This window comes from Lygodium microphyllum, chromosome 9 (assembly GCF_053477565.2).
Source record: "Lygodium microphyllum isolate KBCC chromosome 9, Lygodium_microphyllum_v1.1.10, whole genome shotgun sequence".
NCBI lineage: Eukaryota > Viridiplantae > Streptophyta > Polypodiopsida > Schizaeales > Lygodiaceae > Lygodium > Lygodium microphyllum.
Genome location: NC_141143.1, coordinates 133,939,805 through 134,228,162, shown reverse-complemented (window position 1 = coordinate 134,228,162; position 288,358 = coordinate 133,939,805). Strand labels below are relative to the sequence as shown.

At 42.0% G+C, this 288,358-nt stretch overlaps 1 pseudogene across 1 annotated transcript; it reads left to right on the top strand.

Annotated features, from left to right (window-relative positions):
- Positions 1-118,181: 118,181 nt before the first annotated feature.
- On the top strand, positions 118,182-232,856 carry LOC148031608 (serine carboxypeptidase-like 42; annotated as a pseudogene). Its single transcript, XR_015691958.1, has 10 exons — positions 118,182-118,411; positions 119,056-119,163; positions 126,434-126,526; positions 167,130-167,222; positions 167,329-167,414; positions 167,513-167,791; positions 167,960-168,093; positions 231,556-231,654; positions 231,751-231,868; positions 232,263-232,856. The product of XR_015691958.1 is annotated as a serine carboxypeptidase-like 42 (transcript).
- Positions 232,857-288,358: the final 55,502 nt, after the last annotated feature.

Sequence of the window (288,358 nt, the reverse complement as noted above, 5' to 3'; positions counted from 1 at the left end):
TACTTTGCTTGCCTTGCTTCTTCCTCCCCATATATTGGGTTTTGGATGTTAAGTTCCTTCCTCCTTTTTTGTGTTGCCACACGAAGCTACTATGAAAATAAACATCACATCATGTGCAACATTTACTTTCCTTGCTTCTTCCTCCCCCATATGTTGGAGTTTGGGATGCTATGATTCTCTTTCTTTTTTCTATCCTCTCTTCCCCTCCCCCCCTCTCTCTCTCCCTACCCTTCCCCCACACACTCTCTCCCATTTCTCTCTCCTCTCATGTTTCTCCTCTCTCTCTCTCTCTCTCTCTCAACTCTCTCCCCCCTTTTTACTCTAATCCATACCATCTTTGTGCCAATTTCTCTTTTTCAAGAGGAGAGATAAAGATTTCAGCTACCATAAGTATCTTGAATGCATCCCAACTCTCTATTAGTATGTTCTCTTTCTTGATATATCTCCACCAAGTATCCGCACGCCCTTCCAAATGTAATGAGGCAAAATGGATCTTCATATCATCAAATCTAGGTAATATATCAAAATAGGATTCTAAGTTTGAAATTCATTTCTCTAGATCGGATGGTGAAGATGCTTGTCCATTGTACATTGCTAAAATGATTTTGTCTCTTTCAACTTCCTTTCATGAAAAGGTTGCTATTCCAAAATAGATTTCTAATGTGATTAGTAGGTATTGAACCTCCAAAATGAGATGGTACTCTTCTCTTCCAAAAGGTGGCTAAGAATTAGTGTGGAACCTTCGTGATGGTAAAGAACCTCTAGAGAGTTGAGAATTCAGTCCATAAGCTTAGAGATTAGCACCATTTATATTGCATAAATAGTCATCATGTGTTTGTGAAGTCTCATCTACTTTGTATCGACTATTGGAAATGCTCCTTCATCTAATGGTTACTTGACTTTGACTATTTTGATTAGGTGGCTGAAGTGGGACTAACGAATCATTATTTGATTGTGATTTCTCCCTAGCATCCTTGGTTTCCATTTGCATTTGCATCCATTGGGAGAATTAAGCAACTATTTGGGTATTGATTCTACTAATTTATCAATTGAAGCCTTTTTTTAGGTAGTGGAATCCACCAGCTTCTCATTAGGAGACTTCGTTTGATTACTAGATAATACCATCTGTTCAACTCTAGATAGTAGTTCCATATGCCTTTGAGCATGCCTATTTTCATATGTTTACACATTGTATTATTAAATGCACTAATGTCTTCTTGCATTTGAGGCTCTTCATGACTCTCTTGAAGTGTATTTTCTAGCATGGTATCTCTAATTTTCTAAGCACATTCATCCTAGGCCTTACTCTTTCCTTTATGACCTGCCATACTAGTGCAGTCATACAATATCCATTATCATAAAATTGGCTATAACTTGAGCTAGAAAACTCTGATTCCTTAAATTTTTTATTCAAAAAGGAGATAATGGTGCCCTCTTTAGGATGAGCCATAACAAGTCATAACAGGGATTTAGGATAGAAAATTAGGCAACTCAATCTTTGAGACTGAACTGTTCAAGCCTACACCTTGTTTTAACTTGTAAGTACCCTATTTCCACCTGTTAGAGCAAAATGGTAGTACTAAGGGCTTCCAAAACTTATGGGGAGCTGGATAGGACTTATAACCAACCTATAGTATCTACACCTATATTCCAATGATGAAAATGGTATCTATAGTGACTTGTATATACCTTGCAGTGTCCTATAAAAACCCTGTTTCACCCTATTTTGATCTTCAAGGTACTTGAGTCTTTGAGAGTGCTTCAATATTCAATTATCCAATTGTGGTACCTATGTGAGAGATAAAATGGTAGGACAATAGACTCCCTACATGGGCTCCAAATTACCAAGAGGTGGGCAAAGTTTACCCCAGGCCGGTTGGTTGCACCCCTTTGGGCTCTTTAATAGTAGGGGAGGGTCACCTCTCTATTGTCCCACTCTCCCCTGGCATCCACATTTTTTCTCGGTGGGAATATCAATATGGAAGTGATATGCTATTGTAATCAACTAGCATGATATACATTACTGAAATTTCCATTTAGTTCATTCCATGAAATGCAATAAGATTGAAATTGGCAAAATGGATGGGGAGAGAGTCTTACCATATAGTAGTGACTCACTACTAACTTACCCTTTATAATAGATTATGATATATTTTACCATGAATCAAAAAATCATAAGAAAATCAATGGATTAGAGTAAGCAATCTAATCATTTAGTTGGGCTTTAACCAATGGGATTGAATGTAATATTGAAAACTCAAGCAAGAGATTCTAATTCACTGTTTGAATCAAGTAAGCAATGCACTCCATGAATGGGTTGATTTAACCAAGGAATGAAGTTTGATGGAAACTTTTTTAATTATTTAATCTCTCAATCAAATGGATGAAGCTTCAATTGGATGAATAGAGAGATTAAGAATTGAATGAATAGCAATTTTTTAATTATTTAATCTCTCAATCAAATGGATGAAGCTTAGCAATTGGATGAATAGAGAGATTAAGAATTGAAGAGAAATACCTCTTGTTAGCTTAATGAAGGCTTAAATGAACCCTAAATGCTTGATGAAGCCTTCAATTTCTCAATATTACTAAAATAACCTTCAATTCTTGTTCATTTGATGCTTAGAAGCAATCTTGAAACTTTAGAAGCTTAAGATTGAAGCATTTGAAAACCTATTTCTCCCAAATCATCTTGACTCCATTGAAGCTCTTGAGGTTGTCAATCTTGCTTAATCCTTGCAATTTCTTTAAAAATCTTTACTAAAATAAATCCCAGGGCTGAAATGATGATGAGTCTTCAAGAAATTGAAGCTTGAGCTAAAGCTTTCATGGATGTCCATGGATTGCATAGTTAGGGTTTCAAGAGAGCTTGAAGATGAAAAATGGAGTACAAATCTTGATGATTTTTGAGGGATTTCACTTGCCAATGACCAACTTAAACACCAAGACCTAAAGATTGAGTAAGGAGGGTAGGGAGTAGTCTGAAATTAGCTCAAAAAATGCACTGCATTTGTTGAGGCTATCCTGTGCACCATTAGAAAGCTTGGTTGGAGTGATGGGTAATGAACACATAGATTTTGAAGCAAGGAAACTTGTTCTAGGGTTACTTTGTCAGGAAGAGCAAGGAGGTAGAAGAAGATCTTGGTTGCGAACTCCATGAAACCTATAAGGAAGATTTAAGAAAGGGAAAAGAGAACCCCCTCTTTGGAAAGTAACCATAGTTTGGTCCTCTCTTAAGTTTGGTTAACTCCTATTTGACCAAGTTACCTTCAAAATAGCCTATAGTAATGGATGCATGACCTACCATTTTAGCCATGGTTTGGCCAAATCTCTCTAAGATCTTTGTCAGAGATCCAAGATTAGTCTCTATTTCAAGTAGAACTCCTACATGTACCTGCCATATGTGGCTGTTGTACATTTAGAGGTGGAAAATTAGGGAAAAATATGTTTGAAATGAGAAATAAAATGGATCAAAAGCCCTTGCTTTGATACCACTTGTCAAGGAGAGAACTAAGAGGTGAGAGAAAGAAGAGTAGAGGAGAGAGAAAGAAGTGACAAGGAGAGAGAAATACTAGAAAGTCAAGAAAAAAGAGAGAGAAGCCATAGAAAGTTGTGAACAAGAAGGTGAGGTAAGAGATAGTAAATGTATTAATGTTCAAAAGATGTGAAATTTTACATGTCTCTCCCTTTTATACCTATGTTAGTGTGACAAGATATTATTAATAATTATGCACTAAACATATCTTCTTCTTAGCTTCTTACATGCTATGCTAGTGGGGTAAATGTAGGGGTTGATATGTGATTGGTTATAGAAAAGCTATTTACAGATTTGATGCTCGTAGGTAGAGCTTGTTTGACCAATCAAAGACTTCATCTCAAATCTTTGTGTGACATTGTGCACTATAAAGCCAATAGTGTGATTGTTGTTTTTGTGGTGGGAGGGTTAGCATTAGCTTACTCTTATAAGTGCTATAAGTGCTAGGCACAACAACTGGGCTCTTACCCAAACATGTGGCTGTGGCCTTGTAGGTTGGCTTGTCATCACATATGTGAATTGCAATGTGGTATCATGCAACTCACTATCTACCATAGTTGACTTTGATTATGTAGGCCTAGTGGCCTACTAGCAGATTGAGACTCCTGCCACACTCTTAGTCATTATTTGCATTTGGAAGTAAAGGTGACTATAATTTTAGTAAGTAGGAGAGAAGAAGAGCATGTCACATGATGGAACTTGACTTATTCGACATCTCAAATGTTTGGTAAGTCTCCACGTGGTTGCACTTTGAGATGGCCAACAACATATCCAACCCTAAGCTCGTCCTTGTTAGGAAGGTGTATTGTTGTAGCCACACACATGGTGGTCATTAATATTGCTACTTGCCCTCATGCACTTCTAATACCGACATGGAGAGAGAGAGAGAGAGAGAGAGAGAGAGAGAGAGAGAGAGAGAGAGAGAGAGAGAGAGAGAGAGAGAGAGGAGAAGGGTCTATAATCGGGTATAGACAGAACTAGAAATCACCCTATACTATAGCATCATACTTGACATTGAATAAACAAGGTTAGAACATAGTGAACATAATATCATATCACACATTTGACTTAATGGATAGAAAGCATTGGAATGTGAAAATAGAATAACAAAAATCATTGCCATTGAGAACATTAAATATGTTCCAAATAATGGATCATCCATATATTAGAGAGTACATCTTAGCAATCAAAGCCACATTGCCAATCAAGAGATCTAGAAAGACATGACCACAAGACATGAATGCTCATCATTGTGACCATTTGTATGGACAACCAACCCATCCATTAGGCATCCAATGCCTAACATATGGCATGGCATGCATGTGGACTTAAACCCCATGAGTTTAGTTGTCATCCAAGTCTCCAGAATCATTTGGAGAAATCACTGCTAGGAGAGGCACCCGAGGAGCTAGTGGAGGACATAGTGGAGTAGGATCCAAAGCAAGAACCATAGGAACTAGATTCAGAGTAGTAGCAACATGAGGAGGCTAATTCTAATTCGATCTAATTCCATAAAGGCAAATTAGCAATATTGTAGAAGACGAGTTTTGATGCCAAAGCCTCAATAAAACAAACCGCTTTCCCACACAACTATCTACAAGCCAATCTCTATCAGTGTGAATGAGGATTGTCAAGCAATCGACATGATCTAATCACTGAAGAAGTTTATCATGTTGCTCCTTTCGAGTTGTTTGATATGAAAGAGACATTGAGTGCAAAGGTCTCTTCTTTGGTAAGGCAATACTCCTATTGCCCTTGCAGCAATTGTTTAGTTGATCATCATTGGTGGACTTTTCTTGAGCATTATGATTCTAATATTTCTACTCCTTGGCATTCTTTATCCTTTGTCAAAATCCTTAACATATGATTTTTCCTTCCTGGATGAACGAGCTTTGGATTCCTTGGAGATTGGGGTCAAGTTAGAAGAAGTAGAGGATAGAAGAGCTTAGGTGTCAAGCATATTCTGCATTGGCTTTGTGATATGCTTTAGTAGATACTTCACATCCACATTAAAGTCAACATGGTAATAGAGGGCATCTTGCTCTAATACATGCATCTGCTCATGTAGGTCTTCATTGTGCTTCTCCAAGGCTTAGCAATGTTCAAGAAGTAGCTCCTTTTGTTTAGCTAAACTACCATCATAGGCCACAACCAAAGCATCATGGATGACTAGTAGAGTGGGTGATCCTCCTCATCATTCAATTGTGCAATCTCCTCCAGCATCAGCTCATTACCCTTTGAATTAGTATCCACACAAAAATCTTTAATATTGAGAAAGAAGAATGGCTATCTAGTTGGGGCAAGGGATATCCTTCATGAAAAACAACGAGGCCACTTTGGTCGAAATTTTGAAGGATTTAGACTAAATGTACATCAGCTCCATCAAGAACTATAGAATATCATGCTTGACCTTATGGGGTTCTAGCATAGTGCTAAGGTAAAACTCACCACTTGAGGTATGCCCAAAAAATTGGAACATCTTAAAAGATGACAACATCATCACCACCTTTGGTACTCCATGCACATGTAGAAGGAGGCACTTTTGCACCAATGTGTCAGTCAACTCATACTAAGTATGCCCCAAAGTAACCACTGACCTTAGCTCACATATAGAATGGGCCTTTGGCTGAGTACATATAATTTCCCAAGAAATTAGTATGAAAGGGAAAAAACTGAACAACATAACATGCTCTATCTTGAAAATGTGAGTTTGTGTAATAATTTCCCATGCAACTATTAAAGACCAACAATTTTTGGCCCCTCTTGAACAAACACTTCTTTGAAAACTTGTTAGCTTGATACCTTTGTTGAAGTTAGAGCTTTGAAAGCAAATAGAAACTTACACTCAATCTTCATCCAATTGATTTAAGCTTCAAGGTGGATAGGAAAGGAATTCTCTAAAAGGAGCCAGTCAACTACATCAATATGCATACCACCAGTGGTGTAATAGCTTCCAATTTGAAGGCCAAATTGAATGCCAAAATACAACCACCTTGAAGGAAGTTTGATGAGACCAGAGTAGTGTAGAAGGTAGCTTAGTGTCCCAATCCATCGGATGAAGCTCCACTAGCTTCACCAAAATTTTGCATGGGGACTTATTGGTAAATTTGGCTAACTCATTGGCCTAAGGTAGGAACAAAGAAGGCTTCTCGTGAATAATCACAAAGATTGTAATTAAATGCTAGATGACTTTGTTTAAGAAAAGACCACCATGATCACTAATTTGTTACATTGACATCCATATCGGGTAAAGATATCCTTGAAGTATAGGTCCATTGATTTAGCTATGTTATCTTGTAGAGACTATGCATTGACCCATTTGGTACAATAATCTATCCTATCAAGATATACTTATTTTGGATATGGGTTGTAGAGTAGGTTAAATCTAATTTAAAAAAATCCAAGCCCCATTTATGAAAGGGATCTAAGGGGAGAATAGGATGTAGAGGTAAGCAATCTTGGGAGTGGGGATGACCCAACCATTGACAGAAATCACATTGGCCGACCCATTTCCATACACACCATGCATAGTTGGCCACACCACAAGCCTATCTATTGGGTTTTACAAATAGTAACTCCACCAAAAAATGTCATGCTAATAGTCCTTGAGGAGTAACAATCCTTGATGAGCTTCAACCATCATAACTTCTAGCTCCATGGGCAACACCACTCATCACTGTAGAACTCCTAATACAATTTGATGATAAAGTTGTCCCAAAGTAACTTCAAAATATCACCTTCTAAGGGCCAACTGCTTTTAACATGGGGAGATGATTGGTACCTCTCCAATAGTCAAGAAGGTAACCATTTCTTCATACGAGGTCCAAGGCAATGTTGTATGCAAAGAAGGATCATTGGAGGATAAAACAAAAGACACAAAAAGTTACAGATTTAGAAAGTCACCATCCACATCATCTAGAACTTCCCCACTATATAGTCTAGAGAGAAAATATGTGACCACATGCTAGACTCTTGGCATATGTATCACCCAAAATTCAACCTCTTGTAGCAATAGATTCCAATGTGTAAAGTGTCCTACCACATTCTATTGCTTAACAAGGTACAAAAAGGAAAAATGATCAACATTAAACACAAATGGATGACTAGAAAGGTAATGACAAAACTTCTCGACATCATAAATTATACCTAAGTGTTCTTGTTCAGTGATGGAGTAGTTTTTCTCAGCCACCAGTGACCATTGGGAGTGGCATAATAAATTTCCCTATACCATTCTTAGAATCCTCTCACATGAGTGCACTTCCAATTTCACTATTCAAAGCATTAACAAAGACATAGAATTCTTTGTTTTAGTAAAGGGAAATCTAAATTTGAACTTTAGATAAGATCAACAAAGTCAATAGAATGCCAAACATGATTCCTCATTCCACTAAAAAGACAACTTCTAAACATGGACCAATTTGTTTAGTGGAATTGCAACATGGGCCAAAAGGTGTAGATGATGACCATGCTAGTAGACTTGCCCCAATTATCTTAGAACAATAGAGGGAGAAGTTGGGATTTCTATCTACATTACAATCACTGCCTTGTGTGGATCCGTTGCAATCCCATCACAAGAATCAACATGTTTGAGCAACATTTCTCCTTTCATAGCAAATACAAATTTCATCAAGTTCAAAATCAACTTGACTTCTTGGAATTTGGTGAGACATAATTGAAGACAATGAAGATGAATCACCATGGATCTAAATTCATTAAAGTCATCTAGGAAGACTCACATGAAGTATATTAAAAATAGGGCCTAAAGATCTCTTAGAAGAGGCAAGTTCATTTTTCAACCCAAACCACATCATAGTACAAACGAAGACTCCCTAAGTTATTGATAAAGACCATCTTTGGCTACTTATTTGGAGCTAATCACACCTAGTTATAGTTTTTGAATCCATCTACAAAGGAATACATTTAATGTCTTACCACCTCATTGAGAATGCTATCCAAGTATGGCAAAGGAAAAGGGTAAAAAATGGTGGATTCATTCAATTTCCTATAATCCACACAAATTTGAAGCTTTTTATAAGAAATAATCACAATTAGGGATGCACTATTCACTGGAGCATAAAAGCCAACATGCAATATTCTATCCAATTCATCCTCACAAGCTTTACCATGTGGGGATTCATTTGGTATTGTTGCATCTAAACCAAAACTACATTGAGCTTTAATGGGATGTGGTGTTGATAAAATCTAGGATTCAAGAATTTTAATCTCTATAATCCCAAATGAAATCATCCTTGAACTCCACCAATAAGGAAATGAGTTTCTCCTAGAATTCAATGGGGACTAGTATTGACAGGCTTTAGTTTCCTCAGGGCCCAAATACAAAGTACCCAATTGATCTTTTATGATCTTGGTGACTTTTTACAATTGGGCCCATCCTCCATAATTTTTCACATCTTTAGCTATTGGATTCATCAATGTTGGAGGAAGTCTAGAATCTAGATCCTTGCCCGAGTACTATTGAAAGACATCAATTAAGTAGAGGGATATTGGATTGGAATTAATGACCAAAAATTTAGCTCTTGATCATCATCTAGACCCTCAATCATGTTCAATATCTCTACAACCATCCATTGACATGCAAAAGGTAGTGGAGGTATCTTATTAAGAGAAAACCACACTTTGTGATGATGACCATGCATCAAAGTCAAATAGTCCTCATCCCAAATGTGGTTGACCTGCACTTGTCAAAGCCAAGGATGTCCCAAAGGAGGCAACAATATTCTCCCACTTGCTCCATATTCTACACTACCAAGGATGCCAGAAATGGAATACTTGCCACTTCAATCAGCACTAATCAAAGTACTCTTAGTGGTCAAACCCATTACTGATTTTCCATTCCAATAAGAAATGTGTTTGATTCCCATTCCATCAATCCAAATTATTTACAAGTAGCCACAATACAATGTTTACTTTGGATCCCTCTCCAATAGCACATCATGAATCTCTAGTGTACTACCCTAGTGTGTATACATAGTGCACTAGCCCCATCCTTGAATGTTGACTCCAATGCACTACACCCTAGTGCACTACACCTCAATGCACTGTGCAGCCCTTAGTCCACCCTAGTGCACTAGCACCTTACTAGTGTACATGCACTATGCACTAGTGTGGTGCACATGCACACACCTACTATACTAGCACATCACACATGTACTAGAACCAAACCTTGCACCTTGGCTAGTGCACATAGCCCTTAGGACACATTGTATGTGCACTTCACCCTAGGGCACTACTATAGTACACTACCCTAGTGCACTAGTGTGATATACTAGCACATCATCATGCTCTCATCATGTCACACACTTGCACTACATTGAAGCACTATACCCTAGTGCACATGTATACTAGTACACCCATCATGAACCAACTTAAGTACACTCATCCTTGCACACCCCACATACAAGTCACCACACATAGGCAAACCATTACATCCTAATGCACACTACCCAACCTAGTGAGAGTATGCACATGTGCATTAGTCCACCTACACCATCATACAATGTGCACCTATGCACCTTGCATGTCCCCCCTTGCACATCATTGTACACAAGTGCACTCCTGCATATGTGACTAGTATATTGCCATACACTAAGTCCATTATGCATACACTTGGTTCCACACCATTGCAATCTAAACCATACCCTTGCACTCGACAGTCCCCTTGTGCACTTGACCACTCCACAATGCTCATTTCACTCACACACTAGTGTACTAGTGCACTTGTCCACCCCTAGTGCACTATCACATTGCCATCCATTGTACGCAAGCCTAGTACATATGCATAGTGCACTAGGCTCCCCCACATAGATACACACACTTCCTGCAATGGGTCATCAATTCCATATGCCATCCTTCATATCCCTCTTGCATAGATAATTTAGCACACCCTTGGTGTGCACTTGTGTAGTTAGCCACCACACCTCACCCACATCAGCACACCCTAGTGCACGTGCACTACAACCCCCACATACTTACCCCAATGCATGCTCTTTTGCATGCACCCTTGCACAATAATGCCTACACATTACCTCTTCATAGACATTCTCACACATCCATTGACACACACCTAGTGTAGCACATGTAGATTAGTGCACATGTGCATATATGCACATGTACTATTGCATCCTTGCGCTCCAACTTGAAAATAGTAACTTAGATATAAAAAAATCTTGTGCACAAACAACCTACATGCACATCATACATGGTCTACGGTATCTACACACACACATCTAGTGTACTATACCTGCACCCACACATCTAGTGCACTATAATTCCAATACCTATACATAGCCTAGTGCACATGCACATGTGGACACATGCACGTGCACTAGCATACCTTCTTAGTACACCTACTAAGCATGAAATCCCACACACACAAGAATTTTCACACCTTTTTGGACCCTTTTTTAGCTATAGCACTAGGCCATATAGGTCTAGAAATCATCAGCATGTGCATAAGCACATTCCGGACATAGCCACTGGATGTGAACCACAAACATAAACTATATGGGAAGGGACACACTTACATGAAGAGGGTGAAACTTAAGGGTTGAACAAAAATCAAAAGGCCGAATCACAATAATCAAGGGATGCCAAAAGAGAATCCACCATGAAGATCAACCAAACTCATTGAAACTACAACTTAACTGACCTCAACTTGTGTGTTGATTGTCCGAAAGGTCTTATATTAAGTTGCTATACTATAAAATCACATATTATTTGAAAAAAGAGAAAGCCTATTTTTCACTTAAATTCACTTAAACATAAATTGGAACTCAAAATGTGTAACCCTTACTTGATAAAGACGATTGTAAACCATTGGTTAAAACCCTTGAAATTGGATAGGTTGATAAACAAAAAAATTTAGTGGAATGAAAACAATAGATCAAGAAAATTGACTTCCTAGACCAACTAAAGAAAATCTAAAACTTGAAATCTGAGCATAAGTACATGTGCTTGAGAAGTGGAGGTGAGCTCCCAACGCCCACAATAAGTCCTAGTCCTTGTAGGCTAATCAACATCAAGAATACCCCTATCCATGATATCATAAACCAAGTCATTCAACTAGTCATCATGGTTATCGTACCTAGCATGATGGAAGAAACCAAAAACTTGGAAGGAGGAATAAATCTCATAAAACTACAAGTCCAAGGAACAAAATACATGTAATCAATTGTTGGACATCATCAACAACAATACTAGACAATAGCTTGTTACCATATAAGCGAAAATGGATAGCACCTAAAGGATGTTATTGAATATGGGAGTTGTAGGATCCTCATGAGATCTGTTATCGAATCTTGTGTAGAGATGCCTATTTGATTGCATGGATATGCTACAAGTAGGAACTCATATTTCTCAAATTCTCTTAATTGGGATGAGGAACACAATGTGAACTAAGGATCAAGCTAAGATCCCTCTTGTGGCCAAGCAATTGGATAAGTATTGAGTTGGTGACAACCCTTGTAGATTTATAGAATAATTTGAGCAAATTTTTGAAGCAAACAACCTTATGGGTATTGTTAAGTAGGTGTGCACACATGGATTGTGTCTTGGAGAAATCTAGCTCATTGGGTTGTGAAGTTAAAACCTTATAGGTGGTGCTAAGTAGGCATACACATTTGGATTTGCCTTGGAGAAAAGGAAAAAATCAAGCTCATTGGGCTTGATGCCACCAAAAAAGCCTCATTCATGTTGCTCAAGGATCTCTTTATCAAATGCTTTGTAGAAGCTAGTTACGTTGATAAAGCTAAATATGACTAATAGATATCAATCAACAAGAAGATAAGAGCATGCAAGTCTATGTCTCAAAAGTGAGGATCCTTTTTTATCAAATTCTAATGTAAAAAAAACCATTTCCAAGAACGTGACAAAAGCATTCATCAAGGGCATTTGTCTTGAAATGATTTACAAGATCATGGTAGGAAACTTGGGTGTTAATTGCTCCAACATCAACAATGTACTAGATGAAGCTATCAGTGTTGATGATCTATATAAGGGAGGAAATAGGGACAAGAAAACCATAGATAGCTAGATAGGATCCTCAATTGTGCCAAGGCAAGGCCAAGGAAAATGACATCCAAAACCTTATGGTTAATGTTAAGAAGCAAGATGGTTGAAACATTGAAGCTATCTTAACCTTATTGTGCAAACATGTAGTGCATCCATTGTGATGGAGACCATTTCCCTTCAGAAGTGCTCAAGATTAGCATGCACTTCCACTAATTATAGATGCTTGGAGCATGAAGCCACTATTTGTAGAGCTCCTCAAATATTTCTAGGCCCTAACCTAAATTTTGGCTACTAGCAATTTAATTGGGGCCTCGACTATCCAAGACAATCATTGTAAGTACCACCATTAGCCTTACCATCTCTCCAAGAGTAGAGATACATACTGTAGAGACTTGAGATCAACCCTTGAATCCCTAGGCCATTAGGTTCAATCATCATTAGTTAGCCTCCCAGTGATGCTTTTATTCATTATGTTGAAGAACCAATGGTGAAGGATGAGATGTGCATGGATCCCTTTGTTTGGTATAGTGAAGAGGGTCATTCCATTGTGATAGATTATAGTCTGGTTCCAATCATGATGTTTGGATGAGGATAAGGGTGTGGATTGATCTAGATTTGGAGACAATAGCTTGTTGGAACTATGAACAACTAGGGCACATATTTCCCTCAGAGGAGGCAAGAGTAGCCTTAAAAAAATGAAGTAGACCAATGGTGCATATGGAATCACTCATATGTGTCAATATTACCCTAAATAAAAAGCTAGTAGTAACAAAGTAATCATACCCTTGGTGTCATTAAGTCTCTTTGTTGTTGAGAAAAATAAAATAGGTCATTGTGATTGTAGTCAATGCCATCACCAGAGTGCAAAGCAAGAAAGGTGGATTAGCATTGAGAGACCAATTACAATAAATGGATTGATTGTAGGAAAAAGGAGTGCTAAGAAAAGGTGGAAGCACATTGACATTAAGTTAAAAAGAAAATGCCTTACCACCCTACAAGGCATTGCATCTATTTCAAGTGCAGAGAGTGCAATCACAAGACCCTAGATCGAGAAATCACCCTAGAATGAGAATATAATATTTACCTCTCTAGTTAAACTTGATGCAATCTCTAGCATATTGCATGAAGATACCAAATATCCTCTTGCCCCAACAACCTCTCACCATATACATTTTGTGAGCCAAGGAAAAGCAAGATTAGATGCATATATTTTTAACTCTTGAATTGCCATTCATAGAGAAATTGGAATATTTAAGGACACATGCGTTAGAAGGGAGCATGAGATTCAATCAACTCTCAAGTAGATTGTGTCTCAATGTCTCTCTTCATGAAGGCCTATGACTCATGACACCCAACCATACGGTTGGGCTAAACACACAACAATTGGGATATTGGGTTATTTTTCAAAATCTACAATCTATTTGGGGACAATCTCTCACCTTGTCTTCTCGACACTCTGCTCTAACTAACCACGCATCCTTCTCTCCAACCCAAGAAAGTAAGAATACAAGACTAGATTTGAGGTGTAATGAACTCACCAACTTATATTCCTGTGTTATAATCTAAAAGCTTGAAGGCTTCAAGATGGTTCCATGACCCAAGAAACACAATGTGATGTCGTCACTCTTTTACATCCACCACTAGGTATGCTGATGATGAGAGAAAATGATAGAGAAGATGAAGGAGAGAAAGATGGAAAAGAGCTTCATTACGTTGGATCCCCCACTCTCTCCTAGTCTCACAACTTGACACACAACTTCAAACTCAAACATCTTACCATGGATGGAAAGAAGAAGATATAGAGCTTCACCTTCACTCATTCCCTTGCTCAATACACCTCTCACACACACTCACTCTCCCTCACTCTAAACAATGCAGACAAGATGATAGAATAGAAGAAGAGAATGTAAAGCTTTAATAGTGACAATGACAATGCTTATGCAGCATGGATGCATCAAAAGTGTAAATACAATTGAGATCTCCCACCCTTATATAGACCAAGATTAGGGTTAAGGTTAGGTTAGTTCCCTGGGGTGGTGCCCCGTTTGGACTCGCTTTTCTTTTAGGGCATATGCCCTTTTGCATTTTAGGGTTTCTACAATTGTGAGTTAGGGTTTGCGGACCTTTGAAATTTAGGGTTTCCACAACTGTACTCTTTTTTGGACATCTTGCCCACTTTGTGGGATCTAGGACGATCATTCCTTAAAGCATGATTGTACATTAACCTAATTAGTCCTAGCCTATGCTATTATAATTATGAATCCATGAGTGCATTGCATACAATAGTTGTAGTTGCAACAAATACTACAATGTACATAGGTGTAGTGGGCTAGGGGCTCTCACAAATGCAATATTCATGATGGCCCACAAATAATACAATTGCCCAAAATAATATATTAAATCTTCGAAAAATGATATCCTTCAAAAAATAATCATGTCACTTATGCTTTCATTATTTTTGACTTCCCTTGGCATTGCCTTTGACTATACCCTTGCACATTTACTATTAACATTATCCAACTCTGAGATAAGTGCTCATCCTATGGAATGCCAGCCAATGGTTGTATCTTGCACCAAAGAGGTAGAATACTAGGATGATCAATGAAGAAGTCTTGATGGAGGAGTAATTTGTCTTACTAATGATGAAGAACCATTATTAAGAGGATGATGATGTTCCTGCTGATGGTATGAATGATGTTGCTAGTATTGTGATGAATGGGGAGTGATGTTGTTGTTGGTTAGTGACAAACTATGTAGGACTTGTTGTGGCTAAAGATACATGTGACTAATGGTCCTTCCAATGGATAAACTTGAATGGTCATCAAGAAATGAATGGGAGGTTGTATAAAATAAGAGACTCAACATTGAAGTAGAAGTGATGGCTTGAGATTCTCCATGAACTTTTAAAGTTAAACCTCACATGCATTCGTCTCCTAGAAAAAAGTCCTATAGGTTATGGTGTAAATACTATGTGAGTACACATGCACACATAGGCTAATACATAGCTAGAAGACTACTTCATGATTTCTTTTGTTGACGACGATGCTTGATACAATAAGATAAATTGATGAGGATGAAAATAATTGTTGTTGTTGAGGGAAAAGAGAGTTGTTGAAGACGATTCTACTAAGAAATTTTGAAAGGTAGGATGGAAAGAAGATAGAGTCTAATCAAAGTAGCTCTTGAAGTGCATGGTTTGCCTTTGGATCCAACCACATGTGATAATTGATGAAATATTGTATTTATGTTAAAGAACCTTTTTCACCTTGCTAAAGATTGATGACATTAGATTAATCAAATGAAGGAATGAAGAGTGCAAGTGGTTTAGGAAGAGAAATCTAACCTAGGTGAGCTCAGACTCCCTAGTTATGTCCTAACCTTGATGTACCCTGAGAAAATGTGGGGGATGGGGAAAAGAAGGGCTAGGGCGTTAGAGATGGACTTGGGCCAGTAATCAGACACACTCAACTTGAGGACCCCTAGGTGTGGTTAGTGATATGTAAATGGATGTTTTTTTAAAATTGTCTTTTATTTTTTATTTTTATTTTATCTCATTTTTTCTTTTACAATTTCTCTTTTTTTTCCTCTGATTGTGAGTAATCACATTGCCATACAATGAGGCAAGCAATCTTACAAATATTAATGGGTTTATGAAATATTTGAAGGCTACATATAAATAGTAAATTTGGCCCAAAGAGTGATATTTTGCACTAAAGTGTACATGTTGAAGATGGAATATTGAGCCTAGATATTAAAAGCATGATGGCCTATTGTTGCTAAGCCATAGTTGTCTCAAGCCTTGTCAATATTATGTAAGAATATGGTTTAGTCATATGGGTTGATTGTGGTACAAGAGTTTTCCATGGTATAGTAGAGAGAAACTAGGAAGCCTGCCCACCCCTTTGAGGACCTATTGATCAATAGCAACAATTGGAATTAATGGTTGATGTTGTACATTAATGTCATGCTCGTCGGGCTGGCATCACCTATTTGTGATGCTACAAATTCTTTTGACTCAAAAGCAGATTAGGTCTACTTGAATCACTTTGATTCTCTTTTCTCTCATGGAGTAGCCCACCAATAATTGCCTTGCTACCAATACCAGTGCTATCTCTCCAATTGATATTAGACATTATCTCCCCCCTTCCTCCTCTACATCTCTGCTCTCTCTTGGCCCTTCACCCTATGAGTTTCTATCCACCATTTACTGAATTATTATGTGGCCTATTGTCTCCTTGCTTATTCTCAACTTTGGGGCTGGCTACTACCTTAAAGTTACCTTGCTATCTTGTTGGATTAAAGGATGGGTATGTAGGGACTTTAGGACTACCAAATGAGGGCTAAATAGTGACATTCTTTCAGTACTTTTGAGTATACTACTTGGCCAATTCTATGGCTTGAAAGAGTGTGGCTGGTTTCTGGGCATCATAATATCTATTGAGAGGCTAGGTTCCAAACCATCGATGTGCAACTTGGCATGGTCACTTGCACTCTCTACTTACATGGTAAGATTCAAAAATTGATTGGCATACTCTCTAACAGTCATGCTCCTTTGATCCAATAGGTACCACCTTTTGACCAACTTTGCCTTTTCAATTGGAGATACAAATGCCTAGCCATTTGTGCCTTGAAGTCTTCCCAACCATTAATCTGCTAGTTTTCTCTTCACATACCTCCACCATGTATGAGTAAAACTATCTAGGTGAAGAGTAGCAAAGTGAATCTTCTGATCATCTGACCTAGGATAAATGTCAAAGTAGGACTCAAGTTTGAATGTCCATTCCTCTAAATTCGAAGGAAAATATTAATTTCCACTATACTTGGTCAATATAATCTTATGGAGAAGCTCAGGCAATCCTTTGATAAGCTATTCGAAATCTTCATAGAGTTAGTTATACCCTTATTTCTTGGGGATTTGATGCATGCATACTTATGATAGGCTCCTAGTTTCTATGAGATGATTCTCCTATTTTATAATAGTTATTTGATATCCCTTTATGTCTAATCATTCCTGCCTAGGTGTTTAAATTGGGGGGCTAAAATGACTATTTTGGTTCAGCTTTGTCCTTACTTTCTCTATTAGAGTCAATAATTTGCATTCCCACCTTGGGGAAGTTACTATATGTATATCCTCTACATCACGTGCATTCAAGGCCTATTTATAAATATCCTTATCTATGATTTTTTCTTGAATAAAACATGACACTTTTCTATTCAATCTGTAAATAAACTCTTTATATACACCCTTCTATATGTAAAAAATGTATAAAAATGGTATTTTAAAAATACCTTATTTTGAACCCTCATGACACACACATATATTCATGAGTAACTTACCCAAGATTCCCACAAGCTATGAAATTTGGGCCATTAATGGTCTAAACATTCCTTGGTGGATTAAGCCACGTGCTCAGTTTCCTCCTTGGTTTGGGTACTTGACTCAACCATTTGCTCCACCATGTGATCAAGTTTGGACACTAGCTCAAGGTGCCTGATTGAATGTCTTATCTTGCGATTGCATAGAGTGCATATTATTGAGACTCATTATCCTCATGTGGTTGCTTACCCAGTGTATCTCTAGAATCTTTGATTTTTTTTGTTGTTGCATTATCATTAGCTGTATTTTCCCTCTATTTCAAGCCATTTCTGAGTGCTATCCAATAGATCCACTATTTAAAAAAATAACAATAACTTTTGATCCCAATATGCAAATGACTTGATTTTTGATTCAAATCAAAGCTAAGGATGAATTCTTTAAGGTGAGCTATCACATGTGTTGTTAGAATCATGACAAAATATTTTGAAAATATTTTTAATTTCTATACAAAGCAGTCCAACAGCGTGCAATAGCCTTGTTTCAAATGTGTTATCATCTATAGCCCCTCTATAGAATATCCATACCCTTTTAATAAACATTGTAGGGGGCTTGTATGTACTGAAACTAACCTAGTATGATCTATATCTAACTTGAGCAACCTCAAAAATACCATGAAACACCTTGTAATGTTTGAAAAGATGCCCTATTTCACTTGTATCCTCCTGTGATGTAACATGCCTAGTTGAGAAGCTCTTAGTAGCATGGTTTAGTGGTCCATTAAGATGTTTTCGTAAGTGACACTACTCCATACTGTTTTAGAATAATAGGAAATTTGTTGCTTAGGCTCTCTCAAGTCCACGTCATAATGGAAGTTTTAGACGTACCCATAAGGATTGACCTAAATTCCACCTCCTAAAGTAAGCTAAGGTAATCTATCAGTTTGATCTTTAACATGTGATTGTGCTAGATCACTTGAGCTGAAGCCGACTCATGTTACACCTAGTTGAAGGAGAGTGAGAAATGAGGGGGAGTATAGGCATGTTGACACCTCTAACCATAGGGAATATGCTCACCCCAATCCCCCTAAAATGACATGGAGTCAGGGTTCTAGCTAATCTCTACTTTGTCAATGTTTTTCCTTCTAACTTAACATGTTGAATTATCAAGAAGCTCTCTACTCACCTAGACCACCCTGCCTTAGGGCAGATTCATCCTCCAGAAGCTTTTCCTCTCGCTTCCCTCAATTGGTAAACTTTAGTTAACTAATTACATAACATGCTTATGTGTGAACACAAAAAACCAGTTTCATTAATTAACCTTTTAGATCACAAGCAGGGTAAAAATTAGGGGCGAATCTTAGCCCAAAGACTATTTTTCAAAGGCTTTCTTGATCATCGAGCTAAATTTTTAGGCTTGAAAACTAAAAGAGAACTCCATATATACAAAAAATTACATATGTTGGCCCAAAAATAGCTTTAAAATAGGGTTTTCTCGTAACATTTCCCCAATTTTCTAAACTCTTCACCATTGATTAGCCAACCTATATACAAACTAAAAATCATTGGGGTCCCTTAATTTTTACCTTGATCACAAGGTTTGTTTACGTAATTTAGGTCATGACACACAAACAAAAGAAATACATATTTTGAAAAAATATATTTTATTTATCTTGAAGAGTCTTATACAATTTTCCACCTTCTGCCCATATGGAAGAATAAACCAAAGGTCTTATTTCCACCAAGATTATGCCGCTAACTAGTAACAAGACTCTCAAAAAGTCCATCCTAAGTAACATAGGGGATTGGGTGGTTCCTAGGAGCCTAAGGAGTTAACTAGCTAGATTTCCCCTACCACCTTGACCTCCTCTTGCCCAAGGGTCTCCTACAGAGTGACCTCTCGCCACCATCAGGGCCGATCGGCAAAGCTCTCCAAGGTAGTAAAAAATGAACCCCTTGGTGAAGGGTTTCAAGCTAGCCTTGGAAAGTTCTAGTGTGACTTTTCTATCTTGTTGTAAATTAGGTTTGATTGGGATCCTAAACTATACAATCATATTTTTCCAAGTGCATTAATCGATCTTTTACAAGCACTATTGCAATCACAAACAGGATGACAATCGAAAGTAGGATTTAACCTAGTAGGCAATCTTTCAACCTTCCAACTTGGTTTCTCTTTTTTGGGCTATTTTCCTGAAAATTTCTAGGGTTTTTGAACCTTGAGCTAATATTTTTTTCCCATTGAATCTTTCCTTGGCTATGATTAGCTTGCTTAATTTGTTTAGATCTTTGATTACAATCCCTTTTGGCCTAAGTCCCTTATGGAAGACTAGATGATTAATCTAATTGCAAGTCTTAGTTGAGAAGTTGGGTTTCTATATGTCAAAGTAGTGGCTAAGTCTTATCCTAGCTTATGAAAGAGAATAGCAAACAAGTGCTATGCATCCAAGAGTTCTTCTTTGATACTATGCTTCATGCATATGTAGGGTGTCACGCCCTAGCGCACTCAAATAGTCTTAACGAAAAACTAGTCATGTGATGTGCAAAAACATTCTTTCTATGCATTTCCCTAATGTAGTGTGGCGTCAAGAACACAAAATCAAGCTAACCCGTGCTTTCGCTCCTTTAGATATTCAACAAAACTTAAATGTTGCACTTTAATGCACAATCATTTATCCATGAAAGAAAACTTGGCATTTCAACCTTCATTGCACATTGATTCATTATGTAGACCATTCTTTATATTCTACAACATTTTCTCATAAGAAACATCTCCTAATCAGGCACTTTAATACATAAATAGATGTAGACTGAGGCTAAACCTCATGCCCTACATGCCACCATACATCCAAATATGTTCTACTATTTTTTCCTTTTGTGAATTTAAAATCCACTTTTTCTAATTTTAAATATTTTTTTCTTAATTTCTCTTAATTATTTCTTTTACAAATACTCCTTATTTTACAATTTTTGATCATACAATATCAAAGACCAACCATGATAACCAGCCGACACTATTTCATCCACATACAATATTACTTCCACTAATTTTATCAATTATACAATATATATCACTTCCATATCAAATGTCAACCCATATGCATCTCAATTTCATGAAAAAAACAATAATAGAACTTATCATAAGAAAACCACTTAAATTTTCATTATTTTAGAGACGTGTAGACTGGTCGCTAACACTCTACATAGCCACTATTGACCATTTTTTCAATTCCTCATTCCATTTCTTGTATCTTGTCGTGATATTCGACATACCTTCCCCCTTATCCTCTCAGCCCACCTGAGTAACAATTATGGTGAGAGAGAAAGATTGATTTTCAAACTTTTAGCATAATACATCATTTCTCATGCTTGTTGTGACAATCTGAGGTGCAAAGTTGCTATATCTCATGCCCAAGTTTACTCCTTATTCGATTGGTTGCAAACTCTAAATTTTAAGGCCATTAGGGGGTGTGTTGAAGAATGCACCCCCTCCTCCCTCTCATGAAGTTTTTGTGGGTTTTTAATTCCCTTAAGCTTAATTACACAAAAAACTAGTCCAACCCTTTGTGTTCACACTATTGACAAGTGGTTTGCTTAAAATTAGAGGGCTTGACACTAGCTCTACGAGCTCCTACACACACCAAACATCCCTCATGGCCTCATGGCCAAGCACATGTGGATGATACAAATTGGTTTATCTAATTAATGCATTTGTAGACATAAGTTTCAAACTATAGTCGAATGGTTTTCCCATCCTGACTCTCTAAGCACAGGAGCTTCCCATACATAGGTGAGTACTTCATCTCGAATTACACATATAGACGGCACCTTCCAGCTGAATGTTGTAGCCCCTACAGCCTATTGCCTGGAAGGAAAAATGAATTTCAGGGGTTATTGTAGTATCTCTATTTGAGCCTAGTCTCCTTCTTGGAACAATCAAGACATTGTATGTACCACCTAGCTTGATCTTGATTGTCTTTTGTAGGGAAGGCTCTCATGCATAACAAGGATAACGAGGGTAACATCACAAAACCACATGGCTTGATAATGGTCATCTTATACAAGGAAGCTATCATGTATGACTAGGATTATATCCTTGCATGACCAAGATTATGGGCATCATTTTTGTTCAATTTTTTTTATGTTGTAAAGAATTTTCAATGAAAAGCAATGAACCTAAAGATGAAAATCAAGGGAAGTCACGTGTAGCTGCACTAGTTGCCTTTGATAAGCGGTAGTTTGGCAAGCACCTCTGTAGTAAGCAGCACTATTGCAAGATAAGAGCCCAAATCAATTTCAAGCTACGTACTCTTCCCCAAAAATAGCTGCTCTAACATATGGCAAAGGAACCTCTTTTCCTCAATGTAGATCAATAATCCGATAAACAAATGTTATGTATCCAGAAGTTCTTTGATATCGTGCTTTGTGCATATGCAGGTATCATACCCTAGCATGCTCAAATAGTCTTAACTAAAAACGAGCCATGTGATGTTCAGAGACATTCTTTCCATGATTTTTCCTAACGTAATGTGGTGTTGAGAAAACAAAATTGGGCTAACTCGTGCGTTTGCTCCTTTAGATATTCAACAAAACTTAAATGCTACACTTTAATGCACAATCATTTATTTTTCAATTAAAAAAACTTGGTATTTCAGCCTTCATTGCACATTGATTCATTGTATAGACCATTCTTTATATTATACGATATTTCTCCATAGAAACACCCCCTAATCGAGCACTTTAACACATAAATGGGTGTAGACTGAGGCTAAATCTCATGCCTTACGACCCGCCATACATCTGAATATGTTCTATTGCCTTTTTCAAATTTTTTGGATTCAAAACTTATTTTTTCTAATTTTTTACTATTTTTTATTTTTTCTTAATTATTTTTTTCCAAAATTTTATTTTTACCTTTTTTAAATTAATTATTTATATTATAAACACTCATTATTTTGTAATTTTTAATCATACAACAACAAAGACTAACCATGGCAACCAACATACACTATTTCATCCACATACAATATTACTTTCACTAATTTTATCAATTATTATCATATTTCTCAGTTTTAAGTGTGTGTACTTGATAATTAATTTTTGCATTATGATAGCCACACATTCTAAAATTTCAAGGTTGTAGCCCTTAAACACAATACATATCACTTTCCTATTGAATTTCAGTCCATATGCATCTCAATTTCATGACAAAAATAGCAATAGAGTTGAATTTTTTCTAAAACCATGACTTATCACAAGAAAACCACTTAATTTTCATGATTTCAAAGACAATAGACTGCTCGCCACCACTGACACTCCATATAACTGCACTACTAACCACCTTTGCACTCTCTCACTCCATTTCTTGCATCTTTCACGATTTAACATCCCTTTCCCCTCATCCGCTTAGCCCCACATGAATAGCAATTATGACAAGAGGGAAAGAGGAGAGAGAAAGATTTTCTAGCTTTGAGCATAGTACTAAATTCTCGTGCTTGTTGCAGTGATCTAAGGTGAAAAAGTGTTGCATCTTATGCCCAAGGATGCTCTTTCTGATTCAATCGATTGCAAAATCCATTTTTTCAAGCCATCAAGGGGTGCACTGAAAATGTGCCTCCTTCTCCCCCCCTCTTATGAAGATTTTGAGGGGTTTTAACCCCCTTAAGCTTTATTACTCAAAAATCTAGTTCAGCTCTTTGTGTTCACACTGCTAGTAAATGGTTTTCTTTAAATCGAAGGTCCAAATGAACTTGGATTCAAGATATGAAAACATAGACGATTTCCCTGCATCATTTTCTACTAACTTGGCCTCTAGATACTATTCTCGGCTTCTGGATCAAGTAGCTACTTTTTAACATGAAAATTGCACCTCTTTAAATGGGCAAATTTCAATGTATTTAAATTGCACCTCTTTAAAGGAACTCTGATTGACACAAATGGATGCTTTCAATGTATTCCGGGCCACCTACTTTTGCTTAGAAAACTCCAATGCCTCTTCATTTTTACTGCGAATACTTCATTTTAAACTCCAGTTTTGACATCTAAATACACCTCTCATGTTGTGATGGCTGCGATAATTCCAAGAGATACGGGACCAACCTCTAGGTAGGGAGGGGGATTAGAGATGTATCAAGACTTCTTCAAGATGATGGACCCTTGCTAGGTCATCAATCTCCTCATGGTGTGAAAATGGTTGTTGAAGTCATTGCGCACACTCTCTATTTTCCCTTCACTTTCTTCACCTCCCTTTCTTTCCCCTCTCTTGTTCTTATCTTATCTTCTCTCTTCTCCTCCTATCTTATTATTTCTCTTCTCTCTCTTACTTCTCTTTGCCTACCTCTCTCTACCACTTTTTCTAAGCCTCTCCTCCTCTATCTTACCATGTTTCTCTTCCTTCCTTCTTCTCTTTTCCTACCTCTTTTACTCACTCTCCCTCTTTTTTTTATCTCCTTTCCCTTCTCCTCCTCTAATTCTTTTCTATTTCCTCTTCCCTTCTATGCATTTCTCTCTCTCCTCTTACTCTTCCTCTTTTTTTTCCTCCCCTCTCCATTGTCTTCCTCTCCTTCTACTATTCTCTGTTCGATATGATCAATGCCCCACCCTCATTAGGTGCTACCAATGATCCATGGTGCTCAAAGTTGTAAGGCCCCCATTTTGAGGAGAAGCCAAATGTGAGCCCGGACATTGGTTGAGTCCTGACTTGTATATCAGATGAGGTCTATGTGACCGAATGGCAAAAAGGTGACTGTTGTGGGTCTAATCTTTGGGTTAGACGGAGTGGTTAAGCTGGTAGCAACTCGAGGCACATTGCATTGAGTTGCGTGGTAAGGGAGTTAAAAGGGGCCCCTATTGTGGGGTCCGGGGGCCGCGGAAACGGCCCCTGGCTGGGGGGTCCCAGGGGGCCCCCCTGGCGGGGGTCCGAGGGCAGCGCCCCCGGCCCGATGGTAAAGGGAATATTCCCTGGAATATTCCCTGGCCGACTAGTGGAGGCTCATATGGTAGGTCGGTCAGCAGGCCGACCTAACGACCTTCGCGGGCTATAAAAGCTAAACCCCTTCGCAGCCATCAGTCACTGATCTTTCACCCAGTCAGAGTTGCTGTTCCAGCTAGCCTTAAGCTCTTCACCTATCTTCTGTCTAGATCGCCATCTAAGCTTCACACAGTGGAAGCGCACGGGTGGACAGAGCCATCTTTGTATCAGTTGTTTGGAGTTAAAGAATTTACTGATTCTCCTCTTATCTGTTGTGTACTCTCTATCTCTTTCTCAGATTCTTTCGCTGCGCCGTGTAATATTTTACATGGTATCAGAGCCCAGGGGGCTCTAGAGATCGGAGAGCGTACAAGAGGCAAAGGCTTCAACAACAAAGAGAAACGATGTCGACTCCGGGAAGCAGTTCTGGCGCATCAGGAAGCGGTGCAGGAGGTGGTGCTGCTGTACCGGCTATTCAAACACTGAGGATTCGTCCACCAACCTTCAGCGAAGGCAAGTTAGATGGTACAAACTACACCTTGTGGAAGTTCAAAATTACAACTATCCTTGATTCTTATGAGCTTCTGGAGACTGTGCTGGGGACTGACGCAGAACCACAGCCTACCCCCGACCCATCAAATCCTAGTGTGATGATTCCTCCGAATGCAGATCTTCTACGAGCTTGGAAACGAAGGAATGCAGATGCATTGTGTGCCTTAGTTACAAGCTGTTCTGACAGTGTTTTGACTCTGATTCAGCATACAACCAAAGCGTCAGAGGCTTGGAATGTACTAAGGAGTCAGTATGAAACACGAAACCAAACAAGGATTCAAAACTTGGAGAATCAACTAGCAGCGGAGAAGTTTGCTGAAGGAGAGACGGTTGAAGCATTCATCACTCGGATTAAGAATCTGCGCGACCAGATGACTGGCGCTGGGATACAAAAGACTAGCGAAGAGCTAGCTCGGAGGTGTCTTCGGATTTGTCCACAAAAGTTTGATGGACTAGTGACTGCCCTTAATACTCAGGTGAGACCTCAAGCTTTGACTTTTGAGGAGTTTTGTGCATTATTAATGGAGGAGGAGTTGAGGCTGAAAGCCCGAGAAGGAAGCAATAATGGAGATGCTGCATTCTCTGCCAATGCAAAAGGCAAAGGTGTTTCCTCCACCAAAAATGATGGTGACAAAAAGAAGAAGGGCGGCAAGAAGAAGTTTCAAGGAGAGTGTTTCTACTGTAAGAAGAAAGGACATGCAATTGCAGATTGTCGTGTCAAGAAGGCAGATGAAAAGAATGGTACCCTTAAAAGTAAAGGGAAAGAGACAGCCAATACGGCTGAAGCAGAGTTGGAATTATTCATGGCGACCATTGAGGAAGTGTGCTCCTCGGCGCAAGAAGAATCTACCACTGACTCTTGGGTGTTGGATAGTGGGGCCTCCCATCACATGACCAACAAGAAAGGTCTATACAGTTCTATGTAGCCTCTACAAGAATCCATCACTGTGACGATTGGAAATGATGCTAAATGCCCTGCTGCGGGCACAGGTACTATTTCTTTTGTTGCTGCAAATGGTGAAGTCAAAAAGCTTTCAAATGTGTTGTATGTTCCCGAAATCAGGAGAAATCTCTTATCAGTTGCTGCCATAACTGATCTTGGTCATGAAGTGAGGTTCAAGAAGACAGGTGCAGAAATTATTGATAGTGCTGGCACAATTGTTGGCAAAGGAGAAAGAAGGAACAACCTGTATGAGCTAAGTGCTCTTACAGCCACCGCTGGAGTGGGCACAAGTAAGCTTTGGCATGAAAGGTTTGGACACATCGGATTTGCAGTATTGAAGGAGATGCAAAAGCAAGGTATGGTTGCCCACCTACCTACAATAACTGAATTGAAGGAACCATGTGAAGCTTGTATGATGGGCAAGCAACAAAGAAAGGCATTTCCACAAGAAAGCAAGAATAGAGCACAGGCTCCTCTAGAGTTGGTGCATGCTGACTTGTGTGGTAAGATGCCTACACAGGCCTTGGGGGGATCTTCTTATTTTATGTTGATTGTCGACGACTACAGTAGGAAGATGTGGGTGTACTTCCTTCGTGATAAGGCTCAAGCTTTTGGTAAGTTTAAAGAATGGCTAATACTTGTTGAGAATGAAACAGGGAAAAGTGTGAAGAAATTTAGAACAGATGGTGGTGGTGAGTTCAACTCAAAGGAATTTGAAGGCTTTTGCAAGAGCAAAGGGATCAAGCGTCAATTGACGACGCCTCACACACCTCAGCAGAACGGTGTTGTGAAACGCAGGAATCGCACCATTGTGGAGATGGCACGATGCATGCTAAAGGGCAAGGGATTGCCTAACCATTTTTGGGCTGAAGCTGTTAATACTGCAGTCTACATTCTAAATCGGAGCTATACAAAGGCTCTCAAGGGAAAAACACCTCATGAGGCTTACACTGGTAAGAAACCATCTGTCTCAAATTTCAGAATTTTTGGATGTGAATGTTATGCACATGTTCCAGATGAGAAGAGAAACAAGTTACAACCAAAAAGCAGAAAATGTATCTTCTTGGGTTATAGTGATGAGCAGAAGGCTTACAAATTATATGACCAAGAGGCAAAGAAGATCATCGCGAGCCGTGATGTGGTGTTCAAGGAGGAGCCGCATACAGTGGAGGAGGAGAAGGCAAGTTCTTCCACTTTATCATCAAGCGAAGAAGTAGTCCACTATGAACCTGTCCCAAGAGCTATCCCTATCCTTAAGGAGGAGGAAGCATCATCTTCAAATGATGAGGAAAAAGTTCACCAACCTGACATCACCCCACCGGAAAAGCCATTGCCGCACTGGGTGAAGCAGCTCTATGACCACAATAATCCTATGCCTGCATCTGTTGAGGAGAAGGCAGACGGACCAAGGAGGTCTCAGAGAATAGAGGAGCAAAGGAGGGCTTCTGCTCACATAGTCAATATGGCCTTGATGGTTGAGATTATGAGAGAAGTAAAGGAGCCAACTGACTTAGAAGAAGCACTTGCAGATCCATCATGGAAGGCTGCTATGCAGGCGGAGTATGACAGCATAATGAAGAATGACACTTGGGAGCTAGTGGATCGACCAGCAAAGCGGAAGGTTATTGGCACCAAGTGGATCTGGAAGGTAAAGTACAAGGCTGATGGTACCTTAGAAAAGTACAAAGCTAGATTGGTTGCCCAAGGATTTTCACAAGTTGAAGGGTTTGATTTTCAAGAGTCATTTGCCCCAACTGCCAGAATGACCACTATTCGCACGGTACTTGCAGTGGCTGCCCATGAGAAGTGGCCAGTGTACCAAATGGATGTTAAGTCAGCGTTCTTAAATGGTGACCTCAAGGAGGAGGTGTACGTGGCTCAGCCACCAGGGTTTGAGGCCCCCCATTCTGAGAACAAAGTGTGTAAACTGAAGAAGGCATTGTATGGGCTGAAACAAGCCCCCAGAGCATGGTACCAGCGGATAGATAGGTTCTTTTTAAACCTAAACTTCAAAAGATGTGCCTCAGATGCTAACTTGTATGTTTACAGGGATGATAAAAAGTATTCAACCTGATCGACAGCACAGCGGGGCGTAAGAATTCGAGCATGACGGAAGAAAGCTCAGACCATCGGTCTAATGAGGAGCTCGATTTGAATGTATTCCCAGATGCTATACAGTAGATGCTGAGCAGTTACGACACGTGCCCGGTACGAGCACCGCGGCAGGACAGCAGACGCAGTCATTGCAGACCTAGAGGAGGAGAGAAGGCTAGCCCGCAAGGCATTGCAGGGCATAGCTGATTATAATAGGGATCAATAGGCTAGGAGCCAAAGGCAAAGCATGGAGCTACATGAGATGCAGCAAGTGCTGAACTTGGCTGGCCGAAACCGAACAGACCATGAGAGAGCGCTAGAAGGAGACCTGACATTGAGCGAGCTCCTCATGAAACGGCTGCTCGATAACACCGCAGTAGAGCAGAGTGCCACCGCACTAGCGACGTCTCTGCTTGCAGGATTAGGGGCAAACCAGGGCTCAAAGAGCCAGGCCAAAATACCGATTGTTGCCAAGCAACTCGATAAGTACCAACCGCATGACGATCTATACAGCTTTGTTGAGCAGTTTGAGCAAGTCTGCGAAGCCAACGGCCTCAACGACCAAACTCAACATTCGCAAGCATTCGGGCTTTGCTTAGGCGACAAGGGTAGGACGTGGTATACAAGCCTGGATGCCGTGGAACGAGCCAACTTCAATAATCTCAAGGATCTCTTCGTCAAGAGGTTCACTGAGCCCGGATACTCCAATAACCTGCTAGTACGCTTGATGAATATCAAGCAGAAAGAGAAGGAGGACATCCGCGACTATGTGACCCATGTGAGAAGTCTCTTTAAGAGAATCCCTCTAGGCGAGCGACCGACTGACAGAGAAGTTTCAACTGTATTCATCAGCGGAATTTGAGATAAGGAGTTATATAAGGCATTGGCAGGCAACTCAAGCTTGCAGCAGGACATGGTGGCTAGAGTTTTTGAGGAAGCCATCAGAGTTGATGACCAGCTGAAAGAGCGGAGCTCTAGGAGCTCAAATCTTGAAGAGACCAACCCGTGAAGCTCAGAGAGAACGTCAGCCTCTAGTGAGTGGTCAATCCTATCATCCCAAGATAAGGGGAAGGCCACCGATACAGACCAAGGCCTGGCTGAGGTCAAGATGGAATTGGCCAAGATACAAGACATGTTGAGACGACCAACGCGCCCACACATCCAATGCGTGTATTGTGGCGGAAACCACTTGCCGGCCAAGTGTCAAGACCCTAGGTCAAGACCTTGCGCTAACTGCAGTAGGTTCGGCCACGATATCACACACTGCAGACTACCAAGAAGGCTTCCATACTCGCAACCCTCGGCCAACCTTATCTAGCTAACAAGCCGCAGCCATTCTTCGGAAGGGGAGCCCCATTGGCTCTACCCGCGCCTAACGATATGAAACCAACCATCCCGAGAATGGACATAAATCCTACCGGCATTCCTAGACTGCCTGGTCCTTATGTGACGCACCCACCGAGCGACGCTCCAGTACACTACGTGGAGGAGCCGAATGATGAAGAGACCTGCATATACCCTTACGTCTCGCATGACGATGAGGGCAACGCGGTCCTCATGGATTATCGACCCGTGCTGGTGATGGCGTTAGGACGAGGACGGGGTAGAGGCCTAGGAGGGCAGCCACATGATCCAGTCACTTGTTGGACTTGCGGACACCCCAGTCATGTCTCATCACGCTGCCCTGAAAGAGAGCAGCAAAACAGGGACAAGGCTGACCAAAGGTGCGCAGAGTGCGGAATCACCCATCCTTTCATAGACTGCTCGAAGTGGAAGTCGTCCTCTAGCTTAATCAACTTGCCATGCGTCCCATTGGGGCTATTTGGTATCGAAAACCCCGATGGGGAGTCCACACCTATTCCCTTACGGGCCGGCATCTCTCTACTGGGACCTAGCAATCTTGACGCAACCTCAATAGGGAAGAAAAGCCGCAGGCGGAAAAAGAAGAGATCGAAATGTCAAGAATCGCGTGGTGGAGGGGGTTGCTCCAATGCTGCGCCGAACACACACAGAATGCAGAAGGAGAAGCTCACTCAAGAGACAAGAAGAGAGATGGAGGCCAAAACGTTTTCTTGCTGATTTCTTCTTCTTCTTCCACACTCTTTACAATGTACACAAAGTATAGATAAGATACAACATAAAAGGAAAGTGGCCTACTAAGTCAAACAATGCATAACCGACTACACTAGTCGACTGGCGCTATAACTATGCCAGCTGTAAATAGGTGTAACAACCTGAATATAATAAGTAATGAGTCAGTGGCCATGTGAGAGTCATAATGACCACCGACGTGCTAAGTGTAGACGTGTGGACCCATCTAACCAGGTGGTCCATCATCCATGTCCACATGTGTTGAGCTTGCCATCTCAACACTCCCCCTCAAGCTCAACTGCATCTCTGCAACTCCAAGTAAGCTTCAAAACTTTTGAAGCTTCTCTGTACCCAATGCCTTTGTGAAGATGTCAGCTATCTGATCCTGTGTGCTGACATACACCAAGTCAATCTCACCTGCTAGTACCTTCTCTCTCACAAAGTGGTAGTGTACCTCAATATGTTTTGTCCTGGCATGGAACACAGGGTTCCTAGCCAACTGTATACTGCTCATGTTGTCACAATAAATGACAACTGAACCTTCCACCTGCACATCTAAATCAGCCAGTAACTTTTGTAGCCATACTACCTCACATGCTGTAACAGCAGCACCTCTATACTCAGCCTCTGTACTCGACAAAGCAACTGTAGATTGCTTTTTGCTGCTCCAAGCAACTGCTGCACTACCAAGAGAGAACATGTATCCGCTGGTAGATCGGTGTCAGACATACTACCAGCCCAATCTGCATCTGTGTATCCAAACACCTATACGTCTGTACCTGCCTCATAGAAAAGCCCATAATGTAATGTGGACTTCACATATCTCAATATGCGTCTGACTGCATCCAAATGTGGCTTTCTAGGTACTTGCATAAACTGACTCACAAGACCAACAGCGTAGCTCAAGTCTGGCCTTGTAATGGTAATGTAGATCAAACTCCCCACTATCCTCCTGAACATAGTAGGGTCTTCTATCTCATCCCCAACATCAGCACTCAGCTTTACATTCTGCTCCAACGGGACTGAAAGTGGTTTGCATGCAGTCATACCATACTTGGACAACATATCCAAGCCATACTGTCTTTGGAACAGCCATATACCATCATCACATCTGATCACCTCAATGCCAAGGAAGTACCTTAGTTCACCTAAATCCTTCATCTCAAACTTGATCTTCAAACAGCCCTTGACTTCAGCAATCCCACTATCACTATCACCTGTAATAATCAAGTCATCCACATAGATGACTATGATGACCAAACCTGCATCTCCCTTTCTCACATAAAGTGAGTGATCAGCATCAGAAATATAAAAGCCAATATTGACAAGATACTCTCTAATCTTGTCAGACCATGCTCTAGGTGCTTGCTTGAGCCCATAGAGTGCCTTCTTCAACCTGCACACATATGTGGGATGCTCTAAATCTCCATAACCTGCTGGCTGATCCATATACACTTCTTCTTGCAAATCACCATGCAAGAAGGCATTCTTTACATCCATTTGCTGCAACCTCCAACCTTTGGCTGCTGCCAAAGCAATCACACATCTGACAGTTGTCATCCTAGCAACTGGACTGAAGGTTTCATCATAATCTATGCCATATGTCTGAGCATAGCCTTTTGCAACCAGCCTAGCTTTGTACCTGCTAATAGAACCATCTGCATTGTGCTTAATCTTATAAACCCACTTACATCCAATAGCTTTCTTTCCCTTCGGCAATGATACTAGATCCCAAGTCTTATTGGCCTCTAATGCAGCCATCTCCTCATCCATTGCTGCATCCCAATGAGCATGACCAACAGCCTCCTCAAAACATGTGGGCTCAACATCCTCAACTAGTTTCACCATATAAGCATAATGGTGAGCTGCATAACCCTCAAAACCAAATCTTTTAACAGGGTATCTCACCCTGCTAGACCTGCGTACCACTGGATCACTCAATGGAGTCTTTGCATTAACACGTGCTCTCTGCACACTTGGAGTCCTCACTGAAGGAATGCCAAGCTCATCATCCAAGCTCTCTGAGCCACTAGAGTCTCCATCAAGAACTGCATCAATGCCTTCTGACACTTTATTCTTTCCTTTGTCTTTACCTGTAGTGCTACTAGATGCACTCGAAGATGTAGAGGTACTCCTTAGTCTCCCAGACCAAGGACTACTAGATGATGTCTCTGGTCCACTAAGAGTTCGTGATTCTTGCTTTTCAGCCTGCACATGAGTGTCATGATCATCATCATCATCCAATGCATCACCATTAGATGCATACCAACTGCTCATTTCATCAAAGATGACATCCCTGCTCACTCTGAACTTGCATGTGACAGGGTTGTAACAACGATACCCTTTCTACTCTAAAGAGTATCCAATAAAGACACACTTTTCAGCCTTTGGATCCAGTTTCTTTCGCAACTCATCTGGCACATGAACATACGCAATGCAGCCAAATACTTTCAAGTGTGAAACATCAGGCTTCTTACCCGTAAAACATTCTTCGGGGGTCATACCATGAACTGCAGCTGTGGGAGTTCTATTCATAATATAAACAGCAGTATGAACAGCCTCAGACCAAAAATGCTTAGGCATATTCTTTTCAGCCATCAAGGCGCGTGCAACTTCTGCAATATGCCTGTTTTTCCTTTCTGCAACCCCATTTTGCTGTGGGGTATACCTGCATGTGAACTGTCTCTTTATCCCATGAGACCTCAGAAAATCACTGAACTCATTGGAGAGGTACTCTCCCCCTCCATCTGACCTTAAGCACTTTACTTTCAAGCTTGTTTCTCTTTCAACTGCAGCCTTGAAAGTTCTAAAGTGCTCAAAAGCTTCACTCTTTTCCTTCATAAAATATACCCACAGCTTTCTAGAACAATCATCAATGAATGTGACAAAGTATGAACTACCTCCAAGAGATACATTTTGTGTAGGCCCCCAAATGTCTGTATGCACAACATCAAGGATATTCCTGCTTACATCTCTATCATGTGAAAAGGGTTGTCTTGCCTGCTTACCAAACTGACATGCTTCACATACCTTCTGAAATTCTGCAACTTTAAATGTAGGCAAACCTGTGACCAACCCTTTGGACTGCATTAATTTCAGCCTTTGTACATTTGCATGTCTAATGCGTTTGTGCCAAATTTCAATGTCTGCAACAATACCTTTTCCTTTGGCATACATAGTAGCATTCATAGTAGGAATTCCAGCATCTAGAGTGAACATACGTCCAACTCTACTTCCCTTTGCTACCAACCTACACTTGTCATTGAAGTCTTCTACAAAGCAGCCCTTTGCATTAAATCTGACTTGTAGCCCTTGCTCTACCATTTGACCGACTGACACCAAGTTCTTTGTAATAGATGGCACATGCAATACATCCGAAAGACTCTTTGTCTTACCATCATGCAAGGACAAGGGAACTTTTCCAATGTGTGAAATTGGGTGGCATGAGTCATCACCCGTCTGCACATAACCTGCATTCTGCAAATCCTGCATCTCTCCAAACCATTCTGCATGGCTAGTCATATGATTGGATGCACCTGAATCAACATACCAAACATCTTCATGTGTTCCCTTTCCTGTAACAGCATTCAGCATATGCTGCATAACGAACAAACGTTCATTTTTGTCTTCATTCTGTTGTGAAGACGATGCATAGTTTCCTTGCTGCAACTTACCACTGCGGATATCATCTCTCTTAGCATAACATTGGGCTGCAATATGACCTGTTTTGCCACAGTAGTGGCACACAATACCAGAGTTGTTAGAACCTCTGTTCTGCCATCCACCTCTTCCTCTAAAGCTCCCCTTGCCTCTAAAGTTACCACGACCTCCTGAAACCTGCATATCGCCAAATTGCTGATTCAATCTGTTTTGCTGGTTGTCACTACCACGTCCTGTACCACGGCCTCTTGAAGAGAACCTGCCACGTCCCCTTCCTGAACTGGAGTAGAAAGCTTGGACCTGTTCACCACTTCTTTCAGATGTCTCACTCTGCATGTTGATCTCTTCAGTGATCATAAGGGAGACCAATTCATCGAAATCTGGAAATGGCTTTCTGACATATACGGAAGTTACAAAAGACTTCCAAGCCTTTTCATTGTTAAGTCCACCTAAGGTAGACGACACCAAATCATCATCATCGGGCATTGCATCAATCGCTGCCAATGCATCTGCAATGCTTCTTACCTTCAATGCATACTCATTGATAGACATCTTCCCTTTCTTTAATGTATTCAACTCTTGCTTGAGTTGAATCTTTCGTGCCTTTGTATTTACAGAAAACATACTTTCAAGTATGGTCCAAGCTGCATATGAATTCTCTGCATTTCTAATGTGTCCCAGCATATTATTGTCAATTACTACAGACAACCAATACATGACCTTTTTATCATTTGCATTCCATTCCTTCCGTGCCTTTGTCTCTTCTGCAGTTGGAGGATCACTCATCTCCGGTTCCTTTTCTTCACCTGAAACAAACTCGTAGAGGCCTTTTCCAATAAGAAAGTTCGTGACACGAAACTTCCATGAAGGATAGTTGTTCTTGTCGAGCTTCTCAATGATAGGGCTTCCACTGTTCTCTGCCATTATCACAAAATTAATACCAACAGCAAGTAAATCTTCTGCAACCCTGGACCTGTAGTGCACAGCAATACACAAAACAGCCTTTTTAACTGTCTGCTCAACAATACATGCAATCTGCAACCTGTTTGCAGATAAACCTTGTGTTTACTCACTGGTAAACACCTTTGAACTTACAGATCTGAAATCTGTAACCTGCGCACCCACTTTCGGTCAATACAGTCGAAGTCACAGCGTACCCTGAAACTGCTGTCTGCAACCTTGCGACTCTAAAACAGGCCCTGAAACGGCCTCAGATGCCCAAAATAACTGCGGGTAAGCCCTAAAGGGCTTATCTGCAGAATATACAGCGCTCTTCGCGCACACCAAATCTCACTGCAATCTGAGATTTTTGCTCAACCCTGCTTCCGGTGCCTCCACAGGCACTATCCAAGAGAAAGAGTGGAAGGATGGGAGAGCTTCTTACCTGTGGCTTGCTTGCTCGAACCTTGCTTCTTCTCCTTTGCTTCAACCTTCGAAATCAGCCTCTCTCAGTGGTGCGGCTCTGATACCATGTCAAGAATCGCGTGGTGGAGGGGGTTGCTCCAATGCTGCGCCGAACACACACAGAATGGAGAAGGAGAAGCTCACTCAAGAGACAAGAAGAGAGATGGAGGCCAAAACGTTTTCTTGCTGATTTCTTCTTCTTCTTCTACACTCTTTACAATGTACACAAAGTATAGATAAGATACAACATAAAAGGAAAGTGGCCTACTAAGTCAAACAATGCATAACCGACTACACTAGTCGACTGGCGCTATAACTATGCTAGCTGTAAATAGGTGTAACAACCTGAATATAATAAGTAATGAGTCAGTGGCCATGTGAGAGTCATAATGACCACCGACGTGCTAAGTGTAGACGTGTGGACCCATCTAACCAGGTGGTCCATCATCCATGTCCACATGTGTTGAGCTTGCCATCTCAACACGAAAGCTAAGGTCGCACTAAAGACCGAGAGTGCTACGACTCTACCTACGGGGAAGAAGGTCTCAGACGCGGAGGCAGAGACTTCAGGCCCTAAGATAGCCGAAAAGGGAAGCGCAAAGGTAGGGGAATACCCACCCCCAAAGCGACAATTGGAGGCCATAGAAAAGGTGAAGGAATGGGTGAGGGAGGCTCAACAGCATTTCAAAGACGCTGAGCCCATCGTAGAGGACGAGATCGATGACCTCTCCAGTGTGAGCATGCCAATATCACCGCCTCAACCTAAGTCGGCCGAAGAAACTGTGCCACAAGCACTGCCCACTGAGACCAAGCCTAGACGCAACAGAGCCACTGATCAGCCACGGCGAGGGAAAGACGAGTATCTAACAATCTCCTGATCACGCTAATGACTACCCCTGTAACACTTAGCCTGGGAGACCTACTTAAGCAGCACCCTACCCTATGGCAGGACCTTAAGCAGTGGGTCGAAGGGTCACAAGAGCAAGTTGCGCGGCAGACCCTCGAGATTAGGATGCAGAAACGCAATTGCCCAGTTTGATGCTGCACTCCGTGCCTAAATCCTTGCAGGTCAACGCCTTTTGGGAAGGCTCTGAGATGCACGCGGTCCTGCCAGTCCTAGCCCTGGGTGACACAACAAGGAAGGGAATCATGGACACGGGAGCCGGGGTTAGTGTGCTTAGCCACGCAATGCTTCAGACTTGGGAAAACCCGCCTATTAAAGCTGCTAGGTTTAATGTCACGCTAGCAAACGGTATGAGAGTGAAGCCATTCGGGGTACTAAAGAATTGGCCAGTGAAGATCGCAAGTGTCCAGTTCTTTGTCGACTTTATAGTCATGAAGGGAGTGGACTACGATGTCCTATTAGGCCGACCCTGGATGCGCAACGCTAGAGTCATCGAAGATTGGGGTAATGGCTTGATCTTCCTTGGCAATAGAACGGACGCCGTAAGAATAGAGATGGACACTTGGAAGACCTCACCAGTCGACCTAGACGCCATCTTTGCTATGCTCAAGGGAAACACTCGGGTCAAGAAGCCCTATGGGTCCTTGACCAAGTATGTCCCATGCCCAGAGGATGAGCGGGACTGGATGCACGTCCTCACTGCAATTGACCTGCCATTCTCAGACCATGTGGCGTATGAGCAGGCCATCAAAACAATCGGCAAGACCAATGAAGCACTCTCTACACCAGTCTACATGATGGTAGCAAGTCTCCATGGAAAGCCTAAGCCTGTCACCTTCCAAGTGCCATCCAACAAAAGGGAACTCCAGGGGGTACTGGAATACCTAATGGACCAGCTAGCTGGCAACCCAGCTGCCAACTTCAAACCACTTCAGGATCTCTTGGAGGATTCCAAGTGGCAATGGACCAGGGTGCACGAGTTGAACCTCATGTATAACTGGGCCCTGGTTTCCTGACCAACGACACGAGGCATACCAAGCCCTAGGAGACGACAAGCAGTCGAATGACAAGGATTCCTGTGATGAATACGAAGACTGCCAATCCTTCAGTGATGAGAGCGAGGGTGAAGTGGATACCATAGAATACGACACTGAAGGACGAGAAATTGAGCAGATACGAGCAGACGCCAAGCCGCAGAAAAGGCAGGTCCTTAGACTAGAGCAAGGAGTCATGCACATGAAAAGTGATCGTGCGTGGTTGGAATGCATACGAGCCATAGACCTTGAGCAAGCAGGCCTAGCCCAATCAGGAACGACATCAATATTTAGAACCAAATCACCATCCGAACTGCGGCCACCAGGGGAGACCACCTCTTCTAGCGAAGATGGAGGGTTTAACTTTGAATCAAAAGTTACTTCGGATAGCGACCCAGAGATCCCTAGGCCACCCATGACCAGACGCACCAAGGGGGACTTACCCATCCACCTGAGTCGCAGACGGTTAAGGCACGATAAGGCAAAGCACCCCAGGGATACACGATCAGAAGAACAGCGAAAGCCGCAGGACCTCCGTAAACGCTTCACTAAATTCAAAAAAGGGGATAGGGTAGTGGTTCTGTTAGGTGCCAAGCGTCAAGGGCAGATGAGTGAACCAATCGAAGGACCAGCCAAGGTCAAGGAGGTAGACCTAGCCCTGGAAGGGGAGACACCCCGACCAGTGTTCATTGCCGATGACTTGACTGGTAAAGAAGAGTTGAGTCTTGTCGCTCTCTTGCGAGAGTACATAGACGTATTTGCCTGGTCCTTAGAAGAGCTAGGGGGGTAGATCCGAGTGTTGTGACTCACAACATACCCATGATGTCAGATGCAATGCCGGTCAAGCAGCGACCGTACCCCATGAATCCAAAACAAGCTCATGCTGTCAAAGAAGAAATTGACAAGCTGATGAGAGCTGGATTCATTTACAAAATTAAGCACACTGACTGGGTATCACCCATAGTTATTGTGATGAAGAAGAACGGAAAAATTCGAGTGTGCGTCAATTACAAGAAGGTAAACGCTGCTACGAAGAGAGACAACTATCCCTTGCCCTACACCGAGCACATGCTTGAGAGGGTGGCGGACAAGGAAGCCTACAGTTTTCTGGATGGCTTCTCAGAGTACAACCAGGTGCAAGTGCATCCTGCAGACAGGCATAAGACCGCCTTTGCCACGGAGTGGGGCGTCTTTGCATACATAGTCATGCCCTTCGGGTTGACCAATGCCCTCGCCACCTTTCAACGTCTCATGTGCACCATCTTTAAGGACATGCTTCGCAAGGAATTAGAGGTCTTTGTCGATGATCTGTGTGTCCATTCGACCTGGATCGAACACTTAGACAAACTCCGTGCAGTCTTTGAACGGTGTCGCTTATATCGTCTCTCCTTGAACCCCTTGAAGTGTCAGTTTTGGGTGAAGCACGGATGCATCTTAGGACACGTGGTGTCGAAGAACGGCATTGCCACTGACTTCTCGAAGGTCAGGGTTATTGTTGACCTTCCACCCCCAATTAATTACAAGGGAGTTCAATGCTTCTTAGGTCACACAAGATACTATCGGCGGGTTGTGCTGAACTACGCGCTGATCACCAAGCCATTATACAAGCTGTTGATTGTCTTCGAGTGGACAAAGGCATGCCAACGGGCATACGAAGAATTGAAAAAGGCTCTAACAATAGCACCAATTCTACGAGCCCCAGATTGGACCATTACCTTCCACGTGCACATCGATGCTTCTAAGTTTGCTGTGGGGGCAGTGTTGTGCCAACCTAGTGAGCATAACTTAGATTACCCAGTGAGCTTTGCTAGCAGACAACTCATTGAGACGGAGATGAAGCCATGGTGTTTGCCGTGAAGAAATTCCGGCATTATCTATTGGCCACACCTTTCATCTTCTTCGTGGACCACCAAGCCCTGCTCTATTTAGTGAACAAACCTTGTGCTACAGGACACATAGCTCGATGGCTCCTCCTGCTCCTAGAGTTCGATTTCTCTGTGGTGGTACGAAAGGGAAAACAGCATTACATGGCTGATCACATGTCTCGTATACCCACATGTGAAGCCGCTGGACAAGGCATCATTGAGGAGTTACCTGACACCCACTTATTCCACCTGTCCAGCGAGAGAGATCTATTTAAGGCTGATCTAATGCCATACTGGGCAGACAACATAGTCCAAGTGCTCGAGCACGGACTACTTGAGTGACCAATAGAAAAGGCACGACTTAGACGCTTGATCCTGAAGATCCAGCCCTACCAGCTGATTGCAGGCCAACTCTATAGGCTGGGGCAAGAAGGATTGCTGCGTAGGTGTGTGTGTGAGCATGAGATGCATGATGTGCTCTCAGAGGCGCACAGCGGCATTGCAGGAGGACACTTTAGCGGAGACACGACAGCACGGAAGGTGCTGCAGTCCCAACTATGGTGGCCCACACTTTTCCGCGATGTTAAGCGATTCATCAAGCATTGTGACGAGTGCCAACGGACAAAAGTCCCGATTCATAAGGATCAAATGGAGTTAACCCCAATTATTGCTCGCCAACCCTTCAAAAAATGGGGAATTGACTTCATAGGACCCATCAGCCCTGCGGCGTAGTACTCACAAGCCATGTACATCGTGGTGGCCACGGATTACCTCACAAAATGGGTAGAGGCAAGAGCCACACGAAAAAACGATGCTCAGACGACTGCCAAGTTCTTATGGGAGCAAGTGATCTCGCGCTTCGGTTGCCCCATCGAACTGGTTAGCAACCAAGGCACACACTTCATCAACGAAGTGATAGCACATCTCCTATCCACCTTTCTTATCATCCATCGCAAATCCTCACCATACTACCCTCACGTTAATGGCCAGGCAGAATCAACTAACAAAATTCTTATCAATGTCCTGACTAAAGTAGTCTCAGCCTCACGAAGTGACTGGGACAACAAGTTGATGGCAGCCTTGTGGGCCTACTGCACAGCTTATAAAACGGCCGTGGGCCAAACCCCCTTTAGGCTAACCTATTGAACTGATGCAATTCTACCATTAGAATTCTTTGTCCCTAGCCTGAGAATAGCACTCCAAGAATGATAGGAAGGGAAGGAAGCATGGACGCAATGCCTAGTTGAGTTGGAACGCCTATCAAAGACTCGTCTTCTAGCCACCCACGCGCTTATCTGTGAGAAAGCCCGACGAAAGAGCTGGTTTGACAAGCATGTCAAGCAGTGCGAGTTTGAACAGGGTGACTTAGTGCTCCTCTACTCAGTTAAAGGACATAAGCAAAAGATGAAATTCAGAGGTCTCGGACCCTTCAAGGTTTGGGCAATCAGCCAAACCGGCAATGTCGAGCTCGAGACCCTAGATGGTGAAGGAATAGGCTTCTTCAATGGCAATCGTGTCAATAAGTACTTCCCTCCCACTCATCCTTTGCATGAGCCACCAATGCTGGAACCGTCGGTCAAAATATGAGCAGCCACAATCACTAAAATCAATGATGGTGATGAGGAAGCTGTAGAACCCGCTTACCTCCGTATCACGATCACTGCCAAGCAAACATGCGCTTTCAACGCCTTGATCGATGAGAGAGCAGACTTCAATGTCTTAACGCACAAGCATTGGATCCAACTTGGCAAACCACTACTTCAACCTACAACGGCCAAATTAAGCCCATATGGGGCTCAATCTTACGCACTTCTCGGCAAGTGCAGGGTCGCCATTTCTATCGAGTCTGAGACTGTTCCAATGCTGTTTTACGTGTTGCCGAGTGCTACGGACGCAGGCATGGAGTCACTGCTTGGGCAAACCTTCAAAAAGAAGACTCACTGCAATGTTCATTATGAGTCGTAGCGCATCTACCTAGCAATCGGCAACGTGCACATTGTCACAGCCTTCGGCAAGGGCTACGTAACACCATCACCATCCGCAGGGCCACCGATAGAAACATCCGTAGGCAAGATTAAGGATGGGGGTAGTGCACGTCTGCCGCTCCCCGATTTCCATAAACCGCAGACCGCAGCAACCAAAGTAAGGGCCTAACAGCCTTGCTTTCAATGGGTGCCTAAATAGCCTCGAGAACCGCCTAGGACTAGGCGCGCCTGTCCGCATAAGACCCACAACTCTAAACCTAGAAGGCCAAGATGAAATCATCAGAAGCACCGCGTGATTAAGCAAATATGGGTCCCTAAAACCCTCTTGCGTGCGCAAGGCTACTATGAGGGAAATGCCTCCCTGTGGATCCCTAAGGCCCTCGCGGCCAAAGGCACTAGTCATACGCCACCCTCAAGCTTGATCAGCCCACGCCCCCCAACACCCCAAGACCATAGGCTGCAGTGCTCTCCAGAGCCCCAGCCATTCGACTCATCTACGCTTCGGACCAAGAGAGGTTTGTGTGACCAAGTCAACCCGACCATCTACACTTCGGCCCAAGAGAATCGGGTTGACTTGGTTGGATGATGCCACCTCCAGAGCCCAGAGTCGGGTTGACTTGGTCAGAGAGGTTTGTGCGACTCTCTTGGGCCAACCAAGTCAACTCGACTGTGGGCTCTAGAGGTGGCATCATCCGACCAAGTCAACCCGACTCTCTTGGGCCGAAGGTGGCATCATCCGACCAAGTCAACCCGACTCTCCGCAGCGAAGCTGACTGCAACAGCCCAGCTGCTGCGAGACTGACCCTAACCCACCCACCTTACAAACAGCCCGGTTGCAGGCTCAAGGAGACTCCCAACCTCAACTATGTACTGTCAAAGCCTCTAGTTCTAGCAAACCTCAACCACCCGTCGGCCTTACGCCCTCCTATGAACGGAAGTCATTTCTAGCACTAGCCGCTGACCTTGTGGAGGACACCGGAGATGATGTGGTGGACTGCATCAAACGGCTCGATGCCACCTTTGTGTCGCTAGCCCTCAGCTATGACCGCTTGGACTTGGGTCTATTAGCGGAACCCTTTGCAATAGAATGCTCGGTAGTGAGGTCTCCAAAGAGCAAGCCATTAAGCAACGCCTCATCACATCATATGATCCACGAACCACTTCTGCTATCACTGACCAAGAGATCGCAAGGTTATCCCACCTTGCTGATACTGGATCACCCTTCTTGAGATAGTGGTACGCTCTTAGGTTGCAATGGGAGGTTGACGGATGTCGCATAATGACCAATGCCGAACAACGTCGAGCTATCAAAACGGCAGAGTATGATCCCACCTACGTCGCGCCTACCTCGTATAGAGTGTTAACCACTCTTCGGGGCCGACCCATGGACGAGCATATCACAGGGCATCCCTATCTTGACCGTCTCTTAACAGAGGAAGAGTTCCACATCGCAAGTCGAGCCGACTCTTGTGACTTCCTCACAGATGTCCTCACATACATCACACACGTAGGAATTCGACCCTTTGATCTGGATCGCGCCGCTCAACTGGAATATAACCCCAACTTCTATGCCTGGCTCCTGCACAAATAGAGCGACGCCCTTTATGCTGAAAGCCCTTAACCTCTCAACCTCCAATCCTAGGACCGATTCTTCTTGTTTAAAGGGGGAAGGGGTAATAAGGTGGAATGCAAAAAATAAACAAAATAGAATCTAAAAAGTAAACCAAGTATGAAACGTCAGTTAAATTTGAAAAGCAAGGGTAAGATGTAATGGTAAAAGTCTGGGAGACTATGTTCAATAAAATCTGCTATGCTTTTATTCTTCCAGCAAATTAGTTGCCAAAAGCACTAAAAGTGGAAATGGCTGAACTTGCAGGTGGCGATCATGGCAAGCCAGGACAAAGCGGGCAAGTTCCCCTTCTCGGAGGAGGAACAAGTAAAGTACGGCCTCACGGTGGAAACGAGAGCCTTCAAACAGTTAAAGTTTTGCCACGTCTTCAACCTTGAAGACGTGGCCATCGAAGAGCCGGCGGTACGCCAAATCATAGAGCAGTGCCACCTGCAGAAGTACCTGGACGCAATGAGCCGAAGGGTGGATTACACCCAGTGCGCGACAATGAAGCCACCAGACAGGTGCAGATCGAGCTGACCCCCGAGTTGGTGGAAAGGACACTAGGGCTACCGAATAGGGTGGAAAGGAAGCCGAAAAGAGACATCTACGCCATGTTGGGGATGGACAAGGTGAAGGTCCATACCAATGATAGAATTAGCTTGGCGGACATCCCCAACCCAGAAATTCAGCTACAGGCAAAGATGGTGCACGCCTTATTCTCAAGCCAGAGGTATAACAGCATAATGACCCGAATCAATGTACCTCTACTCAACAGCATTGCGGCGCAATCGCTGGACAAGGTGAACCTTAATGGGTTCGTGAGGAAGACAATAGAGGCTTCGGCTAAGGCCCTGGCAACAGGAGGAAGAGCCGTTGGAGGGGAGTCCCCATCGTCCCGATCAACCCACAAGGCATCATCCTCCAAAGCCTCCACCATAGGGTTTGGAGGTGTCCTTACGGCAATCATCCAAGAAGCACTAGGAGAAGGACGAGAAGGAGGAGACAAGAAGGGAGGCGATGAAGGAAGTGACGAATCCCCGTCACAATCCCCACCTCACACAGAAGAGCAGCAAAGGTCGTCAGATGAAATGGAGACGGACGCAGACGAAGAGGGAGAATCCCAGAGCACCCCACAGAGGCACACGGAACAACGAACCAAGGCCCTGCATGGAAAAAGGGAAGAGGAGCGAAAGAAGAAAGAAAAGGAAGATCTGGAGAGGGCTCGAAGGGAGTCAGTCAAGGATGAGGAGTCGAGAAAAAAGAAGACCGAAGAGGAGCTGAGAAGGAAGGAAGAGGAAGAAATAGAGCTGGCCACCCGTCGCTCTATCGAGGAGCAGCACAAAAGAGATGAGGAAGGCACAGAGAGCCCACACCGAACGGAGGCACCTGGTTCCAGTACCAGTGTGCCTGAAATCGCACCCCTACCCCCAGCAGAAGGAAAAGGAAAAGATCCGATGATGCCAAATCTCCCCCTCTTCATACCTTCCATGCCAGCCACTCCTATCATGATGACAACCCTTGCCACCGCTACCCAAGGTTCCACCCCAAAAGTCGATGAGAGCAACGTGGTCGCTTGGCTACAATTCTTGGTGGAACGGGAGCTGGCGAGAGAAGCGGCCGTGGCCACCCCAGCATCAGGAGCCAAAAGGGCAGCCACGGCTGAACTGGAGCCAAGGCCTGAGCTGAAAAGGCAGAAAATAGAAGACGTTGTCACCACCACCACCATGCCCCAACCCCCACCTCCAGCAGGCCAATATGACGAATATGTTAAGGAGCTGCTCTCGCAGTTAGAAAGGGCCAGGGAAGAAAGGAGGACAACCGTGGATGAGCTGGCAGCAGAACGAGAATCACAAGCCGCTCTCCAGCTGGAGAGAACAAAGAAAATAACAGAATACCAAAGAGAGATCGCTGCGCTCAGGGAGGAAGCCAGCACTAAGGAGGTAGAGGAATTAAAGGCCCTGAAGGAACGTGACGTTGCTTGGGAAGGAAGGAGAAAAATCTTGATGGAGCGTCTCAACGGGGAGAGGGAAACCAATGCTCACCTTCGGCGCAAGAATGATCAGCTATCTGCAGTCAACCTAGAAGCACAAAGCGAGCTTGACAAGATCAGACAGGAGGCTGTAGAGCTAGACCAGTTAAGGGAAGAGTAGGTGCGAAGGATACAGGTGAAGCTAGACCAGCTCAATACACAGATCGCCGATGAATGCCAGGAGCAGTCCCACCTGCATCATGAGCTTGAGGCCCAGCAACAACAACTCATGGCTATGACCCTCCATCAGGATGAGAGCCTGGAAGATATGGAAAAAAGAGCAAAAGAATGGGCTGATCATAATGAGGGGAGAATATGGGACTTGGCACGCCGGCTAGCCAAAGCCCAAGGAGACAAGGTGTTGACTGAGAATCAGGCAGAGGCGGCCCAACTCTCCATGATAGCCCAACAAAACACCTTCCTCAATACACTACTCCACTCCACAAGACCGGAAGGAAACGAAGCCAATGATCTGCAGAAGAAGCTAACCATTGTATGCAGAGCTCTAACAACAGGGCTGCATGTGTCACTGCAGCTGGGAGGCCCGCCGCAGAGCCTAGAGGAGCAAAGAAGATATCTTGCACAGGTAGGCCTGATGGCGCGGAAAATAGATGAACTCGGTTTCACAAAGGCAAAGGCACAAGAAGACATGCAAGCAGAAGGGGGTGAACCGGAGTTTGATCTGGGACCTCAGGAGGAGGAATACGTCCCACCACCCCCTCAGCCACAACAAGCGGGAGTGTAGCCCCCTGATACGTCTGCTGAGAGAAGAGCAGCCCAGGCCAACCACAGGAAAGAGATGGTAGAGAAGGCAAGGAAAAAGATGAATGTTAGACCTATTCCAAGACAGCCTGCCCCTCTCCTACCATGCCCTCAAGATCCCCTTGCTGAATTCCATGCCGAATTGATTATCTGGGAACAGTAGGAATATAACCGCAACCCCTTCGACTTGAGCTTTGAGTTTTTAGCTACCTTGAAGAGAGTGTTGCCCATTCAACTTGTAAATGGCATCATCGCTATAGGTGCAAGGCTCAAGGCCAAGTGGTTAGCAGAGCGCGAGGCCCACCCAACTACTTGGGGAGACGAGGATTTGAATTTTGGTAGGATAAAGTCCTCCAGGTGCCTAGATCGGTGGAATGCTATAATTGCCAACCCACCTGGAGAAGATGCATTTTTGACATCAACCTTGACGCGTGGATGGCATTTTCCAACACCCTCCCTTCTGAGAGAAACGACCCTACTTTCATGCCGTATCCTCGAAGGGTAGGGGTCGACTTTAATCCATCCATCCACGGCAGGTTCGACTTTCCCATTATCTATAACACCAATAGCACCTCCCATAGGGACGCCCTTCTCTTCACCCTCCCCGATTTGTACAGCTCTATAGATAGATTTCTTAGTGAGTTCACCTCCTGTCCTGACCCCGCCTTCATAACCACTTGTAATTATCTTAGAATAATTAGGATCCTAGTCCACCACGAGCCCGCACCTCAAGAATGCCACCTCCCACCCCTCTATTTCGACCCCAACGCCATAGATAGCAGCACCATGACTTGCCTCATGATGCGCGCTTCTCTTTTGCCATCTTTTTGTGTTGCACTGCTCGAAGATATGAGCGACAGCAAATTCACCCAGTGCAACCACCCCTTCCTTTCTACCACCACTCTCAAAACCCGCCTCAACCTCAAGGGCTACTTGTTGAGTCGAAGATTCCTTAACAAGGTCCCCCGCCCTCCGCCATCCCCTATCCGCCATTCAGATGACGAGGAGTAAACTCCCATCATGCCCTTGTATCGCTTGTCTCCATGTATATGCCTCTTTATGAAATAAAGAAGAAGAAGAAGAAGAAGAAGAAAGAAGCACCACAATCACTACACCTAGGGTTCTCCCTAGCCCCCTCCCCATTTCACACTTAGGACACATCAAGGGCAGGACTTTCAGACCTGTCACCCTAAGACTTGCACCGCACCTCCAACGAAGCACGAACTGGGTCCTCAAGTGTGGGATGCTACCAAGGGCTTGCCCAAGGTTAGAACCATCTCCCAGTTCCACTGCCACGCGCACAACACACTACACGACGAGACAGACACACCCCTTAGGGAGTGCACAACTTTTCTTGTAGGTTATGTTCGAGTTTCAAGAAATGGCTACCCGCAGAAGAGGATCACCCACGTCATCCTTTAATGATCAAAACTTCTTTTCATGTGCCGGCATCCAGCCATCTGCCTGCTGATGGCTACCATGATTGAACCAAGTCAAGGTAGAACTGCCATTGGCATAGATCTTGGAACCTCATCATCCAATGATCCATGCCCAACGCCTCAAGATCTACGGATCGCCTGTACAGGCAGAGGACCATGCAATCATCTCCTTCACCAAAGTCGTGGATATACAGTAAGATCTTCCATATCTACCTTTTTCAAAAGCTTAGTAAGATAGCTTAAAAGCTTAAGGGAAGCCTCATAAGCTTCAATATCTGACATCGAAGTATAAGAGGGGGCCCGAAATTTCCGCGACGGCAGCAAACGACTGCCCACATCCTTACATATTGCACCGTTTTTCCACGATTAGCCCCTCCTTCATAAGCTTAAGCTATTAAGCTTAAGACATTAAGCTTTCATCAAGTCATACAAGGCAAGCAAGTCAACAAACTCCGGGTCCTGCACTTCCGAAGTCAAGTCCTGCAAGTCGACTGTGATGAAGTTCTGCAAGTCTGCAACTCTGCAAGTCGGCTAAGTCTGCAACTCTGCAAGTCAGACTAGTCAACTGGAGTCAGAACTGACTTGTGCTCAAAACTCCTAGAAGGGTTGTTCCTACGCAGAAACTCTGAACTGCAAAGTTGTTCGTGGCAAGGTATTCTACCCATACGCAGGTTCGCTGAAGTATTTTCAGCATACGAAGAAGGAAATATTGCAGATTTTTTGAAGAAATACCCAAAAACACATAGCCTTGTAACCCCGAATTTGAGCTACGCTCATCCCACTAACCTGATTTTGAGTGAGAAAGGTCTTTTGAGTTTTACAGGATGACGGAACCACATATGGATGATCCTATGGCTGAAGACGACCTACTTGAGCCTACCATGGAACAAAAGCTGGACCTAATCATGCTGCAATTGGAAGAAGAACGAAGGGCTAGGCAAGCATTGCAAGCGCAATTGGAAAAATTACAAAGAGCGTCTACCGATAAAGAAGAACCTCAAGCTGAAGATTTGATTCGACGTACCATCGACGCCACTCTTGAAGCTCAAACCATTTGCAAGGAATCAAAGATAAGTAAACGAAGTTTCAAATTTCGCATTTTCAATGGCATACGAGAAGGAAAGACAGTTTTATCATTCATTAGCCAGTTTGATGACTATTTCCATGAGGAAACCTATCCAGAAAAAGATAAAATCAAGTGTGTTACTAATCATTTGGTAGACAGAGCATCACTTTGGTGGACTGTAGTACGCAAGAGCATAGAATGTCCTGCTACTTGGGAAGATTTCAAGAAGAAGTTCATGCAGAATTTCCTTCCACCGCAATTTCATGAGAAGGCTATCAAGCAATGGGATCTACTTCAACAACGGGATCGTGAGCCTATTCCTCAGTATACAGAGCGTTTTTGGAATGCACTCCTATAGCTACGCATGCTTGAAGATGTACCAGAGACGACACATAAGCGGAAGTATATGTCTGGACTTCTTGGACATTACTACGCTGAAGTGAACATGTTCAAGCCTGCTACCCTTGAAGACGCCATCTCACTAGCTCACGACACTGAAGATAAGTTACGCGGTAGAGACAAATGACCACAGCAATTCCAAACCAATGGTAATTATGGATCTAAACAATTCAATTCTAATTTTAGAAGATTTAATCCAGGACGTTTCTCTTCACCATCTTTCCACAAGAATTGGGCTAAACCACCTGCATTACCATCCAATGTCAATCCAAATCCTAAGCCTATTCCACAAGTAAATCCAAATGTACCCAAACTTCCAGCCATTGCAAATAATGTAACCAAAGCCAAGCCAATAGTATGCTATAAATGTCACCATCTTGGACATCTCGCAGCAAATTGTCATTCAAAGAAGCCACCCGCACATATCAACTATCTAATGCACCTGCCACTTTCAGTAGAATGATGAACCGTATCTTTTTAAAATATCAGTACTGTGTGATTGTTTTCTTTGATGATATTTTGGTGTTTAGTCAAAATGAGAAAGAGCATTATGAGCATTTGTCATTAGTTTTTCAATTATTGAAAGAAAATCAACTGTTTGCAAATCCTGAAAAGAGTGAATTCTTTAAGACAGAAATTGAGTATTTAGGTCATATTGTATCATCTGAAGGAATTAAAGTTGATCCTAAGAAAATTGATGCAATATTGAATTGGCCTGTTCCTAAAAACATGCATGAGTTACGCTCATTCCTTGGTCTTGCTAGTTTCTATAGGAAGTTTGTACGTAATTTTTCATTACTTGCTTTACCATTAACCAAACTTCTCAAGAAAGGAATTGTTTATCAATGGACTGAAAATCAGCAGAAATCCTTTAACTTACTGAAACATGCATTAACCAATGCCCTTGTTTTACAGTTGCCTGATTTTAATAGACCATTCTTTTTAGTTGTAACTGATGCTAGCGAATCAGGAATATGAGCCGTACTAATGCAAGACAACCATCCTATAGCATATTCTAGTTGTAAGCTGAAACCCTTTGAGTTGAAATATTCCACATATGACAAAGAACTATTAGCAGTTGTACAAGCATTAAGACAGTGGAAACACTACTTAATGGATTCAGAATTTATGATAAAGACCGACCAGCAAAGTATTAGACATTTACTTAGCCAACCCCAAATCTAACCGTCATATCAAATCGGCTTCCTTCATTCAAAGTTTTCATCCTATCATTCAATACCAACCTGGAAAAGAAAATCTAGTTGCTGATGCATTGAGTAGAAGACCTGCAATTCATAATATTTCTGTCATATCTTTTGATTCTTTGATTGATATGAAAGATACATATCACCAGGATATTACTTTTCATTCTGATTGGAATAAATTAGTACAAAATAATTTCATTCCTGTTGATTCATTGTCATATAATGATGGATTTATGTTTTATGAAAAGAGACTGTGTGTTACTATTCCATTCCGATCTTTTGTTTTGAATGAAATTCATTGTCCCCCATATCAAGGTCATAGAGGTATCATATCTACATTACGTATGTTAACTGAAGATTTTTATTGGCCGCATATGGATGCAGATATATCTAATTTCGTTTCTGAATGTTTGATTTGTCAAAGAGTTAAGAGACATCATGGTAAACAGTATGGATTACTAATGCCTTTGTCTATTCCATCTAAACCTTGGGAACATATTTCTATGGATTTCATTACTGGTTTACCAAATACTAAATCTAACCATGATATGATTTGGACAGTTGTAGATAGATTTAGTAAGCAAGTATATTTCATTCCATGTAAGAAAACTTTAACAGCATTACAAGCAGCACAGTTATTTTTGAAAACTGTTTTTACTAACCATGGATTGCCCAAAGTTATCATTTCAAATCGTGATTCTAGATTTTGTAACAATTTTTGGATTACACTGTTTACTAATCTAGGCACAAAGATTGATTTCTCATCTGCATTTCATCCAGAAACTAATGGACAAACAGAAGCCACAAACAATACCATTTTAGATCTTTTACGTGCATATACTATCTCTAAACCTCAGACATGGGACACTCATTTGCATTTATTACAGTTTGCATATAACAATACACCGCACACATCCACAAAGAAAGCACCTTTTGAAGTCATTTATGGATATAGACTGTCTACACCTGTTGCATCTTTGTCTAATAGAATTCAGAGTGCTGATGATATTGCTAGTATGCATAATAGTATTTTTGATGAGGTTAAGGATATGATTGCTAAAGCCCAACAATCATATACCAAACAAGCCAACAAGAAAAGACAAGCTATGAATTTCAAAGTTGATGATTATGTTTGGCTGAGAATAGAAAAACGTAGACTGCAAAGTGTAGATAGACATCCAGTTGTCAAATTAGCTCCTAGATTCTATGGACCATTTAGAATCATTCATAAAATTAATGATAATGCATTCAAGTTAGAATTACCATCTCATTGGAAAATTCATAATACATTTCACATTAGTTTATTGAGACCATTTAGAGGCCAATTACCTATCCACCCTGTTTATGAAAACCCACCTTTATTAGAGGAAGAGACTGAAATACTTGAACCAGAAGCTATCATAGACACTGACTTTATGACCACTCGAACTGGCCGAAGGTACTCTAGATATCTAGTAAAATTTAAGAACCATCCTGTAGAGGAAGCACAATGGATGCACGCTAGAGACTTAAATGCTTTCCCCACTCTGTTAGCTCCACATTGAGCTAATAGCAATTGAGGTCAATTGCTATCCCACCCCAGGGGCATGATGCCAGGAGGCATATTTCACGGTGGATTCCGTGCCACGATGGATTCCGTGAGGTTTTACGGTGGATTCCGTAAACTTAGATGACCGGGGCTCATACACAAAGTGGATTCTTTGTGCGAGAAGTTGATGGGGACGCCTGTCCTTTTCGGGCGTTTCATTAATTTAGTGTGTACATGGGTGATTCCATAGCGGGTGATTCCGCAAAATGCATATTAAATTAATAAACGTTTATGAGTTTAGAGTGCGCACTCGTAATAAATTAAGGTTAGGATTTATTTCTAACCAGTTGATTTATTTATGTAGCTGAAGACTGCTAGGTATTCACTTTTATCGGTTTAATTGTATTATTTTACTAACGATTGTGAATGCTTCAGTTGATGTGTAGAGATAGCAGCAGTGGCGGAGGAAAGCATTGGAGTCTAGCGAGTATTCGACCTATGGATTATATTTTGATAGGCGCTACGCCTATATTTTGTCATGTCTATTGAGGCATCGATTATTATTTATTATTTTGTATGCACCTATGCGCACGGATATGTTATTTCTATTTGGACATTGTGTTGGGCGTGACAGACTCCATGGGCACCGTCCATTAGCTTTATTTCCTATTTTTGTAGAAAGCAAACTCAAAAGCTAAAAGCTTGTCATATTTTTGTAAATTGGGCTATTATTGAGCATGAAGATGGAAATATACATAAAATACATGCTTTGTGAAGCGCTCACACAAGGCATGGGGGAGAGATTGAACCCAATTGGTCTCTTGCTTCTTGTCGTTCATGCTTTTTACATTGTTTTTTGTGCAAAAAGGTAGAGTTGGGGACCTTCCGGGATTCACTAGGTGAGCATACAGCGACCAATCTGCGCACCAGGTCGTTCCCATATTTTGGCCGTTCATGTATCGCATATCCCTTAGACTGAAGAAGAGAAGTAGGATGATCCGGACCTCCTTGATGCTTCCATATTTTTGGTTGAAATAGTAATGCTATGGTATCCAAACATTTCCAATCTCTTAGCCACACAACAGTACCCCTTGGAATCTCTAGTAGAGAGAAGAAGAAGCTTCTATTGGAATTAGCCCCTTATACTCTACTAGGTGGCACTTTGTACAAGAGGCAAAGATGAAGTGCTGTGGAGATGTGTTGCAGGAGATGAGATCGGGATAGTACTGAAAGCATGCCATGATAAGCCATGTGGTGGATACTTTGTGGGAGAAGCAACAGCCAGAATGGCCTTACTTGCAGGTTATTGGTGGCCTACATTACATAAAGATGCCTATGACTACTACAAATGCTTTAAAAATACCATACTAGAGAATTTGGAAATTTTCCAAGTCCCAATTTCAAATAAGTGATAAATATTTGACCACATGACTAAATCTTGATCCATATTTGATGGGACCTAAAATGGGCCCACATTGGTGAACCTCATGCACACAACAAATACCCCCACTACATAGCGTCGTGGCCAGGAGCATCTAAGACTCACTTTACACTAAATGCTAATGTCAATTCTACGTTTATATTAGGTCATAGTCCAACATTTACCATCCCTTCGCCTCAGAGGGAGATCCCATAACATATAGGCATAATATCTCGTAGCACAAACATAGGGTAGCACCTCTCAACTGACTCCTGCGACTCCACTGCGACTCTCTTACACATCGGGGATTGGCCCCAAGATGCGTCGCTCCAACATAAAGTACAAACGATACAAGCTCCACTCTTTCATTTTGAACATATTCCAGGAGATACCATGTGTCCTTACCAAACAATTCCCTAAGAAAACAATTGACTAATCTACGGCTTAGGTCATCTCCCACACTCAAGCGTAGGTCATCATAATAGAAAATAGGTGCTATTCATCCAGTTCTTTATATTCTGATACCATGGTTGATGTGCACATGCAAAAGTGGATGATCCTAATGTGCTCAAACATAATTTTCAATCATAAACATGTTGTGCACAATCAAGCTTTCCAATGCTCATTTACTAACTCATTGCGGCGATGTAAGGATAGCACCGAGACAACGCTCATGCTAGTATCCTCTTAATTAAAATACAAAGAACCCTATATCATGATATGCATCAGAAAAATCAGTAATAAATAGCACCCAAATTGCATCATTCAAACACCCCACCCCCTACTTTTAGGTAGTTCTTCTGTTGCATAGGTGTAGAGATTCATTTTGTCATGTTTTGATGTATGAAAAGTGATAAATCATAAAATTTGACAAAAATATAGGAAAATTAAGGCTAAAACTCATGCTCTGCCACTACCATACATTCACAAACACTCACTATATTTTTTCTTATTTTTATGAAGCATATTTCTATTTTTCCCCTTATTTTTAATATTTATTTGTCAATAATCACTATTATTTTTTGATTTTCCTTATACGAATCATTTCAACATACTGAAATTGAATTTTGTTTTCCATTTTCTCCCATAGAAACACATTTCACCCACCCGAAACAACAAAACCATCATTTTACCCTTAAAAACCGCATTTTGGGTTTTGCGGGATTTAAATGGCGCATGTAAATCATGACGAAATCAGAACTTTTTGATAAACAACAATTAAACATGATGCAACCAACACTCAAACAATTTTTCATTGCAAAAGAACATCATTTCCATCATAAAATATCAAAAAAACCTTCATTTCCTTCATAAAAAATAGTCATATTGTGTTTCTACGAAAACCCAAGACGCATTGAATGACTGCGTGACCAGCGGAAGGAGCCTTCATCGCTCTCAATTTCATGCTGCACATCAATCTTTAGCATCTCCATTCATCTCAATCATCATTTTCTTCAATCTCCTTCTTGATTCTTCCTTCAAGGTTGTGCACATGAATAGCCCATAGAGAGGAGATAGAGAGAGGAGAGAGAAAGGTTGATTTTCTAATCTTCCCATCCAAGTAGCCATTTCGCGGGCTGAAGGCGGCAATGGAGAGTGAAGGAAGCAAGTAGATCAGGGATATAATTGGTTTAGGGGGTTATATGGAAGTGATCATTGCCCCCTCTCCCTCAAAAAATCGGCGCCCTATTTGAAGACGTCGCCATTTTCCTCCACGCCATAGAAAAAATGGGTCCCCCCCCCCATTCGTCAATTTTCGGGGGATTGGAGACCCTAGGGGTCACCCTCCTTCTCCCTAAAGTTCATTTACATGTGACATCTTTTGTCCCTCCACTTCGAGCACTCCCATTCTCACGCCCGACGTCCATTTCGAGGTCCAAAAAATCCTGCGCGTCCGTCTCGAGGTCCCACACTGCCTGGCACTTTCGGGAGTCTCATCGAACATCTTGGGAAATTATGTAAATTACCCAAGTGTTGCTCGGTGGGTCTTTAAAGCACGTTTGGCACTCATCTCTTGACTTGCTGCTTAAAATCGAACTGACTGCAGCCGCCGCCTTCGATGGGGTTCATTTTTCCCTTAAAATGCAGATTTTTGGACTAATTTTAAGCACTTCTCGGGCGCAAAAATCAGCTCTCATTGGTGACCGTGGGAGAGGGCGACTCAGCCTATTGAACCCCACGAACAAATTTGCACATAAACACAACCACAAAGAGCATCAAGCTGGTATAGAAAATACACAACAAAACACATCACAGCTCTCACCCTACCCCCTATCAAAACCAAGGCATGAAATCCATGAGGAGTAAGCCTAGCATAATTTGACAGAAAGCCCAAAGCTAGTCACTAACCAATTGTTCCAGCACAGCAAAACTAACAAAAACTATCAAAGAGGTCATCCTAAGTGGTGGTTTGAACTACCTATCTAACTAAGGACAACTCAACCAGGAGCTTCTACGAGGTGAGGACTCCTATAGCTTGATCAAGAAATGCTTTCTTTTAGCATATGCGTTTCCTCTTAGGCCTTTATTTTCCATACTCGGGCGTGTAAAAAGAAGGGAGCTGAGCATAGTGACCCAAGGAGAACAAGGCATCAGCCTCAAGTCTTATCTCGATACCCAAGAACCTACCAAGCCCTCGCGAGGTGACACTTAATCCTTTTCTGATGCTCACTTTTATTTTCGCTCCAACAATCGTCCTCCTTAGTTTCCTTTGATTTTCAGCTAGATCTCACCCCCAGAAAGACAAGGCATTGGCCCCGAGTCTTGTCTCGTCCTCCCCAGGAACCTACCAGGCCTTTGCAAGGTGATGAACAACTACTCAAGGATTTTTCTTTCTTTCCTTTTCTATTTTTATAGAGGTTAGAATCCCTTTTTACACACCTCCATATATTTATATATGTCATTTCACATATTTAGGGATTTTTTCTTTGTATCATCATTTTGTCTGGCAGACTTTTCTAACTACCTCACACTAACAGAAATTCCTAGAACAGCCTCCTAGCAAGTCAACAAAACAAAGTCACTAGAACTCCCATCTAAAACAGGTCTTTGAGCGCCTGACAATGCCGTGGCAGGAGGCAATGACTACTCAAACCTCCCATAGATATACCTAACCTATACATGGGACTTCATGCCTTGATTTCTGATCCCCAACAAACAAAAAGAAAGTACCCCTTACATACACATATATCATTATTTGCTTAAGGAAAAAGGGAAAAAACTCGGGAAGGGGACAAAACCACTTGGAATGGCCACAAGAAGCTCCTCCGCAACAAAGGTGCCCTCTAGTGACTTTGTCAACTTGTATGATGCAATCACTAAAATAGAAAACTATTAAATGTACCTGCACCAAACAGACATATGGCCCTCTTGGCCTAAAGAAATAGCACATTTTATTGCAAAATAACTAGCCCTCTTGGCCTAATGAAATCAAACATTAAAACCTTAAAGCAATTGACCCTCTTGGCCTAATGAGATCAAACAGAACAAGACCTATGCATCCCTCCTTGGAATAAGGTAGATATACAAAAATACGCTCCATTCCAAGGAGAAAAATAGGGCTCATAGCCCTAAACTAAATGCATCAAGTTGCGACCCATCCGTCTTGCATGTATAGCAAGAGGTGTACGCATAACATGTTGTCTGATCAACGTATGGGTCCAAGATAATAGTGATATTATCAATAGCAACATCCGGACTAGGACCACAGTTGAAGAAGAGGTTCTCTTCATAAGCAAAATTTGCTAGGGAATCTGTACATTGATTCCAAGAATGTGGGATCAGCTAAAGAGAGACGCTCTCAAATTCATCAAGTAGGGTTATAGCAATTCAATGATACATGCAGAGGATAGGATTCTGAGCTGTGTATGTCTCATTTAGTTTATTTAAGATCAGCTAGGAATCCCCTTTTACTAACAACAGCCTAATACCACCTTTCTTGGAAATATTCAGTCCCATAATCAAGGCTTTATACTCCGTCATGTTGTTAGTGAATCCTACCCCGAGATAAACATCTAATTTCATTGTAACTCTACGTCGGGGATCTCGAATAACTACTCCAATGATCCCTTTTTATTAGGGCCCCTAGACACTCCATCAAAGTATAATGTGTACATCCACAATGGGTTTACACAGCCAACCATCAAGAACTCCCCTATTCGTAATTATGATAGTCAAAATTCAACATATTTAGAGGATGAACTGACGGCTCCATCCCACCTTCTTCATTAAACTCAATAGGGATGCTTGTCAAAATTTGTAAACAGTGATGGCAGAAAACTTTGATTCCCCACACAAAGATACAGTCTTCTTGCTCAATCACTTTGTATCCTTTGCTCCACCAGATAAGCTTCCCCTGATGATATCTTTACTCTAGATATGGGTGCTCCAAATAAGGGATTAACTGCCCCATCAACTAGTTTAAGCTCTCCTGCTGGTTTCAGATCAACCCCAGCATGGACATGCAATGCATTTATTGCATTAGCATACTCAGAAATAATAAGGTTTAATCTTATTAAGATTAACCTTATTTTTAAATTCCACTCCCCATAGATCAACCACCAGTAAAGCTATGGACTTATTTTTACCTATCCTAACTACCTTGTAAGGGCCATCCCATCTAGGTTCTAGCTTCTTGAAAAATAGCTCCCTACGTGCATTGTAGTATAGAACTAACTGTCATTTTTTAAAGGTATATTTCTTTGCTTTTAGATCATGCAACTGTTTCATCTGAAGTTTAGCTACCTCCCGGTGTAACAAACTTTGCAATTTGAGCTCATCCAAGTGGGCTAGAGTCGTAAACTACTTGAATAGGACATTTTCGTCACCCAAAGAATGATTGATTGTGAATCTTATGGTCGACAACTCAATTTATAAGGGCAAGACACAGTCCTCCCCATAAACTAATTTAAATGGGGTGTGGCCAGTGGCTCATCTAAACATCGTGTTATATGCCCATACCGCCACATACGATTTTGTATCCCAATCCCGTTTCTTTTCAGAGACTATCTTTGACAGGATACCCACAAGCTGCTTATTGGTACCTTCAATCTGTCCATTTTCCTGCAGGTTATAAGGAGTCGTCTTATTATGCTTAATTTTCCAGACTTCAGTCAGACTTTTAATCACCTTATTTAAAAAGTGAGTTCCACGGTCCGATATTATTTCCTTTGGCAGACCAAAATAACAAATGATCTACTCAAGTAGGAAACTGGCAGTCTCTTTTGCATTGTCGTGCCTCATCGCTAGTTCTTTTGACCACTTTGTGAGGTAATTAATGGCTAATGTATCTCTTCTGAGTAGTAGACGACGGGGATAGGATCCAGAAAGTCAATGTCCCACTTCTCAAATGGAAGGGTAGCCATAATCGATGTAAGTGGGCGCTTCCTATTCTCTCTAATGTCATGTCTTTGACATGTATCACATCTCTTAACATACTCAAAAAAATCCTGGAAGATGGATGGCCATAAATATCCAACCCTTAAAGCCTTCTGTGCCGTCAACCGCCCAACAAAGTGCCCTCCACAAGCAGAGTCATGCCACTCCTCCAAGATAAATGGAACCTCATTAGGCATCATACATTGGTGATAGATATCATCAACACCCTATCGATATAGTGTTCCTGCGATCAAGGAAAAATTTAAAGGCTGATGTTTAATCTTCCTCTTCTCGGATTTGGATAGAGTAGCTCTAGCCTCTCTCGTAGATAAATAGTGTGTTATAGCAGCATACCATGAGGGAATAGATGCTGTCTCAATCTTAAATAATGTTTCTATGTCACTTCCTTCAGCCAAGACCTCTTTTGGCTCTCTGAAATCCACAAGACATTCTACAATGCCATGTAGCTTTGGTGGCTTGTTCTTAATCTTGTATAATCAAACTCCTGCAAAGTGATTAGTCACTTTGCTAAATGATCGAGTGGCTATAACTTGTTCAGTAACAATCTAAGTCCTTTCACCTTAGTATAAAAAACCTCTTTCTCATAAAGAATGTAGTGCCTGAACTTTTTGGTCGCAAATACCATCGCAAAAGGCACAACTTCTCCATATAGGTGTAGTTAATTTCCGATAAGCCCAACTTCCAACTAGCAAAGGCTATCGGATGGTACCATTTTTCCTCCCATATTTGGGCAAAATAGTAGCTGATACTATACATTATTGCTGCTGAAAATATATAGAACATTTCACCCCTTTTAGGTGCTTTTAAAATAGGTGCTTTGGCAAGCTTCAACTTCACATCATCAAAAGATATTTTGCAAGCATCACTCCATACAAACCGACAGTTTAAGGACAATAGGTTCGTCAGTGGCAACGTTCTTTTTGCCAGGGCATTTATAAATCTCTAACAATACCCTACCAATGACAAAAAGCTATGCACTTCCTTTGGAGTACACGGCGGACTCATGGCGACTATGACCTTGATCTTTTTAGGGTCAGTTGTGATTCCTACTGAACTGACCACATGAGCTAACAATAGCCCATAAGGCACTCCAAAGACGCACTTCTGTGGGTTTAAGAGAGCACGTCCACAAAATGATCAACTTTATGTCTCTTATGGTGGTTGCTCCCAGATCGTCAATGAATACTTTCAACTCCTCTAGGAAGGTCTTGTTGGCTTTTCTTTGCCATAAACTAGGTGCATTACATAAACCAAATGCCATCACATGGTATGCAAAGGTACCAAAGATAGTAATAAATGTCGTTTTCAGCTTGTCTTGCTCAGCAATTGCCATTTGGTTATACGCCGCATAGCAAACCATGAACGAATATATTTCTCTACTCGCTAATTGATCCAAAATTTGGTCAATAAATGGAAATGGGTAGTAATCTTTAATAGTCTGCTTATTCAGCTCTCTAAAGTCTACACAAAGCCAGATTTGATCATTCTTCTTCTTTCTGATCACAACTGGTGAACACCATTCAGTATGCTGAACATGGAAGATCAAATCCGCTTTCCGCAAATTCTGAAGCTCCTTAAACAGCCCGTCCCTTAGTTCAAAAGCATGCGCCTTACTTTCTGGACTTCCTTCCTTTAGAGGAATGGTATACACAGCCAAACTAGGAGGAATGCCTCTAAGTTCATCATAGCTCCAAGCAAAGATGTCACGGAACTCTTGAATTAAGGACACACAATCCTCTCTTTCTTTCAAACTGAGCATGGATCCTAATTTTATTGGCCGCAAATCATTTGACGTACCAAGGTCCAACTCAATTACATCTGCATCTCTTATCCTATTTTGAGGCTCTATCGACTCATTCGAAGTTATCTTATAAATGTCTTGTGTAGTGGACCCTTCTTTAGATCCATCACTCAATGATGTCTCACTACCAGATGGATCATCTACTATTTCTAGTTTAGTAGAGGATAAAGGAGCTATCTCAATCTGAGGAGATTTAGCGTAAGCATCCACTATAACACGATTGGCACCTCTACCTAGAATCACTCAATCAGCGGGTATATCGACTCGCCAGTCTGTTCGTAAAATACATGGCCTGCCTAGCAAAACTCAATAGCTAGGACATCCTAGAAACTTTATCACCCTAAAGTCCAGATAGCATTCCACGCTTGCAACGGTAACGTGGACTTTAGTGATGCAACCTTCTGGTTGCCTTAGACTATTATTAGCCATTTTAAGAAGTGTGGAGCTGTCTTTTTGAATTTCTAGACCTAGCCTCTCCATCAAGTCTAAACTCATGATATTGACAAAGGATCGAGTGTCCACGATAGCATGCTCTACTAATATTCCATCCACGTATGCTGGAACCCAAGGACAGTGCTTTTTAGCATGATCAAACCAATCTTCTCCCACTCGTGCTATGCCCAAAGGTTCTACAATATACCCAATACGCAAGATTTTCTTAAATTCCTTGCGTACTCATATACACAGTTTAATCAAATGTAGGAGATTCACATCTGGTTTCACTTCGCAAAGAGAACTTGCTAAATCAAAGTCATGGTAGTTAGCCAAAGTTCTCTTCTCTTGCCAAACCATTCTCTCCTTTGGTCTTTGCACTGGCTTTGGTGCCTCTTTTTTAACTTTTGTCTTCTTTCTTGGCAATCCTTTATCCTTCTCGAGATCAACTTTACTATCAACAGGCCTTAGAGGTCCACCTTCCATATCAGGATTCAGAACTTGCTTTCCCCTGGCATCTTGCTTAGGGTTTCCCTCGACAGGTTTTATAGTTCCTTTGTCACCCTCTCTAGTATTTTGACCTCTTGTTACGGCTCATAGATTAGAAGTTTCAACATCATTGACACGTACGGCCTCAATAGGACCGACTCCATTGCCATGAGGCAACTCCTCTGCATTAGCATTTCCTCTTTGCAGTATTTGTCTTGGTCCATCATCTTGTTGGAGATTATTCCCTTGTGTGTGATAGTTAACTGGACCTGGCAGTTTACTCCCTTGTTGGAGAAAACTGATCTTACTCCAACAGGTAGCAGCTAAGTGGCCAGACTTTTTGCAAATATTGCATTTGACATTCGAACAATTCCTAGGGAAATGTTGGCCACCACACCACTTACAATTGAATCTTGAGGGGGACACCCTCTTCAGGGCATCGACTCCCTATCAAATTCTATTGCTTCTTAAGGAGATTGACATCCATAGCTATTTGTCTATACTGTTTGCTAATCATATTAGTGTAGTGCTTCATCATATCCTTGACTTCACCAAGGACATTTGAGGCACTTGACTCATAGCCAAGATCATCTTTCTATCATCCCATCAGCCTAACCACTTGATTAGAAATTGGCCGCTGACCTACTAGGACAACATTTGAGTTTATTGTTTGGCCTCCACCATTTAGTGGGCCCATCTGACTAGCCATAGGCATATTCAGACTAGGAGGAGGCGGTAACATAGGAAAATTTGGTATGATACTCCCTCTTGCATTCACATTTGACATGGGGTCCCTTGACTCCCGTTGGTTAGTGTCAAATTATTACCATTCCAATTTATCATTGTTGCATAAGTCGCTTGCAAGCGCGACTTTACTCCTTCTGCTTGGGTAATAGCAGTGTCAATGTCAGCCAAAGTGACACTACTTAGCTGCACCTGGATATTGAAATCTAATCCATGTAGGAAATATTGTAACTGTGTAGTCAGTGGAATGGGGATATAAGTATTAAGTTTGTGAAGAAATTGCTTTAGTTTCTTGGCATAGACCTGGACATTCTCATTTGGCTCTTGGCATGTTACATTCAAGACACGCAACCAATATTATCCACCCCTCTCAGGGGCAAACTCTCTACGGAAGGCCGTGAAGAATTGGTAAATGCTAGTTATGGTTCCGGCCTCTAGACCATGATACTATACTGTTGCCCTTCCTTTTAATGTCATGTTGAAGAAAATCATCAAGTGTCATTCATCTTGGATTCGATAGTTGAACATGAGTGTTTGAAACTCCTTAATATGGAGTTATCCATCTTCTTCTGCTAACCCATAGAAGATGGGAAAAGGTGCTCCTAATGCTGATAAATCTGGTGTCCCTACTGGAATTGCGATGGGTTGTGACATGGCTACAACTGGATTGACAACAGGAGTTTGTGTAGGTAAAACTACACCCCCACTTGAACTAGGTTGATTGACTGGAAGAGGGGAAGTATTAAGACTACCTCTTGCACTCAAAGGTCTACTTGTGACACTTAAGTTATTAGAACCACTGCCACTTATGCGTAGCGGGCTGCTCCTTTGAGGAGAATAATGCCTTAGAATCTCCAACCGCCGTCTAGCCCTCTCAGCACGTTCCTCTTTTTGTACATTGGCTTGATGGTTCTTGTCAGAGGACATAAATCAACTATTTAGTCCCTAGAAACCCTATATTCAAAACCACCACTTATTGGTGGCTCCCGAAAGACGCACCACTGATGGGACCTAAAATGGGCTGGCACTAGTTATGGCACTAGCCGGACCTCATGCACACAACAAATACCCCCACCACACGGCCTTGCGACCATGAGTGTCTAAGACTCACTCTACACTAAATGCTAATGTCGAGTCTGCATTTGTATTAGGTCATAGTTCAACGTTTACTATCCCTTCTCCTCAGAGGGAGATCCCATAACATATAGGCATAATAACTCGTAGCACAAACATAAGGTAGCACCTCTCGGTTGACTGCCATGACTCCACTGCAACTCTCCTACACCTCGGGGATTGGCCCCAAGATGCATCGCTCCAACATAAAGTATACACAATACAAGCTCCACTATTTCATTTTGAACATATTCTAGGAGATACCATGTGTCCTTACCAAACAATTCCCCAAGAAAATGATCAACTAACCTACAACTTAGGTCGTCTCCCACACTCAAGCGTAGGTCATCATAACAGAAAACAAGTGCTATGCATCCAGTTCTTTATATTCTGATACCATGGTTGATGTGCACATGCAAAAGTGGATGATCCTAATATGCTCAATATAATTTTCAATCATAAACGTGTCATGCACAATCAGGCTTTCCAATGCTCATTTACTAACTCGTTGTGACGATGTAAGGATAGCATCGAGACAATGCGCATGCTACTATCCTCTTAACTAAAATAAAATGAACCTTATATCATGATATGCATAAGTAAAATCAGTAATATATAGCACCCAAATTGCATCATTCAAACACCCCACCCCCTAATTTTAGATAGTTCTTCCATTGCATAGGTGTAGGGGTTCATTTTGTCATGTTTTGATGTATGAAAAGTGATAAATCACAAAATTTGACAAAAAGATAGGAAAAACTGAGGCTAAACCTCATGCTCTGCCACTACCATACATTCACAAACACTCACTATATTTTTTCTTATCTTTATGAAGCGTATTTGTATTTTTTCCTTATTTTTCCTTATTTTTAACATTTATTTGTCAATAATTACTATTATTTTCTGATTTTCCTTATACCAATCATTTTAGCATACTGAAGTTCATTTTTATTTTCCATTTTCTCCCATAGAAACACATTTCACCTACTCGAAACAACAAAACCATCATTTTACCCTTAAAAACCACATTTCGGATTTTGCAGGATTTAAATGCACATGTAAATCATTATGAAATTAGAATTTTCTTATAAAAAACAATTAAAAATGATGCAACCAACACTCAAACAATGTTTCATTGCATAAGAACATCATTTCCATAATAAAATGTCGAAAAAACCTTCATTTCCTTCATAAAAAATAGTTATACGTTGTTTCTACAAAACCCAAGATGCATTGAATGACTGTGTGGCCAACGGATGGAGCCTCCATTGCTCTCCATTTCATGTTGCACATCAATCTTCAACATCTCCATTCATCTCAATCATCATTTTCTTCAATCTCCTTCCTGATTCTTCCTTGAAGGTAGTGCACATGAACAACCCATAAAGGGGAGAGAGAGGGAGGAGAGAGAAAGACTGATTTTTTATCTTCCCATCTAGCAGCCATTTCTCAGGCCAAAGGTGGCGATGGAGAGCGAAGCAAGCAAGCAGATGAGGGATGTAATCGGTTTAGGGGGTTATATGAAAGTGATCATTGCCCCCTCTCCCTCAAAAAATCGGCGTCTTGTTTGAAGATGTCGCCATTTTCCTCCACTCCATCACAAAAAATGGTCCCCCCCCCCATTCGTCAAATTTTGGGGGATTGGGAGACCCCAAGGGTCACCCCCCTTCTCCCTAAAGTTCATTTACATTTGACATCTTTTGTCCCTCCACCTCGGGCACTCCCATTCTCACGTCCGGCGTCCATTTGGAGGTCCGAAAAATCCTACGAGTCCGTCTCGAGGTCCTGCACTACTTGGCACTTTTGGGAGTCTCATCGGACATCTTGGGGAATTATGGAAATTACCCAACCATGGCTCGGTGGGTCTTTAAAGCACGTTTGACACCCGTCTTTGACTTGTCGCTTAAGATCGAACTGATTGCAGCCGCCGCCTTTGACGGGGTTTATTTTTCCCTTGAAATGTGGATTTTTAAGCTAATTTTAAGCATTTCTCGGGTGTAGAAATTAGTTCTCAATATTTGAAAGTAGGATTTAGGAATGTAGTTTATATAGCATTTAGAGTAGACTCCATCTTTAAGTAAGATAACAAAATTTGACTATGTGGTCAAATAATAAAGGTATTGGGGATTCCCAAAGTGCATAAAAATTCCCAAAATCCCTAATATAGTGTTATAAGCTTGTCAGTGTAGATAGAAAAGCCTACCAAATCTAGTGCTATGCCACTACAACCTATCCTTTTCCTGAAGCCATTCGAGAAGTGGGGCATTCATTTCTTGGGTCCCATTGATCCTCCAACAAGAAGGAAGCAATATCGATACATCTTGGTCTGTACAGACTATGTGACAAAGTGGTATGAAGCCAAAGCTCTCAAATGAGAGGATGGTAATAGCATAGCCTTGTTTCTGTATGAGAATATCATCACTCACTTTGGCAGTCCCTTAGAGTTAGTTAGTATGAAGCCAAAGTGGTATGAAGCCAAAGCTCTCAAATGAGATGATGGTAATAGCATAGCCTTGTTTCTGTATGAGAATATCATCACTCACTTTGGCAGTCCCTTAGAGTTAGTTAGTGATAGAGACACTCATTTCCTCAATAAGATTATGGAAGAGTTGACAGGACTTTATAGGATCTGCCACGTCCACACCCTATTATCCCAAAGCCAATGGCCAAGTCGAAGTTGCCAATCACATTCTTTGCTCAATCCTGACAAGGACGATTGTTGCACATCGCTGTGATTGGGACGATCGACTTACAAAGGCCCCCCGGGTATACAGAACCTCTCATAAGACTGCTACAGGACAGACACCTTTCCAACTAGTATACGACACAAAAGCTATCTTTTATGTCAAGTTAGAGCTACTCTCTTTGTGAGTGGCTATCATTGAGCACTTGTTGGGAGATACTGAGTCCTTGCAGTGCCGACTTCTATACTTGAAATATTTGGATGAAATATGATGGATGGCTTTATAGTGTATGGAAGCCACACAAGCTTGACGAAAGGCTCATCATGACAACTTTATCAATCACAAAGAATTTAAGAAGGGTGACCTAGTCCTCACCTATGATTCGTGCTTTGGCAAGTTTCCAGGAAAGCTTCAACAACGTTGGATGGGGCCCTGCAAGGTACTCACTATCAACCCTAATGGCTTTATCTAAGTGTAAGACGTTGATGCCTCTAATGATCCCTTCTTGATTAATGGTTACTGCTTGAAGAAGTATTACCCTCCTTGGGGATCCTGACAATCACAGCTGGAAGTCCCTCTCTCTCTGAGGTATTGCTCCTTTCTACTTCTCATGTTGTTATTGATATCCATCATTCTCATCTTGAAGAGGTGGCACCATTTTGCTAGCCTCTCACCTCCACCTCTTACCTCTATTCAGTTGCCATCCTATTCAATCCAACTGATGTAGCGAGGTTGGTTTTGATTTATGGTGTTCTGCCATTTACCTGAAAATAATAATAATAATAAGAGAAATACAAAAATAAAATAAAAAATAAGTCATAAGAGAAAAGGACTTTGGTTTCTATCATGGCAACTTACTCTTCGAGAAAAGGGGAAAACGCCCTTGGGAGTGGGGGTTTTTTTTTAAAGAAGAAAAAACAAAAAAAAAACAAAAGAATAATAAAAATTATTATGAGAGCAAAGAAAGATATTTCTTGTCATGATAGGCCTTATTCCAAGAAAATGTGGCAAATGCCCTTAGACGGGAAGCTAGATGTGGAAAAGGTGGCAACACCCCGTAGTCCAGAATAGCTGACTCCTTAGTGATCATCCCCAAAGATGCAGTTCTAAAGCCACCTCCCTTGGTGCATTCTGTCTTGTGCTTAGACAATTGCATCTAGCCTCCACTATCGACGATGACTGCTCCTACATGCAATTCAAGTTCTTAATATGTTGGCTACCTCCTTGGGTACACCTCTTCATTAGCAAACATTATTGGACATCATCGACAAGATGAAGCCGCTCTTCATCTTGTGATAAACCCTAAGTGATGTGAGTTTCCATCTTAACCAGGTGGGGATGTGAGTATGGATTGCCCTCCTATATTCATCAATAGACTGTGAGATAGAGGGGGGATTGAGCATGATTGATTTTCCCTTGTTCTACCCTGTTTTCAAGGTCTCTCCTTGCTTGTTAGTCTTTTTCCTTATTTTGCTAATCTTCCATGGGAACATACCCTACCTTTACCAAAATTACAATCTGACCTTACAACCTTCATCATCTCTTTGAACTTGACACTTTTTCTTTTTAGTATCGTCTGTTCTGCGTAATAGTTCCTCATTAATTTTTGTAGAGTTTATGTGAATTAAACATGTTTCCATGCAAATGCACCTTTCTTGCTCCAGAACTGTAATCTGACATGAGAGCATTGATATTTTCCTTCTTTTTAACAATTTTCCTACTTATAGCCTATTTGTCCGATGCACAGATTGGTCATTATTCATTTTTTCATATTTGTGGATATTTTCTCATGCGATTTTTGCTATTTTTCCATGTGAACATGATGTCTTCTCATTAGAATGGTGTCTTTCTTGAATAGCCTTGAGCCACTTATCAAACTGGATATTTTTTCTTTTTTCTCCCCTTCGTTGTTCCAGCATTCCGTGTTATTAATTTTTGATTGTGTTTTCACATGCATTTTTTATCTTTTTTTCATGCAAATGTGCCTTTTTTCACCAGAACTATGTTTTGACCTGGTAACACTATCAAACACCTCTCCCCTTTTTGTTGCACTTTGTTTCGACTAATGGATTGTCTCAAATTAATTTTTGTTCCCCCTCTTCATGTGTGTTTTTGTTGTTTTTTCCATGTGAATGCCCCTACTTCTCATTGGATCTGTGTTTCAATTTGATGGCCATGTCTATTTTATCTACCTAGATATTTTTCCTTTTTCTTGTACTTTGTTTTGGCAAATGAATTTCTGTTATTACTTTTTGATTTCTTTTTTTGTGTCCTTTTTTTATCTTTTCTATGTGAACTGTTGTTTTTCCTGCCAGACATCTCGTTCATATTGTCCATCGTGTTCCTCCTATTGCCCTGCCACTTTTCCTTTTTGCCATATGTCAATTCGAGGCCCAAAAGTTTTTCAAAATAATTTTTCAGTGCATTTTTTGTATTGTTGTGTCTACGTGTCCATGCAAACGCTTGGTATTCACCTTGAATTGCATGCCATGGGTCCACCGCCATCTGGGGACCAACCCACCTCCTCCCGTCACTGTTCATTCCCATCATAGCCAATTTTTTTGCCCCACCTCGTGCTTGTGTACAGGACAGGGGGCAACCACTATGTTTTCTTTTCTTTTTCTTTAAAAAACAAAAAAAAAACCAAAGAGATACACAAAAAAAAGAAAAAAAACCAGCCCACCTTCTAGCCGTTTGTGTGCTCTCCCCTCTCCTTTCTTTCTTCTTCTTCTTCTTCTTCTTCTTCTTCTTCTTCTTCTTCTTCTTCTTCTCTCTCTCTCTCTCTCTCTCTCTCTCTCTCTCTCTCTCTCTCTCTCTCTCTCTCTCTCTCTCTCTCCATTGTCCCTCCCTCTTTACCAACCCCCCACTCCCACCCTCCCTTCTCTCCTCCCTACCTCCCTAGGGCGGCCATGCCACTGTCACGACCATCGCCACTGCCTCTCCTGCAATTGCTGCGCCTCGCCCCCCTCTTACAGACCAGCCAGTGTGCCCTGCCACCACCTCCCTTGTTTACCCGCACCTCCAGCCACCCATCGCATCCCTCCTATCCCATGCCACCTTCCTACCCCTCGCCACCTTCTTCACCTCCCTACCCTCCACCTCCAACCACCTGCCCACTATAGCCATGTTGCCCCTTGCCTACTACCCACCTAGCACCCCCCGTCCACCCATCAACCGCCTATCCCCATATCCTACCCAATTTACCCTTACCCCACCCGCCCACCATCCCATCCCCTAAGGTGCCCTCCCCCCCCCCCCCCCCCCCCTTAAAACCCAATTTTCCCCACCCCCTTGCCCATCCCACCCTACTCTCACACTTCCCTCTACCCCCCCAATGGCCCCCCTTCCCCCTCCAATGGCCCCCTTTCGCCCCCCCATTCCCACACCTTGTAGACCCCCTTGTCAACCCCTCGTAAACCCCTTGTACACCTCTTGGCATGCCCTCACCACCCTCGCCTTAGTTTTTGTGCCCCCATCCACCAGGCCCCTACTTGACTCAGCCCCCTATGAGGCCCCCTGGTCACACACGGTTCTATGTGCCATGGTTTTTTACCATGTCGTTTGGAGCTATTCGTGTGTGGGACTTTTCATTACATGCGGGTGTGTTGCTTCAGCTATCGTTCATATGTGAGGACACACATGGCTTATTAGCCATACCAAGGCAATGCTACTATTCACAAGTAGTGTTGTGCATCCCGATACAGGCATTTTTTGCAATTTTAAATTGCTTAAAAAATTTTAAAATACTAAACAAATCGAAATAAAAACTTAAAAATTCAAATAAATTTCTAAAATTCTAAAAAATTAGCCAAAAACTCATTGAAATTTTTGCTCACAAAGTTAAGTAGAAAATTACAAATAAAAATAAAAAATAGAAAACCTAAAGAAAATCTAAAAAAGTAATTAAAAATCTCTTAAAATTTTAAAAATAGTTTGAAATGTTCCTAAAAAGTTAAATTTTTTTGAAAAAATACAATGACCAAATTTCAACCTCTTGATTACTATTTGGACAAACATAAAATGCAACCACACATTAAATCAAATAAAAAATAATGAAAAATAAAAAATTATCTTTTAAAATCCAAAATAAATTTAAAAAATATAAAAAAGTTCATGTGATATTTTGGTATTTTTTCCTCATGTTGTAATTTTCCAACTTGGTGGGATTATCTTTTGGATTGCTTCAAGGTTGGTTTTCTCTTCACCCACGTTGATTTTCATGTGCCAATTTAGAATAGGGTGCATTCACACACCCTACATGTATATGATATTTGATATTCTTTTGGAACACCACAAACCACATTAATTTGTTAAAAGAAATTAGAAAATCACTTTTTGACGTGCATCCACACTCAACACACACCAATTTAAATAAAATAAAATAGAATCATCGTTCATATTGCATGCACTTCATGTGCTAAACATGCATGCAACTTTTAACTTGTAATAAAATAAACCAACTGTCACTCTTGCACGCACTGGCAAAAAGATGCTATATACACAATAATTGGTAAAAAAAAGGTATATACATTTAGAGACCTATGGAGTCGAGATCGAAGTTTGGGTTTGTTTAATGCACCACAAAACATAATAATTTTTCTTAAAGGATAAAATGAATTGCAGATTTCTTTTTAATGTTAATCACCTAATAATGTTGATATTCTAAAGCTCTTATAGAGACATACCAAATAATTATTAGATGCTAAACATGTTATCACTACATTTGGAGTTTGTGTCTCCATGATCTTTGATCTGTTTTAAAAATAGTTGTGTTAGTTTCTTCAGGACAAGTTTATGCCTACCAAGACTCTATCTAATTACATGTCCAAGGAATTATTCGTTGCTTCAAAATGGTGCTCAGGGGCATGATCATTGACTGGAGTTCCTATCTCCTAGCTAAAATGTATCAACACTTTATTGGGGTGAGTAGGGGTAATGTGACTAATGTCACATATGGTTCTTATTTGTATGTTACCATGATATTCTCTGCGCTTGCAAATAAAATTTCACCACCTCCTAAAAGCCTCCACTATTTGAGCAGTAATTAAATATTTAAGCTCTTGGGTCTCCTGAAAAAGATGATCCTTATCCACATTAGCAGTAGCTACTTGAGCCTTTGCTTTAGTCAATTGAGCCTGCAAAGAGGAGATTTCCAATTTCTAGGCCTTTAGCATTCTAGTCTATGACTCCATTTTCTTGAAAAGATAAAAAAATATATTATTTAGCTTAGGTAAGCTCAATATTAGCCTTATGTAACTCCTCCTTGGAGTGTTGCATCTCCTCATGGAAAAAGAGCACAATTTGTTGAACACAAGCCATACTAATATCCCTATAAAACTCTAAATATCCTTACCGAGGAAAGAAATAGTGTCTCCTAAAACTAGGAAATGCAGAGAAGAAATTGGTATGTCCAAACTACCATCTCTACGTGCCTTGAATAAATTTGGATATGTGAGGCATGTAAGGGTACTACTTGATGTAGCAGGGATCGACCCTAGAGGAATGGAAACATGAACTATTTCTGCCACTTGCTTTAAGAACTTCCTCTGAATGGCCAAAGGAGGAGAAGAGTCATGATATTCAGGGATCATTTCAAAAATCCTCAAGAAGAGGAGATTCATGATCTTCATGGATTGGTTCAGAATCCTCAAGAGAAGGAGGGGAAACCTATCCAGTATGGATTTGCATCCTCTAGAGAATGGATGGGGTGGTGTTTGGTCCTCATATCTTTTAGCAAAAGTTGCTCGAATGTTTTTTGCCGATATAGTTATATGAGACACCATGCAAATGTCTTATATGTATCCTAGAGGTGATCTTCTGACTCCCAATGATGAGGACATGTCTTGGTATGTAAGGGATATCATCTTGCAAGATGTTCTTTATGTTAGACACTTGGAGTTGAACCTTGGTTGAAATTTTTCAAGCCTATCCTTCCAAAGTGGATGCATGTCTTGAGGTGTCTTGCATTCTGTGATTGAGTCTATAGTATTGAATAAGAGACATTTGAAAGATCTTGCATGATTATAGACTACTAACCAACTGAGGAAGGATCTTTTAGCCTATCTTTCTAATTAATTCCCTTTTGATACCTCCTTCTTTGAAGCTTATAATCACCACTTTATTCTAGGTCCATCAACAAATGGCCCAAAGATTGGATTTTTATATGTCCATACTTAAAATGACCCCCATATTATTTCTCCTTTTCTTTTCCAACCACAAGGTACTCCTCAAATTCCTATATTTATTCATTTTTCATTTAGTGTTAATGGTGTTTTGTCTTTTGCTCCTCCTTGTCCAACACCGTTTATCACACTCCTTTTCACTTTTTTAGCATATTTCCTAGACCCTTTCTTATCCGATACCCAAATCGTCATCTTTAACCCTTTCTTCTTTTTATGATTTTGCCTATCCATCAATTCATCCCTTGATACTTGTTCCACTTTCTCCATCTACCTCTTTTATTCCTAGCCCCCCTTAGTTGGTTAGTAGCCACTCTGGTTTTGATTTGCAAATACAAAGACAAAGAGCATAGAGCTAGATTGATTCATTGACATGACCTCAGATTAATTGGCTTGTAAATTTAGGGGATTGGCAGACTCCTATCCAAGCTTATCAAAATTATTTGTAGTTTACCTAGATCCATCATCAATCTATTGATTCTTCAGTTAGATTAATTACTCATTTTTCTTGGTACCTAGCGTACATGCATCGACACTCTCATAATGATTAGAAGCAAGTACCAAAGTTGTGCTTGAATGCCAATGTGGATATTGATCCCTATCAATTAGATATCTTGTACTTCCATGCTCTTTATCTTCTGAGCAAATATCTTGTCCTTGTGGAGAGGATGTGCTATTTGCAATTCTTTCAAAATCCTCCTAAGATATTTGTAGATGAATCCCTTTCTATGGATAGGTTGTTCTAAAATCATCATGCCTTTAAAAAAGAACATCTTCATTGATGATTTCTTTCTAGATGTAATTAATAGATTGAGCTTTAATGGAATCTCTTTTTTCATTCTCTCTTATTAGGGTGTCATTCATATTTTCTTGTAATATGTGTTAGTGTGTGGGTGTGTTCGATTTGTGTTTATTTGGAGATATAGTTCAAGAAAGCAGAAAAGAATTGAAGATGTTGATTTATGGATTTTGCTAAAGTTTTGAAGACTTGTGAAGGAACAGAAGAATCTCTTATATCATTTACTAATTTGTTAGGCTATATTTTGAAAAATAAGGATTGGTTTATGCTTTATGGTGTTTTTCTTTCATCTATCCATTTGATAGATCCATGTTATTTTGGAGATTGATGGGATTGATGTTTGTTTGTGGATGCTAATTGTTCGAATTTTCAAAAAGTAGTGTTGATCTAGTTTTTGGGCTTAGTATTCTTTCCTATTTCAAGGTTGTGAGAATGCTCCTTGATTAAGTATGGGGTTCTATTGAGGGCTGAATTAACTTATTTTTTGGACTGATTTTTGTTGTTTTTGTGAGTTGAATGGTTGATTTTAAGGGTTTATTGATTAATTTTTGTTGAGTTGGAAGTGTTTTGGGGTGTATTGAGATAGGTTGAGTATGTTTGAGAAGCTCATGATGGTTTTGGTTGAGAGATGATGTTCTGATAGATTCTATAATGAGTCTGTTCACTTCTGATAGGGTTTGTTTTACCTTTGTTTTGATATGATTTCTTTCTATTTGAGAGGTTGAGATTGTGAATGAGTATTTTGAGAAATGATTGAGAGTGTGTTGGATGGTTTGAAGTGGCTTTGGTTTGAGTTATATGATTTTTATGCCTTCTGTTGACCTTCTGAAGTGTTATGTAGAGCTTTTGTCTTTGTTTTGTAAGCCTATGTTTGCTTCTATATCTATTCTGATGGATGGATTTTTAGCTTGGGGAATATTTTGCAATCTCAGAAGAGGAAGAATACAAGCTAAAAATAGCTTGAAGGAGTAGAAGAAGTATCTAAAGAAGACTTGAAGTGAAGATTGCAATGACAATGACAGTAATGAGCTCTCAAGGGACACTCTGGTGGCTTTGGTGACTCTTCATATTAGACATACCTCTTGGGAGGGTTATTTATGACTAAGAGAGCATTATTGAGAGTGATTCATTATTATTCCAATGTACTATTGAGAGAGAGCATGTATAAGAGAGATAGAGTATGAGAGATAGCCAATTTTCTATGAGAAATATTGTACCTACATGAGAAAGACTACAAAGACTATGAAGATGATGTTTCTCGAGTCTGCCTTGCAACAAAACGTTCGCAGAACCCATTAGGATCAACCTAAAATAGCGAGTTCCTTAACTTATCTTCAAGTTAATATTTATCTCTTGCCCATGCGTGAGAAATTATATATTCTCTTTTGCCCAACAGAAGTACCCAGTCCAAATCACATGGCACTATAATTTACATCCTTTATCTAGAATAGGATCTTCCAATAGCAAAGACGTTTGGCTCACGATAGTATTCAACTCCATTTCAGACAGGCAAGGGGTGTCCAGAGCTCCACCTGACCCCAAGTGACCTAGGAGTGAAACACAATTTCCATGGTTGGCCTTTTCACCACTCGACCTTTGGCCCATGAATCGAGCCGTGTCCTCTCGGGTTAATCTACGGTGCAATCTTGGAGATGATCCACCCAAAACGTGTGTGGACACTCCAGAAATACGCGGGGCAATTTACAGGTTGTCAACTTTAGTGCAATGGATCTCATAGAAGGAGATTAAGACGTCCTCTATTGAATCTACAAGGCGGGGAGCAGTGGAGACAGCCTATCTCTTTGAGAAATACCTACCTACCAACATGCTCACGATACAAATCCACCTTCTTGTGCATCTTGTAGATGAAGTGGAGATTGTTGGACCTGTCCATACACAATGGATGTTCTTCTTGGAGCGCTTCATGAAAACCCTTGTTTCAAGCATGGTCTCGCTCACTGGTTCTCTCTGTTTAACATGCACTTCTATCAACTCTTTCAACAAGTCCTTGCTCTCATTACTAGACTTGCTTGGCATGTCAGAATGTTCTTTGTCCTTCCCTCGAGGTTTGATGAGGTCACTCTTACTAAAGATTGTGATTATCCTCACACCCGGTAGTGTCAAGTGTATCCTCTATGCTACATAATTAACCTCACACTTTGTCGCCCTTTTGAGGGTCTTCCTAGGAGGGTTTATTTTCCACAATTGGTACTATTTGGAGGAACATGGAAGAGGATAGGCAAGCTTTCTGTTTCAATAGTTACAAGGATTTTGCACTTCCCTATAAGTGCTTATGAGTGTCCCCCGTAAAGACTAAGAGTTGCATTAGTCAGTGTGAGCTCTGGTTGGCCTAGTAGAGTCGAAGCTGCATAGATCAAGATATTAAAATCTGCTCCTTCATCAATGAGAGCATCAACACTATGCTCTCTGTTTACGGTGAGTTTGACCCTAAGATAAGCAGGCCATTTTATGTCTTCATCTTTCGGGTCTTGGCTTGTAAATTTAAGCCTTCTAATGCATGCCTTTGAGTCCCCAACTGCACAACCAGATGTGGATTCTCTACTGATGTCTTGGGTTGTTTGTGTAGTGCCATCCAAGGTACATCTATCATCAAGACTGTCATGTTTAGTCATCCTTGCAGCTGTAGCTTGATGTTGTTCCATTCCACTTTGACTAGATGCAATCCGAATGCAGCATATGCATGTTTTTGTGGTATGGCCTTTTTGCCCTTGTTGGCTAGATTGGCCCATTGAGGTTCTAGGGTTTCTGTTTGTCTTTGTTCGGGTATGGGCTTTTAGTTGTTGTTTTGCAAAAAGTGAGAATTTATGCTTGTGCAGAGCCCTTAATACACTAGGATCTAATTTAGAGGACCTATCATGGCGCGCGTTTTCTCTCCAACCTACTTGGGGGAGGTGTGGAGGGGGCAGAGCCCTCTCTGCGGGGGTTCAGGGGGGGCAGTCCCCCCCAACCCGTAGGGCCGTTATGCTAAACACCATGCGTGATTTGAAAGATTGTTCATAGCCAAGTTTTGAACTAATTGCTCTAGATTTCAATCTACTGATAAATCTATGATGTTTCTTTTGGCTATGTATGGTCTCTGGGTCAATTTTAGGGTCTGTAGGTTAAAATTTGACAAAATCCAAATTCAGTCCAATAAGTGCGAATTGTAGGGGCCGAATGTTCGATTTGGCTCGTCTGAATGGCTGAGGGATGAATGAGAAAGGGCCAAATGCAATTGGTCCGAGTGTCGAACTCTGACAATCCGAATGTAGCTGTTCGAGGGCCGAATCAGGTGGGATGAGTCATCAGGGCCGAGAGCCAAGTGGTTCGTCCCAATGGATCTGGGCCGAACGACTAAGGGCCGAGTCGAGTGGGCTGAGTGCAACAGTGGTCCGAATGGTGAACTCGGCCGCAAGCCGAATGTCAGCTTGTCCAAGTAGGTAAGGGCCGAGTTGGCAAGGCCAAGGGATGAATATTAAGTTGGTTCGAATAGTTGACTCGGATGGGCCAAGTGATGAGTGTCGGAATCAAGTGGGCCGAGTAGTGGGCATCTAAGTCAAGTGGTCCGAGTCAGATGTGGGCTGAAGGCTGATTTTGGGACTTGACCCAGAATCACCGTCACTCGGATGCCGACCGTGATGCGTTTTTCACCGAACTTCCACAAAATTTGTTGCACCGAGTGATCGAGGCCTTCCTACTGGTTGAGCACCTCCAAATCCTAGCTACTCATGCAAGAGAAAGTGTGGGAGTACCTGTAGTGGGCAAAAAAACTCATCGATGGCAAGATCGAAGTAAGTCCATGTAATGAAGCTCTCACTCTCTCTCCAACTCCTTGAATCCTTGAAATGCAAACTGAGGTCTCTCCTGCCACTCCTGGCCTCTTATTACTCTGTCCAGGCCTGCATTCACCTTAGTCTTACTTCCCTTAGCAATATTTAACCCAAAATTTTATTTTTTGCCTTTCTTTTCCCTATTTCAGCCTGTTATACAGCAACAGAAAACCCTACTGTGTGCTCCAATGTTTTGCTCCTATCCTACCTAAATGCAAGCAAAAATCATAAAGGAAATACCTACATTACTCCAAACTACTTTTCCAAATCCAAAAAACCAAAAACCTACTCGCTAAGGAGATTGAATACCTCTTCAAACTCCCTTGCTTCCTATCTATCTACCTCAAGCACCGGTTCGGGAAAAACCCTACTTCAATGGTCGATTTGAAGCATGCAAGTGCTCAAGGCTTGAATCCGTTGGTCCCAGCAAACAGAACCAAAATGTAGAGCCGATCAACCGCCAAGACCCACGGACTGCTTATTGCTTCAAGCATTCCAAGCCAAGCACTAATGGCTACCTCTCACATAGTCGATGGGCTATCCATCTCTACGGGTGTAGTGAGCTTACCTCCATGCCCGATCGAGTTACCTCCTCTCCCGAGCACTTCGGTAGCTTCACGATCCAAGTGCAAGCTTCAAGCAAGCTCCATGGTCCAAGCTCCATTGCCCTGAGCAAGAGAAGAGAAGAGAAGAGAAGAAGAGAGGAGAAGATATAGAGCTTCTCCTCCACGGTCCCTCACCCTCACACTCTCACTCCCTCACACTCTCACACTCCCTCTCTCAAGCACAAGCTCAAGCAAGAAGAAGAAGAATAAGAATAAGAATAAGAAGAAGAAGAAGAAGATGAAGAAGAAGAGAGCTACTTTTGGCCACACACAAGAATGAGCTTCTCATTCACTTTTCAACTTTATATACAAAACCCTAAATCCCTTTTGGGCGGTCATCCCCTTATCCCCTTTTTTTACATGGCCGGCCGTGGCCTAGGCCCTTTTTCCATTGTCCTCCTATCTTCCTAGCTTGCTTCCTACTGCCCATCTACCTTTACAAATTGCACAGGTGAGAGCCCGACGCTCTTAAATTAAATCATGATGCGCCTTGCACTCTTTTACAAAAGTATCGACTTGCAGTTTTTCTTGTGCGCCTTTCTCTTTGATTTAGGACTTTTCTGCACTTCTTGTGTTTCCATATTTTTCTTAGAGTGCCTTTGTCTTTCTTTTCACTTTTGCCTTGGCCTTGTCTTCTGCTTTAGATTTTCCAAATTTTCCACCTTGTTCATCTGAGGGTTAACAATATTGTCTCAAAATTCTTGAAGGTAAGGACATCATTCCTAAAGTAATGCTAGTCCATGCAAAGAGTTAAGTCTAGCCTTTAGCCTCTTGGGTCAAAAGAAAAAGAAACATCCCATCCATGCATCATGACCACCAAATCAGAGATATCATTACTTACGAAATAATATGCATGTACGAATGAATCCACAAAAGCATAAGCAATTGAATCAAATAGAAGCCCATGGTCATGGTTTTCTTAATGAAAACCTTAATAGACTGTAATTGTAAACTCTTTATCTTCCTCTTGATCATCCATCGAAATTGTCTTCAGCATAACTGTCTTTATCCTCTTTATCTGAATATTCAAGTACCACAAAAATCCTTGCATTCTTTGCTCTGCACATATCTTTGTGATTAAATACATCGATTCAGCACATCTATAACATAACCCTTGAGTATGCAATTCTCTGATCTAATCATTGATTAATTATCGAGCTTTATGAGTTTTAGACACAATGTTGCCCACATCATCACTATATAGATCAGCAATAGAATAATTATATTGTTGTCCATAGTACTCATGAGAAGCATATGGCTGAGAGGTACATGAATGCTGCTCATAGTCATATTGCTGTCCATATAGGTATTGGTGTCCATGAGAGAGTGATTGGCTATACTCATCGCTATACATATTTAACAATGATTGCAATAAGTCTTGCTGAGCTACTGCATTAGCCGCCATAGCAATTGATACAACCAACATATGCTTGTCATATGTATACGCTAAACCTTCTTGCAAAACAACATTACCATAAAGATTGATGAGAGCTTTCAAAATGCATGGCTATACCAATTGATCCATGTGAAATGTCAAATGTTTGACAAGTGCTCGTTCTATCCAGATGACATCTATCACTTTAGCTGCCATCATGGTTGCATCAAAATGCATAAGTGCATATACCAATACATCAATCATATTAAGCATGTGAGCAACTGACTTGCTAAGTTCCATTTCTCGAATGATACTCATAATATTGCTACTGGATGCCACTTGCCCCCTATAAGACACTTCAGAGTCAATATTGCCTTGTGGTACATGATAGGGATCAAAACCATGTGAGCAATACCCTTGGTGAAGCATCTCTTGCATCATAATCCACTAATGTTGATAAAGTTTTGTTGCCATTTTTGCTATACAAACAGGTTGAAATTACAACTGCTCTGAAAAGCAAGTATGCAACCAATCTAGTAGTGGTGAACTTATCATAAGAACAACATATCATCTACCAATAGTTGCACTCAATCCTTGCTCAAGCCCTTAAGCTTGCTGGAAAGGTTAGACCTATTCAAGCCTGTAATAGATAACCCTTGAGGCATGCTACTATCCAGGATGCAAAGATTAGCATCAATCTAGACAAGGTAGTTGCTTATGGTGCCACTATCTAACTTGGAAACTATTGTTGCCTTGCTTCCCATTAGCAAGAACTATAGCAAGAGTTGTGAACTCTAATAGAAGATTTTCCTTGTTGTCATGAATAGGTGGTGAAATTTGAAGTCACGGAGTCATATATCAAACCTATTACTACATCTTTTTCCAAGTTCAGAATAGTGTCCATTTACCAGAAAGTATGCTTGGTCAACTATGGATGCCTAAGCAAAAGTACTTGCTTTTTGCAATATCTATGCTTGGATATCAGTTGTTGTATCATCCACAACTCAAAGAACTGCACCATGCAACCTCCAAACTAAAGACATGTCCTTCTTTTCTTGCAAAACCATCTATCAAAAGTCAATCCACATATGCAAGCACCAGCCAAACTGATCAAGTTGAATCAGTAACCTTAAAAGGACCAAGCCTAAAAATGGAAGCAATCACGAAAACTCCAAGGGTGTGAAGAAAGCCTCCTTAAAGGCCACTGCTAAGAGCATGGATGGTGCAAGTTTCTTAGGAGCCATGCATCCATGGATGCATTAAAGCCAGACAATAAGCTAGAGATTGACAAGCCAATCCCTCAGGTTGACTCAGAGTGGACATTTCAAGACTCTTTGAAGCAACCTACCATTATTGATGCTGTAAACTCTGAGGATAAACCATCATCTTTGGTTGAGAAGAGAGGCAAATAAAGATCAAGCAATGAAGCCCATTGTGCCAAGTGAAAATGTATCTCAACTTTCAACCTACGAAATGGACAATCTGGAATTTGCTACCTTTGAACAATCAAGGAAGGCGTGTACTCTTCAAATAGACTAATGCGTATCAGTGCTCCAACTCCACGCAAAGCATTGGCTATTTAATAGCAAACAACTACAAAAGCTTCATATCCATCACAGGCATACAACACTCCTCCATTTGCTTCACAGACATTTGCAAACAACTCTGATAAGTGAATAGACATCTGACATCTGTCAGTCCTGGCTTGCAATGCCTGCAAAGCAGACTTCCCTGATGAGGCTGTACAGAAGTGAACACACATCTGACATCTGTCAGTCCCAGTTTGTAACGCCTGCAAAGCAGACTTCCCCGATGAGGCTGCACAACAGTTTTTTATTCCAGCCATTGAAAGGGATGCCAAGCAATTAGGTGTTAGCATTCCTGTCAAGAATCTCCACAAATTTTAGAATGACAAGGAGAGTGGCCATCGGGAGTCTTATGATGCGGTGCTGTACCTTGGAGTTATCGATAATTTGGAGGATTATGATATGGGAAAGAAAATAGAGCATGCTTACAAGTCTTTTCAGTTTGATTCTCTCTCCATATCTGCAGTGGATCCTACACTTTATTTGAAGCGGTTTCAGCACTTCATGCATCAAGTATTCCTAAGTAACACTTGACAGCCTGCTTACTGGAGTCACAGATATTGGTTCATCTCTGGGCTGGTTTTAGAGCAACTGAATGCAGACCCCTTTTAGCCCTGCAAGGAATCTGGCATGCTGAATTGGGCATAAGCTTGTTTGACTGGCACTGTCAGAGATGTTCACGACATGCTGCACACCATTGTGCAAGCAGGCATCCCTTGATAGGGGAGTTCAGATTGGCATCCAAGGACCATATGCACAGGATGTTCGCATGGAAGACAGGTTGCTTTTAGACAGCAGAACAACACCAATACCTCTGTCTCAGCGACCTGTGGATGCTTCCTCAATTCTGTCCTCAAGTGCCTAACCTATACAGTTCCATTTGCCAACTCTGTGAAGCGCAGCCGGCATAAGTCTACATCTCAAGTCGAAGGGTTCTGTGCAAATGTGTGCCTTGGAAGATCATATCAAAGATGTTTTTTCATCTTCTGGTAGCACTGTTTCGCCTTCCTATGTGGCCAGTAATTTGAGCTACATTTCAAAATCCTTTGTTTTAGGGGAGAAACAGGATGCACATGAGTATTTCTTCTTTCTCATGGAAGTCTTGCAGAAATATTGTGTGCCTGCTATTTCTATGGCCAACACAAGCCCAAAGAGCTTTGTGTCAGACATATTTATTGTTCAACTCAGGAGCCAGGTGCAATGGAAAGCCTGCTCTCAGAGCTTTGATTCATTCAAAGATTTTTTTGGGCCTTAAGCTTAGAGGTCGAGTCTCGCAACACTGTTCTTGAGACACTACATAATTTTACAACAGTGGATCCTTTGGAAGAAGAAAACAAGGTCTCATGTTTGCACTGTAAAAATCCATCCAGCAGAATAGCATCAATGCCTCTATCTCAGCGATCTATGGAGGCATGATGTCAGAAATGCTTGCCACTCCATCTCAAAGGCCACTATTGGACAGACCTGGCACAGCAGATAGATATATATCTGGATCCTTTGCCAGAAGCCCATGGAGCCGGAAGCAAACTTTAAGTGACAGGTCTATTTCAACATTCACAGCATCTGTAGCTCAAAGTAATAGGCCTTCAACTGCCCCTACATTTGCAAATCTCAATGAGGAACATTTGAAGAAGGCTGGGGTGGCAAAACAAAATAGTATCTTATCAGAAACTCCTTCACCCCAGAAGGCAAGTTCAGAATCATATTCTGGTTGCATTGACTCGGAGGGAAAAAAATGAATACCTTATGCCAATGTCTCAAGTTTTGTCGCAGGGTAACACAGCAGCAGGCGTAATGACAGGGGTTTTTCATGAGATTGAAGATGTGATAAATGCATTAGAAAAAGCACAAATTGCCTTCATTGAGCAACTGCATGCATCCTCTTAATCAATGTTCTTTCTGAAAGGTCTTCCTACTGTTGTTGCTCACAGTATGATGCAGAATGTTAGTTCAGAAAATTCTGTTCTAGCTCTAGTAGCCAAGAGTGTGATGCAGCAGAAGTTCAGCAAAATGCCTGATGTGAAGGATTCAGGATTCTGTCCTATGACATATTAGTCATCTACTTTCTTCATCAGAGATAGAACTTCCACAATTGGTTTTTATGGTGAAAAATTAGATTGAAATAGAATAAAAATGGATCAAAGACCAATGCTCTGATACCACTTATCAAGAAGTGAACTAGAGAGAGAGAAAGAGGAGAGAGAAGACTACAGAAGAGAGAGAAAGAGAGTGATGATGAGAGAGAAATACTAGAAATGGAGAGAGAAAGACTAAAGAGAAAAAGGACAGGAGGAGCTAGAGAGAAAAGGACAAAGTTGTATTATTGTGTAAAAATTGATTACTTGTACATGTGTCCTTTGCCCTTTTATATGCCCCTAATTTAGCTCTTTACATTACTGTAGTTTATCCTTCAATGAAAATTTCAACTTTCTTGCTTTGTGCTCTAGGGTTTCATTGGAATAGGAATAACATCCCCATCCTTAATCATTTCCAATGTGAAGAGACTCAAGGGCATCAAAGGTACAATTACCTTACTACTGCTAGCTTTGAGTGTTGGGAAATCTTGGTATGTATGAGTGATTCCACACTCATAGCACCGTTGGTCTGCTTTGTTTTCTTGGGATTGTTGTTGGTCAATGGGGCCGAGTGTCATCACTCGGATGGGCCGAGTAGACTTTGGGCCGAGGGCCGATTAGGGTTTTCAGGCCGAGTGGGCCGAATAGCAAGGGCCGAGGGCCGATTCTGGGGCTCGGCCCAGGAACGGCCACTCGAATAGGCCGAACGCAGCGCGACGAATGTAGTGCGACGATGATTTTGATCAAGTCTCACAATTTAGACAATCACTCCCAGCACAAACTTTCAAATCCCAACTAGGGTGCCAAGGGAAGTAATTGGTATACCTGAGGTGAGGGGTAGGCTCTCCGATGATGAGATCGAATCGATTCTTTGCGGGCTCTCTCTCTCTCTCTCTCTCTCTCTCTCTCTTTGCAGTGGTTGCAAATGAGCTCTCCCTTGGCCTCTTGGCTCTTAAACCCTTTCCCGGGTAAGGTTTTGACGCTCCCAATCACTCATTTGCCGACATTAAGCATCCCAAGCAAGCTTTTTGCCATTTTTTTGCATGATTTATGCCATGTTTTGCAACGGTAAACCCTACCCTTTCCCGATTCAATTTCCTAATACTATCCTACGCTAAATGCAACAAGAATCGAAAGTAACAAACTGAAATGATTTCTCCATGTTTTCCAATCATCAAACTAACTAACTATCCCAAAATACTTACTTGTTTTGAAGATCAAAACACCCAAACTTCCTACCTATCTCAAGCTCTGTTTCGGGGATGAATCTCTTACTTCAATGCTCTGTATGAGGCATGCAAGCGCTCAAGCTTGAATCTGTTGGTCCCGACAATGGAACCCAAATGTGGGAGCTTTCACTCAATCGTCAAGACCCACGGACCACTTATTGTTTCAAGCATTCCAAGCGAGCTCTAATGGCTATCTCTCACCTAGCTGATGCGCCATTGATCCTACGAGTGTAGTGAGCTTACCTTGATGCCGATATGAGTTGCCTCCTCTCTCGCACACACTGGTAGCTCCACGATACTAAATGCTAGCTCAAGCATCCTCAAGCCTCCTCCATCTCCAAGCTCCATCCACCATAGCTGCGCACGTGAGAAACGAGAAGAGAAGAAGAGAAGAGGAGATGGTGAAGAGCTTCACCCTCTTGATCCCTCACTCCCACATACTCACTCTCTCACACTCTCACACTCCCTCTCTCAAGAGCACACACAAGCAAGGAGAAGAGAAGAAGAGAAGAAGAAGAGAACTCTTGTTAGCCACACACCAAAGAATGAGCTTCCATTCACTTTTTGAATTTTATATATAAGCCCTAAAATCCCATGGGCACCCATCCCTTTTTTACATGACTGGTCATTATGGCAAGGTCCTTTTTTTATTTCCTCTTCTAGCCTTATGCCTCTAGTCTACACCCGTCTAATATTTTACAAGAGCTTGGCGCTCTTTTACACGAGTTTTTGGAGTTTTTTGAGGCGCCTTTTATTTAAAATTACGCTTTTGGCCCCTGCTTAGCTTTAGAGGCTGCCTGCGTGTCTTTGCTCTTTTTCCATTCTTTTTTTGCTTTTTCATTCATTTTTCCGCCTTCTTGACTTGGGGTTAACATGTATCTTGTGTAGAAGTGTTTTTGGAAGACAAATATGCAGGAGAGTGGCTAAGAATTGGTCAATACCTCAGTACATTAACAAAGAGAGATGAATGGTCAGATAAGGAGTTTATGAAGATCAAAAGGAAAGCCTATGGATTTTTTTAAAAAGATGGATACTTATGGAAACATGCTAAAAAGAAACAGGGTATGCCATTGCGAGTTTTGGGTGACAGAGCTTCACAAGTAAAAGTAATGCAAGAATTTCATGAAAGCTTGTCGGCTAGTCATAGAGGTGTTTAGGGTACTTTTACAAAGATCAAAGAAAGATATTGGTGGCAGGGTATGTATAAGGATGTTGCTCACTTTGTGGAAACAAGTACAACATGTCAAATGTATTCAACTGTGAGACATCGGGATGGGTTGCAACCCACATATCCATTGTCTCTTCATTTTAACTCGGTGGTGGATTTGGTCACAATGTCTACATGTCTTTGGCAAATGAGATATCTTGTGCTTGCTCGTGACGACTTGACTAATCAAGTGGAAGGGAAAGCTTTACGTACTAAGACAACAAATGTTGTGTGTACTTTTCTCTTAGAAGAGATCCTTTGTCAGTATGGCTGTGTGGGAAAAATTACAGCAGATAGGGGTGAGTTGGATGTAGATGAAGCTCATGATTTCTTTGCACGGTTGGGAATAAAGCTTGCTTTAACTTCAACCTATAACCTTGAAGAAAATGGAAAAAGTGAAAGAGATCACCCACGTATTGTGAAGGCATTGGCAAAAGCATGTGGAGAGAAGGTAAAATAGTGGCCACGATTGCTCCCTTATGCTTTGTGGGCTAACAAAACAACTCATAGTGCTGTTATAGGATATATGCCTACAGAATTGATGTATGGTCAAAAACCTATCATGCCGATAGAAGAGATGACAGTGACATGGAGTGTGTTACCTTGGGAGGAGGAGTTGAATCGAGAGGAGTTATTGGCCTTAGGCATTAGACAGTTGGAAAGAAAATCAGAAGACATAGAGGCAGCAACTGCAAAGTCAAGGGCAGCAAGGATACAGAACAAGAAACGGTTTGACAAAAGACATAGATTGAGACCAAGAACCATACAAGATGGGGATTCGGTATTGGTTTATGATAGCAGTTTAGATAACCAGCATAGTGCCATGTGTAAAGTTTTCAAAAGATAGTTTGGACCCTATGTGGTAAGACAGGTGTTTGATAGTGCTAGTAATGCATTAAATGAGCTGGATGGGATAGCCATCAAACTTCCGGTACTATGAAAAAGAATCAAATTATTCAAAAGGCGGGAATCTACTACTTATGAGTTGCCAGAATTGGAAGAAAATAGTGGTCTTGATACAGGGGCTAGCCAGGAAGATATGGAAGATGAATAAGTAAAGGATATGGTTGCAGAGGATGAGGACTCGAAATCCGGTGACAACTAGGATTTTGGCACATACCAAAGGATGTGCAGGTTCAGAGGGGGTGGATGTCGTGATGTTATGAGGACACAGTGTGAAAAAGTATGGAATGCATCATCATCCGACTTCTTTTAGATGCAACCACATATGGGCTGAGAATTGAAAGGGCTGATGAAGCTCGTAAAGGAGGCATGTTGAGAGTGGAAAAAGACTGATATTTTAACTGATTTTTGTTGTTTTTGAGGTCTGAATTATTGATTTTTGATGGATTTAGAGTGATGTATGATTGATAATGGAAGTGTTTGAGAGTGTTTTGGATGATATTGATTATGTTTTGGAAGATCATGATGATTCTTAGTGAAGATATGAAGCTCTGTGATGTTCTGATAGGTTCTATTGAGGTTTTGATTGGTTCTGTATACCTTCTGTATAGCTTCTGCTGATCAACCAATTGAATGGGGCCTATAGTGTGTGGGATCCCATCCTATGGATGTACCGTCGTGTAGCCTTGGATATGTTGCATATTTTTGAGACAGTGATCTGCCAGCTAGCTCCTTGACAGTGGAATTGCTTTGCAGACTCCCTAGCTAATTATGTTTTAGTTGAAGATGTCTTTTTCAATTGTGGTCCGGGGGAGCTCTTACAATTACCTTCTAACCTTAGCCTAGGACTACTTTGGGGTCTTCTTGCTAACACGTCCTATTTTGGCCTGATGGCTAGTTTGGGTTATGAGTTAGGTAGCAATTGAGCACCTTCCTATTCTATCACATGGACACATAGGATCGTTTATCGTCATTTCCATTGGACACCCCTTGCTATTTCTCCAAGGGGGTTAGCCAATAACCTGATGTGTTTAGTGTAGGGGCCTGAGGCACCCTTATCCTTAGTCATCGATCTTATGGTTCAATGGAGTTATGTCTTTACTGAGGACTTGTTTAAGAAGTACACTACTAAAAGGTCATTTTTTGAAATATCTTGTTAGGCCAAGAGAGCGAGTCAGTCTATAGTGAATTGTCACATTTCATTAGGCCAAGAGGACCATGTGTCTGTTTAGTGCAGGTGTTGTTAATGGGCTTTGTTTTAGTGATGCACTATATAGATTTAGCAGAACCTGGAGGGACCTCTTGCTATGTGGAACCTTCTTATGGCCAAGTCTAGGTGATGTTCTTCCTTTATGAGTGCTTTTATTTTATACTATATGTGTTTATGTGCTTGGGGAGAATTGTTTTTTTGTTGGGGATTGCCAATCAAGGCATGAAGTCCTAGGGTTCAGTTAGATATATCGAGGGGGGGAGGTTCGAGTAGTTATTTACCTCTTGTAAAGACATTGTCAGGCATTGACGGACCTCTTTTTAGAAGGCCACCCTAATGCCCTATTCTGCTAGCCTACTAGGCAACTATTCTAGGAGTCTGTGCTTGTGTGAGGCAGTTAGAGAAGCCTCCAAATTTATTTATTTTTAAATTGAATCTATTTGAGATATAACAATATAGAGGTGTGTTAAAAGGGATTCTAATCCCTCAAATAGAAAAGACAAGAAAGAAAAATCGTAAGAGCGGTAGATTATCGCCTTGTGAAGGCTTGGTAGGTTCCTAAGGATGGTTGGTATTACGGACGACCCCAACCCCCTATGCGGTGATGACAGTCCACCTTCACCATCTGAATGGGCCAAGTGTTTCTAACCCTACCTCTTACATATGTATATATCTACCACATCTTAACTGTGAGGACGTAAGGGTTCAATTCATGGTCAAATGCTAGGCCCTTGGCGATTAGACAAACCAGTACGTTAAGGTTTTAAGTGTGGGGATGCATTCTTGTACGTATTGTCTCAGCATATATTTATGAATATGTCATTGTAAAATCTTTCAATGATGTCATGTTTTATCTATGCCTTGTTGGGGCCCCTTCCCCAACCAACTATCCTATTCTATCCCATCCCAAGGTCTTTCCTTACCCTTTCGCATTTCTTCTCGTTTGACTATTCTTCCATGTGAACACACCTTACCTTCACCAAAATTGAAATAAATATTACCTTACTGCCCTACTTGTCCCTTCAATCTCGATACTTTTCCTTTTTATTACCCTCTACTCTAAGCAATAATTTCTCAATTATTAACTTTTGAAGAATTTTATATACATTGGATGTGTTTCCATACGAATGTATCTTTCTCATCATCCCAAAACTACAATTTGACCTAATAGCCTTGATCTTTCACTTCTCTCATACTTCTTTTTTATAACATGTATTTTCGACACATGGATTGATTGTTATTTATTTTTACGTGTTTGCAAGTATTTTCTTATGTGATTTTTACTATTTTTCCATGTGAACATGCTTTTTTCTTGTCAAAATGGTGTGCTACTTGGATATTGTAAGGAGCTGGGAATAACAAATAAGTGTTAATAATATTGATATTATGCCATGTCACACTGACATTGGTATAAAAGGAGAGAAGATGTATTTTTTCACATCTTTTTGACACATTAATACAATTACAATCTTTCTCTCCCTTCTTGCTCACAGCTTCTATTGGCTTCCCCTTCTTTCCTGTCTTTCTCTCTCTAAATCTAGTATTTCTCTCTCCTCGTCACTCTTCTTCTCTCTCTTCTGCAGTCTTCTCTCTCCTCTTTCTCTCTCCATAGTTCTCTCTCTGACAAGTGGTATCAGAGCTTGAGTCTTTGATCCATTCTTTTCTTCCATTTTCAGTCCCATTTTCCTATTTCAAAATCAATTTCAGACAAAAATGGTACAAGACAGTAACTAGTGGAGTGCTGCAGGACATCTACAGTTAGTAAGAGACTACATCTGGAGATATCCAAGGTCAGATATGGCGGATAAAGGCTTAAATGGCTGGATGTCATCAAATTTCATGCAAAAATGGAGATAACTAGGGTAAAGGATGGTTAACTGGGCTTAGTTAGAGGCTAAACTACAGTTACTTTTCAAAAGAGAGCTTCTCTTCTCTCTCCTTCAAGCTTTTGACTGAAGCTTTCATGGTGGCTGTCAAGAAAGTCCCAGATATCTCTCTCTGCTGAAACATTTCTCTCTGTCAAAGCATGCGGCAAATGATCTTTGTTGCATGAGTTTTAGGAGGAATACCATAGTGAAGCAATGCTGCTGATTATCAGCCACCAAAAACAGCCCGAAAAATGCGCCGAAATTTGCGTTGAATTCCCTGCTCCTCCTCCCTGCTCAGCTTGCTCCAGATCTTCAGCTCATTGATCACAGGCTTCATCAAGCACTTGTTGACAACAATCTTCAGCCTCAGAAGCATCCTGATCAGCCATTCTCTTGCTCAAACCCTAATACACAGCAGGGCAGCCATAGCCACAGACCTGGAAGCTCATGTTAACCCCAACACGAAGAAAGCAAAAAGAAGTGGAAAAGACGCAGGGCAAAGGCGGAAAAAAGGTAGCCCGACTGAAGAAAGAAAAGGAGAAAAGGCCAAAAGCGCAAGGGCAACCTTAAAAGTCCAAGGCAAAGGCAAAAGGGGAAAGGCGCATTTTAAAATAAAAAGGCGCACCCTAAAATCTTGTAAAAGAGCGCCGGGCTCTCACCCGTGCAATTTGTAAATGTAGACGGGCGGTGGAAAGGAAGCTAGGAAGATAGAAGGACAATGGGAAAAAGGGCCTAGGCTATGGCCGGCCATGTAAAAAGGGGAAAAAGGGGATGACAGCCCAAAAGGGATTTAGGGTTTTGTATATAAAGTTGAAAAGTGAATGAGAAGCTCATTCTTGTGTGTGGCCAAAAGTAGCTCTCCTCTTCTTCTTCTTCTTCTTCTTCTTCTTGCTTGCTTGAGCTTGTGCTTGAGAGAGGGAGTGTGAGAGTGTGAGGGAGTGAGTGTGTGAGGGTGAGGGACCGAGGAGGAGAAGCTCTCCATCTTCTCCTCTCTTCCTCTCTTCTCTTCTCTTCCCTTGTCTTGCTCGCGGTAATGGAGCTTGAAGCTTGGAGTGGGAGGATTGAGCTTGCACTTGGATCGTGGAGCTACCGGAGTGCGCGGGAGAGGAGGTAACTCGAACGGCACAGAGGTAAGCTCACTACACCCGTAGATATGGATGGCGCGTCGGTTATGTGAGAGGTAGCCATTAGTGCTCGGCTTGGAACGCTTGAAACAATAAGCGGTCCGTGGGTCTCGGCGGTTGAGTGAAAGCTCCCACAGCTCAAATTTCTCAAAATTTTGGACTTCCCCGACCTCCAAAGCTTCTCTAAAGCTAACTACAAGCTGGATAGACTCCAAGATTGAAGACATTGAAGAGATTTCAGCCCGTGCATGACATTGGAGCTTAAATGGAAGGATTATTTTGGGGCTTTTCATCAAGGAGCTTGAATCTTTGATGTTCAAGTGTTCAAGCAAGGCTGGAGCATTGATTCTTCAAGGATTTCATCATATTGAAGCTTGTATGGAATGATTCTATGGAGATTTCAAGCTTTATGATGGATTTATGATGGATTATGAAGAACTTTTGCATCAACGGGGTTGAAGCTGACATCCATCATATTCTTCAAGCTTAATGGAGGTATTTTCCTTTTACTAATATCTGAAATCTCTCAATAATCCAATTGCTAATGGCTTTTCCACTTGTTGATGGGAGATTATTGATCAATTAATTCACTGGATTGATCAATAGATCAGAGATTAGTGTTAATTCTCCTTGATTTCAGCCTATTTCATTGAATTTCATTTTGATTCAAACCATTACTTCATCATAGGTATCATTTGATCAGCTTGATGCATAACCTTGATTTGTTTTGTTGAATTTCTCTCACCCAAGATGAAATATTGTAAAAGAGTAAGTACTAGCAATCAGTGAGTCACTGAATTGCATCGGTAAGACCCTTCTTCTATCCCAAATTTTCCAAATCTCATTCAATTGCATTTCATGAAAGGCTGAATGAATATTTCAGAAATGCATATCATGCTGATTGCTTAGAACACTAGCCTCTGCCATGTTGATATTCCCACCGAGGAAAAATGTGGATGCCAGGGAGATAGCGGGACAAAAGAGAGGGGACCCTCCCTCACTATCGAAGATCCCGAAGGGGTGCAACCAACCGACCCGGGGGGAACTTTGCCCACCTCCTGGTGCTTCGGAGCCCGTGTAGGGAGCCTGTCATGCCGTTTTATCCCTCACATAGGTACAATGAGTGGAGAATTGAAGATTGAAGACTTTCCAAGGACTCAAGTACCTACACGACCAAAATAGGGTAAAACAGGGAATTTACAGGTCACTTACAGGGTATTTACAGGTGGTTACAGATACACCATTTATTACTGAAGCATATGTGCAGGTACTACAGGGTACCCACAGGTCCTATATACCCTTTTGCAGGGTTTAGTAGCCATTTGGGGTTACTATCTTGCATTACAGGGTCAAAACATGGCACTTACAGGTTTAGACAGGGTGTAGGACTAGACAGTTCAGACTCTGAAATCCAGCTATAGAATTTTCAATCCTAAACCTGTTATAGCGTGCTATAGCTCATCTTGAAGAGGGCATTCTTAGCTTCGATTCGCACAAAAAATTTCCGAAATCGGAGTTTCCTAGCCAAAGTAATAGCCGTTTTTCTGACAGGGGGTACTGCAGGACTGCACTAATATGGCAGGACATAAAGGCAAAAATAAGGTCCAAGAGGATTATGCTCAGCAAATCAGGGATTCCATGATGGATAGCACACTTCAAGAGAACCCTGAAGAGCTACAACAACAAGGAGAAGTCAGTATACTCAATAATACTTTTTGTGCCCATGAACAAAGACATAGGGAATGACATGAGGCCATCTTGTCAAGAATGGAGCAGATGGTTCTATCTACTGATCAGACCAAGGCTTCTATTGATAAGTTGGTAGAATCCAACTAACTACTCATGGCACAAATCTCTAAATTCATGCAATTGCAAATGGCATCAAAAGAAGTTAATGAGAAGGCTTGTTCAAACAGTGGCCCTTCAGTCCCACTTCAGCCATCTAACCAAAATGGTCATGGAAATGGGATTATTGGAAGAAGAGGCATTCCAAATAGTTAATACTAACAGGAATATTACATAGTAATTCTCAGCTACCTGTTGGAAGATTTCAGTCTCAATTTGGAGGTTCTGTACTTGGTAATCCTGACCAGCCAATTTTGGGACAGCAACCCTTTCATGAAAGGGAGTTTAAGGACAAAATTGTTTTAGCCAAATTCAATGGCCAATCATCTTCACCATCAGACTTAGAGGAATGGACCTCTAAGATGGAGTCCTACTTTGATATATACCCTAAAACTGATGATATGAAGATTCACTTTGCTTCCTTGCATCTAGAAGGATTTGCCCATACTTGCTGGAGGTATATCAAGAAAGTGAATATACTTGTAGAGAATTGGGAAGCTTTCAAGGCACTTATGGCTGAAGTCTTTGTTTCGTCTCTTGAGAAAGAGAAGTTAGCACGGAGATGGTATGGTTTGGAACAAAGGGGCCTAAGTGTAAGAGAGTATACAAACCAATTCCTCAACTTGACCATGTATGTGGAAAGCATCAGTGATGAGGCTAAGCTTCACAAGTTTATGTATGGTTTGGAGCCATCTTTGTCAGCTGATGTTATGGCGCAAAATCCTACTTCACTTTTCAAGGCTATTGAGCTTGCGGAGCGCTATGGAAGAAAGTATAGGAAAGAATCTTCATTTCAGCCTAGTTATGGACAACCAAGGACTGTTTTAAAGCAGGGACAAGTTGGTAACATTTATGGCAGCAATCATGTGCCTAATGGGAGCTTATGGATACCAACTTATCCTCCATTTAATGCTTCTAGGCCTCAAAGTAATTTCAGGACAGCAAACAGTCCAAAGGTTGAATTCAAACAGGGGGACAACAAGCCTAAGTCCATTTCAGTTAATACAAATCCCAAATCTATTCCTATGGATCTTTACAAGGAAAGGAAGGACAAGGGCTTATGTTTCAAGTGTGGAGAAAAGTATACACCTGATCATGCTTCAAAGTGTGTATACAAAAATGTCAAGCCAAAGCTTCAGAGTATGCTAGTTTTTGAGGACTTTGAAGATGACATAGATGAAGCTAATGCAGTGGCAATTAATGCTGAAAATGAAGATCTTGAGGAGGAAGTTGGACAAGAGTACTTTTATGATCCAGTCGACTCTTTTCCTTTTGATCCAGGTGGAAATGTTTCATTTGACCCTGGTGGATCTTGTGATGAGTCGCTTGCTGCCACAAATTGTTCTATTTTTATGGATGCTTGGACGGGATCTAAGAGCCCTAATACACTTCGTATGAAGGGAAGCATATGTGGAAAGCCAGTGTTCATCCTGATAGACAGTGGTAGTACTCACAGTTTTGTCAATAACTCCATCATGGACAAGTTAAATTGTATTCCCACAGACTTACAGCAGCCCATTAGAGTACAAGTGGCTAATGGTGAAGAAGAAATCAGCACACAGATTTGCCCACAGGTTTCTTTGCAGTTGGCTGAAATTTTTGAAGCCAAAGTAAACATGATCACTCTGGAAATGGGGCCCATAGATATTGTACTTGGTTGTGATTGGTTGATGACATTAGGTAGGATCACTATGGATTTCTCACAGTTATATATGGAGTTTATCTCCAATGGACAGCTCATCCATTTACAGGGAATTCCTAGTAGATCTGATTTTCAGCTTATCACCATTCAACAACTCAAAAGAGAGTACAAGAAGCGCTCACAAATATTTGTTTTGCATTTGAACAAAGAAACACAGGATCAGCCCAATAATTCAGCAAACCATCCAGCCTTGACAGCTCTTCTTGAGGAGTATAGAGATTTGTTTGAAGTACCTACTTCATTACCTCCTAAGAGAGAGATGGATCACCCCATTGATTTGGAGCCTAACTCAAAGACAAATAAGCCACCTTACAGATTATCAAAATGTGAACGAGAGGAAGTAGCCAAGCAAATCAAAGAGCTTCTTGAAATGGGATTCATTGAACCAAGTTCTTCACCTTATGCATCTCCAGTCCTGTTAGTCAAAAAGAAAGATGGATCTTTCAGAATGTGCATTGACTACAGGGATCTCAATAAGATAACAGTGAAGAACATGTATCCTATACCCAGGATTGATGATTTGCTTGATGAGCTTAAGGGGGCTCGATTCTTCACGAAGATTGATTTGAGATCAGGGTATCATCAAATTCGCATGCGAGAGGGTGATGAAATCAAGACTGCTTTTAGGACTGATCGTGGGCTCTATCATTTCTTGGTGATGCCATTTGGGCTTACAAACGCTCCAGCTACCTTTCAAAGCCTGATGAATAAGATCTTGCAACCTTTCCTCTTTCAGTTTGTCTTGGTATTCTTTGATGACATTTTGATCTATAGCAAGACTTTACAGGATCACTTGGCACATATGAGGAGGGTTTTTGATGTGTTGAGACATCATAGGCTTTTTGCTAAGGAGAAGAAGTGCTCTTTCATGCAGGCTGAAGTGGAATACTTGGGACATATAGTCAGTGAAAAAGGAATACAGGCTGATCCCAAGAAGGTGCAATGCATAAGACATTGGCCAATGCCTACTACTACTACCTCTCTTAGAGGATTCCTTGGTCTATCTTCATTCTATCGCTGATTTATAAAGCATTATGCGGCAATTGTAGCTCCTTTAATTGACAGGTTGAAGAAGGAGTCTTTCTTTTGGGATGCTCTTGCAGATAGTAGCTTCAACCAGTTAAAGGAACTCCTTACTTCTGCTCCTATCTTAGTATGCCCGGATTTCTCCAAAGAGTTTACTATACAGTGTGATGCTAGTGGCCGTGGCATTGGGGTTTTTTTGCTTCAGGAGCATGGAGTAATTGCATTTGAGAGATGTAAGCTTACAGATAAGGAGATGGCTATGAATGTTTATGACCAGGAGATGTTGGCTATCCTGCATGCAATCAAGAAGTGGCACCATTACTTATATGGCAGCCGATTCAGAGTATATAGTGATCACCGGGTACTCAAGTATTTCCTTACTCAGTCAAATCTCACTCCAAAGCAACGTCGCTGGGTAGCTACATTACAGAATTGTGACTTTGACATCACTCATACAAGGGGCAAGGATAACATAGTGGCTGATTCTCTTTCTCGCATGTGGGCCTGCAAAGTGTCAGCCATGACAAAATTACATAATGATTGGATTGAAGAACTACAGGAGGCCTATCTTTTAGATGAGGAATTCAACCAAATCTTTCAGAAATTACAGCAAGGTCTTATGGAAGGAAACTTGCATTACCAGCTTAAAAATGGTCTTATTTGGTGGAAAGGCAAGATTGTTATTCCCTCTACTTCTTCTTTTAAGCGGAAAATTATGGAGGAGTTACATTCTTCGCCTTAGCTGGACACTTGGGAGTTTTCAAGACTTATGACAAGATCAGCAAAAGCTTTTATTGGAAAGGACTGTGGAAAGATGTCAAGGACTTCGTTGTGAAGTGTATGCCTTGTCAGCAAAATAAGGATAGCACCCATAAGCCAGGAGGTTTGTTATAGCCATTGCCTATTCCTACGGGTAAATGGACTCATATTACTATGGACTTTATTACTGGCTTACCTACTACTAAGAAGGGGTAGAATAGTATTTATGTGGTGGTTGATAGACTCACCAAAGCAGCTCATTTTATCCCAATAAAAATTCAGTTTACTGCTTCTCAAGTGGCCAACCAGTTTATGGAGCATATTTTTAGACTACATGGATTACTGCAGGTGATTGTCCATGATAGGGACTCAAAGTTTATGACTACGGCTTATCATCCCCAAACTGATGGACAGACAGAGAGAGTTAATAAATGGTTGGAGACTTATCTTTGCCATTTTTGCTATGATGTCCAAACCTCATGGGATTCTTGGTTACACCTGGCTGAGTTTGCTTACAACAATTCCACTCATGCGAGCATAGGAGTTTCACCCTTTGAGGCTTTGTATGGTTACAAGGTGCCCTTACCCACAGTCATCTTTAATGAAAAGATCAATTCTCATGGGAAGGAGGAGTTGGAAAGAATGCAGACCCTTCTTTAGCAATGCAAGGTGAATCTAAGGAAGGCTCAAGATCAAATGAAGATGTATGTTGATGAGAAGAGGAGGCCTTTAGAGTTCCAAGAAGGAGAGCTGGTTTTGTTGAAGGTGCCCAAATCCAAGTACTCTACGTTAAAAGATGGATCCAGTAATAAGCTTGCCCACAGGTTTTATGGCCCTTACAGGATCCTTAAGCGAATTGGAGATTTGGCATACAAACTAGAGCTTCCCTCTTCTACAAAGATTCATAACGTCTTCCATGTTAGTCAGCTCAAGCCCTATTATGGTGATCCAGTGGATATAGTTGATGAGTTGCCACCTATTGATGAAGATGGTCTTGTTCAGTACATCCCAGAGGTTGTTATAGGTCAGCACGAAAAGAAGCTTCAATCACATTCTATTGTGGAATATTTGATCAAATGGAGAGGTTTACCATCTGAAGAGGCTTCTTGGAGACCTGATTCTATATTGGATGAGTATCCATACTTGAGGGAGACAGGCTGAAGCCTATTGCTTATGGAGCTAGTAATGATGCAGACTAGTTCAGGACAGCACACTGTTTTAGAATAGTTTTTATCGTACCTAATTTTCAGAATTAAGCCATCTATATGAGCTTAAAGTACTCTTCAAGAGCTTCGTTTTGATATATGGTACATCTCATTTAGACACTTCTATCAAAAGTTATGGCAGATTTGGTCCAGCAGGGACTGTTTATTCAGCAACTTTGTTCTGGGACTATTTGTTGAAGACTTTATGGCTCCATTTGCTTCTGAAGTATTTCAAATCATGTATATAGGTGGGGCTTACTTCCGTTCTTCAAATTCAGCTCTTGTAGTGGTCATTTTTTATTCATTTCCCATTTGTAAAGCTATAAAACAGAGTAGTACTCTGTTCTATCCATCTTCTTTCTAGTTGTTTCTAGGTTTGTTTTTTAGGACAAAAACTTTTGGGAAGGGATGGATTGTAAGAAGCTGGGAATAACAAATAAGTGTTAATAATATTGATATTATGCCATGTCACACTGACATTGGTATAAAAGGAGAAAAGATGTAAATTTTCACATCTTTTTGACACATTAATACAATTACAATCTTTCTCTCCCTTCTTGCTCACAGCTTCTATGGCTTCCCCTTCTTTCCTATCTTTCTCTCTCTAAATCTAGTCTTTCTCTCTCCTCGTCACTCTTCTTCTCTCTCTTCCTGCAGTCTTTCTCTCTCTTCTGCAGTCTTCTCTCTCCTCTTTCTCTCTTCCTAGTTCTCTCTCTGACAGATATCCTTGAGCCGCATATTTAATCAGATATTTTTTTCTTTTTTCTTCCCTTCGTTCTACCCATGGATTTTGTGTTATCAAAATTTTATTGTGTTTTCATCCATATTTTTTACATGTTTTCATGCAAACGTGTCTTTCTCACACCAAAATTGTGTTTTAACCTGACATCCCTGTTGAACACCTCTCCCTTGAAATTTTTTCTTTTCATTGTACTCTATTCAACTGATGAATCTTCTCAAAATAATTTTCGTTTTGCTTTTTGTATGCGTTTTTACCATTTTTTCCATGTAAATATCCCTATTTCTCACTAGATCCTTGTTTTAATTTGATGGCCATGTCCATCTTGTCAAATCAAACATTTTTCCTTTTTACTACACTCTGTTCCAACAAATGAATTTTCTGTTATCAATTTTTAATTCCATTTTTGGGTGTATTCTTAATAATTTTTCCATGTGAATGCCTATTTTCAAACTCCACATATCATTTATGTTGTCCATCATGTTCTCCCTATTGTCATACCTACTTTTCCTTTTTATCACACCTTAATCCGAGGCCCGAATCTTTTTGAATTAATTCTTTTGTATATTTTTTGTTCATGGTCCTACGTGTCTACCTGGCCACTTAATGTTCGCCTCGAAATACATACAGTCGGCTTCGACAAGTTGTGGCCAATCCATGTATGCTCCTCCCTTTTTGTTCATTCTTAGCACCGCAAATTTTTTAACCCAGCCCCACATTTGCGCATGGGACGAGAGGACATGGAGTTTCACCTTTTTCTTTTCTTTTTTTAAATAAAAAACTTTAAAAGCCACACCATTTAAAAAGGAATTTAAAAAAATTAAACATGCACACCCCACCCATTCGATTCCTTTTTCCCTCTCTCCTTCTTCCTTTCTTCTCTCTCCTCATCTCCCTCTCCCTAACCTACCTCCCCTTTCTCCTCTCATGTCTCCCTCCTCCACCCCCACCTGCCTCCCTTCCCTCCTTCGCCTCCTGCCCCCACCTTCCCCTCCTCCTTCTATCGCCACTAGCCCTCCTCTGCCATGCCTTGCGCTACCCACCATCCCTCCTCGTCGCCCCACTAGTATTGCACCACACCACCCGCCTCATGCATCATGCCCCCAATATGCCTCCATCACCTCCCTTTCCTCTTCCCCCCTGCAGCGCCCTCCTCCGTTCCCACCTCCAACCTCCTCCACTCCTTTCTCCTAATCCTCCTCCCCTCCCCCACCCTCTCCCTGCCCCACCACCCTCCTCCACCCCTGATTCCTCTCCCTCCCACACCCCCCCACAACACCCCCCCCCCCCCCCCCTATAAGCACACTCACCCACCCCCCATAGTCCCGCTCCCTACCCACCCCTTATAACCACCCCCTCCCTTTAGCTAATGTTCACACGCATCGTAGTGGATCCTGGTATACGCCCTTCCTACAATTTCAAATTGCTAATAAATCAAAAATACTTTTTAAATCTAAATAAACTATAAAAAGCCAAATAAAGGCTAACAAACTCTCAAAAAATAGCAAAAATCCAAAAATTCACTGAAATTTTTGCTCACAAATACTAGCTAAAAATTATAAAATAAAAAATATAAACGTAAAAATTTCATTAGAAATCTCGATAATAAAAATATTTTTAAATCTAAATAAACTATAATAACTCAATTAAAATCTAACAAAATTTCAAAAAAAAACAAAAACCTAAAAAATCATCGAACTTTTTGCTCATAAATACTAGTTAAAATTTATAAAATAAAAATAAAAAACCTAATAAAAACTTAAAATTTTCATTAAAAATCTCGATAAATTTAAAAAATAGCCAATATTTTTCTAAAATTTTGAAAAAAAAATCCAAAAATTTTCAATGTCCCATTTTCAGCCCTTCAATTGATATTTGCACAATAACAAAACCTAACAATCTATAAAAATGAATAAAATACATAAATTTAAAATATATTAAAAAATTTACATGTTATGTTTTTTTTTCTCATGCTATAAATTTTCAACTTGGTGGGAGTTTTTTTTGGATTGCTTCATGGCTACGGTTTTCTCTCAACCAACTGATTTGTGTGTGCTCATTTAAATTAGGGTGGATTCACACACCCTATATGTATCAAAATATCATTTGCTTATTGGTGTACCACACAAACCACATTTAATTTTATTAAGAGAAACCATTTGATCACCTTTTTATGCATATCCGCACTTAACACACATCATTTAAATGAAATGAAATAAATCTATCATTCACATTGCACGCACTTCATGTGCTAAACATGAACATTTTTAATTTGTAATAAAATGAACCAACTATTACTCTTGCAAATGCTAGCAAAAAAGCACTATACACAATATTTGACAAAAAATAAATATGCATTTAGAGACCTATGGAGTCAAGATTGAAATCTGAGTTCGTTTAATTTATCATAAACATGTAATAAATTTTCTTAGTGGATAAAATAAACTGCAATTTTCTTTTTAAGATTTATCACCTAATTAAAAATTCACCCATTACTAACAATTAGTAAAATTTACCTACCATTAAATCTAAATCCATCTCCATCGCATATCTCTCATCTAATCAATGAATGCAATACATGGGAATGAGGATGACGCAATCTCTTAATCTAACCATGTTGTCTCACTTTATCAGGGTGTCAAGGGGTAATGTGACTAATGTCGCATATGGTTCTTACTTATATGTTTTCATGATATACTCTACCCTTGCAAAGGAAATTCCACCACCTCCTGTAAAATCTTACAGTGATTCCCCCTCCTTCTATAAAAGATTCTGAATCTATCCCTGAAGATCATGGCTCCCCTTCTCCTCTAATCATTTAGAGGAAGAAGCGCTTAAAATGTGTGGCTAAAACAGTTCTTGCTTCAGTTCCTCCCGTGTCGATCCCTGCTACATCATGCAGTACCCTTAATGCATACCTAACATCTCCAAATTTATTCAAGGCACATAGAGATGGTAGTTTGGACATACCAATTCCTTCTCTGCATCGCCTAGTGAGGAGATGTTATTCCTTTCTTATGTAAGGACATTTAGAGTTCCATAGAAGTATTAGTTATAGCTTGTGTTCAAAAATTATTCTCTTCTTTCCATGAGGAGATGCAGTAATCCAAGGAGGAGTTACATAAGGCTAATAATGGGCTTGCCTTTGCTAAGGAAACTCTTTTCGATCTTTTCAAACAAATGGAGTCATAGACTAAGTTGCTAGAAGCCTAGAAGGTCGAATTATCCTATTTGCAAGCCCAACAACTTTGGCTGAAGTAAAGGCTCAAGTAGCTATCAATGAGGATAAGGATCATCTTTTTAAGGAAACCCAAGAGCTTAAAGCTTTAATTGCTACCCAAAAAGTGGAGTTACAATCAACAAATTATACCGTTGAGCATCAAAATACCAAGATTGAGGAGTTAAAAGAACAATTGGCTTAGCCACGTTCCATTCCTCCAAGTCCTAATGTACTATCAATACCATCTTTATCAACTACTATGCGGACTTGGTTGTTCAACAACATAATGTAACCTTGTGTCCTTTGTTCCAAGCTAAGGTGGAAAGGCTTCAATCTAGAATGGAATTTTTATGGTTTTATTTTGAACCATTTATGAAATATATCCCACCAGATTATTCTTTCTTTGTGCACTATCAATAACAAAAGTTCCTCTTTACATGAAGCTATTCACTATGGATTTACATCCTCCAGAGGATGGATGGAGTGGTACTTGGTCCTCAAATCTCCCAGCAAAGGTTGCCTAAATGTTTTTGTGGATTCGGTTATACATGACACCATGCTGATGTCTTACATATATCTTAGAGGTGATACTCTGATTCTAGATGATGAGGATATGTCTTGGTGGGGGATGTTATCTTGCAAGCTATTATTTATGTCAGACACTTGGAGTTGCAAATGGATGAGATTTTCCAAGCCTATTCTTCCAAAGTGGATGCATGTGTCCTGAGGTTTCTTGGCATTCCATAATAGAATCTATGGTATTGAATCTAAGACAATTGAAAACCTCTGCACATTTACAAAATAGTAACCAAATGAGGGAGGATCTTTTAGCACATGTTTCTAAACAATCCCCTTTACCTCTTTCTTTGAAGCTTATAATCGTTGCTTTGTCCTAGGTCTATCAGTGCCTTCCCTTGCTTATTATCAATAGTAGATGGCCCACATATTTGATTCTTATCTCTCCATGCTTCAATTGACTCCCCATGTTATTTCTCATCTTCTTTTTCAACTACAAGGTGCTCCCCTAATTCCTATATTTATTTATTGTCTATTTATTATGAATCGTGTTTTCTCTCCTACTCCTTGTCTTCCACCATTTACCACACCCCTTTTCACTTTTCTAATATATTTCCTAATCCCTTTCTTATTAGATTTAGTTAAATTACTTGAATCTCCATCTTTAACCCTTTCTTCATTTTACGATTTTGCCTATCCATCACTTCATTCCTTGATACTTGTTTCTTTTCATCCATCCACAACTTTTATTTCTAGTCCCCCCTCGGTTCGAAGTCACTCTGGTTTTGATTTATAGATACAGAGACAAAGAGGATGGACCCAAACTGATTCATTAGGACCTCGATTAATTGGCTTGTGTTTGCAAGGGATTGGCAAACTCCTATACAAGCTTATCAAAATTATTTGAAGATTGCCTAGATCTATCAACAATATATTGATCCTTTAGTTAGATTAATTGCTCATTTTGATTAGCACCTAGCGCACATGCATCCTCATTCTCATAATGATCAGAAGCAAGTACCAAAGTTGTGAATGAATGTCAATGTGGATATTGATCCCCATCAATTAGATATCTTGTATTTTCATGCTCTTTGTCTTCCAAGCAAATATATTGTCCTTGTGGATAGGATATGCTGCTTGCAATTCTTTCAAAATTCTCCTAAGATATTTGTGGATGAATCCCTTTCCATGGATAGGTTCCAAACTCATTAGACTTTTAAAAGAAAATGTCTTCATTGATGATCTCTTTATGGATTTAATTGGTGGATTGAGTTTTAATGGAATCTCTTTTCATTCTCCCTTATTGAGATGTCATTCAAACTTTTCTGTGCTATGTATTAATTTGTGGGTGTGTTTGATTTGTGTTCTTCTATGGAGATATGATATTCAAGAAAGCTAAAAAGACTTGAAGATGTTAATTTATAGATTTGGCTAAAATTTTGAAGACTTGTGACGGGATGAAGAACCTCTTATATCCATTACTAATTTGTTTGGTTATATTTTCTAAATATAAGAATTGGTTTATGCTTTAAGGTGTTTTCCTTTTATCAATCTTTTTGATAAATCCAGGTCACTTTGGAGATTGATGAGGTCGAGGTTGGTATGTGGATACTGCTTGATCGATATTCAAGATAGAAGTGTTGAGCTAGTTTTTGGGCCTAGTATTCTTCTTTATTTCAAGGTCGCAAGGGCGCTTTCCAATTAGGTGTGGGGATATGTTGAGAGCTAAATTAACTTGTTTCTAGGGCTAATTTTTATTTTTTTGTAAGTTAAATAGTTGATTTTGTGATGAATTGATTGATTTTGGATGTGTTGGAAGTGCTTTGAAGAGTGTTGGGATGGTTTGAGAAGGTTTGAGAAACTCATGATGGTTTTTGGTTGAGATATGATGTTTTGATAGGTTGTGTAATGTGTGTGTTTGATTCTAATAATAGGGTCTATTTTAACTCTATTTTGATCTGTTTTCTTTCTATTTGTGAGGTTGGGATTGTGAACGAGTATTTTGAGGAATGATTGAGAGTGTGTTAGAAGGTTTTGAATGGTTTGAAGTAGTTTTGGTTTGAGCTCTATGATTTTTATGCCTTTTGTTCACCTTATATAGTGTTCTAAAGAGCTTCTATATCTCTGTAAGTATTCTGATGGATCAATATTTAGCTTGAAAAATGTTTTGCAATCTTGAAAGAGGAAGAATACAAGCTTGAAATAGCAAAAGAAGTAGCTTTTGTGACTTTTCATATCAGGCATGCCTCTTGGGAGGGATATCCATGACCAATAGAGGATTATTGAAAGTAATTCTTAGATATTGTAATGTACTATTGAGAGAGAGCATATGTGAAAGAAATAGAGTATGAGACATAGCCAATTTTTTATGAGAAACATTATATCTACATGAGACGAATGAGATAAAGACTATGAAGATTATGAAATATGAATACTATGTGAAAAATTCTATTCAAAGATGATCTTTCTTTTGTGTCATTGTAGCTCTTTGATGGTTTCTATGAAGAATGTGTTGAAGATTTTTTGTGATAAATCCATCGGAGATTTGCTATATGATGCCTGCATGAGGATTTGTGAAGATTAGTGTTTTTTTTCTTCTTGTGGTTGATTAAAGTATGAAGAACATGCTCATTGATTTCTTGGTGTTCCTCTTGGGGCTCCACTTTCTCTATCTCCACAATGGATGGCAATTCACCAAAGTCCCTTGCCTACTCCTCCAATATAGTGATAAATATGAAGTAAACTTAGATTTTGAATGAAATCTCATATTATTCAATTTCAAGAGCCTCAATGCATAAAATCCTTAGGCTATCTCTCACCTAGCTACTCGTGCATCAATCAAAATAGGTTTGTAGTGAGCATGGCATAGCATATCACCAACCATGATGGACACGCACACAAGCTCCATGACTCAAGTGAGTGCTCCTTCATCACTCAAACCTCTATGACCTCCACATACGAAAGAAGGAGGATCGATATGGAAAAAGAGAGTGCTTGGAGAGAAGAATAATAGAGCTTCACCCTCTTGGTCCCTCACTTTTTCTCCCTCACTCTTTTGCTCTCAATATCTCACTCACATCCTCACTCTCTCTCACAAAGAAAGCAAGTGCACAAAGTTTGCACACATATGAATATCTTGTTCTATTCATTCTCATTCTTTTTACATACTTTTTTAGGGTTAGGGTTTTTCCATCCCGCTTGGGTATCCAATCCTCTTTTGGGCCTCAATACTAGTCATCTCTTATTGCATTCTTTTCCTAAAGCGAGAATGAGTTAAGTTTTCCTTGGGAGCCTACTCTAATATTACAAATTGCACGGGATCATACCCAAATTATGGATTAACATGATAAATTAATATAATTGTTATAACCTTTTAGAAATTCAAAGATGAAAATGATCCATGCACATTATGTTGTGGCTATTAATCTAAAAATTATGCTCCTTTGTGCTTGCTTGTATGTTGCATGTTGCCTACTTCTTGCGGTTACCATTATTACCCTCCTAGACAAGAACCAATCCCATGGCACTCTCCATCATAGGTGGCATGCTTTAGCTTGCACCAAAGATGTGGATGCTAGGAACCACCATGTGTCGTCCTTAGAGGAGTCCTTCACTTCTTGTTGTAAGGTAAGTTGTGGTTGGAGTGGTAGTGGGTGACTTGGTTGTTGAAGTTGGTGGTATTCTTGGGATTCTCTTGGTGGTGGGTTCCAATGGTAATTATTCTCTTGGTAAGTTTTCATGGTGAATAAAAGGGAAAAAGTATTGGGTTGCGGATGGAAGAAATTGAAGAGAAGCTAATCCTTGGAATCTTCAATAGTAGCTGACGTTGGAAAACTTATTGTGTAGTCTCTTCCTAGGGGACATTGCTAGTCTTCTTATCATGCATAGAATATATTTTATTGGTTTGGGAGATGACTCAAAGTAAACCCGAATTGTTGTCCCGCACTTGAGGACCCAAACTATGTATAAGTTGTGGCATGGATATTATGTGAGTACACATGAATACTTAGGTATTACTTTGTTAGAAGATAGTTGTAAGGTTCCTCATAGTTATGTCATTGATGAAGCGAGGGTAATATAGATTGGAAAAAGTGTTACTATTGAGAGAAGATGCACTTGAAGGAGGTCCTACAGACATCACAAATATGCTAGATAAGATGTGTCATAGTAGAATAACCTAAGAGATAATGTCTTCAGTAGTTGTAGTGCTTCTAGTGTTGAGCAAAATGGTTTGCTCTTCTAGTGCTTTTCGATCTTGCTTCCATTTTGCATATTGTGATGGCAATGACATGGAGTAGAAAGAGAAAGGTGCAAGTGACTCAAGGTGACATGTCTAACAAAGGTAAACTCCCTAGGTATGTCTTGACCTTCATGTGCCCTGACCAATTGTGGGGGGGAGTGAACAAAGGGTGAGGGATTTAGGAACAAAGTTGACTTACCAAGGCTATTGGACGTGCTTAATTTGAGAACCCAAAGGAGCAATGCAATGATCATGTATACATTTTTTTTTCATTGTGATTTTTTTCTCATTTTTTTGGATAGGATAATGCCATACAATGAGGCTTTCATCTTTACAAGAGAGATCAAAGGGATAGTGAAGATTTGGAAAGTTGAAAATGATTATATGTAATAATTACATATTGACTAAGAGGTATTTGATCCTTAAGTCTTGATTTGATGTCATAAAGAACTTGTTGTTCATGAAGAGTTTGAAGTTTGAGGGATGATTGAACATCTTGGTAGCCATTGCACTTCATGTTGGAATGGTAGAGAGCTTGAGGTAGCAAGTGAAGTTTGCTCGATGGAATCAGCTCCTTGATATTGGATTTCTTATGGTGTTCCCTTAGAGTTTGTTGAGAATCCTACCTATCCATGTCTTCAATCTTTATTGTATCCATGAGCTCTTCCATAACTTGTTGACTTGCTACTCCTTTGTTACTATCTTAAGCATATCATTCACCACCTATTTTTCTGCATTCACTTGATACAAAATGAGAGCATATGCAATCGAGTTCATCAAATATTTAAAAAATTTTAGAACTATTATTTACATCATTTACAAGTTCATGTTGTTAATAGTCAGTTGCTTCAGATTGCTCTCTCCCCACGTGAGAAAATGATGCAATACTTTTGAGCATTGTAGGGATACTAATAGTGTGGTGTACATGTATTTTTTTATGTTTTTCTTTTTTTTAAATGTTTGTGCCTTTATAAATTATATTGTGTAGAAAATTATAAAGCACAAGTGTTGGAGATGATGGTACAAGGTTACTCTGCCAAGATGTAAGCCATTGATAGAAATTAGGATTGTATTGGAGTGCAACATATGTGTCTAGAAGTTGTGGTAATTTTGCCATTAGGGTTAGATATGTTGCAACATCAAGTATCACACCTCCTTAATTTAATCTACTCGCAACATAGAGTTCTTCTATGAGGATTTTGTCGAGAAAGTGAAGGTCTAAGAGTGATCCAACTAGCATGACTCCTCGCACAATGGCAAGACTTACTTGGAGGGAAGTTAGAGCTATGTATGTCGGGTCAATTTGGTCTTTCCAAATGGCACATCTTTGCTCTAAAATTGTGAGGAGCTACCCTCCAAGTTTAGTTGTTGAGGCTCTCATAATGTACCATACTTGTTCAAATGAGCTTCCATCCTCCACTTTTTGTTCTAGTGTTGATATTGCCTCAACAGTTTGGGGGCATAAGGCATGACGAAATGTGGGGACCAAACGGCATTCACCCAAACCAAGGAGGAAACTAAGCACATGGCTCAATCCACCAAGGAATTTTTGGGCAAGTTAATGGCCCAAATTTCACAACTTGTGGTAATGCAAATTATTTTGACTAATAGAGAAAGTAAGGGCAAAACTAAACCAAAATAGTCATTTTAGCCCCCCAATTTAAAATCGCATGCAGGAATAATTAGACATAAAGGGATATCAAATAACTATTATAAAATAGGAGAATCATCTCATAGAAATTAGGAGCCTATCATAAGTATGCATGCATCAAATCCCCAAGAAATAAGGGTATAACTAGCTCTGTGAAGATTTTAGATAGCTTATCAAAGAAGTGTCTCAAATAATTCAGTTTCCACTGGAAGTGACTTGGACATACATTCCCAAACTTCTAATAGGTAACAAGATTTTGTTGAAAAGAGAGCTTCTCGATAAGATTATATTGACTAAGTATAGTGGGCATTAATCTTTCCCTTCTGACCTAGAGGAATGGACATTCAAACTTGAGTCCTACTTCAAATTTTTTCCTAGGTTAGATGATTAGAAGATTCACTTTGCTACTCTTCACCTAGATGGTTTTGCTCATACATGGTGGAGGTATGTGAAGAGAAAACTAGTAGATTAATGGTTGGGAAGACTTCAAGGCACAAATGGCTAGGTATTTGTATCTCTAGTTGAAAAGGAGAAGTTGGCCAAAAGGTGGTACCTATTGGGTCAAAGGAGCAAGACTATTAGAGAGTATGCCAATCAATTCTTGAATCTTACCATGTAAGTAGAGAATGTAAGTGACCATGTCAAGTTTCACATCTATGTTTTGGAGCCTAGTAGAGACTGTTAGAGAGTATGCCAATCAATTCTTGAATCTTACCATGTAAGTAGAGAGTGTAAGTGACCATGCCAAGTTTCACATCTATGTTTTGGAGCCTAGCCTCTCAGTTTTGATGTTATGTCCCCCAGAAACTAGCCAACTCTTTCAAGACATAGAATTGGCTAAGTAGTATACTCAAAAGTACTGAAAGAATGTCACTATTTAGCCCTCATTTGGGAAACATAAGACTATAAATATATAGTGTAACTTTGGGCTAAATTTTAGTGGATCTACCATGTCATTTGGTAGTCCTAAAGTCCCTACATACCCATCCTTTAATGCAATAAGATAGTAAGGTAACTTGAAGGTAGTAGCCGGCCCCAAAGTTGAGAAAAAGCAAGGAGACAATAGGCCACATAATAATTCACTAAATGGTGGATAGAAACTCATAGGGTGAAGGGCTAGGTGTAGAAAGAGTAGAGATATAGAGGAGGAAGTGGGGAGATCATGTCTCATAGCAGCTAGAGAGATATCACTAGTATTGGCAGCAAGGCAATGCTTAGTGGGCTACTCCATGAGAGAAAAGAGAATCAAAGTGATTCAAGTAGGACCTAATCTAATTTTGAGTCAAAAGAATTTGTAGTATCACAAATAGGTGATGCCAACCCAATGAGCATGACATTAGTGTACAACATCAACCATTAATTCCAATTGTTGCTATTGATCAATAGGTCCCCAAGTAGTAGTTCCCTAGGGTGAAGTGCACATAGAATGTGTCCTAAGGGTTATGTGCACTAGCCAAGGTGCAAGGTTTGGTTCTAGTACATGTGTGATGTGCTAGTACACTAGGTGTGCGCACGTGTACCAAGGACTAGTGCACTATGCATGTGCACTACACTGGTGCATAGTGCGCGTACATTAGTAAGGTGCTGGTGCACTAGTGTGCACTAAACTGGTGCATAGTGCGCATACACTAGTAAGGTGCTAGTGCACTAGTGTGCACTAGGGTGGGCTAAGGGGTGCACAGTGCATTGAGGTGTAGTACACTAGGGTGTAGGGCATTGGAGTCAACATGCAAGGATGGGGCTAGTGCACTATGTATACATACTAGGGTAGTACACTAGAGATTCATGATGTGCTATTGGAGAGGGCTCCAAAGTAAACATTGTAGTGTGGCTATTTGGGCTAACTGCATTAGCCCAAAAGCTCTGTGGTAGGCCTGCATGGCTAAGCATACTGCGTACACGCTCTTGGATGGTTCTATTCATCCGGTCAGCCAACCCATTCTGGGGGGGGTGTAGGGGGTGGTCAACTGACGCTTAATACCCCTCTCATCACATAACTGCTCAAAAGCATGTGAGACATACTCACCCCCATTATCTGTCCTTAGGAATTTTAGCCTATACCCAGACTTGTTCTCAACCAATGCAAGCCATCTTTGAAACACAGCCAAGACATTGGATTTCAGCTTAATGGGATAAGCCCAAACTTTCAATGAAAAATCATCTATGAACGTAACAAAATACTTTGCACCACCCATAGACTGACAAGGCATGGGCCCACAGACATCCGAATGTACCAATGCCAAGGGCTCACTCATGCGTAGCCTACCAAACTTCTTATGCGTAGACCTAGTCTGCCTGCCATAAAGACAATGCTCACATGAATCAAAACATGCATAATCAAAGGGCGGTAATTACTCCAAACCAGAAAGCATTTTCATTCCCTTCAAAGACATATGGCCCAAACGGGCACAAAGAGATACATGTGGGATAGAACCCACAGACAAAACATGATTAAGGGAAGAAGTTGATACAATCAAGGGGTAGAGACTACCAGCCTTGGCACCTCTCGCAAGCACAAGTCTGGCCACGAGTGATCTTCCATGCAAAGTCTCCAAAACATACATGATATCCTGCATCATCAAGCTGTCCAGCTGACATGAGACTGCGTGTCAAAGCAGGTACATGACGTACATCATGCATAACAAAACTGCTGCCAGAAGAAAACTGCAGTCTAACATCACCAATGCCTACAATATCAACAGAGCTGTCATTGCCCAAGCGCACAGAACTCGAAACAGTACGGTATGAATGAAACCACTCTCGGCAAGGTGTCACATGAAAGGACGCACCTGAGTCCAAGAGCCAACATTGTGCATACATAGAGTGTATCTCTGTCATCTGCGAAGCACTAGAAGAGGCTGTTAGGATATAATCATCATCATCAACATTCTCAGGCTGCATAACATTGATCTCTTCAATTTTAACACTGGACTTTGCAGGTACTATGCTGCGATCAGAAGACTTCTCCTGCACTTTGCCTTTCCCCTTATCTTTGCGCCTTTCATTGCGCAATTCATGGCATTGTGACCTAATATGGCCCTTTTTCCCACAATGGTGACAAGTAACATCTGCATTCCTACCACGGGATTTGCTACGTGACTTCCCACGAGACTTGGACCGAGATTTCTGAGAATCTCCTCCACTACCACTGCCATGCTTTCCATGTCCATCATTCCTGCCTCTAACTGTCATAGCATGAGACACATGAGAGGCATCCAAATTCTTATGGTTAACCTCTTCCTGCAGAAGAGCACTCTCAACATCAGATAATTTCAAGGTAGCAGTAGAGGCACATAATGCAGTGTAGAATACATCCCATGACTCATTAAGAGTACCAAGCAAGAAAAGAGGAGTGACATCCTCGCAAAAGTGATGTCCTGCGAAGTCAAGTTCTTGAGTATAGCATGGAACTGGCTCAAGTGAGCAGACATAGTCACATTCTCCTTCATGCGCAGATCCATAAGCTGCTTTAGCCTACATCTGACTCGCTGGACTTTTCTTGTCATAGAGATTTTTGATATTTTTCCACAACTGCCATGCACTCTGTTCTTCCTCAAAGACATTATACTGAACCTGTTTTGTGAGAGACAATACAATGGTGGACTTGCATAACTCATCAAGCTCAAGCCAATCCTCATCTAGCATAGTTGCAGGCAGATGCCCGCTTAACCTCAAAGGTTTGATCTGCGATTTCTACACCAACACCTGCCAAATCTAGCTCTTCCAATAAGAGTAATTCGTACCATCAAGCTCAGTGATGCTGAAAATAGCATGATCAGTGGACGAACTCGCCATAATGCAGGCTGGAAGATTGTAGACAGTTCAAAACTGCTTGCTATTTACTGCAAAGAATGACAAAAAAATCACCAAAATTGAGGGAAAATGGCGAGGAAAGTGAAACCAAAGCTGTTCCTCACCAAGCACTAGTGAAAGTACATCATTTCAGAGTGTTTTAGCATGAAAAATCCATGTCAGTCCATACATATATGCTTGCTGTAATAAATTTCAGATTTTAGTAAAAGAGAGCTAACAGTGCCAAAATCAGATCCCAAGGCAATCAGATATTGCCAAGACCAAAGCCGGCATCATGCAGGCATAGCATAAGCATATGACGGTCATTGTGACTGTTGGAGTTTCCATTTCTAGTCTCTCCCCCCTTTCTTGCTCTTGCTCTCCCGCCATAGCTCTCGAGTCCAACCTTCGATCTGTCGCTCCCTTTCAACTGGTAATAGAGCTTTGCTTTCCAACTCTTGAGCTTGGTTCGTGGCATTCTCAGCATCCCATTGACTCCCTACTTGCATAGGGTCTCCTTTCCGGCAGCCATATCCGACTCCTTCGAGCTCCCGTCACTCCCCGGCTTCTCGAGCACCTTCCCGACATTGTTGGACACCTTCAAGGTATTACATCAGAGGTATTTGATAATTTTCTTCAAGGTTTACTTCAGTTCTCAGGTCTCACAGGCTGTAAACAAGTTGTGGGTAGCCATAGCTCACACTTCTTGGAGCTTCTTTCACCTGGATCTTGCTTCCAGCCTATCAAGGCTTACTGAGGCTTGGTGTAGGCCTTCTTTGGCCCTCATTTGTACCCCATTGTTGACACGTGGGACAACAAACCCCCCAACTAGCTCACGTTTTTTTTGCGCCTGTTTCAAAATTTGGCCCAAAAAATCACTTTTTTTGTCATATCTCGGGCATTCGGAACCCGATTCAGGCAAGGTAAGAGTCTAAGTTGGGGTTTTGACACATTTTGGACACGATGGTGATGTCGAATTTGCCGAATTTTGGTGACAGAATCTTCTGCAACAGATTTCAGGTCTGAGACAGCATGTATTTATATGTCTATGCTTGTTTGGGCATGACTACATAACCGGTTTGATGCCTATTGCATCCCGATTGATTGGGGAATTGAAGCTACATGTAATGCTATGATTTTGGCCTAATTTTGGGGGCTGGAAATACACCATTTATAATAGTAAATGCATGCTGAATACTCTTGGGCTGAAGCTATCTTTCATGCTTTGACATATGCCTATTGGTTCCGGATGTATGTCTTGGGTTATGCTATGATGTATTGATCATCAAGGGACGACTTTGAGCTTGTCATTGAATCCGGATGCTTTTGGAAGCTTGAGCTTATTTGAGCCCACACTTATTGACATTGGTATATGCTTTGACAGTGATGCTTCTTGGGTTTTTGCATACCCGTTGCCTACGGCTTGATGCTCATGTCACGGTTGATTACCCTATGCATACGTTGAGCTTGAGTGCTCATTGAAGCTCCACCTTGGATGCATTTTGGGTTATCTGGAGTAGTCTTGGATGTTACTTGGCTTGTCAGAGTTTGGATTGGGATGTATTTGATGTCTTATATGCTTATGGATGCTACATACAGATGCTCTACCACCTACATGTTCGGGATGTACTATTGATGTATTGTCTTGGACTTATGCCATTGGCACTGTGTCTTGCCTTGGCTTGAGCTCTTGAACTCGTATATACGACTTTTGTGCTAGTGGGAGTATTCTTGAATGCTTATTAGACATTGAATAGGCAGTACTTTTATGCATTGAGCCGTTACATGCTATTGAGCAATTACAGACACTTGAGACTTTGGGATTTCTTACCCTTTGGGATGATACATCATATATCTTGGTTCAATGTATGCTTATGAGCTAAGTCTCAGTTTTGGATCCGTATCTTTGTAAACTGACACCTACTTGTGTCAAGTTTTGGTAGTGGCAGGAACACTTTGCCCCGTTGACTGGGGGGTGTGCCTACTCACTGGCAAATGGGTCTTCCTTTATTCAAACTGACACTAAAATAATAAAGAATAAAGTGACGGTGACGGGCGCCCGCCACCTGCAGTGTGCAATGGCAGTGACTATCAATGTAGTAATACATGGGCAGCTAGGCAGAGGCGCCTTTACCCCCAACACTCCCAAGATTTCACTCAATTAGCATATATTGGCTAAAGTTTATGTAGGTAAAAAAATCCGTCAAACTAATGATCCGACCCTTTTTTAGTCAACTTCTCGAGAAATGCAAATATATTTATTTACAAGTCTACCAACTTCTAAATCCAAGCATGTAGCACTAGCCTTGGCAACCAAATATACTTTAACCATCTAGCAAGTAGCTATAAAACTTGTTGATCAAACTCTCTTTTAATAAATTTTTTCATGCCATGGAGGACTACATTTTTGAATCCCCAATTCAACTCAATATCACATCTCTAAGAATATATCTAAACTTAACACGATTTCTCATTACTACATTCTTCATATACAAATAGCATGTATTCTCAACTTGTCTTGGCATGTAACTCGGATTTATACCTACTCTACTAGGGATAAAGAGGTAACATTTGGTAGGCACTTGTGTCCCTCTCCATGAGCAACACCATCCAAATCTCATGGGATGCATGGAGTTAGCTGCTTGGATGATTTCAGAGTCTACCATGCAAAAGAAGTGCTTGGCTACAACCCACTAAGATTGTTTGTCCTGAGATTCCTATGACTTCTAAGCCTCCTAATAGCAATCTAGCACCTAATCAAGAAGGGTCACTTTGCAATCAATAAATATTGAGAGTGGACTAACATTACAATTTGTTCAAAGGTAAGATGAAGGGGATCTGGGCTGAATTCCTCTGTCATACAATCACACTCTAGTCCCCTACAATGGTGTTAGTTAGGCTCTAAGGCACAACCCTAGGTAGTCAAGTCATATAGCTCTAGCCTAAGTGCTTCATTTAGGAAGCCACATGATTAATTGGGTCCACCCAACCATAGAGTACTCCTATAGAGGGAGACACCTATCCAACCATAGAGTGCTTTTATTGAAGGAGATGCTTACCCATTTCTCACGTACACACCTAAATGTATTTACTTATCTAATTAAATCCTATGACACTATTTGGACATATACAAACAACTTTCTTAGTTTACTAATTATGCTGGTTTATTCACGTAACTTAGGCATTGATACAAAATTAGTTGAAATCTTTCCTTTAGAGAACACTTTCTCTTATTTCAAGCATCCACACCTTCTCCAAGGTGCACAACACCTCATCATCCAAGCTACACCTTCTCCATGGCACATCATCTTTTCAACATCACCTTGCCCCTTATCTAGAATTCAAGGCCTTCCAATGTGTCTATTGGACTTGCAAAGATCTTCTTCTCTATCCTTAGCCAATGATGGGGATTACTAGCCCACCAACTAGAGCCCCATTGATTCCCATCCCACCAAAAGAGCAAATGTTCCCCTATGAATGACCTCTTGCACCAGGTGCATTGGGTGGAGTTAGGCTACTAATGACGAGGACTTGGGAGAAGATCACTTGCTTATCGCATCTAATGGCATGGAAATCAAATCAATATCTTCCATAATTTTCAATCAAGGAAAATAGACTGCTCATCTAGAAAAACATTCATTTCATAAAGTACGAATATGAAAATTGCATACATAGAAATAGCTTCACAATCTATTCCACATCCCTTGAGGGAGATGTCAAATCACAATCGCTATCACAATCACCTTTTGTAAGACACAATAACACAAAGGAACTCAACAATTGGAATCCATGCACAAATATTGTTCTTTAATTCTCATCATTGTTGCAACACAACAACAGCTACATTAAGGAGTCTCCAATTCTGCTTTATTTAACTTCAATCATTGTATGACAACACTATTTTGAATACTTTGGAAACTCAAATTCTAACTCTTAATGCCAAGCTCGGCCTATAATCCCCAAGTTTCCTATTATGCTTGTGTTTTGGTTTAGGGATTCACTTGGGGAGGTTAGTCATAAATATATGTATGTATCACGTGGGTTCAACATAAGGGCTTTTTAAAATACCATTTTTACACATTTTTTTACATACAGAAGGGTCATATATAAAGGGGTAACTTACAAATTGAATAGAAAAGGGTTATGTTTTATTAAGGAAAAATTCACATATAAGGATATTTATAAATAGGCCTTGAACACACGTAATATAGAAGGTATACATATAATGAAATTTCTGAGGGGATTCATGACCCTTCTTCCCTCCCTTGGAAGCTCTCATGTCCTTTTGGGGTCTCACAACCCATCTCTAGAGTGGCTAGCAACCTGATACTCAATAGAGATCTCTAACTAGTCATCTTAATGCCTAAGTTTTACGCATAGAAAATAACAACATGGTCTAGTTACATCAAACAATTTGCAAGCTTTAGACACAATACAAATTTATTTGGAAAGAAGAGTAATCCTTAGTCATTGGCAGTCTTTAATCCTTAAGAGAGTCTTAAGGACATATTCATACTTTAAGAAGTACTTGTTTGGGTAAAGTATCTTCCTTAAGAGAGGGACACCATCAAGGTCCAATCAATATACTTATGCAAAATATGCATATTATTCTTAGCCTAAGAGAACAAGGTTTAAGTATGATGCTTAATGGAGTTAACGCTACCTAACTTCGAGTTTACTCCACTATCCTTATATTTATGAAGATTTTCTTCTATCATTATCCCCTTTTAGCCTTGCAATGAGCATCTCTATATTTTCCATCCCACCATTTCTGTCCATATTTACCTTTACCATTAATGTTCATAGTAATATTACGACTACTCTTGTTTAAAGCCAACCTTATGACATTATCAACTCTATTAGAGCATGTAGCCCATCCCCTACGTGTTGTTGTACTTATATTTAATAGGCACAATGTAATTTTAGCATAGGTTTGCTTAAGCCTTGATAGAAAGAAAAATTGCATGAAGAGATTTGTAGATATTCTCATATCCCCTATGATCATTGCTTATTTTCTCTTGTTGTAGATGCATAGATCCTCTTATATCTAGGATCTTTAACATATCACATGCTCATTGCATGGCATTCTCATGTTTTAACTACTCCATGAGTAGAGCTAATGGAAAAAGCTCAAAGCTCCTCTATTGAGAGGTGCTTTTAGTCGGAGACTCTCTACATGCATTGCCATACATCAACACAAATATTTTTGAATCTGATGCCACTTCTATTCCCACCAATCCTCTCCCCCTTTACGAACCACTCAACTAGTTGGCCAAGTTCACAAGCATGTTCATTTCAACCTCTCACAATTGGCAACTTTTGACTATTTTTTGTCTTGCCATTAAGGCATGGCATACATCCCCCTTGGCCATCCATCAAGGCTAATGGATGTTAGTCTTTAAAAGTCACATCCATAATTTCAATTACATGTAAAGGTCTCATCTCATCATGCAATGCTCTTTGATATAGAGATCTTATTTTGTTCTTTTATTAGACTTCTTTTCATTCAATGCTTTTTACCTATCCTTACATGTTACTTTTGACTTCCACATTTAGAAAGGATCATAGTTATTGTTACACAATATCATCATGATATTTATTTCCCTCTCTTTATATGTGGTAGGACCATAGCCAATATTTGGATCTTGCTGGGCTCACCATTAAATGCACACCATATCCCTTATTAAGCCAAAGCCATTTAGGTTAATAGAGATAAAGTATTTGAAAGCTCACCTAGTAGCATTTGGTGGGTTGACAAGTATTTAAGATTTTTACTTATTTTTTTAGTCTTTCAAGTTTTTTACTTAATTTCTATTAATAGCTAACTAACTATTTAATGTGATGGATTTGATCCTTCCTCTTCATCTATGACAATTAAAAGTAGAGACCTTATCTGTTAAAACTCAGACAAGATATGATATTGTAATTCACTTTCTTTGTGATTAAATCCTTTGGTCCATTTTCTTTTTTTCATTTTTACTTCCACACATTTCTTCTTACTTGCACATTCTAGTGAGGATCATAAATCCTGTTCACATTAAATTTCTTTACCCTATATTTCTCTCCATCTTGTAGGGCTATAGCTAATCTTTGGCTCTCATTTCTTACTTTGCCAACTATTTAGTATGATGACTACATCAACCACATCTTTTCATTTACTTCTCATGCATGTAAAGGCATTACTTGTCTTCCTCTTCACTCTATTTTAATGGATAATTTTCATTGGTCTTGGTTACATGTTGCCTTTTCACTTTAAAGTTTTACAAGGGAAGAGGCTCTTCTTTGCATGGACTCATACACTTTTTTGTTGTTTCTATCAAAGGACAGTTTATGGGCATTACATGCACCTTAATGAGCCAAAACTAATCAAGTTTAGTAAAGATTCGTCTTTAATATGTAGCTTTTAATTGGCAATGAGGCATGCTAGCATTTTTAAGACTTTTAGGTCGTGCTTTTGTGGGTTTTTCTTCAACTTTGTAATTGATAAGCATGCACTTATAGAATGGTTTCAATCACTCTACCATTGAATACTCTTCAAGATACTTAAAGATCTTTGGCCTTCATTGACCTCCTTTTTCTTTCCATGCTAGTCTTTTATAACTTTTTCCTAAGCTCTCCCTTTTAATTTATGGGATCATTGTCTTTGGTACTCCTCCCCTATCACATTGTCAATCACATGATAAACATGACTCCTTGATGTTCCTACGGATTTCAATTATTCTCCTTGACTGGATGTCCCTAGGTATTTCAATATGAACAATATATATCATGTTTCTAACTTGTTATTGTTAATTGAGTAATCCCTTATTGAAGTTCCAAGTAAGACTCAATATTCAAGGGCTCCATGAACTTGGTGGTATTAATTTTTTTTGTTTTTTTCCTCTGCATGAAAACATCTACCATATCCCATCATGATGTTAGAAATTTGTTGCTTACTTTTTGTTTACTATCAAGAAAAGTGTATTTTTCAAAAGATTAAAGGATTTCTTTTACAATCCATATTAAAGAATTTTTCATAAATGTAAGCGTTATATATTTACAACTCTTAATACAATTTTTATTGCATTTTACGATAATATCTGTTCACATGGTATTCTCTATGTTTTGAATCTCTTTCTTTGTCTTTAGATACAACGAGAATTAAAAAATAACAACCAATATTCGGCTCTTTTATATTTTCTTCGTGTCTGTACAGGAAAAAGGGACCATAGCTAATTCTCAATTCAGTGTTCTTCTCTTGAAGTAATGCCAAGTTGCCAACCCATTGGGTTTTAGCTAAGGCATTTAGGAGCTTTAGCACATAGTCTTCCCTTGGGGGGAGGGAGGGCTTAAGTGATTTCACATTCTTCTTTTTTTTTTCTTGTTGAGTTGGAGGAAATTTAGATTAAGTTGTAAAATAATTGGAATACCAAATTCAAAAACAGCAACGACAAAATATTCGTTTACATGGATGTTGTGTATACATACACGTGTGTGTCTGCACATATAGCTAGTAGATGTATATATATATAAGTAACTCCGAGGAGAGGGGGTAGAAGAGACGAGGCCTGGTGCAGGTTCTTCCTATTTCCATGGCCGATTCTGAATTTTGCCTGAGGCAGGAAGGGGCAGGAAGTTATGGCGGTGGAGGTGGGCAGGGGTTGCGGTAACATGGCTGGTCAAGTCTTTTGGTCTTTGTAGAATTATCTAATCTCACTGGGGTTGCATTAGAGGAAAGGGAGCCTAATGAGTATATTTAGCCGCTTGTAGCCTTCGTCTCATTGTCAAAGAAATTCAAGTTTACAGCCATGGAGGTAGCTGCTGCGCACACACAGAGAGGAAGCTGAGAAGGGAGAGGGAGCGTCATTAATGACATGGGTGGGGGCTCTTAATGTGATATAGTGATGGTGCAGGCCGCATGGGGGAATCAAAGATGGGCTAACATCAGAGCTAGCAATATAAATTGGACATAGATATTGCAGGAGGCTGTGGTACTGAGAGGAAGAGAATGATGAATTGCATGAGGGTTTTCATCAATATACTGGTGGTGGTGGTGGTGGTGGTGGTGGTGGTGCACACTGTGGAAGGGACCCCGGCTGAGGACCTCATCAGGCAGCTCCCCGGTGCCGTTCCGCCAGTACGCCGGCTACGTCACGGTTGACGCTGCATCCGGGCGTGCTCTCTTCTACTACTTTGTGGAGGCTCAATCCAGCCCTCATACAAAGCCCCTCACCCTGTGGCTCAATGGAGGTAATGCAACATGGCTAATCCACCCACGTAGTATGAAAACTAATTTCAGTTCCATCAAACTGATCAGGGTGCCATAAGTCCAGCTAATCTGACTTTGATCCCATCAGAATGAGGTTATACCTCAATTCCAGCTATAATCTGAATCTGCCAATTCATCAGTGATTGCCATAATCGCAGCTGACCTGATCTCAATTCAATCAATAGCGCTGTCAGAATCCCAGATCATCTGATGCCAATTCAATCACTCAGGCTGCCATACATTCCTTCCTGCATTTTGATATCTCAGCTAACTAACCATCTTCTGTCTCACGATTAATTAACCATGCTGCAAATGTGGTTAATTAGCTCAGCAGCCTGGAGCTGGACCATCTGCATGCACCTAACCAAGTGATGGCTGTAATTAAAACACTGCTTACCATCTGCATGCCATGAAATAAGCGGTGGCTGTGATTGGAGTGTTTCAGGGACCATCCGAGATAATTAAATCGGAGAGAGAGTGATAATGTAATTATACTGGATTGTGCCAGAGAAATTGGCTTTGATTAGCGCTAGGCATGTGAGATTAATAGGGAGGGATTATGGACTGAACTTGCACTAATCGGGTGAGATTAAGGATGGGTGATGGATTGAATGGATTGTTGCAGGGCCGGGGTGCTCGTCGGTGGGGAATGGAGCGTTTGAGGAGCTGGGGCCGTTCTTCCCGAACGGCTATGGCAGGGGGCTCACTCGCAACAAGCATTCGTGGAACAGAGGCAAGTCTAGTCTCTATCTGATGATTGATGAATGAATGGATGAGAGAGAGAGAGAGAGAGAGAGAGAGAGAGAGAGAGAGAGCATCTTGGATACCCATTGGGGGTGGATGTACGGCCAAAAGACCTGCTGGAGTGGATTTCACAAAAATTGGCGGCGAAGTTTATGTATTGGAAGTCGCAAGCGTGGCCATTCCATGTCCGCCTCAAAGTGGCCCAGACAATCATGCTTCCAATGCTAACGTATTTCCTGCCTTTGTTGCCATGGACGCCTACTACTTTGAAGGCCCTCACTCATCCTATCCGTTTCATGCTGTGGAAGAAGGATTCACTGCAGGCCGGCATTTCCTGGATTTCTTGGTCACACGCATGTACCCCTAAGCGCATGGGTGGAGGAGCTATTTTGGATGCACACACTCATTTGTTAGCTCTCCGTTGGTCCCTTTTTCGTGCCATGTGTGTGGACCATCACCCATGGACCATCATAGCCCATTATTTTCTTGAGGACAGCGGGCTCCCCCATGGCAACACACGGCTTCGGGCCTCCTGGTGGCATGTCCTTAATGCTGACTCTCGTATTTCCAGTCCCTCCTCCTCTTTGTTACTGCACTTGGTCGGCTCTTGGAAAGTGGTGCTCCAAAAGGCCCGTTGGCACCCAGTAGGGGACCGCTTGCAGACTAACTCCTTTCAGCTGGAATTGTTGGCAGTATCGAGACTCCTTTCATGGGAAGATAAACATCAACTCAGACCAAGATTTAATCGCATGGCCCGTTTAGGTGTGACGTCGGTTGCGGATGCTACCCTTGCCACTCGCAATGTCCTCGTATCATTTCGGACTGCTCGGCGACTCTTCAAGATCCCGCGTGGATACCGTGATTTATGGGAGCAGCTTTCGTCGGAACTTCAGGGTCGGCAACCCTTTCCTGCCTTGACTGTGGATCGTCCTTGGCAGGACTGGGACCTTGCAGGCCGCCTCAGTCTGGAAAAGGCCTCTACTAATCAGGTGTATCATCTTCTTGTTCAAGATCACCAATGGCTAGGAGAGAAAGCTAATACTGTTTGGGGACTGCGGAAATCGCTGTCATGGTGGCAGAAAACGCTGATGGAGGGCTGGCTAAATAAGACACCTTTCAAATGCAAGGTTTTTCTTTGGCGGGTGATGATTGGTGGTCTTCCTCTGGCCTCGGCCCTTGCCAAGCGTCGCATCTCGAATGGCAATTGTTTCTTCTGTACCACACCGGCGGAATCGGCCCGACATCGTTTTCTCTCTTGCCCGCTCGCCAAGAATATCTGGTCGCTCTTGTCGCACATTTGGCGCGCGGTGGTGGGGTCCTCGCTAACTCCTTTCGACTGGGTTTTTGTGCGCCCGAAGTATCCCGCACCTCCACAGTTGCATGAGAAGATCTTATTTCACTTTTTCAGATATTGGGGATGCTGGCACATTTGGACCACGCGCAATGCTTTTCTCTTTGATTCGGCCTCTAATGTTCCCCGACATATTGCCAGGCTTAAAGGGCTCTTGCATTGGCAGCTAGATATCATCCGACACTCCGACTTGCTCCCTCGGGAGGACTTGCATCCGTGGCATATGGCAATTGCCTCTGGGTCGTTGCCATGATTGGTGTAACCTTTTCAGTGCATCACTACGGGGCTTCCCCACACGTTGGCCTAGGGCCCTCGTGTATCTTGTAATCAGATAAAAAAGAGAGAGAGAGAGAGAAAGAGAAAACCTCTTCACATGATGGCTTTGTGTCATCATGTATCTTGTAATCCAGTAATCTTGTATTTTTTTCATAATTAATACAATTACCTTTTACGAAAAAAAAAAAGAGAGAGAGAGAAAGAGGAGCTTCCTCTCATTGTTGAATGTGCCCATGACAGCGGCGTCTTTCTCTGACTTTCCTCTCTGTTTATCTATCGGAGAGATGAGAGAGAGAGAGAAAGTTTGTGTGTGTGTGTCTCTGTTTGTGTTTTTCTAGCTTGAGAGAGAGAGAGAGAGAGAGAGAGAGAGAGAGAGAGAGAGAGAGAGAGAGGGAGTTATTCTAGCTTTAGGATGAAAAATGTAGAAAAAGGAGAATACAATATAAAGAGTATTAAGGGGAGGATTATACTCTAGATTCTAATAAAAAGAAGAGAGTTTTTACATTGTAGGACAGAATTTGAATGCCTTAAGAGATATCTCCCATTGGGTAGATTACATTTCTATTCCACCCTTACTTCACACTTGCTCTCATAGGGAAGATTCTAAAGATGCATTAAGAGATATCTCCCATAGGCTAGATTTCTCTATTCCTCTTTGTGAGCTCACACTTGCTCTAAAACCTTTCAGGTGGTAGCTTATCAAAAATCCGCAACGGGAAATTTCCCATTGGGTAGATTGTACTAGTAAAACTTTTTTTTATTTCTTGCATTTTAGAAAAAGGAGATATCTGTAGTTATCCAACCAAGCATGCGCATGGACGCATGTACTCCCCCAACAAAAAGGAGGAAGAAGATTCCAAGCAAAGTTTTGTACTCTTTTGTTATTGGTGCTCAATTCAAGTGACACAATTGACTCTTATGGATGCCAATAGGTATTTGGGTCTTGTCATATACTAGTGAACATGGTATATTTCACATGCCTTGGGTTTTTATGTGAACATTGGTTTGAAATCAAGGTGAAGGGGCCAATGGGAGACATCTAACAATCCCCCACAATATCTTTTATTTATTTACATTCCATAGCAAAAAAACCAGGGAATCTTAAATATCTTAATTAAGTAGGCCTAGTTACTAAATAATGAAGGGTTTATAGAAGAGCAACCATGCGGAGCCAATCGAGTGACACTATATCATGTATTGTGTTAAGGTTTTACAAAATCTAAAATATAGAAAAGGTATCTCACATTAAACTTATGTATAATACATAAGTATTAGTTTAAGGTTGCTAAACAACATGCATCTTGTTGTCCAAAATTGTCACTAAATTGGGATGGGGTACATTTCGCTTTTTGGGGGGGGGGGGGGGGGGGTCACTTTATTGGCCCCTTTACTTTATATTTAAGAGCTAAAAGTACACACTCATAACAGATATATCAAAGTCGACTTTGCTTTAAGGAATGAGACAATTTTGTTTTAACTCTCCTAAATGACCCTTAGAGCACCAAAACAACTTTCAAAGACCTATCTCCATCTGTGTCATTTCCATATCTTGATACATTATGATCCCTAGCATTTCTGATGACCCCAATCCTTTTTAATCACCATAGGACAGTTGAGTACTTTGATTAGCATACATGATGACCAAATTCTTCCTAATCCCAAGAGCTTTGATTATTTCCCAAAGCCTCCACAACTCCTTACTCATGTCACCTTTGCTGCCTAGGAGAACTCGCTTACATCGATGGTGCAATGGAAACTTGATCTAAACATAGATTTCTCAAATCTTTGTCATATCGGACATGTTGCCCCTCATTCCCAAAAGTTGTGGTAGATATTCTCTCTTTTCCTACTACACAAAACCTAGAAAGGAGAGAACCAAGAGAGACCTTACTAAACTTTCCAATCTAATCCTTTGTAGGCAAGCTTTCATATCGTGTTACTGCCAATCACACAAGGAAATGGCACCCCATGTCTTAATGATGTCAATCAAGTCTATGAGAATACTGAACAAGAAGGCAACAATTAACAATTTAAGATTCAATGTAATTTTTTAAATGTGCTATCAAATTTGTGGAAGCACTTGATGTGTATAAAGCCACAAAATTTAAGATTCTAAAGATGCATTAAGAGATATCTCCCATAGGCTAGATTTCTCTATTCCTCTTTGTGAGCTCACACTTGCTCTAAAACCTTTCAGGTGGTAGCTTATCAAAAATCCGCAACGGGAAATTTCCCATTGGGTAGATTGTACTAGTAAAACTTTTTTTTATTTCTTGCATTTTAGAAAAAGGAGATATCTGTAGTTATCCAACCAAGCATGCGCATGGACGCATGTACTCCCCCAACAAAAAGGAGGAAGAAGATTCCAAGCAAAGTTTTGTACTCTTTTGTTATTGGTGCTCAATTCAAGTGACACAATTGACTCTTATGGATGCCAATAGGTATTTGGGTCTTGTCATATACTAGTGAACATGGTATATGCAACAATTAACAATTTAAGATTCAATGTAATTTTTTAAATGTGCTATCAAATTTGTGGAAGCACTTGACGTGTATAAAGCCACAAAACATGCATGGTAGCTAGCAAGTCAAGCATGCCAAATATGATTTCACTTCCTTTTCCCCCATTCGTACCATGTCTAATGTGTTTTTGATGATCCCATGTGTCACTTAAACTACAAGCTTGAGATGAATGTGCCATTATGCCATCAGAGTTGTTCTCATGAGCCCAAAATCAATTGCTAGTTTCCTAATCTAATCTTAGGTCACATGGAAGTGGAGTATAGGAGCCAAATTACAACTAGTTGTCGTGTCACAACACGAGAGGGGGGGTCTACTCAACTTGCAGCCACTCGAGAAAAAATAAGTGGACCACAATCTCATTTTCCATTCACAAATGTTTAAGTGGCTCATGTTTTTATGCATGGTTGTATCTTATTGCTACTTCTCCCTTTATTCCGTTTGAGAGCTTTTGTGTATGTGTACCTACAATAAATGTACTCTAAAGATTTAGTGATGCCTTTTGAGGACCCAATGCTCTTCAAAGAAAAATATAAGGTATTTACTCTCTTTGGTTCATTAAGAGGTTATCAATTGACATGTTCTAGAAGGTACATCTAGCACAAATTTAAAGTGTCAAACAACATTGTTAGGTGGGTTTTTATTTTTAGCACTCAAATTGGGCTACTAATGGTAATGGTGCATTTACAAACAAAAGAGCAAGCGATTGAGTGCGGAAGCCTTAGAAAATAATAGAGCACCAAGTGTCTTAACAAAGTTTATCTACTAGATGTATGGTGTCATTTAGGAGTAGATTGTGGATTTAGAGCTTAAGAGATTGGTTAGGAAAGCTTAGAGCTCATATGTACCACATGTATCAATTTGTCATGGTTAGCACAAATCTACTATTCATTTTAAATGCTGAGATTGTGGATTTAGAGCTTAAGAGATTGGTTAGGAAAGCTTAGAGCTCATATGTACCACATATATCAATTTGTCATGGTTAGCACAAATGTACTACTATTCATTTTAAATTTTAAAAAGTATATTATATACGTTGTTAGTGGAAATTCTGAGTTGAGTAAATTGTTTCAAATTTAGGTCATGATTCATACATTTACAATATGTAATTTTTCTAACTCATATTCAAGTTTTTGTAAAAACTAATGATGTAAAGTGAAACCTTATGTGTAGTTATCACTTATTAAAGTTTTTAAAGAAGGCTTTTGCTTTTCTTACCAACAATATACCAAGTCATTATCTTTCTAGTGGCATCGAACAAGAAAATCATTGGATGCCTTGAACCTTCCACAAGGTCGTTCACTTAAAAAGCTCGTAGAATAAAGAAAAGATTCCCGAATCTGCCGAGAGGTTCCGCACGTGGCAAAAATCATCTGTTAGCACGTGGGCAGTCTTGCAATTTGTACGCTCCATTTGTGGATATGCAAAGTACGGGCACAGCACCATTCATGAGCACCCGCCTTGTCAATTTAGTGCTTAATTATAGTCAATTACGATTGAGCTTAGTTACACTCAAAAATTGAGCTTTTCAATGATTGAGCTTAATTATAGTCAAGCTGAGGTGACAAGAACTAGCCCAGCGCAGGCAGAAATCTGATTTTGACTGGAAGATCTTCCAACACCAAATGATGCTTTCAAAGACAAGAATTTGGAATTACTGAACCTTGTCTGTAACCAGCAATATTATGGGTGGTTGTGGACCCAAATACAGTTAGTGCATCTTTCGTGCAGGCTCCTTTCTTGTATGATACGAAAGAGTCGTTCGTGCAGCTTGTGCAACACTTTGTGCTCTATCCTGTTTATGTGTCTAAGCAAAAGACGAGCATAAGAATATGCATCGGGACACCCATCTTGCTGGAGCCATTAGATCACTTTGCCCCTTTTCTCCCCTAATGGCATCTTTAGCATGAGATGTGGTGCAGTATCCAAGGCTTTTCCCATATCTATCCAGTCCATAAATTATGCGAACTCAATGGCAATGCACACATGAGAGATAGTGGGACTGGAAAGGGGGAGGAGGAGATTGGAGACGGAGAGCTGGATAATGAGTATCAGGAGGAGGGCCGTTGGGTACTAGCTCAATTTGGCAGTCGAGAGTCCAGCTGCCTCATTACATCCTGGCTAACCATTGTGATCACCTTGCAACGCCTCATAATGACCATGTTACATACAGCCTACTACCTCTTCGGCCATCCTTATAGGAGCTGTCATTTCTGTTCGATGTCCTCCCATGGATGCTGTGTGTTGGATGGGCATCTCGTTGACAAGTCCAGTGGTGCATGCTCACCTCATAACTTGTGAAGCTACCCTTTTGTTATCTGCATATTCATAGCACTAATGCATGAATGTGGCTCTTAAGTCATTATCTATAGCAATGCATTTGTTGATATGCATCTCAAACATGTGCTTTAGTGTCTTTTGATGACAAGGTTTTGAAACCAACATACATGAATGCCATCACATCCACCTCAAAACAATTTCAAGAAGGTTTCCATATTTTACATGCTTTCCATCAGTATAATTAGTTACCTTTGCTACCATGTTGTCAGGCACAATAGAGAAGCTATAAAATGGCCAAAATTTGCGTGCCTTTTTAGTTTTTTTTATTCTCTCATGTGCTTGACTTGTACATGGATTAGCCACGAGAATCCATTTAAAAAGAGAGACAGAAGCTCATGTAGTAGCCTTTTCATTGATGGGGGCACATGTAGTCGCCTTTTTATTGATGACCGGGCATTGATCTGCCCATGTGCATAATTTGTAACACATGTAAAGATTTTCTCCATTGCTTAGCCACAATTGCGGGGGACAACTCCAAATTGCCACAAAATACACGATCAAATCGATGACACATCTTTTATACTCAAAAGAAAGGAAACATCATAGACTTATCACTATCTAGACATGGCTAAACTATAAGTGTCTGGTTACAGTGTTTTGTGGTGCTTTATCAAATTTTGCTTGCAGTATCAAAACCCTTAATTCCTTAAATCCCCTGTATAAAAGAAATACCATACTGCTGTTTCACTAGCTAGAACTATACATAACCCACAAGCGTCCAGCTAGAGATTTTTTTGGGTACTGTGTAGACACATTCAATTTTTTCTTGCAGCATCAAATGTCTTATTCCTTGAGTCTCCTGCTGGAGTGGGCTTCTCCTATAGTAACACCACAGCTGATCTTACAACTAATGACCAGAAGACAGGTATTTAAGGTAGAGTGCTTTAATTCACTTCGGTATGTAGACTTGGCTGCATATTACTTAAATTTCATGGGGCATGTATTCTCAGAATATCTTTTGTTTTGTGTGTTGCTACACACTGGTATGTATATGAAGTGAACCAGAAGGACAGGCAATCACTGGTATGTATGTGAAGTGAACCAGAAGGACAGGCAATCACTGGTCTGGGCAGCAAGCTGTGAAGAAAATTTGATGGCAAGTAGCTGAAGCCAAAGGTTCCTAACTTTTCTTACAGGTGTGACACTTCGATTAAGGATGATCACTCTGCAGAACATGCAATTAAGCGATGGAGGTGGAAGATTGTGAGGAAAGGGATGCTCAAGCATATCGTAACTAGGGCACACTATGGCATGGGTATGGCATTTGACTCAGCCAAATAGCAAAGACATCAGCTAAGGCTCGGCAAAACCAGTTTGAGAAGAAGTGCCTTGTCAGTGTCATCAACCTTGGGAGTCGATTATATGGGTTGTCCCTCACTGAAGGGGGAGTCCCAGGCATTTCTTTCATCACCTAGGTGAAGGAGATCAACCTCGGGAGTCAATTATATGGGTTGTCCCTCACTGAAGGGGGGGTCCCAGGCATTTCTTTCATCGCCTAGGTGAAGGAGATCAAGGATAAGTTGGCAGCAGTCAAATCACCAACCGACGACATGCAGTCTGTACATACCTGCTTTAGTAACTTGCCACCATGATTCAAGCCTTTTAGCACTTCTTTTATAGTTGACCCGTGTGCTATGCCTCTCCAGTTTGAGCAGCTCTGCTTGAGAAGGAGCTGTGAAACCAGATCTTTCTTCCTAGTATAGGGAATAGGCACAAGCATTTGGAGCCAGCAAGAGGACAGCCAAGAAAAGTAAGTGTTCATATTGTGAAAGGGAGGCACATATTATGAAGATGTGTTGGAAATGGAAACAAGACAAGGCTCCAAGCAGAGCCAAGCACAAGTTGGCAGGCATGATTTTGATTCTTGTTCTACGAATGATGACACTTAGAAACCTTTGGAGACAGCAAAACCAGTGCCAGTAGGTGTAGTGGAACCCATGACCACGATTAGCCCTTTTAGTACTGGCATTGGCTCCCATGTTCCTTCCAAAGGGGAATGTGTTCTGATGAGGAGGTTTGACTCCTCATATCTTTTGCAGAGGTCTTCATCAGCAATTACCACTCTACAGCAACTGAGGCTAAGGATTTCTAGGGTATGAGACACTGGATGGGCTGCTTCCACATAGCTAGTTATAACAGTAGCAAGAGAGGCGACCTGCCCTAACCATTGTTCTTTGTCTTGGCCATTGTAAGTGATCTTGGCAGATATAGTACAGAAGTAAAAACTGCCAAAAGTAGACAGGCTTGTATTTGGCTTCATGATTCATGGTTGTGAAAAGTCATAGTTGGAACTAGGGACTTCTAAGCATCTCTGCTTGTGCCCGGAGTCTGGCCAGACATCTGAGTGCCTTTTTGGGCTTAGTGCCTGTATAATTAGTGGCCCTTATATTTGGGCGTCCAGCTACTTTTGGGAGCTCAGTTTCTCTTAATGCTTTGGTCTAGGGCCTTGGCCAATGTGCATAGAGGCAGGCAGCCTCTTGTGCTTATGGAGAGGGCCAAAAAATAAGTAGTTTATCACCAACTTTGATGGGTCTATCTGATAGCGTGAGATGGAGGATGGTAGTGAGAGAGACCATAGTAACATCAAAGCAAACTACAGCATTCTGATCCCCCACTTTGCCCCACACATGACATAGTTCTAAAGCATCTGTATTTGGTTGCTCACCAACAAGATTATGTACCATGCTAGCTGTAGTTTTTTGCTTATTGCCTTTTTGTAGAGTTTTTAGACTTACATTCTAGGCACTCATGTGATATATGCCCCTCTGGTTCACAAAGATAGCATTTGTTTCCGTAAGCCTTCCTTTCAATGACTTACTTGGCACTAGAAAATGACCTTTTGCCTTGCATGCCTTTTGAAAGAATGACTTAGACTAAGTCTTTGTTTTTGTTTTTTCCAAGAGAAGAAAAATCTATTAATAATGCCTCGAGAACGTCCCCTCAGGGAAAATTTAAGTACAAAGTAACTATTAATAATGTCATTTCATGTTCCTCAAGTAGGGGGCGTGCTTTAGGTTGGGGGCCTATTTCAAACACAAGGGCTCAGATTGATTTTTAGTTTGTTGACCTTTTTTAAGAATTTAAACTTGCTAGTAAATAGTTTAGTCTTGCTATCTTTATTTTTGACATTTATCTTTTGAAGAATCTCCCTACCCTTGTAAAGACATGCTCGATTATAGAATACAAACACAACTATATGACAAACATTCAAACTAATAAAGAAACATAGTTAGGGTTAGGGTGACATAGAGACGATGAACAGAGAAGATGAAGAAATTTGAATAGTGAATAAATACAATGCTCAATGCATCAAACACACTATGCAAGGTGAATACTGAACACTATGCAAGGTGAATGCAACAAATACACTATGTAAGGTGAATATTGAACCTCAAACTCAGATGTCTCAAGAATTGGGGTAGAGAGTACAAGTTGAAGAGTGTGTTGTACTTTGATGCATCTTTAATCGTAGCAGACAACCTTTGAGAATGTTTGACAGTAGCAAAGATAGCTCTATGATGGCTGGATTAGTGATAGATGGGCATGCAATGTAGTAGACAACAAAACATAGTAGTTGCTAATGATGTGGCAGGCAATCGATGCCATGGGGACATGAAATTTTGAGATGCTCTAATATTACCAATAACATTTAATTAACATGCCAAGAACCCTGAGGATGTAGTGTGGGTGTCAAAGGCAAAAGTGGTAATAAGATATGCCTCAGAGGTACTAGGTGGTATTCGGTGTTAGATTTGGATCTAGACAAATTTATTGGCCACTAATGTCAATGGTGACATTAGAGACTAGATATTAATTAATTGATTGATTAATGCCTATCTAAGGGTCAATAATTTTTTAAGGATATTTAGAAGATAAATTGGCCTTGCCAATTTAATTATTGGCTGGTAAAATTAATTTTAATAGGCCGGATAATGTTGAAAAATAGGATTAGAAGGTTGCCACTTGGCAAAACTTGCTCATACAAGTGGAAAAAACGTTCTTAGGGGTTGGCGGAAGTCTATTCCAACCATTATGAGAGAGAAGGAGGTTGTTAGAGAGCAAGGAGATGCTGCTAATGTGATTTGTAGCTACTATGGGCCATCTTTTTGATGGTCCTAAGTTGTAGGTGACAGCTTCAATGGCTGTTTGAGCAGGGCAGCAGTAGCTTTTCAGTGTTTCTCACGATGAAACTCTGAAATTTCTCTCTCTATAGCATTCTCTCGCCCCCTAACCATCTTTCAAGTTATCTTAGCATTTTCTAGCAGTTTGAGCCATCGGGGGAAGAGATTTTAGTCAATCTCGGCTGTAAACTCTAATTTACAGCAAAAATTAGGGTCTTGACAGCTGTCTGGGATGCGCGCTTAGAATGAGGAGATAGGATTTGAATTCCATCACTTAAAATTGAGAAATTGTAGGGAGATTGAAGAGGCTAGTAAGCCAATATCAAATTTGGGGCTGAATTTATATTTTAAGGAGCAAGATGAAGGCCAATCCTCCAAGCAAACCAAGGGAAAATTTGGTTTGGAGGCTTGTTGGCTAGTTTTGATAGCAAGAGGCACTCGAATTAGCAGAGGAGATCACAGAATCTGAGTTATACTCCTTCCATTTGCAATATAAGATAAAGCAATACCATAAGGAATGCCAATTTTGGGGCCAACAGGGTATCCAATGTCCAAGATCAAAGTGGAAAAGAGTGTATATACAGCTAACGTGAATTTTGTGCTTGCTGTAATTAGTGCTTAATCAAATTATTTACCACCCTATCCGAGGAGGAAGGTTGGTTTCATGGTTCCATCGCCACAATACCATCAATTCCCTCGAATTGGTGGGTTTGAGGTACTTGATTGAAGATCAGAAGCTTTGCTTTAGTGGTGAAATTGTATTTAGCTGAGCATTACAACAAGAATGTCTTTAGAAAGTGAGATGGGATCAAGTAGGGATGATGCCTCTCAATCTGAAATTTCACAAAGTGCCAGGGAAAATGCAATACTGATCTTGGACAAGGTGCAAAGCATGGACAACAAGTTGATAATGTTGGTTTGGACCAAAATGTGGGTCCTTCTAGGCCTTTAAAAGTTGATGATCAACAAGAGAAAGAGAAATTTGATGACCAGTTTAAGGATCAATTGAGGACAGTAGTTGAAATGTTTATGCAATTGGCAAATGATTCTCAGTTCATGCATTTTTTGAACCTATTAAAGGAGGGTAGCCAAGGTAAGAAGAGGAATTTGTCTTTAGGAGCTTCAGGATAGCAAGATGCATTGAAGGAAGAGCCAATATAACAACATGATGTTCTAAATGTGGGTAGTGAGCATAAGTAAATGATTCCAGTGGGGCAATTAATACATATGCAAGGCTAACTGGGAAGTGCCAATCCAAAGCTTTTTGGATAGCAAGGCATGCATGTAATTATGGGGCAACTAGGTTATGTTGATGGCACTAGTTTCTATGCTATAGTGGATCAAGGACCACATACGGAGATGTATGATACAACTTATGGTACATAACAACCAATGCATGGTGTACAAGGCTCAATGTATCCAGATATGGCTAGTAATATGCATAACCCCATGTATAACAATATTTGCATGATGCTAGGGCTCAATCTAGCAAGTTTGGCAATGCATATATGCATCCCATTGTGTTTGGGACTCATGGTATTAATGCCGATCATGCAAATGCTTTGCATAGTATTAGTCATGAGGAAAAATGTTACTAGTAATTCATGCAATGTATGGAAATATGTATCTTGGTATGGATGGTAGTATGCAAATTCCCATACACAATCACATTGCAATGGTCCAAAGTATGCAAACAAGAATGTTTCCTAATCCATCTAGTGCTCTTAGTGTGTCAAATACACATGAGGGGCTAGTCAACTAGATGCATATTGCATATTAATTAAGTTGGAATTGCAACAATGTGAAAGTATAAAGCATTGCAATGCTGAAGAGGAAAAAAGGCCTACAACCTAGTGGAGGTTTGAGGCAAGTTAGAGGTAAAATTTCCATATGCTTCTTGGAAGTTTCAACATTGTTTCACCAATAGATACAAAATGGATAGAAGAGGATAACCTGGCAAACCATCCTTAGTTGTTGCAGCTTTACCTAGATGCCTTTCAATTAGAGCCGAGCGCTCAATTAGATTTAGGAGAGCAGGGATCCGAAGTATTGCCTAATGCTAAAGTGGGAGATAGCACTTCCACTCCTCTAGTTGTGGAGAGCTTTTGTATGTAGTGGATCTCAGATGTATTAAGCATGCATCCAAGGTACTATGCTGACAATATATCTACCATGAGGTCACTACTCAGTGTACAAATGTATGCAAATGAGTATGAGTTTTAGTCGGGAACTGAAACATTCTCTTTCATCCCTTAGCCATCTTTCAAGTTATTTCAGCATTTTCCAGGTGTTTGAGCTATTAGAGGGAGAGATTTCAGTCAATCTCTATTGTAAACTCTAATTTATAGAAAAAATTAGGGCTTTGACAATTGCCTCAAGATGCATGCTTAAAATTGAGGGACTAGGACTTGAATTCCAGCAATTGAAATTGAGGAATTTCAAGGAGATTCAAGAGGTTAGTCAGCCAATATTAGATTTGGGGTTGATTTTTTCTCTCAAGGAGTAGGGTGAAGGCTAATTCCCCAGCAAAGCAACGGGTAAATTGGTTGGAGGCTTGCTGGCCAATTTTGATAGCAAAGGGGAACTTTGGATTAGCGGAGGAGATTAGAGGATCTCACTTGTACTCCTTCCATTTACAATATAAGATAAAGAAATACCACAAGAGGGACGCCAAATTTAGGCCCAAAAAGGTATTCAATATCCAAGATTAAAGTGGTAAAGTGTGCATTTTCAGTTTCCATGAATTTTATGCTTGCTATAATCAGTTCTTAATTAGGTTATTTACCACCCTATTTGAGGAGGAAGGATGGTTTCAATGATACAGGTGATTAGCAAAACACAACAGATAGGATGATGTCACAACAACAGAGACAATAATGGAAATGGAAAAATGTAGCCCCTCGTTGGTTGTTCAACTCAAAACACAACAAATAAGCCATGTGGCAGTAGGCAATAGGGTCTGATGGGTGTGGGCAGCAGGTGCCAACTGGATAAGAGCATGAATAGGCTTAAAACCAGTACCAACAACAGAGCAGGGGACTGGACATCAAGTGCTTGATGATGGATAATAGTGAGAAATAGCTTGATTGAGATATCCTTCACGATAGAGATAAGGCACTTGCAAGCTGCAAAAATGGGATTGAGATTGAGTGGTGGGAAGCTTGTTTATTTATAGATGGCTAGGTTCTCTCGAATTAGGGTTTGGCTTATGGGACATAGACACTCTCTAAGAACACATTTATTTTTAATGAAAGTTTGGTAATTTGGTTCATTAAGCTTGTTTTGGGGCTGAATGTCCAATGAGCATAGAATGCATTTTTAGCTCAACATCTCCTCTCAGGTCTAAAACTAGAATAAAAAAGGGAGTATATTAGGCCAAGCCCATATGTTTCTTTTTTTTTAGCCTAAGGTGACCCTGTCAAAGTGCAACGAGGTAGAAGTGTATGACTAGATTGAAAAGAGAATAAACACGCACACACATATATATATATATATATATATCTGCATCAACAAGTACGGAAATAAATTGCTAAACACAAGATAGAAGAGAAAGAAAATAAAAGAATATTGTGGCACTGGAGAGTCGTGAGGGATAACTATATCACTTGGACTAGAAAGCAGTAGACGAAGGGGCAATCAAGCCCTTCCCTCATTCTAAAGAAGTGGATCCCTACTATGCCTTGGACTTTCCCTTGGCCAGAGGAGTGGAGTCGGAGTATGAGAAAGAGGATGACTCATTGGAGGAGCTTGCATTCCACTTCTTCTTCTTCTCTTTCTTCTTCCATGAGGCTGCTAACTCCTTGCAATCCTTCCACAAGTGTTCCTTCTTACCACAGTGATAACACTAGGCCTTCCACTTCTTCTTCCTATCTCTCTGGTCTGAAGCTATAAAGGCCTCACTAGAACCTCCATTATGAGATGAGAGCCTCCCCTGTAATTGAAAAGATGCCTTATGCTCAAGCAACATCGAGGACATATGTGTAAAGGTCATAGGTGTAGAGGATGTCTACGCTCGCAAAGCATTGACCACTCCATAAAACTCTGGGGGGAGCTTGTAGAGTATTGTTCCCACTAGATGTGCCTCTAGAAGGGCAAATTGCATGTGTTGAAGCTGGTCTTGTATCTGTGTAACACGAAGCAAAAATGATTGAATGATGTCCTTCAGCTCAAACTTCATTTGTTGAACTTATCCATAAAGGGTCATAGCAAGTGTGGGAGAAGGTGCCTCATACAACATCTAAAGCTTTGACCATACTTCGGGAGATGTTCTACAAGAGGTAACCATCAGTAGGACTTCTTTAGAAATACACCGAAGCAGTGGAAAATACACATGTGTATCATCCAAATCCCATGTAAGCACAACTTCCTCATAATTGTCCTCATCAAAATCTTTGGGAAGAGGAAAAGGATGATGAGGCCAAGGAATAGCTCCACATACAATGCACCAAATCCCATTCTGCACAAACCAAGCTTTCATCACAATACTCTAGGTAAGATAGTTAGGTCCATGTAACTTATCATCTGTAGAAGTGCACAGAGGAGCCATTGGGATAGGATAAGAAGAGAAGATAGAGAATAGAAGGTATATGGAGAGGGAATACAGCCAAACCAATAGCAAAGACTTCACAAAATGAGAGCTCACATGCAGTGTAACGAAAAATCTAATCAGAAATGAAGGCCAACTACTACAAAATGAAGAAAAACCAGTCAAAAACTGCCAGAAACAACAAAAACGGCCTGTACAAATAGTCGCTCAGCCATGGTTAGGGGTAGAAAATGAAAAATGCAGGCTGATGGAGCATTGAAGATAGTAAACCGATGATTGCAAGTTGGAATCCAGACGCATGCTAAAAATGCAAGTTGCTGGTCTGAAAAACACAAGCCCGATCAGTAGGGGGAAGAAAGACCTATAATCAATAGAGAAAAATTCCAGCAAGAATCTAGATCCTACATCTAATACCATGTCAGAAGTGGTGCATCAATGGAAACATAGACAAGTACTGAAATAAACTGCTGAACACAAGACTAAAGTTACAAAAAACAGAAGAATATTGCAAAAGAAGAGAACTCAGAGATGTGCTTGACAAGTAGAATCCATATACCAAACACAAGAATGACGCGTACAACTGTGAGTCTCTGGCACTGGCTCCCTCTCTCCTCAGAACTTATAGGTGATGATCTAATTGAATTAGGAGGGAGCCATGTATATAAATAAGAAAATAATGCCAAATTAGGGGCAGGTCGGCCATCATAAATTGTCCCAAATAAGCATCATAATAACCATAATAAAATGCCTAAATAACCTAGCCATGCCTGTCGGTATAGGTCAAACTCACACATGAGCTGTTTGGAATGCTAACAATATTAATGTCTACATAAGGCCAATGTGCCCCATGAGATAAAATCCAAAGTAAATAAGTGGGTGACTTATGAAACAATGCTAAGAATAACTCCACAATGGGACTATGCTAGAGTAGAATCATGTCTAATGTTATCCCATCAGTAGAAAGAAAAAGAAAACCAAATCTGACAAAACTATGTACAAAAAAATGTGGTGGAGACTGTAGGCTATAGCTGATCTCAAGTTCTACACATGATGTCAGCTATGATGTGATCCCTAACTGCTTCACTGATATGCTTGGTGGTGAGTCTTCGGTGGCAATGCATGTGAGTATGATGTCATTGTGAGTTACGCAACCTCTCTTGTGATAATGGCTCCAATCTAATTGTAGTGCAGCCTCCTTGGATGTGGTCTTGGTAGATGGGGGGTCATCATTCTTGATGAAGTGAAATGACTCTATCTAATGTGACTCCATGGCGTGGAATGGGTGTTTGGCGGGGCGGCTCTATCTTTGCAGGACTAGTAGTGTCAATAGGGTTAGATCTGAAAAAAGTTTGTCACTACTCTTTGTGTGGGTCCCTTTGGTTGATTGGCATCTTATCTCCCTATATTGATGCGTGGTGCCTGTGGAGCTCCAAGAGGAAAAGACCTTGGCATCTGTGGTCCTCGTACTCCATGACATGATGGTATATGTAATACTCCTCTGTCTCAAGTTCTCAGTCACAAAGCTGGCCAATCCTATCCTCTTCTGGAGTATCTATCCATCTGCTTGTCTCCATCTATAGCATATGAAAGGAGGTATGAATTTGTTTGATAGCAGCCTATATGTTGTGGGAGAGATACGTGTCCATGTATACTGGCCGAATGATGAATCCATCATTAGAGACACAAAAAAAGAGACTCTAGTAGAACTTCATCCTCGATTCTAGAGGGACTGGTGGGTAGATCCATATCCTCGCTGTCTTAGTCCTCAAGATATCAGCTTTGATCACCTGATTTAGCTCTGATTGGTTGAGAGAAAGTGTAGGGTAGTCAAGGCTATAGTCAAAAGGTGGAAGGCGGTCAATCACTATGTATGCTCATCTAGATAGTCATATGTGAAAACCAACAATCCTTCTCACCCTTTGCTATTAGTTGTCTAGATGAAGTTAGTGTGTAAAGAAGCTAATTCCCACAGGTAGCCATTAAACTGAAAATACAAGAAATAGACATAAAATGGCAAGAAACCATAGCCAAGGTAGATAGGCATGAAATGATATTACTAATGTTGGTTGAGAATCAAATGATGAGTGGTTGCAGCATGGTATGCACCCCAAGCTATGGTGGCCAAGAGTATTCACCCTCTTAGATGGTGGGAGGTTGAGACCTCAAACATGTAATCTTTGTAAAATGGCAAAAAGATGATTCACATGTTACATCTCCCCCTTTTATACTTAACCCTAGCCTACCCTAGATGAAGGCATTTATGCTTTATTATAAGCCATCCCGGCCTAAAAGAACTTTGTCCTCAAAGATGGAATTGGGACGATTTACAATGAAAGATTACAAGGATAGCTTTATAAGTGATGAATCCATGCTGTTATGAAACTCCAAGCTGAAGAAGATCTCATATGTCAATGAAGTACAAGTATGAAATTTGAATATACTGCTGGAAACTGTCCAAAACAGGCTGCTGCACAAGAATGGCCATAACTTGAAGAAGAAATGTCCAATCACCATATATGAGTTATAGAAATGTAGAGGACAATCCCTAGTATCTAGCCATGCCATAAAAATCCAATTTTGATGATCGTAGAGCAATTATTTTTATGACAGAAATGTAATACAACAAGCTATTATGTTCATATATTACTCTATTTCCTGCAAAAGCCATGGAAAAGAATCAAGGTATGATTATGGTTTCCAAGTAGACTCCTCTATGGGCAAACCTTGCCATTTAATAAGGTACTCCAGCAGTGAACGGTTCCTTAAAACCTTTTCTCTTTCGCCAAGAATCTTTTCAGGATCATAAATGATGATACCATCTTCATCTATGGGAGGTAGCTCCTCTAAAACCTTTATGGCTAGACCCACATACTTCTTAAGTTGGGAAACATGAAAGGTAGAATGAATCCTCGTTGAAGAAGGCAAATTAAGCTTGTATGCAAGCTCACCGACTCGTTGAGGATTTGATAAGGCCTTTAGTAATGATGAGCCAACTTATTATGACCACCTTTAAGAGAAGCATATCTAGATTTAGGCACTTTGAGAAATACCCAATCTCCTTCTTCAAACTCCAAAGGTCTCCTCTCTTCATCAGCATAAGCCTTCATAACATCTTGTGCCTTCCTAATGTTTTCCTCGCATTGATGCAAAAGAGCTTCCATTTTCTTAACTTCAACCTTGGCTTGTGGATTTACTTCTTCATGAAAAAGGGCTGAAGATATTTGCACTTTGTATCCATAAAGCGCTTCAAATGGAGACATGCCAATGCTCATATGATGAGTGTTATTATAACAGAATTCAGCAAGATGTAACCAATGATCCCACAAAGCTTGAGTGTCATGGCAAAAATGACGAAGATAGACTTCCAATCGTTTATTGACAAGCTCCATTTGGCCATCGGTTTGGGGATGATATGCTGTGCTAGAAGTCAAAATTATTCCCATAGAAGTGAACAAACTCCTCCAAAAACTTCCCATTAATTTAGTATCACGGTCGGATACTATTTTCAATAGCATACCATGAAGCTTAAAAATACATTCCATGAACTATTCAACCACTTGCTTTGCTATAAATTGAGCCTTGGTAGGGATGAAATGAGCTGATTTTGTCAACTGGTCCACCACCACATAAATGCTATTCCACCCATGCTTTGTTGTAGGTAATCCTACAATAAAATCCATTATAATATCAATCCACTTGCCTTGAGGAATAGGAAGTGGCTGAAGTAAACCATCGGGTAGAAGAGAGGATTCTCTATTTTGTTGACATGGAAGATATTGTATAACATAATCCTTAACATCCCTTCAAATGCCCTTCCAATAGAAACTCTTATGGATATTATCAAATGTTTTGAACAATCCATGGTGTCCCGCTAAAGGCGAAGAGTGCATCTCATGCAAAATTCAGTCTTTAAAAGAAGATTGTGGTGTCAAGTAGACTCTACCATGATACCATAAAAGACCGTTGTGCCATTTGAAATTGGGGTACTCTTCTCCTTTACCTTGCTGAAATTCATTCATCATCTTTGATGCTTGCTCATCAAGCAAATACTCTTCTTGGATGTCATGGATATAATCCTTATGCATGGTTGAAATAGTAGAGATAGAACATGCCCACATTCTTAATAAGGCATCTGCCACCACATTGTCTTTTCCAACCATATAAGATATCTCAAAGTCATATCCTTGAAGAGTAGCTAACCATCTTTGTTGCTTGGGAGATAAATTTGGTTGTGAAAGGAAGTATTTCAGCACTCGGTGATCTCTTTTGACCTTGAAATGGCTGCCATAGATGTAATGATGCCACTTTTTGATAGCATGCAATATTGCTATCATCTCTTGATCATAAACATGTAATTGACGCTCCTTGTCATCAAGCTTTCGGCTCTCATAAGCTATGACTCCATGATCTTGACATAAAACAACCCCAATTCCTCTTCCACTAGCATCCGCACATATGATAAACTCCTTAGTGTTAGGTATTTCACTCATGCCTCACTTACGCCTATGCTCACATAAGAGTGTCGGTGATCAGTAGGACACTGGGATACTTTTTACTCTCGGTAGGAGAGTTTTTTTCCTCAAATTTATGGTATTATTTTGTATGCCAACTCGCTTGCGATGTCCTGCCTGAAAGTTCTCATGTCATCAGTTGCACGCCCTGCTAGTGCTCGCTACACGTCTCTTGTGCTGCTAGTCAATGGTCCACAGCTGGTCCGCCTGCCTAACGACTGTACCCGCCTGACACTTGCCTATTGAATCTGCACCAATCAACCCGTGATTTTTTAGTTCGAGCATAAATTTTTGGAAGCAAGGGTTCCTACGCATCAGGCACAGATTCAGAAACATGTCTGGGACATATTGAATGAAATTTTTTTTGGCACATTCATAAAATTTTTTGGGGCTTTTATGTTTTCTGAGGACATTGACATACGCACTGGAATTACAGTCACAGAAAGACTGTTTTGAATAAATTTGAGGCAAGAAATTTTGGGGATTTTGTTGGTATAGTGTTGATGAATACTAATTGCAAGTTGGACTACGTGCATTACAAACAATTTTGACAGAGTGCACCTCTATACACTAATTGCAGAAAGTTATTTCCTGCAATTTCTAGAAATTTTTAGATTTCCAGTGTGGTCCTGCTTTGACATTGCTCTTTTGTTTTTTCTTGGTAATTGATCATCATGGAAAATCAGGGAGGAGATGTCTTCATCTATGTATCCAAGGAGGACATATTGGATGGAAATAACTATTTATTTTGGTCCTTCATGATGAAGAATGTACTTTGGCCAAAAATCTTTGGGATTATATCAGTGGAGAAGAAGCTAGACCTGGAGTTGTGGCTCCAGCTACTCCTCTAGGAGGACGTGCACAACGGGCATCTCAGCCTGCTCCACTTCAGCCACTTCCACAAAGATCAGCAGCTCAAAAAGCATGGGATACAGGGATGCATAGGCTTTGTCGCTGATTGCATTGGCAGTTCAATGGTCAATCATCCCCCACATTTGTTCAGCAGCTTCTTCACGAGAAGCTTGGCTAACTTTGGAGTAGATGTTTGCAAGCAAGAATGAAACTCACATCTCTTTCTTAAAGAAAGAGCTAGAGACATTGAAAATGGATGAAGGTGATTCTATTTAGGATCACTTGAACAAAATTCAGGACTTGCGAGAGCAACTCATGAATGTTGATGAGTACTATTTGGATGCACAGATGATATCTACCACTTTAAACTCATTACCTCCTTCGTACTTGGCTTTTCATACGTCCTTAAACCTCACCATGAGGATTGCCGCACAGCTAATCACTTTTCTTTAGTTAGTTAGTTTGCTTCTAGAGGAGGAGCAAACAAGAAAAAATAGTGATGTGGATGCTATCGCCTCTGAGCAGGATTTTATGGTTAGACAGAAGGGCAAAGGTAGCCAAGCAAAGAATGCTCCGCAGAGTTCTGGGGCTTTTGGCACATCACAGGCAAGTAAAAAACAAGGGGGTACGCAAGCCAAAAAGGGCAAATGCCATTACTGTAAGAAGCTAGGCCACTACATCACTGAGTGCATGAAGCGAATCGCCAAGGAGAAGAAGAAGGAGTCTGAAATGTCTGTTTCTGATGCTCCTTCCATTGCTACTGAGTCCGTGTCCTTTGTTGCAGACAGGGACTATTGTTTTTACACATGCAATTATGACCCGTCTTGGGCTAATCGAGCATTTAGCTCTATTGAGGATGCAAGAACTTGGTTTTTTGACAGTGGTGCTTCTAGGCATATTACATCTCGCAGAGATTCGTTTGCTTGCTGCTCCAGTTGGCAAGTGTGTGCAGTGTCCAAACAATGCATCATACCCTATTCCAGGTACTGGGAAGATTGTGCTCACAGTCATTGATGGCTCTATTCTCCACCTATAGGATGCTTTGTTCATGCAAGGCATAAAGAAGATTTTGCTTTCTATTTCTTCTTTGGCACGTTGTGGATTGCAGGTCACATTTTATGATGATATATGCATGGTGAGAGACAAACAACACATGACTTTGGTCTTGACAGACACTTTATGTTATGGGTTATACGAGTTGGATGCTCTTTTAGTTGATCAATCAACGTATTTGACATCCACTCTTACTCCTGCTATGATATAGGCAGAGTTATGGTATGCTAGGATGGGGCATGTAAACTTTGGCAGCTTGATGCTCTTACAACGTAGTAGATGCTAGATAGATTACCTCTACTAGAGAGACCTCCTAAGCACTTTGTGAGAAGAATGTATTTTGGGGAAAATGCATTGCTTTTCATTTCCCCATGATGTTGCTTTTAGAGCAACAACTAGGTTGCAGTTAGTGCATTCAGATGTATGTGGGCATATCTAAACAAAGTCATTGGGAGAATGTTACTATTTTGTGACTTTTGTTGATGACTTTACTCGATTTTGCTGGGTCTACTCTTTGGTCAAAAATTCAGAAGTGTATGATGCATTCTTGGCTTTTATTGCACTTGTTGAAAACCAATATGGTTGTAAAATTAAGACTCTCCGTTCGGACCGAGGGAGGGAATATATGGCCTCTATGCTGAATTCTTTTTTGAAGCAGAAGGGCATTGTCCATCAGTACACTACTGCTTATACTCCACAGAATGGGGTTGCAGAGAGGAAGAATCTATCACTCATGGGGATGGCCAAATGTATGCTGAAGGCAAAGAGCTTGCCTCATAGTTTTTGGATGGAAGCAGTCATGTGTGCTTGCCATGTTTTGAACAAATGCCCCACCAAAGCTTTGAAGAAAATTACACCTTTTGAGGCTTGGAATAGCCGAAAATCTTATGTTGGACAATTTTGTACCTTTGGGTGCCTTGCATATTCTCATATTCCAAACGTACTCAGAAAAAAGTTGGATAACAAGGTTGTTAAATGCATTTTTGTGGGATATAACAGTGAGAGCAAAGGCTACATACTCTATGATCCTGTTTCTAAGAAGGTGTTTGTCACTAGGAATATACTTTTTGATGAAAAATCAGAATTGTCCTTGGTTGGTTTAGACACATATCAGGCTGCCCGTGATGTATTTGAAGGGCTGCTGCCCATTACATTTGGTGATTCAGTTGGAATTTCAGCAGTGAACTCAATGTTCAACCAGCTGCTCCTTTGGAAAATGCAGAAAATCAGCCCATTGGCTGATCTGAATATTCAGCAAAGTGCTGAAACTGAAATGCAGCAAGAGCTTATGCATAGTCAGGTGGCAAGACAAATGCCTAGATGATATTTCTAAACTATGAAAGATAGTCATCTAGATGCACCCATGGCTGGTTGTACTAGAAGGCAAGCTCGTATGCATGATACTGCACATACCATGGAGTTCGTTATGGCAACAAGCACCCTTTATGATGAGGAGCCTGAATGTTTTGAGGATGCACAACAGAGTGTGCATTGGATGGCAGCAATGAAAGCTGAATTGGATTCTATCACTAAGAATCAAACATGGGATTTGGTGTCTTTGCCATTTTGGAAGAAAGCCATTGGAACAAAATGGGTCTACAAGCTTAAATGGAATGCTGATGGATCCATTGAAAAATACAAGGCAAGGCTTGTAGCCAAAGGCTATACACAAAAAAAAGGCATTGACTATGAGGAGACATTTGCTCCTACTTCCCGCATGACAACCATCAGGCCTATGGTTGCTTTGGCTGCTCATTATGGATGGACTCTGTATTAGTTGGATATTAAAACCGCATTTTTATATGGGGAACTTCATGAGGAAGTATATGTACAACAGCCCATTGGTTTTATAGTTGAGGGCTCGGAACACTTGGTTTGCAAGCTGAAAAAAGCTTTATATGGCTTAAATAAGTTCCTAGAGCTTGGTATACAAAGATAGATGCTTTTTTGCTTCGCCAAGGGTTCATAAACAACTCATCTGAGTCTACCCTTTACGTATGTAAAGAGGGGGGATCCATGCTGATCATTTGTCTTTATGTTGATGATCTATTGCTTATAGGGACACATGCTGATAAGATTTCAGCATTTAACCAAAATTTGCAGCAAACTTTTGACATGTCAGACTTGGGGTCTTTGCATTATTACTTGGGCATTCAGTTCATACATGATGCTAGAGGTATTGGGTTATCACAGTCAAGATACATTGGTAAACTTCTTGAGACGTTTGGCTTACAGGATTGCAAGCCAGTCTCTGTACACCAATGGAACCTGGACTAAAGTTATCACTACATGATGACAGTGATTTGTTTGATATACACACATATGCTCCAGCAGTTGGATGTCTTATTTACTTATGCAGCACTAGGCTAGACATACAGTTTGTAGTTTTAGCCTCGAGCAGATATATGCATATCCACGCCTGTCACATTGGCAAGTTGTTAAGCGTGTCTTTCGTTACTTGCAGGGTACTAGATCTCTTGGATTGATTTACGCCAAGGGGCGACCACTGCAGTTACATGCTTATAGTGATTCTGATTGGGCTTGTGATTATGATTCACATCACTCCACTAGTGGCAATTGTTTCTTTCTTGGCTCGTCTTGCATATCTTGGCTTAGCAAGAAACAGTCCACTGTTGCCACATCGTCATGTGAAGCTAAATACAAGGTAGCTTTCACTACCACAGTTGAATGGGTATGGATTAGACGCTTGCTAGTTGATCCGGATGTATCTGTTACGGAGCCTACTCCTTTGTTCACTCACAATCAGAGTGCCATTGTAGTGGCACGGAACCCAATGTTTCATGCACGCACGAAATGCATTGAGATACATTATCATTTTGTCAGAGAGAGGCTACATGTAGGTGATATCAACCTTGTTGTCTATTGTCCTACCACTAGTAATGTGGCAGACATCTTCATCAAAGCTCTTCCTTGTGAAAAATTTGAAGCATTTCGCCATGCTTTAAATTTGATCTCCTTTGGTGGCGGATGATCCTTGTACTCTTGATCACTCTTCACTCTAGGGGGGTTTGTTGGGTATTTCACTCACGCCTCACTTACGCCTGTGCTCACATAGGAGTGTTGGTGATCAGTAGGACACTGGAGCACTTTTTTCTCTCGGTAGAAGAGACTTTTTCCCCCCAGACTTATGGTATTATTTTGTATGTGCTTATGACACACACTTGTGGTCACTTACTGTGTTCAAGTGTGAACACCCCCTACAACCCTAAGGTTTAAGGGTTGTACCTTGTACTTTCAGTCTATTGCATTGGGTATCGTGCTTCACTCTCACACTGTCTATTGTTTTCTGTGCTGAGCTTCGATCCTGCCGTCCTCTCTCACACTTAGAGAAATCCAGGCATACAAGGATGGGTGTTAAAATTAGAAGAGATTTCAGCTCATTGAAACTTTGATTGGTGATGGAGTCCCAAAAGAAAGCCTCCTTTTTGAGTCTATCCATCAATGGAGCTGCCACATGAGCATAATTCTTGATGAACCTCCTATAGAAGGATGATAATCCAAGGAATCCTCTCAAAGAGATTGCATTCATAAGAGTAGGCCATTCTTTAACACATTTTACCTTATTGGAGTCCACTCTAATGCCTTGCTCTCCCACAACATGACCTAAGTATTCAACTTCATTTTCCATGAAAGAACACTTTGTCATCTTGGCAAAGAGTGTGTGTCTTTGTAATGTGTCAAATACCTCTCGGATATGCTTCAAATGCTCATCCTTGGATTTGCTATAGATTAAGATGTCACCAAAGAAAACAAGGACTGTTTTAAGCAAGAAGGGCTGCAATATTAAATTCATGAGGGCTTGAAAAGTAGCGAGTGCATTGGAAAGCCCAAATGGCATATCCAAGAAGTGGTATAATCCTCTTTCAGTCCTAAAGGCCGTTTTGAACTCATCTCCTTCCTTCACTCGAATTTGATGATAACCCAAACGAAGATCTATTTTGATGAAGACCTTTGCATCTTTAAGCTCATAAAGATCATCAATTCGGGGAATAGGATACCTATTCTTGACCATTGACTTGTTCAAATCCTGATAATCAATACACATGCGAAATGATCCATTCTTCTTTTTTACTAAGAGCATGGGAGAGGCAAATGGTGATTGAGTTTGCTAAATTAAACCCATTTGCAACAATTCTTTGACTTGTCGCTCCACTTCTTCCCTTTCAAACTTGGATAAGCGATAGGGAGGTTTGTCAATGGGCTTTGTGTTAGGCAACAGATCAATAGGATGGTCAACCTCTCACTTTGGAGATAAAGATGATGGTGGCTATAATAAATCCTTGTATTTCTCCAATAGCTCTTCCAATCTTGGATCCCTTTTCTTTGACGAAGAAAATGGCTGATTTGTTGATTACCCTTCATCTACTTTTGCAAGCAAAAGAGAGAAGATGCATGAATTGGCATTGATTTCTTTTCGCAATTTCTTCATGGAGTTGAGTTCTATTTGTTTGTGGTCTATGCCTTTCAACTCTATGTGTTGTCCTTGCCAATTAAATCCCATTTGCATTTGCTCCAAGTCTAAGGTGAATTTGCCAAGTGTTTTCAGCCAATTACATCCAATGACAATGTCAATAGGCCCCATATCCAAAATGATCAAATCTACTTTTATTGTGCAAGAGGGCGATAGCTCAATTGAAGTACATGGACACACTTCTTTACTAGACTCATATACACCATTGGCAACTTGTATCCGCAAGGAAGAATCCGTATCAATGGGTAGTAACTTCAGCTCATTCAAAGATTTGGTATTGACAAAGCTATGAGTGCTGCCCGTATCCACTAAAATATGTGCAACCTTGCCTTTAATGAAACCTTGGAGTTTAAGTGTATTTGCCCCTTTGCAACCGGTCCATGCATCATGTGAGATAGTACACAAGGAAGCATGAGAATCATGAGTACCACCTGGATCAAATGAAAATTCATCCATGGGATCATAGAATTCTTCGTTGGTGGCATGCTCTTCTTCATGAATCTCTTCAATCATTGGGTATGCATCAATATGCAATAAATTCCCTTCTTGATCTTGTTCTTCTTCAACTTCCACGTCTTGAGTGATCACCATGAAGAAGTATGGGCAATAATATTTCCAATCAACCTACAAAGTATGGGCAAGTTTTCAGCCAATTAAGAGACTCTTTTAGGAGTATGATCTTATGACCACTTCTCCCCACATTTGAAGCATAATCCTTTTGCATGCATTTCTCTAAGCTTGTCGTGAGGAAGGAAGTTGCTGTTAGAATTGTTTTGGGACAGTTTAGGAGCATTTTCAACTCTTGAAAAAGTACCTCTTGCCTTAGCCACATTTTTGAAAGTTTGCCCCTATTTCTGTCCAAAATTTCCACCCTGTTTAAGGGCATAAAAAGTGGGAAATGTTGGCACTTTGCTATTATAACTATTTTGACTATCATAACCTTTGATCATGTGATAAAATATTAACTATATTGCAAATTCCTAAACTATATGAGAATTCTCAAATTTCCTATTAAATATAGTGTTACATCTTGAAGAGATTTGGTTGCAAAATTTATTACATTAGGAAGTAGGGAGAAGTGGATGAAACAACATTGCTTTTATGAATAACATGGTGGAATACAAGGCCTTGCTTATGGGGCTGAATCTAGCCAAGACGTAGTGGTATTTGCCGGTTATTAGTGAAAGGCGACAAGCAGTTATGATCAACAAATTGAATGGGACCTATAGTGTGAGTGATCCCATTCTAAGGATGTACCATCGTGCAAACTTGGACACCCTTGAGATCTTTGAGGTAGTGACTTGCCAGCTGATTCCCTGACAGTGGAATCGCTTTGTAGACTCCCTAGCTAATTATACATTTGTTGAAGATGTCTTTCTTAAACTGTGGTTTGGAGGGGATTTTAGAATTGCCTCCTAATGTTAGTCCAGGGTTACTATGGGGACTGCTTGTTGACATGTCCTGTTTTGGCCGCCGATGGTTAGTATGGATTATGAGCCAGGTGATGATTGACCATATTTCTACTCTATCATGTATATATCAGATCGTTCAACGGTATAGTCATCGAACACCCCTTGCTATTTATGCAGGGGGTTAGCTAGTAATTTGATGCATTTAGTGTAGGGATTGAGTGGCCTATCCCCTTGGTTTAGTTTTATGCTTCAGTAGGATTTATGTGGGGACCAAGGGTTTGCATTCAATAGTAGGTTGTTGAATGGTGTGCTTCAGTAGGATTTATGTGGGGACCAAGGGTTTGCTTTCAATAGTAGGTTGTTGAATGGTGTGCTTTATGTAATGGTAGGATTACTATGTATCAAAACCATCCTTGCCACATCTATTGCTGGATTAGACAAGAAGGGAGCAAAGTAGGGGTGGGAGGTGGCTACGAGGGGTTAGAAGAATGAGGCCACCTCATCAGGATGAGCATGATGGCTTTCAGTAGAGTAGCATAAGAAGGATTACAGTGTGACACTCAAAAGGGAAGGAGTCGGTCGATTGTGATTGTTAGGATCCCCAGCTCTCAACACCCCGCTCTAACTAACCAAGCATCCTCCTCTCCAACCCAAGAAAGCAAGAACACAAGACTAGCTCGAGTTGTAGTGAATTCACCTACCTTACCTTCTTGCGTTTGATGACTCGAAGTCTCAAAGATGGTTCCACGACCATGATCAACATGATCCAATGCCATTGCTCCTTCGCATCCACCACCAAGCACACCAACGAGTCGAAGAGCTAGTAGAGATGAAGAGAAAAGCAAGAAGATTACGAAGAGCTTCACCTTCTCTCAGTCCCTTGCTCAACACACCTCTTACTCTCCCTCTTAGTTACTCTCAACATAATGGAAGCAAGATGATAGAATGGAAAGATAGAATAGAAAGCTTGAGTAGTCACACTGATAGAGCTTCCGTAGCATGGATGTGCCAAAAGGATAAATACAACTGAGACCTCCCACCCTTATATAGACCAATAATTAGGGTTAGGGTAGGTTTTGCGTTTTGCATTTAGTGTTTGCGGCCCTTTTGCGTTTAGGGTTTGTTTCCCTTTTGTGTTTTGCGTTTAGGGTTTGTGCCTCTTTTGCGTTTAGGGTTTTCATAACTGTGAATTAGGGTTTGCATGCTCTTTTGGGCGTTCTACCCACTTAGTGAGCTCAAGGCCGGTCAATCCTTGAAGCATGCTTGTACCTTAGCCTAAATAGACCATGCCTATGCTAATCTAACCACAAATACATGTGTGCAACCCACGCAACACTTGCGGGTGCGACAAATATAACTGCGGGTGATAAATATAATGTGCACGGGAGTGAGCCGGGCTCTCACAAAGTAATACGACCATGATAATGTCATGATGTCCATAATCCAAAATAGTGGTCGACACTTGTACTTTCTGCAGCCTTCCCAAAATACTGTTAACATTATTCCCCCCCTAGACGAGTGCCAGTCCCATGGCACTCATGTCGTAGGTAGCAAGCTGTAGCTTGCACCAAAGACGCAAAATGCTAGGAACAGTCGATGAAGGAGTAGTGGTCCTGATGGTGGAGAAATGAATGTTGCTAGATGAAGATTATATTATTTCTGCAGTGGTTGGTACTGATGATAGTGCTGGTATTGGGGTAGATGGTGACTAAGGTTGTTGTTGGTGACAATCCTATAGAAGTTGGTGATTCTGAAGATTCACTTCAGGATTGATCATGTTGATGGAGACAGCTTGAATGGTCATTGGAGATGAATGGAAGATTGTAGAGGTTGGGGATGTGGTGTTGATGTAGCACTGATGATGCTAGATCCTCCACAAACTGTTGTACCTGCAAAGGAAAACCTCTTGTGCAATCACTTCCTAGGGAAAAGTGCTAGTCTACTATTTGTGCACAAGACAAATAATGATGTTGGTTTGGGAGATGGGTTGAACACCAGGCAAGCCTGAAGTGTTGTCCCACACTTGAGGACCCAAAACCGTGAATAGATTATGGTGCAAATACTAAGTGAGTGCACGTCCTTACATAGTCTAATACATAGTTAGAAGACTTCTCCAAGGGTGCTTCTATTGATGATGATGCTTGATGAAGCAAAGGAACTTGAACAGATGATGATGGGAAAAATTGTCGTGGTTGAGGGAAAAGGAGTTAGCAGGTGTCCAATCTAATAAACTCTTGAAGAACATGGATTGCTGCAGGATCAACCACACATGGTAGTTGATGCAATGGTTCACTTTATGTTGAAGAATCTTTTCCACCTTGATCTGGGAAGTGAGGATTGATGACATTGGATGAATCAAATAAAGGGATCAAATGTGCAAGTGACTCAGGGAGACAGGTCTAACCTAGGCGAGCGAAGACTCCCTAGGTATGTCCTCACCTTGATGTGCCCTAAGCAAATGTGTGGGAAAATGGGCATGTGAGTGCTTTTTTTTTCTCTTTTTTTGCCTCTCATTTTTTTTTCACCCTTTTTTTTTTCTTTTCTCTCTTTGTTCTTCTTCTTTTTTTCTTTTGGCAAGTCAAGTAGCAATAGTGATATACAATAAGGCGTGCTTCCTCACAAGGAGAAATGGAAGTATGAGATCAAAAGGCTGACTGCAAAGAATAAAACTTGGCACATAAGATGATTGGTGCACTGAGGTGCGTACAATGAAGATTTGAATATTGAGCACGGACATTGAAGCACATTGCCACATTGTTGATGAAGTTGTTGTTGAAGACGAACCTGAACTTGGCAATGAAGAGACATGTATGCTCATTGATGAAGCAATTTGCAATGGCTCCTAAGAAAGTAGATGACCATTGAATGTTGTAGTCAAGGTATGTTGTCATTGAAGAAATGGAAACCTCATTGTTGAGTTCTTTAAGTTCTATGTTTCTTCAGTGAGGCTCCAAGATAAACTCGTTGTCTTGATTGGCCTTTGATATCTTTATGTGATGCCTCTCGAGAGCTTGAGATCTTTAGGAAGATTCTGATGCTAGTGTTAGCTTCAAGTCATTAATGTCGTTGCAACGTAGGATATTCATAGGAAGATTCTATTGCCAATGATATTGTCTTCAAGCCTTGAGGCTCATTGCATTGCTTTGTCACCTATTGTTTTCCTGCATTCACTTGGTGAAACTTTAAGAGTACCATGCAGTGGATGCAATGGAAAAAGATAGATGTTGGAAATAAAGGCCTCGTGCCTTTTAAATGTGCTCGAGTGTGAACACACCCTTAGCACTTGTACTTACACATATATATCTATCTGAAACCCTAAAGGTACACTCTCGTCATTGTACCTAAAGACGTGCTCTCTCGACGCTGCTCTATCTCACTCTCTTTGTCTCTCACTATGCGTAATGACTATCGGTCTCGATCTTTGTGCCTAACCCGTCACTACAAACTGGTATCAGAGCCATTCGGTTCTGCACGTTTCTCAAGACGTTAAGCATGAGCTAGGTGAGAAGGAAGTTGTAGATGTCGCAAGCGAGCAGGAAGTGTCGCAGGCACGCTCAACAGGAGGAGTTGCAAGTGCCGTAAGGTGTGCGACAAGTCGACAGACGAACCAAGCAGCAATTGACGCAACGTTATGGTGACTGGATACAAGCAACGACCTGCGTCGCGGGACTGCTAAAAGAAGACCGTGGATGGGAGGTGGCAGCCAGGCGTTAAACAGTGACCAGCGGGCAACTTCAACGAGGCGCACAACGCAACACGGGTACCAAGCGACGACCTGAACGGCGGGTCCATTGACCCACCATTCAACTTTTTTTCTTCTTCTTCAAAATTTCTTTTTTTTGAAGTTTTCCTACCGAGCATTCATGCGTGGAGACACAACTTCCAATTTAAATTTGGGGCTTTTCCCAGATTTGGAGAATTTGATGCATGACAAGCAAATCTGTCTTAGAAATGGCAGGAATTTGTGACATTTTGTCCCTGACATTTGGGACTTTTCATGTACATGCACAAATTTGGTTGAAATTCACCCAATTTCTCGACATTGATGCACATTGGACCCCATGCAATTTGGGGCTTTTACAGTTAGGAAAAAATTTGTGCAGCATTTGGTCATTTTATGTACATGCAGGTTGAACTCCAGGCAATTTGGACATCAACACTTGGTAAAATTTGGGGGTTTTGCTGAAATTTCTCTATTTTGGCAAAATTGGTTTGTTCTATGCATGACATACAAAATATAGATGTGTGTTTGATGCTTTGAGCACAAAATTTTGGGGCTTTTGACCGTTCGTGTCAAGTTTTATGCCCGTGGGTACATGTACAACAGAAATTGCATCTAAAATTTGGGGATTCTCATGTAATGTGATGCATACACCCTTGATACAGTAGTAATCAGTTGGATAATGCTGTAGCACATGGTTTGGTGCTTGTGAAAAATTATTTACAGATCTAAAATCTGTGCTTCTACGTGGTCATTTATTGTTGATTGGTACTTGTTTGTACCTTGGTCACTTGGGAGATAGTTTTGGGCCTGCATTTGTTGTTTTTTTGTCACATTTGGGCTGAAAATCATGGATGGCAGCAATGACAGCAATAATCTGATGCACATAAAGAAGCTTGAAGGCGCACATAACTTTGTAGTTTGGCAAAAGCAGTGCTACAATATCTTGTTGCAAAAATAGCAAACAAAGCTGATCAAAACCAAAGGGGCAAAGCCCGTGGACATGGAACAGGATGATTGGGATGAGTTAAATTTTCACGCTCAACCATAGAGCTATCGATTTTTGATGCAAAGAGTGCTGCAAGCAAAGTGTACTAGCTGAAAAAGCTTGTATGAAAGAGGGCACATAAATGTCTACTCACTTGAGTGAGTTTAACTCCATTTTCAGCGAGCTGGTTGCCTTGAAGTTCATGATTGATGAGGAATTTAAGTCTACTTTCTTGCTTTGCTCTCTACCAAAGAGTTGGGATACATTCAGGATTGCTATGAGCAATTCTAATGTAATCCTTTTGTATCCTGATGTAGAGAGTGCTCTACTTATGGAAGAGATGAATCGGCAGAACAATGCATCCAGTAAGTCTTCCAATGCTTTGCATACTAGGGGCAGATCATAGCAAAAGGGCAAATATGATAGCAAGGGACATAGTAAATCACGTGGCAAAGATGTTGAATGTCACCATTGTGGCAAGAAGGGTCACTTTAAACGTGATTGCTACAAATGGAAGAAAGAGAAAGGAAAAGGCAAGAAGATAGATGATAGCAAGGAAGAGAAGAAGGACAATCAGCCTAAGAAGAGCAGTGTAAAAATTGAAGAGGTAAATGTAGTCACTCATGACAATGATAGTGGGAGTGATGTACTCTTTGTCTCTTCACATTTTGGTGCACATGCTTTACTTACAGATACAGATGATAACTTGCATACCTGGATTCTCGATTTAGGTGCTTCCTTTTATGTCACCCCTCATCGTGAGTGGTTCTTCGCCTATACAAGGGGTCAACATGGTGTTGTCTATATTGGGGACGACTATGCAAGTGACATTTCAGGTATTGGCAGTGTGCAGCTACAGTTTCAGCATGGCTCTGCCTTTACACTTCAGCATGTACGGCATGCACCTCAGCTCAAGAAGAGCTTGATTAGCACAGGGCAGCTAGATGATGATGGTTTTCATACCACCTTTGGCGATGGAAAATGGAAGATCTGTAAAAGGGATCTAGGGTTATTGATAGAGGTTGCAAAAGTGATACTTTGTATCCACTTCATGTATCTAGTGTGCGTGACCATATTGTTGCCGTGACCGAGCAGCCAAGCGTTTCTTTGTGGCATGGCCGGTTGGGGCACATGAGTCAAATAGGAATGAAAGTGCTTTCTCGTTTGGGTTACTTACCTTGTTTTCTTTATGCTAATTTTGAGCATTGTGATCATTGAATTTTAATGGCAAACATGCATAGACGTCTCACAAAAAGTCTCTTTCTTTGAAATCTTCTCCTCTGGAGTTAGTACATTCGGATGTATGTCAAATGCCAGGATTATCTTTAGGAGAAAAGAAATATTTTGTCACCTTTTTCGATGATGCTACATGGAAAGTATGGGTTTACCCTATTCGTAGCAAGGATGAAGTGCTTGACAAGTTTAAAAAATTCTTGGTATTGGCTGAAAATCAGACAAATAAGATACTTAAGTGTTTTCGCTCTGATAATGGTAGGGAATATGTGTCCAAGGCCTTTCAGGCATTTTGTGACATCAAAGGGATAAAGAGGGAGCTCACTGCCCCTCATAATCCACTCCAAAATGGAGTTCCAAAGCGTATGAATCAGACCATATAGGATAAGGTCCGTACGATGCTGTCTCATGCTACATTACCCCATGGTTTTTGGGCAAAGCCTGTTATGACAGCCGTTCACTTAATTAATTGGTCACCAAACAGGTCTTTGGGAGAGGGGGGACGTTCCCCAAGAAGCGTGGTCGGACAAGCCACCTTCATATGCTCATTTGAAAGTGTTTGGTTGCGAGGCTTTTGTGCACATTCATAAAGAAAAACGCAGCAAACTTGAGCCAAAGTCCTGTAAATGCATTTTTCTAGGATATAGTGACGAAGGTGAAATGGGGTATAAATTATGGGATCCCGAGAAAAGGAAAGTAGTACGCAACAATGACGTTATCTTCTGGGAAGATCGCATGCATAAACAGCTCAAAAAGATGAGGAGGTTCGTAGGGTTGTATTCCAGGAAGAAATACCTTTTGGACAACAAAATGTGCCCACTGTACAGCAGCAAATACCTGTTGTAAATAAACTTGTAAATGTAGGAAATGATGAGCCAGCTATTGCCCATGAAAATGAGCCATTACATGTGCAGGAACAACCAGGACAACAAGCTGTTAATGCTAATTTGCAGGTTGAAATGCTAGGATAGCATACTGAAAATGAAAATTTGCAGGAATATCCAGCAAACAATGACCATTTGGTTAGGAGATCGTTTAGGGCTAGTAGACAACTTGACAGATTCGTTCCTGGTGCAAATAATGCGGTTGATTATGTCATGTTGACAGATTATGATGAACCGTCTTGCTTCAAGGAAGCAATGTACAGACATGATAGCAAGAAATGGTATAAAGCCATGTTGTCAGAGATGGAATCTCTTGAAAAAAATGGCACTTGGGACTTGGTGCAGTTGCTTAAAGGGCAAAAAACCCTTCCATGCAAATGGGTTTACAAGATGAAGGTCACTTCTGGTTCCTCACCAAAGTACAAAGCAAGGTTGGTTGCAAAGGGGAACAAGCAGGAGCATGGAATTGACTTTGATGAGATTTTCTCTCCCATAGTCAAGATGACTACATTGAGAACCATTTTGGGCTTGGTTGCAGTTGAGGATATGGAGCTCATATAGATGGATGTAAAGACTGCATTTTTACATGGTGATCTGCTTGAAGACATCTATATGCAGCAGCCTGAAGGGTTTGTTGAATAAGGGAAAGAAAAAATGGTATGTAAACTCAAAAGGAGTTTGTATGGGCCGAAACAATCACCAAGAGAATGGTATCATAAGTTTGATACATTCATGCAATCCCAAGGCTTTCATAGAAGTCAAGTGGATCACTTCTTGTACACCAAGAAGGCAGCAAATGGCAGCCTGATTATCTTGGTTTTGTATGTTGATGACATGGTAATTGCTGGCAGGGATATTCATGCCTTGGATTCATTGAAGCAAAGTCTTCATGGCAGGTTAGACATGAAGGATCTTGGTGATGCAAATCACATTCTTGGCATGCAAATACTCAAAGATAGATTGAAAGGCTTACTCTATCTATCTCAGCAGGAGTATATCTCCAAAGTATTGAAGCGTTTCAATATGGAGGGGGGGAAAACAAATGCGGTTCCATTGCCTCCATATGTGAAACTCAGTGTAGAGGACAGCCCTACGTCTGATGATGAGAAGGCTGAAATGGCCAAGATACCATATGCTTCAGCTATTGGCAATTTGATGTATGCTATGGTTGCTACACATCCTGACTTTGCCTTTGTAGTGGGAGTGGTTAGCAGATACATGACAACCCTTGGCAAGAAGTATTGGGATGTAGTGAAAGGTATTATGAGATACCTCAAAGGCACAAAGGAGAGGTGTATCTGCTTTGGAAAGTAGAAGGCATCTGTTGTTGGCTTTACGAATGCAGACTATGTTGGTCATGCAAGCTGCAGGAAGTCCACTTCTGGGTATGTGTTTACTTTCACAGGAGGAGCAACCTCTTGGATCTCCAGGCTACAAAAGTGTGTTGCATTGTCTACTACAGAGGCAGAGTATGTGGCTGCCACTGAGGCATGCAAGGAGGCTTTATGGCTTTAACGTCTAGTGGGAGAGCTTGGCATCTCAGAGTTACCTGTTCTCCATTGTGATAGTCAGAGTGCTATCATGCTAGCACGAAATCATGTCTTTCATGCAAAGACAAAGCACATATAGGTGAAGTACCACTTCATCAGAGATGTACTTGACAGCAAGAGCATTGAGCTTCTCAAAGTGCATACAGATGATAACCCTGTAGACCTTCTCACGAAGGGTCTTTTAGCAGAGCGGTTTGCTCATTGTCAACAGATGATGGGAGTTGGATAGATATATGTATTTCAGCTTCATACATACCTAGACTTAGCTGATTCTTTTCTCCTCTTAAGACATATTGCCTTTAGGTGGGAGGTTGTTGGGAATAAAGGCCTCGTGCCTTTTAAATGTGCTCCGGTGTGAACACACCCTTAGCACTTGTATTTACACATATATATCTATCTAAAAACCTAAAGGTACACTCTTGTCATTGTACCTAAAAACGTGCTCACTCTCGACGCTGCTCTATCTCACTCTTTTTGTCTCTCACTGCATGTAACGATTGCCTGTCTCGATCTCTATGCCTAACCTGTCACTACAATATAAAGAATTATGAACTTCACCATCATACGAGGAGCGAAAGGGTTTGAGCTTGTACATCTTGTTTTTATTTTTTGCCCTCGCATAAGATGTAGCATTGTTTCTGAAGTCGGAGGGATTTGGCTCTTGTTAGTGTAACAAATTGAGCTAAAGAAAAATATGTACAACAAAACTAAGACTAAAAAGGAAAAAGAGTTAGTAATCTACAATTTTTGGGATTCACCAGTCATAGAAATTTGGATTATACTCCAATTCAGCAAAAGCATCCAAGTGAAGTGGTTTGGCAACTAGTCCACAAATGTAGGTAATCAGATCACCAAGCAAAGAGGGTCCTGCAAAGCGACTAGCAATGTGTAGTTCCTCTTCGATCAAAATCTTGTCAAGTAATGGGTGATATATCAACTTTCCTGGCAAGGCGAGATTTCGAGCTAGGATGATAGAGCCCAGTGAAGTGGTCTCACAGTAAGTTAGGTCAGTTTGAAGTATACTGATTGTACGACGTTGCTCAGCTATGGTCATAAGACGATTGCCATTGCAAACAATCTCAAGTCGATGAGAAAACCACTTCTGCAAGAATGGACTTGAGGAATGACAATTCTACTCAAGCTCATCAATTCGTCTTGGATTTTGGTCACAGAAGCATAAGAAGGAATAAATCGGCATGATAGCAAGTGCTCTTGAGGAAGAGTCCTAACATATTCCTCCTGAATCAAGAGGCTTTTATAAAAAAGATGTTCATTCTCCTCCCAAGTGGAATGCCATTGAGAAGCAACTTGAACTACCTCATCAATAGCAAGGCTGAGATCAATCATTGCAAAAAACTTGGCATAAGTAGTGTATATGGTCTCAAATTGGAGTAGGCATTTTGGTTCAGAGAAATTGAATTTCTTTGCCAAATGAGCAGCCATGGTACTCAATGGTTGACATACTAGAAAAGGCTTGATGCCAGAAGGAGGGTCAGGTTTAGTAGGGATGATCTGGAGATGTGTCTCAGCAACCTCCTTTGGAGCATCTCAGGGTTCAACTAGCTCAATTGGGACTAACTGGTGGGGTGAGCTAGTAGGGATATTAGTGGCGTTGGGCCTAGGATCTGGAGTCGCAATCATATCTCTTCCAACCACTATGTTTGGGGGGTTAGGAGAAGGTTTGTGTACATTACTCTGCTTCACATCATTGGATGAAGATTTAGTCATTGTAGTACTAGAAGTAGAGGTAAGATTTGGTGTTATGTCATGCAGCCTTGGAATAAACCATTCATAGAAATTAGGATTGTATTCTAATGAAGCATGCTCATCAAGAAGTTGTGGGTCATGGGTGAGACAAAAGATATATCTAGTGATATCAGTTATCATGTCTCGTTGTCCTAATCGACTTGCAAAGTGTAGCTCTTCCTCTGAAAGAAGTTTGTTACACAAGGGATCAAGTTTAGCCAATTTAGAAATGTTGACACCACAGACAAGTGCAAGCACTCAAAGAGATGTAGGAGCAACATATGTAGGATCATGCATTGAAGTCCAAAGTGCCTTTCTTTGCTCAACAATTATCATTTGGCAGATACCATATCGTACAACTAACCCTCGACTAGAATAACATTTTTGTTTGAACTTACTTTGTCCTTTTGCTTTCTTGGCCAATGTTGCAACATCTTCCCAACTTGTTGTGTGCTTCCCAGTGTAAAACACAGGAACTAAGAGATGCTTCTGCTGCTCTACCTTGGTCATTTGCTTTATTACTTCTCCTGTGATAGCTGGGTAAATCCAACAAATTTTTGATTGCTCTGACCATGTTAAAGGCTTTTCTAAGAGTTTTTGATGCTCAACAGTTTGAATTTCAAGGTCAGCATGAACATATGCACGAGCAAGTGAAGTCAAGAGTGTTTCATCTAGTTCTTGAGAACTCGTAGCTTTTGATTGATCTTTGTGTTGTCCCCTCTTTTCTAACATCTCCATGATCAATTGTTTAGCTGGTTTCAAGTGTATTGGAGCCTTTGGTCGAGGAGAACGTGACTTGTGAATCAATGGGCTCATTCTACTCTCTAAACTAGATTCTATATCCTTGTGTGAGATTGAAGTACTAGAGACTTGTTCTTCAATTGAAGTGATAGTCTTAGTCATAGCCAAGGACTGTGATTGTATGGGTTTCATCTCAGAATTGGAAGTAGTAACTTTCGAATCAGTGGAGTAGTCAATTGTGATAGTCATAGATGGCTATGCACTTGGATCCTTGGGCTGAGTGGAAGTATTCATGGTCTTGGTATTTCCAAATTTGTTTGTGACAACACTCATAGAGGGAGGTCGTTGCTCTTTTCATGTTTTCAAAGTTGTCCCTTGTGGATCTTTTTCCTTAGATTGAGTAGCTACACTAGGCTGCTGTTGCTAGATTTTGTGTTTTGGTTTCGGTGACAAAGGGTCTTAGGTTTGAGGAGATTTTGGTGGTTTTGAAGAACCATCAACAACCTAGGGTTGTTGCTTATCAACACTTGAGGGCTTTATCTCATCTATCCTTGGACTTTCTGTTTCAGCTTGAGCAGCCTCACATGGAAGTGGCTGCTTTTAGCTCTAGCTTTTCCCCTTGCTCGAGGACTTTTTGGACACTACCGGTTCCTCTTGTGGAGTAGCAACAACTTCAAGTGGTTTCTTTTTTGGAATTGTGGACTCAAGTGTCACAAGAACTAGCTCGTCAATCACTAACTTATCTGGTGTTGTCTCCTCAAGTATCTTGGTCCATGACCTAGATCTATGTGCGGGTCTCTTTTTCTTTCTTTGGGATTTGGATGGGACTTGGTCTGTGGTCAATGGAGGTGGCTTTATGGGTGGTTTTGGTAACCAAATCCAACAATTTTCCACATAAAACCCTTGAGCACAGAGCAACACTTTGGGCACTCATCATAGCCTTGTGCTAGCTCTCCATCGATGCTTCCGATTACTTGCACTAAATCTCTTTCCCCTTCTAGATGTGGTTCTATTCCCAATAGCTTGAGAAGCTATGGTAGTGTTTCTAGTAGTTGTGGTCTTTCCTTTGATTCCAGGAGGCTTCCTACTGAGCGGTTCTCTCTTGTTCTCGTGTGCCTTGGTAGTTCATTAAGAACTCTCTGGCTGTTCGCGAGGCATTTGATCTAACTCTGAGACAAGCTTCTTACCCTTCTCTAGAGAGGAGACAAGGTCCCCTTTGCTGAAAGTACTGACAATCTCCACGTCTCGTAAGCTTAGGTGTATACAATGTGCTTCAAAGTCCACAATGCATGTGGTTGCATGCTTGAAAGGTCTTCCAAGCAAGACTTCCTTTCCCATATATGGAAGCACATAAAACACTATGGACATGCTTTCAGTCTCAACATTCAAGAGAATTTTGCATCGTCCTAAGAGGGAATAGGCTGATAGTTGCATTGGTTGGGACAAGTTCATGTTGTCCAATCTTAGTCCATACCTCATAGGTTAAGATGTTGTAATCTAAACCTTCATCTATGAGGGCGTCAATGATGAGCTCTCGCTTGGCAGTTAGTTTGACCCTAAGATATGCAGGAGGGATTAGCTCTTCATCTTCTGGGTCAGTGTTTATAGCTTGGGCCTTTCGTATATTAGGCATGGTAGACCTAGTTAGGGTACTACATGAAACCTTGCATGTTGGACAATCATGATAGATGTGAGTGATGCTACACTCAATGCATCTAAGGTCAGCCCTTGGAAATTTATCTATCACCATCCGGTTTGCTAGCTTTGGCCTAGGCTCTTGTGTTGCTAGCTCTAACAACATGTGAATGGATAGATGGATGGGAATATTCACTCAGTTGTATTGACTCATCAGGTTTAGGACTTCGAGACCTAAGGTCAAGTCCACTATGAGCACGTCAACAATGTGTAAGGCTCTGAATAGCTAGATGACAAAATCTTCAACTCTTCTTGCAATGGTCTTGTGTGGTTCTTGGTGTGGATGTTCTCGTTCAACTCTCTAGGCTTGTCAGTTTAGGACTTGTGGTGGCAGCTTGGTTGACAATATTTTACTCATCGGGCCCTTGTAATGATTGGAATGGAACATATTGTGATAGCGGCTTGGTTGGACGATTTTCCCCCTAATGACTTGTAATGTGTCTTATATGAAGATGTGAAAGTGACTGATGTGGTTGTGTACTATGATCCTAAGTGACTTAAGGTAATGTCAATCCAGTGTGTGTTGCCAAGGTTGCCTAGGTGCTAAGTGCAATGTCTGCCAGGTCCTTGCAATATGATGAGGTGGTAACTTAGTTTAACAAGCTCCTTGTTGAGTTCTTAAGTCATTAAGATATTTACTTCAAATGCTTGACTTCAAGACCTACAAGTTATTAAGGAACTTTCCAACACTTTGATTCAAAAACTTGCAAGAGTGAGCTGTGCAAAATCAAGCTTTCTTCCTTTCCAATGCAATGTGCATGGGTGAAAGCAATTCCTCAAAGTAACACAACCATGTCATGCTAACAATACGGCAAGTAAGGATGGCACATTGATGCAAATACGTAAAGCAAAAGGTTCAAATTTAGAATGTGAGTAAGACAAGTGGGAGTGAATCTTGAGGCATAGTTCAAGTGACTATGGGTGTGAGTGTAAGTGAGGATATGAGTGATTGGTTAATGTGAGTGAGTGATAAGTGAGAGTTGAGAGAGGATGAGTGATTAGGGATGAGTGAGAGATGAGTGTGGATGATTAGTGAGAGAGGAGTATGAGTGAGGTGTGGTGGTTCAAGTGAGGGGTGAGTGGTTCAAGTGATAACTAGCGTTTGTGAGGGATTAGGGTTGGGGTGGTGCAAGTGAGTGCACTGGTTCGAACGAGTAGGGTTAGTGAGTAGTGCGAATGAGGTGGTTCGAAGGAAGTGGTGCAAGTTAGTGTGACCTAGATGGTGCGAGTGGGTAGTGAGGTGGGTGTGAGTAAGTGATCTAGGGTCAAGGTGGTGCGAGTGAGTAGTGAGGTGTGTGTGACCTAGGTGATCCAAGTGAGTGGGCTATGGTCAAGGTGGTTCGAATGAGAGAGGTGGTTCAAGTGAAGTTGTGCGAGTGAGGTGGTGCGAGAGAGTGATGGTGTGAGTGAGGTGGTGGTGGTTTGAATGAGCGAGGTGGTTTGAAGGAAGTGATGCGAGTGAGTGTGACCTAGATGGTGCGAGTGAGTACTGAGGTGGGTGTGAGTAAGTGATCTAGGGTCAAGGTGGTTCGAGTGAGTGAGGTGGTGCAAGTGAGGGATGGTTCGAGTGAGAGGTGGTTCGAGTGAGTGTGGTGGTGCGATTGAGGAGTGGTGTGAGTGAAAGAGATGGTTCAAAGGAAGTGGTTCGAGTGAGGTGGTACGAGTGAGTGAGGTGGTTCGAAGGAAGTGGTGCGAGTGAATAGTGGTTTGAGTAAGAGGTGGTGCGAGTGAGGTGGTTCGAATGAGCGAGGTGGTGCGAGAGAATGAGCTAGGGTTGAGGTGGTGCGAGTGAGTGCACTGGTTCGAAGGAGGGAAGTGGTTCGAGTGAAGGGTGGTGCGAAGGAGGTGGGGCGAGTGAGTGTGGTGGTGCGAAGGTGGTTCGAGTGAGGAGTGGTGTGAGTGAAAGAGGTGGTTCGAGTGAGAGGTGGTTTGAGTGAGGGCGGTGGTTCAAAGGAAGTGGTGTGAGTGAGAGAGGTGTTATGACGAGTAAAGTGATGTGAAGGAAGTGGTGTGAGTGAGTGGCTAGGGTTGAGGTGGTGTGAGTGAGTGCACTGGTTCGAAGGAGTAGGTTAAGTAGTGCAAATGAGGTGGTTTGAAGGAAGTGGTGCAAGTGAGTGTGACCTAGATGGTGCGAGTGAGTGGGCTAGGGTCAATAAGGTGGTTCGAATGAGTGAGGTGGTGCGAGTGAGGGGTGGTTCAAAGGAGGGAAGTGGTTCAAGTGAGTGTGGTGGTGCGAGTGAGTGTGGTGGTGCGAAGGTGGTTCAACTGAGTGAGGTGGTGCGAGTGAGGAGTGGTGTGAGTGAAAGAGGTGGTTCGAGTGAGTCCAATGGTGCGAGTGAGAGTGGTGGTTCAAAGGAAGTGGTGTGAGTGAGAGAGGTGTTACGAGTAAAGTGATGTGAAGGAAGCGGTGCGAGTGAGGTGAGTGGTGTGAGTACGGGGTGGTTCAAAGGAGGGAAGTTGTTTGAGTGAGTGGTGGTTTGAGTGAAGGGTGGTGCGAGTGAGGTGGTTCGAGTGAAGTGGTGCGAGTGAGTGTGTGAATGAGTGGTGTGAGTGAGTGAGGTGGTGCAAGTAGGGTTAGTGAGTGAAAGAGGTGGTGGTGGAACGCATAATGAGAATGACCTTATGGGAGTGAGCTAGCGAGAGTGAACTGTAGGAGAGCGAACTCGTGAGAGTGAACTCCAGTGTCTAGTACAAGTGTACCCTAGTGCCACTAATGCGACAATGAATCCTAATGCCTAATGCAAGTGTGAACCTCTACTTAACTTAGTGCAATTGAACGTGCTAAGTACCTACCTATAAGAATGTGTGTGCATGGTGTGAGTGCTAGAGTACAAAAAGTGTGTGCATGAGTGCAACCTAGGGAGTGTGTAAGGGAGTGAAGCGCCATGAGGATAAGGTGATGTGCAGGGCATGTGGAGGGTATGTTTTTAAAAATGGGTGTGCGTGGGTAATAAGTGTGTAGGTAAAACAGGTAAGTATGTGTGGTGGGTGAATGGGGGTGTGGAAATTAGGGTTTTATGTGTGGGATGTATATGGAAGTTAGAGTTTTAGGGAGGGTTTGACGTATGGGAGAGTTGTAGTGTTAATGTGAATGTGTGTGTGTGTATGGGTGTGTTAATAGGTGAGGTGTATAGTGAAGTGTATGTAGAGGTTTCTGTGTGTGTTGAATTGTATATGTGTGCGTGTTGTGTATGTGTTAATGTGGGGTGAAGATGTGCGAATGGGTGTAAGTGCAAGGTGTGTGTGTGTGCGGGCGGGGTGTGTGTATGTGTGTTGTGTGTGTGCGTGAAGAGGGTTTTGTGATGAGTGACATGCGCTAGTGTGTGTGTGCGTGTGTGTAGGGTGAATGAGGGTTAAGGAAGGTTTTTTTTTTTAATTAAAAGAAATTTAAAAAAGAAGAAGAACGAACTTGACGTGGAGTCGCGCCACGCTGCCGTCGCCAGCCGCCAATGCAGTCGCTGCCAGCCCTCCTACACCACGCAGCTGCCTGCGTTGTCGACAGGCTGCCGCCACCAATCGCCTCTACCACGTAGCTAGGCTGCGACCAGTCCAATGCAGCCGTAGGCAGGCTGCCGCCGCCACCAGCCCGAGACTATGTCTATGCAGCTGTCGCCAGGCTGCCTCCAACGCCAACGCAGATAAGAGAGAGAGAGAGAGAGAGAGAGAGTTTCGTCTTCTTCTTCTCCCATCTTCCTCTTCTTTCTCCTATGCTTTCTCTTCTTTTACTCTTCCACTTCTTCTTCTTCTATCTCCTTCACTCCACCTTCTTCTTCTTTTCTTATGCTCCTTAACCCCTTCCTTCTTCTTCGTACCGTCCTCGATCACTACCTATTCTTCTATCTCCTTCTTCTCTCTCTTATTTCCCTTCTATTTCTTCTCCTCCCTTCTTCCCTTTACCTCCTTTCTATCCTCTGCTTCTTCTTCTATCTTCTTCTTCTTCTATGCGCTCTTGCCTTCTTCACCTTCTTTCTTCTTCTCTTACCTTACCTTCACGCATTGACACGACAAAAGCTTCCAAGGGCAATCACAAGGACGAGCAAGATGTTGAGTTAGATTTTAAGCATGAATGCATATGTAACCAATGGCAAGATAAGTAAAATAAACCTGCATTCTCAATGTTGCCACACAAGATTTCCAACAAGAGCACCTTGAGTTTTTAGTTTTTTTTGTGTTTTTGTGTTTTTGAGTTTGTACTTCAATGTTTTTTTTCTACTCTACCCTATTCCCATCTCAACCAATGAACCAGTTCCTTCAGATTCGGCCTTCCTAACCTAGTCACATGGGTTTTAGAAGCTAGCCACAAATGCAGACTGTGAATTAGGGTTTGCATGGATTTCAGAATCTCAATACAACTGTGAATTAGGGTTTGCACTCTCTTTTGGGCGTTTTACCCACTTTGTGGCCTTTAGGCCAGTCAATCCTTGAAGCATGCTTGTACCTTAGCCTAAATAGACCAAGCCTATGATAATCTAACCACAAATACATGTGTGCAACCCACGCAACACTTGCGGGTGTGACAAATACAACTATGGGTGATAAATACAATGTGCACGGGAGTGAGCTTGACTCTCACAAAGTAATACAACCATTATAATGTGATGGTGTTCATAATCCAAAATAGTAGCCGACACTTGCACTTTCTGCAGCCTTCCCAAAATACTGTTAATAGAGCACCACTATGCCCCTTTGAAACTAGTTGCAAATCACCTTTTCCTTAGATAGGGTTTTGCCCATGCGTTGGATGCATACGAGTAATACCACTTGTAGGAGTTATGTGGTGAGAAGTGCCACAGTCCACAATCCAATCGTGAGGCTATGGGGCCATCATCATTATATTAGAAGTTATTGGTGTCAAATCCTCAATTAGCTCCAAATGTGACAAGTAGACTCCTTGTCTTGTCTTGCTTAGTCTTCTCATCTTTCTTCTTCTTCTTCTTCTTATTCTTCTTCTTGTTTTTCCCCTTTTGTTGAGAAGATTGACTCGTTAACACCTCCGTCTTGGAAGTTGGAGAGTTCTGACCTTTGAGTTGGGGTCCTCCTAATCCAAGACCATCAGAACCGACTTTTTTTTCTTAAGGGTGTCTTTCTGCCCTAAAGCAATCAAGGCAGAGTAAACACTAAATCATGGTAGTAATTATGAGAGAAAAGTTATCGCCATGTCCTTTGAGGTAATTGTCTTCCTTGCATTTTGGACCATCATCTACAATTGCCGAAGCTTACTAGCATGTTGCTACATGGAAGCAAACTTGGATGGGTTCAATGTCAACATAATCCAGAGACACCCGCTTCATCATGGTCATTTGATTGTACAAGTGATCCAATTATAGGTATATCTCCCAAACAACGGTCAAATGCTCTATGTGGGCTATCATGGTCGGTGTGCATAAGAGAAATAAGAATGATAGAATGAAGGCATTTGACTTGTCCCAATCTGCATGTACCTTCACCAACTCAACTTTCCTATTAGAAGAAAGCTTGGATAAATCATGGGCTATATGACAATTTATGGCCTCGATCACAAGCTCCACTAAATCATAGGACTTTAAGATGACAAGCATCATTGCCCGCCATATGCAGTAATTCTCTCCATCGAGTTTCTGATCTTGAGGGAGAGCTCGTAACACGAGGACCTTACGGTCCATAATAGCTTGAAACTCCACATTGAGCTTGGAAGACATTGTCACCTGAATAATGTGTACAAACCCAAGGGCACTCCCTTTAACTTTGAAAAGGTAGCATGCTAGGCCTTCCTCTGCTAGTCTTGAACTTGTTTTAATTGCCAAAGGTGATTGGAAAAAAAAGTCAAAATTTGGAGCAAAAGGTTGAAAATGCAGCCGTTTCTTCTTCACAAATAGCAAAAACTTGCAAAACATTAGCAACTTTACTTTTTTCCTATGCTTCTCCACTCGTCTCAGCCTTGTGTTGATGCATAGCCCTCTTGTTCACCCTCAAACGTTGAAAATATAGCCTTTTGTGACACTGAAATCTCCTTTTCAGGTTTGCCCATGATCAATCAGCCCTTCAATGATGCTTTGATACCATGTCAGAGTGCAGCAAGTCCAGAAGCATATGACTGGACTGAAAAGAGAATGAACACAGAGAGAAAAGCGAGAGAGAAAGAGGCAGTGCAATGTAGAAATCCACAATGATTGAACACTGAATAAAGGGAGCAGATCTAGATACTGCAATGCATAGATATGTGCCCTAGAATTACTCCATTAGGCAAAGGGTGCACGTTGGTTGCCCAATGACCTACCAAGATTGGAGAGGTGATAGTTATCTTACCAAAGGAGGCCAAGTGATCACCCCAGAGAAGCCGAGACATCAGAGGAAGGGTGCTTTTTAGCTTCCCAGTGGCCTACCAGGATGTACAAAGGCGAATGGAACCAGAGTGGACTTTGTCTTTTGGAGCAAAGGGAGACTCTCCTTGGAGACTCCCATGTGAGCTGCCATGAATATGGTGGATCTGGAGTCAACTACTCTTTGACCAAAAAGAGATAAATGTGCGTAGATGCATGTTTATGAGAATAGAATGTCAATGCACAGGTAAATGCAAAGGGCAATGCAAATCATCATGCTCATGCAAAATGCTATGCAATGGTGCTAGTTGGAGTGCTTTTCACTATTGAGGGGTCCTCCACTCCCATTTTTCCACATATGCTCTTGGCATCTTCTAGAGGGTTATCTCCCTCTTTCCATCCAACCATGCAGGCGTGGAAGGCTTTAATTTTCCTTCTCTTTTCCTCTTCAAGTGCTACATTTGCAAGCTCTTCCTTCTTTGTTGGTGTCTTCTTTGCCACTTCGATCCATTTGGATTTTTCAGCCACCTTTGCTTGTGCTTGTTTCAGTATGATTGCCCATGTATTAAACTCCTTCCTCACACACATGTGTGTCTTCATCTCATCTGTTTTAGTTTGCACATTATTGGGCATCTCTTTAGTGATTTACCCTTCCTCCCTCTTAAGGAGGTCAAGTTGGTTCCGATATTCAGTGATCTAATGCGCGAGTTCTTCAATCACCCTATTTCTCTCTTGGAGAGAGGTTTCAATGTCAGTCTTCCAAGAGGTGAAGTGTGTTGTAATCTCCTTGTATATTTCGTTCTTCCATTCTTGCACCTTCTTAGCCATCTCCCCCTTGATTTGTTGTATGGCTTCATCACACATTGCTGCCATGGTCTCTTTGATATTCTTCATATCCTGATCCTGCATTTTGCACACGTCCCGGAGCACAAGTGGTGAGCATGTCATTATTCCGAGTTTTCTCAATCTATACAACATGGTTTTCCTTACATCTCTTCTTTGTCCACACTGTGTTATTGCATTTTAGTTTCAGCTAGATTTGCTTCATTTTCTGTTTGATCTTCTGACAAGAGTGACCTGAAAGCATGTGCAACTGTGCTTTCATTCCAAAGGTATGTTATATCTCAAAAGGGAGTTGTGATGGAGAAATGCCGCTATCAAATATGACAAGGAGACTTATTTTGTTAAGTTTGAGTTTAGGGATGGCCAAAATGATTTTCAATTAGTTTGGACAACAAGGGAGGAGCACTTGTGCATGCTATATACACTAGGGGAAATAGTTTTTGATGCAATAATATGCTGGTATCTCAGCATTATATAAAGGCATTTTTGAATTAAGCATGAAGTGGTTACTTCTTGGATATTTTGTTTCTCTGGTAGTATGCCTCATGTAAACAAGCCTTATGTGAAGCATTTCACATTAGTGTTGGTGTTGCTAGATGCGAGTCTAGTAACAGTTTATTTGCTATTAGTAGCAGCTTGGATGGGGTAGCAGTACTCTCACAATGTTGGATGACTTATACTTGTTTTCAGCATGCTTTTAAGAATACAAAGACTTTGCTTTTTAGATTTGTGATACTTTTCAGTGAGTATCTAAGAGAAATTTTGCTGGAGGGCTATGCAGCGGAAGATTCTCTGAAGTTTTTACTTGGGTGGTTTGAGAAGTTTCCGGAATACAAAAATAGAGTTTTTTTCTTAACTGGTGAAAGCTATGCAGGTATTTGTGTTTAGTTCTTGATAGATGTTTTATGAAATAATTGGAATGTAAGCTTACTTTTGTTTCAACTTTGAAAAATCTGATTCATCTGCAATAAATCATGCAGGCCATTACATCCCACAACTGGCCTCTCTTATACTGGAATACAATGATAAGGCAGAAAGTTTGGTGTTTAACCTGAAAGGAGTAGCTGTAAGTATTTTTGATGGGTCTCAAGCTAAATGCTGAAGGTTGAGTCAGCTATTGATACATTAAATTAGTTCGTTTCCACTTTTCTGTTGATTTTACAGATTGGGAATCCTTTGTTGAATCTTGCAGTAGACAGCTATTCAACCTATTTTTACTTTTGGTCTCATGGAATCTTGTCTGATGAGACTTTCCATGGCATCACTAGTGCATGCAATTTTGATGATTATACTGCAGATGTACCTCATGGTCAGCCAGTATCCTGCAATCTTTTCTTGAACAGTTCCACGGTGGAAGTTGGAAACTTCATCAATTTCTATGACATCAATTTGGATGTCTGCTATTCATCAGTTGCAGAGCAAGAATTGCGACTGAACAGAAGGGTATGTGTGGAAGGTTGATCATTTGAGACTTGTTACATATTTGTTTCACTAATTTCGATGTCTTTTTCAATTGCTGCCATGGCATGCCCACAACATCATTCTTGGAATTTTGTCTTTATGGATAGTGAAATAGATGCCTATTTATTTTCCCTTTTGATATCTTCGCAGGTCCATAATATTAGTCTTGGGGTTGATGTTTGTATGCATAGTGAAATAGAGTTCTATCTCAATCTTCCTGAGGTCCAAGAGGCTCTTCATGCCAATGTCACACACTTGGCTTACAACTGGACATTGTGTAGTAGGTATCATCTTTGATCCTTTGGTTAAAAGCAGGAGTGCCTTACCATTGCTTCCATTGGAGTTTCTTAAAGGAAAGAAAGAAATAACGTTTTCTTTATGTCTTCTTGGAGCTAAGTATGTCTCATCACAGAAGAAAGTAAGTAAAAGTAAACTTCTTAAGGCCATAAGGTCTTTAAACCAAATACAAGCTCAAGATGACAATCCTAATTAAATAAAACGCTAGGTCCTCTAGACATAGTGGGCCTCAAATAAGTCAGTCAACCTGTATGCGAACCTGTCTCTCCTCCTGATCATGGCCACCAATATCACACTATGTGATGCATAACCAGCCATTGGTTGGGTTGCCTATGAGGTATGTGGGACATTTTTTTCCCGAGAAAATAAAACTCTATTGCTGACACCTCAGGAAAATTCTTAAGGTAATAGTGAAGTACGAAGTGGGCTCAATGAATAACAACTAAGTACATCATAAATACAGTGGTTGTGTGAACAACCAATCTAGTGGCCTATAGTGCTAGACCATATGAGGCACTAGGTATGTGGACCATTAAATGGCCTGTGTGCATTAAATATGGGTCAGTATATTAATGTGGGCTTTAGAAGCTTAGGCCTACCCAACAGGGGCCAATGCAACATCCACCACCTAGCTCATTGTGCAATGAGCATGACACTACCATTCATATTTCTTGTCCCCTTGCAAGCAAAATCTGTGTGTCTCTGTGTGCGCAGGCATGCATGCACACATGTTTCATCTGATCCATCTTAGGATATGTTACTAGCAATCCTAGAGCTCTCACATATGTGCACGTGCACATGTGCAGGAGAGACAAACACACACACACACATTTTTTGTGATATTGTTCATCAACTCATAGAAACAGTAGTAAAGAATGCCCATAACAGAAGCATCCAGATAACCGGCATAGCAACAATCGTAAAATGGTTGCTATCAGGAAAGTCCAATATAGCTACAAGGCTGAAACGACCAATCACCTGTAAAAGCATAGTCTGGAAAACCTCCTAAACAGCCAAAAGAACTTTCCAAATCTTCGAATTGGAAATTGAGCATGCAATTTACGAGAAATTCCATCTAAAAATGTATGAGTTTCTATGCAAGACCAAATTAGACATGGTATTGTCTCATTGACATGGGAGCATCAATGGCAAGAAGAGGAGGCAATACCAAGTTTTGCCAAATTTTTTCCCACTGGAACAACCATGCATCTTCATATGAAAATCCTTTGCTCCAAAGGCAATTTGTATTTCCAAATTTTATGTATATTTGATTTCCACTAGGTCAAAGATCTATCTAAGTGCCATAATGCATTTCCTTGCTTATCAATTCAATGTGGAGTTGAAAAATCCTATACGCCTTCACGGAGGACATTTGTATGTATTGGGGTATTATGTTTAACTTTCCAATCCACCATTTTGTCATCTAACTGCAAATTTCTGCGTTCTTGTGTCTCTTTTCTCTCTCCCTCTTCTCTCATGTTCATTGTCTTTCAATCTTGTCCATATGCTTTTGTATTTGCTACACTCTAACATGGTATTAGAGCAATGTAGAAGGGCTGATTGATCATGGATAGACCTGATCGGGCGGATTCTTTGCCTGACAAAAACTTTCATTTTCAACATATGAATGCTAAGGCAAATAGGTGAAGCATGGGGAAGGAGCGAAGTTGCTGTTTTTTGTAGAATTTTGCTGTTGGTGAAGGAGAAAAGGCTATGTTTTTAGCCTTTTGGAGTAGATTTTGAGTTTTCATCACCTCTAGTGCGATTGAAACTCATTGAGGATGAGTAGAGGAAGCCCAGGCAGGCACTGGCTTCATGTACAGGGTTAGAGGGGGCTGCCCTTATTTTTGTGCAGATTATTCCATTGACAATGTCTACCGAACACGACATGGAGTTTTAGGCTATTATGGACTGTAAGGTCCTCATGTAAGTGGCTCTTCCTTCAGATCAGAGGCTCAATGGGGAGAATTACTGCATCTAGCGGGTAATAATGCTAGCCATCTTTAGAGCTCGTGGCCAAGGCTATAGACCGTCCTACAACTTGTGATACCTCCAAGCTTTCTTCTAATGAAAAAGCCAACTTGATGAAGGTACAGCACATTGGGACAATAAAGGACAAAAAGGTGATGTATTGGCCATCTACAGTCATTGATAATACTATGCTAGGGCATATTAGGAATGCAAAAACTTCACATGGAGCTTGGACAATCTTTGAGAATATGCTTTCAGTAAATACAAAGGCATGGAAGATTCAACTCAATCAAGAGTTGAATACTTTGAAGAAAGAGAAAATGTTTGCCAATGAGTATGTTTTGAAGGTGAGGAGCATTTTAAATGCTTTGGAAGTGATTGATGCAATGCTTGATGGTGATGATTTGGTTTTATCTATTTTGGACAGGCTTAATAATGAGAAGGCTTGGAAATCATTTGTCACTTCTATATATGTATAAAAGCCATTTTCAAATTTTGATGAGTTGGTCTCTCTCAGTGATTACCAAAGAGATCTATTTGAAAGAATGCTCGTATCCATTCTTTACTTTTTCTCTCTTACACTCTAGGTGTCATTGCTCACATCGAGCACTTGATTGTGGCTTGGAAGTTATGGTTGAACTTAGACAAATGTACAATCAGATGATCATGATGAATTGGATGTCTTTGGACATTCAGATGTGGATTTTAAGTCCTAACAAGTCTTCTTCTATGCAGGAGAATGTCAATGAGCTTTGGCAATTGCAGATCCAGATCTAGAATGCAGAGAAGGTGATTGCCTCAGAGGACATGGTGATAACTCTTCTCTCTCAATTACTATCCTGATTCGATGTATTTTATTCCGCTTGAATTGCTTCAAGGCAAACAGAGACCCTTAAGTGGGAGGAGTTGGTTTTGATGGTTTTGGACCAAGAGGAACAACTCAAAGGTTAGAATGCTCCCAAGTCGAAGGCTTTGATTGGTTAGTCTTCCCAACATAAGAAGAAGAAGAAGAAGAAGAAGAAGAAGAAGAAGAAGAAGTCTAAACAGGACAAAGCCAAGGAGTCTACTTGCCACATCTATGGCAAGACGGGTCATTGGAAGAAGGATTGCCCGAACAAGGACAAGGACACCAAGGAGGAGAAGACTACAAAGGACTGGGGAGCAATGGTCGCTCTTTCATCGGTCACCTTCCTCCATTTGGAGATACTAGAGGATGTCCCTCCGATGGCCATAGCAATGTTGGACCCAAATCTCTTGACTGGGTCGTGGATAGTGGCACTTCGTGCCGCATGACTCCTTTTTCAGATGGTATCTTCCCATATGCATCCGATTTATGGGCAAATTCTCATAAGTGATATCTCTTTGGTCCTAATCAAAGGCAAAGGTAATATGCAGCTGATTTTGGATGGGCAAGGTGGTACCTACACATAAGAGGTTCTCTATGTACCAGGTTAGGATATCATCTACTTTTGGTGAGCAAGATTTGTGCTCTTGGCCTTACAATCAAGTTTGATAAGGACTCCTTCCAAGTTCTTGATGGAGTATCTCAATAGATCCTTTACGCAGGCCATGAGGAGAATGGAGTCTACAAGATGTGGTCTTCTTTTGCCTTTTCTTCTCTTCTTCTTTCTTCTCGAACACAGACCTGACCTATGCATACTCGGTTTGGTCACCTCAACTACGAGTACTTTCGGAAGGCAACTTATGGTTAGCTTGTGCAAGGATTGCTATAGATTGGGGTGAGCCACCCGGCATGTGTATCTTGCATTTGTGGCAAGTACCATAGAGATGCTATTCCCAACAAGGCTTCACGTCGCGGCTAAGGAGCCCTTGGAGCTTGTTTCAATAGACTTATGTGGACCGATGTGGGTAGAATCCCTTAAGGGGAGTTTGAATTTTATGCTAATTATTCATGATTTTAGCGGGATGATTTGGGTGTACTTCTTGGAGCTAAAGTGTGAATTATTCTCACATTTTAAGGATTGTTTGATTTTTTAGGAGATCCAATTTGGTAGGAAACTCAAGACCTTGTGTTCTGACAAGTGTGGGAGCCTCTTGCTCAACCGCCAAGACCCATAGATTGCTTATTGTTTCAAGCGTTTTAAGCCAAGTGCAATGGCTACCTCTCACATAGCCATACGTGCTCTCACACCTATGAGTGTAGTAAGCTTACCTCCATGCTCGATCGAGCTGTCTCCTACCTCAAGCACTCTGGTAGCTCTAGGATCCAAGGTGCAAGCTCAATCCTCAAGCTCCAAGCTCCATGCTCTATTGCTACACGTAAGACAAGAGAAGAAAAGAGAAGAAAAAGAAGAGAGGAGAAGATAGAGAGCTTCTCTACCACGGTCCCTCATTCTCACAGACTCACTTCCTCACTTCCTCATGCCCTCACACTCCCTTTCTCAAGCACAAGCTTAAGCAAGTAAGAATAAGAAGAAGAAGAGAAGAAGAGAGCTAGTTTTGGCCACACACAAGAATGAGCTTCTTTGTTCACTTTTTGCCTTTTATACAAAACCCTAATTCCCTTTGGGCACCCATTCCTTTTTTACATGCCTGGCTATTTTAGCCTAGGTTCTCTTTTCCTACTTCCTTCCTATTTGCATTGTGCCTTTGCGCTCGCCCTAAACTTTTAAGGTTGTCCTTGCGCTTTTGGCATTGTTTTCTCCTGTTTCTTCAGCCGGGCTGCCTTTTTCCACTTTGCCCTGCGTCTTTTTAATTTTCTTTTTTCTTTCTTGCACTGGGGTTAATATTATCTCTCTCCTAGCCGAGTGCCAGTTCCATGGCACTTGTGGGCACTTGTTGATGAGGACTTGGGTGGTTGTAGGGTTGCCATATAGGTCGGTGATGGGGCTTCGTAGAGATTGAACGGGGAGAAGAAGCATCAAAAAATGGATGTGAGATTGTGGAGACTGAGGGTAGATTGAGTGGGTGGTGGAGGCCTTCGAAGTCGGTGGTCGGTCATCATGGATTGTCGAATGTACCCGAAAAGGAAAAGGAAATGCACTACCTGGGGGATATGCCTACCTCACCATGCAATGCAGGATGTCCATACTAGTGAAACTCGGAGTTGGATCGAACTTGAGGAAAGCTTGTGGTATTGTCCCACACTTGAGGACCCAGTTTGTGTACAAGGGAGCTGCTGTGGGTGTGACTTAGGAAGACAAGTCTATCCATAGGTGAGTACAAACTCCCTACGTGTGTCCTTCCCTTGATGAGCCCTAAGTGTAAAGTGGGGGGACAGGAAGGGCTAGGGAATTAGACATGGAGCCGGTTGACCGAGGCCATCGGACGTATCTAACTTGAGAACCCCTAGGTGCAATGGTTCTGGTACTCTAATATTACGTGAGAAGCTTTTTGTTCCTTTCTTTTTGCTTCGTGTGGGTCTTTTCTTTGTTCTTTTTTTTTTCTTTTCTTTGTCATTCCCCTTTTTTTTTGGTGAGATACATTGGGAGGGAGTACGCCAGACATCATCCTGATGCTCATCAACTACATTTCAAGAGGGCCTAAGAGACTTGGTAAGGAAGGCTCTACTCTGCAAGTAGCCTTTATGTCGATGCATACATTCAGAGGTGTTGTTGATAGAAAAGGGTGGCTGCACTTGGTGAAGCAGCTGTCATTCATATCTTTGAGAATGGCCATACATCATACTATGCTGGGTTCGGCTCTCGTGGCTACTCTTCTTCATCTTGGCGGTTTTGTTGGAGCTACAGTGGATGGTTGAGCTTGTTATTTTGGTTCTCCAAACCCTAATTCTTCCAGCTCCTTGGTCAAGAGTCTAGCTTGTTCAGGTATTGTCATTGTTGCTTCGTGCTCAGGTTGGTGCTCTCTTTTGGTACTGTTTTATGGAGGCCATATCTGAGGGCTAGTCTTGTAAGTTCTAGCTTCCTCCATAGCCCTTTCATGGTATCTTCACTCTCAGCTTGGGTCACATGTAGGGCTGGATTCAGAAAGGCCTACTGTTGGACCTCAAGTCCTGCCTCCACTGCTTTCGCCCTTGTTAGTTCCATGATTTGTTCACTCTTTGCCAAGGTGAGGCATTCGGCGAGGTCTGTGAGTCTTCCAGCAATGTCTTCCTCTCCCACACCCTAGCCTTTTCGCTCATCCTCTCTACGCCTTGATTCTAGCATTGAGTTAGCGTCATTACCATCTATTCTTGCTCTTTCTAGATTCCGAGCATTTCCTCTTTTTGTTGTTTGAGGTGGTTCAGCTGCTCTGCCAATCATTCTCGCTCTAAAAGGGCCACCTGTAGTTGGTTTTCCACCTCTCTCAGCTTTTTGGCTAACACTTTATCTCTTCGTGCCTTAACCTCACACAGTTCCTTGAGCAGCTCTTCCTTTTGTAGTTTCTCCTTGCTACACTCTACGTAGGCTTGGGTCCTAACCCTTTCTAGCTCCTCGGTGAGCTTGTCTCCGATCTACTTTAGCTGGCTGAGGTACTCTTGCATATGCTCGTTCTGTTACAAGAGGACCGAGAAGCCCCGCTCCAGCATCACCTATTCTCCTTCTTCCCGGCCATGGGGCTCTTGTGCAACCTTCTCCTCCACATCTTTTTCCTCGAGTCGCTTATTTGCCTTTGTTGGGTGGCCATTTGGCGTGGTTTTTCGAGTTGGTAAGCTGAGAATGTTTCTTTTTCAGTTTCCAACCTTGCCTTCCTTGTTTATCAACTCTCCCAAATTGCTGACACTGTGGTACTTTAGCTAGTTGTAGACTTACATTTTAGTGGCCAACCGGTACTTATTGTGCCCTTCCCTTGAGAACGGGAGTTGGCTTGCCATCTCAAGTTCCTGTTATGGCACAACAACTTACAATTAGCTCCTTTGAGAGTATTTTTTGCAAAAGGAAAAAGTTTAAGATCAAACATTATGGAATGGTGCGATGTTCCAGTAAGGAATGGAAACTTTTTATACTTCAAGCAATCCACACATTCCAAGAATGAATCCCATAAAATATTTTCTTCAAGTATAAGGTTTCTTTATTTGTTCTTTTTTGCTTTTCAACCTTTTTTTCTTTTGAAACTTTTTTGCTTTTGAAATTCAGTTTGAAGTTCTGAAGTTCAAGTCATGTTTTCTTTTCCACCTTACCCCCTCCCTCTTGGGAATGATGAAAATCCTTTCTAGTATTGGAGGATGAAGGGTTAAGGGCGTGAAGCACTTGCTTGTGGTGCTTTATTTCTTCATGAGCCAAGCATAGAACAGTGGGTTATACTTAGTGGGCATGACTGTCCATGTTTTGAGACCTAATGCCTATTTGCATGATATAGGTAAGAATATCGCTTAGAAAGTCTCTAGAGTTTATCCTGCTGGCAACGTGTAGTTCTTCCTCAGTTAGGAGTTGATCCAAATAGAGATGGGCTGTGACATGTTTCTCTAAAGGTTGTTTGTGCATGATGGCTAAGACTCCAAACGAGGTAGGAGCCACATAGGTAGAGTCGTACTCAATGGTTTTGATTGCGTGTCTTTGCTCAACGTTGGTCATAATTTGGCAGCCCTCTTGTTCCCATTGGAGATGTAGAGCATACCATTTTCGCAAAAAGGAAGAGTCAGAGTCGGCTCACTGCTCCAGCTTTTCTAGCTCCTGGCTTGTTGTAGAGACTTTGCTCCTGCTATAGGATGTGAGCAACCTTTGTTTGAGAGCTTGCTCCCGAGAAATCTTACTGTCAACCACCTCGGGAATCTCGACGAACATGAACTCATATCCCTCCCAAGTGCGTGGCAAGGAGCACACTTCCGTTGCTAATGTCTCATCAAGGAGTCCTAAATCCAACTGTTTATAGCTCCTAGCTAGCATGGTGAAGGTGGCATCCAAGCGTCTGATGTAGGTGACCAAGTCATCCCCCATATTAGCGGCTAGGTTTGAGGCCAAGGTAAGGATAGATCTATGCTCATAGGAGGGTCTGAGGCATGCGGGAGTTTGGGGTTTGGTTGAGATGGGTAACTCCACTACTGATGCCTGCCTTTTGGGTTGTTTAGTGGGGTGCTTGTCGGCAACTTGTGCGATGGATTGGTGTTGTGGCTCAATTGATGTACTACTCGCTACTAGTGGAGCAGTGGGAACTCTGTAAGTGTCAGGTTGACTTGGTCTAGGGGCAGCTGGTTGTGGTTTTGGTTGATAGACTTGTTAGGGCTTAATGTGTTTGGTTCCTTTTGGATCAATTGGTTTCTCAATTCTCGCTGGCTTACCTTTTGGTGGAGATGGATTGGAGGGCCTAGATTGAGGGGCACGCGTGCTGCTTGTAGTCTTGGGCAACCAAATCCAATTATTTCCTTCGTAGTAGCCTTGAATGTGCAATAGGCCTTTGGACACCCATCACGACTGGACCATTCGTCTGCTTCGGTAGCACCAAATTTGCCTCCTAGACCTAGGACGTGATATTCTGTGGTTATGAGTTCATGTGGTTTGGCTTCTAGGCGGCTACGATTGGCGTTTGGGTACCCATTTGAGATGTTGCTCAATGGTTTTGGCTGTGGCTCCCTTGAGTTGCGGCTAGTTTGTTTTGGTAGGGTGGAACAAGTCATGACTCCCCTCCTTAGACCTTGCACTTGGTTCCTCTACCGATGGCATTACACACTGCAATGGAGTCGCCTTGCCCTTGTTGAAAGCCATCACTATCCGAACATTGCCAATGGCCAAGTGAATGCACTGTTAGTCATAGTTGACATTCCAATGTGCTTGTTTTTTGAATGCACGTCCTAGCAACGATTCCTTATCAGCGGCCTTAGTGTTAGTTATCACGTAGAAGATCATAGGTAGGCTTTCAGTCTCGATAGAGACTACTATTTTGCACTTTCCTAGCAATGAATAGGACTGTCCCCCAAATGGGTTGAGTTTGGCGTTAGTAGGCTACAATTGGGGGGCTGACCAATGAACGTCCAATGGTCATGTGTAAGAATATTAAAGTCGGCTCCCTCGCCAATAAGTGCGTCAAAGATGTGTGTTTTTGTTGGGTATTTTACTCACGCCTTACTTACGCCTACGCTCATATGGGAGTGTCGGTGATCAGTAGGACACTGGGGCACTTTTTACTCTCGGTAGGAGAGGTTTTTTCCCCCAGACTTATGGTCTTATTATCGTATGTACTTATGTGCTTATGTTACACACATTTAGGCACTTAGTGTGTGTCGGGTGTGAACACCCCCCTACAACCCTAAGGTTTAAGGGTTGTACTTTGTACTTTCAGATTACACTCATTCAGTCTATTCTCTTGGGTGTCGTGCTTCAACTCTGTCTCTCACACTCTCACACTGTCTACTGAATCTCTGCTGTACCTTGATCCTCAGCTCTCACATTTGGTATCAGAGCTGTCCTCAGTCAGCAACAGCCAGGAGTCCCCGTCAGTCTTGCCCCCGAGTCGCCAGCTCCAGACCTGCCCAGTACTACCCTGCGCGCAGCTCACAATCAACACGCAACACTGCCCTGTCCCAGCGCGCCACCAGCAGGCGCGTCGCGTCAGCTACAGGTGCTGACGTTTGTCAGCGCAGGCTTCTCACTACAGTCGTCCACGTCAGCAGCTGCCCGTCAGAGCTCGCCCGTCAGCAATCGCTCGTCAGCTCGCGGGCAGCTCCACCAGTCCGCCAGGGCCCCGTTTCATGCAGGCGGAGTCAATGCCTGCTCGCGACAGTCCTACCTCGCCGTTTTTGACCACGCACAACTCGCAACCTGCCTGCCCGCGTCAGATTCGCGCAGCCCGCCAATCTGCCTGCCGCCGTTGTAAAGCTCCACGTCAGCCAGTCCGCCCGCCCGTCAGACGACCTGCTCCACGTCAGTACTCTGCCACACGCCCAGGTAAAATTTTCAAAATTTTTATTATTTCAGCCCAGAATAAAATTCTGGAAGCGGCGGTTCACACGCGGTTGGCACAGATCTACTGGAAAAGTAAATTTCATGCAAATTTCTGGACTGAATGGTCAGAAATTTTGGGGCTTTTGTGTATTTGGAGGACAGATGCATTTAAACTGCTGATACAGTCACAGAACGACTGTTTTTGACAGAGATTTTGGCAAAAATTTTGGGGATTTATTCATAACAGTGTTGCACTGCACTGTTTGCACCTTGGGAAGCGTGCAGTAAAGGACAGTTTTCTGACAGAGTACGCCCTTGCACATCAATTGCAGAAAAGTATTTGCTGCAATTTCTAGAAATTTGCAGATTTTCAGTTCAAACTGCTTTGACATTGCTCATATTGTCTTTGGAAATTTGTCATCATGGCAAATCAGGGAGGTGATGTTTTTACGTATGTATCCAAAGAGGCCAGACTGGACGGAAACAACTATTCCCTTTGGTCATTTATGATGAAAAATGTATTAGTGGCCAAGAATTTATGGGATTATGTCAGTGGAGAGGAAACTCGGCCGGGAGTTGTAGCTCCCGCTACTCCTCCTCCCCATGGCGCACGTGGACAACGGGGACCACAGCCCGCTCCACCTCAGCCACTTCCTCCAAGAACTGCAGCTCAAAAAGCTTGGGATACCCGTGATGCACAGGCCTTGTCGCTGATTGCTTTGGCAGTTCAGCGGTCCATCATACCTCATATCCGTTCGGCATCTTCTTCACGAGATGCATGGTTGACTTTGGAGCATATGTTTGCAGGAAAAAATGAGACACGGATCTCTTTCTTGAAGAAAGAGTTGGAAACTCTGAAGATGCATGAAGGTGATTCTATGCAGGATCACTTAAACAAGATTCAGGACTTGAGGGAGCAGCTCATGAATGTAGATGAGTATTTTTCGGATGCACAGTTGATATCCACCACCTTGAATTCCCTACCTCCTTCGTACTTGTCTTTTCATACTGCATTGAACCTCACAATGAGGATTGCTGAGCACCCACTCACTTTTATTCAGCTGGTTAGCTTGCTTCTAGAGGAGGAGCAAACACGGAAAAATAGTGGTGTGGATGCTATAGTCTCTGAGCAGGCTTTTGTGGCAAGACAGAAAGGCAAGAACAACAAGGTGAAAAATGCTCCACAGAGTTCTGGCACTTCGGGCACATCGCAGACTCAGTCACAAGGGGGGATGCAAGCAAAGAAAGGAAAATGTCATTATTGTAAGAAGCCCGGCCACTATATCACTGAGTGCAGAAAGCGCATTGCCAAAGAGAAGAAAAAGGAGTCAGGAATGTCTGTTTCTTCTACTCCTTCCACTGCTAGTGAGTCCGCGTCCTTTGTTGTGGACCGGGACTATTGCTTTTACACTTGCAGTTATGATATCTCTTGGGCCGATAGAGCACTTAGCTCTACAAAGGATGCTGACACTTGGTTCTTTGACAGTGGTGCTTCTAGACATATCACATCTCGCCGAGATTTGTTTGCTTCAGTTAGTGCACCTCCCGTTGGGAAAACGGTACAGTGTGCCAATAATGCATCATACCCTGTTCGTGGTATTGGGGAGATTCAGCTCACAGCCATTGATGGCTCTATTCTCTGCCTGCAGGATGCTTTGTTTGTGCTTTGGAATAAAGAAGAATTTGCTTTCTATTTCTTCTTTGGCACGTTGTGGTATGCAGGTCACTTTTGATGATGACCGTTGCATGGTTCGAGAAAAAGAATGCATGACATTGGTCTTGACAGGATCTTTGTGTCATGGTTTATATGAGTTGGATGCTCTTTCAGTAGATCAGTCAGCATACTTGACATCCACTCTTACTCCTGCTATGATACAGGCGGAGTTATGGCATGCTCGTTTAGGGCATGTAAACTTTGGCAGCTTGATGCTTTTACAGCGTACTCAGATGCTGGATGGCTTACCTCTCTTGGAGAGACCTCCTGAGCACTTATGCGAGGGATGCATTTTGGGGAAAATGCATCGATTCTCATTTCCTCGTGATGTTGCTTTCAGGGCAACAACCAGATTGGAGTTGGTGCATTCAGATGTTTGTGGGCCTATGCAGACCATGTCATTGGGTGGTTGTTATTATTTTGTGACATTCATTGATGACTTCACACGTTTTTGCTGGGTCTATTGTTTGAAAAAGAAGTCAGAAGTGTATGATGCATTTTTGGCTTTCAGTGCACTTGTTGAAAACCAATCTGGATGCCACATTAAGACTCTCCGTTCGGACCGAGGGGGGGAATACATGTCCTCTATGCTGAATTCTTTTTTGCAGCAGAAGGGCATAGTACATCAGTATACTACAGCTTATACTCCACAGCAGAATGGGGTAGCAGAGAGGAAAAATCGGTCACTCATGGAGATGGCCAGATGTATGCTGAAGGCAAAGAGCTTGCCTCATAGTTTTTGGATGGAAGCAGTCATGTGTGCTTGCCATATTTTGAACAGATGCCCTACCAAAGCCTTGAAGACCATCACACCATTTGAGGCTTGGAACAGCCGCAAACCTTCTGTTGGTCACTTTCGTACCTTTGGGTGTCTTGCCTATGCCCATATTCCACAGGTACTTAGAAGAAAATTGGACAACAAGGCTGTTAAGTGCATTTTTATGGGATATAGCAATGAGAGCAAAGGCTACAGACTCTATGATCCCGTTACTAAGAAGGTTTTTGTCAGCAGGGATGTTGTTTTTGATGAAAAATCAGAATTATCCTTGGCTGGTTTGGACACATATCAGGCTGCCCGTGATGTTCTTGAAGGGCTGCTGCCCATTACTTTTGGTGACTCAGCTGGAGGTTCACAAAATGAACCTAATGTTCAGCCAGCTGCTCCTATGGAAAGTGCAGAAATTCAGCCATTGGCTGATCGGAATACTCAGCATAATGCTGAAACAGAAATTCAGCAAGAGCTTGCACACAGCCAGGATGCTAGACAGCTACCTAGATGGTATTTGCAGACTATGCAAGATAGTCCTTTGGATGCACCCATGGCTGGTCGTACTAGAAGGCAAACTCGTTTGCATGATTCAGCACATACTATGGAGTTTATTATGGCAGCAAGTACTTTTGATAATGAAGAGCCTGAATGTTATGAGGATGCACAACACAGTGTGCATTGGAAGGCAGCCATGCAAGCTGAATTAGATTCTATTACTAAGAATCACACTTGGGATTTGGTGTCCTTGCCATTTGGGAAGAAAGCCATTGGAACAAAATGGGTCTACAAATTGAAAAGAGAAGCAGATGGATCCATAGATAAATACAAGGCACGGCTGGTAGCTAAAGGCTACGCACAGAAAAAGGGCATTGATTATGAGGAGACATTTGCTCCTACTTCCCGTATGACGACCATCAGGTCTATGATTGCTTTGGCTGCACATTATGGTTGGACAATTCATCAGCTAGATATCAAGAGTGCATTTTTGCATGGGGAACTTTAGGAGGAAGTTTATGTACAGCAGCCCATTGGTTTTGCAGTTGAAGGCTCAGAACATTTGGTATGCAAGCTACAAAAGGCACTATATGGTTTAAAACAAGCTCCTAGAGCTTGGTATGAAAAGATAGACGCTTTCTTGCTTGGTCAGGGGTTTCTAAACAGTTCATCTAAGTCTACCCTTTACGTATGTAAAGAAGGGGGATCTATGCTGATTTTATGTCTTTATGTTGATGACCTTTTGCTCACTGGAACACATGCTGATCAGATTTCAGCATTCAAACAAAATTTGCAGCAAACTTTTGACATGTCTGACTTGGGAGTTTTGCATTACTACTTGGGCATCCAGTTCATACATACTGCTCGAGGTATTGGGTTATCACAGTCAAGGTATATTGGGCAGCTTCTTGAGAAATTTGGCTTACAGGATTGCAAGCCAGTTTGTACTCCCATGGAACCTGGACTGAAACTGTCATTACATGATGACAGTGATTTGTTTGATATACATACATATGCTCCTACAGTTGGATGCCTTATCTATCTATGCAATACTAGGCCGGACATACAGTTTGCAGTTTCAGCCTTGAGCAGGTATATGCATCAGCCACGTATGTCACATTGGCAAGCTGTCAAGCGTGTTTTCCGCTACTTGCAGGGTACTTGTTCTCTTGGGTTGCTTTATGCCAAGGGGGGACCACTGCATTTACATGCTTACAGTGATTCTGATTGGGCTGGTGATTTTGATACACGTCACTCTCCTAGTGGCAATTGTTTCTTTCTTGGCACTTCTTGCATTTCTTGGCTTAGCAAGAAACAATCCACTGTTGCCACATCGTCATGTGAAGCTGAATACAAGGCAGCTTTCACCACCACAGTTGAATGCGTATGGCTTAGACGCTTGCTAGCTGATTTGGATGTATCTGTTACTGAGCCTACTACTTTGTTCACTGACAGTCAGAGTGCCATTGCAGTGGCACGGAACCCAGTGTTTCATGCTCGCACGAAACACATTGAGATTCACTATCACTTTGTCAGAGAGAGGCTACATGCAAATGATATCAGCCTTGTCTATTGTCCTACCACCAGTAATGTGGCAGACATCTTCACCAAAGCTCTTCCTCGTGACAAATTTGAAGCATTTCGCGATGCTTTAAATTTGATATCCTTTGGTGGCGGATGATCCTTGTACTCTTGATCACTCTTCACTCCAAGGGGGTTTGTTGGGTATTTTACTCATGCCTTACTTACGCCTACGCTCATATGGGAGTGTCGGTGATCAGTAGGACACTGGGGCACTTTTTACTCTCGGTAGGAGAGGTTTTTTCCCCCAGACTTATGGTCTTATTATCGTATGTACTTATGTGCTTATGTTACACACATTTAGGCACTTAGTGTGTGTCGGGTGTGAACACCCCCCTACAACCCTAAGGTTTAAGGGTTGTACTTTGTACTTTCAGATTACACTCATTCAGTCTATTCTCTTGGGTGTCGTGCTTCAACTCTGTCTCTCACACTCTCACACTGTCTACTGAATCTCTGCTGTACCTTGATCCTCAGCTCTCACAGTTTTTTGGGCAGTCATCACTGACATGCGTAGGTAGGTAGGTGCCACTGCTTCTTCATCTTCTTCCTCAATCTCAGTGATGGTGGTTACTCTTACGTTTACAGGTGAGTTCAGCATTGGAGGCTCGTGTGGTGGGTGCATTGGTATTGGTCGATTGCTAGAGCTCCTGGCCATCATGCAGAGTGGTATTGATTGTGGGACCCTACTCTTCGGTAATTGAGATGGTGTGACTTTGTGGGACTCACCGGCTGCCTTGACAGCCTGTTTATAATCCTCTTCTTCATCTGAGAATGGCAGATCGATGGTGGCTAGCACATGCATCTAATTCTGCTCATCCTCGGGGCAAGGGATATACTTTGTTAGTGGCCTATAGGAATTGCTAACTTGTGAGTCTCCTTTTAACATAGCAGAGATGGCATCTAGGTCGATCAGAGTGGTCTTCCAAGTATCCATCTTGACTCTCATGCTTCCAATCTATTGCATAAGAACATTAGACTGTTGCCTGAGTCTTCCATTATTTACTGGTGCATTTCGCATCCAAGGCCGACCTAGCAAGATGTCGTAGTCTACTCCCTTTATGACTATGAAGTTCACTGAGAACTAGACTCCCGCTATCTTTAGGGGCTAGTCTTTCAGTATCCCAAATGGCCTAACTTTCATTCCGTTTGCGAGGGTGATGTTAAACCTTGCATTCTCCACAGGTGGGTTACCTCAAGTCTACATGAGGATTGCATGGCTGAGTACACTGACTCTTGCTCCTATGTCTATGACCCCCTTTCGTGTGGCATCCCCTAATGCTATGACCGGTAGGACCGTGTGCATTTCCGTGCCTTCCCAAAAGGCATTTACGTGTCTTAGGCACTGAGTTCAAGGTTAAGCTTGGTATGTGTGTTACTGCGTCGTGGTTAGGCAAGTCAGTCACTCGTCATGTCTTTCTACCCACTGCTTTAACCCTTGCCATAGCATTGAGGTGGCAGCTGATGAGATAGATATTATAATTCAAGAGCACACACCCATGCTTCTCCGTCTGGTCCACTCTAAAAGTTTTAATGTTGGAGTGCAAGCATTGATGCTCCTGTATCAGTTTTTGCTGGGAAAAAAAAATCATGCCATTAGTGATCGTTTTTATCATGCTCTTTATGCAGTTTTGTTTTCTCCTGGACTTACAAAGTCTTCAAAGATGGAAATGTTTCTTGGATTGATCTTCAAAGGTATAAAGTCAGATCTCAATGCTAAACGGATGGCTGCATTCGCAAAGCGGTTAATGCAAGTGGTTTCAGAAGAGGGTTCCTGGTGTGTCACAGAAAAAGACACCATCATTTGGTATTGAAAAGCCAACGTGGATCTATACAGGCAAGTATTGGGATGCACGTGAAAGGCAGAATTGGGGGGGGGACTAAAATTGGTGCATCTGAAGCGAGAGCCTAGCTATGGCGGCCAGCATTGGGCAGCTCTGACTGAATCCTGGAGTTCTCAGCCGTTAAAGAAACACAAAAGGGCAAAACAAACCAACTTGTGTCAGTAAGCCTGCGTCTTCCTCTCATGCTAGAATGAATACTCGTCTTTATTCCCCCAAGAAAAGCTCGCCTGCGTTTTTCTTCTCATGCTGACATGTAAGAAGGAGCTTCAAAGATCCATATGATCATTATAGTAGAAGGTCATTAAAGCTTGTGCCTTTGTATTTCTTGCTTCTTGTACAAGAAGCCTTTTATGGTCTCACTAGACAGCCTGAATCCAAGAAGATCATGATAGTGTTGTATCTTTGAATTCCTGATTTCTGCATACAGTGTTTGAGGTCAAGGTGTTAATGCTTGAGTTTATCGTTTTGGCTAAAAAGCGATTACAAGAAGATGCCTTTCCAGAAAGCACAGAAGTGGATTGCAGTCAGCAAAGTATTCAGTCTGACAATGGATAGTTTGATGTAGGATCTACAAATGCAGCAGAATTAAATCGGGTGGCCTAAAACGAGTGGACTGATCAAATTTGAATTCATCTTGTATTTTGTAAACATCTTGGCAATAATACAATTGTTACCTGGCATCATTTTCTCATCTTGCTTATTCGCTTGATTGATCTTCTATCTTGAAATTCGTCAAGGTCCTCTGTGGTCACAACTTTGCTTTCGAAAACCCTTCGACACCATGTCATCAGTTATTACTGGATGTCGACTAGGAATTGTCCCAAGTCAAGCTCGTTATTTTCCGGGTTGGCACTGGTTTCTAATATGTTGTCGGTTTCTTGGGCAACTAGGGTGTCGATCAGATTGATCAAGTCGGATAGAGCTACGTCCCTAATCATGCTTGTCGCTGGTTGCTCCCTAAGCGGCTTAACGATTCAAGTCTCTCAGTATTCGGTAATTGGTATACTTGGCCACTATTCGATGCCTGGGGGTCTCCTTCTACTAGTGGATTCGTTCATCTTATCTTATCTTGTGTAAATTCCTTGTTATTAAAAAGAATCCTCAATGTTACAAGCACTTAGATGCTAGTGGTGTGCTCCTCAAAGTGCATTATGTGAAATCAAGCTTTCAACTTTTCTGATGTGCATCAAATGCTTAATTGATGCAGTTGTACGAGTTCAATGGAAATAATACAGTGCAGCACACTCTTGTCTTGATTCTTTTTATGTGGGTGATAGCCACTCTAGTTGGTTTGTTCTGGTCTCTACGGTATCCTAGACATGTGATTTGAAGTGTAGCAAGTTTGATCAATTAGTCCGGATCTCCATGGGGACACGTGGTTGAGGGTCAATGGCCGCGGTCGTTTTCTTGGCCATAAGATTGCATTTGTGTGTCTGGTGGCCCTATGAGCCATTCTACACGTTTGGAGGCCTATGGGGTTGTCTTCTAGATTGGGTTTAGCTTCTGCGTGGGTCCAATTTGCTAGAATGTGGGTTTTGCACAGCTCAGCCGAATGATAGTGTCTAATTTGGAGTGTTCGAGTTATAGACTTGGACATCTAATTTGGGTACTCGTCCGAGTCCGACTTGTCTGAGTTCGAGTGGTTCTGTCCGAGTCTATGTGGATGGGCATCCGAGTCCGAGTGGGCCTATCTGAGTCCAAGTGGCCTGTTTGAGTCTAAGTAATTTGGCGGTCGGCCGTTTGAGTCCATGTGGATGGCCGTCCGAACGAATTAGGTCCAGGGTCCAAGTCGGAGTCTCAAACTCTGACGGTTTTGTGGTTTTCTGAGTGGACTTGTGACTTGGACTGTTCGAGTGGTAGTGGGACTCGGACAACTGTGGAATCCGTTCGAGTGCAGCGGCCGGGGGTCCAAAATGACGAAAAATCACGTAATTACTCCTCATGCCTATTCTACCATTGCAACCAGGGTCTTAAGTAGGATCAACAAGCATTAGTTGACACTCATAGCATACCTGTAGGGCTCCGGGATGCGGGAATACAAATCGATGAACAAATTTGTACTCCTACCTTGTAGCTCTCTCTCTCTCTCTCCCTCTCTCAAGCTCTCTCTTAACTAAATGTACACAAATGAGCTTTCTCTTTGCCCTCTTGGCTTCTTAAACCCTTTCTCTCTTGCCTTTTACTTCCCCCTTCTCTCTCTTTGCTATCCTAATACCTTGAAGCTCTCTTTTCCCGGTTTTTCCCCTGTTTTGGGCTTGCTATTATAGCAGAAACCCTACTATGTATTTTTATGTTTTCCTATTTTCCTCTTATCTAAATGCATCCAAATCACAAGCAACCACTTATACTAATCCAACCTACTTATCTAAATCCAAAAAACCAAAAAATCTTACTTGCAAAGGAGATCGAATACCTCTTCAACTCCATTGCTTTCTACCTATTTCAAGTACTGGTTTGGGATAAACCCTACATCAATGCTCAATTCGGAGCATACAAACACTCAAATTTTAATCTGTTGGTCCCAGCAACGGAACCAAAAAGTGGGAGCCTCTCACTCAACCGCCAAGATCCATGGACCGCTTATTGTTTCAAGCATTTCAAGCCAAGTGTAATGGCTATCTCTCACATAGTCGTACGCGCTCTCGCACCTACGAGTGTAGTGACCTTACCCCCATGCTCGATCAAGTTGCCTCCCCCTTCAAGCACTCCAGTAGCTTCACAATCCAAGATGCAAGCTTAAGTAAGCTCCATCTTCAAGCTCCAAGCTCCATGCTCCATTGTGGCACGTGAGACAAGAGAAGATAAGAGAAGAAGAAGAAGAGAGGAGAAGATGGAGAGCTTGTCCACCACGGTCCCTCACCCTCTCATACACACTCCCTCACACTCCCTCTCTTAAGGACAAGCTCAAGCAAGCAAGAACAAGAAGAAGAAGAGAAGAAGAGAGCTAGTTTTGGCCACATACAAGAATGAGCTTCTTCGTTCACTTTTTGCTACAGTTGGTACAATCAGTTCTCTTGGGCATAGTTATCCATTTCTCATCAGTTTTGCGGGCACCCTTTACCGGGTAGGGCCAATGCCACATGGTATTATGGCAACATCTGATCGTCATTTTCCAGCATTTATTGCAGCCAATCGATTGCTCGTTGGCCAATTTGTTGGCTTCCCTGATTATTTTATTAGCATACTTTATGCTATTTATTGCCACTGGGCAGCCTGCCCACTTCACTTGTTTTTTTACATGGTGGAGAGAGAGATCGGCTCGAGGAGATATTTCGACAATCCGTTTGTAAATATCTGCATTCTTCATTTCAGCATTCATTGACTGCTGATTTCTGCGTTCTTTTGTCTCTCTTCTCTCTCCCTCATTCTCTGATGTTCATTGTCTATCAGTCTTGTCCATACGCTTCGGCATTCACTGCACTCTAACATGTGCTGGCTGATGAAAACGTTGGGCAGCAATCCAAAAATGCAAGCAAATGTGCAAAACACTTTGTGGAGAAGTAAAAGGGTAGTATGCGCAGATGCAAGGAATTTTGAATCTTGGATGGATGGCTGCAAATATAAGTTTTTTCCTCAGCATGCACACTCACACACCCACACACTCACAGTGAATAAGTGAACAGCAAGAGAGAAGAGACTATTGGAACATCACATCCACTATGTGAGAATGATAGGTGCAATCCCTAAGGTACTAAAGTACCACATCCAATGACGTGTTCATACGGGAGAAAAACCCTTCTCTAGCTAGAAGGTAAAAAATGTTTGTGAATAAGGAAGAGGAGCAGCAAATGCTGAGTACAAGACTCAATGGTGGCTAAGGCGGTGGCAGCACAGCTAAAAAGAGGTATGTCTCTAATACTACTCTTAGGTTACAATTCAGCAACATATGCACACACTCACATACTCCTAGTGAACAAGTAAACAATAAGAGAGGAGAGTGATGGAAGGTCACATCCACTATGTGAGGATGATAATGAAAGTACAATCCCTAAGGTACTAAAGTACCACACCCAATAAAGGATATATATAGAGGGAAAAACCCTTCTCAAGCTCAAAGGTAAAAAATGCCCGTGGATAAGGGAGCGTTCACACTAGAACTCTGGAGAAACACGATAAGTGTAACAATGATGGAATTTCCAACTAGTGTTATTGCACTTTGACTATCATAGTACATTAAAGTTGGAACGGTACATGAAAACTCAAGTTTCACCACCATCGAGGCTCAGGTAGATGGCCTTAATGGTGCAATTAGAGAGAGCTAGATACTTGGCCTTGACTAAAGATGCAGCAATTGTTTTTTGTTTACAGCTTGACCCCATAATGGGAGCTGTGCCTAAGGGGACCATGTAACCATGATGGGAATGTTGGATATTTTGGGTCTCTTGCTGCCCAATCAGAGTTAGTAAGACCCTACAAAAGTAAACCTTTACTAAAATGCTTGGCATGCTGGGTATTCGGGTCTCTTGCTGCCCAATCAGAGTCTATATGACCCTAAGAAAGTAAATCCCTACCAAAATGTAAGATGTATATATAAGTACAGATAATATATCTTAACACATGTAATAAAAAATCTAATGTGAGAGTTTTGATGCATTAAAATACAGACTAGTGCAAAGATAGTGAATATGTAAAATTTGGCATAGTTTGAATCAACCATACGAGGTTTTTTGTTACACTTACCATGTACCTATGTTGTTCTAATGTGAATGCTCCCTTATCCACAGGCACTTTTTACCTTCTATTTGGAGAAGGTTTCTTTGTGTGAATACCCATCTTGGGTGTGGTACTATAGTACCTTAGGGATCGTACTTTCATTCACTCATTCTCACATTAGTGGATTTGAAATAAGTGTCCTCTGAAAGCTCCAACATAGAGCTTTCGGATTTATGTGGGTAACTTTGTCTTTAAGAAAATCTATGCATATACACATTTTTTTCATGGAAAAGGGATCTATGTCTTGATTTTTTTTTTGGCAAGTAAAATGTGGCCAATTATATTACTCAGAAGGCTGAATACAACGAAGTGCACATGCTCAACAGACTAGTTGGAGCTGATCCAAATCACAAATCCATCATGTATACAAGCCTCTCAAGGCAATGTAGGGGGGATAGGGTTAAGAAGCCATGGAGGGGGGGTGTATCGCCATCTGAGGTTTCCCACCTGCATCATGAAGAACAAGTCATGGCCACCCCAAGTGCACAGAAAGTGATGATGGAGTTCCTGACGGGATCGAGACTCGCCGTGCACTTGGTCCCACCAGTTGCGGAGGGAGTCGATGATGGAGGTCCAAATCTTTGCCAAAGTTGCATATATTGAAAGGCACTCCCCGCCAAAAACCACCCAACAGCGTGCCTTCCAAATGTGCCATCCTGTAAGACTTCCTATGATCTCCCATACCTCTGAGCACTTTGCTGTGCTTACATCTCGGCCTCATACAAAAGGTGACAGTCATGGCTGATTGCCTACTAGCAAAAAGCCCCCCACGAGATACATCCAAAGCTGGGTGCCACATGGTGGAGAATATGGCAAGCCCCTCTCCACACGAGCTATGCTGTCTTGCAAGACCAAAGGCAGTGCTTTGGAGTTTCCAAATGTTGCTGTGGGCAGCGCTTACAACCTCCATCTTGCTGCATCTGGGCCAACCAACTCCCAACAGCTAGATCTCCATGTGCCAAAAGCCAAAGGAAATACGACACGCTCGTCGGCCTCCAACTATCCCACAGGCGACGTAAAATGTCCAACGGAAGGCATCCGTGATACTATGCTCTGCCCAGTATCTGCTGCGCGAAGGTGCCCAATCCATGTCTTCTTCCATCAGTACATGTCTACCAATCCTGGCTGTGTACTCCAAGAACCTCATAGGCTTCTTGGCGACCGCAATGGCCGGCCATAGCCACTCTCGAGGATCCCACTCCAACTCATCAAGTGGCGTAATCTGCCATATCCAAAGGCGCCACTCCCAAAACTCCTCCTAGGGCACATAAGGGTCCAGTCGCTAGGTCTTCCCTTGGGGTCCCGACCACACAAGTCCTCCTCCAGGAAAGGACAACAATCCCCTCATCCTGTTGTCCTTTGTGAAGAGCCAGACGCCCCCATCCTGCACGGTAAAGGTCCCGCAGGGGGCACCACCCACTCTACCTGGCACCTGTAAGGGGGGATACTTGCTGGTGAGAATCAAGCAGCCCACACCTCCCCAGCTCTCGGATCAGGGGATCTAGCCACTCCTGTGAGGGATTGTTGAGTCAATCTCCCTTCTCCTCAGCTCATCTCCTCGCTGACATCCAAATGCCCGTTGCAATACCTCCTAATTCGCCATCCTGTACACTTTCCTCTACGTCCTGATAGTACGAGCAGGGCCACAACCTCCCAACTAGCCCATTGAATGTGGGATCGCTCTCGGGGGGTTCACTATATATATAACCTCTATATAACGTGCGTTCATGGCCTATTTATAAATATCCTAATCTGTGTATTTTTCTTGAATAAAACACAACCCTTTTCTATTCAATCTGTAAGTAACCCCTTTATATGACACCCATCTGTATGTAAAAAATGAATAAAAATAGTGTTTTAAAAACCCCTTATTTTGAACTCAGGTTATATATACATATATTCATGAGTGACCCCCCCGAGGGACCGCTCACCTATCTGCATCCCATCCTGATCTCTGACCTGGGGGTTCTAGACCACCGACTAGCGATCTATCTCCTCCTGGCATCCTGGGGGCCTCTAAACTAGGGCCTTGTGAAGGCCCTACTACACTTGAGGTAAACTGCGGAGGAAGGAAGATCTGGATGGCGTGATTTGGGCAATCGTGAAGATCCATCTCAAGGATGACCTCCAACCCCCGCTGAGTCTGCATTCCTGGAGACCCTCTTGAAAAAGGACCTTCCAGGTCTGCCCACTTGGTGTGAGACCATGGATCACTAGCTTGCCCAAAAAAGACCAAGTTGTGGAACTCTGGGTCAATGATCCGAAGCCCTTCCTTAGATGATGGTCTCCCACACCACCTTGGCTCGGGAGTCCCTAGAACCATCTGAGCCAGCCCAGAGAAAATTCCGCACTAGGTGGCGAAGCTGAACCACACAAAACGAGGAGAAACACCAACAAGAGGCGATGTACCAAGCCATCGCTAGGAGAAACTAGTTGACCACCAGGGCTCGGCCCGCTAAAGAAAAGAAAGCAATGCTCCAATAGGTCAGCTTCTGCCTAATAGAGTCGAGAACTGGAAGAAACTGTTGGGTAGGAGTGATGTCGAAACCCACCTGGAACCCTAGATATCAGATGGTTTGTCCCGTGCACACCCATCACTCCGTGCTGGAGTCTAGATTTGTAAGAAAACCAAGCGACTTCCGCCAGTTGATTTTTGCTCTAGCTACAATGCAAAATACCTCCAGAGCTAGTCTCACTCTCTTCAGCATCAGCTCATCATCCTCTACATAAAGAGCGGTATCATCTGCATACTTTGAGTCCAGTAGCTCAGTCTCCTCCCTCACCGGAAGTCACAAGCCATGTAGCCCGCTCATTCATGAGCAGAGAAAATAGGGCATCACCTTTGCAAAGAGTAGGAACATATATGGGGCAAGAGAGCAGCCTTGCTGGATAGATCTCTCTAGCTGAAACTCCTCCCCCCTCCTGCCACCAATGAGAACCCTGCTAGTAGCCGATCTATAAAGTGCCAAAACCCCGCAGACCCAAGCCTAGGGGAAACCGAGCCTCGTCATGGTATCCTCTAAGAAGTCCCTGTCAACCCTGTCTCATCATAGGCCTTCTCGAAGTCCAGGAGGAGTACTGCCAATCCTTGACCACTGTGCTGAGGCCACTCGGTTGCCTTGAAAAAAGTGAAGATATTTTCTAGGATGCTCCTATCCTGGGCAAAACCTGTTTGCGTGTCATAAATGATGTCTGGAAGCACGGGGTGGAGTCGACTCCTGATCATCTTGGCTAAGGCCTTATAGGCCATTGACAACAAGGTGATCGGTCTAAGTCGAAAATCTCCTAGCATCCGTCCTAAGTCGAAAATCTCCTGAAAGGCTAGTAGTAGGGGGTCCTTCACCACCTCCCAGTAGGTAGTGAAGAAGGCCTTAGAAAGACCATCCTCTCCCTGGCATTTCTGCCCATCCTATGCATTGAAGGCCTCAATTAGCTCCTTCTCTGTGAAGGGATCTAGGAGGGAGCGTCCCATCTCCTCTATGACCAGGGCAGAATGCAATCCTAGACCTGCTGTCTACATTGTTGTACTCTAGTTGAGGCTGCCTCCTACTAAAAAAGCTATCTATAGAAGTCAGTGCAATCTCCAACACCTCAACTGGGCTTGAGTGAATCCTCCCGTACTGATCATGGAGACTGCGAACCTGGTCTCCTAAGGTGCGAGGCTGATGCACTTGAAAAATTTCCCTGCTCATTGTGTCCCCCTTCCACGCCCAAAAGGCTGTTAAAGTACAGAAGGAGAACTCAGAGCGCCTATCCTCAAGGCCGGCAAAGACTGCTCATGCGCACATCTCTTGCGTGTGGAGAGTGGGATCCCCTGTGCCTCTTGGAGTAGTCTATGCGAGGCAGCTAGGTCTCTTCGGAGTGCTCTCTTCTCCTTCCAACTCTACTACCTGGCCTCCTGTAGGGCTGTCTCTTGGTAGATCTTGCTCGACTCGGCGAAGGCCTCTACAACCTCCTCTGCAATCCGGTCCGCCCTAGTCCACTCCCTAGTCCAGAGTTGCTCAATCTGCCTCTTCACCTCCTCTCTCCTGTAGATCGAGTTTGGGATCCGACAAGATCGTGTGCCATGGGCTGAAGCGGGAGCATCAAGAGTAAGGAGAACCAGGCAGTGATTAGACAAAGTGGTACCAGCCAACTGCTTGCCCTACCTAGCCTCCGCGGGAGCACCCCCACTCTTCCACATAGAACTTGTCCAGTCGCTCCAGAAGAACTCCGCCCAGTCGCTTGTATCTCTAAGAGAAGTCCAGCAACCTCTCCCTCCTATGGAAAGCTAGGTCTTGCTAAGCATCACCCTACTGCGAGAATGAAGACCTCACATGCCTCCTGCTCCTCCCCTACCATACCTTGGTAATCTCTGCCTTTGCCCTACTAGTCCTCTAAGGCCTCTCAGCACAAGATATGGACACTTTGAATCCCTCGTCATGTCATTCAGGCTGACAAATGCTCCTGCTACCTTCAACAGATTAATGCAGGATATCTTTAGGCAAGTCTCCTCCAACAATCCAAGAGTCCACCTCTGGAAGTCCTACTACGAACTCCACCTAGAACCTGCTGCGTGCCCTAACCTCAATAGGAGCATAAACATTGACGATTCTAAGGCACGAGTCCCCTATATCCAGTCTAATCCACAGGACCCTCCGTGCCACAATCATCCCGTGGTCTCATACACAAGCGGTGAGGCTCGGGCCAATAGAGGTGCATACGCCTCCACTCCTGTCGTGGGCACCGATGGAGTACTCCCAGTAGGTGTGTGAGTTGCTTGGAAGTACCTTCCCTACTACCCAATGGGCCTGGGAGGGGGTGAGCTTGTGCTCCTGAAGAAATAACATGTCGATTTGTCTAGCAAGAATAGGCTGTAGCTCTTGCCGAACAATCAATTTCCTAGAACCACATGCCCCACTATAGTGGAGGTTGTGTTCATTCCAGGATGCTAGGTGTAGACACATGGGAAAACCTGTGACTGGCCTGTTCGGTGTGGAAGATGCTGATGAAGAGGAAGAGCTATGGGGCATGTGAATGCGCTTAGCCGTAGGCTTGGAGGGTGAGTTTCATTCCCCCATGGTGGCTCTCGGGCAGAGTATGGGGATGATAGATGCTCCTGGCAGTACCACCAGGGCGTCTCTCAGCCAGGCTAAGAGGCATGACTTTGTACACTAGTAGAAGCGGGCAGCCTGTGTGAGGGGCCACTCGATCACATCCATCAGTGAACTCCACTGTGGGGGGGCTCGAAAAATAATGCTCAAATGTGGGACCTCAGCTCTAGCCCACCAATTAAAATCCATCATGCACCCTAGCCACTGCTGGGAAAAAAGTGCTAGTCCTCCTCCCATCCACTGGGAGATGTGGTCTCCAACTTGGCCCCTCATCTCCTCCTCTATTTGTGTCATCATCCATTCTCCTGAATGAGAGGTCTGAAAGAAGAAAGCATAGTTTGGTCCATCTGGTGGTGCTAGTAAATGGACCTTGTCACTCCTTGACTTGCGGACCATGAAGATCCCCACCTCCAAAGGTAGTGGAAACTCTCTGGACTCCGCAACTCTCAAATAAGACCACGGACCACTGCAGAAAAACTCTTGGGGAGCAATTGCACCTGTCGGGGAAGGTGTGATGGGCTGGGCTGGTGGTGAGAAGAGGATATGGGCGTGTGAGGCTCATCATCTCCTGTGGGAAGAGGGGGAATGGAGGGGGGGGGGGGGCACATGTACTAGGTGAAGATCGGGGGAGCTGATGGGCGGGGGAGAAGGTAGGGAAGAAGACGAGTAAGGGATGGTGGGGTGATCGGGCGTATGAGGTGGGTGTGAGGGGGGGTGAGTGGCTCCGGAAGGGGGAGACTGTGGGATGGGGTCGAGGGGGGATCCATGAGGGGAAGGGGGGTCATGGGGGCTGGGGGATCTCGGGTGGGGGGGGGGGGGGGGAGGGGGGCTGAGGTGCCTCAGTGGTGGGTGGTGGGGGTGGAGGCCTATGATCCTACTCGGTGGGACGAACGGGATGCTGTTGCGGGGTGTTCGTCCGCAATTTGTGTTGTGCCAATGTTTAGCGTGGAGTGAAGCCAATCTTGAAGCTAGGCCCTGGATGCAAAGTGTCCTACGACCTGTCCATAGATTGTTGTTTCTTTTAGTTTGAGTTCTATGGCACAGACGGAAAGGAGTTGTTCCTCAGAGAGGATGATGCGCAAGGTGTTTGACTGGGGGGCACTAGCTGAGTGGTCTGGCATCTGACCACAGGTTTCCATCGCGCATCACTGATGGGGGTTACCAATTTAGCTGTTGTGATACTGGGGGGGAATGTTGCGGCAGACAGAGGGAGCAACGAATGCTAATGGTATGAATGTGTAGCATAGGATGGAGGCGTCGGAGCAGGTTGATTGGGGAGGTCTTTCGTGTGTGAGGAGAGGGCGGGACCGCCACAGCAAGTCTACGGTCAAGGGGCCTATGTCTTGATTTTGGATCATATGTATAGCAATTGGATTGACGCATACATGAAATTTCTAAGCTATCATCTCAAGTTGAGCTATCATCTTAGTGAAATTATCTTGAGCTATCGTCTCAAAATTTTTTGAATTGGATTCATATATGCTATATAAGATCTGAATCAAAGACTCTCATGTAGCTAGGTTTTCAATATTTCTTGTGTCTCTATGTAGAATACATTCTTTCTTCGAGAGATTTCTTCTCTCTCTTCTCTTTTGTGACTCTTCTTTTAGTGAATCCCTATGATTAGGCCTTTCACTTAAGACAAGATTAGGCCTTTCACTTAAGACAACAACTCCCCCCCCCCCCCCCGGTCGATATTTGGTAAACCATAAGTGAAATCTGCCTATAGAGTTACAGGATGGGTGATGCTACAGGATCTTTTGCATGTTCTTTGATGAAGTGAGACAATTATTACTGACCTTTAAGATGTATTTGTAGTAGCAGTATTAGTAGCAAGTGCAAACATCTACAAAGCATGAATCTATTGTCACTAAAGCTTTGCAAGCTATTGAAAGCTAGTTAAAATTATTTGATGGTTGGAATGTTTCGGCCTATCTAAAAATGTAAGCAGAAAGGTGGGTTTTTTAGGACAGTTGAAATTGATTGGAGCAAGTAATTTGTATGGCTCCCACTGTATGAATTGAAGCCACACATCAATGAATTGTGTATGAAAGATGTAGGTTGGGTGTCAAAATATGGTTGTTTTGTGAAAGAAAAGTAGAGAGACAGTAGGGTTTGCAGGGAGAAACACAAAGTGTGTATGGCAAACACCAAGAGAAAAGAGAAACTCAGAAAACACATAAGAAGAAGATGAGTAATGAATCACTGAATCATGGTAATTGAATTGAGTAGATATAATGGAACCAAATCTCTAAAGGTAATTGCACTGTTCCGTCTCAAGGGAGCAACACCTGTAGAGAATTAGCAATGAAGGGAGTGAAACACACTCCTTTGTTAGTAGGATATCAAAGATAAATGCTGAACAGTGAAGGAAAGAACAGCTAGCTGTGGAGGTAGCAAAAGGTAGTCCTTAGGAGCTATTAGAGATGGATATGCTAAAATCTCTCTGAGATGATGGCTGCTATCAAGGTGACTGCTGGGCAGCCAGCTATAGAAGAAAATGCAAGAATATCTACTGAAGATCTCTCCCTATAACGAGCTGTAGATGGGTGACTACTGGGCAGTCCTTCAGTAGTGAAGAAAACACAAAAACGAAGGTATCTGATGTAGGGCTGATAAAGAGGGTGTAACCTACTCTAAACGACCTGAATCTGCTGCAAACAAAGCTTGATGTTGATGCCAGGTGAGGAGGGCTAACAACAGATGATATAGGCTGCAAAACGCCAAGTGGAGATGGATGTAGAAGCCATGAACATTAATGTCTTCCTTGTTGGATGTGAACGGCAGTGGAGAGGATGGAGAAAGGAGAGAAGAATGTGGAAGAGAGTGACAGTGTTAGAAGCAATGAATGTGTGGAATGAAGAATGAGGAAAGTTAGTGCCATATTTATAGGCACAAATTGTCCTGAATGGTTCCCCAACTCTCTCAAGTGGTGCCCAGTGAAGTCTCTCTGGTGGCGCCGTGCCTTGACACTAAATAATGATCCAAACAAAGCCTTTTTGGGGCTGTAAATGGAAACCAAAGTAGTAATGAAGTAGGGAAAATGTACAAAATGACTTGGTTTCTCAATAGCCCCTCTCAGGCCTAGAAAAGAGTGAAAAGGAGGAGTGCAAGAGAGGAGAAGATCAACCTAGGGAGCCCAATGTTCCACCTATAAGGTGACATGTAGTGAAGAGTAGTAGTCATGATGAGCTGATAGAACTCAAAACTTAACCTCAAGAGAGAGGTCACAAGCTCTGTCACTCCATGCTTGAAGGTATACGAAGGCCTAACTACCAAGCCATGGTTGAAGCATCCAAAGCCCCGAACCAGGAAGAACCTATAGATCCTAGGTGTCAATCGTAAAAAGAGGATGAGTAAATAGATGAGGAAATGGGTTGATGTGGAATAGAGATGTCAACCACCCCAACAAGGTGAGGGGTTGTCAACAAGGTGTGTGAAGAACCGTAGGATGAGAAAGGACCCCCTTTGAAGTTGAAGGAATGGAATCCCCCTTTGAAGAAGAGATATGGGCCCCCTCTCGATCCCCCACTAAATCCCCCTCGGAGAGAGAGAGGGAATCAAGAAACCCATGGATCACAACCTCCAAAACATCTAAAGACGAAGGAAATGCCACCATTGGGGCTGAAGAAGGTAGTTGGGGCTCCAATGGAACAAAGTCTAGGTAGCTTTCAAAGGTGGCCTCTCAAACCTGAGTAGAAGAGGGAGTGGAGGGAGTGGTATCACACAAAATCTCCTCGATGCCCACATCAGAGTTGTTTCTTAGTGGAGCAGATTGTGGAGCCGAAGGAGTGGAAGCTGTTGAACAACCTTTGTCTCTTGAAGGAGCAATTTGACAACAAGATGGTATCCAACAGTGATTGTCTCTTGGTGGAGCAGACTAAAGAACCGCAGGTCGTCGGCGGGCCCGTGGAAGCCATTGGACTTGAAAATAGGTGGAGGAAACATCGGTAGCGCATTGCGGCAATCTCGAGAGGTTGTGGCACCCGAGGATCCTCCTTTTGTTCATAAGGATTTAGTGGCATTGGATACGTCTTATTGTCTTAAGCGTAATACTCTTATAGTTGATGCAAAATGATCTCTATGGCCCAAAAGGGAGATGTCGCACAAGGACTACTTGGAGGTAGAGGCATATACTTTGGTGGTGTGGGGAGCAAAGGTCGAAGTCGACAATCTTTGCTGGTACGGCCATTCTTGCTGCAATAGGAGCACCCAGTGGATTGTCCCTAAGGAGAAGTCATAGCACTAGAGTGCCAACTTGTAAAAGGGAGGTGGGAGGGAGAAGAAGATAAGGATATCTTGCAATGATGTAGTGGAAACGAGGGGTAATTAGAAGATGTTGTCACTAAAAGTTGGATTTGCAAAGCCAAAAGTTAAACTAGTGCAACATTAAGATTAAGAGTTTCATGCTCTTATAAGTTATCTTTGCCTTCTCTAAAGTAGAGGATCTTCTTGGCTCTCTAAGCACCTCAAACTTTGATACCATGTCAAAATATGACTATTGTGAAAGCAAACTAGGGAAATCGTAGGGTTTGCAAGGAGAAACACAAAATATGTACCGAAAACACTAGGAGAAAAGAGAAACTCAAAAAATAAAAAAGAAGATGATGAATGATGAATCATTGAATTATCCTAAGTGAATCAAGCTGATATAGTGGAGCTGAAGCTCTAAAGATAAGTGCATTGTCCTGTCTGAATCAAGCGGCAGCATCTATAGGGAATTTGCACAGTGAAGGGAGTGAAACTCAATCCTTTGGTAGTAGGATATCAAAGGTAAATGCTAAAGGGTGAAGGAAAGAACAACTAGCTATAGAGGGAGCGAAGCGCAGTCCTCAAGGGTTGTGAGAGATGAAGGATATGCTGAAAACTCTTGGAGATGATGGCTGTTATCAAGGCGACTATTGGGCAGTGAGTAGCTAACTAGAGAAGAAAACACAAGAATATTTGATGAAGATATCTTCATGTAAGTAGCTATAGACGAGCAACTATTGGGTAGCCCTTCAAGAGTGAAAAAAACACAAAAATAGTGGTATCTGATGTAGGGTTGATAAAGAGGGTGTAACATGCTATAAACAGCCTAAATCTGCTGCAAACAAAGCTTGATGATGACACTAGGTGAGGAGGGTTGAAAAAGCTTGATGATAATACCAAGTGAGGAGTGTTGAGGGTGAAAAAACACAAAAACAGGTGTACAAAGAGGGTGTAACCTGCTAGAAACAACCTGAATCTACTGCAAACAAAGCTTGATGATGACTCCAGGTGAGGAGGGTTGACAAAGCTTGATGATGATGCCAGGTGAAGTGCATTGACATCAAATGATGTAGGTTGTGAAATGCCAATTGGAGACAGATGCAAAAGCAATGAACCATAATGTCCTCCTCACAGGGTGTGAACGGTAGTGGAGAGGATGGAGAAAGGAGAGAAGAATATGGAAGAGAGCGATAGAGTATCAGAAGGAATGAATGTGTGTGATGAAGAATGAGGGAAGTCATTGCCATATTTATAGGCATAGACTATATCTAGTGGCGCCCCAAGTCTCTAGAGTGGCGCCCACTGGAGTCTCTCTAGTGGTGTCTTGGCTCTTGTGGGTGGTGCCTCGACACTAAATAATGATCCAAATAAAGCCCTTTTGGGGTTGTAAATGGAAACCAAAAGAGGAATGAAGAAGGGGAGAAAGCATTAATGCAAGAATTTATATGGAGGACATAGGTTTGGTTACTTGTCAGACTTTCATGGAATGGATTACCAAGCCTAATAAAGGTCTTGCAGCCACCATAGAGTTGTGCAAGTTTGAGCGCAGGTATGATTAGTTGGACACTACTAAGCAATAGGCTCTAGAGACTCAAAAGTTAAGAGTTGTTTTTGCAGGTTGTAGATCCTACCTTGTAAGCTTGTAAGAGCTCTTGAAAGATGAAACAAGAGAATTGGGTTTGAAAATAGCTGGGAAAAATGTAAAAGATGCTGTCTCTATGCTTGTCAAGAGGCAAAGAAGAAGGGCTAGATTGCATGTTGGGATTAGGCCTATAGCCTCAAGTAAGGTGACAAATCTTGCAATGAAATAGCATATGTCTATAGCTGCTGCTCCTATTAAAGATGATGTTATGGATGAGTTGGTTAAAGGGATATGTGACTTGCAATTTAAGGTTGTAAAGCTTGATAAAAAGGGGTGAGTTGCAGCTCCTAAAGCTTCAACTCGAGAGGCATTTCTTCGTCACTACATTTAGTTTGACAATCCTCTACATGAGCGAAGAGATTCTGATATGTATTGAGATGCTTTAGAAAGAAATCTGATTTTTTGGAAACAGAGATAAATTCATTTGTGGGAAATAAGTCTTCCGCTGCAGAAATTGCTTGAGAATATGGCTACTAGGAATGCATATGTTTTAGATATTGCTAATGCTGTAAATGTGATGGTTGAAGATGCAAAAGCTGATATATTGGCTAGAAAATCAGTAAATTGTAGCAATAAATAAAGGGAAGTGAGATAGATACATTATAATGATGATGAGAGTTTGGAAACAGAGATAAATTCATTTGTGGGAAATAAGTCTTCCGCTGCAGAAATTGCTTGAGAATATGGCTACTAGGAATGCATATGTTTTAGATATTGCTAATGCTGTAAATGTGATGGTTGAAGATGCAAAAGCTGATATATTGGCTAGAAAATCAGTAAATTGTAGCAATAAATAAAGGGAAGTGAGATAGATACATTATAATGATGATGAGAGTTTAGGTTTGATTCCTAAAAGTCATACACCCAAAGTCATTGGGCCCAAGCGAGGATAAAGACAGTTGTGAAGATTAGGGAGCTTGAGACTCCATGCATTGCACCTTAGGGGACTTGTATTTATGTATATTTTATTTCTGTTGGCAATACAGAGCAAAGACATTACCACTATGAAGATACCCTTGGTTTAGCACGTATGTGTACTCTTCCTCAAGGAGCAACAAATTCAATGGCACATATAATGAATGCTTTGAACAAGGTTTTAAGAGATTATATTTCTCATTTGACAATGTCATTCTTGGATGATGTACCTATTAAAAGGTGTGTAGAGAAAGAGAAAGATGAAGAGTCGAATGATCACGGCTGTAGGAAATCTGTTGCTAGTCACATTGCCAACTATGAGAAGATTTTGGCTAGACTAGAAGAGATTCGCATCTTACTCTTTTTTAACCAAAGTTTTTCTTTGGAGTAGATGAAGTGCTCATTGTTGGTCATATGTGTGGGCCTTATGGTAGAAGGCCATCTCCAGTGAGGTTTGATGTGATTGACAGGATGCGGGAAACTTGTTCTTTCGTTTCAGAGATAAGGAGATTTTTAGGGACATATGCATTCTATCTCATCTTAATACCACATTTTGTACATGTTTCTAATGACGTTTATTAGTTATTAAGGGGCAGAAATTCCAGTGGGGAAGAGAACACACCAAGGCCATGAGAAAATTGAAGAAGTTGCTTGAGGTTGCACCTACTCTAAGTAAGGATGACTACTCAAATGGGAGACCCATTGTAATTACAATGGATACCAACCCTATTGGCCTTGGTTGGGAAATTGGTCAAAATGATGATCAGGGAAACATGTATGTGGGAAAAACCCAGAGCGAACAATCGTAGTGAGTAATAGAGCCTATAATATTGTTCAGCACCGTCACGACGCTTGGCGCTATCCCCTCGCTTTGTCTGATCGCGCCCGCCCCCTGTTTGATTCACGCCCTTCGCCTCTGCTTGCTCACGCCCGCCCCCCAATGGGGATCACGTCCCTCGCCCCACCAGTTCGCGCCCCCCAGATTGCGGCCCGTTTTTCATCCGCCAGTTCGCCCCCATCGTTTGGACATCTGTCCCCCGCCTCTAGCCGCCCACGTGACTGGCCATCTCGCCCGCTTGGCGCTTCCCCCCGCCTGTCCACCCAGGCGTGACTGCCCCCCCCCCACCCCCCAGCTGTCATTCCCCTCACCCCCCCCCCCCCAATCCGCCCAGGCAAGACTTCCCTTCTCCCCGCCCAGACAGTTCTTTGCCCCCCCCCCCCTTTCCCGCCATTGACCCCCCCCCACCCTCCAGTTGCTCCCTCTATCTGCAGCAACTCCCCCCCTCAGGTAGCACTGCGATGTGATTGGTAGTTCTCTCAGAAAGGACGCGCAATGGAAACCTCTGGTCAGACGCCGGCACACTCTGTGAGTGCCCCCCAGTCAAATATCTTGCGCGTAGTCCTCTTTGAAGAGCAGCTCTTAGCCGTCTGAGCTAAGGAGCTGGAGCTAATGGAAACAACGATTTATGGTCAGGTAGTAGGATATTCCCCAGCCAGGGCCCAGCTTCGAGACTGGCTTTACTCCACGTTGCGCATTGGCACAGCGCAGATTGTAGAGGTGGTCCTATTGGGCCAAGGGATCTTCATGGTCTGGCTCAGCTTGGCAGATGTAGCTCACAAGTTACTCACCAGTGCACCATATGCGTCCACGAAAGGGGTCATATACATGGTCCCTTGGTACAATGGCTTTATTGTGGAGGTGTTTGCACTCCACAACAGGTTTCTTCGGTACTTGGTCACCCTTCTTTTTCTCGGCCTAGCGATTGAGTATCGCCAGTTGGTGGAAGACTTTGGACGGCTCTTTGGCACTATCCTTCCCGCGTCTTTTGCAGATGCAGTGACAGTAGCAGGAGTCCTAAAGGTATGGGTGGCAATGAAAGAGGTCAAGAATATCCCATAGTTTCTAGAGATTGAGGCAGCCAAGCATTCCTTTAGGTAGTAGGTCATTGTGTTTGGGCAACCAGGGCAGTGTCTGCACTGCCACGATTTTGGGCATCAGGCAGCAGTTTGTACGTGTTTCGGTGCCAAGGTGGCTCCACCAATAGGCCCGCAGGTGGACGCCGACGGCTTTACTCGGGTTCAGAGATGAGGGAGAGGGAGACGGCGGGGGGGCACAACCAACTCATCAGACCTAGCCTCGTCAGCAGCAACAAGATGCAGGTGGGCGTGCGACGCCCCCTCGTCAGAGCACTCCATAGCCCCCCTTGTCTGTCCCACCCGGCAGGATCGCAGTCTCCCCACATCCTCCACTCGCGCCATAGACTCCCCTCCCACCTGAGTCCCCACAATCCCCTCACCCATAGCCCCCCCCCCCCCCCCCACATCCGCCATGCATCTTCGTCCATCCCTTGATCCTCTTCCTGCCCACCACCACCCCTACATCCACCATCTATCTTCGTCCATCCCTTGATCCTCTTCCTGCCCACCACCACCCCTCCACATCCGCCATGCATCTTTGTCCATCCCTTGATCCTCTTCCTGCCCACCACCACCCCTATCGAGCATTCCCCCTAATCTGCACCCGGCTGAGGTGACCCCCCCCAGACCCACCCCCCCTCCTCCCACAGGAGGTGATGAGCCACACACACCTACCTCCTCTGCGCACTAGCAGTCTTCCCCCTCCCACATAGCCACTAGCTCATCCGCCCCTGCCACCCGCCATACCTTTCCGAGACGGCACAACTGTCGCCATAGGAGTTCTTGGCAGTAGCCCATGGTCCTACTTGAGAGTTGCGGAGCACGGAGAGTTTCCACTACCTCTAGAGGTGGGGATCTTCATGGTTCGTAAGTCAAGGAGGATCAAGGCCCATCTACTAGCACCACCGGATGGACCAAACTACGCCTTTTTTCTTCAGGCCTCTCACTCAAGGAAATGGATAACCACACAGATTGAGGAGGAGTTGAAGAGTCAGGTGGTGGATCACATCTCCCAGTGGATGGGAGATGAAGGATTGGCACTGTTTGCACAACAGTGGCCTGGTTGCATGATGGACATTAACTGGTGGGCTGGTGCTGTGGTCCCACACTTGAGCATTATCTTTGGAGCCACCCCATAGTGGAGAGCTCCAAGGGACGTGATTGAGTGGCCCCTGGCATAGGCGGCCCATTTCTACTAGTGTACAGAGTCGCGATTCTCAGCATGGCTGATAGATGCATTGATAGTACCACCTGGAGCATCTATCACCCCTATGGTCCTAGCCGAGGGCCACCATAGGGGATTGGAGTTTACCGTCCAGACTGGCGGCAAAGCGCACTTGCATGCCTCACAGTCTCTCCTCCTCATCAGTAGCATCCACACCGAACAGATGCCTGTTCGGTCAGTCACAGGTTTTCGCATGAGCTTACACCTTGCATCTTGGAATGTGAATAGTCTCCACTACAGTGGGGCACGTGGTTCCAGGAAGTTGATTGTTCGGCAGGAGCTGCAACCTACCCTTGCTCGATGGATCGACATCTTGCTTTTGTAGGAGCACAAGCTCACTCCCACCCAGGCCCAGCGGGTTGGGAAGGTACTTTTGGGCATCTCGCACTGGGAGCACGCCATAGGTGCCCACGGCAGAAGTGGAGGTGTATGCATCTCTATTGGCTTGAGTCTCACCGCCTGTGTACGAGATCATGGGATGATAGTGGCAGGAAGGGTTCTATGGATCAGACTGGATATTGGGGACTCGTGCATTGGAGTCCTCAATGTCTATGCCCCTACGGAGATTAGGGCACACAGCAGGTTCTGGGTGGAGATCGCAGATGGACTCCCAGAGGTGGACTGCTGGATCGTTGGAGGAGATTTCGACAACCTGGAGGCTTTGGAGGACCAGCAGGGTAGAGGCAGAAACTACCAGGGCATGGCTGGGGAAAAGTAGGAGGTGTGGGAGGTCTTTTTGCTTGCAGTCGGAGCATGTGATGCTTGGAGAGACCCTGCCTTCCACAGGAGGGAGAGGTCGTTGGACTTCTCTTGGGGATAAAGGCAGCTAGGTGGAGTCGTGCTAGAGCGGTTGGATAGGTTTTATGTGGGAGAGTGGGGAGGCTCTCGTGGAGGCCAGATTGAGCAGTTGGCAAGCAACATGTTGTCCGATCATTGCCCGGTTCTCTTGGCGCTTGACTCCTTAGCATCCACCCTAGACACACAATCCTGTCGGATCCCTGACTCGATCTATAGGAGGGAGGAGGTGACGAGACAGATAGAGAAGATTTGGACCAGAGAGTGGGAGAGGAGGGACCGGATAGCAAAGGAGGTTGCAAATGTCCTAGCCGAGTCGAGCAGAATCTGCCAAGAGGTAGCCTTATATAATAGGTAATAGTGCTGGGAGGAGGAGAGAGCACTCTAGAGGGACCTTGCAGCCACGCAGAGATTATTGCAGGAGGCACTAGGGGATCCCACCCTCCAAGCTCAAGAGGTATGTGTGCGAGGAGCCATTGCTGGCCTAGAAGACAAGCGCTCCGAGTTCTCATTCTGAACCTCAGCAGCCTTCTGGGTGCGGAAGGGAGACACGATGTGCAGGGAGTTCTTCTAGGTACACCCGCCCCACACCGTAAGAGAGCAGATACGCAGCCTTTGGGATCAGTATGGGAGGACCTGTTCTAGCCCAGATGAGGTGATGGAGATTGCCACCGACTATTACAGGCACCTTTTCCAGCAAGAGATAGCTTTAGCTAGAGAGCAGAGATGTAGATAGCAGGTATGGGATCACATCACGTCCCTCGTCACAGAGGAGATGGGAGGCTCCCTCCTAGCCCCCTTCACAGAGAAGGAACTAGAGAAGGCTTTCCATACATAGGATGGGCAGAAATGCTCGGGGGAGGACAGCCTCTCTAAGGCCTTCTTCACTATCTACTGGGAAGTGGTGAAGGACCCCCTATTGAGGGCCTACCAGGAGATTTTCACTTCAGGACAGATACCAGGGAGTCTCTCGGCAGGCCTCATGAGTCTTCTCCCCAAAGGGGGAGACCGGTTGGAGCTCTCCCAGTGGAGACCGATCACCTTATTGCCAGTGGCCTATAAGGCACTGGCAAAGATGATTGGTAGGCGACTAGAACCCGTGCTTCCAAATATCATCCATGACACACAGACAGGCTTTGCCCAAGATAGGAGTATCCATGACAATGTATTTACCTTCTTTGAGGCGACAGAGTGGGCTCAGCACAGTGGGCAAAGACTGGTCGTACTACTCTTGGATTTCGAGAAAGCTTATGACAGGGTGGACTGGGATTTCCTAGAGGGCACCATGGTGAGCTAGGGTTCCAGGTGGGACTCGACATCACTCTTGCCCAACAGTTTCTTCTTGTCCTGGATTCTATTCGGAGGAAACTAACCTACTGAAGCATGGCCTCTCACTAGCCGGACGATCCCTGGTGGTTTCCTCCTAGCGATGGCCTGGTACATCGCCTCGTGCTGGTGCTTTTCCTCATCGTGCATAGTGTAGCTACGCCGCCTAGTGCGGAATTTCCTTTGGTCAGGGTTTGATGGTTCCAGGGATTCTAGGGCCAAGGTGGTGTGGGCGACCATCATACGACATAGGTCAGAGGGAGGGCTTGGGATCATCGACCCAGAGTATCAGAGTATGGCCCTCTTGGGCAAGCTAGTTGTACACAATCTCACACCAGGCGGGCAGACCTGGAAGGTCCTATTGCAGGAGGGCCTTCAAGACTGTAGACCAAGGCTTGGTGGGGAGTGGAGACCGTCCCTGAGATGGATCTTCACGTCTGCCTAGATCACCCCTCCCAAATTATCTTTCCTTCGCAACTTACTCCGCATGTGGTAGGGCCTCTGAAAGGCCCTAATCCAGAGGCTCCCAGGCTGCCAGGAGGAAATAGATCGTCAGCCGTTGATCTGGAACCCCCAGGTCAAAGATCAGGAAGGGGCACAAATAGATAAAGCCCCCCACATCCAATGGGTTGGATGGGAGGCCGGCCCGTACCATGAGGACATGGCGGGAGGTGTACAGGATGGCGGACGAGGAGATATTGCAACGAGTATCAGGTCGCTAGAGAGGAGTGGAGTTGAGGAGAAGGAAGATAGACATAGCAATCCCCCGATACGTGAGCCGATAGAGCCCGGGGATGTATGGGCAACTAGGTTTTCGCCAGCAGGCGTCCCCCTTCAGGTGATAGGTAGAGTGGGTGGCGCCCCACAGGGGACTTTCTTCGTCGTTCAGGAGGGGGGACGTCTAGCCCTTGACAGAGAGCAGCAGGATGAGGGGATTTCCACCCTTTCATGGAGGAGGATTCGGGTGGTGGGCCTTCAGGGGAAGACATGGCGATTGGACCCCTATGTTTTTTGGAAGGAGCTCAAGGAGTGGCGTCTTTGGATTTGGGAGGGCAGACCACTTGATGAGCTGGAGTGGGATCCGTGTGAACTTCAGGGTCTCATAGGCCATGCACCATCATGCTGCCCTTTTTTCTATGATGATGACTCTTCCATCTTTGTAGACATCCCATTCACCTGCTTTTCGTGCCTCCAAAACACATGGCATGTTTTCCCTCCTGTGGGATATCTAGGTTGGGGTAAGGTCTTCATCTAGGTAGATCTTTTCTCCTTTGAGAGCAGTCCTCTTGGAGAGGAAGGCTCTCTTCTTTTCCAAGTCTTGAAACTTTAGGATGAGGACGTTTATTTATGTGTGGTCTTTCCTGACTCGCCAAAACTCAATGATGGGTACATCTGTAGCTCCAATTTCAGTGGCAAGAGCTATAGCAGCTTCAATTGGGGAGCTTTTCTCATCTAGTCCAACCACTCTTATGTGGAGTGTGTGCGCCTATCTTTTGCCTCTTCTTCCAAGGTGGCATTCATAACTTCCACTTGCCATGCATTCCTTTGTTCTTTTTTGCCACATCTACCCATTCTACACTTTCTTTGACAGCATTCTCAACATTCTCCATGGGTTCCTTCCACCACACTTGCATAGGTGTTCATATCTTTTTTTTAAACATCCATTTCCTTTTGCAGCTTCAGTGTGATTTGTGATTCCTTTTGTGTGTCCAATTTCCTTTTGGATTCCTCTAGTTTTTCTTTTAGATTAGAGATCATTGAGTCTTTCTTTGCCATGTGTGCATCCATTGTTTTTTGCATCTCTTTTTTTAGTTCCTCCATTTCAGCTCGAACCTGCTCTTGTATATTACTTTCCATTTCCTTCCCCATGATATGCATTTCAGTACAAAGCATGGCCAACATCTCCTCATATAGTGTTTCATTGATTTTGCACGATGTCTTCCCACATCTACTTGACACTGGAGAGACATTCTAATCTCGGGTTTTACACCCATAGGTTTTGTATCCTGGGTTCCTTGGCGGTGTATGAAACATTGTTTCCATGGTTGGTTTTGTGATTCCTTCATTGTCAATTTCTTCTGTCATGATTATAGTATATGCTGTAGCATAAATTGTTTACAGTGTGACTAGAGCAACAAACCAGTAACATAAACTGTCAATATAGCATAAACTGTGACTGTATCATTAACTGTCAATGTGACTGCACCATAAAATGTGACTAGCATAAAACTGCCAGTCTCACCTAAACTGTCACTGTAGCATAAAATGTCAATGTGTCTACAACATAAAATGTGGATGTAGCATAAATCACTGCAGCATTCAGAGTATCATGGCAGTATTCTTGCCTTTCACACTGCAGACATTCCCATCAGTCACTGCAGGTACATACCATCAGACACAAACTGTCCAGTCAGTCACTGGAGACAAAAACATAAAGGTCCGCTATTGTTCATTGCAGATACATCATTACTGTCAGGTTACTCCAGCAGAGCTTACTATCGCAAAGCATTACGAGAGCATTACAGCATTACTGTGGTAGAGCATTACAGTATTACACCATTACAAGAGCACTACAGTATTACACACCACTATTCACTGCATTATGAGAGCATCACGCCAAGGCTCTGAACCTACTAAAGACTAAGAAGTTTGGCACATGCTAGAGGGGGAGTAGGTTTAGAGTGGATATAGTAAGAGTGCTGTAAGTACGGTACATACAGGTTGCAAAGTAAGTTATTGCAGTTCGGAGTTTTGGACAGCTTTAATGATCTGAAATCTGGTGTTGATTGGGGAGTCTTTGATGATGCACAACACATCCAAGGCGTAAATTCACACCTAAGGAAGATCCCAACTTAGTTTGGCAGCTAAGTAAGTACATACGTGGGAGATACATGCTTTGGAAGGTTGATGTCTGTAGGAGACTGTAAGCAGGAAAATAGGACAGCAGGCTGTGCAGAGTCATTTTGGGCAACAGCTTATAGAATTTGACTCTGATCTTTTCAGGGAAGCTATAGTTTGGAATCAGGGCTATAGTTTTCCTTTAGAAAGCTCGGTAATCTGAGTTATGGTTGGAAAGTTACGAGCAATGTTATACAAGGTTGTCTTGATTGATAAGTCTTGAGAGCAAGAAGTGACCAATCATGGCGGGTGAAAAGCACTTACTGAAAAGCACTGACCCCAAGATTGAGTAGTTTGGCACATGTTGGAGGATGTGTAAGTTTAGAGGGGGTGGATGTCATGTGGTATCATGTCCAATGGATGAAAGTAGGAAAGAGTCAGCCTTTACGGGGAGTTCACTTATACACCTATTGACACTTGTTGGGTTGTTTGGATGAGGAATTGAGTTAGTTCAATGACTGGACACAAAGATTTAACAAGTGGCTTAAATGCTTAGTAGAACATTAGTCTTCTTTTTGTTACTTGACAAGTTCATGTGGTTCATGCTTAAGTTTAGGTGTTTGTGGGATACTTTACACAAGAAGAGTTTTTACCTAGCCTTAATGTATGCTTTTAGGGACTTTAGGAAGGGGATTTTTTTGTTGAGATTGGATGTGAATAAGGGTAGGAAATTTAGGACAACTTCAAGGAGACGAGCGGCGCCATCAACAAGGAATTGACTGCATTGTATTCTCTCCCATCTCCCACAAAGAGTATGTAGAGTCTCTGTCCAAATCTTGAGGATAGTCTTTGCAGTAGATATGTCCAAAAAATCAATAGCTTGGCTATCTCTGGCTTTCCATAAGTACCAAGCAATAATGCTAGCTATGAGCTCCCATTTGTGAAAATGCCCTTGATTCCATACTGTCTGTGAGAAATCTAGTATGAAAGTCTTGCTCACAAGCTATCTTGAGATGAGATAAGCCTAACATCCCTAAACATTCTCAAACCCACAAGCTAAGCCTCTGTCAATGAACCATGCAATTGTTCCCATGTAGCAATCATAGAGTCTAAAGTGCTACGAAACACCATCCTAAGGGCTCTCTAGATCTCCTAAGCCCATGGGCAATGCCATGTGCAATGCCTTTGAGTCTCCTCATGCTCTCCACATCTAGCACAAGAAATAGGATGTCTACCATAGCCAAGCCATGTACCAACTGCTAAACTCCTGTGTGCTAGTAACCAAAGGAGTGAAATCTTTCTTGGACTAAAGCTGTCCTCCAATCTCCTCCAGAAGTCTACAAGGAAAGGTTGTGATATACCCTAGATAGTCCAATGCTTAGCTGCAGCTAGCATCGCTTTGATCTTGCTCATCTATATTCTCCTCCCCAACCTAGTGGTATAGCCAAAGATGGGCACATCTTGAGATGTCTCTGCAAATGAATCTCTCCATACCCACTCCCCAGGATCCCATTGAAGTCTCTGTAGCAGCCTCCTCCTATATGCCCAATGTCTCCATCCATCTTCCGTACAAGTCCAAGGGTTTGGGTCTAAGTACCAAGTCCTATTACAATGAGTCACAACTCTAATACTTTGTTGAGAGCATCTTGTGAACTCTGATTGATCTAGATCCTCTCGCCTAAGTCTACCATCATCTCTATTGAAAAAGTAAACACACTCTCTCCATTGGTGGCTACCACTGCAAGAAGGATCTCTCCTCTAGTAAAGAGCCCTATCCATGTCTAATCTGTCACTGTGTCATTTCTCCATTCAAGGGGTACCACCTCCCCGATGCTCTCCATTATGGCTTTGGTCCCCCTAATACCTTGAAGTTTCTATCTTTGTATATGGGCCGAAAACTCCAGAAATGCAAATCACTCCTCCATTGTAGAGGCTACCTATGTAGAGAACCTCCCCCAAGATAGGAAGGTCCTCTCTCCAATGGTGTGGCCTCTCTGTGTCTTGAGTAGTTGATTAAAAAGAAGTGGCTGCCTCAGCTTCTACTCAATACTCGATAGGTCAATCTGACAAAGTCTTGTTGATACTGATCTCCATACCTATATAATAGATGCAGAAAATTTGACCTAAAAATTGTTCCCAATCCCTGTAGCTTGGATATGCTAAAATAGCCAGTGTCTGCTCTGCTGCCATGGCTGATGAATTCTTGCAGATACTAATCTCCATACTTGTATAATAGATGCAGCAAATTTAACCTCAAAATTGTTCCCAAGTCCTGTAGCTTGGATATGCTGAAATAGCCAGTGTGTGCTAGGCTTCCACGGCCCTCCATGAGCAAGAGAAATGGTCTCTAATCTCCATAATAGTAGCTTCTTCCATGGCTCCTCACGCGGAAGAAAGGCCCCTCACAATGAGCTTTACCATCAATGCTCTACTCTTAACTATCTAGGTCAATAACCCCCAAATCACCCCTAGATCTAGGATGGATGATAACACCCCTGTTAAGAAACCCTTCACCCGCAGTTTGCGTTTTTGTGTTTCTGTGTTTTGCATTTAGGGTTTGCAGCCCCATAAAGGGGCGCCATCCTAGACTTACTATGCCTATTTATAGGCCACTCTCTCATTCATTCCTCATAGCTAATTCATTCAGTCCATTACCTCTTCTCTCTAGCCTCTCCACTACCCTCACACCCCTTGAGGAGGACATTGCAGTTTGTGGTTCGTGGCTATCTTCATCATCATCCTTGTGACACGGCACCGTTGTTCCCTTGTATCACATTCACTCCATGATTTAGAACTTCATCATTCCATTCATCAGAGTTTCTTTTCTCTTCTCTTCTCTTGTCTACGTTTGCCAAGTTCACTCTGTGTTCCTCCGTGAAAACCCTACTATCTCATTGGTACGTCATCTTTTGACATGGTATCAGAGCTAGATCAGCTCAAATAGCGGCAAAGATCCTCCACTCCAGTGAGGGCAAAGACCAGTGGCAAGTTCGGCATCCACTCTTCTTCTTCTACTGCATCAAAATCTCGTTTTTGCAGGTTTCAAGTGTTTTCAGCTTGCTGCCCACACCCCTTTCACGGAGGACATCGCAGTCATAGCTGTCCCTTGCTGTTATCTATAGTCTGGCACCTGTTTCCAGCCTTCCGCTCAGAGTTTGTAGCTATTTACAGCAAAGAGACTGTTGCTGATCACTCTCCATTCAGAAAATAATCTCGTTTTTGCAGATTTCAGGTATTTCAGCTTATTGCCCACACCCTGGACGCGGAGGACATCGTGGTCCAAGCTGGCCATTGCTGTCTACAACTGTCAGCCTATCACACACTATTTCGAGCTGATTTCAGCATATTGACAACTGTTACTTTTTTTCTTGAGTTTTTAGTATTTCTCTCTCCTCATGTGCGTTTTTAGTATTTCTCTCTCCTCACCTGCGTTTTTCTACTGTGTTTGCAATCTCTTTGTGTTTGCAATCTCTTACCGCTGATCGCATCCTCCTCCCATTGGCAACTCACTTCTAGCCCTTCCACTACCCTCCCACTCCTTGAGGCGAACATTGTGGTTCATGCTTTACATTGCCCTCACACCCCTTGAGGCGGACATTGTAGTTTGTGGTTCATGGTCGTTGACCTCTTCCTTCTTTGGCAAGACACACTGGTATCCATGGCTTCTTTACCAACAAATGGCCAGACTATTGGGTGCTCCTACTGTGGCATCACCGGACACACCACTGATGCTTGCCACCTTCGACCTTTGCTCCCTACCCCACCGGAGTATATGCATCTTTCCCCAGGCACTCCTTGTGCCACATATCCTTTCTGGGCCTCAATGATCGTTTTGTATCGGCTATCAAAGTACTATGCTCAAGGCAATAAGACGCATCCAATGCGCACTAAGTCCTTTCTAGCACTTGGAGGATCGATTGGCGCTATGACCTCTTGGAGATTATTGCAATGCCAGCGGTAGTCTTCTACTTATTTTTAGGTACAGTGCCTTCCACGACCTGCGGATCTGCAATCCACTCCATCGAGAGATAGTGATTATTTGATACCGTCTCCTCGTCAATACGCTCCTTCGAGAAACAGTGGCTGCTCGACTCCTTCCTCTTCTTTGGCTACCAAGTCCGCTCCACTGAGAGACAGCGATTGTTGCCCACCTCCTGCTCATTCTAAGCTCCACCCTTCCCAACCCTTAAACTACTCAGGTTCGAGAGGCTACCTCTAGGAGCTCTTCAGTACCCTAGATACCTTCTTCAGCACAACTGGCGGTACTTCCTTCGTCATCAGACATTTTGGAGTCCGTGATCCATGAGTTTTTGGATTTTCTATCTACTTCAGAGGGGATGTTTTTTCTTTGCCCTCAGAGGGGGCATCTACTTCTTCTTTGACTTCAGCAGGGGGCCCTCCACCTCCCTCCTTAAAGGGGGAACCTACTCCACATGCAGTTCTTCACCCAATCTCTACTTTCTTGGGGTAGCTGTCTTCGACCAGTCATCTCTTCTACTGATACCCAGGATCTTCAAGTACCACCTAGTTCAAGACCTCAAAGGTTCAGCCACGACTTGGTGACAAGGCCTTCGTATTCCTTCCAGCATGGATGCATGGAGCTAGTGGCTTCTCTCTAGAGGTTGAGTTTCGGGTTCTCCGGTTCACTCTATCTACTGTTCTTTACTGCAGGTTCCCTTTTCGGTGGAAATCTTGGATTGTAGGGATCCTCTACATCTTCTTCCTCCTCTTCTCTTCTTGCCTTGGTCACTTGGTCAGCATGGAGTCACCTCCGGAGATCGAGTACGGGCATATCCTTATGGTTCTCGGCACCACACAAAGTGCGACATTCCTCCTATGCATTGCATGTTCTCATTATCTTTGTATTGGGGCTCATGGGCAAGTGAACAATTTTCCCACGAGGGACACTGTCCAAGTGGCACTTGCTGCACGAGCATTCTTCAACATGTAGCATTGCATCTCCACCTCACTCTTCTCTTGTTCCCCTTTTTGGGCCTAAGAGGGGGTGTTGAGAAACCGTTCACCCGCAGTTTGCATTTTTGCGTTTTTGCGTTTCTGCATTTTGCTTTTAGGGTTTGCAGCCCCAAAAAGGGGTGCCATCCTAGACTGACTGTGCCTATTTATAGGCCACTCTCATTCATTCCTCATGGCTAATTCATTCAATCCATCACATCTTCTCTCCAGCCTCTCCACTATCCTCACACCCCTTCAGGAGGACATTGCAGTTTGTGGTTCGTGGCTGTCTTCAACATCTTCCTTGTGCTATGGCACCCTTGTTCCGTTGTATCACATTCATTCCATGATTCAGAACTTCATCATTCCATTCATCAGAGTTTCTTCTCTCTTCTCTTCTCTTCTCCATGTTTGCCGAGTTCACTCCGTGTTCCTCCTCGCAAACCCTACTATCTCACTGGTACGTCATCTTTTGACAACCCTAAGCTATCTTAGCCCTTGTAGGACTACCACCTCTACTTGACCAAATGAAATTTCCGATGGGTCACTTCACTTGGTCAATGCATGACCTAGAGAAGGCCCACCAGGAGTTATGTACGATATGATAGCTAACATAACCTAATTTGCAACTACCACCTTGCCTACTAGTGATAGTTGTGCTCCAATACAATAGCTTTTTTCTTATGCTAAGTAATAAGGGTGCCAGTTGGTGCTTTGAAGAAATATCAATGCCTACATGGTAGCCCAGGTATCGACCCAAGTGAATCTCTCATGTGGTTTTCAATCTATCTACCAAGTATCACAAACCCAAAATCCATAGGATTTGTGTCAATTAATAAAAGCTCCTGAAGCTCTGCTGTAGTAGAAGACCTCCATTGCAGCTACAAAGGCCCTTAATTTCTTCTCTCAACCCCATTCAAGTAAATAGATGTGTCATCTACAAACTCTACATCCAACAACTCCTCAAACTCTATATTTCTATCCCTCAAGAAGGAGCTCATAGCCTTTGCAACAAATAAGAAAAGAAGAGGTGCAAGGGGGCATCCCTATCTCAGTGACCTCTAAATACTAAATCTGGTATCTCTAGTCCCACCAATGAGGACATAGATATGAGCTAATGAATATAGAGCCAAAACATCTCTGATCCACTGCTCCATGAAATGCATCCTCAACATGGTTCCCTTTTTAGAAACTTCCAATCAACTCTTATCATAGGTCTTCTCAAATTTCAAGAAGAAAGACAATGAGATTTTGTCCCTTGGATCATGTAATAATTGTGGATTCCCTTAAGGTGAAAATATTGTCAAGGATGCTACGCTTCCAAATAAAACCTATTTGGGTAGGGTGAATGAGGTGTAGCATTACGAGAGATAGTCTGAGGGTGATCATTTTGGCTATAGTTTTATACGATTTTCCCAGCAAAGTGATTGGTCTCCACTAGGTGATCTTCAATCTATCTCCGTTGCCCTTTGGGATGAGGTGAATCAATCCCTCTGACATCCTTTCCATTGGCATATCTCTAAATGCCATGATCTCATTAAATGCTACTAAAAGTCCCTTGATGATCACATCCCAATAGCTAAGGAAGAAAGCCATGTCCAATCCATCATCCCCTCGGCAATTTGTTGATGGTAGTGCTAGCAAGGCCAATCTCTCTATCCCTCTCCAATCTTGGGAGGCTTGGTCGTCGTGCCCAACAAAGCAATGTAATAATCTGTGGCTACTTGACCAACCTCTTGTGGCCCTTGGGTAAGGAATCCATCTCCTTTAAAAGTCACCTAACACCTTCTCTAGAGTATCTAGGACCTGTGGTGCAAAAGAATTCTTTGTTCACCCTATCTCCTACCTATGTCCAAAAAGAGTCCCTCACATGGTACTTATACTTTGATCTAGCCTCCATAGCATCTATTTGTGCTTTGGCTGCACACTTCCTCTCTGCCATCCACTTACATTGAGGTTGTCTTTCCTCCTCCCTTTTAATTGCAGCCAATGAGGCTCTAGCAGTCCCCCTCTTTCTCTAAGAGACCTTCCCCCTTGCTCCTAGCCTTACCCTTGAGAAAGGAGCTGACCTCCTACAAACTCTCATCGAAGTCTCTAGCTCCCTTTCCCATTGAAAATACTTGGCCCTCCAAATCTTGGTAATATTCTCCCTCAATTCCTCGTCATAATATAATTGTAAAAGAATTCTAATGTTGGCAGCTGTTCCTGTGGCTCCCTCCATAAGAACCAACTATACTAGTAAAGTGGTTCTTGGACAATACAGACTAGATTCTCCTCGTCACAAGCATAGTCATCTATATAAAATCGTCCAACCAAGAGAAGATCCTAGCACCAGCTATCCTATCTCTTTTGGAGAACTACAAAGAACCTATAAATCTACCAAATTCTGCCATGAACCAAGGGTCCTATCCTTTGATGTGGCAGATAAATCATAAAATCCTTCCAAGGTGCTTACTCTTATCCTCTAATAGTGTCTATCCATCTACCCCTTCTATCCTCCAAGGCCTCGACCATATTAAAATCCCCACCTATAATCTAGTAGCCAACATGAGGTAGAGACCGAGTAAGTGTAGACTAAAAAAGTCTTCTCTCCCTCTAGCTATTAGGGGCGTATATGAACAATAAGCTTATTGGCGCCTTCTCCACTCTTACAGATACCCAAAGTGCTCTTTGTGTTATAAGAATGCCCCAATCCTATACTGCATGAACCCAATGCTCACCAACACAAGGCATACTCCTGCCTATTGTTGATGCGTCAAGCTCTACATGAGCTAGCATCCACTACATGCCTTAGTGATGGGCAAGATATTATTCACTAGCATGTTAGGTGACTGACATGAGGATACCCTAGTGATTCTACAACTGGACCACACCCACGTAATCCATCCTTGATTATGGCACATTCATTGTGCTACCTCTTCTTTTCTTAGCAGGTTTACACTTAGTGACCACGTGTACATACGTTGTTGTAATACTTTCATATTAGTCTTTTATCATGTTGTAGACTTAGTTCTTTTATGTGGAAGAAGAAGAAAGAATAAGAAGAAGATTTATTGCCCTATCCCTGTATGTTCTCAAGTCTCCATTGCTTTTGTGTATGTGCACTCTTGGGTACTTCACCTCTCTCCCCTTTTGTTTGTTTTCATGGTATCAAAGCTATCCCACAACTATACGGAGCTCGATTGAAGGTTGAGGTGAAGGCGTTGGAGCACGAAAGCAAGCAAGCAAGCAACAGGTAAGAAGCTCCTCTACCTTGATTGATTTGCATTAGGTTATAGCCGTAGGAGGTTCCTGAGGCTAGCAAGGTTGCTTCGATTGTAGTGAAAATTGGTGAGCACAGAAAGAATGGTGTATATACTGTAGATTTTCCCTTAAGGGCTCTCCCCCTATGATTTTTGGCATCTAAGGTCACTTGGGCCTCTATTCAAGACCTGCAAGTGGTCCTGACAATAGAATTTGGGTTTATTGTAGTTTCAGCTATGTACAAGTACACAGGTTATAAATTTTGAATCTATAAGGTTTTAGGTGTTTGCTAGGTTGTAGACACAAAAGGCATTTACATAGAGATTGCAAGTTGTAGCCATTGTTGTGCAATCAGTGAAAAAGGCTATGTTTAGTTGTGATGCACCTAGTATCAGTTTGCTTGCAAATCGCAGGTTTTTGCAAGTTTTTTTGTTTTGTCAAAATGTCAGGCAACTTCAACCAAATTGTCAGCAAGAAGCTTGATAAAAACAATTATCCTACATGGAAGTTTAGGATGACAAATTTCTTGAAGGATAGATGTGTTTGGGATTATATTGAAGAAGACATGAAAGTAGCACCTGAAGTTCCCACATGAAATGCTATTGCAGAACAGGTGAAGTCTAAGAAAGATTGGAAGTAAACATAGAGTAATGTCATGTATTGGCTATCTAACAGTGTCATAGATAGCATGATGGGCTATTTGCAAGAATGTGAAACAGAAAGCTACAACTTGTTGAAATGTCAGAGTGAAAGCAAGAGTGTGCACAAGAGAAAGAGAGAGAGCTCAAGTACAAGAAGAAGATCTTGCTTAATGAGTTATTCACAAGTACAACTAGTACACTCTCCTCTACATTGAGAGTGACCTTTAGGCTATTTAAATAGCCTCTGGATGGCTAGGGATAGGGTTTACCCTTGCCCTCTAGTTCATTCACACCCAGCTACCCTTATCCACCCTTGCATACATAGGGTTCACATGCCTATCTCTCAATACCCCCCCCAATGCCAGAGTGGCATTGGACTATAAGACATGTTAATGCCCCCCCTCAAACAAAGTGGGATGCCTTTATAAATCAGGCTGCAAGAGTGCTTATAGGTAGAGGATTTATAGATTTAGAAAAGTCGATCATCAGGTGAGTTTGAGATAAAGTTGGCCTCCAATTCTTTTGGTACTTCAGGGATGGTAGGGCATTTACTAGTAATATGCCATGTCTTCTTACATTTATTGCACTTCATTTTGTCATGATATTTTTTCCAACAGTTGCCGACAAGATGTCTCTTCTTGTTTGCAGAAGGAGCATTTAGTGGATACAGCATGAACCAAGAGTTGGTCACAGGTTGTTGAAGTGGATGCCTGACTAGTGATGCCTTCTTTTTTATTTCTTTTCTCCTCATCTAAATAAGATTGGATGGTGCTTTCCAAGGTTGGATTAGGGATATTTGTAAGAGTAGTTACAAGGGTTGGAAATACCTTCTTTACAACTTTTAAGAGAATTGCAATGGCATCTTCATCAGGAATTGGAGCTTGAACTAAGGATAGTTGTGCCATGAGCCCCTTTATGTGAGAAATGAACTTACCTAGGTCTTCTCCTTGCTTATACTCCATACTAAAAAATTCGATCTTAAGGAAAATTTTAGAGTTATTTCTTGTAGCATCATAAAGCTTTTCAAGCTCACCCCATTTCTATTCGGCAGTGGAGAGTTGGTCAATGTGATGGATTAAGGATTCATCTAGATGAGCATAATTATGGCTTGAGATCTTTCATAATCTTCTACATCAAGTGGGTTTGATGGATCAATAACCTTGGTCCCTTTGATGAAGGGCTAGTAGCCTCGTTCCATCATTTTATACTTCACTAGTATCTGCCATGGATGAAAGTCTTTTCCATCAAACTTACGGATTTGAGGTCTAACATCGGCATAAGCCATGGCTATGATAGGAAGGTCTTACTAATTTCTGTAGGCAATGACAGTGTCTAGTCCTTTATACAATGGCCAGTAAGTGTGGAAGTAAAAAGAGATGACTAATACATAGCAAGCTTAAATCCATTGTGTTACAAGATGAGATGTTACAATATTCAATGTGTTTATACTAGATTTAACAAATATCCAACAAGCAAGTGATTAGAAGGCTAATCAATAGTGTTTAAAAACACTAATGTCAAGCTTAGTGAGATGCTTGAGTGAAGACAGGTTAAAAGTCGGCTTCTTGGTAAGCTTGTTGATGTCCTCCGAGTATTGGAGCTGCTCCTAGATTTGGAACAAACTTCAGAGAATATACTTTAGTGATTAGAATCACTGTTAATGATTCCCAGAGTGAAAAAAATGAAAATAGGAGAGCTTGAAGCTTCCTGACTATGGCTGCCAAGAAACCCATAGCTAGGGTTTGATAGAGATCTCTTCTTGTGGACAGATATTTGAGGAGCCCTCTTATGGGAGGATAGCCCACTAGGGGGGCTATCAAAGCCTGAAGGTATCCGCCAGTAATTCATCCTCTACGATATGCATGATGTCCCTGACTGCGTCCGCCTGTGTTTTTTGATAATGGCATCTTGGTGCGTGGCCAATGTTGGGGTTTTTGGTGGTGTCCTGAAGCACCTTGAGTTGTGGAGCAACTCTCCAAAAGAAAGAAAGGCAAAATATGCTCTCTTTTTTTCACCCCAGGTCCTCCAAAAAAGGTGGGTATGGCAAGCAACTATGGAGATAAAGAGGTATAGTGAGAAAATGACATGCTCATGTGCACTTGGTGGGAAATGTAGTTGAAGGAAGTTTGTTGTATCAGAGATGGCTCTGATACCATATTGAAATATCAGAGTGAGAGCAAGAGTGTATACAAGAGGGAGAGAGAGCTCTCAAGTACAAGAAGATCTTTCGTAATGAGTTGTTCACAAGAGGGAGAGAGAGAGCTTAAGTACAAGAAGAAGATATTACTTAATGAGTTGTTTACAAGTACAACTAGTACACTCTCCTCTACATTGAGAGTGATCTTCAGGCTATTTAAATAGCCTCTGGATGGCTAGGGTTAGAGTTTCCCCGTGCCCTCTAGTTCATTCATACCGAGCTACCCTTATCCACCCTTGCATACATAGGGTTCACATGCCTCTCTCTCAATATAACTCAACTCAGAGCTGAACCGAGTGAAAAGAGAGAACCTGTCTATTAATGATTATGCCTTGAAGATCAAGAGTACTATGGGAGCTCTTGGATCTATCAGTGTGGTAGTTGATGATGATGCTGTTGTGCGTGCATGCTTAGATGGACTTGGAGATGAATACAAGAGCTTCAGGTTATCTATGAATACAAGGGATGATATCTCTAATTTCAGACTTGATTTCTATGTTGATACTTGAGGAGAAGAACCTTAGCTTGGATTCCTCTTCTTCTCAAAGAAAAAACAAGTCGGAACAAGTGTTCTACTCTACTAGCAGAGATAGAGGTCGTGGCATGCTAGAGGTTGTGGTAGAGGCCAAGGTGATGGTCGTAGTCAAGGTTATGATGCATAACAAAATAGAGGAGGACAGTCTTAAGGAAGGGGGAGCCAAAGAGGATAAGTTGCATATTCTAATAGGCAATAGAATTCTAGTGATAGCAAAGAGTGCTGGCATTGTGGTAAAAAAGACCACATTTCTAAAAATTACTTCGAAAAGAAGGCTAATATTAGAAATGGGAAAAAGCAACAAGATAATTATGCATCTAATAGCAGAAACAATGATGAGAGAAGTGAACAATTGTTTGTTATGCAACACTTTATAAATACTATGATTGCTGATGGTTCATCAAAGAATGATGTATGGTATATAGATTCAAGTGCCTCTAACCATATGACTTCTCATGAAGAGTGGTTTAGAGAGATGCGCAGTTCAAAGTCTCTGGGCTATGTGGAGATCGAGGATGCTACAGCTTACCCCATTACTCATGTTGTAAATATTTCTTTGAGTATACAGGATGTCTAAGTTAGGTACTTCGCTGATATGCTATATGTACCAAATATTACAAAAAACTTAGTTTCTGTGTCAAATGGTAGAACAGGATTGCAGGTTTGATTCATATATGATGGTTGTTATGTAAAAGATCTAAAAAATGATTGTAGGTTGATTGCAAAAGGGAAACGTGCTAGCAAATTGTTTACTCTTGATGTAAGTCTGCCTAAAATGGATGCTTCCATGTTTGTACAAGGTTCAGGTGTTGTAGCTGATATTGAAATTCGGTATAAGAGAATCAGTCATGTGAATGTGCAATGACAGAAAGATATGCAATCAAAACAGATTGTGGATGGCTTGCCCAAGTTTTTTTTTTTTGCTAGTAAAATGTGGCTGATTATATTACTCAAAAAAACTGATTACAACGAAGTGCTCATGCTCAACAAACTAGCTGGAGCTAATGCAAAGTCACAAATACATCATGTATACAAGCCTCTCAAGGCGCAGTCTGGGGGAGATGGGGGCAAGAAGCCATGGAGGGGGGGGTGTATCGCCATCTGTGGCTGCTTGCCTGCATCACGAAAAAGAGGTCCTGGCCGCCCCAAGTGTGCATGAAGTGACAACGGAGCTCCTAACGAGCCCTGGACTCGCCCTGCACCTGATCCCATCAGCCACGGAGGGAGTGGATGATGGAGGTCCAGAGCTCTACTAAGGTTGCCTGTACTAAAAGTCCCTCTTCACCAAAAGCCTCTTGACACCGCGCCTTCCAGATATGCCATCTAGTAAGACTCCCTATGATCTTCCATACCTTAGAGCGGTCTGCTGTGGGCTCCAGTACCTGGTGGATGGGTAGAGTCTCCAAACCGACCACTGCGCACGACCCTACCTCAATAATGAAATATCGTGTCCTGCATCCCGGCCTCATATAGAAGGTGACGGCCTTGGCTAAAAGCCTGCCAGTAGAAAGCTCCCCATGAGATACATCCAAGGCTGGGTGATATACGGTGAAGGATGCAACATTCTCCTCTCTACACGAGCTGCGCCTCCTCACATGACCAAGGGCAGTGCTTTGGGGTTTCCAGAGGCTGCTGTATTCAGCGCTTACAACCTCCCTCCTTCTGCATCTAGGCAAGCCAACTTCCCACCACCAAGCCTCCATGTGCCACCAGCCATAAGAAATACGATACCCTCCTCGGCCTCCAGCTATCCCATAGGTGGCACCAGAAGGTCCATCGGAAAGGCTCCGTGATGCTGTGCTCCACCCAGTGCTTGCTACGTGATGGCGCCCAATCCATATCTTCCTGCATTAGTACGTGTCTGCCAATCCTGGCAGTGTACTCCAGAAACCTCGGTGGCTTCTTGGCGACCGCAGTGGCCGGCCATAGCCACTCTCCTAGATCCTACTCTAGCTCATCAAGTGGTCTGCCCTCGCAGATCCAAAGGCGCCACTCCTTGAGCTCCTTCCAGAACACATAGGGGTCCAATCGCCATGTCTTCCCTTAAAGGCCCACCACCCGAATCCTCCTCCATGAAAGGGCAGCTATCCCCTCATCCTGCTGCCCTCTATCAAGGGCCAGACACCCCCCTCCTGAATGGTAAAGAAAGTCCCCTGTGGGGCGCTGCCCACTCTACCTTCCACCTGTAGGGGGATGCTTGCTGGTGAAAACCTAGTGGCCCATACCTCCTCGGGCTCTATCGGCTCTTGAATCGGGGGAGTAAGCCACTCAAGAGGTATTGCTGCGTCTATCTCCCTTCTCCTCAACTCCACTCCTCTCTAGCAGCCTGATACTCGCTGCAGCACCTCATCCGCTATCCTATACACCTCCTGCCATGTCCTAATAGTACAAGCTGGGCCGGCCTCCCAACTAGTCTACTAGATGTGGGGGCGCTCGCTAATCTGTGCCCCTTCCTGATCTTTGACTTGGGGATTCCAGATCACTGGTTGACGGTCTATCTCCTCGTGGTAGCCTGGGGGGCTCTGGATTAGGGCCTTACACAGACGCCTTGCCACACGCAGAGTAAGCTACGTAGGAAAGGTGATCTAGGCGGGTGATCTGGGCTGATGTGAAGATCCATCTTAGGGACGGCCTCCACTCACTGCCAAGCCCGGTCTACAATCCTAAAGACCCTCTTGCAATAAGGCCTTTCAGGTCTGCCCGCCTGGTGTGAGGCCGCAAACAACTAGCTTGCCCAAGAGGGCCATACTCTAATACTCTGGGTCTATGATCCCAAGCCCTCCCTCTGACCGATGCCGTATGATGGTCGCCCACGCCACCTTGGCCCTGGAACCCCTGGAGCCATCTGACCCTGACCAAAGGAAATTCCGCACTGGGCGGCAAAGCTACACTATGCAAGAAGAGGAGAAGCACCAACACGAGGCGATGTACCAGGCCGTCGCTAGGAGGACTTGGTTAACCACTAGGGCTTGGCTGGCTAGTAAGAGACGAGCCGTGCTCCAGTAGATCAGCTTCCTCTGAATAGAATCAAGGACAGGAAGAAACTGCTAGGCAGAAGTGATGTTGAGTCCCACCTGGAACCCTAGGTACCGGACGGTCTGCCACCCATCTAAATCCCAGGTGGACGCTCCACTCGGTGCTAGAGTCTGGGTTTGTGAGAAAACCAACCGACTTTTGCCAGTTGATTTTCACTCCCGTTGCAGAATAGAACACCTCAAGAGCCATCCTCACTCTCTCCAGCATCAACTCATCGTCCTCTATGTAGAGCGCTGTATCATCTACATACTCTTGAGTCTAACAACTCAATTTCCTCTCTCACTGGAAGTCGGAGGCTGCGTAATCCGCTCACACGTGACTTGAGGAAGTGAGACATCACCTCTACAAAGAGTAGGAACAGGTATGGGGCCAGGGAGCAGCCCTGTCAGACCGATCTCTCTAGCCGAAATTCCTCCCCTCGCCTTCCACCTATGAGAACCCTGCTGGTGGCCAATCTGTAAAGTGTGGAGACCCCGCCAATCCAAACCCAGGGGAAACCCAACCGGTGCCCCCTAGGAAATCCCAATCCACCTTGTCATAAGCTTTCTTGAAATCCAAAAGTAGTACGGTCAGTCTCTGCCCACTGTGCTGAGCCCACTCTGTCGCCTCAAAGAAGAAAAATACATTGTTTAGGATGCTCCTATCTTGGACAAAGCCTGTCTGTGTATCATGGATGATATCTAGAAGCACAGGGCATAGTCACCTACCAATCATCTTTGCCAGTGCCTTATAGGCCACTAACAATAAGGTGATCGGTCTCCACTGGGAAAGCTCCAACCGGTCTCCCCCTTTGGGGAGACTGATAAGGCATGCGAAAAGACTCCCTAGCATCTATCCTGAAGTGATAATCTCCTAGAAGGCCATCAATAAGGGGTCCTTCACCACTTCCCAGTAGGTAGTGAAGAAAGCCTTAGAGAGGCCATCCTCTCCCGAGCGTTTCTGCCCATCCTATGTATGGAAAGCCCCCTCTACTTCCTTCTCTGCGAAGGGGGCTAGGAGGGAGCATCCCATCTCCTTTGTGAACGAGGGATAGGATGTGATCCCAAACCTGCTGTCTACATTGCTATCCTCTAGCTAAGAGTGTCTCCTATTGGAAAAGGCATCTACAGTAGTCGATGGCAATCTCCATCACCTTGTCTGGGCTAGAACGAGTCCTCCCATACTAATCTCGAAGGCTGCATATCTGCTCTCCTACGGTGCAAGGATGGTGCACCTAGAAGAAGTCCCTGCACATAGTGTCCCCCTTCCGCGCCCAGAAGGCTAATAAGGTGCGGAAAGAGAACTCCGAATTCTTGTCCTCTAGGACAGCAATGGCTGCTCATGCGCACACCTCTTGTGCGTGGAGGGTGGGATCCCCTGGTGCCTCCTGTAATAATCTCTGCGTGGCTGCAACGTCCCGCCAGAGTGCTCTCTCCCCCTCCTAGCTCTGCTGCCTGGCCTGTATGGCTACTGCTTGGCAACATCTGCTCAACTGGGCTAGGACCTCTGCAACCTCCTCTGCGATCTGGTCCCTCCTGTCCCACTCCTTGGTCTAAATGTGCTATCTGTCTCGTCACCTCTTCCCTTCTATAGATCAAGTTAGGAATCCAACATGATCGTGTGTCTAGGGCAGATGTTGGGAGATCAAGTGTCAGGATAACCGGGCAATGATCAATAGACAATGTGGTACCCACCAACTGCTCAATCTGGCCTCCACGAGAGCCGCCCCACTCTCCCACATAAAGCCTGTCCAATCGCTCAAGTAGGACTCCACCTAGCCGTCTGTATCTCCAAGAGAAGTCCAGCGACCTTTCCCTCTTGTGGAAGGCAATGTCTCTCTAGGCATCACGTGCTCCGATTGCTAGTAGAAAGACCTCCCATGCCTCCTGCTCCTCCCCAGCCATGCCCTGGTAGTTTTTGCCTCTGCCCTGTTGGTTCTCCAAAGCCTCCAGGTTGTTGAAATCTCCTCCAACGATCCATGAGTCCACCTCTGGGAGTCCATCTGCGATCTCCACCCAGAACCTATTGCGTGCCCTAACCTCCGTGGAGGCATAGATATTGAGGACTCCAAGGCACAAGTTCCCAATATCCAATCTGATCCATAGAATCCTCCCTCCCACTATCATCTCGTGGTCTCGTACACAGGAGGTGAGACTCGGGCCAATAGGGGTACATACGCCTCCACTCCTGCTATGGGCACCTATGCCATTCTCCTAGTAAGTGTGCGAGATGCCCGAGAGTACCTTCCCTACCCGCGGGAGTGAGCTTGTGCTCCTGTAGAAGTAAGATGTCGATCCGTCCGACAAGGGCAGGCTGCAGCTCCTACCGAATAATCAACGTCCTAGAACCACGTGTCCCACTATAGTGGAGACTCTTCACGTTCCAGGATGCAAGGTGTAAGCTCATGGAGAAACCTGTGGCTAACTGAACAAGCATTTGTTCGGTGTGGAGGCTGTTGATGAGGAGGAAAAACTATGGGGCATACAAGTACGCTTTGCCGTCGGTCTGGGCGGCGAACTCCAGTCCCCCATGGTGGCCCTCAATTGGACCATAGGGGTGATAGATGCTCCAGGTGGTACTATCAATGCTTCTATCAGCCATGCTAAGAGTCGTGACTCTGTACATTGGTAGAAACGGGCCGCCTGTGCGATCACATCCCGCGGAGCTCTCCATTGTGGAGGGGCTCGAAAGATAATGCTCAAGTGTGGGACCTCGGCACCAGCCCACCAGTTAATGTCCATCATGCTACCAGGCCACTGCTCTGCAAACAATGCTAGTCCTTCTTCTCCCATCCACTAGGAGGTATGGTCCGCCACCTGACTTTTCAGCTCCTCCTCTATTTGTGTCGTCGTCCAATCCTCTAAGTGAGAGGACAGAAGGAAAAAAGTGTAGTTTGGTCCATCCGGTGGTGGTAGTAGATGGACCTTGCCTCTCCTTGACTTATAAACCACGAAGATCCCCACCTCAAGAGGACCTCAAGAGGTAGTGGGAACTCTCCACGCTTCACAACTCTTAGGTAGGACCATGGGCCACTGCAGAAGAACTCCTGTGGCAACAACTGTGCCCATCTCAGGAAAGTGTGACGGGCGGCAAGGGCGATGTAGGCGTGTGTGGCTCGTCACCTCTTGTGGGAGGAGGGATGGATCTGGGGGGATCACCTAAACCGGGTGCGGATCAAGGGGGGTGCTTGGCAGGGGAGGTGGTGGGGGGGAAGAGGGTCGGGGGATGGTGGGATGGTCGAAGGTATGTGGTGGGTATGGAGGGGAGGCTAGTGGTCCTGGAAGAAGGGGGTCATGGCCAGGGTCAGTGGGGGGGTGGGTGTGGGGGTTGTGGGATCTCAAGTGAGGTGGTCTATGGTGCAGGTGGTGGATGTGGGGGAGCGCGGTCCTGATGGGTGGGATGGGCAGGAGGGGGCTATGGAGTTCTCTGCCGAGGGGGCGTCGCACGCCCTCCTGCTCCTTGCTATTGAGGCTAGGTTTGAGGAGCTGGCTGCGGCCCCCCTTGCCGTCTCCCTCTCTGTCGTCCCTGGACCCATGTGAAGCCGTCAACATCCACCTGTGGGCCTAGCGGTGGAGCCACCTTGGCTCCGAAACGCGTACAATTTGCTACTTGATGCCAAAAGTCACGGTAGCGCAGACACTGCCCTGGTTGCCTAGTCACAATGACCTGCTGCCTAAAGGAGTGACCTCCTGCCTCAATCTCCAGGAACTTTGGTATACTCTTTGTGTCTTTCACAGCCACTCGTACCTTTGGGACTCTTGCAGTTGTCACTGCATCCACAAAGGAGGCAGGAAGAATTGTGCCAAAGAGCCATCCAAAGTCCTCCACTAATTGGCGTACTCTACCGCCAATCCGGGGAAAAGTAGGGTGATTGGGTGTTTGAGAAAACTGTTGCGGAGCGCAAATGCCTCCACTGTGAAGCCGCTATACTAGGGAACCATGTGGATGACCCCCTTCGTGGAGGCATAGGGCGAGCTCTCCACTAACTCATGAGCTGCATCCGTAGAGGTGAGTCAAACCATGAAGATCCCTCAGCCAATGAGGACTGCCTCCATGATCTGCACTATGCCAATGTGCAGCGTGGAGTGGAGCCAGTCCCGCAATTGGGCCCTCGATGGGGGGTGTCCAATGACCAAAGATTGTTGTTTCTTTCAGCTCCAATGACCTAACCAAAGATCGCTGTTTCTTTCAGCTCCAACTTTGTGGCTCGAACGGCTAAGAGTTGTTCCTCAGAGAGAATGATGCGCAAGGCATTTGACTGGGGGGCACTCATAGAATGCGCCGGTGTTTGACCAGGGGTTTCCATTGCGCATCCCTACTGGGAACCTACCAATCACGCTGCTCTGCTACCGGGGGGGAGGGGAGTCGATGGCGAGGAGAGGGGGGCGGGAGAGGAAATTACTGTTTTCCAAATGGTGTTAAGACCGCCTGGCTGGGCCTCAAGGTGAAAGGGGAGGGGGGGGGGGGGGGGGGAAGGACCAGTGGGCGGCTAGGGGGGAGGCGAAGTACATGTGGGCATAGGGCAGGGGGCGTAGGCGGGCGGGGAGGTATTTAGGGTAGGCTACAGGGGAGGCGACAGCGGGCGTAGGGCGAGCGGGCAGGCGGCCACAGGGCAGAGGGAGAGGGAGGGAGGAAAGATTGTCGAGCAAGGGGGGGAGGAAGACTGCTGGAGTGGGCGCAGGGCGGGATTGGCGCAGGTGTCAGAATAGTCAGAGGCAGGGGACAACGATGCAGCGCGATGGCGAGAGCTGGCTTGCCCAAGTTTAGGGTTGATGGGATGCATAAAGTATGTGAAGCATGTCAATTTGGAAAGCAAGAAAAGCATACATTCCCACATAAAAAGCATGTATACAAGAAGCCACTTGAAGTGATACGTTTTGATGTGTGGGATCTGATAAAGAGTACAACTTTAGCATATCTAGGTATTATGTTTCCTTATTGATAATCATACTCACAAAGTATGGGTTTACTTTATACGTGAGAAAAGTAAGGTATTCAAACTTCACTCACTTTAAAAGCTTTAAGGCTTTGGTTGAGAAGGAGACAAGGTTGCATATTAAATGCGTAAGGACAGATGGAGGGGGAGAATTTGTCCAATGATTTTTTTTATTTTTCGCAGAAAAATGATATATAGAGACAGTATACATGTAGATATATTCCGAATCAAAATGGAGTTGCTAAGCGGAAAACAAGCATATTGTAGAGGTGTCTCATGTACTGATGTCAATTAGAAACTTACCTCATTACTATTGGGCTCAATCAATTGCTATTGCTATATACATTATGAATAGGACACTCACTGCTATTGTATATGGAATGACACCCAAAGAGAAGTTTACGGGTAGAAAGCCAGATGGGAGAGAAGTTTATGGGTAGAAAGCCAAATATATCCCATTTGAAAGTATTTGGATATATTGCTTCTATGCATATTCTTGATGAGTTGCACAATAAATTGAATCCCAAAGCAAAAAAATGTATATTTGTTGGATATTCTCTTGAGCAGAAGGAATAGAGATGTTATAACCCTATTGTACGCGAGCTGAGAGTTAGCAGGGATGTTGTTTTTGATGAAGTGAGTAGCTCATATAGTAATGTACAGAATACAGTTGGGATTGATGTGCATGAGAGTGTGGTTGTATAGAAAACAGGTCAACAGTCACAGACATTAAGTGGACCACAAGAGTCTTCTAGTCATGATTCTGTTGATAGACTTGGGAGTGGTAGATTGAGGTCATAGGTTACTCCACTAAGTACATCATAGATGTTAAGTAAAGAGAAAGTGGAGACTCATCTATTGTGACAGATGTATCATTAGATTTCTCTCATGTTGATGTTGATTCAGATGGCTCTGAGTAGAGCTTGGATGAGGAGTTGGGATTCCATCTATTAAAACACCTGGTGTGCATAAAGCACAAGAGAATGCTAAAGTACTCAGCAGTGATCCAACTCCACGCGAGTTAAGTAGAGCAAGAAAGCCAACGCAGTGAATGTCATATGATAGCTATGTAGCTCATCACTATGCATACATGGCTAAGGTTGTGCAGGATGTGGAATCCACTGATTTTGAGGATACAGTGGGTAATGTTTATTGGGATCGTGCTATGGATGAAAAAATGGTTGCACTTATGGATAATGACACATGAGAGTTAGTACCCTTGAAGGCAAGAAAGCTATTGGCTGCAAATGGGTTTACAAGGTCATCAAATGGATCTATTGAGTGCTAAAAGGCATGATTGGTTGCCAAAGGGTATACGCAAACTCATGGTATTGATTATAAGGAGACTTTTGCTTTTGTGGCTAAAATGGCCATTGTAAGGACTGTCATGCTAGTGACTACATCAAAGGGTTGGATCATGCATCAAATGGATGTAAAAAATGCATTCTTGCACAGGGAGTTGCAAGAGAAAGTTTATGTGGAGTAGCCACCTGGTTATGTAGATGAGAGTCATCCAGATTATGTATGCAGGTTTCGTAAGGCCTTGTATGGACTCAAGCAAGCACCTTTGGCATAGTATAATAGGTTTGTAGAATACCTTGTCAACATTGGATTTTGTAGAAAATAGGCTGATCACTTACTCTTATGTATGTGAGAGTGATGTAGGTATTGTGGTCATTACTATATATGTGGATGATTTGATCATTCTCGGTCATAGTGAGACAGAGATGGACAATGTGAAGGGTCCTCTCAAGACTGAATTTGAGATAAAGGATTAGGGAGAGCTGTGTTATTTTCTTTACATTGAGATAATTAGGACTCCAGAGGATATATGGCTGTCACAGAGACAGTATGCATTGGATATGTTGAAGAAGTATGTTATGGCTGATTGCAAGCCTATTTCTATACCTTTGGATGCTAATGCTAAGCTTAGTGCACATAAGGGCGACTTGATTGAGGATGTTACTATGTATCAGAAGATTATAGGCAGCCTTATCTATTTGACGATCACTAGGTCAGACCTAAACTACACAATTGGTTTGAAGAGTTAGTGTATGTAGCTTCCATGGAAGCCACATTTGGATGCAGTGCGACGCACATTGCGCTATGTCAAGTCCACATTGGATTGTGCCTTATCCTATGGTGCAACTGTATCATTGGATTTACATGGTTACACAAATGCAAATTGGGCTAGTAGTATTTCAAATAGGAGATCTACCAGTGGTTTTATGTTTTTCTTTGAAGTGTTGTTGTTATGTGGAGCAACAAGAAACAACCAATAGTTGCCTTGTCTAGTATAGAGATGCTACAATTGTAGCATGTGAGCTAGCTTGGTTACGCAAGCTACTTGGTGATTTGGGGAAGTAGGTGGATAAGAAGGTTATCATCTACTGTGATAATCTTAGTAGCAATCAATTGGCTAGGAACCTAGTGTATCATGCGCGGACCAAACACATAGAGGTCCATTACCATTTCATTCGTGAGCAAGTTATAGTAGGTAATATTGACTTGGTTTATGCCAGCACAAAGGATCAAGCTATTGACATTTTCAACAAGGCCTTGGGAGCTGGAAACTTCAATGCTTCAGGACTATGCTTGGAGTTCACGAGCTCATAGTGAGCTCAAGGGGAAGTGTTGAGATGTCGTGAGCTGGCATCCACAATGTGCCTTGGTGATGTGGTAGGATATTATTCACTGGCATGTTAATTGATCGACATGAGGATACCACAGTTTATATATTGGTTAGTGATGATATAAGATGTCGTGCGAATAGGTTTCAACCGCTATCTCCATGCTTTTGAGGAATGTGGGGGGCCTTTCTTTTTGCACGCGCGCATGTATAGTGCAATCTTTACTTCTTTACTTTGCTTTCCTCTATCTTTTCATATTATATTAATTAACATAAGAATTACCTTAGTACTTTTGAGGTATGTACCAAGCTGATGGTGCAATCTTGACATTATAATTACCTTTGTGTGGTTTGTTTCTCAATTTGTCAAAGCTTTCCAAATCGAAATGATGCAGCTTCAGTTTAATTTTGGTCATTATGATCTACTTGGCAGCAAAAAATCATTGAATTACTCAATTGAAGATTCTACTATCGATATGAAACCATATTTGGAAGACATTTTAAAGCACGGGATTCGCCTTTGGGTCTATAGGTACATAATATATGATCGAATTTTCTGAATTCCAGATTTTCCCATTCTAGTCTTGCAGTGCACCTGAGTTTTGCTTTCCATTTTTACTTGTTGTAGTGGAGACTTGGACTCGGTTATACCATTGACAGGTACACGAACAATTGTTGACCATTTGGCTCAAAGCTTGAAGCTTTCAAAAACAGAAAGCTATAGAGCTTGGTATCATATGGGACAGGTATCTCTTTTTCCTGTTTGTTTAGGTTGATGTTGCATGTATGAACACACTATTATAGTACTTCTTATTTCAAAATGCAGATGATGCATGCATGCATGCATACATTACATACTTATAGACACACACACACACACACTCTCTCTCTCTCTCTCTCTCAGCCCCCACAGTCACAAGTGATGGTCATTTTTGGACTTGAGTATTGTGGGTGTAGTAGCTTCTTTCCAATCCATGTTCCATTCCATGGCAATTGCCCCTCGTTCCTCGTCCTGTTTTGCATCCTATGTGACTGTAAAATCAAAGAAACCAGAAATAAGGAAAACACCTGTATCACACACACCACACCCAACATACAAGTTTTGAAGTGGATATAAAATGCAATATGGCTGGCACGCAGGTGGGTGGTTGGACTGTTGTGTATGGAAATCTGACATATGCCACTGTACGAGGAGCAGGGCACATGGTTCCAATGACGCAGCCAGCAAGGGCTTTACTCCTATTCCAAAGCTTCTTATTAGGAAGCTCACTGCCTCTCAACAGGGTTGCAGAGAAGCCATGACGCTTGGCCCAAACAGTGCAATTTGTCAGTCCTTTCTTATTGAAGAAGTAAAAACTCGGAGGTCGTAACTGCGTTTAGTGGAGACACACTCGGCACAATTAATTAATCATTTGATAATATCTCGTCAAATTGTATGGATCCATTTCTCTTCATGCTGGTGCACTTTGATGTTTTTTCCAACTCCTCTTAATGCTTGTTAAGAAAAAGCTCTTATTTCCGAAATCCTCTCTTTCGAGATGTTGTATGTATGATGCAATATTTCCTTTCTCATGGAAGAAAGGGAGGCGTGTTAGTATGGTCGAAGTAGAGCTTTTGTAAGTATGGGTTTTCATGTAAGCCCCACCCAACCAACACTCCCGCCCCCTCCTTTCTTCTCCCGATATGTTGCTATCCCCTTTTGTAAGCATAATTCAACTATCCCCTTTTGTTTCATACTCCGCTTCTCAATATGTCATTTCCCACTCCACCTTCTTGGCTAACTCTAGTTATGTAAATATATGCTATGATATTGTTTTGACATATATTAATTAGTCCATTATATGATCCTTTAGGTACAACGAACTAATAACATAATCAGATGTTGAACAAAAAATATATTCTTTTAAAAAAAAATCAATTTCTTTATAACAATTTCGTGATCGAGATTCTTGACTCGCATAGAGGACCACCTCTTGGCTAGAATTTGTTTTCCATCTCAAATCATGTGATGGGGATCATGAATTGGTCATATCCTCCCTTGTTCAAGGGATCACGAATTGGTCACAACTTGGTCATATCCTCTGTTATTTGAGGGATTCATTGGTCAAGAATTGATTATATCTCAAATCACACAACGTAAATCACAAATTGGTCATTGGTCATATCCTTGATTGTTTGAGGGAATTATTGGCTTATAGCTTTTCTAAGCTTCTCAATGCCTAAGGTGGTTGTCGTATTTCATCTCTTGGCTCTCTTCCCTAGGTATCAAGTGGTTTCACCCTTTAATCTCATGTTTATCGAGTGAGTATTGGATTCATGGTTGCATAAATGCACAAACATAACTTGGAGAAGAAACTTGAGAGCACAACATGAAGTGTATTGAGAGAGATCAATAGAGAATATATATAAGGCCACATGAAACAAACCTCCTAGAGAAGGAAAAAAATGCCTTGATACTGTTCACACACATTTGTATCAAAATATGGTAACAAATTTTTGTGCTCCGTTTGTGCAACACATAGGAATTAGGACCTACTCTTATTCTTTTCAAAATATGGTAACAAATTTTTGTGCTCCGTTTGTGCAACACATAGGAATTAGGACCTACTCTTATTCTTTTCAAGAGCTTCAATACACTAACAGCTTTCAACTCCTTTCACATAACCACACAACACACGTCTCTCAAATCTGAACTATCACCTACCATTCCCTTGCATGAAATGATAGATGGAATTGATATTTAAGTTGTAGTGAATAACGACTTATCTCTTCATTGTAGTCACTTGCTAAGGCTCATTGCTTACTTCACGATCCATAGCCACTTGGTTCAGTCCACATCCTTGCCTCCAACTTCAAACGTAATATGGCGAGGAGAAGAAGAATAGAACAATGACAATAGCTTCATGAGCTATTCCTCACTGTCTCACAACAACTCAACCTCGCACAAGCACCCTTAACTTCACCTCTTAGCATGAAGGGATGGAAATAAAGAAAGAAGAAGAGGAGGTGAGTTAACCTCCCTAGTTCCTCACTTCATCTCACACTCACTCTCTCTTCTTCACCCTTCCACAAGAAAGAAAAAAGGAGAAGCAAGAACAAGGAGTCCCAATGTTTGCACATACATGAATAGGTTACTCTAGTCTTTTTCATTCCTTTTATACATGACTTTTAGGGTTTCTACCCCTTTTGGACATCTTGCCAACTTTATGGCCTCATGACCAGTCTTCCTCTAATTTCATGCTTTTCCTACGGTCCATGAGCCATCTTGAGATAAAATTAAATAGAGCACCTTAATTTATTCTTAGGATTTTATCGATACTAATACAATGTGCATGGGAGTGAGCACAGCTCTCGGATTTATATGACATAACAATAATGAAGCCACTTTCTTGCACATTACACATGATGGTACCTAAGTTATTGTAGTGCAATCCATTCCAATTTAACACTGGTACATTGTGCCTTTCCTTGACTTGTATCCTTGTCACGATTTACGATTAACATTATTCCCCTCCTAGATGAGTGCCAATCCCATGGCACTCAATGTCCTAGGTATATATGCTTTAGCTTGAATTAGAAAATGTGAATGCTTAGGATTTCAAGATGTTTTTCTTGAAGGAATGACGTTTAGCGATGAAAATTGCTACTTGGTACTTGGTAATTGGTGGTCAAAGTAGTGGTAGTATCCTCGTTAATAAGGGTACCAAAGACTATGAAGCATTGTCCCACACTTCATAATTCAAACTATACATAGGTTGTTGTGTGAATACTTATGTAAGTGCATGTGCTTACTTAAGTATTTAGTTAGAATATAGCTCCATTGGTCCTTCATAGTCACATAGTCGATGAAGCATGGGTGCTTGGAAAAGATGGAAATAATTATTTGTGCTAAGAAAAAGGGTGCTTAGAGAATATTATGGAGATGCACATAAGAGTGGGATTTTGAGCTTGGAAAAGGGCCAAGAATATGCCAAAGTTTGTCAATTTGAGGCAAAAATGAAAGCCCATTGGAAGTGGCGGATGTGGACTTGACCATTTTAAGCGACTGTGGAAGATGGGTTTTCAAAGCGCTTCTTCGGAGATAGACGTCACATCAATTATGGATGTTTATAAATTGCTTCAAGCAAGGGGATCAACAATGGCAAGTGCTAGGCAATGTGGGACTTCGAGGTGGTCATGCAAAAATTTACAGCTTGTGAAACAGAAGCCAGATGTAGAAATGGGGAGTGCCCAAGTGTGGAGGAGGAAAAAAGATGCAAGAGAGACTTTAAGTGGGGAGGGGTGGTGACTCTTGGGGCCTGTCCCTCCCCAAATTCAACACAACGGGGTCGGGGGGGGGGGGGGGGGGGGGGGGGGGGTGGGTGAGGTTGGAGGTGAAAAAAAATGAAGGGGACGCAAGCAACGACAACATGATTTTGTGGAACACGTAGGAATTAGGACCTACACTTATTCTTTTCAAGAGCTTCAATACACTAATGGCTTTCGACTACCTTTCACATAACCACAACACATACTTCTCTCAAAACTTAACTATCACCTACCATTCCCTCACATAAAATCATAAAATGAATTGATATTTAAGTTGTAGTGAATAACGGCTTACGTCTTCTTTGTAGTCATTTGCTAAGGCTCATTGCTTACTTCAGGATCCATAGCCACTTGGTTCCATCCACATCCTTGCCTCCAACTTCAAATGTAATATGGAGACCAGAAGAAGGATAGAAGAGTGACACTAGCTTGACGAGCTATTCCTCACTCTCTCACAACAACTCAACCTTGCACAAGCACCCTTAACTTCACCTCTTAGCATGAAGGGCTAGAAATAAAGAAAGAAGAAGAGGAGGTGAGTTAACCTCCCTAGTTTCTCACTTCATCTCACACTCGCTCTCTCTTCTTCACCCTTCCCGATTTTTGCACATGCATGAATATATTGCTCTAGTCTTTTCATTCCTTTTATACATGACTTTTAGGGCTTTCACCCCTTTTGGGCATCTTGCCAACTTTATGGCCTCATGACCAGTCTTTCTCTAATTTCATGCTTTTTCTATGGTCCATGAGCCATCTTGAGATAAAATTAAATAGAGCACCTTGATTTATTCTTGAGATTTTATCGATACTAATATAATGTGCATGGGAGTGAGCACAACTCTCGGATTTATATGGCATAATAATAACTAGGCGCTCCGCGCCTAGACTCGCCCCGCACATTGCATCGAGTTGCAGGGTAAGGGAGTTAAAAGGGGCCTTTATTTTGGGGTCCGGGGGCAGCACCCCCAGCCCAACGATAAAGAGAATATTACCTAGAATATTCCCTAGCCGACTAGTGGAGGCTCATATGGTAGGTCGGTCATGCCAACCTAACCGCCTTCATGGGCTATAAAAGCTAAACCCTTTCATAGCCATCGATCATCTATCTTTCACCTAGTTAGAGTTGTTTCAGCTAGCCTTAAGATCTTCACCTATCTTCTGTCTAGATCGCCATCTAAGCTTCACTATGGACAGAGCCATCTCTATATCAGTTGTTTGGAGCTAAATAAATTTTCTAATTCTCCTCTTATCTATTGTGTACTCTCTATCTCTTTCTCAGATTCTATTCACTATGTCGTGTAATTTTTACATGGTATTAGTGCCTACGGGGCTCTAGGGATCGAAGAGTGCGCAAAGGCAAAGGCTTTAACAGCAAAGAGGAACAATGTCATCTTTCGGAAGCAGTTCTGGCGCATCAGGAAGCGGTGCAGGGGGTGGTGCTATTGTACCAGCTATTCAAACACTGAGGATTCGTCCACCAACGTTCAGCGAAGGAAAGTTAGATGGTACAAACTATACCTTGTGGAAGTTCAAAATTATAACTATCCTTGATTCTTATGAGCTTTTGGAGACTGTGCTAGGGACTGATGTAGAACCACAGCCTACCCCCGACCCATCAAATCCTAGTGTGATGATTCCTTCGAATGCAGATCTTCTACGAGCTTGGAAACGTATGCAGATGCATTGTGTGCCTTAGTTACAAGCTGTTCTAACTTTGATTCAGAGCATACAACCAAAGCATCAGAGGCTTGGAATGTACTGAGGAGTCGGTATGAAATGCAAAACCAAACAAGGATTCAAAACTTAGAGAATCAACTAGCAGCGGAGAAGTTTTCTGAAGGAGAGACAACTGAAGCATTCATCACTCGGATTAAGAATCTGTGCGACCAGATGGCTGGTGCTAGGATACAAAAGACTAGCGAGGAGCTAGCGAGGAGGTGTCTTTGGATTTGTCCACAAAAGTTTGATGGACTAGTAACTGCCCTTAATACTCAGGTGAGACCTCAAGCTTTGAGTTTTGAGGAGTTTTGTGCATTATTGCTGGAGGAGGAGTTGAGACTGAAAGCCCGAGAAGGAAGCAACAATGGAGATGTTGCATTCTCTGCGAATGCAAAAGGCAAAGGTGGTTCCTCCACCAAAAATGATGGTGACAAAAAGAAGAAGGGTGGTAAGAAGAAGCTTCAAGGAGAGTGCTTCTACTGCAAGAAGAAAGGACATGCAATCGCAGATTGTTGTGTCAAGAAGGCAGAGAAAAGAATGGTACCCTTAAAAATAAAGGGAAAGAGACAGCCAATACGACTGAAGCAGAGTTGGAGTTATTCATGGCGACCATTGAGGAGGTGTGCTCCTCAGCACGAGAAGAATCTGCCACTAACTCATGGGTGTTGGATAGTGGGGCCTCCCGTCACATGACCAACAAGAAATGTCTATGCAGTTCTATGCAACCTCTACAAGAATCCATCACTGTGATGGTTGAAAATGATGCAAAATGCCCTGCTGCCAGGCACATGTACTATTTCATTTGTTGTTGCAAATGGTGATGTCAAAAAGCTTTCAAATGTGTTGTATGTTCCCGAAATTAGGAGAAATCTGTTATCAATTGCTGCCATAACTGATCTTGGTCATGAAGTGAGGTTCAAGAAGACTGGTGCAGAAATTCTTGACAGTGATGGCAAAGTTGTTGGCAAAGGAGAAAGAAGGAACAACCTATATGAGCTAAGTGCTCTTACAGCCACCGTTGGAGTGGGCACAAGTAAGCTTTGGCATGAAAGGTTTGGACACATTGGATTTGTAGTGTTGAAGGAGATGCACAAGCAAGGTATGGTTGCTCACCTACCTACAATGACTGAATTGAAAGAACCATGTGAAGCTTGTATGATGGGCAAGCAACGGAGAAAGGCATTTCCACAAGAAAGCAAGAATAGAGCACAGGCTTCTCTAGAGTTGGTTCATGTTGACTTGTGCGGAAAGATGTCTACACAGGCCTTGGGGGGATCTTATTTTATGTTGATTGTCGACGACTATAGTAGGAAGATGTGGGTGTACTTCCTTCGTGATAAGGCTCAAGCTTTTGGTAAGTTTAAAGAATGGCTAACACTTGTTGAGAATGAAATAGGGAAAAGTGTGAATAAATTTAGAATATATGGTGGTGGTGAGTTCAACTTAAAGGAGTTTGAAGACTTTTGCAAGAGCAAAGGGATCAAGCGTCAATTAACGACGCCTCACACACCTCAACAAAACGGTGTTGTGGAATGCAAGAATCGCACCATTGTGGAGATGGCAAGATGCATGCTAAAGGGCAAGGGATTGCCTAACCATTTTTGGGCTAAAGCTGTTAATACTGCAATCTGCATTTTAAATTGGAGCTACACAAAAGCTCTCAAGGGAAAAACACCTTATGAGGCTTACACTAGTAAGAAACCATCTATCTCACACTTCAGAATTTTTGGATATGAATGTTATGCACATATTCCAGATGAGAAGAGAAACAAGTTACAACCAAAAAGTAAAAAATGTATCTTCTTGGGTTATAGTGATGAGCAAAAGGCTTACAAATTATATGACCAAGAGGCAAAGAAGATCATCGCGAGTCGTGATGTGGTGTTTAAGGAGCAGCTACATACAGTGGAGGAGGAGAAGGCACGTTCTTCCACTTTATCATCAAGTGAAGTAGTAGTCCACTATGAACGTGTTCCGAGAGTTGTCCCTATCCTTAAGGAGGAGGAAGCATCATCTTCAGATGATGAGGAAAAAAATCATCAACGTGACATTACCCCACTAGAAAAGCCATTGCCGCGTTGGGTGAAGCAGCTCTATGACCACAATAATCCTATGCCCACATCTGTTGAGGAGAAAGCAGAAGGACCAAGGAGGTCTTAGAGAATAGAGGAGCAAAGGAGGGCTTTTGCTCACATAGTCAATATGGCCTTGATGGCTGAGATTATGAGAGAAGTAAAGGAGCCAACTGACTTAGAAGAAGCACTTGTAGATCTAGCATGAAAGGTTGCTATGCAAGCCGAGTATGACAGCATAATGAAGAATGACACTTGGGAGCTAGTGGATCGGCTAGCAAAGCGAAAGGTTATTGGCACCAAGTGGCTCTCAAAGGTAAAGTACAAGGCTGATGGTACCTTAGAAAAGTACAAAGCTAGACTGGTTTCACAAGGATTTTCACCGGTTGAAGGGTTTGATTTTCAAGAATCATTTGCCTCAACTGCCAGAATGACCACTATTCGCACAGTATTTGCAGTGGCTATCCACAAGCAATGGCCAGTTTACCAAATGGATGTTAAGTCAGCGTTCTTAAATGGTGATCTCAAGGAGGAGGTGTACGTGGCAGCCACTAGGGTTTGAGGCCCCCCATTCTAAGAACAAAGTGTGTAAGCTGAAGAAGGCATTGTATGGGCTGAAACAAGCCCCCAGAGCATGGTACTAGCGAATAGATAAGTTCTTTTTAAGCTTAAACTTCAAAAGATGTGCCTCAGATGCTAACTTGTATGTTTACAGGGATGGTGAAAAGTCTGTAGTGATTGTCCTATATGTGGACGACCTTCTTATTACAGGTGACTATGAAGATATGATCAACCAAACTTGAAAGGCTTTGAGTTCTGAGTTTGAAATGACAGACTTGGGCTTGCTGCACTATTGTTTGGGAATTGAAGTTTGGCAAGAGCCATGAAAGATCTTCATCTCTTAGAAGAAGTATGCATGGGAGATCTTGAAGGCATTCGGCATGACCAAGTGCAAGGAGATAGCTACACCTATAGATGTGAATGCAAAATTATCCGTTGAGGATACATCAGTACTAGCAGACATTGGGAGGTACAGGAGGATGGCTGATCTACTTGTGTAATACCAGACCAGATATCAGTTTTGTTGTTGGTGTTTTGAGCAGGTTCTCAAACAAACCTCATGAGAGTCATTGGAAGGCTGGGATGCAGGTGCTCAAATGCTTGAAGGAAACTCTTGACTATGGTATCACATACAGTTCTAGAACTTCTCTTGTGGGGAATTGTGACTCAGATTGGGCAGGAGACTTCTCTTGTGGGGAATTGTGATTCCAGGAAGTCCGTCTCTGGTTATTGTTTCTATTTGGGTTCAGGAATTTTCTGTTGGATTAGTAAGAAGTAGCCAACAGTGGCATTATCTTCTACCGAAGCACAGTATAAGGCAGCTTGTTTTGCTGCATGTGAAGCAGTATGGTTGAGAAGGATCCTATGGCATATGGGAGTGCATGATGAAGAACCAACTGTGCTGAGATGTGACAATTAGAGTTGCATTGCCATTGCCAAAAATCTAGTGTTTCATACACTCACCAAACATATAGAGATCAAGTATCACTATGTGCGTGATTTGATGGAGGATGGGATAGTGGAACTGGTCTACTGTCCAACAAAAGAGAATGGAGTGGATATCTTCACCAAAGCACTTATGAAGGATCTGCTTCAAGTTCATCTTTAGAGACTCAGCATTGGGCCGAGGAGATAGTTCGCCTATGGGTGGACATTGAGGGGGGGTATTAGATATGCTCAATGCCCCACCCTCATAAGGTGCCACCATTGATTTATGGTGCTCAAAGTTGTAAGGCCCCCATTATGAGGAGAAGCCAAATGTGAGCCCGGACATCACTGGTTGAGTCTTGACTTGTATATCAGATGAGGTCTATGTGATCGGATGGCAAAAAGGTGACCCTAATCTTTGGGTTGGACTGAGTAGTTAAGCTGGTAGCAACTCGAGGCACATTGCATCGAGTTGCGGGGTAAGGGAGTTAAAAGGAGCCTCTATTTTGGGGTTCGAGGGCCGCGGAAGCGGCCCCTGGCTGGGGGGTCCCAGGGGAGCCAGCGACCCCCCTGGTAGGGGTCTGGGGGGCAGCACCCCCGTGGCCAACTAGTGGAGGCTCATATGGTAGGTCAGTCATGCCGACCTAACTGCCTTCATGAGCTATAAAAGCTAAACCCTTTCACAGCCATTGATCATCTATCTTTCACCCAGTCAGAGTTGTTCCAGCTAGCCTTAAGCTCTTCACCTATCTTCTGTCTAGATCGCCATCTAAGCTTCACTATGGAAGCGCACGGGTGGACAGAGCCATCTCTGTATCAGTTGTTTGGAGCTAAAGAAATTTTCTAATTCTCCTCTTATCTGTTGTGTACTCTCTATCTCTATCTCTTTCTCAGATTCTGTTCGCTGCGCCATGTAATTTTTACAAAAATGGCATTTTGGAATAGAGAAAAAAGGACAAAAATTAGTTTAAGAGTGGAAAAATTACTGAAATCGCAAAAAGGTTTGTGAGTGTATAATGGTTGCAGAGGACGAGATTTGCATTAGTCTACATCCATTTGTATGTTAAAGTGGTCGTTTTTGGAGGGTGTTTTGATGGAAAAAATAGCATAAAACATAGGAAACATCCGAAATAATAAATGAACATATAAAGATGCTAAAATATCAAGAATCTTCCATAGAAATATAAGTTCTTGTGCATTGAACTGAGCATATAGGATTCATGTGATAAATTAAAGGGACGGTAGCACGAATTAGTCCGATGCTGTGTCTTTACAATGCAACACTATGTTAGAAAGAAAATCATTGAAAGAATGTTTTTCACATGACATGTTGGCTGATTTGTGGTTAATTTGTTTGAGCACTAAATGGCATTACACACATTGCATTTTCATTCTTATACATGGTATCAAGAAAGAGGAAGACTCTTGGATGCATTGCAATTGGTTGCTAAAACTATTGATCAATGATGAGTGCGAGAATCCCTGAGCTGTAGGATAGTACAATTTTCTTTAGGGATTGATTAAGTGAGGAAACAAAAAATAATATCTCTTGGAATGTGCAACTTGAAAAAAGAGTGGACAATGTTATGATTGTGTTTTATGTTTGAGATGGCACATCCTGGGGCCAATCCTCGGGGTGTAGAAGAGCGGTAGGAGCCACATCCGACTGGTTGGGGGGTGCTCTATATGTGTATCCAATGAGGTGTTAGTCACCTATATATGTGGGATACTCCCTCTATTGGAGTTGAGATGGGAAAAATCATTGGACTACAAATCGATACAAATGCATGATTTATTTAGAGCAGTGTGTAGCCTCCAGTCACTCCTGACCACCATGAGGCTATAAGGGTGGTTTGGTGAGCATAGGAGTCCACCAGCTAGAGCCTTAGAGTTAATGTCGAGCCCATTTTTGGTCTTGAAAGGTGGTGCATTTGCTAGGAGTTGCTAATAAGTGATGGCGGTTTTTGAATCTTGGTTAATAGGGACCACTTGTTTAGTATGTGCTAAAGAGAATTGATCTATTATTTCTTGATAGACACCATAAAGCTGAGGTCCAATGTCAAGAAAGAGATGAAAGGGATAGACATCAAGCTAAGATTCTTAGGAGATATTCTCCTAACCGCAGTAGTCTGATATTGCTAAGAGTGAGAGGTCTTATTGACCCAATTAATATCCCAGCTAGTCCATCAGGGGAAGGAGGAAGTTCTAAGGTTCCCCTTTCTGCGAAAAGCCAATGTACTTCAAGTGGGAGTGTACCCCTTTTGGTACAAACCCCTAGAGCAAACCTGGTCGTCATGATGACACAACCAATTGTGATACCTGCATGAATGTTGGATTTTCTAGTCCTAGGTTTCCCTCTACCCATGTTTAATGGGTTAGCAGATGAAGATACGGAGCTCCATATCAGTGAGTTTGAGAAATTAATATTCAATTGTCGAATTCAAGATGAAGGACAACTCATGATGTTTTTCAATATGACTTTTAAAGGAAGAGCTGCAATGTGGTATCATGGCTTGGAGGCTGGGACCATAACCACAATCAACTTATTCTTTATGGCTTTTCGAATAGAGTTTTCCCCTAAGAGAGTTTACAATAGTGTTGCTCAAAGGATGTACTTGCCTCCTGATGGAATGAAGCATGTATTTATTACTGTTGGTTATTCTCAGTTTACAACAAATAGTTCATGTTGCTTTAAGCCTATGGAAGCTATGTGCAAGGTTGAATGCATATTTACAAGATGGGCTGCTAAGAAACTAAGAGCATTGGGTTTGTTAACTAAAAATGAAGGCATTTCAAGCCTCTTTAATGGATTGAATATTATTGACACCATGTTGGTTTAAGCCTATGGAAGCTATGTGCAAGGTTGAACGCATATTTATAAAATGGGCTGCTAAGAAACTAAGAGCATTGGGTTTGTTAGCTAAAAAAGAAGGCATTTCAAGCCTCTTTAATGGGTTGAATATTATTGACACTATGGTTGAAATTTTAGCAAACCATACATGTAGAAAATGAGGTTGAAAATACGTGTTGTCAGTATGTTCTTTAGACATGTATGATGTTATATCATTGTTTGCTCAGCAGGAAGGATTACAATGGGCTGAAGTAGTTGTGGAGAAAAAATATAAGATAGTTGACAAAAAGGTGAAACTAGTTACTTTGTTGCTTCCACCAACACAAGGAGGGTCTATAAGAGAAAGTGTCAAGGCATCCAAGTTTATGGGATCCTAAAGATATAGGTCATCAGTTTTATAGAGTTGAAACATTCCAATCTAGTCCTATATTAAGAAAGGTTGATTATTCACATGGGGAGCCTATCATTGTTATTATAGATATGATCCCAATCAAGATTGGATGGGAAATCGGGCAAGATGATGAGGAAGGGAAAAGATATACAAGTCTGTTGGTGCTAAAATATTGGCCAAATAGTAGAGATTAAAGTATCCACATGTAAAAAGAAAACAATGGGGAATTGTGACAACCTTTAAATGTGATAAGGAGTATGTTATGGGTGCTTGTGTAGTCATTGCGATTGATTGTTTATTGGTATTGGATATGATTACTAGTTGTGCTACCCTAGACTTTTCTATGCTCTAGTGGATTGCATACATCAAATCTTTGAACCTTGAATTTCAGCATATTGCAGGAAGAGATAACCTAGTGGGCTGACATGTTATCTTGGGCATGCTATGAGAATGAAGATGGGATGATGGATGAGGAGGAAGAAGATGACTTTCTTGCTATTCAAAATGATGTTTTGGTTGGTAAAACTGAATTGGCAGCTATTATAACTGCATGTACATCTCTCATTAATGCAATGACAACATTAAATGAAATAAGTACAGGAGCTGGTTTGCCAAGTACAAGTGGTGTAATAGTGAATTTAGCAATGCAAAGAGTTGCTACATCACTAATAGAAGCTTGGACAACAAAGAGAAAACACTTTAGATGCTATGTATCTTGTGCAAAACTGTTTCTGGAAGACAAATATGCAAGAGACTTGTTGAGAATTGGTCAATACCTCAACACATTAACAAAGAGAGAAGAGTGGTCAGAGTTTAAGAAGAGCAAGAGGAAAGCTTTTGGGTTTTTCTTAAAAGATAGGTATTTGTGGAAACATGCTAAGAAGAAATAGGGTATGCCATTGCAAGTTCTAGGTGATAGAGCTTCACAAGTAAACGTTATGCAGGAGTTTCATGAAAGCTTATGGGCTGGCCATAGAGGTGTTTAGGGTACTTTTGCAAAGATCAAAGAAAGATATTGGTGGTAGGGCATGTATAAGAATGTTACTCACTTTGTGAAAACATGTACGGAATTTCAAATGTATTCATTTGTGAGACATCGGGATGGATTGCAATCCACATATCCCTTATCTTTTTATTTTAAGAGGGTGGTGGATTTAGAAATGATGCCTATACAGGTCTTTGGAAAATCAGGTATCTTGTACTTGCCCATGAAGACTTGACTAATCAAGGGGAAGGGAGAGCTATACGTACCAAGATAACAAATGCATTGTGTAATTTTCTCTTAGAATAGATATTTTCTTAGTATGGCTGTGTGGGAAAAATTATATTAGATAGGGTGAACTAGATTTTGATAAACCCCATGATTTCTTTGCAAAATTGGGGATAAAGCTTGCTTTAACTTTAGCTTATAACCTTGAAAGAAATGGCAAAAGTGAAAGGTCACATGCCTATTATGAAGGCATTTGCAAAAGCATATGGAGAGAAGGTAAAAGAGTGGCTATGATTGCTCCCTAATGCTTTATGGATTGACAGAATAACTCATAGTGCTGTTACACGATATATGCATGTTGAATTGATATATGATAAAAAATCTATCATGCCGATAGAGGAGATGACAGTCACATGGAGTGTGCTACCTTGGGAAGAGAAGCTCAGTCGAGAGGAGTTGTTGGCCTTACTATGTATTAGACAGTTGGAAAGGAAGTCATAAGGTATAGAGGCATCACTTGCAAAGTTAAGAGCCGCAAGGATATAGAACAAGAAACGGTTTGACAAAAGACATAGATTGATACCAAGAACAATACAAGATGGGGATTGGGTTCTAGTTTATGACAAGAATTTGGAAAACCAGCATAGTGCCATGCGTAAAGTCTCAAAATGATGGTTCAAACCTTATGTCGTAAGATAGGTCTTTGATAATGCTACTTAATGCATTAAATGAGTAGGGAAAATAATCAAATTATTCAAGAGGTGAGAATCTATTTCCTATGAGTTGCCAAAACTAGATGAAAATAGTGGCCATGATACAAGGGCTAGCCAAGGAGATATGGAAGATGAAGAAGCAAAGGATATGGTTGCAGAGGATGAGGAGGACTCTGAATTTGGTGACAACTAGGACTTTGGCATACACCGCAAGATGAGTAGGTTCAAAGGGGATGGACGTCGTGCCGCTACATGGGCATAGTGTAACAAACCCAGAGTGCATCATCATCCAGCTTTCTTATTAATCTAGAAAGTCAATGTCATATTAGTCATTAGTGTTAGTGTCCATAGTATAGATGGTTCAAAAATATGAGATTTTTAGACACTTTTAGTCTATGTTTGATATTTTGGATATTATTTCTTGTAAGTATCCTAAAAAGGTGTAGAAAGCTTCTAGAATAGGGTGACATGTAGAAAGTAAGTTACTTTTCAACCACTTTTGGGAGATCTCATGCAAAGAGAAGGGCTCCCAAATTTATGTTGTACGTGATCACAATTTTCAAATAGTAAACAACACTCCGGACGGGAAGAGGGGAGAAGGAGCAATCTGAAAGAATTTTGATCACATGTCCTAGTGTTTTACCCCATTTTGAAGCCAATGGAACCATCACATTTTTCATCTAAAAAACAAAGTAGAAGCTCGTATTTGGTGCACATTTTTGCGTATAACAGGGAGCTCCAGGAGAGATCTAATGCTTGGAGATTACTTTTGAGTGGTAGCAAATATTGTCTAGATAATCCAAGAACCATTTGTCTTGGAGTTTAGCCATCAAACGATCAGCTTATGACTATTATAATAACCAAGAATACACAGGGCTGAAGTATATTTGGAGTCTCATACAAGGATTTTGTTTACCTTTTCAGGTTCTATCAATACATACTGCTCTTGGGAGAACTACTTGGGCTTCTCCTGCCAAGAAATCATCTAAACCTATTGACATTTGGATTGTTTGAACTCTTTGTCTTGGATGTACAATAGAGTTTGCATGTAATACGTGTAGAGCCTGAATCATTGAGATTTGTCTTTATCTTTTGTAAAGGCTTTGGTTGGTAAACTTGGTAGAAGGTTTTATGATTGATTCATGATGTATGGACATGTCTTGAAGAGAACCTGATTTCCAACATTCTTGGGATTCATTTGAATCTCCTGCCTATTCTTTTTCTTATCTTCTATCTCCTATTCTCTGCTTCATTCTATCTTAGATCGCTGATGGATACGATCTTTTGACTAAAATCCCTCTGACAACATAAGTCAAACATCGAACTATTTGTTAATGGAAGAAGACATCAAACTTTATCTCGGGCATCATGAAGGATCAACTTCAAACATGTCTCCATAGGAGTAGCAATAGGCTTGCTATCTTCTAGGGTAGACCAGAATTTTGCAACAATATCTCCACATAAATTGTTTGATATAAAGCAATATCTCTATCACACTTCTTAAACTGAATGCCCAAATAATAATGTAGTAGATCCAAATCTGACATGTGAAAAGATAAATTCAAACCAACCTTACATTCAACAATATGTGTCTCTTTAGGACTAGTGAGTAGCATGTCATCAATATAAACCATAATGATTAGAGGCACATCATTCTTATATCTAGCATATAATGGGCTATTAGTGGGACTATTCTAGAAAAAAACACAATCAAGTGTGTATGTATCTTCTTATATCAAGTCTAAGGTACTTGCTTTAGACCATACAAAGTCTTTTTCAATATGCATACTTTTTTAAAATTGCATACTTTTTTTCAATATGCATACTTTTTTTAAATTGCATACTCTACAAAAAACCATGAGGTTGCTCATATAAATCACCATTAAGAAGTGTAGTTTTGATGTCCAACTAATGTACATTCCAACCATTATGAGCTGCTAATACACAAATGCTATGAAATATTGTTATATGGGAACAAGTGGTAGCAAAGGTCTCATCAAAATCAATGCCCTTCTACTGAGCATAAACCTTTGTCACAAGTCTTGCTTTATAGTAATCGACAATACCAATTGGCTTTGGTTTAACTTGTAAATCCATTTGGTATCAATGGACTTCTTGCTAGGAGGCAAATCGCCTAATAAGATTCAAATACTAGTTTTGATAATAGCAGATACTTAGATTTACATAGTAGCTATCCAATTTTTTGAATTTTGTGCCTTTTCAAAAGTCACAAGATCATCCTTATCACACAAAATAGAAACAATCAATGCATGACAATCTAATACGTAAGAGGCACTTTGAGAGCCCAAATGAGTACAATTAGCCAATGGTGCATCGAAGTTACTACCATATAATGTTTGTATCAACAATGTTCTAGATTGTTGTATCTCTACTCTCTCATCAAGAAGTGCATCATTTACACCCACATCAAAATAGACTTATCTACATTATCATGAGAAACGTATATAGCTTGAAAAAATTAAAAGCGACGAAAATGCAAATAACAAAATTTGCCCCCATTGTCGCGAAAAGCGTCGTTATTGGAGATGCCATAGAATAGTCGATATCAGCGTCGGTATTGGCATTGGTATTGGCATTGATATCGACGCCAATACCGACGGTTTGCGACGAAAATAACGACGCCAATAACGACGTGAGCAGTAAAATTTATGATGTTAATATCGATGGTAACAGGAAAAAAAAATTTGTGGTAATTAGAGCCATACAAAATAGTTTCTGCGCTGTGTACAATGCGCTTGCAAATAAAAACAAAGTATACTGAAATCATAACACTGATACATGAAATAAATACATGATCGCATAATAAGTGATTGGTACAATCATGACAAGATATCACTAATACATAGAAAATGTCTACATAGATCAGGCGACCAAAAAATAAAGGTGTGTGAGCTCTAGGGATCCAAGGGCGAGCTACATATCCTCGCCCTCCAGAAGCTCGTCCCACCGCAAAGGAGCATCGAATGGACTCTGCAAAAAAAGAAACAACACATCAGTCCACCATATAATAATGCATTCTAATTAAACATGGTAACTACGGACAAGAAAGATGAGTGACTTATAGGGCCGTCGCGTTTATACAATCGGTCAATCAATGAAGTGAGACCGTGCCTCTCTGCATATCGAGTCTCAAGGCCGGTCGGATGGCAATTTGTAATGGAGCGCTACAAAGAAAACAAAATGCTAACTGTTAGAAACATGATTGTCAATACAAAGGATATTGCAAAAAAATAAACAAGCAAAACAAAAGAAAAACTTACAAAGTCCTCCAAATACATCTTGTGGTCGCCACTCCCAAGATGATGAACCACTCTGGCCTCGAGTCGTGCCCTGGCCACCTTGCGCTGCTAACTCCAACGTCCTGGAGAATCTGTAGCCTTCTCCCTCAGTCGGCGCCAGTTGTCCGCGTCTAACCACTCGGGCTTTGCAGCCCCACTCTTGATTGCCTTGCATGCGTCGGATCGTTTGTGTGACATATATGCATGCATGCAATCCATTATCCAGTCCATAGAAAATCTATCTACTGAGGCTGGAACCGGAAACTCCTCATGCAAGGATGCTACTATATAGTCCTTGCTCCCCTCCGGTATGTTCTTCCAATGATCTAAGAACGTTGTGCCGAAAAACTTGTTGGCACAACTCTCTCATGCGAGCCATCATCCTCCTCCCCTCATCATTCATGATGATGGCTCCTAACCTATCATCGACTAGATATCCATATCCCCCTAGAGTCTGCCTAAGATGGGTCCTCTCCCATCTGTGTCCATGCTCTTGGGCATATCCAGGAGACCCCTGTGCATCCGGTGTACCGACCGGGGTAATATCTCTCGGAGTGGCACCCATAGGGGTGCCACTTGCTGACGGCTGAGCAAAAGTTGGAGTAACTGGAGTAGACGTCCCCACAGGTGTGACAAATCCTGGAGGTGACGCAACTCTCCTGCTGAATGACGAGACGGAGACACCGCGTCCGTGCCTCCACAGCATCCACCTGAGCCTGAGCCACGCTCCCTAGAAGGGCCATGAGAGCGAGGAGTCACATCTGTATCTTGTGTCGACCGTGGGCTTACTGCATCCGTATCTTTGCAGCATCCCCCTAACCCGAAAGCACTCCCTCCCTTTGGCCCAAGTCTGGAGCGTCGAGCTCGTTTGCTCGAAGCTGAAGCATCCAATCGCGCTGAAGTGGATCTAGCAGAGCGCCCTGACGAAGGCCGAGACAGCTCCTGGTCGGTCATATCTCTGAATCTCACGATCTGGTCTAGGGACATGTGTGTGAAGATATCCTGTAAATCCTCATCGCTCATCCCTCGACTCATCCTGAAAATGTCACCTGTACAGACAAAAAATGATGTTAGAATAATCAATTTAAATCATACAAAGCACAGTAATATAAATCCTAAAAAAATATCTCACTTAAAATGCATATCTTATGTACCCTTATAAGCGATTGGTCAATGAATTGAGTAAGTGGATACTCCAAGTATGAAGTATCCTATGGTGCCATGTCAATCTCTTGACACAACTCCGCATACACTGGAAGGTCGATAGACATGTTACCACAAAAGGATGAGTCCACCTCGTTCTCTTAGACTCCTGTATTTCCATCATTGTTAGCCAATGCTGGCTCCAAGCTTTCGGTGGCCTCCACCCCTTGTAATATTGACCTCTCTATTTGCATATTATCTTCATCTATGCTCTGAACATCGCTTTGATCATATACTCTCGCACTTCAGGGAGTTGAAGGTATAACATACCACTATCGAGGTTGTCGGGGTTTTGGATAGAAGATTACATGTTCACAAATACGTACAAGAGAGTTTAAACCATTGTGACATAAACCATGTCGTAATACAATTAGCAAACAAATGAGTCCATGCACCTGTTTACAATGGGCCGATAACACAAAGGTGTCGCGCAAATCCATCCATTTTTTTTCGGAATCTATTTTGAGAAATCCAGATGGACCTCGTCGAACTGTTGCTCCAACTCCTCCAAGTACCACTTTTAACGACTGCACATCGAATAGTATCATGGAGAAGCTACGGTAATCCACTATAACAATACTTTGCAAGTTCCCAAAATACTCCATCTCATCCACAATTGTGTTTGGATCCATTGCTCGTCGCCAGCTCTCTTGCTCGAACCTTGCCATGATACCACAGTCCATTGTGGAGCACATTTTGTCAATACGCTCAACGCGAAAATGCTGTCCGTGCGACCACACTGCACTATATATTTTGTACTGTACATTGAAACACTCAAATTAGATGTCGCATATAAAATTTAGATATAACAAATCCTAAATTCCTTATCAGCTTTGGTCTACATCCCCTCAAGAATTCCTACTCCTCCATTGAGACCTCTGTCCCTTCGCGAGACGTTGCGGTCAAAGCTCCATGTAACCATCGTGTTGACATGAACCGCGGCATCTCCTCCATGCCCTCGGGATATCGAATCGGTCGATGAAACGTACTATGTCGGAATTCAATTCGCGCTTTCTCTCGATCTTGCCAAGCGATCTGGTACTTGGCAAGCTACGTCTCCATAGAGGCATGGTGCAACATACAAAAGCGATTCACCTTCTCTTCCATTGAGGCATCCATTCTTTTTTCTACCCCATATCGAACCACCACATCTCCAGTCAGTCTATCATCATTCTTCAATGACCATAGCATTTCGTTGTTTGGATCCACCGTTGGTAGCCATTGTGAAATATGCACTAGCGCCTCAGACACCAACCAACCTTCAGCCATGCTACCTTCTGGCCGAGCTCGTTGTCGCACAAAGCCTTTCAGGGTTTTCATGAAGCGCTTCAAGAAGAACATCCATCGCGTATGGACAGGTCCAGTAATCTCCACTTCATCTACAAGATGCACAAGAAGGTGGATTTGTATTGTGAGCATGTTGGTGGGCAGGTATTTCTCAAAGAGACAGACCGTCTCCACTGCTCCCCGCCTCGCGGATCTAATAGAGGATGTCTTAATCTCCTTCTGTGAGATCCATTGCACCAAAGTCGACAACCTATAAATGGCCTCGCGTATTTCTGGAGTAAGACATCCTGCGATTGCGATCGGTAGTACAAACTCCCACAAATGAGAAAGCATTATGAATAATGGCTACACTCTAAATAGCAAAATGCGCACGCCAATTACAATCCATTCGTAGTACAAACTTGACATATCTTATGTCAGTCATGGGATTTTAGCCCTAATAATTGGTCGTCTTTAGAAAATGCAGACCTGAGAGAACGCATCATACCCGTCAGAGTGCAGATAGACTTGATTACTTGCTTCACAATGCGCTCTTCTTTAGTGGACAAAACCCAAGGAGCGCAAGGTAGCTGCATGCAACCATCAGCACTCGACTGCGGCCAAAGCGCCTCCATCTTACCTACCTCCTTCAAATCCATTCGTGCCCCTATAGTGTCTCTTTTTCCTGTGATGTGGTCCCATAGCAAGCTGCCCATATTCTTGAAAATATGCATGGGATCCAACAAGTGGTTGACCTGTAAGTGGATCCAATATGGCAACTCGTAGAAAACTGAGAACCGTCGCATTCCGTTTGGGTGTGATTCCGCGTGGACCATTTTCAGCTCGTACCAGCTTGCGGCATTCATATGTGTTGGAGGTTATCCAAGAAAACCTTCCCTGAGTTCATGATCCTCTGGCAAGAAAGCAACGTGTCCTTGATATACCATCTTCTTCATGGTTCGTGACCTTCCCTGAGTTCATGATCCTCTGGCAAGAAAGCAACGTGTCCTTGATAAACCATCTTCTTCATGGTTCGTGACCTTCGGGAGTCTAACTATGGCCCGCACAATGGACATGCATGATAACCTGAGGTAACCAGACCTGTTCCAACACCACGACCCAGTGAATACTTGCTTGAACGAGATAAAATATAGATATTACCAACGAGAACGGAGGCGTATTCACCTGAGCACTCTCCGAATCCCGGAAAGTCATGCATCATCCACATGAGAATGGCTCGAATATTGGCTGACCGCCGACCATCGCGCCTGCTCATATCTTGCACGGTGACCCCCTTCCACAAAATCTTAAGCTCATCGACTAATGGACGAAGATACACGTCCATATTTTTGACTTTGTAGCGGCCGGGGACGAGTAAGCTAAGGATGAGATGTCGTTTCTTCATAGAAAGCCATGGAGGGATATTGTAGTTGACAAGGACTATAGGCCACACACTGTAAGAAGTTGAGCGCAGAAAGAATGGGTTCACGCCATCCATTGCAAGACCGAGCCGAAGATTCCTTTGCTCTCGGGCAAAGCCTGGGAAGGTAGAGTCAATGTGGCTCCATGCGCGTGAATCCGCTGATATTCTTTGAACTCCATCCGTGGACCTATTCTGTGCATGCCACATTGTCAAGCTCACCATGCCGGACGCATGAAACATATGGTTTATGCGGGGGATAAGCGAAAAGTGTCTGAGAATTTTTTGAGGGATGGTTTGCCCTTGCAAGTCATGTCGATACATGTGAGCACCACACTTTGGACATGTCTCCATAGTCTCGTATTCTTCTCGAAACAGTATGCAATCGTTGATACATGCATGGATGTTGTTGTAGTCCATGCCAAGCTTTCGTAAAACATGTCGTGCATCATCACGAGACTCAGGCATGGTATTTGTAGGTGGTAATATATGATATTTTAATAACCTGAAAAAAATCATAAACACCTTGAAAAAACACAATATTTTTAATAATAGTGCAAAAAAAAACAACGAAGCGGATGTACAAGGTATCTGAACAACTCGGTCACACTCATATCGCTCCACCCGTATTTTGCTTGCACACTTAAGAGTGCAAGCAGTGTCTTCAGGCGAGATACTCAGCATCCATCATATAATGGTATGGATGCTTCCTCTCTAAGCGGATCAGAAATCTCGACATCCATGGGAATCAATGCATCGATCATTGCCTCCATCTCATGCTCCAAGATTGTAGGTAGGTCTGGAAGGTTACATGTCTCCTCTGGCATTGACGATATAGATTGGCCTTGCAAGTGGTGGATTGGCTCATGCACTCCATCCATCGCATGCCCACGAACTCTTCTAATTGGCTGCAAAGGGTGCACTCCTCCTTGGGATGAGACATCACCTCCCTGGATAGAAAATTTGCTAGCAAGACCCAATCTTATTGTATATGGTATTCAATTAGCTTACGAGTACAATGCATGATTGATATTAACTTTTCTTACCGTTTGCTGAAAATCCACAATCGCTTGATCAATGATCTTAGATTGAAACTCGCCAAATCATCATACATGTTCTATAGACAATCGGCGTTTTCATCTAATTGCCAGCTTGCATTGAGAGCAAGGACATGGGACACACTGATTAAGATATGCCTCGCAATCTTGAACAACAAGACCTTCATCGTTTTCTATTTTGTCTACGTTACAACAAACAATTTGTTTTTGTTATCATTCTTTTTTTTTCTTAAATTGTTATCCTCTCCTTCCATCTCTCTCTTTTTCTATGACCACGACCAGGACCATGACCAGGACCATGACCACGACCATGACCACGACCACGACCACGACCACGACCACGACCACGACCACGACTACGACGACGACGACGACGACCACCACCACCACCACCACCACCACCACCACCACCACCACCACCACCACCACCACCACCACCACCACGACTACGACTACGACCACGACTACGACCACAACTACGACCATGGCCACGACCACAACCACGACTACGACTACGACAACCACAACCACGACCCACGACCACGACCACGACTACCACGACCACGACCACGACCACGACTATGACCATGACCATGACCATGACCACGACCACGACCATGACCACGACCATGACGACCACGACCACGACCACGACCACGGTTACAACTACGACCACAACCACGACCACCACGACCACGATCACGACTACGACTATGACTACGACTACGATTATGACGACGACTATGGCTACAACTATGACTATGACTACGACCACGGCTATGACCACAACCACGACTACGACTACGACGATCACAACCATGACCCACGACCACGACCATGACTACGATAACCACGACCACGACTACAACCATGACCATGACCACCACGACCACGACTACGAATATGACTACGACTACGACCACGGTCACGACCATGACCACGACGACCACGACCACGACCACGATTACGACGACCATGACTATGGGTAGGTTGCACTCACTAAGAATAGGATTGACGATTCACCTCATCTTCTCTCCATCATCAATAGAATTCTCCTTTACCATTTATAACTCACCCATCTTCTCTCCACACTATTGCACACTACAATCTCTATAAGGGCATGAGATTGGGATCTCCACAGATACCAAAGCGCATGATCTCTAGCTTGATGGTTGCATATATACTACTACTACTCATGGAATAAACCTTAAAATAGTTATTATGCTCAAATATATGAGGGTTAGAGCATAAATTTGTTCCTAAGACTATTTTAAGGAAGAAAGAGGGTTAATGATAAAAGAGTGTTCTTCCTTGCAAGTGATTTTATATTATATTTATTAATTAAAATTGATAGTTGAAGATGAGTTTCCTAAGAGATCTTGTGGTGATGCTATTTTAGTTTTGTGAAGCATATATATGAATGATGCTGTTTTAGTTTTCTGTATTTGTCTTTTTAAGAAGAGATTGATTTTTATGGAATATCCAAAGTTATTTTTGGGATTACGTTATGAAAAATGAATGTTTTTCATACTGATAGGCTAATTGCCTTTGTTGTATATTTGCATGGTGGAGGCTAGGACAAGCCCCATGTATGAGAGGTCTCTTTGCAAGAAGAACATTATACTAGGAAGCACAAGTATGCTAGGGCTCTCTAGTCATATATCCCTTAGGTTTATTGAGGATCGGCCTAACCCCTATGAGCCTAGGATGAGCTTATTGTAAGGTCCTATTTACTTTTCTCTCTTTCTCTCTCTCTCTCTCTCTCATTTCCTCTCTCTCCCTCACCCTGACCCTCTCTTTCTCTCTTTCCCTATTAGGTTTAATGATTTTTCTCTCTCCTCTCTCTCATTTCTTTTTCTCTCTCCTCTCCATCTCTCATTTCCCTTTCTCTCTTTCTCTCCCTCTCTCACCCTCACCCTCTCTTTCTCTCTTTCTCTATTAGGTTTAATGATTTTTTTCTCTTTTTCTCTCTCCTCTCCCTCTTATTTTTTTCTCTCTCCTCACCCTCTCTCATTTCCCTTTCTCTCTTTCTCTCCCTCTCTCATTTCCTCTCCCTCCCTCACCCTGACCCTCTCTTTCTCTCTTTCTCTATTAGGTTTAATGATTTTTCCCTTTTTCTCTCTCCTCTCTCTCTCATTTCTTTTTCTCTCTCCTCTCCCTCTCTCATTTCCCTTTCTCTCTTTCTCTCCCTCTCTCATTTCCTCTCCCTCCCTCCCTCACCCTAACCCTCTCTTTCTCTCTTTCCCTATTAGGTTTAATGATTTTTCTCTATTTTTCTCTCTCCTCTCTCTCTCATTGTTTTTCTCTCTCATCTTCCTCTCTCATTTACCTTTCTCTCTTTCTCTCCCTCTCTCATTTCCTCTCCCTCCCTCACCCTGACCCTCTCTTTCTCTCTTTCTCTATTAGATTTAATGATTTTTTTTCTTTTTCTCTCTCCTCTCCCTCTCTCATTTTCCTTTCTCTCTTTCTCTCCCTCTCTCATTTCCTCTCCCTCCCTCACCCTGACCCTCTTTTTCTCTCTTTCCCCATTAGGTTTAATGATCTCTCTCTTTTTGTCTCTCCTCTCTCTCTCTCTCTCATTTCTTTTTCTCTCTTCCTCTCCCTCCCTCGCGCTCACCCTCACCCAGACCCTCTCTTTCTCTCTTTTCCTATTATGTTTAACATCTTATCTCTTTTTCTCTTTCCTCTCATTCTCTATTTTTTTCTCTCTCCTCTCTCTCTCTCATTTCCTTTTGCTCTCTTCCTCCTCTCATTTCTTCTCCCTCCCTCTCCCTCTCCCTCCCTCTCTTATTTCCTCTTCCTCTCTCATTTTCCTATTATGTTTAATGTCTCCCTCTCCCTCTCTCATTTCCTCTCCCTCCCTCTCCCTCTCCCTCTCTTTCTCTCTCATTTCCTCTCCCTCTCTCATTATACACAAATTATACAAAAAATAAATAAATAAGAGAGAGAATACACTCTCCCTCCCTCTCATTCTCTCATTTCATCCCCCTCCCTCTTCCATTTCCTCCCTCTCCCTCTCTTTCTCTCTCTCTCCCTCCCTCCCCCTCCCTCTCCCATTTCCTCCCTCTTCCTCTCCCTCTCTCTCATTTCCTCTCCCTCTCTCAATATATATACACAAATTATATTAAAAAAAGTAAAAGAGAGAGAGAATGCACTCTCCCTCCCTCTCCCTCTCTCATTTCCTCCCCCTCCCTCTCCCCCTCCCCCTCCCCCTCCCCCTCCCCCTCTCTTTCTCTTTCTCTTTCTCTTTCTCTCCCTCTCCCTCTCTTTCTCTCTCTCCCTCCCTCTCCCTCTCTCATTTCCTCCCCCTCCCTCTCCCTCTCTCTTTCTCCCCCTCGCCCTCGCCCTCGCCCTCCCTCTCCCTCTCCCTCTCCCTCTCTCTCTCTCCCCCTCTCTTTCTCTTTCTCTCCCTCCCTCTCCCTCTCCCTCTCTTTCTCTCTCATTTCTTCTCCCTCTCTCAATATACACAAATTAAACCCTAAACAAGTAAAAGAGAGAGAGAATGGACTCACTGTAAAGATTTGACAAGGGTTTGGCAGCTCCTCTTCGCGACGGCGGCTCCTCTCCTTCGCGAATGGCGGCAGTGGCAAGCCTTCTTCCTCTCCCTCTCTCACCCTCTATGCAAAACGATTGCTCTCTCTCTCGCTCTTCCTCTCGAAATGTCTCACGAATGTGCGAAATGAAACACGCTCGGGTTTTGGCCCTCTTTGTTTTCCCCGTGGGGCGTCGCTATTTGCATCGCAAATGCGATGCTAATAGCGACGCAAATAGCGACGCCGCTATTCCTACGTCGCTACCCGCTGTCGCTATACCTACGTTTCCTTGTAGTGATTGTCTCATTCGGTGTTGCACGTGACAATGCACCTTTGAAAAGAGGCAAAAAAGTGTCATAGATACCTTGTGAGCATACATTCATTTGTTTTGTAAATAAAAGTAAATTCTAAACAATGTCTTCCATTAAAACAACATCACGAATGACCAATATATGCTTACTTTGTGGATTGTATAAATTATAATCATTACTTTCATTATTGCATCCAATAAAATAACATTTTATAGCCTTGTCATCCAACTTCTTATGTTGTTGCACTAGTACCAAAATATAAGCCAACCAACCAAAAACATGAAAGAAAGCTAGAGCAGCTTTTTACCATGCCAAGCCTCATATGGAGTGATACACTCCAAAACCTTAGTGGGACACTTGTAAAGTACATAAGCTATATATAAAATAGCTTCAAGCCAAAGATTATGTGGCAAAACTTGACTCTTAATCATACATTATGCCATCTCCATGGGCGATCTATTTTCCTCTCAACTACATCATTTTATTGTAGTGTATATGTCATTGTACATTGGTATTTTATCTCATGGTTAGCTAGATATGCATTAAATTACTTTGATGTGTAAAATTTCCCCTGGATCAGAACAGAGAGTGCCTACTTTACACCTTGATAAATTTTCAAAAATGCTAAAAATTTTCTTGAAGAACAACCCTTTGGACTTATCTTTTAAGCCACATAAAGAGAGATTCTAAAATGTACACATGTCATTAACAAACTTCACAATCCAGACAAACTTGGCAAATGCAAAAATTGGCAAAATTTTCTTTTTAATCTTTAGTATATGCAACATATCTATAAGTGTAAAAAAATTACATTAATAGTAGCTAGCACTATTTTTCCAACTCATTTGAAATTATAAGTGGAGTTATTGGCATATGCCATAGTATTGCTCTTAGGGGTGAGCTCAAGAGTAGTGAAGAGATTTCCTAGAAAAGTAATATACTTCATGGCACCATTGTCAAAGTACCATACAACTAAATCCACAACAGACATGCAAGAATCATGTAAAGAAGGGTCATAACTACATTGTGTGCTAAATGTCCATTTTGTATCCAATAGAACATCTCTAGATTGTGACTAAGGAGCAGAGGCATATGTAAAAATCATACTACCCTATATCTTCTTAGCCTCTTTCAGAATCAACTTAAAACCATCTTTTATAACATTATCTTTTGCATTACAATACCTGCAAAACATGTGACTCTTCTTTTTCTTCTCATCCTTATTAGCCTTCTTTGTTTGAGTAGTAACATTTGCAAATTTTTGCTTACTAACAGAAGAGGAAGCTTTACCTTTGCCTTTTTGACTAGCTACAAAAGCTTGGTTTGGAATACACATAGTGGACCTAACATAGGGGAGTTTTAATGTCTTAAAAATGCCTTTTAGGATGATGTAGAGAGAGAGTGCTCTAGAACAATAGAAGTAAGGCCTTTGTTACACATTCTATTTTTGAAAAATCAAAAAAAATAATCTAAAGAGATATAAAGATTTATAGTTATAAATTTTTACTTAGAGTATTGGCTTTTTATCCCTTATGCTATAATTCTAGTAGTCTTTATATTAATGACATAGAAACTCATTCGCTTCATATTACTGACATGATTGTAAATCTAAATTCAAATCACAAAAAGTTAGGTGCTTCAGACTTCTAGCTCATCTTTTTTCCTCCTTATTTTTTTTTTCTCCTCCCTGTGTGTGCGCGTGCGTGCGTGCGTGCGTGTGTGTGTGTGTGTGTGTGTGTGTGTCCCCTTTCTCTCTCTCTGTCACCATGGATGGAGAAATTTAATGTTCAACAAGGTGCCTAAGCTCTTAGACCACATTTGTACTAGTGTTTAATTAATTTTAAAATGATGAAAAATAGATTCATATTTGATTCAACTTCTTTAATGACAAACATTTGTGTTAAAAAGTTTTGCAAATATCAAAGAGGAGAAGAAGAATATACAATATGAAGATATTGAAGCAAATCTATTTGCTTTCATCATAACTGTATACAAAAGTATTTAAGGTAATATAGAAAAAGCTATTGCTTTTTCTGAGGATTTTTCCTAGAAAAGGCATAATTTTTAGGACTCCTTTAGGCTTTCTTTGATACTTTAGTTGCCATAGAGGCATGGAGAGAATGTCTTCAATTTGTTATGGGTTTGGAAATATATTCTTCCTTGTCCATTTTCACACTCTTGTGTCTTTGGTAAACATTGTTTTTAATATCTTTTTAAACCTTGTTCTTGCCTTGACAATCATTCTCTTATTGTGGTTAGGTACAATTGATAACCATATGCTTCAATAGAAAAAATAAAAAAGTGTAAATTATTTTGTAGGTAGCAAAAATTCAAATGATGAGAGAAGCCTTAAAACATTGCACTTACACCTTGACATTTCAATGGGATTCCTTCAAAGATTTAATGAAATAACAGTACTTGACTTAGAAAGTTTTGGTGGCTTTAAGGCTTGATGAATCCTCTAATATAGTTATCTAGGATTATAATTTATCTCTTAGTAGTTGATTTGTTCCTTACCATGCTAACAATGATTTATAAAACATTTTAAAAATGTTGTAAGGTCTTACTAGATCCATTTTCATTAATTCCTTTGCAAATATCCAATGCCAATGATGGCAAAAAAACTTGGATCTATGGTATCCCATTTTGATTTTGCAAGTTTGGATACATACAAAAAAAACTTAAGACTTAAAATTTGGTGATTTTGACCCCAAAATTGAGCTCTATAGGCCCAAAGACCTTAACAACGACTACAAACATGACCTATTTGAGCTCTAGATAAAGTTTCAAAGGTGCAATTTTACATTATGTCCCATCAAAAGTGAAATACTAAAAAAAGAAGAAAAAGTGGTGCAAGCTACCATATTTGTGTTTCATAAGACAATGGTGAAGAAGGACAATATGGCTTATGAAACACGACATACTAAAGAACCAAAAGTGATGCAAGCTACCATATTCATATTTTATAGATAGTGGTAAAGAAGGACAACGTGTCTTATGAAACATGAAATACTAAAGAAGCAAAAGTGTTGCAAGCTCCACCATATTTGCATTTCATAAGACAGTGGTAAAGAAGGGCACAAAACTAGATGCTCATAAGACAATGGTGAAGACTAGTGCAAAATTAAAAGATAATGGTGAAAAAGGATACAAAATTAGATGCTTCAGTCCTACGGTGTGTCTCATGAAAAGCAAAGTACTAATAAGAAAAAGTACTACAAGACATCATATTTGTGTTTCATAAGACAATGGTAAAGGACACAAGATTATATGCGTCAGCCCCCCTTGGCTTTAGAAACATGTTTTTTTAGCCCATAGCGTGCATAGATACTCAAAGATTGTGTTTCTCAAGACAACTAGTTGATAATTATCAATCTCACTAGTAGCTATCCATTTTTTTAGAAAGTAAGGCTTGCAAGAATTGAAACCTCCATATTCAACATCAAAGTTCCATAAAAGATTGGGAGATGGAAATTAGACCTAGAGATTTTGGCTTGTCCCAGTGGTTGATATTAGAGTTCAATAAAAGATTGGGAGATGGAGATTAGACCTAGAGATTTTGGCTTGTACCAGTGGTTGATATCTTCCAAGAGGTATGCACTTGCCAAAACTAGATTTCTTGTGAAAAACAGGCTTGGAATGCAATGAACTATGTCCTTGTAAATGTCTTATTTGAAATATGGAGTATAGGGCTTCTCAAAAGTGGTCAATAGCCTTGGATTTAAAAAAAGATCATTTTTTATAAAATATGTACACTTTTCAAGGCCAAAACAACTCTTATCTTTTCTATTTTGGAGTCCCTTTGTAAACCCTTCTTTTCATTCTTAGCTCATTTCTTCAAACACAAACAATATAATTGCATACATACACTTAAGACCTTGAATATATAGGTAAGATATCCTCTCTCAAATGTGCCTATTTGTTCCTTTTAGATATTATGAAATAAAGCATATGTAGTTTTTAGATAGATTAGGATAAATATTTACATATTGAACTATAAAAAGATGTGTTTTGTTACAGTGTATATTTGAAACTAATGTTGAGAAATTTCTCATGCAATTATTTTTTGAAATTTTTAGATTGAAATGAAAACTTGGTTAATAATGAAATACAAGCTATAATTATCCCAATTAATAGTGTAGATTTATATTACGTATGTCTTATAATAAGATTTGATTCATTTAATACTTGAAATCTAGTTTTTCTCCCTTGTCTTATGAAATGCGATTTTAGTTCATGACTCTATAGTTTGTCTCCAAGAAATTCATGTTTTTTACAACAGTCTAACTTTTTTTCCCTTGTATTATGAAATGCGATTTTAGTTCATGACTCTATAGTCTATCTCCAAGAAATTCGTGTTTCTTACAATAAGCTTACGTTTTTTATGGGGTTTTGTTTTGGATAGAGACAAAGCATGTGTAAGTATTTGTGATAAAAAATAACAAAAGAGAGGCTATCCTCTAAAGGAATGAATTGATTGACAAGACAAGTAATTATATGTTTTTTGACTTTCTTCACAAAGAAATAAATTCATCCAAGTTCAAGGATATTAAGGCAATATTGAATGTTACTTGATTTGATTCATTTAATACTTGAAATCTAGTTTTTTTCCCTTGTTTTATGAAATGCAATTTTAGTTCATGACTTTACAGTTTGTCTTCAAGAAATTCACATTTCTTACAATAGTCTAACTTTTTCTCCCTTGTCTTATAAAATGCAATTTTAGTTCATGACTCTGTAGTCTATTCCAAGACATTCACATTTCATACAAAGAGTCTAACTTTTTCTCTCTTATCTTATAGAATGTGATTTTAATTCATGACTCTATAATCTATCTCTAAGAAATTCACATTTATTACAATAGTCTTACTTTTTGTATGGGTTTTTGTTTCTCGAAAAGACAATGCACATGTAAGGATTTGTGATAAAATTTGACAAAAAGGAGGCTATCTTTTGAAGGAATGATAAGGATATCAAGGCAATGTTGAAAGTTCCTTTCAACGTTCAAGATCTTGTGGAGGATCTTACAAACAAGATTTAATTATTATGAAAGATTATATTATATATGTATAGATCCTTACAATTGATAGTTATGTGCATTACACTAATTCACTAACTAGTGCTCTCAAGAGAACTCTTATTTCCATGTAGAACCTCAGTAATGTGAGAAGTTCAATCTCAAAATATGTTGGAAATCAAATGAATGTATCTTTTCTTTAAAAAGTAGGAAATTTATCTAAGTTCAAGTATATCAAGGTAAGGTTGAATGTTCCTTTCAACCTTCACGAGCTTCTAGCGGATCCTACTATTGACAAGCCACAAGTTTATAGGGAAGATTATACTAGGCGTATAGAGAGTCCTATAATTGACAATTATGTGCATTACGTTGGCTCAAGTAACCAATGCTTCCAATACAAATTTTATTATTAGGTGGAATCTCATTGAAAGTAAGTTAACCTTTATCAAATATTGTGTCCATGGATATGCTAACTAGCACAAATTTGGCATGTGGAATTAGCCAAATCTAAATATTATCCAAGATGTGAAATTGTTATATCATGAGAAAGCTCTTCAAACAAGGAATATTGATGTATAATTTCAAAACCATTCTGATTTGATTTGTAAATTTTATCATACACCTATTTTTTAAATATGTTATGCTAATAAACACAAAAAGCATAATGGGTTAACTTCTTGTTACCATGCAATATCTCATCTCTATGTTTTGTTAGTAAGTGACTCTTCAATCTTAGAACATCTTTCTCTATAACAAGATTGAGTTATATCCTAAAGAAAAATTATAACCATTACTAATACAACGCATCAATGACGAGCTATTGTAGAAAGGAGATATGCTATTGTTTATGGAAGCTTTAGGATATAACCTTCCATCCAAGCAAAGATCAAGTATTTTTTTCTTCAAATCTTCATACGTACTGGACTCTAAAATAGTTGAGTTCTGCTCTTTTTATGATTGGTTCATACTCATATTCTAACTATATACAAAGATAATAATGAAAGTTTTTACCACAAATGTAAAGTTTACTAGATGATTGATCTATAGATAAGGATGTGATTGAAGATCAATATTTGAAAGCCATCTAAATTCAAAAAAGAAGAAGAATAGGGAAGAAACTAGCAAGAAGGATAAAAAAATAAGGAAATGATAATAAAAGGAGACAATAAAATTAAAAAAAAAACCAAATTGAGTATTCATTGTCACTTTTATGATAAAAGGTCAGATCATTATTGGGCCAATCCACCTATAATCTTTGTGGAGGCCCAGATTTCTAAATTTGATGTAGGCCACAAGAATGCTATGATAATGATATTTTACGATTTTAGATATGCTTATTCATAAAAAAATATAGTTTTTAAAATAACCAAAAAATAATTCTTTAATTCCCTCTAGGATCTCTTACATTGCATTTTGAGACCTCAAAACTCTGCTAATGGTTTCCTAGATTATTCTTCTTGTGATAAAACAAAAATCAACTCATCAAACAACAAAGCATTCGTATTGCCTTTCATCATCCAATGAAGAGTAGATTTGATAAGAATTAGGAAGACAATTGAGAATAATTTGTATAAGTGGATTGTCTAGCAAAATCTCATCTGCAGTTACAACTACTCCTTAACATATTTTATCTTTGTCAAAAAACCATCCATGGAGTCATCTTCATCCATATGTTCACTTTCTAATTGCTTACATAGATAAGCAATACATGCCACCCATTGTACATTTAATAGACAATGCAATTAAAGCATGAGCCTCTACAACTTTGCCATCCCAACAAATCTCCTATAGAGTAGGTAGTGTGATATTGTATCAACTGAAGGAAAACTAAAATCTAAAATATTGTCAATAATATGCCTCTTTTTGTTGCTTCTAACACATCACTAGGTCATCTTTTGATTCCATATACAATGTTCCAAAGCCCCTTTGCAACCAATACATGATGCACCATATAAGCCCATAGTAGATAGCTGGTTTCATACAACTTGTCCTCAATAGCCAATATATAGGATAATCATTGTTTCTAGACATGGCCATTGATTGTACTTGATGAAAAAGTTGCATATATAGAGAAAAACATGCACAAAAAACTTTGTTCTATATAGCATAGTATTAGGGGAACTGTAATGGTTCTTATCTATAGAAATGACTGATGCTAAAATTTTTGTATAAGAGGAAGAAATAGCGTGGGTAGTACTAGTAGTAGCGTAAATGGATGTAAAAATGAATCCAAATAAAAAATATGATGATGCCAAGTTGTTATGGGTTTGGTTGCCATATTTGTCAACTTGTGAGTACTCATCAAATCTCATCCTAATTTGAAGAAATTAGTGAAGGGACTTGACAACAACTGCCCAAGATATCAAAGCCCACTATGATACCAATTATTGAATTTAGGGTTGTAGGAATGCACAACTTAGAGAAGAATAAGCTTGACAGAGCACAAATCAAGGTGTATGAATGGATGTCCATAGAGAAGATTTACAAGACTAAGTATACCCTAAAAGTGAATAGGCATATACAAAGATAGGAGAAGAAAGTCTCCTAACGAGGGGAAAAAGTGTCTCCACAATTTAAAGTGTATTCACACACATCACTATCAAAATATACTAACATTTTATATACATCACTGTGTTGCATGCCATTTAAAGAAGATTCCTTCCTCTTGGTAGTAGAAGTAGAGGAAATATCTAAGTTTGTGCTACTTAACCTTGGAATAAACCACTCAAATAATTTGGGATTGTATTGAAGAGGAGCATAGCTATCAAGGAGCGATGGTGTTGTAAGGAGTAAAAATACATATAGAATAACACCAAGAATAATGTCACATTGGGCTATTTTGCTTGCAATATGCATCTCTTTCTTTGTGAGGAGTTTATCTAATAGATAGTGGCATTGGACCAATTCAAGTAGCTTATAATATTGGTTGGTCGCAATCACTCTTAGAGAAGTATGAGTGACATAAGTAGGATCATGCATTGAAGTCGAGAGCACCCTTCTTTGCTAACATGACTAGATCCCCCCTCTAGTCCCATGCTCTGATAAGAGGGAATCTTCCTTAAACATTTCTCCTCATCATTCTAAATTTCGAGAAAGCACATGTACCATATACATTTTTCTATCTCAACTTCTTCCACCAACTTAAATATATAGAGGTAATGGAATACTAATAGCCTTCCCTCTCTCCATATTGAAATGATCTAATACATTCCTAATGTATTCTATCTGAGAAAAATAGAGTGTCTTTTTTTCTCAACCTCACATAATGTGCATACCAAGAATGTGACCATCATTTCCCAAGTCCTTCATATCAAAGGTTTCATGCATGCTTTTAAAGAATCCATATCCATGACTAACTTCCCAACAATCAGCATACCATCCACATAAAGAATCAAAATTGTAAGGTTACCATCCTTAATCTTTCTAGTGTATAGGTAGTAATAATTGGTCTCACTTCTAGTGTACCTTTAGACTATATAAAGGCACCAAACTTATGATATCATTTCCTAGGAGCCTATTTTAAACCAAATAAGATATTATGTGGTTTACATACTAGCTTCTCCTTGGCTTCCACAATAAATGCCTCCAATTGCTGTGCCACTAAATTGATTGATTATTACTCGTTATCTATTTAATAAATTCATGTCAATAAATTAATGACTCACTTTTCTTTAAGTGTTGATGATGATCTAGCATGGCCATGAGACCATTTAGAGACTAGTATTCCTAGTGCATCACTTAATGGGGTGATCAGAGCACTGTGATGGGGATATCTGGTATAGGCATTACAAGTTATGAAGGGGGAAAGAAGTGTTTGCCAAGTGTAAGAGTGTACACAAGAACCAAGGAGTTACACATAAATGAAGATGGATTGAGTTTTAAGAGGAGGAAGTGCATTATCATTGTGTATATGTATTTATGTGTGCATCTAGGGACGCCTGGGAATGTTTTACTTGTATGTAATGAGCATTGCATTCATTTGAGGTCATCCTCTCCCCTACAAGTCAAGGTTTAAGGTCTTTTCTTTCATTAAGAAAGACGAGAGAGGGAATTCTCTCACTAAGAAAGACGAGAGACGTGATCCTCTGGAAGTGAGAAGAAAAGTGATTTTCTCTTTCTAAGGTCTAAAATGACACAAGCTTTTGTGTGGAATTCAATCTTAAGGTTGAGGCCCAAGGAAATCTAATGAACTCTCCTTATCTATGACTCAAGGTGGTTGCATGGACCACAAGTTAAGAGTAAAGTTTAAAAAATAGTTTTTTGAAAAATCTATTTTTAAAATATCTCGCAATAGAAAAACAATCTCTAAAAATGGGCCGTATGGGTTATCAGAAACAATGAGATCTAAAACTTTTGTGTTGGACATTTTTTCATCCAAACAACGCACAAAGAGATATCTCAAAATTAGTGCTGCAGAGTGGAACAACCACATCTTGCATGAAGATCAACTCAACTCTCTCTCCAAGAAGAGAAGCTCTTGAAAGCCTATAAAAGAGGAGGCTCTCCTTGGGTGTAAGGGAGAGGTGAAGGAAGCATCACTTTGCATGTATCCAAGAGGAGAAGAGAAGGTGCAAGTGCTGCGGAAGCTCTACTGAAATCAAGTTCCAAGAGGAGAAGAGAAGGTGCAAGTGCTGTGGAAGCTTTGCTGAAATTAAGCGCCAAGAGGAGAGCCCTACACATATTGTGTAGGAGAGAAGGAGACTCAAGAAAGATCAAAAGGTTCCAACTTCCAAGTTGTGCAAGTGTTAGTCGCTTGTATACCGTGCAAGGAACCGTGATCTTGTTTCCAAGATCTACAAGTAAGAACTGGCTTATGTGTAATGGAGGAGCTTGCTCCTTGTCAATAATATAACTCCACAAGACTGGCCCATCTTCCAGTCCCTATTGTGTTGCTAATTTCTCTATCTCTCTCTCTACATCTTTCTTTTCTCTCATCTATTCTCCCTCTGTGTCAACATAATATTCGACATATATATTTTAAGTATATAAGAAAGTCGCACGTGTATCTCGGATTCTATAATAGTGGTATCATAGCAGGTCTCTTTGCTTTTCTCAAAGTAAAGGCGATCCTTGTAAGAAGAAGGTAAAGATGGCAACTGAGGAAGCACCTACAAGTGAGCAATTATAGGCTCAATTGACAAAGTATCGTAGCTTGTTGGAAATTCCCGAAGTATATCAATTGATTGACAACTTAAGGGTAAGGGAAGAAGCTACTTATGAAGGATCGAATTTTCCAAAATATGGTGATACTGGAAGAAATACCGTTGCACCAATTGATGGTGAAGGTGCAAAGCATCCAATTGTTGAGAAGTTTCCTAGAAGGAAGAAGGACTCTTGGGTCAAGAAGAGTAAAAAGACCTCAGCTCGAGTGAGGCGGATAAGGAGGGAGTCATCTCCCTCAGCAACTAGCTACTCCCCTGATTACTCAAGTTTCTCCTCCTCCTCATCTTCTAGTTTCTACTATCTTGGTTCTAAGTCTCGTGCAATCCACAAACGGACAAAGAGGGACCATAAGAGGAGCAAGCTTAAGAAGATTCAGTCTTTCAAGTCTAGGGATAAGGACATAAAGTTTGACTCTTGCTCCGGTAAGAGAGATCCTGCTAAGGCGTTAGCCTTTTTCAGGCAATTTGAAGTTACTTTTTTTAATGGTAATTTCTCAGAAGAGTCCAAGCTAAGGCCTGTAGGCATGCACTTGAAAGACACCGCTAGCAATTGGTGGTTGACTCTCATTTTGGAGGGAAGGAAACCTACGACTTGGGAAAAGTTCAAGAAGAAGTTTTATGCTCAGTTCTTGCCTCCTGATTTTGAGAATGATGTCAAGAAGGTGTGGGATTGGCTAGGCCAGAAAGAGCATGAAAAGGTCACTAGTTATGTGGATAAGTTTTGGTCTACTCCTCTCAAGGTTACTCCTTTCATGGAGATCAGTGAGACGAAGAGAAGAAAATGAAGTTTGAAGCTGGCCTACTCCCTCATTTACACAGAACCATGAAGGTGTATCCACATGAAACCTTATCTTGCATGATGGAGTTTGCCATCATAGTTGAAAGTTTGCATACACCTGGTACATCTCAAAAGTTGGAGACAAGTTCTTATAGAGCTAGACAAGAGCAGCTCTATGATCAACCAAGAGACATGACTAATCAAATAAGGCCTACCTTTGCCCATGATCAATATTCAAAGCCAGAGGGTAACAAGAAGAAGCGTAAGTATCTCTCACCCTCTGAGATACAAAAGTACAAAGAGGAAGGAAGGTGCTTTCTTTGTGGTGAGTTAGGGAATATGAAGCCTGATTGTCCTCACAAAAGGAAGGAAGAAAATGTGGTTAAAGATCCTCCACTGCCATCCTCAAATTCTATTCTAGATGTGCAAGCTAACACTCATTCAAATGAGAAGAAAAGACAACACTTAAAGGGTTGGGGGACACTCAACAATCAATGAGTTTTGATACTCTTTGATCCAAGTTCCATAGATAATTTTGTGTCAGCAGATACTATTGAAAGGCTACAAATTCCACGAAATCAATTGGGAACACTAATTGGATCAGGTTCGGCATTTGAAGAAGGACTTACAACCAATTCTAGTCCTATCCAAGGGAAGTTGAATCTTAGAATTGGGGATTACCGCGACTAAGAATCTTTTCTACTTGCACCCATAGGTAACTGTGATGCTATATTAGGCATGCCTTGGCATTAAAAGATTAGATCTCTTCTCGATTTTGTTAAGAAGACCCTTGCATTTCAATTCAAGGGTCAGAACATAGTATGCATTGCTGATGCTGGAGATTGGCCTGTGCCAATGGTTAGTCATGTTAGCATTTCTAAAGAAATGAAGAAAGCTATTTTTGCGTACATGATTTTTGTGTGAGAGTCAAAAGAAACTAATGATTCAAGGGCACTTGGTGCCTCTAATGAACACACAATACCAACTAATGCTTCTAAGTCTGAGACTTTAAAAGAACTCCTCTCTTTAATTGATCAAGCTAGACATGATTTTGTTAAACAATATGAAGATTGTTTTAGTGATTCACTCCAAAGAGAGTTACCTCCTAAGCGCCCGGAAGATCACACAATTGATCTTATCCTAGGCAGTTCACCACCTAACCAACCGCCCTACCGAGTAAGTTCAAGTCAGCAAGAGGAGATCCTAACACAAGTAAATGAATTGTTGGAAAAAGGGTTAGTTCAACCTAGCTCTTCTCCATACTGCTCTCCAGTCTTACTTGTTCAAAAGAAAGACAGTTCTTTCCGCATGTGCATAGACTACAGATCTTTGAACAAGATCACAATCAAGAATCGTTTTCCTATCCCAAGGATAGATGATATCTTGGATAAGTTGCAAGGGGCAAGTATCTTTAGTCGCATTGATATCAAGAGCAGCTATCACCTGATATGGATAGTACTTGAAGATGTTCATAAGACAGCTTTTCGTACGACATTTGGACTATACGAGTTCTTAGTCATGCCATTTGGTTTGATTAATGCACCCACCACATTCAATCAAATGATGGAGAGAAATTTCAGACCTCACTCAAAGTTCACAGGTGTCTTCTTTGATGACATTCTAATATTTTCACGGTTTGAAGAAGAGCATAGAAAACATATATCTATTGTTTTTCAAGAGCTTCGCAAGCATAGACTATAGGTCAATGCTAAGAAGAGTGAATTTTTCCTTTCGGAAATTCATTACTTAGGCCATATTGTTTCTCACAATTTGTTGAGAATGGATCCTGAGAAGATTCAATCCATTGTTGAATGGCCTACACCTACTTCTGTAAAAGTGCTAATTCTACTGTTCTGGACCTTTTGAAATCCTATGTCTCTGATAATCAAAGAGAATGGGAAAAGTATTTGCCTTTAGTAGAGTTTGCATACAATAATACGGTGCACTCTAGTACTTGTAAGGCACCCTTTGGGATAATCTATGGTAAGCCTCTTTTACCACCCATTCTTCTTACAAAGGATAAGATCTTTGCAGCCACACGCCGTTCAAACTAGTTTATAGTGAGGAGTGTGTTTTACCCTTAGAAATTGAGTTACTGACCATAAGGTTCGCAATAAACCATTCTTTAGGTAATGAGGACGCCCTATTAGAGCGATTTACGACTTTAGCGCACCTCGATGAAATTAAGTTGCAAAGCCTATTACATCAAGAAGTGGCTAAACGTCGCATGAAACAGTTGCATGACCTAAAAGCGAAGAAGTATACCTTTAAGAAAGGACAACTAGTTTTGTATTATGATGCGCGAAGGAAGCTGTTTCCAGGGAAATTGGAACCTAAATGGGATGGACCCTACAAGATCATAAGGTTAGGGAAAAATAGGTCTACATCCCTATTAGCTGATCTACAAGGAGTTGAGTTTAAGAATAAGGTTAATCTTAATAAGATTAAACCTTATTATTTCTAAGTATGCTAATACAAAGAAAATGCATTGCAGGGTCCATGCTAGGAATGATCTGAGACCTGCGAAAGAGTTTAAAAGACGGTTGATGGGTCAGTTAATCCCTTATTTGGAGCACCCATATCTGGAGCAAAGATACCATCAGGGGAAACTCATCTGGTGGAGCAAAGGGTATAAAGTGATTGAGCAAGAAGACGGAACCTTTGTGTGGGAGATTAAAGTCTTTTGCCATCACTGCTTACGGCTGTTAACGAGTATCCCTGTTGAGTTCAATGAAGAAGGTGGGATGGAGCCATCAGTTCATCCTCTCAACATGCTAAACTTTGATTACGGCTGTGTAAACCCATTGTGGGCGTATACATTATATTTTGACGGAGCGTCCAGGGGCCCTAATAAAAAAGGAAGTGTTGGAGTAGTAATCCGAGACCCCCGACGTAGAGTGACGATGAAGTTAGCTGCTTATCTCGGGGTAGGATTCACTAACAATATGGCGGAGTATAAAGCCTTGATTATGGGACTGCATATTGCCAAGCAAGGTGGTATTCGTTGATTGTTAGTAAAAGGGGATTCCTAGTTGATCCTGAATCAGCTAGATGGGACATACACAGTGCGGAATCCCATTCTTTGTATGTATCATTGGACTGCTATGACCCTACTAGAGGAGTTTGAGAGAGTGTCTTTTCAGCTGATCCCACGTTACTGGAATCAGTTTGCGGATTCATTAGCAAATCTTGCTTATGAGGAAGACCTCTTCTTTAATTGTGGTCCTAGTCTGGATATTGTTATCAATGGTGAAACCGGTCGCTTGTGGGGTATGTTATCAGAACATGCAGTATATGGCAGACGATGGTTGATATGGATGATGCAAAGAGTAGCCGAGACCAATCTACCGTTATTATCTGGGACCCATAGGTTGATTAGACAGCATATTATGCGTACGCCTCTTGCTATCTATGCAGGAGGGATGGGTCATAACCTTATGCATTTAGTTTAGGGCTACGAGCCTGTTTTTCCTCCTTGGAAGGGAGCCTATTATTGTATATCTGGATTCTTCCAGGGAAGGTTGTGTAGGTGCTATTTTGTTTGATCTCGTTAGGCCAAGAGGGCCGATCAAGTTTTGTAGTGAAGTGGTTTATTTCATTAGGCCAAGAGGGCCAGTTGTCTGTTTAGTGCCAGTGCGGTTAATGGTTTCTTGTTTGAGTCCTATGCTTGACAAATTCCGTGGAGCTGGAGGGAGCCTTTGTCGCAGCATCGACGCTTCTTGTGGCCCTATCCAGGTGATATCTTTCCTTTATGAGTACTGTGGTTGTTATGTCATATGTGTTTGTGTACTTGTTAAGGGGGTTTTTCGTTTCTTGTTGGGGACCGACGTCCAAGGCATGAAGTCCCGAGGTTAAGGTTCAGTATGTTTGAGGGAGGTCTGAGTAGTCGTTGCCTCCTGTCAAGACATTGTCAAGCACCAAAAGACCTATTTTAGAAGGGAGTTCTAGTGACCCTGTTCTGCTAGCCTGCTAGGCAGCCGTTCTAGGAGTTCTTGTTAGTTGTGAGGCAGTTAGAGAAGCCTACCAGAAGAAAAATAATGATGATAAAGGGAAATAAAACCCTGAATATCTGACAAGATAATGAATATAAATACGAAGGTGTGTAAAAAGGGGTTCTAACCCCTATCAAAGATAAGAAAAGAAAGGAAAATTTATAAGCAGTTGATCATCGCCTAGTGAAGGCCTGGTAGGTTCCTGGGGACGCGTCAGACCTGAGGCCGATGCCTTGTCTTCCTAGGGGTGGCATCTTGCTGGAAAAGAAGAAACTAAGGAAGGTTGGAGCGAAAATAAAAGTAAGCGTCAAAAAAGGATTAAGTGTTGCCTTGCGAGGGCTTGGTAGGTTCTTGGGTATCGAGACAGGTCCTGAGGCCGATGCCCTGTTCTCCTTGGGACACTACGCTCAGCTCCCTCCTTTTTACATGCCCGAGTATGTCAATAAAATAAAACCCTAACAGAAGAAATGTGTTACAAGAAAATACTTCTTGATCAGGCTATAGGAGTCCTCGCCTAGTAGGAGTTCCTAGTTAAGTTGTCCTTAGTTAGATAGGTAGTTCAGACCACCACTTAGGGCAACCTCTTAGATAGTTCTTTTTAGTTTGGCCGTGTTGGAGCAGTCGATTAGTGACTAGCTTCGGACTTTTATCAGATTATACTAGGCCTACTCCTTGTGGATGTCATGCCTTGGTTCTGCCAGGGGGTAGGGTGAGCATTGTGCTGTGTTTAGTATGTATTCGTTTTGTATCAGCTTGATGCTTCCTTTGGTTCATTTTGTGCAGATTCGATGGACTGAGTCGCCCTATTCCGTAGTCGCCAACGAGAGCAGAATTTTGGTGCCGAGAAGTGCTTAAAAATAGCTAAAAATTACGAATATCAAGGGAAAAATATTCAACATCAAAGGCGGCGGCTCGATCTAGGACGATTTTAAGCGTCAAAGTGCTTTAAAGGCGCCCGAGTGACACTTATTGATTTTTCATAATTTTTCAGACTGTCATGCGGGTTGACAAGAGTTATCGGCCAATGCGGGATGCCGAGCCGGACGCCCAGGAAAATCAGAAAATCATGAGTGTTGTGGATGAAATTAATAGTGTAAAACCCGTAAAACACGAAATATGGGAAAATTGGGTGTTTTTGAGATATAAATGGAAAATATAGTAAGACACACCAACTAAATTTATGGTTTTGCTGCAAATGAACCTAAGGGCCACAGCCCACAACTCATTTTGAATTTTCAGTCATTTAATATTGCGGAAAAAATACAAGAAAAATAGAGAAAATGGAAAAAAATAGGGAAAAAATGGATTTTGAGTGCCGAAAATCAAGGAAAAATAAGAACCATGTTTGTGGATGTATGGGGGGTTTGAAGTATGAGGTTTAGCCTCAGTTCAGCCCTACCTCTATGTTCTAGTGAGTTTTTATGGCTTTTTATACAATAACAATGTGGAAATGAACCCTAAACCTATGCACCATACACAACCTAAACGGGTGAGGGGTTAGAGTGTATAAAAGGTGTTTAAATGCTGAATGAAATGATGAAAAGCTTGCTGGTTTTTATGCATACCATTTAGGTTGGTCGATAATTAAAAATTAAGAACTTAGTAGCACGAGGGTTTCTCGGTGCTAGGTTCATGCAACGCCGCATACGAGCAATAGTCAAAATCATTGAAAGGAATGTTTTTCACATGAACACAAATGCTGATTTTCTTAATTGTTTGAGCACATGGACATTCACAATTTGCATGAAGCATGAAATGATAAAAGGTATTAGACAATACCTCTTGGATGCATGGCAATTGCTTTCTAGAGGAATATGACCAACGTTGAGTGAGTAAGGTTGTCCCAAACTGCAGGCTAGGCGTTGGGTCTAAGGGGAAAGAAAGTGAGGAAAATGATACATTCCTGGATACGATCAATTGGTACCTTGAGTAGAAATATGTGCGATATTGTATTATATATGTTTAGCGACGCATCGAGGGGCCAATCCCCAAGGTGTAGGAGAGTCACAGTGAGGTAGCTGCAGTCAGCCGGAGGACCTCCTATGTTTGTACTTCTTGCTATTTGGCAATGTGCTGGGACTCCCTCTGAGGAGTGTTAATTGGGTTAGAGTTGGACTACGAGACATGATACAAACGCAAAATGTCTAGGAAGATGATGTATGTGTCATCCACGCTCCTGGCCGCGAGGCCGTGGGGTTGTTGAGCGCATGATAGAGGTTCGGCTAGTGCATGAGCCAGAGCCGGCCCGTTTTAGGTCCCATCAGAGAAAAATAAGGCATCACCATAAACTTTGTGGAAAATTAGGCAACGGTTGTTCACATATTGGTTGAATCAGATCCTTGAGGCTTAATGGAGAATATATACACTAATCTAGACTTTGAGATCATCCTCATCATTGAAAAAGTGGGTTCATGGTCAACATTCAACAAAAAGTGAGTTTATGGTCAACATCATTTTCTTCACTTAATGAGAGAGCCTAATACAGTTGTTATGCTTCTCTGTGTACGATAGCAACAGCAAGCACACTATGGTGATTTAGGTGTTGATCCTAATGGGCAGGGAGTCTTCATTTTCTTCACCTGCTATTTTTGTGCCAACTTTACCACTGAGAGAGTAAAGGTAGACCATGTTTTCCCTTCTGTATAAAATGATGCATGATTGAGGAGAGCTATTACCTTGTTGGACAACCTCCCGGTAGCATTTGGAGCACATGTTCATGGTGGTAGCATACTAAAGAAGACAAAAACTTAGCATAACCAAAGAAGACACAGTTGTTGAAACAAAGCAAGGGGGACTTTAGAATTTTGATAGTCTCAGTACCTTCACTAGCATTGACCCAAGGCATCAGATCTTGGCTCAATCTAGTATTATTGTGCTCTTGATCATGTAGCTACAGTGACTTCTACTAATGAAGGACAACAAAGCAGGGTATTATTCCGACTGTTCAATCCATGAAACTTGTCAGTAGGTAGAAATCTGGATGGCACCATCACTTGAGGAAAACTTGAGTGCAATAATCACACTGGCCTTTGATCAGTTGGTTGTTTAGAATATATATATTTCTCTCCCCATTAATGGTACTAGTGGTACCATGAGGTGGTTCAAGTGGGGGATCTTCAGATAGAGCTTTCTACTCTCTTGAATGGAGTTTTGTTGGTTCCATTTCTTCTATAGTAAGACAATAACAATTGGTCATTGAATAAACTTTTAACCATCTCACGTATCACCTTGTTGCAATGGTCTAGGTTAGAAATAGTTCTTCCAAATCTGGTAATGAAGCCCTCATATTTATAAGTTCAAACACTACAACAAACTGAGCAAAATAATGCTTGCAATATTAAAGGATTCATGAAGAAACACGAGTCTCAAACAAGCTTTGCTAGATGAAAGGCTTTGCTTAAAGTTTATGGCTTTAAAGAAGCTTGCATCTACCATGAAGAAGCTTGGATTGAGGTTTAGAATGAACATCAAGGCATGAAGAATATTGAGGGAATCAATTCTCAGCTTTGAGACTTGCCATGGAGGAAGAGAAAATTGAACTTTAGGTTTCCAACAATGCAAAAATAGATTGATGAAACATTATAGCAGTTATACCTCTAATGTCTAGTACCATTAGCCAAGGGACTTTCTTGATCTAGTTGCTCTAGGTTATCTTCAACTGAGGTTGAAGGTAAATTCATGCTAAAACTCATTGAGGACTATTGCTTCTCCTTACCTTAACCAATTGAGTTGTTGTTTCTTGACTAAGCCACTTAAATCATTAAAATTTCCATTTTATAAGGGTAAGTTAGCAGTGAGTCACTATTTGATAAGCCCCTACCCTTTATTCCAATTTTCCATTCCATGGATTTCATGAAAGGGTTCAATTCCCACTTCCAAATGCATCTCATGCTAGGTGTTTAATTAATAAATGTCTGCCATGTATATTCCTGGTGAGGAAAAGCTTGATGCTAGGAGAGGTGGCAAGACAAAACAGGGGTGACCCCCCCCCCCCCCCCCCTTTCCATCAAAGACCCTGAAGGGGTGCACAACCCGGATCGAGGGAAACTTTGCCCACCTCTCGATGATCTGTAGCTCGAAGTTTGCTTGCAGGTGTAGATACCCTCTTGAAGAACTAAGATATTAACTTGGCAGTGAAGTATGAGATGTGTTTGTTGATATATGGATGTACTTACTAATGTACACATGTATTGGGGTGTATTCACATGTATGGATGTATTCTTGGCTGCAAATGCATGGAAAATACTATTGAGGATGTATTTGCAAACATGAGAATGCATATGCAGTCAATGGCAGTGAATACAATGCTTGGAATGTGTGAGAATGCCTATGCATGGGGAATTATTGCTAAGAGATGCTTATGACATGCTTAGTTCTAGAATAACATTTCAAATAACAAATTTGGATGATTGGGAAATGTATTATGCCATGTGGGATGACCCTTCAATCATGCATTGACAAGTTGATCCCTTGCAAGCCCTTTCTTGACCCCCACAGGGTGTTGTAAGCAATTTGCTTGCATTTACAAAAGTATACCTACTCCCAAGAATTGAGGTGCAAGTCTTGCAGAGTTCCCATAGGTCTTACTAAGGTCCTTGATCAATTTCAGAGATCTATTTGGACTCTACAAGGTACTTCCTATAGGTGTAGACAGGGTGTTGGGGACTCCACAGTACAACAATACTTTTTTTATTACAGAATTTGAGGTAGTCATAGGTCAAAGGGAAAAGAAGCTGCACTCAATATCAATCATGCAGTAGAGTAGTACTCTGGACTGCCCTGTCCTATTTTATAATAAGTGCCCATTTTCTTTTTGAAGGCAAAAACCTTTGGGTGGGGATGGAATGTAAGAGACGAGGAATACAGGAATAAAATAATGGAGGAAAATACCTGCTATACTAGCTTTCATGGCTTCCCTCCTCCCTTTTCTGTCTTCTTCATCTTCTCTCCCTCTCTCCAGCTTTCATGGCTTCCCTCCTCCCTTTTCTGTCTTTCTCTCTCTTCTTCTAGTCTTTCTCTCTCCTTGTCACTCTCTTTCTCTTTCTTATGCTTCTCTTCTCCTCTCGCTTGTGCAGTATTCTCTCTCCTCTTTCTCTCTCCCCAATCCTCTCCTTGACAAATGTTCATATGAATAACATATTAAATTTCTAGTATAGATACTGAGGCTTTCCCTCCTGCCATCCATTCAACCAACGGTGAATTTTAGTGTTGTTTAAGAAATTTTATATTTAATCTTTCAATACTAATTTATTCTCTATTCATTATTTTTTATGGATCATAGCAAATTTACCAATAGTAATGTTTATTAAGAATACCCATACACTTCCCTTACCCCCATGTTGACACATATCAACGTAGTGCATATATTCTTGTTTTATATGAATTCATAGCCATAATGTTTCATCTAGGTATTTTTAAAGAAATTATCATTAAAGTATTTTTTTCTCTAAAATTTTAGAAAATTTCATGAAACTCAATAATAGCATTTTCAACTTCTCTATGAAATATCATGTTTTTAAATATAGAAACATGATTTTCTATCAATATAAACTCTTATTTTATATCAAAATAATCATTCTCTAATTTTAAAATCTATTAAACCATCTCTGAAATTTCTTAGAAAACTTAAATGAACTTTTCATAGTATAGAATTTATTTAAAAAATAGTATATTTAATAAAGCTTGAATCACAATTTTTATAATAGTTTTTCTATGCAATTTTAGAGCAAGTTTCAAGCATTTTTAACATTTTTTTAATTTTCCAAAATCAAATCTGATATTAATAAATGTAAACAACCCTTCAAAGTGGTACATCAAGCTTTGAGACATTGCATAAAAATTCTAACTGGAGAAAATTGTAACATTATACTACTTATTTTTGTTAAACGAGATGAAGCCCTTACTTGGTAATATGTAGGTCATAATCATGTTTTTGGAAGTGCATATCCCACAATCCAACTGAGAGATTCCATCCACCCAATCATCTCGAGCATCAAGCTTTCTACTTCCCCTTTCCCTAGACTTCCAACTTGCCAATTACTTTGTTGCAATATGAATTATCTTTATGAGGTTAAAGCTTAAGCTTTAATTAAAAGCTTAATAATAGACTATGGCTTCTTCTCAAAATGAAAGTGACGACTCATGAAGGGGGAATAAAAATTGAAAATCTTGGCCATCAATGCACCAAATTGCACATGAAGTAGAGCGAATGAATGCCGGAAAATTCTTCTACAAGCCTGCAGCTTCAATTGACCCCAACCCAATACATTCAAGCTTCATATTGATGATTATAACAAAGATGAAGAGATGGAAAAGAAGAAGAGAAATTGAGATCAAATCCATGTTTGGCATTGTCTCTAAGCCTTGCCCAAGCTTTATGAGATTTAATTTTGCCTTCATTGGAGCAAATAATCAATTTCTTGAAGTCGCCCTCTCCCCCTTGCTCTCTGACGGCATTCTACAAAAGGCGCCCCCTTCTTGATGCAATGTTAACCCCAAGTCGAGATGGCATAGAAAAATGGCTGAGAAATGAAGGAAAAAGTTAAAAAAGATGGAAAAAGAGCTAAGACATGCAGGTAGCCTCTAAAGCTAAGCTGGGGCAAAAAGCACAATTTTAAATGAAAGGCGCCTCAAAAAGCTCTAAAAACTCTTGTAAAAGAGCGCCAGGCTCCCTCCTGTGCCAATTGTAAAATATTAGACGGGTGTAGGCTAGAGGCATAAGGCTAGAAGAGGGAAAGAGAGAAAGGACCTTGCCACAATGGTTGGTCGTGTAAAAAATGGATGGGTGCCCATGTGATTTTAGGGCTTGTATATAAAGCTCAAAAAGTGAATGGAAGCTCATTCTTTTGGTGTGTGGTTAACAAGAGTTCTCTCCTCCTTCTCTTGTTCTCTTCTCCTTGCTTGTGTGTGCTCTTGAGAGAGGGAGTGTGAGAGTGTGAGGGAGTGAGTATGTGGGAGTGAGGAATCAAGAAAGTGAAGCTCTTCACCATCTCCTCTTCTCTTTTTCTCTTCTCTTCTTTTCTCTTTTCTCACACGCACGGCTATGTTGGATGGAGCTTGGAGATGGAGGAGGCTTGAAGATGCTTGAGCTAGCATCTAGAATCGTGGAGCTACTAGCATGTGCGACAGAGGAGGCAACTCATTTCGGCATCAAGGTAAGCTCACTACACTCATAGGATCGACGGCACATTGGCTAGGTGAGAGATAGCCATTAGAGCTCGCTTGAAACGCTTGAAACAATAAGCGGTCCATGGGTCTTGGCGGTTGAGTGTGAGCTCCCTCTACATTTTTGTTCCATTGTCGGGACCAATGGATTCAAGCTTGAGCACTTGTGCGCCTCATATCGAGTATCGAAGTAAGGGATTCATCCCCGAATCGGAGCTTGAGATAGGTAGGAAGCTGGGTTTTTTGATCTTCGAAGCAAGTAAGTATTTTGGGTTATTTTGTTTGTTTGATGACTGGAAAACATGGAGAAATAATTTGAGTTTTTTGCTTTTGATTCTTGTTGCATTTAGCGTAGGTTAGGATTAGGAAATCGAATCGGATAAGGGTAGGGTTTACCGTTGCAAAACAAGGCACAAATCATGCGAAAAATTGCAAAAAGATTTCCTGGGATGCTTAATGTCGGCAAGTGAGTGATTGGGAGTATCCAAACCTTACCCGGGAAGGGATTTAAGAGCCAAGAGGCCAAGGGAGAGCTCATTTGCAACCCTTGCAGAGAGAGAGAGAGAGAGAGAGAGAGAGAGAGAGAGAGAGAGAGAGAGACTGCGGAGAATCGATTCGATCTTGTCATCAGAGAGCCTACCAATCGCTTCATGTATATGAATCACTTCCCCTTGCACCCTAGTTGTGATTTGGAAGGCTATGTGTAAAATGATTAGCTAAATCATTAGTTTTGATCAAAATCGCCTCGGTGCTGCCTCATCGCACGTAACTCGGCCCGTCCAAGCGGCAAGTTTCTAGCTCGAGTCCCAGAATCGGCCCTCGGTCCTTTGTCTTTCGACCAACTCGGCCCAAAACCCTACTTGGCCCATCCGAGGGACCCAATTCGGCCCTCGGCCCATGCAAAAACTCAGCCCTCGGACAAATCTGATTCGGCCCTTGGTCTGTGTGCCTTGACCTGTCTGAGTCACCCGCTCGGCCCTTGCAATTTGGACAAGTTGGGCTGAGTGTGGACTTTTTCAAATTTTCCAAAATTTTGACCAGACCCAGCTAGAGCTCAACCGCACAACCTATCATGAGTCCTCCTGCCGCTCAAAACTCGATTCTGGCGCAAGGAATAGGCAAAATCGTAAGGTGTAGCTGCTTAGTAGCTTGTGTAGGCTCTCGCGAGACCTAGAGTCCTAGAGACAACCCGCTGAGCCATAAACCCTAACCGGACCAAGAACGAGCAAGGCAACATAGCAAGAAAACCCAAAACCCTGTCAAGACGGTTGGAGAATTGATTGACAAGCCTATCAGGCCCAAAACGAAGCGAGAGTGCATAAGACGCTTAGATATTGTTTACCGCACTCACCTTGAATTTCCACACTTGAAGTACACTTAAGGAAAACTGAAAGCCTGATTGAGCACAAGTGCATGGGAAGGAATACACACACTGAGAGGAGATAAATTGAGGATTGTATTTAATAAATCAAGGAACTCACTCAAATAAACAACTCAAGGAACCCACCAATAGGAGAAGACCCAAAGAATAGACAGACTATCGACACACGGACTAGGACGAAGCAAGCGGCGCCAAAGAGGTGGATTTGACAAACTTACTCAACCTGATCGATAGCTTGGTGGAGCATGAGAACACAACGATGGCAGAAGAAAATCTAGACAGCAAGTCGAACAAGGAACTCGACTTAGGAGTCTTCCCAAAGGCGATTTAGCATATGTTAGTAGCTACGATACGCACGCCCGATATGAGCACCGCGGCAAGACAGCAGATGCCATCATCGCAGACTTAGAAGAGGAGAGAAAGCTAGCCCACAAGGCTCTGCAAAGCATAGTAGAGTACAATAGAGACCAGTAGGCTAGGAGCCAAAGGCAAAGCACAGAATTGTGCAAGGTACAGTGGGTGCTAAACCTAGTCGATAGAAACTGAACTGATCATGAGAGAGCCTTGGAAGGAGACTTAACGTTGAGCAAGCTTTTCATGAAGTGACTGCTAGATAGCACAACAATAGAGAAAAGTGCCACAACACTAGTGACATCACTGTTAGCAGGATTAGGAGTAAACTAAGGCTCCAAGAGCCAGTCCAAAATCCCAATCATTGTAAAGCAACTCAACAAGTACAAGCCCCATGACGATCCATACAATTTTGTAGAGCAATTCGAGCAAGTCTGCAAAGCCAACGACCTCACCGACCTGACTCAGCACTCTCAAGCATTCGAGCTCTGCTTAGGGGATAAGGGTAGGACTTGGTATACGAGTTTAGATGCCGCAGAGCAAACCAACTTCAACAACCTCAAGAATCTCTTCATCAAGAGATTTGCCGAGCTTGGATACTCCGACAATCTGCTAGTGCGACTGATGAATGTCAAGTAGAAGAAGAAGGAGGACATTTGGGATTACGTGACCCATGTGAGGAGTCTCTTCAAGAGAATCCCTATGGGCAAACGACCAAATAAAAGAGCAGTGTCAACTATATTTATCAACGGAATTCAAAATGAGGAACTGTATAAGGCTTTGGTAGGCAACTCAAGTTTGCAGCGAGATGTGCTAGCTAGGGTTTTGAGGAAGCCATCAAAGTTGACAACCAGCTAAAAGAGAGAAGCTTCAGGAGCTTAAACTCAGAAGAAACCAACTCGCGGAGCTCAAAGAGAGCCTCAACCTCTAGCGAACAATCAGGCCCAACCACCCAAGATAAGGGAAAAGCCACCGAGACAAACCAGGACTTGGCTGATGTAAAGATGGAGATAGCCAAGCTGCAAGACATGTTGAGATGACCAACGCGCCCACACATCCAATGCATGTACTGTGGCGGAAACCACTTGCCAGCCGAGTGTCAAGACCTTGCGCTAACTGTAGTAGATTCGGTCATGACGTCGCGCATTGTAGATTACCAAGAAGACTTTCGTACTCGCAACCATACGACCAACCCTACCTAGCGAACATGCCGCAGCCATTCTTCAGAAGGGGAGCCCCATTTGCCCTTCTTGCGACTAATGACATTAAGCCGGTTGTTCCTGGGATGGACATAAACCCTACAGGCATACCTAGATCGCCTAGTCCCTACGTGACCCATCCACGAGTGATGCTTCAGTCCACCATGTGGAAGAGATGAATGAGGAAGAGACTTATGTATACCATTACGTCTTGTACGACGAGGAGGGAAACGAAGGCCTTATGGACTATCGACCAATACCACTGATGGCATTAGAAAGAGGATGAGGTAGAGGCCTAGGAGGGCAGATGCAGGATCCAATCATTTGTTGGACTTGTGGTCACCCAGGGCATGTCTCATCACATTGCCCTAAGAGGGAGCAACATAATAGAGACAAAGCTGACCTAAGGTGCGTTGATTGCGGGATCACTCATCTCTTCGTCGACTGCCCAAAGCGAAAACCATCTTCGAGTTCAGCCAACATGCCATTTGTCCCATTGGGGCTATTTGGTGTCAAGAACCTTGATGGGGAGGCCACACCTATCCCATTGCGGATCATGACTCGTGCCCAGACAAAGCAGGCCAGCATATCATTGCTAGGGCCTAGCAACCTGATGCAACATCAATAGGGAAGAAGAGCCATAGGCGGAGAAAGAAGAGGCCCGAAGCTAAGGTTTCACTGAAAACTGAGAGTGCTAATACTATGCCTGCTAGAAAGAAGGTCACTAATGCAGAGGTAGAAACTTTAGCCCCTAAGACGACTGGAAAGGGAAGTGCTAAGGTAGGGGAATACCCGCATCCGAAGCACCAACTAGAGGCCATAGAGAAAGTGAAGGAATGGGTGAAAGAGGCCCAAGAGCACCTAAAGGACGTTGAGCCCATCCTAGAGGATGAGATCGATGATCTCTCCAGCATAAGCATGCCAATCTCACCCCCTCAACCAAAGTTGGGGGATGTGACTGCACCACAAGCAGTACTGCTTAGGCCAAGTCTTGATGCTGCAGGCCCGCAAATCAGTCGCGGCCATTGGCTAGGACAATCTGGATTAGGAGAGAGACGAGCAGCCAACGACCTCCTTACCATGCTGGTGACCACCCCTGTGACGCTAAGTCTAGGAGACTTGCTTAAGTAGTATCCCACCCTATGGCAAGACCTGAAACAGTGGATTGAAGGATCACGAGAGCAAGATGCTGATCTGCATGACCATGATGTAGAGACAAAAATACCGACTCTGATGCTGCACTCTGTGCCAAAGTCCTTGCACGTTAATGCCTTTTGGGAGGGCATCGAGATGCATGCAATCTTACTGGTCCTAGCCCTAGGCGACACAACGAAAAAGGGGATCGTAGACACGAGAGCTGGGTTAGTGTGCTTAGTCAGACTTGGGGAAACCCACCTGTTGAGACTACTAAGTTCAATGTCACACTAGCAAATGGTATGAGAGTGAAATCATTCGAGGTGCTAAAAAACTGGCCAGTGAAAATCACAGGTGTCTAGTTCTCGGTTGACTTTATAGTCATGAAGGGTGTGGACTACGATATCCTATTAGGCTGACACCCTGGATGCGCAATGCTAGAGTCATCAAAGATTGGGGTAATGGCTTAATCTTCCTTGGCAATGTAATGGACGCCGTGAGGGTAGAGATGGACACCTGGAAGACCTCACGAGTTGACTTGGATGCCATCTCCGTGATGCTTAAAGGGAACCCTCAAGTCAAGAAGTCCTATGGACCCTTAACCAAGTATATTCCATGCCTAAAGGACGAGTGAGATTGGATGCATGTCCTTGCTACAATTGACTTGCCATTCTCGGATCATGCAGCATACAAGCAAGCCATCAAGACAATTGGTAAGTCTAAAGATGTACCCTCTGTACCAGTTTTCATGATGGCAGGAACCCTTCAAGGGAGACCTAAACCTGTGACATTCCAAGTTTCAAATAACAAGAGGGAACCCTAGGAGATTCTGGAATATTTAATGGGCAAGCTAGCTGGCAATCCAACAGCAAACTTCAAACCACTCTAGGATCTCTTAGATGAATCCAAGTGGCAATGGACTAGGATGCATGACTTGAACCTCATGTACAACTGGGCCCTAATCCCCGATCAAAGACAAGAGATATACCAAGACCTAGGAGACGACAAGCACTCTGACAAAGAGGACTCCAACGACGAATACGAAGACTGCCAATCTTTCAGTGATGAAAGCGAGGGTAAGATGGATACTGTAGAATATATGACACTGAGGGACGGGAAATAGAACAAATACGGGCAGATTCCAAGCCACATAAAAAGAGCGTCTTCAGGATAGAGCGAGGGGTCATGTGCATTGATTGTGATAGTGCCTGGTTGGAACACGTAGGAGCCATAGATTTCAATCAAGCAGGCCTAGCCTAATCCGTTACGACACCCCTACTTGCCTAGGACAAAGTTACCATCTGAGTTGCGGCCACCAGGGGAGACCACCTCTTCTAGCAAAGACAGGGAGTTCGACTCTAAGCCGGAGGTAAGTTCAGATAGCGACCCAGAGATACCTAGGCCGGCCAAGACCAGACGCGCCAAGGGGGACCTACCCGTCCACTCTAGACACAAACAATTGAAAGAGGAAAGGATAAAACAACCCAGGGATACACGAACAGAAGAATAGAGAAAACCGTAGGACCTCCCTAAAAGATTTACAAAATTCAAGAAAGGTGATAGGGTAGTGATCCTCTTGGGTGCCAAACGTCAAGGGCAAGCAAGTGAACCGATCGAGGGGCAAGGAGGTGAACCTAGCCCAGGAAGGGGAGACACCCCGACTAGTTTTCATTGCCGATGACTTGACTGAGGAAGAGGAAATGAGCCTTGTCGCTCTCTTGCGAGAGTACATAGATGTATTCGCTTGGTCCTTAGAAGAGCTTAAGGGGGTAGATTCGAGTATAGTGACTTATAACATACCCATGACGCCAGATGCTACGCCTGTCAAGTAGCGATCGTACCCTATGAATCCAAAACACGCTCATCCGGTCAAGGAAGAGATTGGCAAGCTGATGAGAGCAGGATTCATTTATGAAATTGAGCACAGGGACTGGCTATCGCCCATAGTCATTGTCATGAAGAAGAACGGAAAAATCAGAGTGTGCATCAATTACAAGAAGGTGAACACTGCTACTAAGAGGGACAACTATCCATTTCCGTACACCTAGCACATGCTTCAAAGAGTGGCTGGCAAGGAATCCTATAGTTTTCTGGACAGCTTCTCAGGATACAGTCAAGTGCAAGTGCATCTTGTCGACATGCATAAGACTGCCTTCGCCACTAAGTGGGGCATCTTTGCTTACATAGTCATGCCCTTTGGGTTGACTAATGCCCTTGCCACCTTCCAACGCCTCATGTGCGCCATATTGAAAGACATGCTTCGCAAAGAGTTTGAAGTCTTCATAGATGACTTGTGTGTTCACTCGACCTAGAGAGAACACTTGAGCGGTCTTTGAGCAGTGTCACCTATATCATCTCTTCTTGAACCCCTTAAAGTGCCAGTTTTGGATGAAGCATGGATGCATCCGAGGGCATGTGGTGTCAAAGAACAGCATTGCCACTGACTTCTCAAAAGTCAGGGTTATTGTTGATCTTTCGCTCCCAATCAACTATAAGGGAGTTCGATGCTTCTTAGGCCATATGGGATACTATCGGCGGTTTGTGTTGAATTACGCATTGATTGCTAGACCTTTATACAAGCTATTGATTGTCTTTGAATGGACTGAAGTATGCTAACGAGCATATGAAGAGTTGAAGAAGGCTCTAACCACATCACCGATTCTACGAGCCTCAGATTGGACCATTACCTTCCACGTGCATATTGATGCCTCAAGATCCAACCCTACCAGTTGATAGCAGGCCATCTATATCAACTAGGGAAAGATGGAATACTGCATAGATGCATGTGCGAGGATGAGATGCACGATGTGCTCTCAAAGATGCATAGTGGAATCAGTGGTGGGCACTTTAGCGGAGACATGACAGCCCGCAAGGTGCTCCAATCTCAACTATGGTGACCAACATTGTTTCATGATGCAACACTATTCGTTAAGCATTGTGACGAGTGTCAGGGGACAAAGGTCTCGATTCGCAAGGATAAAATGGAGTTGACCCAATCATTTCACGACAACCCTTCTAAAAATGGGAAATTTACTTCATAGGACCCATCAACCCACCTGCATAGTATTCACATGCCAAATACATCATTGTGGCCACAGACTACCTAAAGAAATGGGCAGAAGCGAGAGCGACACAAAAGAACAATGCTAGAATGACTTCCAAGTTCTTGTGGAAGCAGGTGATTTTATGATTCGACTGCCCCATCGAACTAGTCAGTGACCAAGGCACACACTTCATCAATGAAGTGATAGCGCATCTTCTATCCACCTTTCTAATTATCCATCGAAAATCCTCTCCATACTAACCTCAAGCAAAAGGCCAGGAGGAATCCACGAATAAGATTCTTGTAAATGTCCTGACTAAAGTAGTCTCTGCTTCGTGCAGCGACTGGGATAACAAGCTGATGGCAGCCTTGTGGGCTTACCATATAGCTTATAAAACGGCTGTCAGCCAGACTCCCTTTAGGTTGACCTTCGGAATTGAAGCAATTCTCCTTGTAGAGTTCTTCATTCCTAGCTTGAGAATAACACTTCAGGAATGATGGGAAGGAAATGAGGCATGGACACAACACTTGGTTGAGCTCGAACGCCTCTCGAAAAATCATCTTCTAGCCACTCATGCACTCATATGTGAGAAGGCATGATACAAGAGCTGGTTTAACAAGCACGTCAAGCAACGTGATTTTGAACAGGGAGACTTAGTACTCCTATACTCAGTTAAGGGGCATAAGCAAAAAATGAATTTTAGAGATCTTGGACCTTTCAAAGTTCGTGGAATCAGCCGAACTGGCAATGTTGAGCTCGAGACTCTAAACGGCGAGGGCATAGGCTTCTTCAATGGCAGTCGTGTCAAGAAGTACTACCCTCCCACGCATCCTTTGCATGAGCCACCAATGTTAGAAACCCCTGTCAAAGTACGAGTAGCCACAATCATTGAAATGGATGATGAGGATGAGGAAGCCAAAGAACCTGCATACCTACACATCACGGTCACTGCCAAGCGAACATGCACTTTCAATGCCTTGATCGACGAGGGAGCAAAATTCAATGTCTTAACTCACGATCATTGGACCTAACTGGGCAAACCACCACTACAGCCCACCCATGCCAAATTAAGCCCATATGAGAGCTGCTTAAACGCACTTCTCGGCAAGTGTAGGGCCATCATTTCTATCGCATTTGAGACTGTACCAATGATCTTCTACGTGTTTCCAAAC